At 38.0% G+C, this 288,358-nt stretch overlaps 2 protein-coding genes across 2 annotated transcripts; both read left to right on the top strand.

Annotated features, from left to right (window-relative positions):
- The first annotated feature begins 13,946 nt into the window (after positions 1 to 13,946).
- Positions 13,947 to 95,476, top strand: LOC130681273 (bromodomain adjacent to zinc finger domain protein 2B-like). Its single transcript, XM_057493910.1, has 21 exons — positions 13,947 to 14,154; positions 18,795 to 18,887; positions 19,002 to 19,063; positions 55,938 to 56,150; positions 58,009 to 58,071; positions 59,698 to 59,763; positions 63,481 to 63,621; positions 65,888 to 66,142; positions 67,087 to 67,301; positions 68,171 to 68,245; positions 69,047 to 69,263; positions 74,195 to 74,257; positions 76,028 to 76,172; positions 80,226 to 80,922; positions 81,060 to 81,142; positions 81,528 to 81,688; positions 83,637 to 83,696; positions 85,939 to 86,249; positions 86,637 to 86,772; positions 94,706 to 94,842; positions 95,117 to 95,476. Exons 1-21 carry the CDS (start codon positions 13,947 to 13,949, stop codon positions 95,334 to 95,336), a joined length of 3,621 nt encoding a protein of 1,206 aa, XP_057349893.1. The 3' UTR covers positions 95,337 to 95,476.
- Positions 95,477 to 127,447: 31,971 nt separating this feature from the next.
- LOC130681272 (bromodomain adjacent to zinc finger domain protein 2B-like) lies at positions 127,448 to 249,430 on the top strand. Its single transcript, XM_057493909.1, has 25 exons — positions 127,448 to 127,570; positions 151,175 to 151,310; positions 151,717 to 151,838; positions 167,676 to 167,886; positions 172,527 to 172,619; positions 172,734 to 172,795; positions 209,670 to 209,882; positions 211,741 to 211,803; positions 213,430 to 213,495; positions 217,213 to 217,353; positions 219,620 to 219,874; positions 220,819 to 221,033; positions 221,903 to 221,977; positions 222,779 to 222,995; positions 227,927 to 227,989; positions 229,761 to 229,905; positions 233,958 to 234,654; positions 234,792 to 234,874; positions 235,260 to 235,420; positions 237,365 to 237,424; positions 239,667 to 239,977; positions 240,365 to 240,500; positions 248,434 to 248,570; positions 248,845 to 248,988; positions 249,274 to 249,430. The coding sequence occupies exons 3-25, from the start codon at positions 151,782 to 151,784 to the stop codon at positions 249,377 to 249,379; spliced, it is 3,711 nt and encodes a 1,236-aa protein (XP_057349892.1). The 5' UTR covers positions 127,448 to 127,570; positions 151,175 to 151,310; positions 151,717 to 151,781; the 3' UTR covers positions 249,380 to 249,430.
- The last annotated feature ends 38,928 nt before the right edge of the window (positions 249,431 to 288,358 follow it).

Below are 288,358 nucleotides of genomic sequence, written 5' to 3'. Positions count from 1 at the left end.
TCTCCAGCGAAGCTCTCCGACTACCAGAATCTCTTGTACAGCAAGTGTTCTCCTTTTTTTCATTCATTTATTCTTTCATCAAATATTTATTTATTTTATTTTGGTATCATTAATACACAATCACATGAGCAACATTGTGCTTACTAGATCCCCCCCATTATCACGTCCCCACCACATACCACATTACAGTCACTGTCCATCTGTGTACTAAGATGCTATAGAGTCACTACTTCTCTTCTCTGTGCTTTACTGTCTTCCTCGTTCCCCCGACTATGCTATGGGTGCTAATTGTAATGCCCATTACTCCCCTTCTCCCTACCTTCCCACCCACTCTCGCCAGTCCCTTTCCCTTTGGTAACCATTAGTCCAGTGTCGGGTTCTGTGAGTCTGCTGCTGCTATGTTCCTTCAGTTTTTGCTTGGTTGTTAACACTGCACAGATGAGTGAAATCATTTGGTACTTGTCTTTCTCCACCTGGCTTATGTCACTGAGCATAATACCCTCTAGCTCCATCCATGTTTTTGCACATGGTGGGATTTGCTTCTTTCTTATGGTTGGATAGTATTCTATTGTGTATATAGAATACTCCTCTTTATCCATTCATCTACTGATGGACACTTAGGTTGCTTCCATTTCTTGGCTATTGTAAATAGTGCTGCAATAAACATGGGGGAGGGGGGTTGCATATGTCTTTTTGAACCTGAGAATTTGTTTTCTTTATGTACATTCCTAGGAGTGGAATTCCCAGGTTACATGGTATTTCTATTTTGAGTTTTTTGAGGAACCTCCATACTACTTTCCACCGTGCTTGAACTACTTTACATTCCCACCAGCAGTGTGGGACTGTTCCTCTTTCTCCCCATCCTCGCCAGCATTTGTTGTTCCTGATCTTTTGATGTTGGTCATCCTAACTGGTATGAGGTGAATATTGTGGTTTTAATTTGTATATCCCTGATAATTAGCAATGTGGAGCATCTTTTCATGTGCCTGATTGCCATCTGAATTTCTTCTTTGGCGAAGTGTCTGTTCATATCTTCCACCTATTTTTTAGAACGGTTATTTCCTTTTTGGGTGTTGAGGTGTGTGAGTCATGTATTTTGGATGATAACCTCTTGTTGGATATGTCATTTACAAATATATTCTCCCATACTCTAGGATGCATTTTTGTTCTGCTGATGGTGTCCTTTTCTGTACAGAAGCTTTTTAACATGATGCAGTCCCATTTGTTCATTTTTTATTTTGTTTCCCTTGCCTGAGGAGATGAGTTCAAGAAAAAGTTGCTCATGTTTATATTCAAGAGATTTTTTGGCTATGTTTTCTTCTTAAGAGTTTTATGGTTTCACGACTTACATTCAGGTCTTTGATCCATTTTGAGTTTGCTTTTGTGTATGGGATTAGACAACAATCCAGGTTCATTCTCTTGCATGTAGCTGCCCAGTTCTGCCAACACCAGTTGTTGAAGAAGCTGTCATTTCCCCATTGTGTGTCCATGCCTCCTTAATTTTATATTAATTGGTCATATATGCTTGGGTTGATATCCGGGTTCTCTTGTCTGTTCCATTGTTGCACGGGTCTGTTCTTGTGCCCGTACCAAATTGTCTTAATTACTGTGGCTTTGTAGTAGAGCTTGAAGTCGGGGAGAATGATCCCCCCAACCCTCCACTTTTTCTTTGTTCTCAGGATTGTTTTGGCTATTTGAGTTCTCTATGGTTCCATACAAATTTTAGAACTATTTGCTATAGTTCATTGAAGAATGCTGTTGGTATTTTGATAGAGATTGCATTGAATCTGTAGATTGCTTTAGGCAAGATGGCCGTTTTGACAGTATTATTTCTTCCTATCCTTGATCACAGGATGTGTTTCCATTTGTTGGTATCTTCTTTAATTTCTCTCCTGAGTGTCTTGTAGTTTTCAGAGTATATGTCTTTTACTTCGTGGTTAGGTTTATTCCTCGGTATTTTATTGTTTTTGATGTAAATGTGAATGGAATTGTTTTCCTGATTTCTATTTCTGCTCGTTTATCATTAGTGTATAGGAATGCAAGAGATTTCTGTGTATTAGTTTTGTATCCTGCAAATTCGCTGAATTCAGATATTAGATCCAGCAGTTTTGAAGTGGATTATTTAGGGCTTTTGATGTACAATATCATGTCATCTGCAAACAGTGAAAGTTTAACTTCTTCCTTACCAATCTGGATGCCCTTTATTTCTGTGTGTTGTCTAATTGCTGTGGCAAGGACCTCCATAACTATGTTGAATAAAAGTGAGAAGGGTGGGAATCCTTGTCTTGTTCCTGATCTTAAAAGGAAAGACTTTCAGCTTCTCGCTGTTTACTATGATGGTAGCTGTCGGTTTATCATATATGGCCTTTATTATGTTGAGGGTACTTGCCCTCTATACTCATTTTGTTGAGAGTTTATATCATGAGTGGATGTTGAAGTTTGTCGAATGCTTTTTCAACGTCCATGTAGATGATCATGTGGTTTTTGTCCTTCTTTCTGTTAATGGCTTTTCTCATATTGTACCTTCCTTGAACTCCTGGAATAAATGCTACTTGATCATGGTGGATGATCTTTTTGATGATAATTTTGAATTCTGTTTGCTAATATTTTGTTGAGTATTTTTTCATCTATGTTCATCAGGGATATTGGTGTGTAATTTTCTTTATTTTGTGGTGTCTTTGCATGGTTTTGGTATTAGAGTGATGCTGGCATCATAGAATGAGTTTGGGAGTATTCCCTCCTCCTCTACTTTTTGGCAAACTAAGGAGGATGGGTGTTAGGTCTTCTCTAAACGTTTCATTAAATTCAGTGGTTTAGGCATCTGATCTGGGGGTTTTGTTCTTTAGGTAGTTTTTTGATTACCAGTTCAGTTTTGTTGCTGGTAATTGGTCTGTTCAGATTTTCTGTTTTTCTTGAGTCAGTCTTGGAAGGTTGTATTTTTCTAGAAAGTTGTCCATTTTTTCTAGGTTATCCAGTTTGTTAGCATATGATTTTTCATAGTATTCTCTCATCATTCTTTGTATTTTTGTGGTGCCCATAGTGATTCTTCCTTTATCATTTCTGATTCTGCTTACTTGTGTAGAGTCCTTTTTTTCTTGTTAAGTCTGGCTAGGGACTTACCTATTTTGTTTATTTTCTCTAAGAAACAGCTCCCACTTTCATTGATTCTTTCTGTTTTATCTTTCTCGATTTTATGTATTTGTGCTCTAATCTTATGTCCCTCCTTCTGCTGACTTTGGCCCTCATTTGTTCATCTTTTTGTAGTTTCACTGTGAGTTTAGACTGTTTATATGGGACTGTTCCTCTTTTCTGAGGTAGGCCTGTATCGCAGTATACTTCCCTCTTAGGACGGCCTTTGCTGAGTACCACAGAGAGTGTCAGAACAGACTCCTGTAAGTGTCCGGCCAGCTAGGCTGAGGGACGGCAAGAAAAAATGGCACCCCACAGCCCCTCTTCCCCTGGATACATCTCCAGCATATCCCATCCCTCTGACACACATCCCAATGTTAATCCATAAATCACATATAATTTAGGTGCTTTTCAAACTGCTGGGTCTCAGATGGATCATCAGCACACCCGTCCTCCAGGAGCAGAGGCTAGGCCTCCGAGAGTCCTCTGGCCGTCCCAGAGTTCAGCCACACTGATTCTCAAAGCCAGAGGGCTCATCTTCCTGGGGCGGCCCTGGTGTAGGCTTCATCCCCTCACCCCCCATGCCTGCTCCCTCTCATTCATGGGGGGTGGGGCAGGACAGGAGATGGGGCTGACCACAGCTCTGCCCTTTTACCCTTCTCAGTGTGGCCTCTTCTTGTCATTAGCTATGGAAATTCTGTTTTGTCTTTAGGTTATTTCCAGAGTGGGGCATATTGCATGTAGTTTCCTAGGTGTGTACATGAGAAGAGGTGATCCCAGGGTTTTTCTGCCACGGTCTTTTCAGAATCCCCTCTGTAGCCTACTTTTCTAGGCCTTAATTCCCTCATCTGCAATGTGAAGAATATATATATATATATATAAGCAGGCCTTTAAGATTAATTCTCTTTTAGGTAAGATATTCCAAAAGTCTTTTTATAAACTAATTACCAGGAAATAAGGGATTCTGGAAGTACACTTACAAATAGAAAGGTGGTTTTTTTAAAAAAAGAAGGTAACATTGTTTTATTTGAGCTATAGTTAAATTTACTGAAAATTGTTTAGCCAGAAATAATTTGGTAAATGATCAATTCACTGAATGACTAACAGACCTAAAACCGTCAGACCAGACACCTTAATCCAGGTTTAAAACATTCACCACAGGTATTTCAGGCAAGGCCTAGAATAGGTACAGTTTCCAATTCTGAAAAATGTAAGTTCATTCATTCATTTATATAACATTGATCAGTCAGGAAGTGCTAGGCATCCCAAATATTAATGTGAGAAATTGACAGTTGCCTAGGACTGCAGATCTGAGAGGAAATACTTGAAGCAAAGGTTTGGTGATACTAAAACTTAAAGAACAAAACAACAGCAAAAAAAATCTCAGTAAGGGATATGGCTGGTAATTGTAGGTCTGCTTTTGTTATGTAGCTGTATTCCTATTATTGTTATGTGTGTATGCAACTTAATTAGTAGTTTGATAAAACCTGTACATGCTTACGTTACTCTACAAGAAGATATGTCAAAGAAATAATCAATCTTCCCATGTTTTCTTCCGTCTGCTACTTCTGTAGCTTTTCTTCTTCCTTCCTAATTACAACCCTTAAATAGAATTCGTGCCTCATATCAAATTTACCGAGTATCATAGTTCTTCCAAGTGGTAAAGATACCTGAAGACAAATGCTGGGCATAGAAGCCACAGGGCATAAATCTGCAAAGAAGTAAAAAGCTAACCTTGTCAAACAATATTGCTTCTCTCTCACCAACTTTACATTTCCCTGTATGGCCCCGGAAGATGACTGGTTAGCCAGAGACGGGTAAGATTCCTCAAGGGAGGAACAACCTAAGACAGGCACAGTCGCAGGGGGGCCATCAGGTGAGAAATTGGGGATCAACAGAGGTGCGGCTTAGAACTTCACCCCCCCTGTTTTGAGAGAAATCTTCTGCATACATGGATGTTTTGTCGCCCTTGTCTAGATTGGATTAACACTCAGTCTACAGGCACAGACCTGATCATCTACATTTGCCCTCTTAGAGCACTAAATTATGTTTTCTACCTTTATCTTGCATCTACCTACCACTCCAGCATTTTATCTAAAAAAAAGATAATAATAATAAGGGAGAAATGTGGGATTCACATATAAATCAAGTATAAAAATCAAATCTGACTTGATTGTTTATAGTTCATGATGCGTGATCAAAACTGAAAGTTTCTGTTATATCACTGCCCTTGCACTGTTCACCATGTAAGAACTTATTCACTATGTAAGAAGTTGTTCACCATGTAAGAACTTGTTCGTTATGCTTCAGAAGATTGGAGACTGTTGAGAATTAGGCTTGGGGTGGATTAATGATTGTGCATTGAGTCCCCTATACAGAATTTTATTGTTAACCACCATTGGATCAAGAAATATGAGAGATGCCCTCTCAAACAAACAAACAAAATGAACTCAAAATTGATCATAAGCCAACATGTGAAGTGTAAGAGTTTCAGAAGAGAACACAGAACTATTCAGGAGTAGGAGAAGGGGAAGAGTTCTTGGCACCAAAGCGCAATGCATAAATTAAAGATTGATAAATGGGATTATCTCAAAATGCAAATTAAAAGCATAAATACATACCAGTAGACTAACCCATTCAATGGCTACATTTAAAGACTAATAATAACAAACGTTGGCAAGAGTTTGAAGCATTTGGAACTCTCAACATTGCAAGTGGGAATATGAGACAATACAAGCACTTTAGAAATTCCTAAAAATAAACACTGTATCTCCTAGCAATCCCACTTCTTAGTACTTACCTAAGACAAATGGAAAACTATACCCACATGGAAATGCCTCAAATGTTCATAGTGGCTTCATTCACAATAGCCCGAAACTAGAAATAATACCCACTAACTGGAGAGTGGATTTTGAAAAGTGGTACATCTCTGTAAGGAAATACCACTTTCTAATAAAAAGAAAAAGAAGTGTTGATACACACATTATCAATGAATCTTAAACTAATTAGGCTGAAAGAAAGAAGTCAGATGAAATAGTGTACATATTGCATGGTTCCCATTTTATAAATTTACAGGAAAAGAAAACTACGTTGTCAAAAAGCAAATTACTAGTTGCCTGTGGCCAGGAGTAGAGAGAAAACTGCACTGTAAAGGGGCAGAAGGAATCATTGGGAGGTAATCGAAATGCTTTTTGCTTGATTGTGATTGTAGATTCATAATTGAATAATATATGTAAATGTGATCAAATTGTACACTTTAAGTGGATGTGTTTATTATTCTGAAGTTTATTATACTTCAGAATAGGTTTTTTTGAAATCCCCAAACTTGAGGTTGGAATATATTGGCTCTTTCTCATGTGATGGCATTGTTCTTCAGTTTGATTAGTGTGTGGATTACATGCATGTATACATTTGTCTAAACCCCTCAAACTCTGTACCTAAGATTTATGCGTTTTACTATATGCAAGTATGCTTCAAAAAAAGAAAAATCTCAGTAAGTTGGCAAATCATTCAGTGAAAGCTGACTTTTGGTGGAATGGGTTCCCTCATTTACTTATTTACTGCTCCCCTCCCTATTAAACCATCCTGAAGTATATAAACTCAAACAAAAATGGGAGCAACAAAAGGAACATAAAGACAGCAACGATATAAAGGCACAAGTGAGACTTGATCACACGTCCTATTAAGACCTGAACACGGGCCGGTGGACAGGGGACTCTGGTTGTCAGTGAGACAGGAAGTCCAGTTACTTAGACAGCTCAGTGTCCACAAGGCACAGTGAACACAGACCAGTTGCTCATGAGACGTTTAGCTATACTTTGGAGTATCATTTATGAAGAGTAATGGGAATATTGAAATAGAAACTCACATTTAAATAAAATTTCATAATCTTAAAAAAATTCTGAATAATGGAAACATTCTAAAATCAATTCATTTGAGGTAATTTTTCTAATCTTGAAATACTTGAAAGTAATAAATTTATTTGCCATTTTCCTCAAGTATTTCTCCATCTTCTATGTTAACTTGGTTCTGGAAGAAAACTTTACTACTCTTTGCCTTTTCCATGTTACTTAGAGGCCACTTCAGACCTGCCTGGTCTCCAGTCGGGCTTCTTTCCCTCACATCCAGGCAGTCCTCTCTCCAAGAAAAGAGCCTCATTATTTACCTGCTTTTCTAGCTCTAGTTCTCAGGCCCTAAGTCAGACCATCTTTATTTGTTAAGTGGACATTTGAGACAACTTTCTGTCCCGACCTCTGCATCCTTTTTCAGACTCATCACCTACTCAGGGTGACGTTCTGGGATCGCCTGAGTCAGTGACCCGAGTCTGAGGTCCCAGTTAGAGATGCTTGTCCTTTGAGGAGAGGACGCTCTCCCACTTAACCTCTGTAGAGAATGTGCCTGTATAGAGTAGGTGCCTCAAGTGTCTTAAGTAGCGGAAACTGTCTTTATGATGACGCATCACAGCCTAATAGTATACTGGTATGTGTTACAGTGTAGAGTGAACTTTACTCATTTACTATGATTATTTCATTCAGTCTGAAAAAACATAAACCTTTTCTTCTCTCTCACCATAGTATTTATAGAAATGAATGTGTTACTGCTAGTGATTTAAATTAGTAACTGTAGAAAGGAGAATTATAATGGTATAAAAGGCTTGATCTGTCACCATCTCTATCTTCTTAGTCATCTTTTTTCACTTTATCCTGTTTCTTTTAGATCTTAAAGATTATTTTCAGGAACCATTTACTATCTTAGTCTTAGAAATTAAGGAAAGAATAAACTCCATTTTATGCATAATTTCTGAATGATGTAAAAGCATAGGAATCAAATGATATAAATTGTATTTGCCTTTTCTAAGGAAAAGTTTATTGACAAAAAATACTTCTTTTTTTCATCACCCACAGTTGTTTTGAGTGTTGAGTGAATTAAAGTTTTAATACAAGCTTGAGATTTTCCTAACAATCCAGTTCTCATTTTATGAAATCCCGGAGTCAGAAGATAGCCGGTTACATGAATCGCCCTTAGATAGTATTTATTTATAAATGCCAAAAGCAAAAATGTAAATGATGTCATTTGTCAGGTGAATTTTGGACATCAACATAATCTGTACCTTTTTGGACACAGGTATATTTTCCTAGCTGAATAAAATATAACTGTGTAAAAATTGTAACTGGATAAAAAAAACGATTAATTGATGGAACCCTTGAAATTCAGTCAAAAGCTCCCCATGCTGGTGAACATAAAGCTGTTCTGCTGGCTTCCTTCTTAGTGTTTCATGGTGTAAAAATGCAGTTAGTACAAGTGCTGATCCCACTGACTTCATTTGAAATCTCAGCAAAAATTCTCTCGTCAGAATTATTATTTAAAATAGGAATTACTGAACAGATTTAGTTTAGATATTTTTTTGACATGTAGACACTGAGTATATGCATTGGTTTTTTCTGTAACCCTGCCATAGCATCATCTTGACTGTGCTTTCATGCCTGAATATTGTGATGAGTAGCAAGTATAAAAATGTCTTTGTAATATCAGTGAAGTACATGTAGTGGCTAATACCCCAGGTTTTAGAGAGAGACAGTCCTGGGTTCAAATCACACATTTCTGTTCCTTATTGCCAGGGCACCTCAGGAAACGATTTAACCTCACTTGGTGTGTGATTCCCTCAATGGTAATACAGGGACAGTAAAACCCACCTTCCTAGGTAAAATGATTATGAAGATTAAAGTAAAGAGTGCATTCAAAATGCCTCGGACAAAGCACGGTGCTTGGACTGTGGGGTCTAACTGTCCTCCATGATGGGGGAAGAGCAGTGCTTGTGTCCATGGCACCCACTGTGTGAGGTCATCATGTGCCATGATTCTGAGCCTGGCACCACAGCATAAAGGGCAGTCAGGACTGCTGGCTCTGGCTGCAGAAGTGCCCAGAGTGGTTCAGGTGAATCCTGCTTTGAGATTCTTTGAAGGAATAAGAAACATTTAAAAATTTTCTTAACGTTCACAGCAAAGGAATTCTCTGTCAAAAAAGAAGTATAAGGTAATTTAAAATTGTTTTAGAAAGGTTACTTTGAAAGGATGCTTTTCCTATGTCTGGAAATACTACTTTGGACTCCAAATAAGGTCATGTAACAGTGTATTTGTTTTGATTGCCTTACGGAGGACAACCAGCTCTTCTTTATTACCTATGCATTAAGCAGGCTTCTTCCTGTAATACACTAGCGTTATGCTTTTGTATGTTTCCATAAACCTTTTTTTTCTTCTCTCTCACCGTAGTATTTATAGAAATGAATGTGTTACTGAAAGATTTAAATTAGTAACTGTAGAAAGGAGAATTATAACGGTATAAAAGGCTTGATCTGTCACCATCTCTATCTTCTTAGTCATCTTTTTTCTCTTTATCCTGTTTCTTTTAGATCTTAAAGATTATTTTCAAGAACCATTTACTATCTTAGTCTTAGAAATAAAGAAAAAAAGAATAAACTTTTTATGCATAATTTCTGAATGATGAAAAAGCATAGGAATCAAATGATATAAATTTAATTTGCTTTTTCTAAGGAAAAGCTTACTGAGAAAAAATACTACTTTTTTTCGTCACCCACAATTGTTTTGACTGTTGAGTGAATTAAAGTTTTAATACTAGGTTGAGATTTTCCTAACAATCCATTTCTCATTTTATGAAATCCTGGAGTTAGAAGATAGCCCAATACATGAAACACCTTAGAAAGTATTTATTTATAAATGCCAAAAGCAAAATGTAAATGATGTCATTTGTCAGGTGAATTTTGGACATCAACATAATCTGTACCTTTTTGGACACAGGTATATTTTCCTAGCTGAATAAAATATAACTGTGTAAAAATTGTAACTGGATAAAAAAAACGATTAATTGATGGAACCCTTGAAATTCAGTCAAAAGCTCCCCATGCTGGTGAACATAAAGCTGTTCTGCTGGCTTCCTTCTTAGTGTTTCATGGTGTAAAAATGCAGTTAGTACAAGTGCTGATCCCACTGACTTCATTTGAAATCTCAGCAAAAATTCTCTCGTCAGAATTATTATTTAAAATAGGAATTACTGAACAGATTTAGTTTAGATATTTTTTTGACATGTAGACACTGAGTATATGCATTGGTTTTTTCTGTAACCCTGCCATAGCATCATCTTGACTGTGCTTTCATGCCTGAATATTGTGATGAGTAGCAAGTATAAAAATGTCTTTGTAATATCAGTGAAGTACATGTAGTGGCTAATACCCCAGGTTTTAGAGAGAGACAGTCCTGGGTTCAAATCACACATTTCTGTTCCTTATTGCCAGGGCACCTCAGGAAACGATTTAACCTCACTTGGTGTGTGATTCCCTCAATGGTAATACAGGGACAGTAAAACCCACCTTCCTAGGTAAAATGATTATGAAGATTAAAGTAAAGAGTGCATTCAAAATGCCTCGGACAAAGCACGGTGCTTGGACTGTGGGGTCTAACTGTCCTCCATGATGGGGGAAGAGCAGTGCTTGTGTCCATGGCACCCACTGTGTGAGGTCATCATGTGCCATGATTCTGAGCCTGGCACCACAGCATAAAGGGCAGTCAGGACTGCTGGCTCTGGCTGCAGAAGTGCCCAGAGTGGTTCAGGTGAATCCTGCTTTGAGATTCTTTGAAGGAATAAGAAACATTTAAAAATTTTCTTAACGTTCACAGCAAAGGAATTCTCTGTCAAAAAAGAAGTATAAGGTAATTTAAAATTGTTTTAGAAAGGTTACTTTGAAAGGATGCTTTTCCTATGTCTGGAAATACTACTTTGGACTCCAAATAAGGTCATGTAACAGTGTATTTGTTTTGATTGCCTTACGGAGGACAACCAGCTCTTCTTTATTACCTATGCATTAAGCAGGCTTCTTCCTGTAATACACTAGCGTTATGCTTTTGTATGTTTCCATAAACCTTTTTTTTCTTCTCTCTCACCGTAGTATTTATAGAAATGAATGTGTTACTGAAAGATTTAAATTAGTAACTGTAGAAAGGAGAATTATAACGGTATAAAAGGCTTGATCTGTCACCATCTCTATCTTCTTAGTCATCTTTTTTCTCTTTATCCTGTTTCTTTTAGATCTTAAAGATTATTTTCAAGAACCATTTACTATCTTAGTCTTAGAAATAAAGAAAAAAAGAATAAACTTTTTATGCATAATTTCTGAATGATGAAAAAGCATAGGAATCAAATGATATAAATTTAATTTGCTTTTTCTAAGGAAAAGCTTACTGAGAAAAAATACTACTTTTTTTCGTCACCCACAATTGTTTTGACTGTTGAGTGAATTAAAGTTTTAATACTAGGTTGAGATTTTCCTAACAATCCATTTCTCATTTTATGAAATCCTGGAGTTAGAAGATAGCCCAATACATGAAACACCTTAGAAAGTATTTATTTATAAATGCCAAAAGCAAAATGTAAATGATGTCATTTGTCAGGTGAATTTTGGACATCAACATAATCTGTACCTTTTTGGACACAGGTATATTTTCCTATCTGAATAAAATATAACTGTGTAAAAATTATTACTGGATAAAAAAAAGATTAATTGATGGAACCCTTGAAATTCAGTCAAAATCTCCCCATGCTGGTGAACATAAAGCTGTTCTGCTGGCTTCCTTCTTAGTGTTTCATGGTGTAAAAATGCAGTTAGTACAAGTGCTGATCCCACTGACTTCATTTGAAATCTCAGCAAAAATTCTCTCGTCAGAATTATTATTTAAAATAGGAATTACTGAACAGATTTAGTTTAGATATTTTTTTGACATGTAGACACTGAGTATATGCATTGGTTTTTTTCTGTAACCCTGCCATAGCATCATCTTGACTGTGCTTTCATGCCTGAATATTGTGATGAGTATCAAGTATAAAAATGTCTTTGTAATATCAGTGAAGTACATGTAGTGGCTAATACCCCAGGTTTTAGAGAGAGACAGTCCTGGGTTCAAATCACACATTTCTGTTCCTTATTGCCAGGGCACCTCAGGAAACGATTTAACCTCACTTGGTGTGTGATTCCCTCAATGGTAATACAGGGACAGTAAAACCCACCTTCCTAGGTAAAATGATTATGAAGATTAAAGTAAAGAGTGCATTCAAAATGCCTCGGACAAAGCACGGTGCTTGGACTGTGGGGTCTAACTGTCCTCCATGATGGGGAAAGAGCAGTGCTTGTGTCCATGGCACCCACTCTATGAGGTCATCATATGCCATGATTCTGAGCCTGGCACCACAGCATAAAGGGCGGTCAGGACTGCTGGCTCTGGCTGCAGAAGTGCCCAGAGTGGTTCAGGCTGAATCCTGCTTTGAGATTCTTTGAAGGAATAAGAAACATTTAAAAATTTTCTTAACGTTCACAGCAAAGGAATTCTCTGTCAAGAAAGGAGTATAAGGTAATTTAAAATTGTTTTGGAAAGGTTATTTTGAAAGGATGCTTTTCCTATGTGTGGACATGGTACTTTGGACTCCAAATAAGGTCATGTAACAGTGTATTTGTTTTGATGCCTTACGGAGGACAGCCAGCTCTTGATTATTACCTATGCACTAAGCAGGCTTCTTCCTGTAATACACTAGCGTTATGCTGGTGTATATGTTCCCATGAGGAGACTTAAAGTGGCAAATCTGAAATATCACAAAAGTAGACAAAAGAATGTACATCATGTACCTATCATCAGCTTTAGAAATTATCATATGAACAATATTGTTTTACATATATTCCCATCTACTCCTCCTCTTCCATAATCTGATGAAGCAAATCTTAGACATTGTACTTCATCTGCAAGTGTGTCTAAAAGATAAGAATTCTTGTTTTCTACAAAAGTATGAGAATAGCATTATCATAATTTAAAATGATAACTTCTTGATATCATCAAATATCAGACATTGTTCAAAATTTTCATTGTTTAAATTCTTAACTGTCAGAATTTCCGGACAGTTTGTCTATTTGAATCAAAATCTAGGTAAGATCCAAACATTGGGCATGTTTGATACATGCTTTAAGGCCCCTTTAGTCTTCCCACAGTGTTTTCACTTCTTGAAATTTGTTTGTTGAATAAACTGGGTAATTTGTGGGATTTCCTTCAGACTGGATTTTGCCGTGTAGTTTAATATATACGGCAAGTAAATTTTCCCCGTTAAGTTTTAGTGATTTAATCTGGAGGCTTAATCATTTCCAGGTTTTGTTTTTTGGGAGGGGGAGGATTAGTTTATAGGTGATGAAGTGAACCTCCTTCTGTCGGTCCAGTTGTCTCCCTTTTTTGGTGATTGGCAACCATTCAAATGTAAAGCTTAGATCCATTAATCCATGAGATATTGCAAAATGGTAATAGTCTGACTCTTACATTCCTTCTTGATTTATTAGCTGTGTTTTTTCTATAAAGAGAGTCTTTTGTTTGTTATTTGGATAGCTTCATGTTTGGTTGAACTGATGCTCCTGAGAGCAATCCGTAGAGGTGTCATCACTCAACTAATCTTTTCAAATACCCGCCAACTTTACAGTCATTATGGTTCAGAAATGGTGATTAAGATGTATGTCTATATATGTTTATAGGTCCAGGTATATATCTGTCAGTGTATTTAAAGTTGAAATAATTAAAGTAAGAATACGAAATATATACCAAAAGCCATGAACAATTCTAAATGTAACTTGAATTAGAAACTAAAATTTTTAAAGGTTACAACAGCTTTATAAAAATTAATATGTGTAGGTTTCCCTAGAATTTTCTGACATATTGATCACTTGTGTTTATTTTGTTGATAATATTTTATTTCTATAAAATGTTACTTAACAGGGAATGCAGTGGTGTCCTTTGAAAGAAGAGGATGCCATTCCCCGTGTGAGGGCAATGGAAGCTCATGGGGGACGACCACCGGATCCAGAGGGAGAGCGACCAGGAGAGGATACCAGCGTGAGACAGCGGAGCGGTCGGCCTCCTGATGTTGGCGGTGCTGAATGTGTAGATAACACAGATGGCAAATTGCTAAGACAACTGCAAGCTCAAGGTAGGGAACATGTATCCGTCACTGTAAGAACTGTACTAAAATGTGTTAAGTATTTCTACATGTATTTGACATAGGAATGATTGATAACTACTCTCAGTTTCTAAAAGGTAGGTGATTGTGTTCAAATAAAATGAGAAAATAAGGAGTCCCACTGGTAACTGGAGTTCTTTGATTTAATAAGCGCCTTTCAAGAATCATACTCGTAAACACATCATGCCCTGTGTGTTTAGAATTACAAAGGTAGGTGATGAACTTTTCAGGCTGGAAACTCATTTGAACAGCTCCCAATTCCTTGCGGTGGTACAAGGGAGTAACTCCAAAATATGTGGATCTGTGGAGTAAATTTTCAGTCAAAGAACTCCAATTAGTGGCAAGTCTTAGTTTGGGTTCTTCTGTAGCCTGGATATATAACATTTATTTTCAAAATGCCCAACTAATAAACTTAGGTCAAAAAGTATCTTAAGATCACCAGAAAGTATCATTCATCAAGTACAACGTGCTCAAAGTAACCTCAAATGTGTTCATGATTCAAAATTATCATGAATTATCAACATGAAGTTCCCATGCTGTGTGTCACACAGAGAATGCTGACTAAAATAAAATAGTTCTGCTATGAAGTTTGAATTAACTAGTTACAAGTGTGAAGCCTCTTGAGGCTGTCTCGATATCTATCAATGTGTTCATGTCTTATATTCATAAGCATATATATATAAATGTATATCAATACATGCTTGTATCATAAACATAATATCCATAAGGGTTTAATAATAAAAACTGACTTAAAAGACTGACAGGATTTTACTACTTCTCATAGTTTTTTTTTTCGGAAGGGAAAGCTTGACTGACTTCTATTTATTGTATACACCAGTATAATACTGACTTCTCTGTAGCTCTGTTGTTTTCATTATAAAACAAGTATGCATGATGAAAGCTCATAGAGCATAATGCTTTCAAATAAGACATTGACTCTCACTGACTTTAAAATGAAAGACACTCACAAGTTGGATCATAATTAATAGGTTTTTGGTAGTCTACCTAGAAGTGTGTACATACACTCACAGACACACATTGAAGCACATACTTATGTGTACACGTACATATGTGATGTTCATATATGTATATGTTCTTTTTGATTTCTAAAATAAATGAACTTACTGGTGTATATACCATTCAGCTTTGTTTTTTTGCACTTAATTTTTCTTGAGCATCTTTCTATACAGCACTTAAAAATCAACCTTACACTTCCAGTGGCTGAATAGTAGGTGAGGCAAAGTATGGCTCTACCATACTTCACTTACTCAGTCTCCTTCGATGAGTGTTGCAGCTATTTCCTGATCTTTGCTATCGCAAACAATGCTGCAATAAAAACATTACACATATCTTCATTCTTTGACGGGTATGGCTATCCACAGTATAAAATTTTAGAGATAGAATCTCTACTCCAAGGGTATGTGCATTTTCAATTTTGGTAGAAAGCAGGCAAATATTGTCTCCAAAGAGGTTGTTCCAATTCATACTTCCACCAGTGGCATATAAGTTAACTGCCTGGCCTGTAACTTAATGTCCTGTAAGTCTTTGTCTCCTTTAGTACGTTAATTTAGTACTTTATATGTTATTTCATTGGGGTACTATTAAGACCTTAATCTCTCCTAAATAGTTAGTAGAGGAGGTTTAAAAAATGTTAATATATGAAGATATATACATACATGATGAATTTTTAAAATTAGTATTGTCAATAAACCACTGACTTTTCTGAAGAATGTATAATAGTGGGAAGTGTTCATTTTTTACATAAAATAGGAAAGCTTGAAATTAACTGATAACCAAAGCAAGGGATTTTCACGCCTGTTTTGCATGTCTATCACAAGTACCATTCATACATGGTATTCAAAATGGCAACTTCAGATTTGCAAAATTAACTAATTTTATTTTAAGAAAATAGAAGGTAATCACTCAACTTTTGCCCAGTGTTTTCTCCCGTTTTAGATTTCAAATTGGTCTGTATTCTATGACGTAGCTCTCCCTTCTATTATATTGCATTTTGTAAGTTATGTTACCTTTGACCTATGTACATGTTTTTTCTCAACATGTATATAAATATCAAATAGTTAATGTAAGTAAATGTTATTAATATTTACAAGTATATTTGGTATAATATGCATGTTCTTTCTTGGGAAGGAAAGAAAGTAGAAATGAGTCACCTTGTGACCCCTTTTATTCTGAAAGACTTCTACATTAACGCTTTGGGGTGTTGTCAGAGGAGATTCTAGAAGTTTCTGTCATATTTTGTTATCCTAGTTGGACTCATCTAGGCTTGTAAAGCGACTTAATTTGAAGGAAGGTTTAGAACAATAAAATAAAATGTGGATTTTGAATGTGAAATGAGAGCCCTCTATCTTCTCAGAATAGAGATAAGAATCTGACAGTTTGCATATAAAAAAGACTTTCAAACTATATAAACAAATTAGCTTATTAATTGGCCAATACTGTTAATATCTCAAATGCTCTAATATATCTACTAATATACCAGTCAATTTTATTGATCATAGAATCTGAAATGCCATTGCTGTACAATGATTCATTGTTTTAAGATAGGCCACTGCAGAAGGAAAGTGCTGCCAATTGTTAGATACATTCTGGTTTAGACAAGTTTAAACACTTTATTTGAAAAGTAAACTTTTCTTTTTGATATCTAAGAAAGTAATTTCCTAAAGCATAAAAGATACTTGTCAAGTTACCATTTCAAAAGTTAGTCATCACAGATAATATATTCAACAGTCATAAACCAAATAAATGAGATGCTGGTAGTAGCTCATTCCTCAGAGCCTGGGTGAAGTTTCTGTGCCTCTTAACTTCTCGTACTTCCTCCGTAGTGTGCCTGATTCTTTAACCTATTTTTCCCATCTTCTCTAACTGCTCATAATAAAAAATTTTAAGCTATATGAATTTTTAATGACTTACCAAAGTTATGTCTTCCTTGCTCAAGTGAAAAGATAGCGAGTTGAACTTTTTTGTGTTTTTCTGTCCCAAGGGTTTAAAAATAAAAGTTAACTGTGCACTTGTGTAGAGTTTGAAATTGCTGATAAATTCACACAGAAATACATACCATATACATTACAGAGTTTCTCAGCTGTCGCAGAACACTATGGTTCAGTCCTTTTTAAAATCTCAAGGCATTTAAATTTTCTTAAAGGTTCATAGGACTAGTAGCATATATAGACCTGGAGTCAGAAAGACATGGGTTTATATCTTGGCTCTGCAATTTAACCTCTATGAGCCTTAGTTATTTCATTTGTAACTGTGTGTAATGTTGCATATCCTGTAAGGTTGTTATGAAGATTAAACAAGATCATGTACATTTAATATGGCAGGTCAATAAATGATTATTAGTAGAGTTCAAGTGATTTGGGTTCTATTCGAGCATATTCATTACTAGTGAGAATATAATATATAGGTTTCTTAAAACTCTTCATCTGCTACAAAATTTAAAGCAATATCTAATGTTAAGTATTCTAGAGTGATTTTGTAAATGATGTTATGATAGACCACTTTTATAGTTAGAAGTATTCTGACCAAGTTTGCCAGCAGAAGAAAGCATGACATTACAAGCTTTCTGTATCAGTCACCTATTGCCACAGTAATGCTGGGAAACAAGCACCCGCAAAACTCAGTGGTGAACAATGCCACGTGGTAATCGGTCAGGCTGATAGAGTCCACCGCAGGTAAGGTAGGCAGCTCTACTGATCTTACCTGGCTTTGTTCACGTGTGTGGAGTCAGCTGACTCCCTGTGTTCCAGCCTCTGGCAGCGTAGCCTTAACATGTCCTGATGATAAAGGTCAAGACAGAAGAGTGAAACTACACTTGTACAAGTTCAGAGTACACTCTGAAACATGCACTTGCAGTTACAACTGCTAACATCCTGGTGTCCAAAGACCACGTGTCTGAAGTTAGTATCAAGGGACAAGAAAGTAGATTTCACTTCTTGATGAAAGGAACTGCAAAGTCCCGTTTGCAAGTAACATGGATAAAGGGAGGAATGAGGAATTGGGGCCACTAAGTATGTAGATCTCTCCCAGTTTCATACATTTGTCCTTGAAAATAATGAGAACTAGATTGTCCTTAAACCTTGTTGATATTCTGTATTGTTTTTATTTAGATTTAGTCCCTCTGTTTCATAAATGCAATTATCACTGGATTCAGAAACTACCATTTTTATAGCTGAGTGAAATACCATGTTTGGAGGGGGGGCTTTGTATTCTATTTTGAGTTCTTTTGCTTTATTGTTATTTTTAAGACTAAAGCTAAATCATTCTTTTTCCATATTAGCAGCTAGTTTCCTCCTAAACAGGGATTATGTGAAATGTGAAAAAAAAAGTACTTAAATTAGCTTCTGTGATGAGGATTAAGAGAAGCATCATTTTTGTGTGCTTCTGTGTATGGGGCTGTATGTGATGAAAAAGTTGGGCAATTTCTAAAGGAAGTAAGCGTGGTATTTTCTGCCACACCATTTTTCTACCTGGTATCTAAAAAATTTTCTTAAAAAGTATGTCCTTTACATGATGCCATTCACATAGATAATTGTTTTTAGGTTAACAGGTAAAGTTGTTAAAAGTATTCCTTGAAATTTTGTGTTTTTCAGAAAAAGCCCAACAAGCAGCACAAATAAAGCTTTTGAGAAAACTCCAAAAGCAGGAACAGGCTCACATTGCCAAAGAAGCTAAAAAACAACAAGGTGAGTGAGTTAAACGAAAACATAAACTTGAAGAGTGAGTACTGGGAGTTCACAGGAGGCTTCTCTTCTTTGTTCCTTTTCTGACGATACCTGTGTTTTGGCTTTTCATCATAGCAATAATGGCTGCTGAGGAGAAGCGACAGCAAAAAGAGCAGATAAAGATTATGAAACAACAGGTATGTTCATGCACTCAACCGGTTTTATAACATAGGTGGTACTTTGGGAGTCGATTTACTTATGTATATATGTACATTATTCTTATTTTGATTTCTGAAATAACTTTCATACTTGTTATATATCTTATTTAGAGAGTTATCATCTTCCTTTATTTAAAATTCACCTCAATTTTAAACCAAGTCTCTAAAGAAATGATACCAAACAATACAATTATGTAAGTACTTTTAGTATCCTGATCGCCTGAATATAAATTAACATCTTGAACAACTTTGAAGATTTGGTCCCATTGCTTCTGAATGTTTAAAAATTATCCCCGAAAATGAGAAAGCATTATTTTCGCATATCCAGTGTTTTATCCAGTGCTCTCCTCTGTGTAGTTTTTAAAATTAAGTATAAGGTAGGTGAAATAATTTTTTAACTCTTACACATAAAGCCTACATGGCAATATACTGAACTTCCTTTAAGATGGGAATGTGTAAACTGCTCTCCTATCTCCACATACTCATCGAACTATTAAAGCAAAAAGGAAATGGGGGGAAGTACTATTCTTTAAAAAATTTTAAACTGCAAGTAGTTATTTCTGAGTCAGTTGTTATATAGACAAGCTGCTAAATAATGGCTTGGTTTGTTTTTGATGTGGTTATCTCTAATAATGGAATGAATACATTTACTTAAATACTTTCAGTATTGACTAAAGCAGTATGATTAGAGTTGATGTAGAATTGAGATAGAGAATTTAGAATTTGTAGTCATGCATGTAGGTAATTTGTAGAGTTAAATATCGGCTCTCCTACTTAATAATTTATGACCGTAGATGAATTAGTTAACCTCTCAGCCTTGATTTCCTCCACTGCAAAAGAAAAACAATTGTATTATGTGAAAATTGAATGAATGTAAAGTGCCTACCACAGTGACTGGCACAAAGCAAATGCTTGCTTTCTAAAAGATAGACATAAAACATCAAAATGTTTGGTCTACTCCCTAACTGTAATTTAATGTAAACTTGAATTGTTTTCTTAGTTTGTTAATTGTAACTGCTAAAGGCACTGTAAGGTTGACTTTAAAATATATAGTGTGATGAATATATTTATTAAAATACTGTAAATATTTACTGCCTACTAGAGTATATGTGAAAATAAGTTCCTTTGAAGCTGAAATACTGTTGTTTCTGTTACAGTTTTTAATAGTTTATCCAATTTCCTAATGGCTTGAGACCAGTTGTATGCCATTAGCATTTCAAATTAGGCTTTGTGTGACCTAAGCCTACATAGTGTGCTACTCATCAAAAAAAAAAAATTGATTTTCCAACGTTCCAGGAGCAGTAATACAAGTGACCTGCTATTAGACATTGATCAAGATGCTTCTCTGAGACTAGTCTTAGATTACCATCTGACTTATTCCTAATTGCCAGCAAAGTAAATTAAAGTCGTGCAGAGTCTATTTTAAAGTTTGCAGTAGATCTAGAATGAAATAATTAAAATAATAGCATGTGTTTCTCATCCTCGAGATTATTTTTTCCACCTAGTGGGCCAAAAATACCAGCCGACAGTCCTCAAGGCAGTTTTCCGGAAGTGTCAGGGGGCATTGTTATGAAGCAGGAGCAGAGGCAGTGGGAACTGACCAGGGCTCTGCACTCACTGTGTGACTATAGGCAAAATATTTATTTTCTACGAGCTTCAATTTTCTCTTAGGTGAAAAGAAGATAATTTCAACTCCTGTATTGTTATTTTTTTAAATGATCAATTAGCTACTTTATATAAAATGCCCAGTTCATTGGATGGATACTCAGTATTACAAGGTGAACACATATCGTAATAATTTATAAATAATGTTTATTTCTGATATTCCAAATGAAAGTACTGCCAATGTACATCTATATAAATCACTCAGACTAAAACAAAGCTCTACACTGGGTGAGTTCAGTCCAAGGTTCTATACCTATTTCTGTGCTTAAGAGAATAATGAATGACTTTTGTTGACTTGATTAAAGATTAAATTCAGAGTATACTTTTGTCTAAAGTTCTAATCTAAATAAATATTTCAAATGTGGATCAAGTGCAACCTTCTGTAAGACTTGGAAATAAAAGATACACTTGTATGTTTATTTTTGGTGAGCTTATGATATTCAAAATCTAGGATCGCAATCAGCACAATCATAGAATGTGATCAGTCTTCTAGAATCACAACAGAAATTCCAGAAATCTCATTATCCTGCGCTGGATCCCTGCAGGGAATTAATAACATCACTGCAAAGAAAGAAATTTAAATGTATTAAAGTATAGTTTCAAAAGGTACAACTAGCATCTCGAAATGGGGGTGGGTATGGTAATATACAGTAGTATAAAATGTGTTGGTTCTGAAAATCCTAGGACAGCTGCAATTTACAAGTAGGGCAATTTAGGTGTATTTTTTTAAACTGTATCCTCGTCAGTGCCAATTTGTGACTTTCAAAGGGATTTACGAATGTAAAATTGTTAACGATGTGCTTATAGCATATGCAATGGTTTTTTAAAATGAAAATGTAACATCAAAATTTAGATTGCTGAATTCAAACAATAACTAGTACATTACATTTAACTAACTTGAGCACCACTTATAAGTTATTACAAATTATTTCTGTATTTGGCTTACTGTAGTTATTGAAAGTAATGTCATTTATCATGTTACAGCAGTTGTTGGTACTTCGTACAATCACGATGTTCTGTGCACTTCTTTAAGCATTTTTAATTTATTTGTGACAGTGAGAAAAAGAGCAAGTGCCTCCCCTATTTTATGCAAGAGTAGTTCTATTTGTTCAAGTTCATGCAATGAGTGACAGTAACTCAGGACTATCCTTAGGTGTCCTGATTTCCTGATAGACTGTTTTATCCTTCTTGTCTGTCCAATATTTATTTCTGAATGAGTATTACTTGTACTTGCAAATATTTATAAAGACTTGAGTTTAACCAGCTTGGTTTATGTTGTTTCTATATACTTATTTAGCATTTGTATTTTAAAATTGTTTTGAGACATTTTATAAAGTCACAGCAATTTAAGACAGGTGGCATGTATATAATGTTAAAGTAAATAATTAAAATTTATATCGAGCATGGGCAACCTTTGGTAAATCTGTACTTACATCTTTCATTATTTGATTCCACTTAAATACCTTCCACCTAGATAGTTAATTATCTAAAATTGTCATAATTTTTCCTATAGGAAAGAATTAAGAGAATACAACAAATCAGAATGGAAAAAGAACTTCGAGCCCAGCAAATTCTAGAGGTAGAATTCTTAAATTTCATATGATTAAAGTAATATAGCCATGTATTTTAAAGTCTGAAAAATGAAAATTTTATCAGTCTGTTCTCTCACTCATACAAATTAACTTGTCCTTCACAAGTTATCTGTAAACATAATGTATAGAATAAGGACCTCTCTGAACCATACTTAGCAAGTTTATCTAATCCTAATAGTAAAAATCCAGGAAATAAGTAAAGGAAAAAAAAGAAAGGGGAAACCTCTCAATAGCCAATATAGTCATAAAGATCATATGCTAAAACTCACGCTCTTAACTTTTCAAAATGTCATTAAGTCTTATAGTTAGATACCTGCTTTTCATTTAGAAATAAAATATGACAAAAGTAAAAGTAAGTGTTTAATGTGGAAATATTTTAACCAGGTTTGTTTTCTGAGTTCAGCAGAACTGGGCTGACAGAATAGGGCTCAAGGACATGCTGGCAACAGCAAAAGGAATAGCTAAAAGACAGCAAGGGAAAATAGGATAAACAGAAACTCCAAAGCCTAGCAACAGTCTGTAATCTGGTAGTTAAATAGGAAGCAATTTTCAACACCTTACGGGCCCAAAGGCATTTCTGTTATCAAACTGTGTAGTATAGTAACTGATGTCAAGAATAACTGCCCAAGTCCTCAAGAAAAAGCCAAATTATGTTAAGTGTACTGTGTCTAAGCTGTACATGTATATGTCTCAAAATTATCCAAAGTACTTTTGTCCAAAACAAGCTTTTTAATGTTGAAAATTACTATAACCCAAACCCTTAGCTGTTCAGGAAACTGTTGCCATAAAAATTGGCTTATTCCCTGAGCAAGGCGGTTAGCTGAGGTTTTCACAGTTACAGATCTTTTCCTTCTAAAAACATGTACACATATTCCCTTACCCATTTCAAATTAATTTTAAAACGCTACAAATTGAAAATATTAAATTACATTGGCAATTACTACTGGATAATTATGAAGCTACTAGTTAATGACTTGAAGATTATAAAGCTCAAATTTGATAGCATGAGCTTGATATTCAGGATGTGCTTCATGAAAGGTTATGTTTCTGTTATATTAGGGAAAAAAACCTTGAATTTAACCACAGTAGGTTAAATCGGGTTTAATTTTTCATTTAAGTTATTTAAGTAATGGATTTATCTCAAATTTTAAGTATTACAAAAGAAACTTCAAATAAAGTAGACACGTGCATTTTAAAATGTTACTTATTTGTCCTTTAACCTTTATTGTTAAAATCTATCCCGTTTTTCTAAACTTCCTACACTGATCATGTTTTACTTTAAAAAATCAGAGAACAAACAACAAATGACCTAACATCACTTTTCTGTAATTAAGTTTTAAGGTAAAATAACACTCAAATTATTTCAGAATTTTTACAGAGTTTGAAGAAGAAAGCCTGACATACTGTTACGATTTAAGAATTTTTTGTATATCTTAAGTGTAATCTATACTTTAGAAATGAAATTAGTACGTTAAACGTAACAAACTGAGGGGAAATCTGTAATTGTCTACATACATGTTACATACTGTATTGTACCTTGCGAGGCATGGAGCCCCATTTTCAGGTCTAGGATTATATTCAGTTTGTGGTGGTGCTGTTGCATGACTTTGAGACCTATTTTATATGCACAGGCTAAGAGGATAAAGAAGGAAGAAGCTGCAAAAGCCAAATTTTTGGAGGCTGAGAAACGAAAACAGGTAAATGTTGAGGACAGTCAGAGTTCTTACTTTTTTCTATTTATTTTGTTATCCTTAATCCACAATGACATGAAGAACATTATGTTTACTAGGCTCCCTCCTTCACCAAGTCCCCCCCACAAAACCCTTTCCAGTCACTGTCTATCAGCATAGTAAGATGTTGTAGAATCACCACTTGTCTTCCCTGCACTGCACAGCCCTCCCCGGGCCCCCACCCCACATTATACATGCTAATCGTAATGCCCTCTTTATTTTTCCCCTGCCCTTATCCCTCCCTTTTCATCCATCCTTCCCAGTTACTTTCCCTTTGGTAACTGTGAGTCCATTCTTGGGTTTTGTGATTGTGCTGCTGTTTTGTTCCTTCAGTTTTTCTTTGTTCTTATACTCCACATATGAGTGAAGTCATTTGTTACTTGTCTTTCTCCGCCTGGCTTATTTCACTGAGCATAATACCCTCTAGATCCATCCATATTGTTGCAAATGGTAGGATTTGTTTTGTTCTTATGGCTGAAGAATACTCCACTGTGTATATGTACCACCTCTTCTTTATCCATTCATCTACTGATGGACACTTAGGTTGCTTTCATTTCTTGGCTATTGTAAATAGTGCTGTGATGAACATAGTGGTGGATGTGTCTTTTTCAAACTGGGCTGCTGCATTCTTAGGGTAAATTCCTAGAAGTGGAATTCCTGGGTCAAATGGTTTGTCTATTTTGAGCTTTATGAAGAACATCCATTCTACATTCCACAATGGTTGAACTAATTTACATTCCCACCAGCAGTGTAGGAGGCTTCCCCTCTCACTACAACCTCGCTAACATTTGTTGTTTGTCTTTTGGATGGTGGCGATCGGTACTGGGTGAGGTGATATCTCGTGCTTTTAATTTGCATTTCTCTGATGACAAGCGATGTGGAGCATCTTTTCATGTGTCTGTTGGCCATCTGAATTTCTTCTTTGGAGAACTGTCTGTTCAGCTCCTCTACTAATTTTTTAATTGGATAATTCACTTTTTATTTGTTGAGGTGCGTGAGCTCTTTATATATTTTGGATGTCAACCCTTTATAGGATCTGTCATTTGTTAATATATTCTCCCATACTGCAGGGTACCTTTCTGTTCTAATGATGGCGTCCTTTGATGTACAGAGGCTTTTCAGCTTGATATAGTCCCACTTGTTCATTTTTGCCTTTGTTTCCCTTGCCCGGGGAGATACGTGCATGAAGAAGTTGCTCATGTTTATGTCCAAGAAAGTTTTGCCCATGTTTTCTTTAAAGAGTTTTATGGTTTCATGACTTACAATCAGATCTTTGATCCATTCTGAGATTTCTTTTGTTTATGGGGTTAGACAATAATCTGGTTTCATTCCCTTACATGTAGTTGTCCAGTTTTTGAATACTGTGGCTTTGTAGTAGAGCTTGAAGTTGGGGAGTGAGATTCCCCACACACACACACACTTTATTCTACCTTCTCAGGATTGCTTTGGCTATTCGGGGTCTTTGGTGTTTCCATATGAATTTTTGAACTATTTGTTCCAGTTCGTTGAACAATGTTGTTGGTAATTTGGTAGGGATTGCATCAAACCTGCATATTGGTGTGGGCATATTAGAGTTTTTTTTGTACAGTATCATGTCATTTGCGAATAGTGACAGTTTAACCTCTTCTTTACCAGTTTGGGTTCCTTGTATTTCTTTGTTTTGTCTAATTCCTGTGCCTAGGACCTCCAGTATTATGTTGAATAACAGTGGGGAGAATGGGGATCCCTGTCTTGTTCCCGCTCTCAGAGGAAAAGCTTTCAGCTTCTCACTATTATGTATGATGTTGGCTGTGGGCTTATCATATGTTGCCTTTATTATGTTGAGGTATTTGCCCTCCATACCCATTTTGTTGAGAGTTCTTGTCATGAATGGATGTTGAATTTTGTCGAATGCTTTTTCAGAATCTATGGAGATCGTCATGTGGTGTTGGTCCTTTTTATTTATGTGGTGGATGATGTTGGTTGGTTTTCGAATGTTGTACCATCCTTGCATCCCTGGGATGAATCCCACTTGGTCATGGTGTATGATCTTTTTGATGTATTTTTGAATTTGGTTTGGTAGTATTTTGTTGAGTATTTTTGCATCTACGTTCATCAGAGATATTTGTCTGTAATATTCTTTCTTGGTGGGGTCTTTGCCTGGTTTTGATATTAGGGTGATGTTGGCTTCATAGAATGAGTTTGGGAGTATTGCCTCCTCTTCTATTTTTTGGAAAACTTTAAGGAGAATGGGTATTATTTCTTCTCTGTATGTCTGATGAAATTCTGAAGTAAATCCATCTGGCCCGGGGTTTTGTTCCTGGGAAGGTTTTTGATTACCGCTTCAATTTCTTTGCTTTTAATTGGTTTGTTTAGATTTTGTGTTTCTTCCTTGGTCAGTCTTGGAAGGTTGTATTTTTCTAAGAAGTCCATTTCTTCTAGGATTTCCAGCTTATTAGCATACAGGTTTTCATAGTATTCTCTAACAATTCTTTGTATTTCTATGGGGTTCATCGTGATTTTTCCTTTCTCGTTTCTGATTCTGTTGGTGTGTGTTGATTCTCTTTTTCTCTTGATAAGTCTGGCTGGAGGCTTGTCTATTTTGTTTATTTTCTGAAAGAACCATCTCTTGGTTTCATTGATTTTTTTTTTCTATATATTGTTCTGAATTTTATTTATTTCTTCGTTGATCTTTATTATGTCCCTCCTTCTGCTGACTTTAGGCCTCATTCGTTCTTCTTTTTCCAATTTCGATAATTGTGACATTTGACTGTTCATTTGGGATTTTTCTTCCTTCTTTAAATATGGTGGATTGCTATATACTTTCTCTTAAGACTGCTTTTGCTGCATCCCACAGAACTTGGGGCATTGTGTTATTGTCATTTGTTTCCATATATTCCTTCATCTATATTTTAATCTGGTTGTTGATCCATTGATTATTTAGAAGCACGTTGCTAAGCCTCCATGTGTTTGTGGGCCTTTTTTGCTTTCTTTGTACAATTTAGTTCTAGTTTTATTCCTTTGTGGTCTGAAAAGTTGGTTGGTACAATTTCAATTTTTTTGAATTTACTGAGGCTCTTCTTGTGGCCTAGTATTTGGTCTATTCTGGAGAATGTTCCATGTGCACTTGAGAAGAATGTGTATCGTGTTGCTTTTGGATATAGAGTTCTATAGATGTCTATTTGGTCCATCTGTTCTAGTTTGTTGTTCAGCGCCTCTGTATGCTTAGTTATTTTCTGTCTGGGAGATCTATCCTTTGGAGTGTGTGGTGTATTTAAGTCTCCCAAAAGGAATGCTTTGCATTCTATATGCTCCTTTTAGTTCTGTTGGTATTTGTTTCACATATGGTGGTGCTCCTGTGTTGGGTGCATAAATATTTTTAATGGTTATATCCTCTTGTTGCAGTGACCACTTTATCATTACGTAATGCTCTTCTTTATCTATTGTGACTTTCTTTATTTTTAAGTCTATTTTGTCTGCTTGTAGTACTGCAACTCCTGCTTTTTTCTCCCTGTTGTTTGCGTGGAATATCATTTTCCATCCCTTGACTTTTAGTCTCTGTATGTGTTTCGGTTTGAGGTGGGTCTCTTGTAAGCAGCAAATAGATGGGTCTTGCTTTTTTATCCATTGTATTACTCTGTGTCTTTTGATTGTTGCATTCAGTTTATTTACATTTACGGTGATTATTGAAAGATATGTACTTATTGCCATTGTAGGCTTTAGATTTGTAGTTACCAAAGGTTCAAGGTTTGCTTCTTTAGTATCTTACTGCCTAACTTCACTTGCTTATTGAGCAGTTACAGACACTGTGTGGTAATTCTTTATTTCTCTCCTTTCTTATTCCTGCTCCTCCATTCTTTATATTTTGCGTGTTTTATTCTGTGCTCTTTTGTGTTTCCATTAACTGCTTTTGTGTGTAGTTTATATTATCTTTTGCCTTTAGTTAGTATTTGGTTCGTCTGCTTTCTCTGCTGTGATTTTATTTGCTCTGGTGACATCTGTCTAGCCTTAGGAATGCTCCTATCTAGAGCTGCCCCTGTACATTACCCTGTAAAAGTGGTTTCTGGGAGGTAAATTCTCTCAACTTTTGCTTGTCTGGGAATTGTTTACTCCCTCCTTCATATTTAAATAATAATCGTTCTGGATAGAGTATTGTTGGTACAAGGCCGTTCTGTTTGGTTGCATTAAATATATCATGCCATTCTGTTCTGTCCTGTAAGGTTTCTGCTGACAAGTCTGATGATATCCTGATGGGTTTTCCTTTGTAGGTGACCTTTTCCCTCTCTCTAGCTCTCTTTAAGACTCTTCCTAGTCATTGATGTTTGCCATTTTAATTATTATGTGTCTTGGTGTTGTCCTCTTTGGAATTCTGTGTGCTTCCGTGGTCTGAGCAACTATTTCCTCCCCCATTTTGGAGAAGTTTTCAGCAATTGTTTCTTGTAGGACACTTTCTGTCCCTTTTTCTCTCTCTTCCTCTTCTGGTACCCCTATAATCTGAAGATTGTTCCGTTTGTTTGGCCACGCCACACAATTCTCTTAATATTCTTTCATTCTTGGACATCCTTTTATCTCTCTCTGCGTCAGCTTCTCTCCGTTCCTGTTCTCTGATTTCTATTCCATCAAAGGCCTCTTGCACCTCATCCAGTCTGCTCGTAAGTCCTTCCAGAGATTGTTTTATTTCTGTAATCTCCCTCCAGACTTCATGCCTTAGCACTTGCATATTTCTCCGAAGATCCGTCAGCATGGTTATGACCTTTATTTTGAATTATTTTTCAGGTAGAGTGGTTAGGTCTATCTCCCCAGGTTCCTTCTCAGGGATGGATGTCTGGGTTAGTCCGGTCTGTATCAAATTCTTCTGTCTTTTCATGTCGATGGAAATAGTTGTGGGGAGCTGGCATGTATGTCGGCTGGGTGAAGGTCCCTTCTTGCTGGTTTGTGGCCTTCCTCTCCTGGGTAAACGGCAACCCCTAGCGGCTTGTGCTGTTCAGCTGTGCGCAGACAGGGTTTCTTATTCTTGCCCGGCGGTTTGTGGAGGAAGCTCTGCTCTGCTGCCGTGGGAGTGGCCGGCCTCAGGCTGCTGTTCTGCTATGGCGGAGCCACGTCGGAGGGGAAATGGGAGGGAGGCTGTTTGTCACCGTGAGGGGCCTCCGAGTAGCGCTGCCACCCAGGGGGTTGGGGCGCCCGGAGTTCCCCAGAATTCCCAGTTACTGGGCTGATTGCGCCGGGGCTGTTCCGTCCACCTGTGAGGCTACTGTCCCTTGAACACTTTCATAAAGCACTCGCTTTTCTTTGTCCCAGGGACTCTGGCTCTGGGGACAGCTCGCAGGTTTTACTTTCCCGTTTCTCTAGTATCCAGCTCGCCACACGCTGTGTGTCTGTGCTCCTGGTGCGGATGTCTGGGGCTGGGTATTTAGCAGTCCTGGGCTCCCTCTCTCTCCCCGCTCTGACTCCTCTCCTCCCGCCCGTAGTTGGTGTGAGGGGCACTCGTGTTCCGCCGGGCTGTGGCTTCCATCTTACCCCCTTCGGAGGCGCTGGGTTCTCGCAGGTGTGTATGTAGCATGGTTGTTGTCCTGTATCTTCTGGTCTCTCTTTTAGGGATAGTCATATTTGTTGTATTTTCGAAAATATGCGTGGTTTTTGGAGGAGGTTTCCCCGCTCTACTCACACCGCCATCTTGGCTCCTTCCACTCTAATGATTTATAAATAATGCTTATCTCTGCTATTGCTAATGAAAGCACTACCAAGTATATTTTCGTATATCCATATAAATCTCTCAGACTAATAGGAAGCTCTACACTGGGTGAGTAAAGGCCAAGATTCTATACCTATTTCTGTGCTTAAGAGAATAATGAATGCCTTTTGTTGACTTGATTAAAGATTAAATTCAAAGTATACTTAGGTCTGAAGTTCTAAATCTAAAGAAATATTTCAAATGTGTATCCAGTGCAACCTTCTCTAACACTTGTAAATAAAACAAAAGATACACTTGTATGTTTATTTTTGTCAAGCTATAATATTCAAAACCTAGGATCACAATCAGCAAAACCATACAATGTGATCAGTCTTCTAAAATCACAACAGAAATTCCAGAAATCTCATTATCCTGCAGGGGATCAATCACATCAATTGAAAAAAAGAAATAAAAATGTATTAAAGTATAGTTTCAAAAGGTACAACTAGCATTGGAAATAGGGGTTAGTATTGTAGTAAACGGTAGTATAAAATGTGTTTACTCTGAAAGTCCTAGGAGAGCTGCAATTTGCAAGTATGGGTATTTAGGTGTATTCTTTTAAAAGTATCCTCATCAGTGCCAATTTGGGACTTTCAATGGGATATATGAATTAAAAATTGTTAACGATGTACTTATAGCATATGGAATGGTTTTTTAAAATGGAAATGTCACATTATCAAAATTTAGATTGCTGAATTCAAACAATAGCTAGTACATGACATTTAGAGAATTTGAGCACCACTTATAATTTACTACAAATTATTTCTGTATTTGGCCTGCTGCATTTATTGAAAGAAATGTCATTTATCATGTTACAGCAGTTGTTGGTACTTCGTACAATCACGATGTTCTGTGCACTTCTTTAAGCATTTTTAATTTATTTGTGACAGTGAGAAAAAGAGCAAGTGCCTCCCCTATTTTATGCAAGAGTAGTTCTATTTGTTCAAGTTCATGCAATGAGTGACAGTAACTCAGGACTATCCTTAGGTGTCCTGATTTCCTGATAGACTGTTTTATCCTACTTGTCTGTCCAATATTTATTTCCGAATGAGTATTACTTGTACTTGCAAATATTTATAAAGACTTGAGTTTAACCAGCTTGGTTTATGTTGTTTCTATATACTTATTTAGCATTTGTATTTTAAAATTGTTTTGAGACATTTTATAAAGTCATAGCAATTTAAGACAGGTGGCATGTATATAATGTTAAAGTAAATAATTAAAATTTATATCGAGCATGGGCAACCTTTGGTAAATCTGTACTTACATCTTTCATTATTTGATTCCACTTAAATACCTTCCACCTAGATAGTTAATTATCTAAAATTGTCATAATTTTTCCTGTAGGAAAGAATTAAGAGAATACAACAAATCAGAATGGAAAAAGAACTTCGAGCCCAGCAAATTCTAGAGGTAGAATTCTTAAATTTCATATGATTAAAGTAATATAGCCATGTATTTTAAAGTCTGAAAAATGAAAATTTTATCAGTCTGTTCTCTCACTCATACAAATTAACATATCCATCACAAGTTATCTGTAAACATAATGTATAGAATAAGGACCTCTCTGAACCATACTTAGCAAGTTTATCTAATCCTAATAGTAAAAATCCAGGAAATAAGTAAAGGAAAAAAAAGAAAGGGGAAACCTCTCAATAGCCAATATAGTCATAAAGATCATATGCTAAAACTCACGCTCTTAACTTTTCAAAATGTCATTAAGTCTTATAGTTAGATACCTGCTTTTCATTTAGAAATAAAACATGACAAAAGTAAAAGTAAGTGTTTAATGTGGAAATATTTTAACCAGGTTTGTTTTCTGAGTTCAGCAGAACTGGGCTGACAGAATAGGGCTCAAGGACATGCTGGCAACAGCAAAAGGAATAGCTAAAAGACAGCAAGGGAAAATAGGATAAACAGAAACTCCAAAGCCTAGCAACAGTCTGTAATCTGGTAGTTAAATAGGAAGCAATTTTCAACACCTTACGGGCCCAAAGGCATTTCTGTTATCAAACTGTGTAGTATAGTAACTGATGTCAAGAATAACTGCCCAAGTCCTCAAGAAAAAGCCAAATTATGTTAAGTGTACTGTGTCTAAGCTGTACATGTATATGTCTCAAAATTACCCAAAGTACTTTTGTCCAAAACAAGCTTTTTAATGTTGAAAATTACTATAACCCAAACCCTTAGCTGTTCAGGAAACTGTTGCCATAAAAATTGGCTTATTCCCTGAGCAAGGCGGTTAGCTGAGGTTTTCACAGTTACAGATCTTTTCCTTCTAAAAACATATACACATATTCCCTTACCCATTTCAAATTAATTTTAAAACCCTCCAAATTGAAAATATTAAAGTACATTGGCAATTACTAGTAGATAATTACGAAGCTACTAGTTAATGACTTGAAGATTATAAAGCTCAAATTTGATAGCATGAGCTTGATATTCAGGATGTGCTTCATGAAAGGTTATGTTTCTATTATATTAGGGAAAAAAACCTTGAATTTAACCACAGTAGGTTAAATCGGGTTTAATTTTTCATTTAAGTTATTTAAGTAATGGATTTATCTCAAATTTTAAGTATTACAAAAGAAACTTCAAATAAAGTAGACACGTGCATTTTAAAATGTTACTTATTTGTCCTTTAACCTTTATTGTTAAAATCTATCCCGTTTTTCTAAACTTCCTACACTGATCATGTTTTACTTTAAAAAATCAGAGAACAAACAACAAATGACCTAACATCACTTTTCTGTAATTAAGTTTTAAGGTAAAATAACACTCAAATTATTTCAGAATTTTTACAGAGTTTGAAGAAGAAAGCCTGACATACTGTTACGATTTAAGAATTTTTTGTATATCTTAAGTGTAATCTATACTTTAGAAATGAAATTAGTACGTTAAACGTAACAAACTGAGGGGAAATCTGTAATTGTCTACATACATGTTACATACTGTATTGTACCTTGCGAGGCATGGAGCCCCATTTTCAGGTCTAGGATTATATTCAGTTTGTGGTGGTGCTGTTGCATGACTTTGAGACCTATTTTATATGCACAGGCTAAGAGGATAAAGAAGGAAGAAGCTGCAAAAGCCAAATTTTTGGAGGCTGAGAAACGAAAACAGGTAAATGTTGAGGACAGTCATAGTTCTTACCTTTTTCTATTTATTTTGTTATCCTTAATCCACTATGACATGAAGAACATTATGTTTACTAGGCTCCCTCCTTCACCAAGTCCCCCCCACAAAACCCTTTCCAGTCACTGTCTATCAGCATAGTAAGATGTTGTAGAATCACCACTTGTCTTCCCTGCACTGCACAGCCCTCCCCGGGCCCCCACCCCACATTATACATGCTAATCGTAATGCCCTCTTTATTTTTCCCCTGCCCTTATCCCTCCCTTTTCATCCATCCTTCCCAGTTACTTTCCCTTTGGTAACTGTGAGTCCATTCTTGGGTTTTGTGATTGTGCTGCTGTTTTGTTCCTTCAGTTTTTCTTTGTTCTTATACTCCACATATGAGTGAAGTCATTTGTTACTTGTCTTTCTCCGCCTGGCTTATTTCACTGAGCATAATACCCTCTAGATCCATCCATATTGTTGCAAATGGTAGGATTTGTTTTGTTCTTATGGCTGAAGAATACTCCACTGTGTATATGTACCACCTCTTCTTTATCCATTCATCTACTGATGGACACTTAGGTTGCTTTCATTTCTTGGCTATTGTAAATAGTGCTGTGATGAACATAGTGGTGGATGTGTCTTTTTCAAACTGGGCTGCTGCATTCTTAGGGTAAATTCCTAGAAGTGGAATTCCTGGGTCGAATGGTTTGTCTATTTTGAGCTTTATGAAGAACATCCATTCTACATTCCACAATGGTTGAACTAATTTACATTCCCACCAGCAGTGTAGGAGGCTTCCCCTCTCACTACAACCTCGCTAACATTTGTTGTTTGTCTTTTGGATGGTGGCGATCGGTACTGGGTGAGGTGATATCTCGTGCTTTTAATTTGCATTTCTCTGATGACAAGCGATGTGGAGCATCTTTTCATGTGTCTGTTGGCCATCTGAATTTCTTCTTTGGAGAACTGTCTGTTCAGCTCCTCTACTAATTTTTTAATTGGATAATTCACTTTTTATTTGTTGAGGTGCGTGAGCTCTTTATATATTTTGGATGTCAACCCTTTATAGGATCTGTCATTTGTTAATATATTCTCCCATACTGCAGGGTACCTTTCTGTTCTAATGATGGCGTCCTTTGATGTACAGAGGCTTTTCAGCTTGATATAGTCCCACTTGTTCATTTTTGCCTTTGTTTCCCTTGCCCGGGGAGATACGTGCATGAAGAAGTTGCTCATGTTTATGTCCAAGAAAGTTTTGCCCATGTTTTCTTTAAAGAGTTTTATGGTTTCATGACTTACAATCAGATCTTTGATCCATTCTGAGATTTCTTTTGTTTATGGGGTTAGACAATAATCTGGTTTCATTCCCTTACATGTAGTTGTCCAGTTTTTGAATACTGTGGCTTTGTAGTAGAGCTTGAAGTTGGGGAGTGAGATTCCCCCCACACACACACACTTTATTCTACCTTCTCAGGATTGCTTTGGCTATTCGGGGTCTTTGGTGTTTCCATATGAATTTTTGAACTATTTGTTCCAGTTCGTTGAACAATGTTGTTGGTAATTTGGTAGGGATTGCATCAAACCTGCATATTGGTGTGGGCATATTAGAGTTTTTTTTGTACAGTATCATGTCATTTGCGAATAGTGACAGTTTAACCTCTTCTTTACCAGTTTGGGTTCCTTGTATTTCTTTGTTTTGTCTAATTCCTGTGCCTAGGACCTCCAGTATTATGTTGAATAACAGTGGGGAGAATGGGGATCCCTGTCTTGTTCCCGCTCTCAGAGGAAAAGCTTTCAGCTTCTCACTATTATGTATGATGTTGGCTGTGGGCTTATCATATGTTGCCTTTATTATGTTGAGGTATTTGCCCTCCATACCCATTTTGTTGAGAGTTCTTGTCATGAATGGATGTTGAATTTTGTCGAATGCTTTTTCAGAATCTATGGAGATCGTCATGTGGTGTTGGTCCTTTTTATTTATGTGGTGGATGATGTTGGTTGGTTTTCGAATGTTGTACCATCCTTGCATCCCTGGGATGAATCCCACTTGGTCATGGTGTATGATCTTTTTGATGTATTTTTGAATTTGGTTTGGTAGTATTTTGTTGAGTATTTTTGCATCTACGTTCATCAGAGATATTTGTCTGTAATATTCTTTCTTGGTGGGGTCTTTGCCTGGTTTTGATATTAGGGTGATGTTGGCTTCATAGAATGAGTTTGGGAGTATTGCCTCCTCTTCTATTTTTTGGAAAACTTTAAGGAGAATGGGTATTATTTCTTCTCTGTATGTCTGATGAAATTCTGAAGTAAATCCATCTGGCCCGGGGTTTTGTTCCTGGGAAGGTTTTTGATTACCGCTTCAATTTCTTTGCTTTTAATTGGTTTGTTTAGATTTTGTGTTTCTTCCTTGGTCAGTCTTGGAAGGTTGTATTTTTCTAAGAAGTCCATTTCTTCTAGGATTTCCAGCTTATTAGCATACAGGTTTTCATAGTATTCTCTAACAATTCTTTGTATTTCTATGGGGTTCATCGTGATTTTTCCTTTCTCGTTTCTGATTCTGTTGGTGTGTGTTGATTCTCTTTTTCTCTTGATAAGTCTGGCTGGAGGCTTGTCTATTTTGTTTATTTTCTGAAAGAACCATCTCTTGGTTTCATTGATTTTTTTTTTCTATATATTGTTCTGAATTCTATTTATTTCTTCGTTGATCTTTATTATGTCCCTCCTTCTGCTGACTTTAGGCCTCATTCGTTCTTCTTTTTCCAATTTCGATAATTGTGACATTTGACTGTTCATTTGGAATTTTTCTTCCTTCTTTAAATATGGTGGATTGCTATATACTTTCTCTTAAGACTGCTTTTGCTGCATCCCACAGAACTTGGGGCATTGTGTTATTGTCATTTGTTTCCATATATTCCTTCATCTATATTTTAATCTGGTTGTTGATCCATTGATTATTTAGGAGCACGTTGCTAAGCCCCCATGTGTTTGTGGGCCTTTTTTGCTTTCTTTGTACAATTTAGTTCTAGTTTTATTCCTTTGTGGTCTGAAAAGTTGGTTGGTAGAATTTCAATTTTTTTGAATTTACTGAGGCTCTTCTTGTGGCCTAGTATTTGGTCTATTCTGGAGAATGTTCCATGTGCACTTGAGAAGAATGTGTATCGTGTTGCTTTTGGATATAGAGTTCTATAGATGTCTATTTGGTCCATCTGTTCTAGTTTGTTGTTCAGCGCCTCTGTATGCTTAGTTATTTTCTGTCTGGGAGATCTATCCTTTGGAGTGTGTGGTGTATTTAAGTCTCCCAAAAGGAATGCTTTGCATTCTATATGCTCCTTTTAGTTCTGTTGGTATTTGTTTCACATATGGTGGTGCTCCTGTGTTGGGTGCATAAATATTTTTAATGGTTATATCCTCTTGTTGCAGTGACCACTTTATCATTACGTAATGCTCTTCTTTATCTATTGTGACTTTCTTTATTTTTAAGTCTATTTTGTCTGCTTGTAGTACTGCAACTCCTGCTTTTTTCTCCCTGTTGTTTGCGTGGAATATCATTTTCCATCCCTTGACTTTTAGTCTCTGTATGTGTTTCGGTTTGAGGTGGGTCTCTTGTAAGCAGCAAATAGATGGGTCTTGCTTTTTTATCCATTGTATTACTCTGTGTCTTTTGATTGTTGCATTCAGTTTATTTACATTTACGGTGATTATTGAAAGATATGTACTTATTGCCATTGTAGGCTTTAGATTTGTAGTTACCAAAGGTTCAAGGTTTGCTTCTTTAGTATCTTACTGCCTAACTTCACTTGCTTATTGAGCAGTTACAGACACTGTGTGGTAATTCTTTATTTCTCTCCTTTCTTATTCCTGCTCCTCCATTCTTTATATTTTGCGTGTTTTATTCTGTGCTCTTTTGTGTTTCCATTAACTGCTTTTGTGTGTAGTTTATATTATCTTTTGCCTTTAGTTAGTATTTGGTTCGTCTGCTTTCTCTGCTGTGATTTTATTTGCTCTGGTGACATCTGTCTAGCCTTAGGAATGCTCCTATCTAGAGCTGCCCCTGTACATTACCCTGTAAAAGTGGTTTCTGGGAGGTAAATTCTCTCAACTTTTGCTTGTCTGGGAATTGTTTACTCCCTCCTTCATATTTAAATAATAATCGTTCTGGATAGAGTATTGTTGGTACAAGGCCGTTCTGTTTGGTTGCATTAAATATATCATGCCATTCTGTTCTGTCCTGTAAGGTTTCTGCTGACAAGTCTGATGATATCCTGATGGGTTTTCCTTTGTAGGTGACCTTTTCCCTCTCTCTAGCTCTCTTTAAGACTCTTCCTAGTCATTGATGTTTGCCATTTTAATTATTATGTGTCTTGGTGTTGTCCTCTTTGGAATTCTGTGTGCTTCCGTTGTCTGAGCAACTATTTCCTCCCCCATTTTGGAGAAGTTTTCAGCAATTGTTTCTTGTAGGACACTTTCTGTCCCTTTTTCTCTCTCTTCCTCTTCTGGTACCCCTATAATCTGAAGATTGTTCCGTTTGTTTGGCCACGCCACACAATTCTCTTAATATTCTTTCATTCTTGGACATCCTTTTATCTCTCTCTGCGTCAGCTTCTCTCCGTTCCTGTTCTCTGATTTCTATTCCATCAAAGGCCTCTTGCACCTCATCCAGTCTGCTCGTAAGTCCTTCCAGAGATTGTTTTATTTCTGTAATCTCCCTCCAGACTTCATGCCTTAGCACTTGCATATTTCTCCGAAGATCCGTCAGCATGGTTATGACCTTTATTTTGAATTATTTTTCAGGTAGAGTGGTTAGGTCTATCTCCCCAGGTTCCTTCTCAGGGATGGATGTCTGGGTTAGTCCGGTCTGTATCAAATTCTTCTGTCTTTTCATGTCGATGGAAATAGTTGTGGGGAGCTGGCGTGTATGTCGGCTGGGTGAAGGTCCCTTCTTGCTGGTTTGTGGCCTTCCTCTCCTGGGTAAACGGCAACCCCTAGCGGCTTGTGCTGTTCAGCTGTGCGCAGACAGGGTTTCTTATTCTTGCCCGGCGGTTTGTGGAGGAAGCTCTGCTCTGCTGCCGTGGGAGTGGCCGGCCTCAGGCTGCTGTTCTGCTATGGCGGAGCCACGTCGGAGGGGAAATGGGAGGGAGGCTGTTTGTCACCGTGAGGGGCCTCCGAGTAGCGCTGCCACCCAGGGGGTTGGGGCGCCCGGAGTTCCCCAGAATTCCCAGTTACTGGGCTGATTGCGCCGGGGCTGTTCCGTCCACCTGTGAGGATACTGTCCCTTGAACACTTTCATAAAGCACTCGCTTTTCTTTGTCCCAGGGACTCTGGCTGTGGGGACAGCTCGCAGGTTTTACTTTCCCGTTTCTCTAGTATCCAGCTCGCCACACGCTGTGTGTCTGTGCTCCTGGTGCGGATGTCTGGGGCTGGGTATTTAGCAGTCCTGGGCTCCCTCTCTCTCCCCGCTCTGACTCCTCTCCTCCCGCCCGTAGTTGGTGTGAGGGGCACTCGTGTTCCGCCGGGCTGTGGCTTCCATCTTACCCCCTTCGGAGGCGCTGGGTTCTCGCAGGTGTGTATGTAGCATGGTTGTTGTCCTGTATCTTCTGGTCTCTCTTTTAGGGATAGTCATATTTGTTGTATTTTCGAAAATATGCGTGGTTTTTGGAGGAGGTTTCCCCGCTCTACTCACACCGCCATCTTGGCTCCTTCCACTCTAATGATTTATAAATAATGCTTATCTCTGCTATTGCTAATGAAAGCACTACCAAGTATATTTTCGTATATCCATATAAATCTCTCAGACTAATAGGAAGCTCTACACTGGGTGAGTAAAGGCCAAGATTCTATACCTATTTCTGTGCTTAAGAGAATAATGAATGCCTTTTGTTGACTTGATTAAAGATTAAATTCAAAGTATACTTAGGTCTGAAGTTCTAAATCTAAAGAAATATTTCAAATGTGTATCCAGTGCAACCTTCTCTAACACTTGTAAATAAAACAAAAGATACACTTGTATGTTTATTTTTGTCAAGCTATAATATTCAAAACCTAGGATCACAATCAGCAAAACCATACAATGTGATCAGTCTTCTAAAATCACAACAGAAATTCCAGAAATCTCATTATCCTGCAGGGGATCAATCACATCAATTGAAAAAAAGAAATAAAAATGTATTAAAGTATAGTTTCAAAAGGTACAACTAGCATTGGAAATAGGGGTTAGTATTGTAATAAACGGTAGTATAAAATGTGTTTACTCTGAAAGTCCTAGGAGAGCTGCAATTTGCAAGTATGGGTATTTAGGTGTATTCTTTTAAAAGTATCCTCATCAGTGCCAATTTGGGACTTTCAATGGGATATATGAATTAAAAATTGTTAACGATGTACTTATAGCATATGGAATGGTTTTTTAAAATGAAAATGTCACATTATCAAAATTTAGATTGCTGAATTCAAACAATAGCTAGTACATGACATTTAGAGAATTTGAGCACCAGTTATAATTTACTACAAATTATTTCTGTATTTGGCCTGCTGCATTTATTGAAAGAAATGTCATTTATCATGTTACGGCAATTGTTAATACTTCACACAATCGTGATGTACTGTGCACTTTTTAAAACCTTTTTAATATAATTGTGACAGTGAGAAAAAGAGCAAGTGCCTCCCCTATTTTATGCAAGAGTAGTTCTATTTGTTCAAGTTCATGCAATGAGTGACAGTAACTCAGGACTATCCTTAGGTGTCCTGATTTCCTGATAGACTGTTTTATCCTACTTGTCTGTCCAATATTTATTTCCGAATGAGTATTACTTGTACTTGCAAATATTTATAAAGACTTGAGTTTAACCAGCTTGGTTTATGTTGTTTCTATATACTTATTTAGCATTTGTATTTTAAAATTGTTTTGAGACATTTTATAAAGTCATAGCAATTTAAGACAGGTGGCATGTATATAATGTTAAAGTAAATAATTAAAATTTATATCGAGCATGGGCAACCTTTGGTAAATCTGTACTTACATCTTTCATTATTTGATTCCACTTAAATACCTTCCACCTAGATAGTTAATTATCTAAAATTGTCATAATTTTTCCTATAGGAAAGAATTAAGAGAATACAACAAATCAGAATGGAAAAAGAACTTCGAGCCCAGCAAATTCTAGAGGTAGAATTCTTAAATTTCATATGATTAAAGTAATATAGCCATGTATTTTAAAGTCTGAAAAATGAAAATTTTATCAGTCTGTTCTCTCACTCATACAAATTAACATATCCATCACAAGTTATCTGTAAACATAATGTATAGAATAAGGACCTCTCTGAACCATACTTAGCAAGTTTATCTAATCCTAATAGTAAAAATCCAGGAAATAAGTAAAGGAAAAAAAAGAAAGGGGAAACCTCTCAATAGCCAATATAGTCATAAAGATCATATGCTAAAACTCACGCTCTTAACTTTTCAAAATGTCATTAAGTCTTATAGTTAGATACCTGCTTTTCATTTAGAAATAAAACATGACAAAAGTAAAAGTAAGTGTTTAATGTGGAAATATTTTAACCAGGTTTGTTTTCTGAGTTCAGCAGAACTGGGCTGACAGAATAGGGCTCAAGGACATGCTGGCAACAGCAAAAGGAATAGCTAAAAGACAGCAAGGGAAAATAGGATAAACAGAAACTCCAAACCCTAGCAACAGTCTGTAATCTGGTAGTTAAATAGGAAGCAATTTTCAACACCTTACGGGCCCAAAGGCATTTCTGTTATCAAACTGTGTAGTATAGTAACTGATGTCAAGAATAACTGCCCAAGTCCTCAAGAAAAAGCCAAATTATGTTAAGTGTACTGTGTCTAAGCTGTACATGTATATGTCTCAAAATTACCCAAAGTACTTTTGTCCAAAACAAGCTTTTTAATGTTGAAAATTACTATAACCCAAACCCTTAGCTGTTCAGGAAACTGTTGCCATAAAAATTGGCTTATTCCCTGAGCAAGGCGGTTAGCTGAGGTTTTCACAGTTACAGATCTTTTCCTTCTAAAAACATATACACATATTCCCTTACCCATTTCAAATTAATTTTAAAACGCTACAAATTGAAAATATTAAATTACATTGGCAATTACTACTGGATAATTATGAAGCTACTAGTTAATGACTTGAAGATCATAAAGCTCAAATTTGATAGCATGAGCTTGATATTCAGGATGTGCTTCATGAAAGGTTATGTTTCTATTATATTAGGGAAAAAAACCTTGAATTTAACCACAGTAGGTTAAATCGGGTTTAATTTTTCATTTAAGTTATTTAAGTAATGGATTTATCTCAAATTTTAAGTATTACAAAAGAAACTTCAAATAAAGTAGACACGTGCATTTTAAAATGTTACTTATTTGTCCTTTAACCTTTATTGTTAAAATCTATCCCGTTTTTCTAAACTTCCTACACTGATCATGTTTTACTTTAAAAAATCAGAGAACAAACAACAAATGACCTAACATCACTTTTCTGTAATTAAGTTTTAAGGTAAAATAACACTCAAATTATTTCAGAATTTTTACAGAGTTTGAAGAAGAAAGCCTGACATACTGTTACGATTTAAGAATTTTTTGTATATCTTAAGTGTAATCTATACTTTAGAAATGAAATTAGTACGTTAAACGTAACAAACTGAGGGGAAATCTGTAATTGTCTACATACATGTTACATACTGTATTGTACCTTGCGAGGCATGGAGCCCCATTTTCAGGTCTAGGATTATATTCAGTTTGTGGTGGTGCTGTTGCATGACTTTGAGACCTATTTTATATGCACAGGCTAAGAGGATAAAGAAGGAAGAAGCTGCAAAAGCCAAATTTTTGGAGGCTGAGAAACGAAAACAGGTAAATGTTGAGGACAGTCATAGTTCTTACCTTTTTCTATTTATTTTGTTATCCTTAATCCACTATGACATGAAGAACATTATGTTTACTAGGCTCGCTCCTTCACCAAGTCCCCCCCACAAAACCCTTTCCAGTCACTGTCTATCAGCATAGTAAGATGTTGTAGAATCACCACTTGTCTTCCCTGCACTGCACAGCCCTCCCCGGGCCCCCACCCCACATTATACATGCTAATCGTAATGCCCTCTTTATTTTTCCCCTGCCCTTATCCCTCCCTTTTCATCCATCCTTCCCAGTTACTTTCCCTTTGGTAACTGTGAGTCCGTTCTTGGGTTCTGTGATTGTGCTGCTGTTTTGTTCCTTCAGTTTTTCTTTGTTCTTATACTCCACATATGAGTGAAGTCATTTGTTACTTGTCTTTCTCCGCCTGGCTTATTTCACTGAGCATAATACCCTCTAGATCCATCCATATTGTTGCAAATGGTAGGATTTGTTTTGTTCTTATGGCTGAAGAATACTCCACTGTGTATATGTACCACCTCTTCTTTATCCATTCATCTACTGATGGACACTTAGGTTGCTTTCATTTCTTGGCTATTGTAAATAGTGCTGTGATGAACATAGTGGTGGATGTGTCTTTTTCAAACTGGGCTGCTGCATTCTTAGGGTAAATTCCTAGAAGTGGAATTCCTGGGTCGAATGGTTTGTCTATTTTGAGCTTTATGAAGAACATCCATTCTACATTCCACAATGGTTGAACTAATTTACATTCCCACCAGCAGTGTAGGAGGCTTCCCCTCTCACTACAACCTCGCTAACATTTGTTGTTTGTCTTTTGGATGGTGGCGATCGGTACTGGGTGAGGTGATATCTCGTGCTTTTAATTTGCATTTCTCTGATGACAAGCGATGTGGAGCATCTTTTCATGTGTCTGTTGGCCATCTGAATTTCTTCTTTGGAGAACTGTCTGTTCAGCTCCTCTACTAATTTTTTAATTGGATAATTCACTTTTTATTTGTTGAGGTGCGTGAGCTCTTTATATATTTTGGATGTCAACCCTTTATAGGATCTGTCATTTGTTAATATATTCTCCCATACTGCAGGGTACCTTTCTGTTCTAATGATGGCGTCCTTTGATGTACAGAGGCTTTTCAGCTTGATATAGTCCCACTTGTTCATTTTTGCCTTTGTTTCCCTTGCCCGGGGAGATACGTGCATGAAGAAGTTGCTCATGTTTATGTCCAAGAAAGTTTTGCCCATGTTTTCTTTAAAGAGTTTTATGGTTTCATGACTTACAATCAGATCTTTGATCCATTCTGAGATTTCTTTTGTTTATGGGGTTAGACAATAATCTGGTTTCATTCCCTTACATGTAGTTGTCCAGTTTTTGAATACTGTGGCTTTGTAGTAGAGCTTGAAGTTGGGTAGTGAGATCCCCCCCCCCCCACTTTATTCTACCTTCTCAGGATTGCTTTGGCTATTCGGGGTCTTTGGTGTTTCCATATGAAGTTTTGAACTCTTTGTTCCAGTTCGTTGAATAATGTTGTTGGTAATTTGGTAGGGATTGCATCAAGCCTGCATATTGGTGTGGGCATATTAGAGTTTTTTTTTGTACAGTATCATGTCATCTGCCAATAGTGACAGTTTAACCTCTTCTTTACCAGTTTGGGTTCCTTGTATTTCTTTGTTTTGTCTAATTCCCGTGCCTAGGACCTCCAGTATTATGTTGAATAACAGTGGGGAGAATGGAGATCCCTGTCTTGTTCCCGCTCTCAGAGGAAAAGCTTTCAGCTTCTCACTATTATGTATGGTGTTGGCCTTGGGCTTATCATATATTGCCTTTATTATGTTGAGGTATTTGCCCTCCATACCCATTTTGTTGAGACTTCTTGTCATGAATGAATGTTGAATTTTGTCGAATGCTTTTTCAGAATCTATGGAGATCGTCATGTGGTGTTGGTCCTTTTTATTTATGTGGTGGATGATGTTGGTTGGTTTTCCAATGTTGTACCATCCTTGCATCTCTGGGATGAATCCCACTTGGTCATGGTGTATGATCTTTTTGATGTATTTTTGAATTTGGTTTGGTAGTATTTTGTTGAGTATTTTTGCATCTACGTTCATCAGAGATATTTGTCTGTAATATTCTTTCTTGGTGGGGTCTTTGCCTGGTTTTGATATTAGGGTGATGTTGGCTTCATAGAATGAGTTTGGGAGTATTGCCTCCTCTTCTATTTTTTGGAAAACTTTAAGGAGAATGGGTATTATTTCTTCTCTGTATGTCTGATGAAATTCTGAAGTAAATCCATCTGGCCCGGGGTTTTGTTCCTGGGAAGGTTTTTGATTACCGCTTCAATTTCTTTGCTTTTAATTGGTTTGTTTAGATTTTGTGTTTCTTCCTTGGTCAGTCTTGGAAGGTTGTATTTTTCTAAGAAGTCCATTTCTTCTAGGATTTCCAGCTTATTAGCATACAGGTTTTCATAGTATTCTCTAACAATTCTTTGTATTTCTATGGGGTTCATCGTGATTTTTCCTTTCTCGTTTCTGATTCTGTTGGTGTGTGTTGATTCTCTTTTTCTCTTGATAAGTCTGGCTGGAGGCTTGTCTATTTTGTTTATTTTCTGAAAGAACCATCTCTTGGTTTCATTGATTTTTTTTTTCTATATATTGTTCTGAATTCTATTTATTTCTTCGTTGATCTTTATTATGTCCCTCCTTCTGCTGACTTTAGGCCTCATTCGTTCTTCTTTTTCCAATTTCGATAATTGTGACATTTGACTGTTCATTTGGGATTTTTCTTCCTTCTTTAAATATGGTGGATTGCTATATACTTTCTCTTAAGACTGCTTTTGCTGCATCCCACAGAACTTGGGGCATTGTGTTATTGTCATTTGTTTCCATATATTCCTTCATCTATATTTTAATCTGGTTGTTGATCCATTGATTATTTAGGAGCACGTTGCTAAGCCCCCATGTGTTTGTGGGCCTTTTTTGCTTTCTTTGTACAATTTAGTTCTAGTTTTATTCCTTTGTGGTCTGAAAAGTTGGTTGGTAGAATTTCAATTTTTTTGAATTTACTGAGGCTCTTCTTGTGGCCTAGTATTTGGTCTATTCTGGAGAATGTTCCATGTGCACTTGAGAAGAATGTGTATCGTGTTGCTTTTGGATATAGAGTTCTATAGATGTCTATTTGGTCCATCTGTTCTAGTTTGTTGTTCAGCGCCTCTGTATGCTTAGTTATTTTCTGTCTGGGAGATCTATCCTTTGGAGTGTGTGGTGTATTTAAGTCTCCCAAAAGGAATGCTTTGCATTCTATATGCTCCTTTTAGTTCTGTTGGTATTTGTTTCACATATGGTGGTGCTCCTGTGTTGGGTGCATAAATATTTTTAATGGTTATATCCTCTTGTTGCAGTGACCACTTTATCATTACGTAATGCTCTTCTTTATCTATTGTGACTTTCTTTATTTTTAAGTCTATTTTGTCTGCTTGTAGTACTGCAACTCCTGCTTTTTTCTCCCTGTTGTTTGCGTGGAATATCATTTTCCATCCCTTGACTTTTAGTCTCTGTATGTGTTTCGGTTTGAGGTGGGTCTCTTGTAAGCAGCAAATAGATGGGTCTTGCTTTTTTATCCATTGTATTACTCTGTGTCTTTTGATTGTTGCATTCAGTTTATTTACATTTACGGTGATTATTGAAAGATATGTACTTATTGCCATTGTAGGCTTTAGATTTGTAGTTACCAAAGGTTCAAGGTTCGCTTCTTTAGTATCTTACTGCCTAACTTCACTTGCTTATTGAGCAGTTACAGACACTGTGTGGTAATTCTTTATTTCTCTCCTTTCTTATTCCTCCTCCTCCATTCTTTATATGTTGCGTGTTTTATTCTGTGCTCTTTTGTGTTTCCTTTAACTGCTTTTGTGTGTAGTTTATATTATCTTTTGCCTTTAGTTAGTATTTGGTTGGTCTGCTTTCTCTGTTGTGATTTTATTTTCTCTGGTGACATCTGTTTAGCCTTAGGCATGCTCCTATCTAGAGCTGCCCCTGTACATTACCCTGTCAAGGTGGTTTGTGGGAGGTAAATTCCCTCAACTTTTGCTTGTCTGGGCATTGTTTACTCCCTCCTTCATATTTAAATAATAATCGTGCTGGATAGAGTATTGTTGGTTCAAGGCCCTTCTGTTTGGTTGCATTAAATATATCATGCCATTCTGTTCTGGCCTGTAAGGTTTCTGCTGACAAGTCTGATGATATCCTGATGGGTTTTCCTTTGTTGGTGACCTTTTTCCTCTCTCTAGCTCTCTTTAAGACTCTTCCTAGTCATTGATGTTTGCCATTTTAATTATTGTGTGTCTTGGTGTTGTCCTCTTTGGAATTCTGTGTGCTTCCGTGGTCTGAGCAACTATTTCCTCCTCCATTTTGGAGAAGTTTTCAGCAATTGTTTCTTGTAGGACACTTTCTGTCCCTTTTTTCTCGCTTCCTCTTCTGGTACCCCTATAATCTGAAGATTGTTCCGTTTGTTTGGCCACGCCACACAGTTCACTTAATATTCTTTCATTCTTGGACATCCTTTTATCTCTCTCTGCGTCAGCTTCTCTGCGTTCCTGTTCTCTGATTTCTATTCCATCAAAGGCCTCTTGCACCTCATCCAGTCTGCTCGTAAGTCCTTCCAGAGATTGTTTTATTTCTGTAATCTCCCTCCAGACTTCATGCCTTAGCACTTGCATATTTCTCCGAAGATCCGTCAGCATGGTTATGACCTTTATTTTGAATTATTTTTCAGGTAGAGTGGTTAGGTCTATCTCCCCAGGTTCCTTCTGAGGGGTGGATGTCTGGGTTAGTCTGGTCTGTATCAAATTCTTCTGTCTTTTCATGTCAATGGAAATAGTTGTGGGGAGCTGGCATGTATGTCGGCTGGGTGAAGGTCCCTTCTTGCTGGTTTGTGGCCTTCCTCTCCTGGGTAAACGGCGACCCCTAGCGGCTTGTGCTGGGCAGCTGTGCGCAGACAGGATTTCTTATTCTTGCCCGGCGGTTGTGGAGGAAGCTCTGCTCTGCTGCCGTGGGAGTGGCCGGCCTCAGCCTGCTGTTCTGCTATGGCGGAGCCACGTCGGAGGGGAAATGGGAGGGAGGCTGTTTGTCACCGTGAGGGGCCTCCGGGTAGCGCTGCCACCCAGGGTGTTGGGGCGCCCAGAGTTCCCCAGAATTCCCAGTTACTGGGCTGATTGCGCCGTGGCGTTTCCGTCCACCTGTGAGGCTACTGTCCCTTGAACACTTTCAAAAAGCACTCACTTTACTTTGTCCCAGGGGCTCTGGCTGTGGGGACAGCTCTCAGGTTTTACTTTCCCGTTTCTCTAGTATCCAGCTCACCACACGCTGTGTGTCTGTGCTCCTGGTGCGGATGTCTGGGGCTGGGTATTTAGCAGTCCTGGGCTCCCTCTCCCTCCCCGCTCTGACTCCTCTCCTCCTGCCTGGAGTTGAAGTGTGGGGCACTCGTGTTCCGCCAGCCTGTGGCTTCCATCTTTCCCCCTACGGAGGTGCTGGGTTCTCGCAGTTGTGGATGTAGCATGGTTGTTGTCTTGTATCTTCTGGTCTCTCTTTTAGGGATAGTCGTATTTGTTGTATTTTCGAAAATATACGTGGTTTTTGGAGGAGGTTTCCCCGCTCTACTCACACCGCCATCTTGGCTCCTTTCACTGTAATGATTTATAAATAATGCTTATCTCTGCTATTGCTAATGAAAGCACTACCAAGTATATATTCGTATATCCATATAAATCACTCAGACTAATAGGAAGCTCTACACTGGGTGAGTAAAGGCCAAGATTCTATACCTATTTCTGTGCTTAAGAGAATAATGAATGCCTTTTGTTGACTTGATTAAAGATTAAATTCAGAGTATACTTAGGTCTGAAGTTCTAATCTAAATAAATATTTCAAATGTGTATCCAGTTCAACCTTCTCTAACACTTGTAAATAAAACAAAAGATACACTTGTATGTTTATTTTTGTCAAGCTATAATATTCAAAACCTAGGATCACAATCAGCAAAATCATACAATGTGATCAGTCTTCTAAAATCACAACAGAAATTCCAGAAATCTCATTATCCTGCAGGGGATCAATCACATCAATTGAAAAAAAGAAAGAAAAATGTATTAAAGTATAGCTTCAAAAGGTACAACTAGCATTGGAAATAGGGGTTAGTATTGTAGTAAACAGTAGTATAAAATGTGTTGGCTCTGAAAGTCCTAGGAAAGCTGCAATTTGCAAGTATGGTATTTAGGTGTATTCTTTTAAAAGTATCCTCATCAGTGCCAATTTGGGACTTTAAAAGGGATATATGAATTTAAAATTGTTAACGATGTGCTTATAGCATATGGAATGGTTTTTTAAAATGAAAATGTCACATTATCAAAATTTAGATTGCTGAATTCAAACAATAGCTAGTACATGACATTTGGAGAATTTGAGCACCACTTATAATTTATTACAAATTATTTCTGTATTTGGCCTGCTGCATTTATTGAAAGAAATGTCATTTATCATGTTACGGCAATTGTTAATACTTCACACAATCGTGATGTACTGTGCACTTTTTAAAACCTTTTTAATATAATTGTGACAGTGAGAAAAAGAGCAAGTGCCTCCCCTATTTTATGCAAGAGTAGTTCTATTTGTTCAAGTTCATGCAATGAGTGACAGTAACTCAGGACTATCCTTAGGTGTCCTGATTTCCTGATAGACTGTTTTATCCTACTTGTCTGTCCAATATTTATTTCCGAATGAGTATTACTTGTACTTGCAAATATTTATAAAGACTTGAGTTTAACCAGCTTGGTTTATGTTGTTTCTATATACTTATTTAGCATTTGTATTTTAAAATTGTTTTGAGACATTTTATAAAGTCATAGCAATTTAAGACAGGTGGCATGTATATAATGTTAAAGTAAATAATTAAAATTTATATCGAGCATGGGCAACCTTTGGTAAATCTGTACTTACATCTTTCATTATTTGATTCCACTTAAATACCTTCCACCTAGATAGTTAATTATCTAAAATTGTCATAATTTTTCCTATAGGAAAGAATTAAGAGAATACAACGAATCAGAATGGAAAAAGAACTTCGAGCCCAGCAAATTCTAGAGGTAGAATTCTTAAATTTGATATGTTTAAAGTAATATAGCCATGTATTTTAAAGTCTGAAAAATGAAAATTTTATTAGTCTTTTCTCTTCTCTCACTCATACAAATTAACATGTCCATCACAAATTATCTGTATACATATTGCTTCGAATAAGGACCTCTCTGAACCTTACTTAGCAAGTTTATCTAATCCTAATAGTGAAAATCCACGAAATAAGAAAAAAAAAAGGGGAAACCTCTCAATAGCCAATATAGTCATAATGATCATATGCTAAAACTCATGCTCTTTACTTTTCAAAACTTCATTAAGTCTTATATTTAGATACCTGGTTTTCATTTAGAAATGAAACATGACAAAAGTAGGAGTGTTCAATGTGCCAACAGTTTAACCATCTTTGTTTTCTGAGTTCGGACAGAACTTGGCTGACAGAATAAGGCTCAAGGACATGCTGGCAACAGCAAAAGGAATAGCTAAGACAGCAAGGGAAAATAGGATAAACAGAAACTCCAAAGCCTAGCAACAGTCTGTAATCTGGTAGTTAAATAGGAAGCAATTTTCAACACCTTTATGGCCAAAAGGCATTTCTGTTATCAAACTGTGTAGTAGAGTAACTTATGTCAAGAATAACTGCCCAAGTCCTCAAGAAAAAGTCAAATTATGTTAAGTGTACTGTGTCTAAGCTGTACATGTATATGTCTCAAAATTATTCAAAGTACTTTTGTCCAAAATAAGCTTTTTAATGTTGAAAATTATTATAACCCAAACCCTTAGCTGTTCAGGAAACTGTTGCCATAAAAATTGGCTTATTCCCTGAGCAAGGCGGTTAGCTGAGGTTTTCACAGTTACAGGTTTTTTCCTTGCAGAAACATGTACACATATTCCCTTACCCATTTCAAATGAATTTTAAAACACTCCAAATTGAAAATATTAAAGTACTTTGGCAATTACTACTAGATAATTATGAAGCTACTAGTTAATGACTTGAAGATTATAAAGTTCAAAAAATAAACCTTGAATTTAACCACAGTAGGTTAAATCGGGTTTAATGTTTCATTTAAGTTATTTAAGTAATGGATTTATCTCAAATTTAAGTATTACAAAAGAAACTTCAAATAAAGTAGACACGTGCATTTTAAAATGTTACTTATTTGTCCTTTAACCTTTATTGTTAAAATCTATTCTGTTTTTCTAAACTTTCTACACTGATGATGTCGTACTTTAAAAAATCAGAGAACAAGCAACAAATGACATAACATCACTTTTCTGTGATTAAGTTTTAAGGTAAAATAACACTCAAATTATTTCAGAATTTTTACAGAGTTTGAAGAAGAAAGCCTGGCATACTGTTACGATTTAAGAATTTTTTTGTATATTTTAAGTGTAATCTATACATTAGAAATGAAATTAGTATGTTAAACGTAACAAACTGAAGGGAAATCTGTAATTGTCTACATACATGTTACATACTGTTTTGAACCTTGCGAGGCATGGAGCCCCATTTTCAAGTGTAAGGTCATATTCAGGTTGTGGTGGTGCTGTTGCATGACTTTGAGACCTATTTTATATGCACAGGCTAAGAGGATAAAGAAGGAAGAAGCTGCAAAAGCCAAATTTTTGGAGGCTGAGAAACGAAAACAGGTAAATGTAGAGGACAGTCAGAGTTTTTAGTTTTTCAAATTTATTTAGTTTTTGAAATTTATTGATTAAGTATTATTTATTTATTTTAAATGAATTTTGTTATCCTTAATCCACAATGACATGAATAGCATTATGTTTACTAGGCTCCCCGCTTCACCTAGTCCCCCCACAAACCCTATTATAGTCACTGTCCATCAGTGTAGTAAGAAGTTGTAGAATCACTACTTGTCTTCCGTGCATTGCACAGCCCTCCCCGGGCCCCCACACCACCTTATACATGCTAATCGTAATGCCCCCTTTAATTTTACCCTGCCCTCATCCCTCCCTTCCCACCCATCCTCCCCAGTCCCTTTCCCTTTGGTAACTGTGAGTCCATTCTTGGGTTCTGTGATTGTGCTGCTGTTTTGTTCCCTCAGTTTTTCTTTGTTCTTATACTCCACATATGGGTGAAGTCATTTGGGACTTGTCTTTCTCCGCCTCGCTTATTTCACTGAGCATAATATCCTCTTGCTCCATCCATGTTGTTGCAAATGGAAGGATTTGTTTTCTTCTTTTGGGTGAATAATATTTCACTGTGCATATGTACCACCTCTTCTTTACCCATTCATCTACTGATGGACACTTAGGTTGCTTCCATTTCTTGGCTATTGTAAATAGTGCTGCGATAAACATAGGGGTGCATCTGTCTTTTTCAAACAGGGCTGCTGTATTCATAGGGTAAATTCCGAGAAGTGGGATTCCTGGGTCAAATGGTATTTGTATTTTGAGCTTTCTGTGGAACCTCCATACTGCTTTCTAGAATGGTTGAACTAATTTACATTCCCACCAGCAGTGTAGGAGGGTTCCCCTTCCTTCACAACCTCACCAACATTTGTTGTTCTTTGTGTTTTGGATGGTGTCGATCCTTACTGTTGTGAGGTGATAACTCATTTTGGTTTTAATTTGCATTTCTCTGATGACTAGCGATGTGGAGCATCTTTTCACGTGCCTGTTGGCCATCTGAATTTCTTCTTTGGAGAACTGTCTGTTCAGCTCCTCTGGTCATTTTTTAATTGGATTATTTGCTTTTTGTGTCCTTAGGTGCATGAGCTCTTTATATATTTTGGATGTCCACCCTTTATCAGATATGTCATTTATGAATATATTCTCCCATACTGCAGTTTACCTTTTTGTTCTAATGAAGGTGTCCTTTGCTGTACATATGCTTTTCAGCTTGATATAGTCCCACTTGTTCATTTTTGCTTTTGTTTCCCTTACCCGGGTAAATACGTTCATGAAGAAGTTGCTCGTGTTCATGTACAAGAAAGTTTTGCCTATGTTTTCTTTTACGAGTTTTATGGTTTCATGACTTACATTCAGATCTGTGATCCATTCTGAGTTTACTTTTTTGTATGGTGGTCGACAATAATACGGTTTCTTTCTCTTACATATTGTTTTCCAATTTTTGAATATTGTGGCTTTGTAGTAGAGCTTGAAGTTGGGGAGTGAGATCCCCCCCACTTTATACTTCCTTCTCAGGATTGCCTTGGCTATTTTGGGTCTTTGGTGTTCCCATATGAAGGTTTGAACTATTCGTTGCAGTTCATTGAAGAATGTTGTTGGTAATTTGATAGGGTTTGCAACAAGTCTGCTTATTGGTGTGGACATGATGGCCATTTTGGCGATATTAATTCTTCCTAGCCAGGAGCATGGGATGAGTTTCCATTTTTTAGTGTCCTCTTTAATTTCTCTTAAGAGAGTCTTATAGTTTTCAGGGTATAGGACTTTCACTTCCTTGGTTCGGTTTATTCCTAGGTATTTTATTCTTTTTGATACAGTTGTGAATGGAATTGTTTTCCTGATTTCTCTATTAGTTCATTGTTAGTGTATAGGAAAGCCACAGATTTCTGTGTGTTAATTTTGTATCCTGCAAGTTTGCTGTATTCCGATATCTGTTCTAGTAGTTTTTGAGTGGAGTCTTTATGGTTTTTTATGTACAATATCATGTCATCTGCATATAGTGACAGATTAACCTCTTCTTTACCAGTTTGAATTTCTTGTATTTCTTTGTTTTCTCTAACTCCCGTGCCTAGGACCTCCAGTATTATGTTGAATAACAGTGGGGAGGTTGGGCATCCCTGTTTTGTTCATGATCTCAGAGGAAAAGCTTTCAGCTTCTTGCTATTCAGTATGATGTTGGCTGTGGTCTTATCATATATGGCCATTATGTTGAGGTACTTGCCCTGTATACCGATTTTACTGAGAGTTTTTATCATGAATGGATGTTGAGTTTTGTCCAATGCTTTTTCAGGATCTATGGAAATGGTCATGTGGTTTTTGTCCTTCTTGTTTATGTGTTGGATGATGTTGGTGGATTTTCGAATGTTGTACCATCCTTGCATCCCTGGGATGAGTCCCACTTGGTCATGGTGTTTGATCCTTTTGATGTATTTTTAAATTTGGTTTGCTAATATGTTTTTGAGTATTTTTGTATCTATGTTCATCAGGGATACTGGTCTGTAATTTTCTTTTTTGGTGGGGTCTTTGCCTGGTTTTGGTATTAGGGTGATGTTGGCTTCATAGAATGAGTTTGGGAGTATTCTCTCCTCTTCTATTTTTTGGAAAACTTTAAGGAGAATGGGTATTATGTCTTCTCTGTATGTGTGATAAAATTCTGAGGAAAATCCATCTCTCCCTGGGGTTTTGTTCCTGGGTAGTTGATTACCGCTTCAATTTCTTTGCTGGTAATTGGTTTGTTTAGATTTTGTGTTTCTTCCTTGGTCAGTCTTGGACGGTTGTATTTTTCTAAGAAGTTGTCCATTTCTTCTAGGTTTTCCAGCTTGTTATCATATAGGTTTTCATAGTGTTCTCTAATAATTCTTTGTATTTCTGTGGGGTCTGTCGTGAGTTTTTCTTTCTCATTTCTGATTCTGTTGATGTGTGTTGATTCTGTTTTTCTCTTAATAAGTCTTGCTAGAGCCTTATCTAGTTTGTTTATTTTTTCAAAGAACCAGCTCTTGGTTTCATTGATTTTTTTTTTCTATTTTATTCTTCTCAATTTTATTTATTTGTTCATTGATCTTTATTATGTTCCTCCAGCTGACTTTAGGCCTCATTTGTTCTTTTTCCAATTTCGATAATTGTGACATTAGACTATTCATTTGGGATTGTTCTTCCTTCTTTACATATGCCTGGATTGCTATGTGCTTTTCTCTTAGGACTGCTTTTGCTGCGTCCCTCAGAAGTTGGAGCTTTGTGCTGTTGTTGTCATTTGTTTCCATATATTGCTTGATCTCTATATTAATATGGTCGTTGATCTATTGATTATTTAGGAGCATGTTGTTAAGCCTCCATGTGTTTGTGGGCCTTTTTGCTTTCTTTGTACAATTTAGTTCTAATTTTATTCCTTTGTGGTCTGAAAAGTTGGTTGGTAGAATTTCAATCTTTTGGAATTTACTGAGGCTCTTCTTGTGGCCTAGTATTTGGTCTATTCTGGAGAATGTTCCACGAGCACTTGAGAAGAATGTGTATCCTGTTGCTCTTGTATGTAGAGTTCTATAGATGTCTATTAGTTCCGTCTGTTCTAGTGTGTTCTTCATTGCCTCTGTGTCCTTCCTTATTTTCTGTCTAGTGGATCTGTCCTTTGAAGTGAATGGTGTGTTGACGTCTCCCAAAATGAAAGCATTGCATTCTATTTCCTCCTTTTAGTTTTGTTGGTATTTGTTTCACATATGCTGGTGTGCTGTGTTGGGTGCATATATATTTATAATGGTTATATCCTCTTGTTGCACTGACCCCTTTATCATTATGTAATGCCCTTCTTTATCTCTTGTGACTTTCTTTGTTTTTAAGTCTATTTTGTCTGCTACTAGTACTGCCACACCGGCTTTTGTCTCCCTTTTGTTTGCATGGAATATCATTTTCCATCCCTTGACTTTTTGTCACTGCATGTCTTTGGGTTTGAAGTGGGTCTCTTTTAAGCAGCCAATAGATGGGTCTTGCTTTTTTATCCATTGTATTATTCTGCATCTTTTGATTGGTGCATTCAGTTTATTTACATTTACGGTGATTATTGAAGGATACGTACTTATTGGCATTGCAGGCTTTAGATTTGTGGTTACCAAAGGTTCAAGGTTAGGTTCTTTAGTATCTTACTGCCTAACTTGACTTGCTTATTGAGCAATTGTAGACACTGTCTGGTGATTCTTTATTTCTCTCCTTTCTTATTCTTCCTCCTCCATTCTTTATAAATTGGGTGTTTTATTCTCTGCTCTTTTGTGTTTCCTTTAACTGCCTTTGTGTGTAGTTGATTCTATTTTTTGCCTTCAGTTAGAATTTGGTCTGTCTGCTTTCTTTGCTGTGATTTTATTTTCTCCAGTGACATCTGTTTAGCCTTGGTAGTGCTGCCATCTAGAGCTGTCCGTCTACAATTCCCTGTAAAGGTGGTTTGTGGGAGTTAAATTCCCTCATCTTCTGCTTGTCTGGGAATTGTTTACTCCCTCCTTCATATTAAATGATAAACGTGCTGGATATAGTATTCCTGGTTGAAGGCCCTTCTGTTTCATTGCATTAAATATATCATGCCATTCTCTTCTGGCCTGTAAAGTTTCTGCTCAGAAGTCTGATGATAGCCTGATGGGTTTTTCCTCATAGGTGGCCTTTTTCCTCTCTCTAGCAGCCTTTAAAACTCTATCCTCATCCTTGATCTTTGCCATTTTAATTATTATGTGTCTTGGTGCTGTCCTCTTTGGAGTTCTGTGTGCTCTGTGGTCTGAGGAACTATTTCCTCCCCCATTTCTGGGAAGGTTTCAGCAATTATTTCTTCAAGGACACTTTCTATCCCTTTTTCTCTCTCTTCTTCTTCTGGTACCCCTATAATGCGAAGACTGTTCCGTTTGGTTTGGCCACGCAGTTCTCTTGATATTCTTTCATTCCTGGACATCCTTTTATCTCTCTCTGCATCAACTTCTCTGCGTTCCTGTTCTCTGATTTCTATTCCATTAAAGGCTTCTTGCACCTCATCCAGTCTGCTCTTAAGTCCTTCCAGAGATTGTTTTATTTCTGTAATCTCCCTCTGGACTTCATACCTTAGCTCTTGCATATTTCTCTGAAGATCCATAAGCATGGTTATGACCTTTATTTTGAATTATTTTTCAGGGAGATTGGTTACGTCTATCTCCCGAGGTTCCTTCTCAGGGGAGGATGTCTGGATTAGTCTGGTCTGCATCAAATTCTTCTGTCTTTTCATGGCGATAGAGGTAGTTCTGGGGAGCTGGTGTGTATGTCGCTGGGAGGTCGTCCCTTCTTGCTGGTTTGTGGCCTTCCTCTCCTGGGAGAACGGCGACCCCTAGCGGCTTGTGCTGGGCAGCTGCACGCATACTGGGTTTCTTATTCTTGCCCGGAGGTTGTGGAGGAATCTCTGCCCTGCTTCCATGGGAGAGGCCGGCCTCAGACTACTGTTCTGCTATGGCGGAGCCACGTCAGAGTTGAAATTGGAGGGACGCTGTTTGTCACCGTGAGGGGCCTCCGAGTAGCGCTGCCACCCAGGGGTTCGGGGCGCCCCGAGTTACCCGGTATTCCCAGTAACTGGGCTGATTACACCGGGGTGTTTCCTACAGTTTGAGGCTCCTGTCCCTTTAAGACTTTCAAAAAGCACTCGCTTTTCTTTGTCCCTGGGGCTCCGGCTGTGGGGGCAGCTCGCAGGTTTTACTGTCCCGTTTCTCTAGCATCCAGCTCGCCACTCGCTGTGTGTCTGCTCTCCTAGTGCTTATGGCTGGGGCTGGGAATTTAGCAGTCCTGGGCTCCCTCTCCCTCCCTGCTGTGACTCCTCTCCTCCCGCTAGGAGCTGGGGTAAGAGACGCTCGTGTCCTGCCGGGCTGCGGCTTGTATCTTACCCCCTTCGGAGGCACTGTGTTCTCACAGGTGTGGATGTTGCCTGGCTGTTGTCCTGTATCTTCTGGTCTCACTTTTAGGGATAGTTGTATTTGTTGTATTTTCAAAAATATATAGGGTTTTTTGAGGAGATTTCCACCGCTCTATTCACGCCGCCATCTTGGCTCCTTCCCCTGCACTGATTTATAAATAATGTTTATCTCTGCTATTGCTAATGAAAGCACTACCAAGTATATATATGTACATCCGTATAAATCACTCAGACTAAAACAACAGCTCTACACTGGGTGAGTTAAGCCCAAGGTTCTATACCTATTTCTGTGCTTAAGAGATTAATGAATGGCTTTTGTAGACATGATTAAAGATTAAATTCAGAGAACACTTTGGTCTCAAGTTCTAATCTAAATAAATATTTCAAATGCGGATCAAATGCAGTGTTCTCTACAACTTGGAAATAAAAGAAAATATACACTTGTATTTTTATTTTTGTGAGCTATAATCAAAACCTAGGTTCACAATGAGCAAAGTCATAGAAAGTGATCAGTCTTCTAAAATCACAGCAGAAATTCCAGAAATCTCATTATCCTACAGTGGATCCCTGCAGGAAATCAATAACATCAATGCAAAAAACGAAATAAAAATGTATTAAAGTATTGCTTCAAAAGGTACAACTAGCATCTGGAAGTAGGGGTGGGTATGGTAATATTTGGTAGTATAGAATGTGTTGGCTCTGAAAATCCTAGGACAGCTGCAATTTACAAGTAGGGCAATTTAGGTGTATTTTTTTAAAACTGTATCCTCATCAGTGCCAATTTAGGACTTTCAAAGGGATTTATGTATGTGAAATTGTTAACGATGTGCTTATAACATATGGAGTGATTTTTTAAAATGAGAATGTAAGGTTAACAAAATTTAGATTGCTGAATTCAAACAATAACTAGTACATTACATTTAGATAATTTGAGCACCACTTATAAGTTACTACAAATTATTTCTGTATTTGGCTTACTGTAGTTATTGAAAGTAATGTAATTTATCACGTTATGGCAATTGTTAATACTTCGTACAATCGTGATGTACTGTGCACTTTTTAAATCGTTTTTAATTTAATTGTGACAGTGAGAAAAAGAGCAAGTGCCTCCCCTATTTTATGCAAGAGTAGTTCTATTTGTCCAAGTTCATGCAATGAGTGACAGTAACTCAGGACCAGCCTTAGGGGTCCTGATTTCCTGATAGACTGTTTTATCCTACTTGTCTGTCCAATATTTATTTCCAAATGAGTATTACTTGTACTTGCAAATATTTATAAAGACTTGAGTTTAACCAGCTTGGTTTATGTTGTTTTTATATACTTATTTAGCATTTGTATTTTAAAATTGTTTTGAGACATTTTATAAAGTCATTCCAATTTAAGACAGGTGGCATATATATAATGTTAAAGTAAATAATTAAAATTTATATCCAGCATGGGTAAAATTTGGTAAATCTGTACTTATATCTTTAATTATTTGATTCCACTTAAATACCTTCCTCCTAGATATTTAGCTTATTATCTAAAATTGTCATAATTTTTCCTACAGGAAAGAATTAAGAGAATACAACAAATGAGAATGGAAAAAGGTCTTCGAGCCCAGCAAATTCTGGAGGTAGAATTCTTAAATTTGATATGATTAAAGTAATATAGTCATGTATTTTAAAGTCTGAAAAATGAAAATTTTATCAGTCTGTTCTCTCACTCATACAAATTAACATGTCCATCACAAATTATCTGTAAACATAATGTATAGAATAAGGACCTCTCTGAACCTTACTTAGCAAGCTTATCTAATCCTAATAGTAAAAATCCAGGAAATAAGTAAAGGAAAAAAAAGAAAGGGGAAACCTCTCAATAGCCAATATAGTCATAAAGATCATACGCTAAAATTCATGTTCTTTACTTTTCACAACGTCATTAAGTCTTATAGTCATACCTGCTTTTCATTTAGAAATGAAACATGACAAAAGTAGGAGTGTTCAATGTGGAAACAGTTTAACCAGCTTTGTTTTCTGAGTTCGGACAGAACTGGGCTGACAGAATAGGGCTCAAGGACATGCTGGCAACAGCAAAAGGAATAGCTGCAAGACAGCAAGGGAAAATAGGATAAACAGAAACTCCAAAGCCTAGCAACAGTCTGTAATCTGGTAGTTAAAAAGGAAGCAATTTTCAACACCTCAATGGCCCAAAGGCATTTCTGTTATCAAACTGTGTATAGTAACTGATGTCAAGAATAACTGCTCAAGTCTTCAAGAAAAAGCCAAATTATGTTAAGTGTACTGTGTCTATCTGAGCTGTACGTGTATATGTCTCAAAATTATCCAAAGTACTTTTGTCCAAAACGAGCTTTTTAATGTTGAAAATTATTATAATCCAAACCCTTAGCTGTTCAGGAAACTGTTGCCATAAAAATTGGCTTATTCCCTGAGCAATACGGTTAGCTGAGGTTTCCACAGTTGCAGGTTTTTTCCTTCTAAAACCATGTACACATATTCCCTTACCCATTTCAAATTAATTTTAAAACCCTCCAAATTGAAAATATTAAAGTACATTGGCAATTACTACTAGATAATTATGAAGCTACTAGATAATGAGTAAGATTATAAAGCTCAAATTTGATAGCATGAGCTTGATATTCATAATGTGCTTCATTAAAGGTTATGTTTCTATTATATTAGGGAAAAAACCTTGAATTTAACCACCGTACGTTAAATAGAGTTAATGTTATTTAAGTAATGGATTTATCTCAAATTTTAAGTATTACAAACGAAACTTCAAGTAAAGTAGACACGGGCATTTTTAAATGCTACTTATTTGTCCTTTAACCTTTATTGTTAAAATCGATCCCGTTTTTGTAAAGTTTCTACAGTGATCATGATTTACTTTCAAAAATCAGAAAAAGCAAAAAATGCCATAACATCATTTTTTTCTGTGATTAAGTTTTAAGGTAAAGTAACACTCAAATTATTTCAGACGTTTTACAGAGTTTGAAGAAAAAAACCTGACATTCTCTTACGAATTTAAGAATTTTTTTGTATATCTTAATTGTAATCTATACGTTACAAATGAAATCAGTATGTTAAACGTAACAAACTGAGGGGAAATCTGTAATTGTCTACATACACGTTACATACTGTTTGAACCTTGCGAGGCATGGAGCTCCGTTTCCAAGTCTAAGGTCATATTCAGGTTGTGGTGGTGCTGTTGCATGACTTTGAGACCTATTTTATATGCACAGGCTAAGAGGATAAAGAAGGAAGAAGCTGCAAAAGCCAAATTATTGGAGGCTGAGAAACGAAAACAGGTAAATGTAGAGGACAGTCAGAGTTTTTAGTTTTTTAATTTATTTTGTTATCCTTAATCCACTATGACATGAAGAACTTTGTTTACTAGGCTCCCCCCTTCACCAAGTTCCCCCCACAAACCCTATTACAGTCAGTGTCATCAGCGTAGTAAGATGTTGTAGAATCACTACGTGTCTTCTCTGCGTAGCACAGCCCTCCCCATGCCCCCACCGCACATTATACATGGTAAACGTAAGGCCCCCTTTCTGTTTGCCTGCCCTCATCCCTCCCTTCCCACCCATCCTCCCCAGTTCCTTTCCCTTTGGTAGCTGTGAGTCCATTCATGGGTTCTGTGGTTGTGCTGCTGTTTTGTTCCCTCAGTTTTTCTTTGTTCTTATACTCCACATACGAGTGAAATCATTTGGGACTTGTCTTTTTCTGCCTGGCTTATTTCACTGAGCATAGTACCCTCTAGATCCATCCATGTTCTTGCAAATGATAGGATTAATTTTGTTCTTATAGCTGAATAATACTCCACTGTGTGTATGTACCACCTCTTCTTTATCCATTCATCTACTGATGGACACTTAGGTTGCTTCCATTTCTCGGCTATTGTAAATGGTGCTGCGATAAACATAGAGGTGCATCTGTCTTTTTCAAACTGGGCTGCTGCATTCTTAGGGTAAATTCCCAGAAGTGGAATTCCTGGTTCAAATGTTATGTCTATTTTGAGCTTTCTGAGAAACCTCCATACTGCTTTCCACAATGGTTGAACTAATTTACATTCCCCCTAGCAATGTAGGAGGGTTCCTCTTTCTCCACAACCTCGCCAACATTTCTTGTTGTTTGTCTTTTGGATGGTGGCGATCCTTACTGGTGTGAGGTGATATCTCATTGTGGTTTTAATTTGCATTTCTCTGATGACTAGCGATGTGCAGCATCTTTTCATGTGTCTGTTGGCCATCTGAATTTCTTTGGAGAACTGTCTGTTCAGCTCCTCTGCACATTTTTTAATAGGATTATTCGCTTTTTGTTTGTTGAGGTGCACGAGCTCTTTATATATGTTGGATGTCAACCCTTTATCAGATCTGTCATTCATGCATATATTCCATACTGCAGGGTTCCTTTTTTTCTAACGAAGGTGTCCTTTGCTGTACATATGCTTTTCAGCTTGATATAGTCCCACTTGTTCATTTTTGCTTTTGTTTCCCTTGCCCTGAGAGATACTAGGAATTCGCTCATGTTTATGTCCAAAAGAGTTTTCCCGATGTTTTTATCCAAGAGTTTTTTGGTTTTATGAATTACATTCAGGTCTTTGATCCATTTTGAATCAGCATGTTATTTTTTTTTTAAGTAAACGCTGCGATGGTATACCAGTATCAATTATATTAAAAATAAAAACTCAAAATGACTATATGAAATAATGTTTAGCACAGATAAATGTATATAATGTGTGCTTTTATTGTATGTTTATATTTGTTTCTTTATATATGGGTTTTTTTGTGATGTCTTTAGCTCTTTAAGTAGCAGACCCCCAACTCAGAAGTGCAAACTGTTGGATAATGCTTTGTACTGTGTGGTGTTTCTCTCGATCAGAATGATCTCCCTAAAGCTACTTTGTGTTGTTTATAAGTTTCAAATGGCATCTGAAATCTGATTATGTCCTTGGATTATAACTTTCTCTTTGTTTCAATATTAAAAATTGAAGCCTATAGAAACAAAAGCCTAACGTTATCAGTTATTTACCAATAATAAAAAGAGTTACCATTAATTACTGGGATGTTGTTTGAGGGTCTTTTGAGGGGTTAAAATTTGGTTTCATGACTGTGATTTCAGATACTTAAAAATTCCTAAATATAACTTGAGTATTATTAACAAAGGTGTTTATCTCTGCTTTTGGATACAAGGTTTGTGTATAGATGAAAATTGAAAACATCAATTATGTTTGTCCACGATATAAAATGTAAAAAGTAGAGAAAAAGACTGGCTATTGAATATTTTCAATGACTACTAGTACAGATGTTAACGTATCTTTATTTATGTGGCATTTGTAGAATTAATCATTAATTCATGCTTAAATAAGTTTTATATGCTAAAGCACACCAAATATGTCCGTTAGAGTCAGATGATAATTACTATAGTCAGAAATAAAAATAATATTTAGATCAGTTGGTGAGGAATGTTGAAATGATACAGACATGAGAGTCAGGGAAAAGGATAAAAATCCCTCAAAACTGTGCCTGGCAAATTGTACAGCTGAGAATTGAATAGGTGCATTAAGAAATGGGTGAATAAATTAGTTCTTCTGACCACTCTAAGTTCACAGTAACGTGAGAGACATTAAACAGATAATTGTCCCAGAGTTCAATAAATGCTATGTTATGTGGGAGCCAAAAAAGAAATATTACAGTGCCTGAAGTAGTTGTGGGAAGAGTAAAAAAAAAAAAAAAGGCATATGTGTTGAGGAGGAGGAGCTGTGAATTCTAAGCAGGGCGGGGATGACATACACTAAGGTACAGCCTGATGACTGAGTTAGGGCCCTTGGGGTGAGGAAGACAAGGGGCAGAGGGAGTCAGTTTTAACCTTGTATGTACACCTGTCTTAGCTTTGTTGCTGCTTCTCCTCTTTCTCCTCCTCCTCCTCCATCTTCAGCAGCATCATCACATCATCATCCAAGCAGTGCCTCAAACTGTCACGCAGACTTTTCCCAACCCAGCTGTGTCAGTGTCACTAGGGCCTGGCGAATGCACCGAGAGTAAGACGTGAGACTGACCTTGTGGGGGCCTAGGTTGTGACTGTCTATATATGCCATTTGAAACTGGTTCTTTGAGTCATCTTACACGAGAACCACAGGATTTGCATTAGTCCTATACAGTTCATTAAAATTCAGTAAATAAATTAGTGACTAATTTGACTAATAAATTAAAATAGTGGATAAGTTCACTAAATTCACTGAATTTAGAGACGCCATGTTTCCCTTGAAGTATCTTTATTAGTAAACAAAAATGGATGCCTGTCACCAAGTTTTAAAGATCCTACTATTTTCAAAGATTTCTTGGAAATCTCCGTTTTATCCTAAAAATTGACCACACTCTTACCTTCTGTTCCATATTATAGGTATGGTTTTTTAATTGGAAAAAGTACTGCATATCACTAGTTAAAAATGATGCCCAAGAATACACATGCACACACACAGAGAACACACAGCTGGCCTTGGAACAATGTGACATTAAGGAAACAACTCTGCATATAACACCTGACTCCCCAGAAACTTAACTACTTATAATAGCCTACCATTGACTGGGAAGCCTTACTGATAACATAAGCAGATCATCAACCATATTTTTTATGTTGTATGTATTGTACGCTGTATTCTCACAATAAAGCTAGAGAAAAGAAAATGTTTTTTCAAATTGTTGCAGATCTCAAAAAAGTTACCAGTGTGTGTATTTTTTTTAAACCTGCATATAAGTGGACCCATGCAGTTCAAGCCTGTGCTGATTAAGGATCAACTGCACAAAAATATATACAGTCATAAGATTATTTTGAAAATCAAAGAGTGACAATACTGAAAAGCAAAATAAGTTATTTCTATGCAGTCCTAAGTCCGTCGCTTAAACCTGCTTGGACAGTTCTGTTCATGGACATAACACAGATCACTTTTTAAATTTTAACTAATGGCTTTTCAAACATAATAATGGTTAAAGAGACTATGTGGGCATGGTTTTCTTTTTAAGGAAAAAGAACGGTCGAAGCAAGAAAAACGTGATGAGAAACGATTAAAGAAAGAGCTTAAACTAGAGCAACGAAGATTAGAATTAGAAATTGCAAAAGAACTAAAGAAGCCTAATGAAGACATGTGCTTAGCAGACCAAAAGGTAAGTTATCATGTAAACCATTTCCTTAATAAGTTTAATTTTTCCTGTGTTCTCACCTCATTCGTCTGCCCGAGCTGCCAGTACGAAGGCTTTCACTTTCAGCTGAGCAGTGGATTTCCAAGTCTAGGTCAGTGTGCTTCTCCTGATGGCCACCAATAAGTCTATTGACCTCCTGCACTGGAAATGGAAGTTCTAAATATATAAGTGGTGGAGTGCTGCCAATCTTTTTCATTGAAATAAAAACACTGTACAAATGTACAAGGGGGAATGATAAAAGTAGATAAGATTTCTGTTTCATTTGGTCCTTCCTATATGTTTAGATACAGAAAGATCTGCCTTCTCCTCAAACCCCCTTAGATATTTAAATAAATCAGGATTTATAATCTGTAACCTCCTTCAGTGCTTTAGACTTGTTAGCTAACTTCATTGAGTATGTTGACTACTTTCCAGGCACTGTGCTAAGTGTTTTTTACGTATGAATTCTCCCATTTAACCCTCACCACAATCCTGTTGAAGAGGTATTTATGCCCATTTACAAGTGAGAAACTTTGACACAAAGAGGTGAAGGAACTTGCCCAAGATGACACAACTCATAAGTGGCACCTTGGATCCAAACTCCAATTTGTTAAACTCCAGGGTCCATACTGTTTATCACCTTGAAAGCCAAGAAATGTGTCCAGTGAGAGGACCTCATGTGTTTTCTCTCCTGTTGTTTTCACAGATGTTGCTAAAATACGTAAAAGTAGAAATTTGGAAAGAGCGTGATAATCATGTTAACTGGCATAATTTATATACTTATCAGAAGAAATCAATTATGTTTGGCTATAGTTAAGATGGTATTTGTAGAAAATTGTCAATAATACATATTTCTGTAATACTGTCAATAATAGTATAATTAGTCAATAGGATCTATATTATATGCCATGTTCATCTGATAATACAAAGAGTGATTGTCTCTTTTCAGCTTTTTCTAAAGCACTTAAAGCAAAAATATCCTAGTGGGGATTTAGTTATAATAATATTCTTACTTAGCACAAATGCTTTTAACTACAAATAAAAGTATAAACACTAGTTTTAGTAAAACTGCATGTTTAAATTTTCCTATGTCCAGAGAGGGTACATAGGTTAGTTGACACATTTAGTAGGCTCACAGTGAGCAATTTTTGAAAAATCCTAAAAGATCTCTATTTTCTTGAATTTGTTATTTCTGTTTAAATCCACATGCAGTAAATCAAATATAGAAGTCCATTTTAAGCCTTTTGATAGCTTTGTTATATAAATTTTTTAAATCACATGGTATGTGTATGATATGGTTCAAGAAAAAAGATTCAGACTTAGATGGTTTGGTTTTCAAATGGAACCTGTAAGGTTTGTGTGCTATCAGATATTATCCGCAGTTCTGTTTCCACACAGTATCACTAGAGAAGGTCCTTGGTTAGTTGTTTCAGTAAGTGCAGGGTGGAGGAACATTGTTTAACAAAGACCAGTGAAATAGAAATATGTAAAAGTTCATTTTTTTCTAATCAAAATTTGAAATACTATTATTAAGTCTCATTCATGGCCTTATTGCCTTATTTACTTCCTAAATATTCATGACAACTGGTACTACAGTTTTGTCATTAAAATGTTACTATGTGAGCACATTTGAGAAGTAGCAAAAGAAGCTGCTTTCTAATGGGAGTATTGAAATTCAATATTAGTGTTTTGCTACAAGCCTAGAGACTGTTAGTTGCAGTGTAACTGGGTTCTTGATAGGATCATGGGTTCTGGTCATGTGGACCAAATAGTTTATCTGCATTAATTAGCCAAAGATGGTACCATTCTCCCATCGGCCCATAGATACACGGTAGTTTCTGAGCAACCAAACAAGCATGAATTATTAATCAGTCTCCATCATTAGAAGAAATTAGTACACGTGCCCTACTTAGTATGTCCATGGCCAAGTACTTTTGAAATGCTTATTTCTTCTGTTGCTCCAGTTATGGAACCCATGTTCTATCAATATGTTAATTAAAATTTGTGTTCTTTTTTCAGAATTCTGAGTTCGTATTGAGTTCCACTAAAACTTATTGATGGTTGCTTGGTTTCAAAATCCCGTGCTTAGTACTATGGGGTTGCAGAAATGCCCTCAGGGAATCCACAGTCTAGACGGAAAACCACTGGCAGAATTCAAGAGCAAAGAAAGACGGCAACTTGTTCTATTTCAGAAAATCTGAAGTCATAGCCGTTTTAGTTAATTAGTTTTTTATTTTATTTTATTTTTCAGCCTTTGCCAGAGTTGCCTCGTATTCCAGGACTTGTCCTCTCTGGAAGTACATTTTCAAACTGTCTCATTGTGGTGCAGTTCTTACGAGTCTTCGGTAAAGCTTTAGGCTTTAATGGGAATACTGATGTTCCAGACCTGAGTATTCTTCAAGAGGGATTGCTGAATCTAGGGGACAGCATGGCTGAGGTACAAGACCTGCTTGTGAGGCTCCTGTCAGCTGCTGTGTGTGATCCAGGTCTAATTACAGGATACAAGGTAAAAAAACAAAATACAAAAAGTGATTTTAATTTGTACCCTCAGTGCACTGATAACTGGCTTTAGCATATTAGCAGAAGAGTGTATACACTGATCTAGTTTTTTCCGCATCTCACAAAGTTAAGTGTAGATTTGCTTTCAGTTGCAAATGGTCCACATCTAGGGAAACCTGGTTCATAAAGCCTACAGAATGTAGATATTCCCAGATTACTCTTATTTTTCTCTAGCTTTTGGCCAAAACCAAGTGACTTAAGGAAAGTGATATTCAGCAAAAGAGAATTTATAAATCATAAAGAATTAAAATTTATGTATGCCTTCTGAAATTATGCTGTGTGCTCTCAATCACTGTGAACAATTGAGGCTAGTGACAGCACCTCTAAGATCAGCATGTTAAGACTCTGTACCTCTCAGTGGATACTCAAGAAATTCAAGTGGATCATAATTCCAGCTAAGATACACATTTCAGTCAGCTTTGCTGTAGATAATATGATGGAGAGAGAAGTTTCCAGGTGCACCAGTTGCTTGTTCTTCCATTTTCCTATTTAGGATACCAGACAATAAAGTCCATGACACTCTAGAGCTGGAAAACACAACAGTAGTGCCCCTGGGCCTCCCGCAACCAGTACTGATAGAACGCCTAGATAAAGCCTTAGAAAGCTTGAGATAGTTTCTATAGTCAAAGAAGGTATGATATCTACTCATGACTTCACATACTCTCCTTCCTGCCTGTTAACCAAGGGTCTAAAGAAGGAATAGAAAGACGCAAGTACTCAAATACCTGTCTATCATCTGTTGTCTATTTTTATCTTTACTTCATTTCAAGTGTGAATTAAGCCCTTTTCAGTAATACATAGATAATATAATAAAAACATTTAAAAATCTTAATTGTTTTTATGTTCTGTACGGTTAGGAACAATACTGACAAAAATGCCAAACTTTTATAGGCCGAAACAGCTCTTGGAGAACATTTGCTGAATGTTGGTATGAATCGAGACAATGTTTCCGAGATCTTGCAGATCTTTATGGAGGCCCGTTGTGGACAGACTGAGCTCACCGAAAGCCTGAGGACCAAGGCTTTCCAGGCCCACACTCCGGCCCAGAAAGCCTCGGCGCTGGCCTTCCTGATCAGTGAGCTGGCGTGCAGCAGGAGGGTGGTGAGGTGAGCCCGTGCCTAGACTTCTCTGGCGCTTCCTTCCTGTTCTCAATTTGTCTAATCGAAATAATTTATATGACAAAGTAACACAAATTACCCATGCAAAATCCAAAGTTTACAGAGTAGCACAAAGAAAACAAAATTACACTTAACCTCACCATTCAGAGATGACTACTACTACTACTACTATTTTAATGCATTTACTGCAGTCTGTTGAAAAGAAAATTTGGATCTTACTGCATGTTCTTTGCTACCATTTTGTTTACTTAATAATTCTGTTAATTATTCATATAAGGAAACATAAAAATAGTTTTTTCTTACCATGCCACCAGAAGGTAGCACCTTTGCAAGAATCCGGAATTTTTTCTTTCTTTGACATCTTTCAGTGATAAATAACTACGTGATTTTCCTTCATAGCCATTAATAGAATTATCCAGCTTTTTATTTTATTATTTGCTAATAACAATTTAATATTAGTTTATTGATGTATTGTACTTTTTAAAAACTTACATTTAAGAGTCAAAGTAAATTTTGCACTCTAGTATTTCAAGTTTTGGTGAACAAATCCATATTCATCTTGTTCTTTCTATTCATTATTTTACATATTTTAATTATTGTTACTTTTAGTTCTTTTCCTTTCTAGGAAACGGATCAATCTGTATATTTCAGAGCCATGCATTTCTACCATTGGTGGACATACTAAGTCTTCTGTATATCTCTTAGCTGTGATACTGTATTGATATAATTTTTCACTTGTTTTCGCTACTCATTGACATCACTTTTAGTTAGCAAGAAATGGCAACAGTTTACTCACCATGTTAACATATTGCATAATGGATTAATTTCTGTCTTCTAATAAACTTTTGCATTGACAGTGAAATTGACAAGAACACTGATTATATGTCAAACTTGAGGAGAGATAAATGGATGGTAGAAGGTAAACTCAGCAAGTAAGTCCTGTTTTATTAAAGTTAGTATACTGTTTCCCATTGTACAAATTCCCCAGTAAAACATAAATTCCAAACACAGAATTTAAAGTTTATTATGTGTAAGAAATAAAAAAAGGTAAAGCTTAATTAAGATGAGTTAAGAAATTAATAAAACCTAGGATGAGAGTCTGCAGTGGACAAAAGTTGTAATTAGAGTCATTGAACATCTTATGCTTCAGACTTAGAAAAAAGTCAGTTTACATTTTTGCTCCCAAAGAAGTCAAGCAATCACGTTTTCTAAGATTGTTGTTGGCTATCAAGTTAGTTTTGTCATAAGTAGAATCTGTTTAGAACTGCCACTTTTAAAAATTGCTTTCTAATTAAAGTTTGCTTTCATAGAGTCTAAAATATCCAAATGTATTCAGAATTAAAGCTTAATTAGTTTCCCGCCAGGAAATATAATGCTGAAATTACTCAATTTCTATGTAAGAGGAGATTTCTTTGTATAATTTGAACAGAAATTTTTTCAGTCTGAAAGCATGGGATCAGGAATTATCATTGGTCATTGCTAGAGTTAATTTTTTCAGCTAAGTTTTATTTTTAAAATATATTCTAATTCCAGAGAGATCCAGAATAATTCTTAAAAGTCAATATATTCTGTAATTTCTGGAAACATATTTCTTAAATTTCTTTAATTCTAATTTTATTGCCATTGACTTAATACTCACCGTAAGGCATTTTTGCTTAAAACTCACGTTATTTTCTCTAAAATATATGAAGAGAAGGTTTTCTTGTACATCCTAATTTTGTTACATTTTAAAGGCTCCGAATCATTTATGCTAAGAAAGCAGGCAAGAGAGACACTTCAGGTGGCATCGATCTTGGAGAAGAGCAGCACGCGTCGGCCACCCCCACAGCAGGATACAAGCGAAGAAGGAAGGGCGGCGACAGTGACGCTGATGGCAACGAGGAGGAGGAGGAGGAGGAGGAAGACAAGGAAGACAGAAAAGGAAAGAAAACTGATGTCTGTGAAGATGAGGTAATCAAGTTTAGGTAGATTTTATTACTTGACAAAGATAACATAACATACTGAAAACAGAATTTGGGGGTCAGGTGGATTTGGGTTTGAATTCCATTTTGACACTTACTTGCCTCAGTTTCTTCATCTGAAAACTGAATATTTATAACAATCACCTCGTAAAGTTTTTTGTGATGGTTTAATAATTGCCCACACATGGGATGGGCTTACACTGAATAAACAAAGGCAAGTTTTTCTTTTTATAGAACATATTGAGAGTTCTTCAAAGAACCATGTAGATTCTTAATTTCAGTTATCCTCTTTCATTCTGGTAAAATCCTAGCTTATATGTGTACAATACTTCATGCCTTGAAAGTATTGTCACATTTAGTGAAACTGATGTATTTCTCAAGCATCATCAGTTTATTATGTGCCTCGCTCTGGGCACTTTTGATCAAAGATGAGTAAGGTACCGAAAGTCCTTTCTCAACTTGCAGTCTCATTGAGGAAGATTTGCCGTAAGAAAATGTAATGTACTACATGTTAACTGCTTTGCCGGTGGTATTTACTCTGTGCTAGGCAGGCGGAAAGGAAGGGCATTGAACCTTTATGAGGAATAGGTCCTCAACGAAGGCTTTCTGGGCCCACTGGCTGAGGCTAAAAGGTGGGCTGAATGTTAACCTGGGGAAGAACCCCTAGAGAAGTGCTCGGGCAAAAAGCACAGCATAAACGGACGTAGGAATCTGAAACCACGATGCGCCTTAAGTGACTGACAAGTGCTTCATTGTTATTAGAGAGCCTCCTAGCAACAACTGTGAACTAGGATTTACACTTTTTTGGTAGGAGGAAGCCATTGCTTCCTCTTTGTAAGTGACAGAATGACAGAGTCACACTTGCTTTTTTTAGTGGCTCCCTATGGCAGCTCCATGGAAAATAGAAGTAGATTTGGGGTAGGGCAAGATCAGAGGTGGGAAGGTCGGTCAGGAGATGTTGCAAGAGTTTAATGAGTTGTAGGGTCCCAAACGAGCCCGATGGTAGTTGGGAAGAAGGAGGAAACGATTTCAGTAAATACTTAGGGAGAAGAATGAGTAGTATTTGAACTGGTAGGTTGATGGAAGGGTAGGATTGATGCCCGACCATCTGGTTTGGGAGGCTGCGTGGTATTCTTGCCATTAACTGAGTTAGAGAAATCAGGAGGAACAGAATAAATAGATGATAGAGGAGGAGGGGAGTGCAGATCAGATAGTGGAAGACAAGAAACGATGGTGGGTTCATTTTGGACATGTTACGGTTGAGGTGCCTTTGCAGCAGTTCTGCAGTAAGTTGGATATAAGAATCTGAAGCCTAAAGATGAGTTCAGTCATGAACATATAGATCTGGAAGTTATTCACACAGACAGTAGTTTAAAATCATGAGGTGGGTGATTTCTGTACAGGGTGATTGGTTTAGGGAACATAGCAGTAGACTGAAGTTGGAACCCCAAAGGGATGTCAACATTTCAGAAGATCCCGTAGGGCTTCTTGTTGAAGAAGGAGCAGTTGTAGAGGTAGGAGATGTCTGTAATGGTTCAAGGATCTCTGAGGCCATCACCAGAGTCAGTGACTCACTAGGAAGACTCACACATCAGAATCAGAGAGAAAAGACGTGTGAGCCACAGCCCAGAGGAAACCAGACCCACACTGTTAAGAGTCTTTTCCCAGTGGAGTCACACAGGATGGGCTTCAGTCTCCTAGGAATGAGTTATGACAAGTATAAAACTCCCAGGAGAAAAACAGGTGTTCAGTATACACCCCATTGTTAGCCCAGTTGGGTTCCAGTGAGCCAGTCTATCAGCGTGGGAGGAAACCCTGTGAAATCCAAGTTCCCAGACACCAGCCAGGGACCAGCCTTGTACGCGGGCCTTTCAAATAGAGCAGTCAGACCTGCAATGTCAGCTCTTTTCTACCCATGTAGTAGTAGCAAAAATCAAGAAAACTGAACATTTCAAAGGAGGGAGTGATAAACAATGTTAACGTAGCAGGAGTCTAGTGTGATGAGGATCGAAAGTGTCTGTGGGATCGGGCAAGGCAGAGGTCACTGGGGACCAGTGGCAGCACAGTCGTTAGTCGGGTCAGAGCAGGAGCTGGGTGGCGAAGGATCGAGCACCATAGAAGGTGAGGAGGTGAGATGACTTCTGTAAGCATTGTGCCTCAGAGGAAAAGGTGGTTCCTAAAGGGGACAGACAACCAAGGGTTACTCAGATGTGAAAGGCTAAATATGATTTCGGGTTGAAGGGAGTCAGTAAGAGAGGGGGTTGAAGATATAAAGAAAATAATCAATGGGGCAAGGTAGATAAACTCTACTAAAATTTGTTACTACTTATTTAAATATCATTAATGTCTCTTAACCACATATATCATTTAAAGTGACTTTTTAATTGAATTATAGGTAGATTATAGGGTTTCATTGAGTAAAATCCTGGCAAATGTATATGTTGTTAATGTGAGAAAACAGTTTAAAAACTTTTTAAGATAATAATTTTAGGACCTAACAAGTCAAAATAACATTTCTTTTAAGTGATTTTAGAGTTATCTGTTATGATGAAGAACTGGTAGCCACTTATCAATTGCCTTAAAAAATTTAACTATTTAATGAGCCCAATGATAGGATAGATACATTATTCCTCAAAAAGTAGGTTTAGATTCTTGATTAAAGTTTGGGGAGAGTGCCAGGAATTAAAACTCCCTAGAAGATGCATTTCAGGGAGCCTTTCCGTTGAGACCCGTGTGATCGCTCTCTGTTAGAAGGTCCTGCCCTTGACTAAGTCCATCCCCCTTTGTCTCAAAGATGATTCCCTCTTCTCCACACTCCTCATTCCTTCAGCACATGGAGTCTGTATACCTAAACCTTAGAATTGTGTTGAAACCTACGTGAGCTCTAACTTCACAAGTTGGCCTGGTAACAGGTTATGTGGATGATCGAACTTTGACACATAGGGACATACAGTGGCCTCTCTTTTGGTTGGGAAATCATGGAGAACCACGGCAGAGATGAGTTCTTTGTGCTTAGTCTCCTTGCCTTTCTCTCTGACCTTTTAAGTTCTACACATCTCTTAAAATTATAAGGACTATTAGTCAAAACTCCTTTGCTTTAAACAAACCTTAGTAGACACTTTACTTCCTTTTCATCTTAGGGAGAGTCTTAGAAACAGCACTAAGTTTATTTGACTGATACATAGTTACTTTGATGTCTTTTGCAAGTATTTTTTATTACTGTTGCTTGAATTGTATTTTTGTGTAAGCATATTATCAAACATTTGCCCTGCGAGTCAAAAGATCACTTTAGAACCATACAGACATGTAATTATGTAATTATCTATTTGAGGGTCATTGGGCCTGTTCTCTTTTAAGACTTCTTTCCTGAAGTAGAAATTGTGTTACTGTTAGCACAAACAGTATGCCTAAATGCCTCTGTAACTTGCTCCCCTAAACTGGATGAGAAGTAGATAAACGATAGCTTATACTAAAGCTTCTTTCCATTTCCTTTTGTTGGGGAGATAACTACTCATCCAGAAATACCTGCTCATGAGTGGTTGGTGGCAGTGTGGCTTTTTAAAAATGCTTCTAGAAAATGAGCACCGGAAACAAATTTTACTTTTTTAAACCTAAGAGGTACCTGCATTTTCTAGATACAATTTTCAGAAAGAGGGAAAGTAACCAGTTTGCACACTGTGTGCCTGGAAGTTTGCTGGTTACTTTCAGATCTGTTCTCCTCGGCCCTCACAGATGCCCCCATGTTACAGGAAATGTTGTTATCAATCTACAGGTAAGGAAATAGTCTTAGAAGAGTTAAGTAGTTTGCCCATAGGAAGTAGCGTGGCTACGATACAAAGAAAAGACATGTGCCTTTTACTTTATGCTTTCCCTCTAAAACATATAATTTGGTGGTTGTTTTCCTATATTCATTTTCTAGAATGAAAAATTTCATGTAATCACCAGTAAAGTACCACTTACGAAATTAGTATTATATATCGTAGGGATTATTTTTCTTATAAAAGCTCAATGTGTTCAAAATATAACTTACCTTCTTTGCCCTAAAAATGACTCCAGTGAGTCACTGGTACCAAATGAATGGTACCAGTAGTTTTGCAGTCTCCCAGATTTAAACTCTTACCATAATTTACTACTTCCTTTGTCTCCCTCACCCCTCTCTGCCTCATACCCATGAGTGGCCATGACTTAACATTTCTAATTAGGTAATACTCTCTTACGTCCATTTGCTTTTCTCCGTTTCTGTTTCTTTTACCTATGTAAGTCCCACATTCTCCGTCCCTCTTGAGTCACTGCAGTGGAATACTAACCAGATTTGACAATGTTCATCCTTTCCCTGCTCCAGGCCATCTTAGGACTATTGCCGTATTATCTTTGTAAGCGTAGTTCTCACGTTTAACCTCCCTCAAAGGATCACGTTATTGACCATGGTCAAGCATTTATAGCTCTAGATCGTTTAACCCTGAACTCATCCTTGCCTCATCTCCTGTCTTACCTCTTCGTGTACCTTTCATGTCAAGATACATCAGACTCTTTCTGGAATGCCCTGCGCTTTCTCTGATTGATCGAATCCGAACCATTCTTCGGTAGCTAATTAAGACACAACTTCTTCCATGTAGCCTCTCTCGGTAAAGATTCCCACTAAAAGTAATCTCACCCTCTCCTGAACTCCATGACTCTTAAATCTCTACCTCTTTTGGGGTCCCTATGGCTTCCTCTGTGTAGTGGTTTTTATTTCCATAGTGTGATGTGCATGTGTCTCCCTACCAGATTATTAGTTTACAAAGAACCAAGAGCTGAGGCTTACTCATTCCCATAGGGCCTATCCTAGTGCTTTGCATAAAGGAGGCCTTCATTAAATACCCACAGATTGATTGAATAAATCTTAAAACTTTAAATGATACTGTATTTTGTCATGTATAGGATGAAGGTGACCAAGCAGCAAGTGTTGAAGAGCTAGAAAGACAGATTGAAAAGCTGAGTAAAGTAAGCAGTTTTCAGATTATAGCTTACATCATTTTTGCAGTGTTTTAAAAATCCACCTTGTATGGGATTCCTTTTTTGTGACTGCTAAATAAAAGCAAGCTTCTTGTAAGTAATTAAAATGGAGAGCTCCAGAAACATTCTCACAATTAAACCGTAAAAGTTTCTTGCCAATGTTAAAGTCCTCCCTCTTAAGACATGGTACTAACTTAATCAAGAGCTATATTCTTTAGCTCTTTATTTAAATACAAAATATCAATAAATGCATGGTTTTATTTCTTGGAATTCATAACTTTTAAAATTCAGTCAGATTTCATGTTAATAGTTTCAGCATCCTGTGTTTTATTTATTTTATTTATTTATTTTTTTTTTTTTCTAGATAATTATTTTTTATTGAAGGGTAGTTGACACACAGTATTACATTACATTAGTTTCAGGTGTACAACATAGTGATTCCACATTTATATACATGACAATTCTAGGTACCAGCTATCACCATACCAAGCTGTTACAATATCTTGACTATATTCATTATATCCCGGTTACTTATTATTTTACCATTGGAAGTGTGTACTTTTTTTTTTTTTTTTTTGTGAGGGCATCTCTCATATTTATTGATCAAATGGTTGTTAACAACAATAAAATTCTGTATAGGGGAGTCAATGCTCAATGCACAATCATTAATCCACTCCAAGCCTAATTTTCGTCAGTCTCCAATCTTCTGAGGCATAACAAACAAGTTCTTACATGGAGAACAAATTCTTACATTGTGAATTAAGTTCTTACATGGTGAACAGTACAAGGGCAGCCATCACAGAAACCTTCAGTTTTGCTCATGCATTATGAACTATGAACAGTCAGTTCAAATAGGAATACTCATTTGATTTTTATACTTGATTTATATGTGGATACCACATTTCTCTCTTTATTATTATTATTTTTAATAAAATGCTGAAGTGGTAGGTAGATACAAGATAAAGGTAGAAAACATAGTTTAGTGTTGTAAGAGAGCAAATGTGGATGATCAGGTGTGTGCCTGTAGACTATGTGTTAATCCAAGGTAGACGAGGGCAATAAAACATCCACGTATGCAGAAGATTTCTCTCAGAACAGGGGGGGTGAGGTTCTAAGCCTCACCTCTGTTGATCCCCAATTTCTCACCTGTCCTGTGTTTTATTTTACATTAGTGTACTTGTGGGTTTTATTTGCACTGGATCTATAGACTATATATGTATGTACTTCTCATGTAAAACTGAATTTCAGTAGCATTAGTGAAGTATTTCAGGATTAGTATTATGAGATATCTGCATTTTATGTCATTAGATTCATCACACAGTTATTCCAAAATTTAGTCATATGCTGCCTAAGGTCTGCAGCATGAGTATAAAAATAGGCAAATACAGGTATATGTGAGTATTATTTGTTACACACTGTAATCATTAGAATTGAGCCAATTGTCTTTGGCTCAGTGAAACACTTGATCACATTGTTTATTACCAAATATAAGACATGCTTTACGATAAGATATCTAATAAAACAAAACGTTTTTTAATCCTTGGCAACAAAAATATTCTAATTACCCTCAAAGTAATTTCTGTCTTTACAACTGTTACTGGAACTGAAGTCAGACGTGTGATATCAGTTCTTTTGCTGCCTTTCTTCAATAGTGAAATCTAGCTGCTCTAAAGCCATGATAAGTATAAAGTCACTTAAATATCAATTTTGAAAGCACTTAACACCCATAGCATAATTGTATGCATCATTTTTTAACAGCAACAGAGTCAGTACAGAAGGGAGCTCTTCGATGCGTCTCACTCTTTACGTTCAGTGATGTTTGGCCAGGATCGTTACAGACGTCGGTATTGGATTTTTCCCCAGTGTGGGGGGATTTTTGTAGAAGGCATGGAGAGCGCTGCAGGTAGGAGCCATTAATCTGTTACAAAGTAATATAACAAACCATACGTTTTAAAACCCTGTTACTCCTTCGATATATTGTGTGCTTCCAGAATCAAATGTGCATTGTGGATAAACATTGTAAAACCTTGTTTTTCATTTCTTTTGAACTCATAATGCCCCTTTCACTGATAAATATTCCTTTCCAGTCCATGATTTTTCTTCTTCTGCACTTTCTGACATCCACCCATTTAGTGGACACAGATCTTTACCTGTATTGTACTGTGTAGCTGCTGCTCCATTTCTCTTCCTTCGCACTGTCAAATTTTCCAACATGTGCTTTACTCTTTAACCTTTGCAGCAACCATCCATCCTGACGGTAGCCCTGGAGGTAAACTGCTTAAATCTAAGACCCTTAGCATAAGACTCATTCATCTTGAAGTCTTGTATGTGTTTGAAATTTGTGATTACCTTCTTCTCCATTAAACTTCTTACTTTCTTAAGTATTATCACACATCCTTCATATTCTACCTTTAGACTCTGCTTTTCTGGCTCCGTTTCTGTTAAATTAACTAGCGCAGTACACAGTGCATTTATAGGCCCGGTAAACTGTCTTGAATTGAATGTTTCAGAATACTATGTCTGGGCATTTTCAAATGCTTAGATTCTGATGGGGCCACAGCGTCAAGTCAGTGCTTACATGTAGCCATTGCCCGAGGGTGGTGTAGGGAGGCGAAAACTTCTTTCAGCTCGTTTTTTTTGAATACGCAGTATGTGTCGGGCATTTCTGGGCACTGGATGTTCAAAGATAAACAAAACATTAGTCCATGCCATCCATGTAGATGTTTAACAGTCCAATGTAAAGAAGGGACTGATTAATCACATAGGTGTCTAGAACAGGTACTATACAACAATGTAAGTACCCTTGGGGCACAAAGGACGGTTAATAATAATTGAAAATGGTTTAGAATAGTGGCTGGCATGTAAATATTGTTGGCCTATAACAAGCAGAGTTACTCTTCTGCACAGTCATTTATTTCTTGTGAGTCAAAGAATATGAAGAATGGGTATAAAATCGTATATTGGAATGATGCGTGAAAGTCATGGTCTGCCTTCCCAGGGTAAAAGTTGCTGATAGAGATAGAATCAGGGAGGGCACTTAGAGGCTTCAGTTGTGTTTATTTTTAAAGATTGATATGAATGGGTCAGAATGTTAGTTAAACAGGAGAGTGTAGTGAGTTCTTTTTTTAACTGATTGCTTAAAATATTTAAACATAAAAATATTTTAAAGCATGGAAAACATAAACTAAGTAACTAATAAGTCAATAAGTAAGTGGGACTGTCATACTAATAAGCCCCTGAACAGCAACAGAAAACATGAACAGAATGAAAAGGCAATCTACTAAATGGGAAAAAATATATGCAAATCTTATATCTGATAAAGGCCTGTTATCCAAAGTATATAAAGAACTCAAAAGCAAATATGACTCAATAGCAAAATAAACAATCTAAAGATCTCAGTGGACATTTTCCCAAAGAAGACACACAGATGGCCACAAGTACCTGAAAAGAGGCTCGACATCATTAACTGTCAGGGAAATGCAAACTACATTAGATATCGCCTCATCCTGTTAGAGTGGTTCTTATCAAAAAGACAAGAAATAAGTGTTGGTGAGGATGTGGAGAGAAGGGAGCTCTTGGGTACTGTTGCAGGGAATGTAAATTGTTGTGGCCACTATTGGAAACAGTATAGAGGTTCCTCAGAAAAGTTAGAACTAGCATATGACCCAGCACTTTCACTTGTGGGTACTTATCCAAACAAATGAAAATGGAAACTCAAATCAGTATCTGCATCCCCGTGTTCATTGCAGCACTATTTGCAATAGCCAAGATAGGGGACCAATCTAAGTGTCTGTTGAAGCATAGTAAGGGCTGGAAAGAACAGGGGATTGTGTGAAATTGGTGAAAGAAAAACTATCTAAAAAATCTCTGTGTACTTAACATCCTTATAAACTTCCAAGATTTTAAAAATAATTTTTACATTTTAATGAGAGGTTTAACTGTCTATAAGTAAGAATTTGGATATTAAAGTTAACGACCCCATGAATAGGCTATTAAAATGTATCACCTCTGAAATCCCCTACTAGTCTCAGACCTAGTGTGGTTAGTTGATCTGTTTGTTTTTGGATATATGAAAGTGATTTTTGAGATACTAGTTCTCAGAATAAATCAAGCACAAATATTAGTACTTCCTTGCTAGCTAGTAACTTGTACAAAATTAAGGAAATTTGCGAGCTTTGGACATATGAAATAAATTATGATAATCCATATAAGAATATTATGCAGCTGATTGAAGGAAAATGTGATACAGTTCTATGTATCATCATGGAAAGCAATCTAAGGTATATAGTGAAAATAGTAAAGTCATCCTTTTATTTCATCATCCAAAAAGTATTTATTGAGCCCCAGTTTCATAGCAGCCACCATGTTAGGTAGCTGGGATCCTGTTAAAGCAATATAAACATTGCTCTGCCTTTAAGTAACGTTTGTTGAGTTAAATTGTAGTGTGTGGGGTGGGGTATGGAATGAAATATTTTAAAATTAGCAGGTTAATGTGTATAATGGTAAATTCTGCAAAAGAAGCATATAGGATGATGATATTCTAAGGTGAATAATAAGATGGGGACCCTACTTGAAATAGAGTAGTCAGGGAAAACCTTTGTGAATAGGTGATACTTAATCTGAAACATTGAAGGGTAAGGAGCCAGTCAACAAAACAGGATTTCAGGCAGAGGAACACCCAGTGCAAAGGCCCCAAGAAAGGACATAACTTACCATGTTTGAGAAGCTGAAAAAAGGGAGAAAGGTGAGCAAGGTTAGCAAGGACAAGAGTGGTTTTCAGGAACCAGATCATACAGTGTTGGAGGCCTTGCTTAGGCATTTGAATTTTATCCAAATAAAAATGTTGCAGAATACAGTAGCATCCCATTTATGTAACAGCACAAACTAATAGTCATATGCATGCATGTAAGATTTCCCAAAGGATGTATGGACACGATTGATTAAGCAGTTACATCTGAAGATTAGAAATAGGAACTGAGGGAGTAGGGCAGGAAAGGGTTACATTAGCCTCTTATTACTGAATATTTTACTGTGAACATACATCGTTTTTCAAATTAAATAAAGTAGGTTTATATTTTTCTAACACTTCTTATCAATTATTATTAAAACACTGGTAAAAAATATGGACAAGAAGTTCACTAAGGAGAAATACCTATTATCCTACAGAAAAATATCCAGTCTTATTAATGATCAGAAAAAAATAGAGTTTAGATTCTCACCTCCCGGATATTTCCAAAGACAAAAGTTATTGATAGTCTTCAGTTTCATTTTAAGGTGTAGGCAAACAGATGCCCTCGTGTAAGTATGATTGTATATTGATCTAGACTTTCTGGAGGGCAATTTGACAATATGTTTCAAAAACTCTGAAAAGTAATATCTTAGGACTCAGTTTTTTTCTGGAAATGTATCCTAAGGAAGTAAATCAGGAGAAAAAAAATCCAAACACAGATCTAAGATCATTCATCATTTCTAGCATTGTTTCTACTAATGAATAATCGGACCCTATTAATAACTATCAATAGAAGGTTGATTTTTTATGATATATTCCACTGAATATAGTAATTACAATTTAAGGCGTAGGTATATATTTATTGACACATCAGAATAATTAAAGAGTATTATTCAGTAAAACGTACAGGTTGGAAATCTGTAAAATAGGATTTCATGTGTGCATAGAGAATTCCTGGAAAAATTAATACAAAAATGTTAGCAGTAATTTGTATATTATGGCTTTTAATATTTTTTATTATTGTAATTTTTTGTGGTTAGTTACAAAATTACAAAATTTTTTCCAGTGAGCGTAACAAGCTAGTGTATAAAAGAAAAAAATGAAGAGTATTAAGTAAGCTAGAGAAATTTGTTAAAGTATTTATGCATATGATTTGATAAATAGCAGTAAATATAGTATGGTTTGATCTAGAGGAACTGATCTTCGTAATGCTTTTGGATTTTGTAGGGCTGAAAGAAATTGCAAAAGAAAGAAAAAAACGAAAAAAAGCAGAAAGCATCCAGACCAAAGAAATATTTGATACTTCTGACGACACTTTAAATTGTTCAAATCCGGATCATTGTGAGCAAAAGGAAGATCCTAACGAAAAAGATAACACAAATCTAATTCTTCAGAATCCTGGCTCTTTTTCCAAACTAAGCAAGCTTTTAGAAGTAGCTAAGGTGCCTCCTGAGTCAGATGTAACGACCCCCAAACCAAAGAGCGGTGCAGATGGGTGCGCACTGCCTCACCAGAACCGTGGGAGACACTCACCGGGCAGCATGCAGCCAACGGTGACACAGAACAGCGTGGAAGGGACAGACTCGAATCTGGTCAGTACCGGTTCAGGTGGTGCAGGCAAGGTCTACAGTCCTCCCCCCAGGGACCAGTTGTTACTGCCAAGAACACCTTGGGAGGACGCTTCCCTTACCCAAGCCGATGCGCCAGCTGCTTCTTCACCAACTCCTCGGGCCCAGCCGCCCTCTAAGTCACCTGCAGCTCTTGAAGTAGCCAAACCAGTAGATTATCCTAGTCCAAAGCCTATTCCAGAAGGTGGGTACCTTGAGAGGGTTTGCTGTAGCCACTTACTGTATTGTATTGTTACAGATCTCTATATTATAGCTGAATCTTTGATGTTTTTATATAGTTATAAATTTTTTCATTTGTAGCATGCCATTAATTCATATTCTGAATATCTGTAAATGCCCTACATGTTTATCTTGGCTTAGAAATGCAGTTTGGCTGGTGGAGAATTACTGACCCAGAGCATTTAAAAGCTTTGCTCAAAGTGCTACATCCCAGAGGCATAAGAGAAAAGGCATTACAAAAACAAATTCAGAAACACCTGGATTACATCACTCAAGCCTGCATCGAGAATAAAGATGGTGGGCACCTAAAAGAGATTTATTTCTGCTCTCTTGCTTAGTTATGAGAATTAATTCTTTCATCTTAAAGCATATTTTAGTATGTGTTAATCTTAATTTATTACTAATAGGCTTTTTCTTTCCTATCTTGCCCAAAAACAACTTACATTTTCTTAAATTGGTACTACTTTTGATAGTTTGTTACAACCTGCAGACATACTGTTCTGTTTCTAAAGAAGAGTACTTACTGCTCCTTTTGCAAGAGTCAGCTGCCTTGCTTATTCACAAGTGAATTTGTGTGTGTTAAATGTACTTGTACGTGGTACCCCTGGAGTTTCATTCACATTCTGGAAGAAATCATTGAGAAATAAAGTGGATTTTAAAATAAATTTCCTTTCAAATATAGTTACCATTATTGAATTAAATGAAAATGAAGAAAACCCGGTAACTCGAGATATTGTGGAGAAGTGGTCAGTAGAAGAACAAGCAATGGAAGTGGATTTGAGGATTCTTCAACAGGTAGAAGATCTGGAAAGGAGAGTCGCATCAGCAAGTTTGCAAGTAAAGGTAAAATTGACTTGGAATAAAATCTGTTTTTAGAATAATGGGAGGTAACTGACATTTATTGTATGCCTGATACATGCCAGTTACTGCGCTAAATGTTCTCACTTTGATTAATTTCCCCCATCTTACAGGTAAGGAACAAGGCTCAGAGTAAGTAACCTGTCAGTGGTCATAATATAGTAAGTGGCTAAATGTGGGATCAAACCAGCTCTGTCCTCCCGAGTTCTTCTTATGAAATCCTGCCCACCTCCTCAGTGGCATGAAAAATACCATTTCTGGTCTGCAATTCTTCACCACAAGCAGGATTTCATAGTTTCAGCCACGATAAATGTAATGGCAAACTATTTCTGCAATGTTTCATATGTGCCTGGTAATTGTCTTGTATGCAAGCCACGTTATATAGCCATGTTATATGTTGAACTTTCACTCTATATGATTTAAAATTGCTAATTTAAAAACATTATGTTGTGGTACACATACTCACATCCTATGTATATGTGTAAAGTTTTAATTATTTATTGACTGGGCATTACCATGTCACAGCCATGATTGAAACTGAAAGGACAACAAAAGAAAAGCTTCACCTTTGTGCAAAAATTTTTGGTTTTAAAAAGAATATAAATGTCTCTTCTCAATTGATAATGTGATGTCTCTGAGAATAAATGGATGGATGATGAATAAGCATGAGAGAGACACTTGAAAAGGCTTAGAAAATGTCGTTTCTGTGTAATTTGATTGAATATTTCATATTTCTCTCAGAATGTGAGAGTTACGCCATGATACTGTCCTACCAATGATTACAAATTAGCTGCATTAATTACTTTACTACTGGCATGCAGAAACTTTGGAGGATCTCATCTCAAAAAATGTCATTTTTCCAGAGCTAACAAAAAAATGTCCCTTTTTTCACCACAGACATAGTTACCCACTTAGGGAAACAAAAATTTATCATTTACTGAAATTGTGCTAGCCAACTATATGTATCCTCCTCCTGGTACTATAATACAATATAAAAATGCCTCACTTATCTGGCATCTTCAACAAATGAACTCTTTCTTCTACACAAGTTAATTTTCTGGAGAAATGAAAATTATTCTATTTAGTGCCATCATTTTTTAACATGTGTGTTGGATCGCTTAGGTTACCGTTCCCCTGCCTTTTTAAATTGAGAATAGTGAGTTTGATTTAAATTCTCTTGGTGACACCGGATCATCAGTATGAAGACCAATTATTGGGTAATGATTCCCTCAGGGACTGTGAAGAGGTTTTGCCCCTACAGTAATTTAAAAGGCCCTAGTGTGCTTTACGTTTTAAACGACTACATCTGCTTTCCATAGTCTGTCTTCGTCATCTCTCATGGTTGGTTGTTACTACTTGCTGGTTTGAGTTTGGTTGGTTCTACTCTCCCTGTTTTCCTCCCATGACCATCTGCCTCTGGTTTTAATTCGCCGGTTCTAGATGGCCGTTGGTTGGGAAAGCATATCATCAGCATTTTGAAATTGTATGTAAAGTCAGAGCGTGGGCCTAACGTTTTCCTGGCGACATACTGAGATCTTGGTTTATTGACCTTATCACATTACCGACTGCTTAGATGTTCTTGCCCATGTTCTCACCAGCTAAGATAAATGAAATTGGTTTTTTAAGTGAGATGCTCTAACATCCTATTAATACAGTATTATGGGGTTATTATGGACTTTTTAAAGAAATGAATGGTAATTATATTAGTCTTGAGGAATCTTAAACAACAAGTGATGGAAATAACCACAAAACATTTTACCATCTATAAAAGATTTAATGATTTTTTTTCCTGAAAACTAAGTATTTATGTGGTTAGCCCTGGGAACTAGCCATTGTGAAGACACATTAAGCAGGTGGCCTTGGTACTACTTAGATGCATTCATTTCTATTTTCAATATTGCTGATAATACGGAAATTCTGTTTTATATTGTAGGAAAATCTGCAAGAATCTAGTCCTGATTCTGTAGAAAGCCGAATTACTCTACTAGCTCCTGTAAACACAGTTCCTGTGTCTCTCTTTCAGTTTTCTCTTTTGTAAGCTGATTACTTCCTTCAGCCATCGGTCCAGTGAAATGGTTTCCAGGCGCACGATTCTCTTCTGATTAAACGGCAGTGTCTATATTCTTAAAATGTACCACTCACTATACACAGAGATGCCTAATGTGTTCATGGGACTTTTACTTCCCTTAAACTGGCACTATACTTCTCTTCATGCCAATTTGTACTAGCTTTTTAACATCCAAACCATACCGTTGCTAAACTGAGTATGCATTATTAGAAAAAAAATCCTTCTGCGTCTTTCATTGTGCTTTTAAGTGTGTTGTATCACATCCAATATTTCTTTGATTGGTTGCTTAAACTTCAAAGCTGAAATTTACATTTATCATTGCTCTATTTTTATTAATTTCATTTGGGTATATTTTTCAGCATATGAAACTATTTTTATCACAGTCCTGTCATACAGAATATTAAACTTCCTTCCTAGTTTAAGTCACCTGCATATTTAATAGTTGAACCGAGCTGTTCACAAGTATATTAACATGACAAGCCAAATAAGAGAGAGCCCTTTGACAGTGGCAGTGAGGACCTTTTCTGAGGTGGCAAGCTGTGTCTGTCACAGGGCTTTGCAGACAATTTTCAACCATCCACCTTCTCAAAATCTAATCCAGTCCTCATTTTCTTGTCTTTTGCTTGCAAAAGTCAAGATGTGTTACATTTATAGGATTCCCTTGATTTAGCAATTTCAGATCCCTTTCAAAATACGGGACTGAGGTTCATTTGTTATGGCATATACGATGCAGTAATGTTTTGTATGTACCTTTTATAAATTCATCCATACTTTCTAATAATGAATATTCTCTTGAGGTAAAGAGGAAGAATTCTGATATATAAGAAAAATAATTCTCTCTAAAGAGATTTAATAAAAAGGATCATGTTCATTCTACTTTTTACTTAATATGCTTTTACAAAGTACCTATTGTACATCAGAGTGGACACCACAAAATTGAATAAAATGTGGTTTCTGCCCTCAGAAAGCATTCCGTACAATAGAGCAACAATACGTGTATACAGCCCTGCAGAATCTAGTAACGGATTGTGAAGATGTAGAAAGTGATTCATGAATTTAGGACAGGAATACACTGATTGTGGTGAACATAGGGGAAAGATCAAGGAAGATTGCCTGTAGAAGTCCAGATGGAACTTGAGAAGATGGAGAAGCTTTTGACAGAGAACAAGGAGTGCTACTAGGAAGAGTTAATAACTGGGCAGAGCACCAGGATCAGGAAGCTCAGGACATGTTTGGGGTGTGTGGCAAGTCATGGAATTTGATTGCAGTGTTGGATGCCTGAATGGGAAGATGAGCGAAAGAGTGAGATTGAGGTACTTGAATGTCATGGTAAAACTGGACTTTACTGAACATTAGGAACTCTGAAGGGTTTTGAGCTAAAGGATCATTGTAAGCAAGCTGAATTATAAGACATTCATTTATTCAATCAGCGTATATTTTGAGTGTCTAATATTTGCCTTCCCACTGCTGGAAATGAAATGAGTAAAAGTAGACATGGTCCGGTGCCCTCAGGGAATTTAGAAGTAGAAAGATATTAATTAAATAATCACAGCAGTATCAGATTGTGACTGCCACAGGTATGGAATATCACATGGTTCTGTGAGAGTCTGTAAGAGGGAGGCTTCCCTCCTAAAAGAGGTCAGGGAAGGGTTCCCTGAAGAAATAAATTCTCACGTGAGGGCCACAGGATGAGTGGAGTCAGTAACTAGGGGCAGAGGAGAGGGGAAAAGCTCTGCGGGCAAATGTAGCAGCTTCTGCAGAGCTCCTGAGGCCAGGATGGGCAGTGCAAGGGCCTGCGCAGGAGGAGTGGCGGAAGGAATGAAAATGAACAGGAGGCACAAAGTCCCTGCTGTCGAGAGATTCCCATTTAAAGTGGGCCCGTGAGAGAACCAGCAGTTGGTGTGAAGTCCCTCGGAATACTTGGCTGATCTCCACTCTACCTCTCATAACACCAAAAGTTGTTAAATTTTCTTCTTCAAACTTCTCTTACAACTTTCTAATAATTTTCTTCCTTATTTTTACCTAGCATTAGGAAACACAAGGTAAAAACTTGTAGTAATGATCCTTGAGCTCTGTTGGCGTCGGCTGCTGTATTATAAGTAAAGGTAACTCACCCGTCAGGCATTTTAAGAGGAAACCATGCTAACATTACTCTCTTGATATATAGGGTTGGATGTGTCCAGAACTGGCATCAGAAAGGGAGGACTTGGTCTATTTTGAACATAAGTCATTTTCTAACTTGTGCAAGGAGCACGATGGAGAATTTACTGACGCAGAAGAAAGCAGTGCACATGCACTAGAGCGGAAGAGCGACAACCCCCTAGATATAGCTGTAAGCAGGCTGTCTGAGTTGGAGCGAAACATTGAAAGGAGGTATCTGAAGAGCCCCTTAAGTACCACCATTCAGATCAAACTGGATAATGTGGGCACAGTTACTGGCCCTGCTCCTGCACCATCCACTAGTGGTGATGATGACGGGTAGGTTATTGAAATTAACTTGAAAAATTATTGTGCTTCTTTGCTAATTGGAGCCTATTTTCTATTGCCTGTTATCTATGTATCTTCTTGTATATCTGTGATCCACATGGATCATGCTATTTGCATGGTGCTTTGTAAAAAATGTTTTTTCTCTTGTTATGTGTGTTGATAATCCTGCGAAGTGATCTTACATTTACCTGATTGTGACTAAGCTTTGAGGCACGTAGCCACAGTCTGTGCACTACATCAAATTTAGTTGCTTAAACCTTATACTTATCGGCTGTTACATGTTTCATCATCACTTGGCTTTCAGTGTGATGACTGTTTCAGATTCGGTAACCGTAAGTGTGGACATGGCCTACTTAATTTTTCTGTATTTCAATGCAGAATTGAAGAGGATATTGTTCCCGGTCTCAGGGTGTGGCGATGGGCATTATCAGAAGCTCGCAGTGCTGCCCAGGTGGCTCTGTGCATTCAGCAGTTACAGAAATCCATAGCATGGGAAAAATCCATTATGAAAGCTGTAAGTGTTTTTATTTAAGAAATACTGCAACTAATTTACACTGGCCTGTTTTTTTCCCAACCTCCAGATTTTTCTTAATTCTACATTTCTTACTGTCAGAATAATGTATGCTGTACCTGAGTTTTCTTAGTTCCTAAATGCTGTACGGTTTGATACTTTCCTCCTTGTTGTGAGCTTTTTGAAGTACTCTATCAAATGTGTTTATCTTTAATCGCGATTCTCCCTCCTTTAGATATTGTTTATAATTTACTGAAGTTGTCTTCTGTGTTCAGTCAGCATAATAGTTAATTATGTTGTTAATCTAATCATAATAGTTTTTAATGTAAATATTCTGAAGTTGTTAATCCAAATATTCTTTTGCTTCTGTAAACATGGCAGTTGCTAGCATTACCTGTAGTATACATTCATTGCATCCCTAAAATGTTCCTTATGTTTTTATCAATTTTAATTTTTTTAATGCTAAGAAATTCTTAGATAATAAACAAAATAAGCAGAGAGCTCTTACTTTAACCAATATCATGTATTTGACATCAGATGCAGTTCACATGAAAAGTAGATCTTCTAAGTCTTTTCTCTAATAATTCAAAAATTTTTTTCATCTTCTGTGTTTGAGCCCAGTTAGTCACTATCATGTAGTGACCCCTGTTTTGTACCAGACACCAAATATATGTGTTAAATCATGTCTGTGTCCCTTTTGTCTCTTATCACATAGAGAAATATTTATTATTCGTAGACTTTTGTGAATTGCTTTACCATTTGCTTTTAAATTATAGATTAGCTTTAACATTCAAACATTTGACATTTGTCTGCATGAATGACTGGAAGTAAGATTACTCAACAATAGTCATTCCCCAAAGAAAAGAAGTGAGCCTTAAATAATTTAGCACTCTTTCCTTCATTCTCATCTCTGTGCTTATATTACGGAAGGCCTTATTCATTCTATAGAAATAAATTCGGTTTCTTCTGTATTTTTTCAGTTCTTCCTAAAATGTCCACAGAATAGTGAATCTGCAGTTTTCACAATGTCCTCAAATTTTGGTCTTTCCCCATGTAGACTAGAATTCACCATGAGTTTTAAGACAGTGTCCAGTTTATCTGGTAGCATTTTTTACCAGGTAAAATTTTTTCTTGTAAAAACTATTAAAATCAGTTTTAAAGTCACTTTAGACAAATGTGTTTGGTGGAGTCTAGGCTATAATGATCCAAAAATATTGAATTCCTACAACACAATTAAATTTAAATGGTTGTTTTACTCATCCACCAAGAGAATCATCACAATGTGGTCAGTTTTGTTATAACCTTTACACAAAAAACAAAACTGGTACCAAAAGCTGCCTATTTGTAGTAGACTTTCTTCCTACAATTTACAGAATTTTTTCTGTTTTTGGAAATTCATAACCTTTTCCAGATTATTAATATGCATTTCTCATTAACACCATCTCTCATAATTCTCTTTTTAATGTTCAATAATACAGTATTTGCTGTGAAACTACCTTAAAAAGAAGGCAGAGTTTCATGGTCAGGATGAATGAGTGCATTGTAACCTTTAGTTAGATGTAACAGTGCCCGTAATAATCCTCGTAAGTCCTAGCAGAATGTTTAAGTGCTCAATGCCTTTAGAAGTACCCATTTGCCAGACACCAGCCTTACCAAGAAGGAGCTGGCATAATTTGCCTCTAGATAATTTTCTGTCCAGGGTGTTCTTCATATTGTTGCTAATAATAAACAGTAGGCAACATCTACTATTTTTTACTGTAGCAGCAAAGGAATTACAACCAATATTAATACGTTTGCTCTAACATATTGTGAGCTCTTTACTGTGATTTTTCAAAAGTGATATGAGCTTGCTATCTGTCACCCTTTCCTAATAAGTGTCAGAAAATAATTTTATTTTTAAATGAAAAATGTGCGAAGTAAAACAGACTTCATGGTATTTTTAGTATATTTAGAAAACAATTAACTTAATATTCATGAATTAAATCTGTTGTTAGAGGGGTTGAAATATAATCTTCCAAATGTTTTGCAGTGAGTATTTTTACAATAGAACGTGTAATGATGTAACTCAGTTTTGGAGAAATAATACCATATTTAGTGGTATGGTATTAGGAAGTGTCATAAAATAAAACTGTTGGAACATTAAACTGCAGCTTTTGCTCTTAGTACACATGCCAATTTTAGTATGACACATGTATCTCATATAGTTGGTAGGTATTTACTAAATTGAATAGTTTTCTATTTGCCATTTTGGTAAGATTCTTAAGCTATCATTAGTGTACATACTGTGTTATATAAGACTATTTAGACTTTGTGGATTAAGACTTAGTGTATTGAAGTTAAGTTTGAATAGTTAAGCTATTTTGCTTATAAGAATCTATGAACACGTAACTTTCAATTCGTATAAATAACTTATAGTTTAAGTCTTTTCATTATTTGAAAATACTGGTTGCAGGATATTCTCTACTGTGACGGAGTATAAACGAAGTGTCAAAATATATAATGTTAGTATTTACCATTTTTTTAAAGGCATCTTGAAAGTTTTGACTGTCCAAGTTCCCTCCTTTCCCTTTGTGAAACTTGTTATACAGGATATGTATGCATGGGAAAAAGCATTGCCTTTACAGATTTTAAAGTTCTTAATGGTATTAGAAATTTGTCAAGAGAGAAAATTTATTTTTATTTCTGGAAAATCTATGACTTCTTAAATTATTTGGTTTAATTTTTATATAAGTTTTTTTCCCTTAGAAATCATTTTGTAGGGTCCATTTTCTGCATTTGTGTCATCTGTTTGATTTGGGTTGATTTTCCCAAGTTTCCTGGGTTGGACATGTTTGATTTTTTAATCAATCACAAATGGGTGGACAATTTTAGTCAAAATATAGGAATATCCTTTTATTACACATACTTCTGATACTAATACAAGTTTCCTAATTTTGATCTTGAAAATTACTCTAACTCATTTCTTTCTTAGGAGATCATGAGGATGCTAAGATAAGGAAAAAATGAAATGTATTAAAAAATTACATACCCTGTATTTAAAGCCATTCATTGCTTTATGGGCTCTAATGTCATGTTAATTATTTCCTATGTTAATGTGTACATGCTTTGAAAGTGTGTACAGGCATTCAGCCTCTAGCTTTGTTCTTTGCAGTGTACCTGAAATGTGCACTTACCCCAACTAAACTGCTCACCCCGTCATGTGGTCCCTATCTGTGTAACGAGAGATACATAGATGTGTATGGCTACTGTATATTTGTTAGCAAGCAGAATGTTGATTACTAATATGAATTAGGAATTGTGGTGTGTTTAATATCCCAATAACTGTTCTTCATAATAGTATTGATTTTAAATGATTTTTCATGTTTTATAGTACTGCCAGGTCTGTTGAAAGGGCGATAATGAAGAACTGCTCCTCCTTTGTGATGGCTGTGACAAGGGCTGTCATACGTACTGCCATAGACCTGAGATTACAGCTATACCAGGATATACAGATATACAGGACACTGGCAGTATCCATGTGGTATAGCTGTAATCTTAGGTCTATGGCAGTACATATGACGGCCCTTGTCACACATAAGAGGGATCGGAAACTGAACCTTTTAATGGCCAGATCAAAATAGAGTTACAGAGTTTTGTGAGGATTTTTTTGAGATAGAATTCACATAAAATTCACTTTTTAGGTGTGCAATTCAGTGGTTTTTAATATATTCAGTTATATATGATCACCACTATTTAACTCCAGAACATTTTCATGACCGTAAAAAAGTTTCCTTGTACCCATTAGTTGTCACTCTCCCCTTCTCCCTCAGCCTTTGGCAACCACTACTCTACCTTCTAGCTCCACGGATTTCCCTCTGCTGGTCATTATATATAAACGGAATCATAAAATAGTTTGCCTTTTGTATCTGCCTTCCCTTAGCACAGTAGTTTCAAGTGCTAAAGGGAATGGTCTGGAAAGGAAAAGAGGCAATGGGCAGGTGGGTGTTTGGGACTGAGTTATGGAAAGGTAGTTGCCAGTAGTGATGAGGTCAGGCGAGTAAACAGGGAGAAGAGTGCCTGACGGAGGGGACATCTAGTAAAGAGTCTGGCCCTCAGTTCATGCTGCCCCTTACACCTCTTACTCCTTACTTTATAACTCGGCCAACTCATTTTTTGCTATATTATCATATTGCTTTAACCAATAGGTATGAGCCTTCACACTTCTAATTTAAATGTGACTGGCAAGAGACTTAAAATGTATATGCTTATTATCAGACTGCGTTCATACAAAAACCCCTCTCTCGGTGCCATGCTCAGTGCCCCTCCCTAAGCCAGTTCCCGTGTTGTGCCTCAGATCCCGCCCCCTTGTTCTCTTCACCTGCATCAGCATCTCGTCCTCCCCTGGGTTCTTCTCCTTAGCTTCACTTCTCCTGCATCCACTTCCCGCATTTCTCTCCTTTCCTTTACAGAATAACTCCTGCTGGACAGCTTTGTTCTGATTCTCTCGGACTTCTCTTCTCCAAGTCGCTCTGGGACTCTTTCTAGTCAGATTCTCACCTTCACAGCTTCTCTGAAAGTGCTCCTATCGTGGCCATTCGTCAGTCTGGGGATCAGTGCTTAGGCCTCACCTGACCCACCCATCAGTTCCAGAGCACACCCTCCTTGCAACCCTGTGTTCACTTGGCTTCTAGTACCATACTTGGTTTTCTTTCTGCCTTTGCTCCTTTTCAGTTTCCTGTGCTGGTTTTCTTACCTTCTTGATCGATAAGCATTGGAGTGCTTTCTTAGCTTCAGGGTTATCATCTGTAAAGTGGGATAGCATCTGCCTGGCGGGGTTTGTAAAGATCAAATAAGTTCACGAGTGTAAATATTTTTATGAATTTAAAGTTCTGTGACACATTTATATTAATGTGTATGGTATTTTAGACTGTTTTACAGAATAGCAGAGGGTCTCACGTGGCATCATATTTACTAAGTTGCTTTCTTATTACGTGATCATCTTTGTCATCTATAGTCAACTATAGTTTAATAATAACCTTTATTGGTTGTACATGAATTATCTTTTAGTTTAGTCACAGTGAAGCTATAGAAAGTTTCTCTAATACTTTATGAATTACTAACAAATTAGGGTTTTAAGTCCTGGGGTATCATCTGGTAGGCTATAGGAGATTTCTGTTCCGATAAATTTGGTTAAATAATATTCTGGCTATCTCTCATTCAGGGTATAGGCCAGGAGATGTAAAGATCTATAACCTCATTCCAGCCCTTCTATGTAAATACAGCTTTCTGAGCCTCTTCCCTCTTCTTAGTTTTTTAAATGTAGTGAATTAGATGTTATATTTCTTGTAGCAATGAAAAAATAAACATTCTATTTTGATTTATAAGGATTTTTAAAGTTAAATTTTAGAAATATCTTCCTAGTTAATTCATGGTTATTTACAAATTTTTATGCTGTATACCTTGTACTCCAATGGCTATTTCTATACACATTATTGTGGTTAAGTATTTTTATCCTGTGTGTATGTGCATATTAATGCCAAGATATATACATAGAATCAAAAAGCCTTATGTGTGTATGTATACGTATTTATACACACTCACAGAGACACACACACACAAGAAGTTTCAAAGTCCAATGCCTATGAAAGCCACACAAATAACACAGAAGAGTTGAGACTATGGCAGACAGGGAAGTCATGCCCCCATTTAAGTGTCAGTCATCACTCAACTCCTGCCAATTGTTGTCATGTAGACATGTAGGTCCAGTGTTCTAGGATCTGCCAATATTTCAAGATTATGGATCTTTATGCATGTCCTCACAAATGTTAAATGTTGGCAACAAATTCAGAACTTTTACAAGCATTATGAGCCAAACATAGTAACAACACATGCTGTGGGCTGTTTACGGTCTGTGAGCCACCGCTTTACAACTTCTGATACATAAATGTACAAAAACAAATATGCGATGGTATGTACAATCTGATAGGTCCTGCTTAAGACATACTGAAGGTCCTCTGTGCATTCTAACAAGGTAGAAAGGGTGCAAGGGAAATATCTCTGTCTAATAAAGTAATCAGGTAACTGAATAAAAGCTTGTTTTTAAAAGTGTATGTGCACAATCTAATGAAGTAGTCTGACAAGTATCAATAATTAAAGAAACAAAAAGAGACTTTATTACCATTTTGTAACAAAAGTCTTTGGATTCTGTGGTTTAAATTTCACATTTTCTTACTGTGAGTATTGTTAGAAAATGATCTCAAGTAACATCTTAGTTCAAATAGGAACTAGAAGCGTTAGCCCATTGTTCATGAAATGTTCTTTTTATGTAAGACAACTATTCAGTCTTACTTAATCTTAATTAAATGGACATTTTCCCATTATATATTCAGCATTCTCTTCTCTTTTTTTTATGATTTGGGGGTTCTAAAAGCTCAGTATAATATGAAAACTCAATCGGATTTTATTGAGTAAAGATTAATAAACTAAATGGAGAAGAGACTTAGTAAAACATTTTAATTATTTCCATCAGTGCAAGAGGTAGTGATTCTTTGATATGATATGGGAAAGGTGTTAGATTTATAGTTTGCCTTATTTTAATCCATTAAAATAACTCCTTAATTATGCATTTAACATCCCAATAGAGTACCAAATAATTGTAATTGCTTAAAAGCAGTTTTTAAAAAATGTTGCTAAGAGAATCATGAAATCCTCAAGGAAATTGTTACGAAATACTCTAAAGTAATGTTTTCCGCCAAGTTCAGTTCAAGAATATAGGCAACATTTAATTAGGGCTAGACTGAATATCTAACTCCACATTCTAAGATTTTTATTTCAAGATTTCTTAACAGTCTGAGTAAGGAGTAAATAATTTTCTAGAAGAGGATAAACGCTGTTGTAGAGAATCAAAACACAAACCATATATTACCAGTGACCTTGCATATTTCTCTTCTTTGATCTATTATATTCATTGTAACTTTAATTCTCAAAATAGATGCTTATTTCCCAATTTCTAAATTGGGGGATGTTGGGAGGAGGCTGGGTACTCATTGTTACATCGATGTGCTGCCTACAAATTGTTAGACTGCATAAGGGCCACATTGGGATTCGTTTGTTTTTTTCCATATACTTTCAGAGCTAGAATGACCTTACCAACTGAGTGACTTATCTTCTTCTACAGATAAGCAAACAGAGCCTCACAGATATTTTTTTTACAAAGTTCCATAGCTAATTACTGACAGAGCATAGCTGGCATTCATACACTTAAATTCCAAATATGATCTATTTTATGCTATTTCTTTACTGTTTTCCCCAAAAACATCTTTTTTTTTCTTCTCCTCATCTTTAATAACACTGCTTTGTTCACACCTGGGAACCACAAGTTTCTGGAACTCTCTTCTTAACAGCAAATGCTTTTCTGAAAAAAATAACAGTTTCCGGAAGATATGACCGTTTATAAAAGACTTTTTTTCCTATTTGACACTTCATGAGCCTTATTTCATGTTTCGGGTACCTTTTTAATAACCTCCTCAACTTTCTTATTAGTTTTCTCTATATTTCTATGTATATTCACCTTTGTTCTTAATTATATTGTGCTCTAAAGGATAGTCTTTATATTCCTTCCATTAGTGACATTCAGTTCATTCAAAAGAATAGTATCTTTGATTCGTTCAAAGTCTAAAGGAAAACTGCTAAGTTCTGTAGCACCAAACATGGTGCCGTGAGACCAACATCTTCGAGTTTTAAGAATTCTTTAGAGTTTTCATGCATCATTAGATTTTAGCCTAGTATTATCAGAGATCAAATTCATAGATCTCTTGAAAATAATAGAACTATCAACTTTTTGGGTGAGAAAGAGTATTCTTTTTGTTTATTCTGTCAGATTTTCATAATTTAAAATAATAGAAGGGCTATAGAAAGTTATTTTCTTATACCTCATATATTATTTTTTTAATTAAAGGCAAGTTCACTGAAAAGGGGCCGCAAAAACAGAAAAAGGAAAATAGAGGAAAACACCTGCGGTACTGGAGTAAAACAAGAACGCTGTACTCGTGGAAAGAAACTGAAACAGGACAACTCTGACCCGACTCTTGGCAGGTATTCTTTCTGTTCCCCTGTCCTATATGTTCATAACACCCCACTGTATTTGTTTAAAGACCGTCCACCATATTAAAGGTGACTTTTTGACTGTGTAAATAGGAACTTTCCTATGTAATGTAAACTCTGTACTATAAGTAAACGTATCCTTTCATCTTTTTTTATGAATTAATTTGCATTGTCTTTGAAAGAGAATGAAAGCTAAACTTTTACTAAAGGTAGATAACTCTAAAGCATGAATATTGATTTCATACATTATTTTCTCTCGTACAAGCCTTACTAAAATGCAAACTCGTCTCAATAAAGACATGAAAAAAAGAAAAATAGAAGAAAACACCTTCACTAACTTACCAAACCAGGAAAGCTTTCATTCTGTAAAGAAAAGGAAGCAAGACCACTCTGACCTGACTCTTTCCAGGTATAATTTTTGTTCCCCTGTCCTATATATTCATAACATCCCATTGTATTTGTTTAGAAACCTTCCACCATACTAAAAGTGACTTTATGACCGTTTGTGTAAATAGGAATTTTCCTATGTAATGTCCACTCTGTACTATAAGTGTATTCTTTCATGTGTTTATTAATTTGCATTGTCTTTACTTGGAAGAGAATGAAAGCTCAACTTTTCCTAAAGGTAGATAACTAAAGCATGGATAGTGATTTCAAACTTTACTTTCTCTTGTACCCTTACTGAAATGGACAGTCATGAAGATGCACGGCCTTTTGTAGAACTGCCGGAGTGCAGCACACGGAGTCGTCTGCGTTTCCGCCTCAGGGATGGACACGGCCTTTTGTAGAACTGCCGGAGTGCAGCACACGGAGTCGTCTGCGTTTCCGCCTCAGGGATGGAAGACACGTTTTTATTAAAAGTGCGTAAGCAGCTTTATAATAACATGTCTGGTATCTGCGGGTCTCATCAACAAGAAATAAAGTGGTTAAACACACACACAGAGCAGTCTTTCAAGAATGATCATTTTCTTTTAAACAAATACAATATCCCTGAATAAAGGAAAGCTTGGTGTGCATATTGGCTACTTTGGGCTGGTGTTTTCATCACTGGTGGTACATAGTCAGCAGGAGCAGCTGGGCAGGAAGTAGTGGGCATGGTATGAAAATGGCAGTTGGTCCAGTAGTAATTGTCACTGTACGTGTGGGTATCATTTGTTCTGTGACTGACTTGCACTCGAGGTGCCCTAGGGTGAGTGTATCCTCAAGCCCCTGGCACGGTTCTCCTCAAATAACCAAAGTCCTCCTAAGCCTGTGCTGCCACCCAACTACAGGTATCCACAGCATACTTTCATTCGGATGCACGAGGCCTTCGCCGTAACCGTCATCATTTCAGTCCTGGTTGCTCTGTAGATTATAGATCCCGGGCCTACCCGCAAGTTTGTATTTCGATTGCCATTCAAGTGGTAATCAATGAATGATGACCAATGAGTGCTCTACTGTTAAACCCAGGATATCATCCATTGGAAATAATATGTAGAGAATAAAGTAATATTTATTTAGTTGTTAACCATAGTGCAAATCAAGTGAAAGTTATGTGTGGGTATGGGGATATCTTGAACTCAGAAGAATTAAGTTGTCATAAATGCACAGTGATCTCTTTTCCTTGTTTCAACCTCAAAATGAAATTTGGTAAAAGCACTCATTTTAAAATGAGGGTATCTAATCTGCCTTTGGTACCTTATGCACCCCCTCTGTGCTCCTTTTTCCATTTCTTCCACCCCCAATACCTTTTCAAAATATTTAAAATCCTATTCATTTAGCCTCTCATTAAACACATCCTCAACAAGGAAATCTGATATCAATCATTTACTCCTTATTGTAAGTTTTCTTTGTGGGCTTCTTTCAACGTTATTTTTATCTTAAGTATTTCCATTTAAGAAATGAAAGAAGTTTGTGTTGTTAAAATAATTCAATTTCAACTGGAAGTTAAGGGAGGTATTTTAAGAGAATCAAAATTTTCCTTCCAGAGAAATATGACTGTCATACAACACAGGGAAACTAGTAGAGCCTTATCTACTAGGAATTTCACTTCAATAAGATCTCTTAGGCTTCCTTGGGCTATTTTATAACTCTACCTTTAAAAAAAGACTTTTTTTTTTGTTATCACTAATCTACAGTTACATGAAGAACATTATGTTCACTAGGCTCCCCCCTTCGCCAAGTCTCCCCCACACACCCCTTCACAGTCACTGTCCATCAGCATAGTAAGATGCTGTAAAATCACTACTTGTCTTCTCTGTTGTACAGCCCTCCCCTAGCCCCCCCCCACTGCACATGCTTATTGTAAGGCCCCCTTTCTGTTTCACCACCCATCCTCCCCAGTCCCTTTCCCTTTGGTTTCTGTTAGTCTGTTCGTGGGTTTTGTGATTCTATTGCTGTTTTGTTCCTTCAGTTTTTCTTTGTTCTTATAGTCCACATATGAGTGAAATCATTTGGTTCTTGTCTTCTTCTGCCTGGCTTATTTCTCTAAGCATAATACCCTCTAGCTCCATCCATGTCACTGCAAATGGTAGGATTTGTTTTATTCATATGGCTGAATAATATTCCTTGGTGTATATGTACCACATCATCTTTATCCATTCATCTTCTGATGGACATTTAGGTTGCTTCCAATTCTTGGCTGTTGTAAATAGTGCTGCGATAAACATAGGGGTGCATCTGTCTTAAAAAAAGACATTTTTTTTAAACTTCAACTATATAAAATTGAGGTAATTCCCCTAATTTCCTTGAGCCCTTCAATTTCCTTCCCCCATATATAGATAACTTTAATGACTTCCCAGTCAACCTTTTATATATTTGCTTAGCAACATGTATCTTTAAAAATATGTACTGTGAAATACTGGGCATAGAAGTCACAGGGCATAAATCTGTAAAGAACTAAAAAGCTAACCTTTTCAAGGAATATTGCTTCTCTCTCACTTACCAACTTTACATTTCCCTGTATGGCCCCGGAAGATGACTGGTTAGCCAGAGACGGGTAAGAATCCTCAAGGGAGGAAGAACCTAAGACAGGCACAGTCGCAGGGGGGCCATCAGGTGAGAAATTGGGGATCAACAGAGGTGAGGCTTGGAACCTCACGCCCCGTTTTGAGAGTAATCTGCATCCATGGATGTTTTGTTGCCCTTGTCTAGCTTGGATTAATACTTAGTCTATAGGCACAGACCTGATCATCTACATTTGCCCTCTTACAGCACTAAACTGTGTTTTCCACCTTTATCTTGCATCTATCTACCACTTCAGCATTTTATTAAAAAAAGAACAAGAAGGGACAAATGTGGGATTCACATATCAATGAAGCATAAAAATCAAACGAATAATCATATCTGACTTGATTGTTTATAGTTCATGATGCGTGATCAAAACTGAAAGTTTGTGTGATATGACTGCCCTTGCACACTGTTCACCATGTAAGAACTTATTCACTATGTAAGAACTTGTTCACCATGTAAGAACTTGTTCGTTATGCTTCAGAAGATTGGAGACTTTTGAGAATTAGGCTTTGGGTTAATCAATGATTGTGCATTGAGTCCCCTATACAGAATTTTGTTGTTAACAACCATTTGATCAATAAATGAGAGATGCCCTCTCAAAAAAAAAAAAAAGTCATGTCATTGCCAAATGATTTCCCTCATTTGTGGAGTATAACAATGAAGCAAAACTGAAGGAACAAAAGACCAGCAGACTCCAAGAAGGAACTAGTGGTTACCAGAGGGGGAACGGGTGGGGGTGGGGTGGTGGGGAGAGAGAGAGAAGGGGGATCAAGGCGGTATTATGTTTAGTACACATGGTGTGGGGTGTCACGGGGAAAATAGTGTAGCACAGAAGGCATATAGTGAATCTGTGGCATCTTACTACCCTAATGGACAGTGACTGCATTGGGGTATGGGTAGGGACTTGATATGAGTGAATGTAGTAACCACATTGTTTTCATTTGAAACCTTTATGAGTATATCAATAACCTTAAAATTAAAAAAAAATAGTGTGAAGGATATATGTACATGCAATGTTTTTAGACTTATCAGTTGCATTATACTATAAACCTCGTTCTGTTTTTATTTCAAGTTGAATAAAATATATAAATCTAGTTAATGACTTTGATGCTGCAAGGTACTCCATCACAGGGATATATCACATGTAACATCCAGATTTCTCTAGGAATGCAAACTTAAGTTTTCTGCAGCTCCTTGTCACTGCAATGACTTCTCATACATGTCATATGTGGACTCATGGGTAGAAGCCAGTTATCAAAATGGTCCCAAATGATTCTCACCTTCTGGTATTCATGCCCTGGTGTAATCCTTTTCCACACTGTATCACGGTTAGCCAGGATGACCGGCATAATATGGCAGAGTGATGGCAGGTAAATTCCCAGACTAGGTTATAAAATATGCTGTTGCCTCTTCCTTGTTCTCTTGGATCACTTGGCTCTCAGTGAAACCAACTACGGAGAACGAAGAACTGCACCAACTTGGAAGCCATGTGACTGTGGCATTTTAGAAGTGGATCCTTCAGCCCAAGACAAGCGTTCGTTCAGATAACTGGAGCCCAAGACAACATCTGGACTGCAACTTGCTGAGAGATCCTAAGCCACACAACCCAGAAAAGCTCCTCGTAAGGTTTATTTTCTGTTTTTCAGTATAATTGGCATGCAGTATCCAATGACATGCATATCTCAGAGACAATGCCGGTTCAGTTCCACACCACAATAAAGCATCTCAAGCAAGAAAGTGAAATGGATTTTTTGGTTTCCCAGTGCATATAAAAGTTACCTTCACACTATAGTCTCTTAAGTGTGCAATAGCATTATGTCTAAAAGCCTGTGTACATAACTTAAAAATACATTGTTGCTAAAAAATGCTAGCCATCATCTGACCTTTCAGTCACTTGTGATCCCAGGTCACCATAACAAATACAATAATAATTTAAAAGTGAAATACGATGAGAATTACCAAAATGTGACACAAACGTGAAGTGAGCAAATGCTGCTGGAAAAATGCCAATAGACTTGCTCAACTCAGGATTGCCCCAAAATGTCCATGTGTGAAAACCACAGTATCTGCAAAGTGCAATAAAACAAGGTGTGCCCATAGTTTAGGGTGTATATCATAATGTTTCAATGTTTTTATATATTGCAAAGTGACCTCCAAATGTCTAGTTACCGTCTGTCACCATACAATTATTAGAATATTAGTATATTCCCTCTGCTGAACCTTACAACCTCATGACATGTATATTTTGTGACTGGAAGTTACCTCTTAATCCCTGACACCTGTTTCACCCACTACCCACTGCTCCCTGCACTGGTAACCAACAGTTTGTTCCTTATCTATGAGTCTGTTTTGTTTTACGTTTGTATTGTTTTTTTAGTTTCCACATACAAGTGAAATATGGTATTTGTGTCTGATTTATTTCACTTACCATATTACCCTTCAGGTCCACCCATGGCAAGGTTCCATTCATTTCTATTGGTTAGTAATCCTCCTTTGTGTAAATTTATCTTCTTTGTCCAATTATCTACTGCTGGATAATTAGGTGGCTTCCATATCTTGGCTATTGTAAATAACGCTGCAGTGAACATGGGGGTGCATATCTCTTTGAATTGGTATTTTGGATTTTCTTTTTTTAAGTTTTTGAGGGACTTCCATAATGTTTTCCTTAGTGGCTGCACCAACTTACATTCCCACCCACAGTGTACGAGGGTCAGGTGGTATCTCATTGTGGTTTGGATTTGCATGCTCCTGATGATTAGTGATGTGGAGCATCTTTCCATGTGCCTGTTGGCCATCTGAATTTCTTCTTTGGAGAATTGTCTCTTCATATCCTCGGCCCACTTTTTAATCGGGTTATTTGCTCTTTGGGTGTTGAGGCTGTAACATTTCCAGAATATCTCGCCTGGCTTTAGTATATCTGCATATCAATAGGGGTCTGAGGTGGAAAGAAGTATGGCTTTAGTGCATTTGCATCTTTCCTGGGGTGGAGAAGTCATCTCCATATCAATGGGTGATTACCTGGGCAACAGAGGGCTTATCTGTACCTGAGAGGTGAGAGGGAAGGGGGGTGTTGTGGCTGCTTGAGCAGAGAAGAGAGACGGCCAGGGACTGCAGTTTGTGAGCAATAAACGGGTTTTAAACTTTATTTCTCCATTTAACTGATTTTGGTTTTTAGGCGTATTTTGCCCGGGGATTTCCATTGCCCAGACTTACAAATGGTCAATATAGTCTTTTGGTATTTAAGCTAACACATTAGAGATCAGCAAGGTGAGAATCAGCAGGCAAGTCATTACATGATTAGGGAATTAGACCAAACCTCTGTGGCAAACAGATTACAGCTTGACCTGAACATCATAATTTTCTACCACAAGCAATCTAACAAATACCATTTCCAATGATAAACCTCCATGTCTTGAGGTGGACACAATAAGAAAACCGAAACCTTTCAATATTACCTAGAAATTTTTGTCCTAACCAAACAGACTTATAAACACATTTTAAAAAATGAAAACATACAAAATAAGTATAGATTCAATTTAAAATACTTAGTACCAGGGTATGTACGTGTTTGCTAAATCTCTCTTGTCTTTCTAAGTGAAGGCTAATGGTTATTAAGTACTTAACAGTCTCAAAAGCAATAGCTTCCTCAGAGGCCCCTGCTATTGACATCAAGTCTCATCTTAACTTTCAAGGCTAAGTTCAAGATATCTGATGCTTGTAATTTTCTTAATCCACTTAATGACATAGAAGTTTATTTGGATGTGAACATTACATTAGACAGTTTTTGGTTATTCAGCTAAATATCAGGTAACATTTCCTCACAGCGGTAATAAAAAGGAGAGTGGAGAGGAAACTTGGAGTGATGGCTACATTATGGCATAGACTATGGTGATGGTCATGGATGTAGATTTACAACTCATCAGGCTGTACACATGAAATATGTACAGCTTTTTGTGTATCAATCATACCTTCGTAATGTTTTTGTTTTTTATTAAAGAGCCATTTTTAAAAAGCAGGTGCTTGGAAAGTAACAAGGTTTGCTTCACTGAATGGACAATTGGCCTTGCTGGAGTGCTGGAGAGAGGATGTCTAAAACTGCATCCACTTGCAAGGGTCAGAATGCACCAGCCCAAGGCTGCATGGCACCAACAAGGGACCTTGGCCTTACTTCTGGATGCTGGTGACTTAAGAGTCCTTCTTGTTTCTCCCCACCCCTATATACCTGTTGTCACTGGGACCACCGAAATTGGATTTAGGGAGAATAACAGTCCTGTTTTCTTCTTATGGCTGAATAATATTCCATTGAGTATACATGCCACCTCTTCTTTATCCGTTCATCTACTGATGGACACTTAAGTTGCTTCCATATCTTGGCTATTGTAAAAAGTGCTGCGATAAACATAGGGGTGCATATATCTTTTTGAATCTGAGAAGTTGTATTCTTTGTGTAAACTCCAAGGAGTGGGATTCCGAGGTCAAATGGTATTTCTATTTCTAGTTTTTTGAGGAACCTCCATATTGCTTTCCTCAATGGCTGAACTAGTTTACGTTGCCACCCGCAGTGTGGGAGGGTTTCCCTTTCTCCACATCCTCACCAGCATTTGTTGTTATTTGTGTTTTGGATGGTGATGATCCTTACTGGTGTGAGGTGATATCTCATTGTGGTTTTAATTTGCCTTTCCCTGATGATTAGCGACATGGAGCATCTTTTCATGTGCCTGTTGGCCGTCTGAATTTCTTCTTTGGAGAACTGTCTCTTCATATCCTCTTCCCATTTGTTAATCAGGTTATTTGCTTTTCGGGTGTTGAGGCGTGTAAGTTCTTTATATATTTTGGGTGTTAACCTTGGGTTATTCGCTTCTGATGCCCCTGCCACCTCCCACTTCTCTGCTATCCAGCCCAGTAACTTCAAGGAGTGAGGAGTAGGTGCCAGTGGGCATGGGACTCTGTGCTGGGGCCCAGTATCATGAGTTTGCAAATGTAAAATAAAGGAATGAATGAATGAATCTCCTGTATTTTCTTTTTACAATTTAAATTAACATCCTTCCAAATATGTAAAAATGGGGGTGTTTTTAAAATACAAACAGCAGATAAAAAGTATTCCACATCTGTTAATTTCTATAATGATTCACAACTTTTTTCAGATATTCAAATGGCATTTTATGTCCTTAAATATTATTTTATACATTTGTTCATATAGGCACTGTATTTTTGTTGCATTTATTCCTAAGTGTTTTTCCCAATTAAAAAAAAATTCAAACCTACAGAAAAAAGGAACACCTCATTTACCCTTCATCCTGGACTGATCAGTTGTTCACATTTTGCCATATTTGCACACCCTCTCTCTCTTTCTCTTACAAAGCATTTGAAAGTAAGTTTCCGAAACTGGATCACTCCACTCCTAAAAAATTCTGCATGTGCTAAAAGTGTAAGATAAATTTTAGCCAGAATAAGCCGGTGAAGAGAGGTAACAAAGGGCCAGGTAGTTTACTTGAGTGCAACTCCTGGGTGATGTTCCGCGGTCTGGGTATTACAGGCCGGGGAAGTCACACCTGGTCAGGGAGGTGGGGGCTTGTAAGGGGTTAGGAGGGGGAGGAGTGGGCAAGCTATCCTAGGGGGCGTGGAGAGGTATGATTGGCTAAAGGTGACATAATAGACTAGAAACTTTGTTTCTTCCAAGAGGGAGGGGGCTGACATCCGCATGTTAGTTGGCCCATCAGAAGGATGGAATTCAGGGAGAGCTGTCCCCTTTCCATGTAAGGCATGGACCTTGGGGTCTGGTCTGTTCTCCCCCTATGGCATCTCTCTGTTCTGTTTGCATGTCCTTGTTTTTCCTTCCTCCAGCCTAACATTATACACTGAAACCAATATAATATTGTATATCAACCATAGTCTAATTTTAAAAGAAGGGACTTTAACTCTGAGGTAATAATGGGCACAGGAGGATTTTTAAAAAACTCATTTGTGGCGTTCTAACACTGCTTTATTTATTAATGCCATAGCTGCAGGAATTGGAATGTCCACTGCTACTAGAACCCCAGTCAGACACTAAATAAACCATGACAAGCCTAGAGATAAAAAGAAAAGTCATGTGTTATAAAGAAACCTTGATTATAAAGGAATGCCAGTGATGCTGGGGTTCTTGTTCCCGAAGCCGAAGAATGAGCTTCACAAACACTCAAGGGAGGAGAGCAAAGTACAGGCTTTTATATAGAAATAAAGTGAGAGAATAGAGCTCCTGGCTCACACCAGGAGGATATAAGAGAGCCCGTAGTGGTACATTGTCTAGGGGGTTTTATAGGCAGTTGAGGATTTTTTGAGAACATGATAAAAACTTAGGGGTGTGGACTTGCATCACCTGCCCTGTCCTCAAGGTGGGCTCAGTCATAGTCTGATTGCCAGGGCTGACATCGGAGTCATGGGTTATGAACACTCAGACACTCCAGGCCAAGTTGCTCCTGGCCTTCTGACCTTTAACTCATCTCACTGAAGATGTCTGTATTCTTAGGTATCTTTCGCTGGAGAATTAGTGTGACCTTGACCTTCCTGCATAACGCTTAACAGAGTTTCAATGTGGACTTCTTTGCCCATTGTTAGTTACATTGCTCTGACTGTAAATTTTCTGCCCTGCTTTTCCCAGAGGACCTCACCCTACTCTGACTACACCCACCGTCCCTGTCTCAGCTGTATAGTTCCACAGAACTTGTTATTTTCAGCAGAACATTTTCTTGTTGCAGTCACCTGATTTCCTGCAGAGCATACCACTCTCTATCATTGATCTTTGTAATGGCGATCCTAAGGATCCACACTCTAATTTCTTTTTTCTACAGCATCAAGGAAAACTTACATTATGTTTATTATGATTTCTACCTCCTCTATCAATCAAAATTTTTTGGAAAGTCTTTAAAAAAGTATACTTGGGTAACCTATTAATGCAGTGGAAAATGAGAAAGAGTGCCATGATCAGTAAGCTAAAACTGAGAAATTCTTGAAAGAGGGAAAACAGACAGGGTCACATTTATAGAGAAACAAGTCTAGAGGGAACCTTCTCCAAAACAGGGGCAAGAGAGAACTTCTATAAAAGTGTAGGGCACGTCCTGGAGGAATAAAGTTACCAGGAGAGGCCCCGGGGACAATCAGGTGATTCAGGAGCAAGGATGCTTGGAGCAGATGGACCAGTTTCTGCTTGGACTGAGCAACAGACAGCAGTGACCTTTGCTGTAAGGAGAAAGCAAACACTGTCGGTTCTGGGCATCAAGAGACAGCGAAGTTCCCCCAAAGCTAATGAACTTACCTGTAAACTACCAAAATAGTTTTTCTAATACTATTGTAGTATTATCACCGTCTCCCCCATAGTCCTCATCTGCAAGCTTGTATCCATAAACAAAGATCCTCAAAAGCACAGAGAGACAAAACAGAAAGTCACTACACATTTGAGGAAACACACCATGAAAGAAGAAAGAAATGTAATAAAAAGAGCTAACACTTAAGGAAGCAGCTAATAGAGCAAGCAGGAAAGCCTCAAAAATGAGTATAATGGTATCCTTAAAAAGACTCAAAAGGCCGTTTGTGTTCATTAGAAAGAAATAACACAAGTTCTGGGCAATGAAAAGCAGTTCGCTTTCCTCCGCTACAGCCTCCTGCTGCCGCCCAGTGCTCACTGGGCTCGTTTGTTGCACATCAACTACTTCCTTTAATGGAGCAGCTGAGGAGGGGCTGGTGCACACCCAGGCCAACAAAAAGCCCCAGGAGGCAGTTAAACGGCAGAGCGATTTTTTCAAAAATCACATCTGATAGCATTAACCCCCTCTGTATAAAACTGTTTAATGATTTACAGATACTCTGAAGACAACACGAAGTTGTTGGCATAGGCCTGAAGCTGCCGCCTGAGCCAGCTGCTCTCCTCCTCCGTCCGAGCTTGCCGCAGGCTCCTCTCCGCCTCTCTGCCCCTCTGCCCCTCACACTCTCTGCTGGGCCGCCCTGTATTGCGTCTTCTACCTGCAAAACATTTCTCCTCTTCAGTGAAGTGAGCTTCTACTCTCAGTCCTCAAATCAGTCATACTTCAGAAAAACAGTTCCCTGAGATCTGTATTTGGGTCACAACTTCCTGTTATTTATTCCTGTGTACCTATTTTGAGAACATTTATTAAAGTTTTGCTTTTAAATATCTACATGACTATAAACTTCGGAGGCTGGCTGTGTATCAGGTCTGTTTTTATTCATCATTATATCCTAGCATTCACTAGAATACCTTGGTTTTTGTTGGATGAAATAAATAACATTCCAAAATTCCTGTACATTCTCAGAATTAAAACATCCCAGGACTTGACATGTTCCATAATTTTAAAAAGGAGCTTCACATATTTAGACATTAAACCGTTTCAAAATCATATATAATACATGTTTGATAAATGATGGTTGCAAAACAACTTTTCCTAATCTCTACTGAGAAACGTGGATGGGAAACCCTTGTTAAATTAACTAAACAAGAAGATCATTAGACGAAGTGGCTTTAACGTATTAGTAGCTCATATAAGCAAACCAAACCCAGGCTTCAAGGTTATGAAATGAAATTCTAAGGCTAAGCAGTCACAAACATCCAAGTGGGCTTTCCCAAATAACACAACCACTTCAGTTATAACCAAAGCATTCCCTTGATTTTTTTCTGCCTCCTCTCTAAAAGTCTTTCCAACAGCTCCTTTTAGTGGAGGGCTCCCAGCCACTTCTAGTTTGTGCTGCCTAATTTGAATCCATTTTTGCCCAGATAAATTCTACCTTCTGTTCATTTCTAACTTTGTTTCTAAATTACCCCTTTTTGTAAGAACACCAGCCATTTTGGACTAGGGCCCACCAAAAGACCTCATTTTAACTTGACTAATTCTGTAAGCAGTTTTAACGTGATCCTACTTTCATATAGGGTTACATTCTGAGCTCCTAAGGGTTAGGACTTCAGCATATCTGTTTTGGGGAGACACGGATCACCTAAGACTGAACTTCTAAGAATGGTGTTTTACTAGATCAATATTTCAGTGTAAAAACTAAAGAGTTATTTTTTGTTGTTGTTGTTTCTACTGACCTTAGAACAGCTCGGCAGTTCTTGATTATTTCCCTGGTGCAGACCTATTCTTGAAAGTGATGATAGCTATTGATGGCAGACACAGCCATCACCACTGCTGTGTGGGTCAGTTATCTTTTTTCCTTTTTCCTTTTATCTTATATTCATTCATTCATTCATTCACTTGTTTATTTATTAAAATATAGTTATTAGCTACCTGTGTGGCAGACATTGCACTGGGCATTGGATTATGCTGCTGATAGAAGGTGTACAAACCCTGAGCATTAGAACACTATTCAATAAATTTTGTCACTCAGCTTGCTAAATTGTATTCTTAGTATAATAAACATTTTTACTATGGTTTTCTAAGTTTTCTGACCCAGAAGTATGGAGGGATGGTTCCCTTCCAATGTGGAACCATATTTTGCCCAGTGATTTTTGTTCAACTTTTTATCATTTAGGTACTTTCTTCAACTCATTAAAAGTCAACAAAAGAAAATCTACAGAACTGTGCACAGGATAAATTCTACCTTCTGATCTACGAGCCCGTGTGTAAACTCTTACAGTAATGTCAAATATGTTATACTCTGTGATCAATTCTAAGATGGAGAAGAAAAAGTAAATTGAATAGCAATTCTTAGCACTTAAGGAATGGAGTAGGCACTGCTGACCTTCTGCTAAAAAAGATGTCAATCAATGTTTCAGCTCCCAGACTACAGCTCGGTGCTCAAGCTCCAGTTTAGTTCTCTTTCTGCAAGCAGCAAAGGGCCCACTGCTTTTGAAAAGTAGCAAGTAAACCACCAAGGGCCAGAGAAAAGACAGCAAGGAATTGCACCACCAGGACATGAAATGAAAAGAGTCAATAAGAAGCTATTATATTAAAGGTTTCCTTGTTCTTTAGTTAAGACTGATTTCTACTTATAAAGTCTAGAGGCAAAGTTTTGAATATTGACTTTCTTTTGAGAAGTTGGGAATATATTTTTGTTCGGGGTGGTAAGTGAGGATTCCCACTGTAGGACACTGGGGAGTGGCCTCTGATGCATGCGTACATCCGCAGCCACCCCGAGCTGCTGTGTCCACGCCCGTCATGCCCGCCAGCGCTCGATACTTCCCACGCGGCTGTCTGTCTCTCTCCCTTCGGCCTCCCATGGGGGGATGCGACTTCTTCTTGGCTGTCAAAACCAAGTCAGCTGTGGTAGTCAGCCACTTTCTCGCCCTTTCCTCTGATCTTTCTTTCCCTAGTTTCATAAAATAATATTTTGGAGAACTAGAAAGAAAACAGAAAAGCGAAGGGTTAATTTGACAAATGCCCATACTCAACACCATTCACAATTAGCAACTGTTCACATTCAGTCATGTTTGTTTCAAGTATAATTTATTATTATTTAAGAAATAAATCTCAGATTGATAATATCTTTTAGTTATTACCATCATTGGTCCCAGTTCCTCCTCTCTGCAAATACATCATTTCAAGAGTTTTGTGAATGTTCCTATATTGAAGATTTAACGCTTACCTATATCTATATATAACTGTTTTCTGTGCAGTTTCAAAAATGTATTTAAATACTCAAATATTTTCATATACTTAACATTCAGCATCTGCTCTATTCCATGTTTACATTTACATTTATAATTTACATTATATTACAATGTACCCTGTTTAAAATTATTGTGACTACTCAAGTTAAGACCTATCTTGCCATCTCATTTTAGTCTTTTTATTTACAGTACTTTCCCTTTATTTAAAATAAATTTTATTGAGGTATGATTGATATACACTCTTATGAAGGTTTCACATGAAAAAGCAATGTGGTTACTACATTTACCCATATTATCAAGTACCCACCCATACCCCAGTGCAGTCACTGTCCATCAGTGCAGCAAGTTGCCACAGATCCACTATGTGCCTTCTCTGTGCTACACTGTTCTCCCCGTTGTCCCCCACACCATGTGTACTAAACATAATACCCCTCAGTCCCCTTCTCCCTCCCTCCCCACCCACCCTCCCACACCCCTCCCCTTTGGTAAACACTAGTTCATTCTTGGCGTCTATAAGTCTGCTGCCATTTTGTTCCTTCAGTCTTGCTTCATTGTTATACTTCACAAATGAGGGAAATCATTTGGCATTTGTCTTTTTCCGCCTGGCTTATTTCACTGAGCATAATGTCCTCCAGCTCCATTCACGTTGTTGTAAATGGTAGGATTTGTTCCTTTCTTATGGCTGAATAGTACTCCACTGTGTATATGTACCACATCTTCTTCATCCATTCATCTACAGATGGACACTTAGGTTGCTTCCATAGCTTGCCTATTGTAAAAAGGGCTACGATAAACATAGGGGTGCGTATGTCTTTTTTAATGTGAGAAGTTGTATTCTTTGGGTATATTCCAAGGAGTGGGATTCCAAGGTCAAATGGTATTTCTACTTTTAGTTTTTGAGGAACCTCCGTATTGCTTTCCACAACGGTTGAACTAGCTTACATTCCCACCAGCAGTGTAGGAGGGTCCCTTTCTCCGCATTCTTGCCACCATTTGTTCTTATTCTTTTCGATGCTGGCCATCCTTACTGGTGTGAGGTGATATCTCATTTTGGTTTTAATTAGCATTTCCCTGATGATTAGCAACATGGAGCATCTTCTCATGTGTCTGTGGGCCATGTGAATTTCTTCCTTGGAGAACTATCTCTACATATCCTCTGCCCATTTGATAATCGGGTTCTTTGCTTTGGTGTTGAGGTGTGTGAGTTCTTTACATATTTTGGATGTTAATCCCTTGTCAGAAATGTCATTTACAAACATATTCTCCCATAGTGTAGGATGCCTTTTTGATTGGCTGATGATGTCCTTTACCGTAGAAAACTTTTTAGTTTGATGTAGTCCCTTGAGTTCATTTTTGCTTTTGTTTCCCTTTCTCGAGGAGATGTGTTCAGGAAGAAGCTGCTCATGCTTCTATTCAGGAGATGTTTGCCTATGTTTTCTTCTAAAAGTTTTATACTGTCATGACTTATATTCAAGTCTTTAATCCATTTTGAGTTTACTTTTGTGTATGGGGTTAAGCTATAATCCAGTTTCACTCTCTTGCATGTAGCTGTCCAGTTTTGCCAACACCAGCTGTTGAAGAGGCTGTCATTTCCCCATTGTATGTCCATGGCTCCTTTTTTGTATATTAATTGACCATATATGGTTGGGTTAATATCAGGGCTCTCTAGCCTGTTCCATTGTTGTATGGGTCTGTTCTTGTGTCAGTACCAAATTGTCTTGATTACTGTGGCTTTGTAGTAGAGCTTGAAGTTGGGGAGCGTAATTCCCCCTGCTATATTCTTCCTTCTCAGAATTCCTTTGGCTATTTGAGGTCTTTTGTGGTCCCATATGAATTTTAGCATGATTTTCTTTAGTTTGTTGAATTAGGCTATGGGTATTTTGATAGGAATTGCATTGAATGTATAGATTGCTTTAGGCAGGATGGCCACTTTGACAATATTAATTCTTCCTATCCGTGAGCACGGGATGTGTTTCCATTTATTGGTATCTTCTTTAATTTCTCTAATGAGTGTCTTGTAGTTTTCAGAGTATAGGTCTTTCACTTCCTTGGTTAGGTTTATTCCTAGGTATTCTATTCTTTTTGATGCAATTGTGAATGAAATTGTTTTCCTGATTTCTCTTTCTGGTAGTTCGTTGTTAGTGTATAGGAATGCCACAGATTTCTGTGTATTAATTTTGTATCCTGCAACTTTGCTTAATTCAGATATTAGATCTAGTAGTTTTGGAGTGGATTCCTTAGGGTTTTTTATGTACACTATGATGTCATCTGCAAACAGGGACAGTTTAACTTCTTCCTTGCCAATCTGGATGCCTTTTAGTTCTTTGTATTGTCTGATTGCCGTGGCTAGGACCTCCAGAACTATGTTGAATAGAAGTGGGGAGAGTGGGCATCCTTGTCTTGTTCCTGATCTTAAAGGAAAAGCTTTCAGCTTCTCACTGTTAAGCATAATGTTGGCTGTGGGTTTGTCATATATGTCCTTTATTATGTTGAGGTACTTGCCCTCTATACACATTGTGTTGAGTTTTTATCATGTATGGATTTTGAATTTTGTCGAATGTTTTTTCAGCATCTATGGGGATGATCATGTGGTTTTTGTCCTACTTTTTGTTGTGGTGGTGGATGATGTTGATTGATTTTCGAATGTTGTGGCACCCTTGCATCCCTGGAATAAATCCTACTTGATTATGATGGATGATTCTTTTTGATGTATTTTTGAATTTGGTTTGCTAGTATTTTGTTGAGTGTTTTTGCATCTATGTTCATCAGGGATATTGGTCTGTGATTTTCTTTTTTTGTGGTGTCTTTGCCTGGTTTTGGTATTAGAGTGATGCTAGCCTCATAGAATGAGTTTAGAAGTATCCCCTTCTCTTCTATGTTTTGGAAAACGTTAAGGAGAATGGGTGTCAGGTCTTCACTAAACAGTTGATAAAATTCAGCGGTGAAGCCATCTGGTCCAGGAGGTTTGTTCTTAGGTAGGTTTTTGTTTACCAGTTCAATTTCGTTGCTGGTAATTTGTCTGTTCAGATTTTCTGTTTCTTCTTTGGTCAGCCTTGGAAGGTAATATTTTTCTAGAAAGTTGTCCATTTCTTCTAGGTTATCCAGTTTGTTAGCATATAATTTTTCATAGTATTCTCTAATAATTCTTTGTATTTCTATGGTTTCCGTAGTGATTTTTCCTTTCTCATTTCTTATTTTCTGTGTGTAGACTCTTTTTCTCTTGATAAGTCTGGCAAGGGATTTATCTATTTTGTTTATTTTCCCAAAGAACCAGCTCTTGCTTTCATTGATTCTTTCTATTGTTTTATTCTTCTCAATTTTATTTATTTCTGCTCTAATCTTTATTATGTCCCTCCTTCTACTGACTAAGGACCTCATTTGTTGTTCTTTTCCTAGTTTCATTAGTTGTGAGTTTAGACTGCTTATATGGCATTGTTCTTCTTTCTTGAGGTGGCCTGTATTGCTATATACTTCCCTCTTATCAGAGATTTGGCTGCATCCCACACATTTTGCGGTGTTGAATTATTGTTGTCATTTGTCTCTATATATTAGTTGATCTCTGTTTTAATTTGGTCATTGATCCATTGGTTATTTAGGAGCATGTTGTGGAGCCTCCATGTGGTTGTGGGATTTTTTTACAGTACTTTCCCTTTAATTTTTCTCCCTTTCCCTGATTTCTTGATTTCCATTGAATTGTTTTGATTTTCTTGGTTCAATTGTTCCACTTTCACTGATTTAAAAATTACGCATTCTATTTATAAAATTTGTCCTTCATGTTACCATGCATGTGCTTCATGTTGCTTTTTTCTAACATATGGAGTTAGTATCTACCTCTCTTTATCAAAACAGGATCCCAAGCACACTTTTCTTTTATAACACATTCCATGGAAGTCCCCCAAAGTCTTTCTCCTTTTGATATCTTTGGGAATATTAATTTTAATTTTAAGAGTACATTAATATTTATTTGTGCAACACATGCTATTAAGTTTTTTTCACTCACCATTGCTTCTTGTATATCATCTTATCTCCTGGAATAATTGTTCTTCATGCTGGAACACATCTTTTAGAGAAAGTATGGAGGTGGTGAACTTCTTGAGTTTTGGGTGCTTAAAAATGTCTTGGGTTTAACCTTACATATGACCAATATTTTCTCTGGATATAGAATTTAAATTCCATTGTTTTTCCTCCTGTTCTTGAAGATAGTGTTCCATCTTCATGGCTCCAGTGCTTTTGAGGAGATGGCAAGTGTCAATTTGGCTCTGGTTCTTTTTGGGTAATCTCCCTTTTCACCAGTCACTTTTGGAACTTTAGGCTTGGTACCCTGAAATCTCACTACTGCATGCCTGGTGTCATTTTTGTTGTGTTTTTCGTTGTTTCTACTTATCCTCTCATATTCAGTGGGCCCTTTCAGTCTAAGGATTTGTGCTTTCTTGTTCCTGGACAATTCTCAGCCATCATTCCTTCACACGTTGCTGACTTCCATTCATTCCATTCTGTGCTTTTGTAAAGCCATAAGATCGATATATCTTCCATGTCTCTTAACTTTTCTCTTAAATTTTGATCAGTATGGGCTATGGAAGAATCCCTTCCTGGACCTTCTTGCTCTCTCATTCACCCTTCAGGTATTTCCATTTTCCTTTTCAAGCCATATATTCACTTATTTTTAGATTTCAACAATTGTAATTTTCACTTTCAAGACCTCTGCATTTTTTCATGATGACCCTTTCTTGCACCCTGGCTGTAGCACTCCTCATGTCTCTGATACAGGGTTGTCTAAGTCTTGTGGGTCATGAAGCTTCTCCAAATTGGGGTGGCCCCTTTAAGAAAAAGAATACAATGAAATAAGTGAAGCGGATAAAGAGGGACAAACTTCCAACTATAAAATTAATAGGTACAGCATGGGGAATATAGTCAATAATCTTTGTAAAATGACAGTAATTACACTTATCGTGGTGAGCATTTTGTGAAACATATAACTATTGAATCAGTATGTTGTATAACTGAAACGAATACAATATTATATCAACTATGCTTCAATTAAAGAAAAGAAAATAACCCAAAATTGCTTGAATGAGAAAATAAACCATAACACATTTCAGGAGACTTGGAGCTTCAGGTTCTTTTCTTCTGAGATCCCTTAGAAAGTTTACCAGAATGCTTACCTAAAAGTGGGCTTCCCAGCTTGTCTAGAACGCCCTGTAACCCCTGGCAATTCCCAGCCTTCCCAGGGACCCTCTGGCTCATGCTGATGGACATCCACACACACATAGATAGTCTTTCCAGGAAGTTGTAGTGTTTGATGGGAGGAGAGCTGGAATATGTGCTCAGTCTACTCAAAACCGGTTCTGGTTTTAGCCAAGGTGTATGGAACAGTCACCTCTTTTTCATTGATTACTTTGTTTCCATCTCTTGTTGTAGGTTAATAGTTTATGATTCTACCGTGGTTACCTTTTACTGTAATGGATACTAAATTATTTTTGAAATAGAAGAATATATACACTATAGGGAAGGAAAAAGTTTTTTCTTTGACCCTACTGGGGTTCTTGGCTGGGTTTGAAAATCAAACTGACAAGAACAGATTGACAGGAGAAATGTGTACACATTTAGTGTATGTTTTACACAACATGGGAGCCTTAATGAGGAAATGAAGACCTAAAGAAACAGACCTGTATTCTTATACTGGACTTGAGGAAGAGTGGACAATTGTGGAGGAATGTGATAGGTTAAAGAGTATGAGGTAATTATAGTAAACTGGGGGAAACTTAGCAAGGCCTGTTTGTTAGGAATCTTTGTCCACAGGCATAAAGATGCTCCTTTCCTCTGCGTATAGGAAGGTCACTGTCACATGAGGATTTTATGACCTGTTTCAAGGAAAACAGTAAGGCGTTAGAGGTCAGTGTGATCTACCTGCTTAAAATACTCACTATGCCAACGTGCCGTATTTTGATGTAGTGTGCCCCGAACCCCATTCACCTACACACACACATATAGTTACAGGGTGAGGAAACAAATTGATCCTGTTTCTAATTAAGTTTCTTATCAAGGAACACAGTGAAATATAGAAATGTTTTAAGATACCATTTATATTTAGGCAAATAAGCTGCTTTTGGGGGATGAAAATATAATCTAATATGCTGGTAGTTAGTTAGAAAGGTACAACTTTTTGTTTTTCTAATCCCCTGAGAGTTTGAGTTTACTAATGCTGTTCTTTGAAAACTTTGCAAAAGCTAGAGGAGTAAAATAGAAGTAAATTAAAATATAGTTATTGTTCATAAAAGCAAATCAGAAATTAAAGTTTAAATAAATACAAATAATTTCATTCTTAAAAAGGTCGTTTTTCTTTTCAAAAGAGATAAATTTTTATGTTCTTCTCTCTAAAGTGAAATTGCCATAATAGCCACAAATAACCCACACTGTGCCTTTGTGTAAATTAAAGAAACATGACCCTACCGTGGGAAGATATATCCCTGCCCTGGAGGGCTCCCCTTCCTGGAAGACAGTGCTCTCCCCTGAAGCACCAGGTCTGAGAAGAAGAGCTGAACCAGTTTCAGAGCTGGATTGTCCCCTTGGCTGGGATCCTCACCCAGGGTGTGACCTGTGTGTTTGTATGGTGCACCACTGAGTACTGTATACTGATCACTTGCAGAAAAATCCCTTTTTATGAAGTAATTTCCCACTCGTTAGAATTTCAGTACCTGCTCTATGAGTGCAATATATATATATATATATTTTCCACAAATTTGCTTCATCCTCATCCCCTGGGAACTTGTTAGAAACAGACCAGAGCTATTGATCAGAATCAGACAAGATCCGCAGGGGATGATACACACTAAAGTTGCACATGTGCTGCTCTGTGTTACTTTTAGACATGTAGAGCAGACACACGGGAGCAGGTGGCAAAATCCAATATAAGAAGTTCAAACCTCCTTAAGAATGGGGATTCTTAAGGCAATTACCATTTATAATGCCTTTTGCTGACTATTCTGATTCAACAGGTGAAGGTTGGGGGTTTACAGATATTAACCCATTCTTACCTAACCACTGTAGGTTTTAGACATGCAGGGTAGAACAGCAGAAAGTAGTCCACGTAATGGGGGAAAAGTGTTTGCTTAAGGTACGGCATAGCACACGCAGCACTTTGCAAGTAATTTGACCATTTTCTCCTTTATTTCTACTTTCTCTTCACAGACAGATGCGAAGAGCAGACAGGTCACCGCCGGCCTGTTCCCTAGGCTGCCAGATGCTTTTGCTTCCCTCTACATCCTAAAATGCCTGGCATGCTGCAAGGCGGGGAGCTCGTTAGGCCACGGGGAGGGTACGACTAACTTTTTAACCCTCTTTGTGTTCTAGTTTATTGTGCTATATAATAACTGCTCTTTTCATTTCTTTTCATTTTGACAAATCTTATCCATTTTCTTCTAGTTTAGTGCTGAAAAATTTTGCATTGTCTCAGAATAGATTCCAGGACTCTAGTGGTCAGTTTAATATGAATGTTGGTGGACTTCAAATTGCATCAGTGAGGTGCACTGCTCACTTCTGCAGCAGCTCCTGGGAAAGATCTCGCTACTGCCTGCACTCGTGTGTGCTTTCCTGCATTTGGGATTTGTTAGTTTTGCGGTTTTCTTTGAAGGAGACGTTGTGAAGCAATTTATTTAGATACCCGGCGATTGTTATGAGTCATGCTTAGCCAATAATTCCTTGGAATTAACGTGAGTGTTCACAATAATGTGTTTCATACATGACTGCAACTCTTGTGTCCTCTTTTGGAAGCTAATGTCACAAACCCAGTAACACCTGTCAAAGCTTGATGTTTACATGAAGCATTTTCTAACAATTTTCTTCCAGTCTGCTCTTCTGAAGTGTTGGAACTAAAAGAAAATAGAATTAATGTAAAACACTAACAATTAAGCAAAAGGAACTATCTCCAGGTGCTGCAAGTTCCCACAGTCATGTAGAAGCCTGAAGTCTCACATCTGGACTTTTGAACACGTCTCCCCTTGGGGTGGGGTGGGGATCACTGGAAATGACGTGGCATTGGATCCCAGTTCCGTGATTGGTTTACAGACTCCTGCCCGGCCTCCCTGTCACCCAGCCGCACTCCCTTCCCTCCTGTTTCCTAAACAACCTGAATAGTATCTGAAAAAGGCTAGAGTTGTCTACACAAGTTGAAATTTAAAACTCTCCCTCCCTCTTTTTTTCCTTCAGTCTCTGTGGGCAGCGTTTTGGGCATCTCCTGTGGTGTTTACATTTCAAAGACATGTAAGATTTACACCCTCAAGGGACAGAGGAAGACTGCAGGTTTTCTCCTGGGACTTTTCTGGGTAATTGCTATTTAAGATTTTCCCTTTGTATTCCAACAGACTCATAGACACTGAGAAGTGATTGGTGGTTACCATGGGGGAGGGGTTGGGATGGGTGGGTGGGGAGGGTGAGGGGGATAAAGGGCCACAGAAATTCTCAGTCATAATATACGTTGGTGGCAGGGATGGTGGTACAACTTGAAGAATATAGCCAAAGATTTTGTAACATCTTCCTATGTTGACAGATAGCAAGTGCACTAGTGGGGTTTGAACCACTATGTTGTATACTTGAAACCAACATGAGATTGTTTGTATATCAGTGATACATCAATAAAAAAACTTACAAAAAAACTTTTCCTTTGTGTTATGGGTCAGACAGCATAGGCTGATGTGCCTGTTTCCACATCAGTGGCAACAACATTCTCATCGTCCTTCTCATCACTTTCACAGGGATGCCACCTCTTAGCGTTTTAGGCATCGTCACAGGTGCTCGGGCCTTAACCTGTGGCAGCTTGTGCCCTCCTAGCTTGGCCAAATGGCACGCTAAGGTCTCCAACTTATCATTCTGCTCCCCACCTTCTTTGCTAGTCCCAAAGCTAACAAAATAGTGGACAACTGCATGTGTTTTTCTAATCTCAGCTCTTGTTCCTAATTTGTAACCTGAGCTTCAGCTTCTGGTGGGGCGCTAGTTTCTAGCCAAAGTGCCACAGCGGAGGCCAGCTCACTAACCGTTCATTCCTCTTTGCTGTAGTGCTCCACATGCCATTCCTCTAGTAAGTGCACTAAAATATCCAGGGTTTGGGGGTTACCCCCATAGTCGTGTGGCAGCGTACAAGCATCTGACATATGGGCCACCTCACCCCACGTACACGTCAATGGCCAGCTCAGGATTTCCCCCATGGATGCCCCTTTCCCAAGGTTCATTTCTTTGGTTTCCTGACTGTCTTGCCAATTGTTGGTTCACAACCTCCTTGAGAGCATCCTTGGTGTAATCTGAAATCAGCCTCTGTGTGTGGAGGACAGAGGAAAAAACAAAGGAAGAAACAACTGGATGAAGCTTGTTGCAGGCAGCACAAGATTAGTAGATTTCTGCACCCACCTGCCAAATCTTAAAGTTCACATAGAGATCTTAACTGGGTTCAGTTAATGTGCACCATCCAGAAGGTCTCAACCCCACATCACTATCTCAAGGCTATGTCCTTGCGGAAGCTTCTGGGAGTGGTGAAGGCAAATGCAATGCACATTCCAAGAACAAGCGAAGGGGTGGAGGGCCTCCGACTGCCCAGGTCCAGCTCACAGGTCAACCTGCTGTCCTGTCCTCTCAGTATCCTATCCACAGTGCCCTTGCTTCTGCAGTGACAGCAGCTCCTGTTATACAGGATGTAGAAAAGGGCAGGATAATGCATACACATTTCACCTGCTTGCGATGGTTGGCAATTTATTTCTAGAATTTATTCTCTATACCAATTAATTTATAATTGATTCTACTTTCTGTTAACTTGTAGTTTTGAACCATAATTGATGGCCGTGTGTCTAAGGTGTCCTGAGGCCTTGTATTTCCTCCCTGTTGGCTTTGAAGATCCTGCGGACATTGAGTTAGAAACCCTTTGTAGTAAGAGTAGCTTCTGACCCCTGCTCCTGGTGATCATCCTTCCCGCCACAGCCCCGGGGCCTGGAACTTTGTCTTGTGAACCTGAATGTCAACAAGAGGACAGTTTACTTACTGGGATGAGCCCAGTTTAAAGCTAACGAGCTCTCCTTCCCCTTTCAGGGCACTCCAGACATAACCTTCTGAAACCTCACCAGCCAGTGTTCCTGTGCAGAGCAGCCAGGGCAAAACTCAGCCCCGATGACTTGACAGACGGAGTGCCCTCGCGGAGGAGGTAGAGGGAGGGAAAGTCTCTAGTGGCGCTACTGGGACTGCAAAGTCAGAACACGCCTTTCCAAAATGGTCCTGGTCTCTGCAGTGGGCAGGTGCTGGGCTACTAGAGTGCTGCATTTTAATGACACGGTGGCCTGACCTGCTATGTGGCCTTCTGTGGGCTGCCAGAGGCTGCTGAACAGGCTTTCTATAAGACATCTGTAGCTTCCACCCAACTCAGAAACAAGTCAATAGAAGGTAATTCATTTGTAATTTGGGGCAGACTGCTAGTGCTATATTTTAAAGTTACTATAGCATACTGATTTTTAAAATAAATCATGTGCCCTACCTTAATTCAGTTTCTCTCAACATTAAAGTTATGTTTTAAAATTATGAATGTTAGTGAAACCAGAATGAATTCACTAATGTCTCTAAGTTGACTTTGCTTATTGCCCTTTCATGGTTGATGTGTTATTATGTTCTCTACTCTACCGTCCACGAAAGATCTCACTTTCCTTTTGTGATTTCCTTTCTTTGAATGTGTCTGGGACCTCCTTGATTAGGTACTTCCTTCCTCCATTAAGTGTGTTTTTTAGTCTCACGTCTTGAAATACTTTTTAAGTCACATGAGGATGGGAGATGTATCTTATGCCACTTCATTGGCGGCCCCATTTAGCTTATTGTTATGTGTCCGGAAAAGAAGCAATGTTTCTCAAGCTGATTTACAGGTGATCTCATAAAGTAGTAAAGGAGTCAGTTCTCCAAGAAGACACACAATCCTTAATGTATATGCCCCTGACAACAAAGCATTAAAATATGTGGTGCAAAAAATAACAGAACTGCATGGAGAAACAGATGAATCCACTATTATATTTGGAATCCTTCTCAACAACCCTCTGTCAGTAACTGACAAATCCAGAAGGACAAATATTAGTAAGGATGTAGTTGTACTGAACAGCATGAGTAATCAACTGGCTCTCACTGACATTATAAAATAATTCATTTAACAACAGCAGAGTATCCATTCTTCTTCTAAAAAATTTTTAATTTAAGTATCATTGATATACAATCTTAAGATGGTTTCATAAACAACACTGTGGTTTCATCATTCACCCATATTTTCAAGTCCTCACCCACTTAATTACAGTCACTGTCTATCAGCGTAGAAAGATGCTATAGAGTCACTACTTGTCTTCTCCGTGCTGTGTGTGACCTGCCTTCCCTGTGACCTACCTATACGGTGATTGTGAATTATAGTGCCTCTTAATCCCCTTCTCCCTCCTCACTCACCCTCCCCAACCTCTCCCCCAACTAGTCCCTTCTTGGAGTCTGTGAGTCTGCTGCTGTTTTGTTCCTTCAACTTTGCTTTATTTCTATAGTCCACAAATGAGTGAAGCCATTTGGCACTTTTCTTTCTCTGCCTGGCTTATGTCACTGAGCATAATACCCTCTAGATCCATCCATGTTGCAAATGGTAGGATTTCTTTTCTTTTTATAGCTGAATAATACTCTACTGTGTATATGTACCACATCATTTTTATCTATTCATCTACTGATGCACACTTAGGTTGCTTCCATACCCTTGCTATCATAAATAGTGCAGTGATAATCATAGGGGTGCATATGTTTGTTTGAATCAGTGACCTTGTTTTCTTTAGTACCTGTTCTACTTAAACTCACAAAAAGGATTAGAAAAGATATTCCACATCCTGGGCTATAAAACGTATCTTAAGTTAAAATAGTAGAAGTCATACAATGTTTGCTTAGATCACAATGGAAGTATAGTAGAAAGAAAAAACAGAAAGATTGCCGGGATATCTGAAAATACGGAGATTAAAAATCATACTTGAAAAATAATACATGGGTCAAAGAGGAGATGTAAGGCAAAGTAAAAAATTTTTAACTAAATGGAGGTGAAATACAACAGCTTAAAATTTATGGGATAATGTGAAAGCAGGGCTTGGAGGACAACTCATAGCACTTAATGCATATATTAGAAAAGAAAAAGAATCTAAAACCAATAATCTAAAATATACTGAAGGAAACTAGATAAAGAAGAAAAAATTAAATCTAAACTAAAGATACAAAAAATAAAAATTAGAGCATAAATCAATGAAATTGAAAATATAAAGGGCAATAGAGGAAATCAACCAAACCTCCTGCTTCTTTGAAAATATCAGTGAAATTTATTCACCTCTAGCCAGGAAAACTAAGAAAAAAGAAGACACAAATACTAGTATCAGAAATAAAAGATAGGCCAATCATTACTGATCCCATGGACATGAAAAGGATAATAAAGCCAACACAACAGTGAAGGAGAAGAAAATAGGAGGACAGACAGTACCCAATCTCAAGACTTAATATAAAGCTACAGTAATCAAGACCACTAGTGTGATAGTGAAAGAATATAGATATAGATCAATGGAACACAACAGAGAGCCCAAAGCGGGAGCTACATGAATATAGTCATGTGATCTTTCACAAGGAACAAAGGAAATATAATGAAGCAAAGACAGTCTTTTCAACAAATATGGCTTGTACAACTGAGCATACACATGCAGAGAAATGAATCTAGAAACTGACCTTATAACCCCTTCAAAATTCAAAATCGATCATACCCATAAATAAACTGCAAAACGATGCAACTCCTACAAGATAATATGGTATTATTCAATTAGATTACTTTGGGTATGGTGATGACTTTAGAAAGAGCAATAAATGCATGAATCGTGACAAAAAATAATTGAGACCCTGGATTTCATTAAAACAAAAAATTTCTATTCTGCAAAAGACAATGTCAAGGGAATAAGAAGACAAGTTACAGACTTGAAAAGAAACTTGCAAACAACACATCTAAAAATGACTGTGACCCAAAATATACAAAGAATTCTTAAACTTCAACAATATAAGAAAAACAACCCAGTTAAAAAATAGGCCAAAGATCTTGGCAGAATGGTCACCAATGAAATTTACAAATGGCCAATAAGCACATGAAAAGGTGGTTCAAGTTATATGGCATCAAAGAAGTGCAAATTAAAACAACAGAGAGATACCACTACATAGCTACTAGAATAGCCCAAATCCAAAACACTGACATCAAGTTCTGGTGAGATGTGGAGCAACAGAAACTCTTATTCATTGCTGTTGAGAATGTAAAATGGTATTGCCACTTTGGAAGACAGTTTGACATTTTCTAACAAAACTAAACATACTCTTACCATATGATCCTGCAATGGTTTCCCAAAGGAGTTGAAAACTTATGTCCACACAGAAGCCTATGCATGAATGCTTACAGCAGCTTTATTCTTAATTGACTAAACTTGGAACCAACAAAGATATCCTTCAGTAGGTGAATGGATAAATAAACTGATACATCCAGACAATGGAATATTGTTCAGTGCTTAAAATAAATGAAGTACCAAGCTTGAAAAGACATGGAAGAACTTTAAATATATATTAGTGGAAGGAGCTGATCTGAAAGGGCTGCATGCCAAGGGCTATGGCGCCAACTGCATGACATTCTCTAAAAGGAGAAACTATGGACACAATAAAAAGATCAGTGGTTGACAGGGGCGGGTGTAGGGAGAAAGATGACTAGGTGGTACATAGTGGATTTTTAGGGCAGTAAAAACACACCATATGATACAATAATGATGGGCACACATCATCATACCATTTGTCCAGACCTATAGAATATACAACACCGGCGAATGCTATATAAACTAGGGACTTCGGTGATTATGATTTGTTAATGTAGGTTCATGTATTGCAACATATGTACTACTCTGGTGGAGGGATGTTGATAGTAGGGGAGGCTGTGAACCTAGAACTATGATAAAAAAAAACCCTTAATAAAAAATGATTAAGAAAGGAACATTATGAGCAACTCTGTGCCCACACATTTGATAACCCAGATGAAATGGGCCAATTCCTTGAAAGACAAAATCTACCAAAATTATACAAGAGATAGATAATCTGTCCAGGCCAGTATTTATTAAAGATATTGAAACAGTAATCAATAACTTTCCAAATCAGAAAAGGCCAGACTGAGATGGGATTACAGTGAATTCTAACAAATACTTAAGGAAGAAATGATGCTGGTTCTCTGCAATCTCTTCTGGGAATTAGAAGCAGAATAAATATTTCCTAATTCATTCTGTGAGGCCAGGATGATACTAATATTTAAACCAAAGAAAGAAATTACAAGAAAAGAAAACTACAGACCAGTATCTCTCATGAACCTAGACGCAAGAGTCTTCCCCAAAACATTAGCAAATCAATTTCAAACATGTATCAAAGTTTGTGTGTGTATGCATCCCAATCCAGTGGGAGTTATTCCAGACATACAAGTATTATTCACCATTTGAAAAATCAATTAACCTAATCAATCACCACAACAAACTAAAGAATAAAAATCATATGATATTAATAGATTCAGAAAAAGTATCCAGCACCCATTCATGATAAAATCTCTCATCAGACTAGGAGCAGAGGGGAACATCCTAACTTTGAAAAAGTATATCTACAAAAACCCTGCCACTAACATCATATGGAATGATGAGAAGCTGGAGACTTCCCTACTAAGATCAGGAACAAGGCATGGGTATCCCCCTCGCACCATTTATATTCAACATTATATTAGAAATCCTAGTTGGTGAATAGTACAAGAAAAATGAAAAGTGTACATAGATTGGGAAAGAAGAAACAAAATTCACCTTGTTTGAAGATGACGTGACTGTGTATGCAGAAAATCCTAAAGGGTCAACAAAACTATTAGAATAAGCAATAATAGCAAAGCTGCATTATACAAGTTTATTATACAAAAGTCAATTGCTTTCCTATCAGTAATAAACAAGTGGGATTTGAAAAAACCTGTAGCCAGAATTATTAAGAGAAAAAGAGAATCTACATGCATAAACAGAATCAGAAATGAGAAAGGAAAAGTCACTACGGACACCACAGAAATACAAAGAATTATTAGAGAATACTATGAAAATGTATGTGCTAGTAAACTGGATAGCCTAGAAGAAATGGAAAATTTTCTAGAAAAATACAACCTCCCAAGGCTGACCAAGCAATGAAAGGAAAATCTAAACAGACCAATTACCAGCAAGGAAATTGAATCAGTAATCAAAAAACCACCCAAGAAGAAAACCCGTGGAACAGATGGATTCACTGCTGAGTTTTATCAGACATTTTGAGAAGACATAATACCCATTCTCCTAAAAGTTTTCCAAAAAATAGAAGAGGAGGGAATACTCCCAAACTCATTTTATGAAGCCAGCATCACTCTAATACCAAAGCCAGGCAAAGACACCACCAAATAAGAAAGTTACAGTCCAATATTCCTGATGAACATAGATGCAAAAATACTCAACAAAATGTTAGCAAACCAAATTCAAAAACACATCAAGAGTTTTATCCATGATCAAGTGTGATTCATCTCAGGGATGCAAGGATGGTACAACATTTGAAAATCCATCAACATCATCCATGACATCAACAAAAGAAGGACAAAAATCACATGATCATCTCCATAGATGCTGAAAAAGCTTTCGATATAATTCAACATCCATTCATGATAAAAACTCTCAACAAAATGGGTATAGAGGGCAAGTGCCTCAACATAATAATGGCCATATATGACAAACCCACAGCCAACATTATACCTAACACAGAGAAGCTGAAAGCTTTTCCGTTAAGATCGGGAACAAGACAAGGATGACCACTCTCCCCGCTTTTATAAAACATAGTACTAGAGGTCTTAGCCACTGCATTTGGACAACACAAAGAAATTAAAGGCATCAAGATGAGTAAGGAAGAAGTCAAACTGTCACTGTTTGCAGATGACATGATACTATACATAACAAATCCTAAAGAATCCACTCCAAAACTGCTAGAACAAATATCTGAATTCAGCAAAGTTGTGGGGTACAAAATTCATACACAGAAATCTGTTGCATTCTTGTAAACTTATGATGAACTAGCAGAAAGAGAAATCAGGAAAACAATTCCATGTGCAACTGCATCAAAAAGAATAAAACACCTAGGAATCAACCTAACCAAGAAAGTGAAAGTCCTGTACCCTGAAAACTACAAGACACTCTTCAGAGAAATTAAAGAGGACACTAATAAATGGAAATATATCCCATACTCTTGGGTAGGAAGAATTAATATTGGCAAAATGGCCATCCTGTTTAAAGCAATCTGTAGGTTCAAAGCAATCCCTATCAAAGTCCCAACAGCATTCTTCAATGAACTGGAACAAATAGTTCTAAAATTCATATGGAACCACAAAAGACCCTGAATAGGCAAAGCAATCCTGAGAAGGAAGAGTAACGCAGGGGGGATCTCGCTTCCCAACCTCAAGCTCTACTCCAAAGCCACAGTAATCAAGACAGTTTGGTGCCGGCGTAAGAACAGAGCCACAGACCAGTGGAACAGAATAGAGAGTCTAGACATTAACCCAAGCATATATGGTCAATTGATATATGATAAAGGAGCCATGGGTATACAATGGGGGAATGACAGCCTCTTCAACAACTGGTGTTGGCAAAACTGGACAACAACATGTAAGAGAATGAAACCGGATTATTGTGTAACCCCATACACAAAAGTAAACCCAGAATGGATCAAAGATCTGCATGTAAGGCATGAAACCATAAAACTCTTAGAAGAAAACACAGCAAAATTTTCTTGGACATAAACACGAGCAACTTCATGAACGTATCTCCCAGGACAAGGGAAACAAAAGCAAAACTGAACAAGTGGGACTGTATCAAACTAAAAAGCTCCTGTACAGCAAAGGACACCATCAACAGAACAAAAAGGCATCCTACAGTATGGGAGAATATATTCATAAATGACAGATCCGATATAGGGTTGACATCCAAAATACATAAAGAGCTCACGCACCTCAACAAACAAAAAGCAAAGAATCCAATTAAAAAGTGGGCAGAGGATCTGAACAGACAGTTCTCCAAAGAAGAAATTCAGATGGCCAACAGGCACATGAAAAGGTGCTCTACATTGCTAATCATCAGCGAAATGCAAATTAAAACCACAATGAGATATCACCTCACATCAGTTAGGAAGGGCAACATCCAAAAGACAGACAACAACACATGCTGGTGAGGATGTGGAGAAAGGGGAACCCTCCTACACTGTTGGTGAGAATGTAAATTCAACTATTGTGGAAGGCAGTATGGAGGTTCCTCAAAAAACTCAAAATAGAAATACCATTTGACCCAGGAATTCCACTCCTGGTGATTTACCCTAAATGCAGGAGCCCAGTTAGAAAGAGACATATGCACCCCTATGTTTATCGCTGCACTATTTACAATAGCCAAGAAATGGAAGCAACATAAGTGTCCATCAGTAGGTGAATGGATAAAGAAGATGTGGTACGTATACACAATGGAAGAGAACATATTCCGACCATTTGCAACAACATGGATGGAGGTAGAGGATATTACGCTCAGTGAAATAAGACAGGCGGAGGAAGACAAGTATCAAATGATTTCACTCATCTGTGGAGTATAAGAACAAAGTAAAAACTGTAAGGGACAAAACAGCAGCAGACTCACAGAACCCAAGAAGGGAATAAAAGCTCCCAAAGGGAAAGAGACTGGGGAGGATGGGTGGGAAGGGAGGGATAAGCGGGGAAAAGGAGCATTATGATTAGCGCACCTAATGCTGGGGGGGTGGGGTGGGGCACCGGGAAGGCAATATAGCACAGAGAAGACAAGTAGTGATTTTATAGCATCTTACTGCGCTGATGGACCGTGAGTGTAATGGAGTATGTGGTGGGGACTTGAAAATAGGGGTAGTGTAGAAACCATAATGTTGCTCATGTAATTGTACATTAATAATACCAAAAAAAAAAAAAAATGAGGCTATTTGGGTGGAGCTTTACTCCACTCCAAGAGATGTCCTTATGAGAAGTTGGGGCCTATGGAGAAACACCAGGTATGTGCATGGCAGACAGAAGGCCATGTGAAGGCGCAGCAAGGAGGCAGCCGTCTGCAAGCCTGGGAGAGAGGCTTTGGGCCAGACCAACCCTGCCAGCCCGTGGATCTTGGTCCTTAAGCTCCAGAACTCCATGAAAATAAGTTTCTGTTGACTAAGCCACCCAGTCTGCGGACTCCTGTTATAGCAGGAGTGCCTTCTCCCTCCCGCCAGTCACCAAGTCCTACCCACCCTACTTCCTAAACATTTCTGCAGTCCCTGCAGCCTAAGCTCTGCATACCCATTCAACGGCCCTCGTCCAGCACCCCATCAAATCTTTTGTGGATGCCTGTAGCATCCTCTGAGTAGTCCTTCTGCTATCGCTTTGCCCCCACGAATCCAGTCTCCAAAGAGAGGCCAGAGTGCTCACTTAAAAATGGAATCCTTTCCCCTGATCTAAAACCCTTCAATCTCTCAAAGAATAAAATCAGAACTTAATTTGGCAGGCAGGCCGAGCATGATCATGAGGGCCGTCAGTCGGGGACGGGCAGCCAATGGGCGCAGAAAGCGTAATCCGGGGGCGGAGTAGTCGCTGCAGGCACCGCCTCCGCCTTTAGTCAACCGTCAGTAGCACGTTGAGCGTTGCAGGGATACCGTCGGGCGCCGCGTCCTCCGTGCTTCGAGCCGCCGTACCGTGTGCGCAGCGGGCCGACGGAGACCAGTGATGGGCCCGCGAAGTTCTGGGCCCGCTCTGTGCTTGGCTGCGCCTTCCTCCCGACCTCGGCCCCCAGCCTCGGATCGCCGCGTCGCACCCGCTGGGCTCCCGGCGCCGCACTCGCCCCTTCTCGGCTCTTCCGCGACGGGCGGAGGGCGGCGGTCGGCGCGGACATGGAGCCGCTGGCCCGGCCGGACTTCAGAGACCTCGGCTGAGAAGCGGCTCCCGCTTCCGCGGATCTGCGGTGGAGGGTCCCGAGCGGGCCCCGCTTCAGGGGTGAAGACGACAGCGACGGCCCTGCGGGCTGGAAGGTACGTGGCCGCGGGGCGCGGCGGGACCCCTGCCTCCGCCTGAGGGCACGGGGTAACCGGACAAGGGGGCGGCCGTGCGAGTTGCTCGGCGAGCCGCTCGTGGCCCGTGGGGCCGGGAAGCGGCCGACGCGGGTGGTGGGCTCGCGGGGCCCGGCCGGGGGCCTGAAGTCGGCGCGCTCCGCCGGAGGGGCCGCCCGGGAAGGGAGGGAGCGGAGCAGGTGCGCCCGGGCTGACGTCCGAGCGGCCGGCGAAGTTCGCCGGGGCAGGGGGGAGAGGGGCTCGCCGGAGCCGCTGCTCCTCGGTCCCGGCCCAGGTGGTGAGCGCGTCAGCTCTCCGCCCCGCGGTGCGCGTCCTCCCAACCCAGGGCCGCGCCCCCGACCTGCCCCCGCCGCCCGGGACGGGGCCGCGCAGAAGGGGTGGCCGGTGGGCGTTTTGTCGTGTTTGGATTTTCTCGGCGGGGGCCTCGAGGGCGAGGGCCGGGCGGCTGAAGTTCAGGTGGGACGGGCGGCGGGGCGGCGGGGGAGAGGCCCCCCGAGGCAGCGCCTTTAAAATAAAATATTTTTTCATTAGGTACCTCTCGTTTTTTTAATTGGGAATGAAGTTTCTTTACTTTGATCTGGGAACTGACAGGGAATTTTCTTGTATTTAGAAATTCACATTTTTCTGGCATTTCGGTTTGTAATCTGCAGCTGAGTAGTTTGTAACTCGCCACAGAGATTCTGAGACAGGGACCGTGGGTGTAGTCAGAGTAGCGTGAGGGCCTCTGGAAAAAGACGCCTACCAAAACTCCGTATTAAACAATTCAGCAAAGTCAGAGTCACATTAATTCTTTAAAGTAAAGTATCAAACTAGGACTATAAGCATTCTTAAGTGAAGATTAGTTAAAACTAAAAAGCCAGGAGTAACCCGGCCTGGAATGTTTGAACATCCCCCAGATAAGAAAGTAGCTCTGCATAGCCCATGTCTTCATTGTGTCAATTAAAAGAGGCTATTGTAAAATTTACTTCAGCCTGCCTAAAGGCCCAGTTTATCTTTAACTTTGCCCAGATGCCTCCTCCAGCCCCAAGTCAAGGACTATATAACCTGGGCAGCTAATGTGGCAATAAGCCCAGTCACAAACAACAAAGTAAAAGACAGGAAGCATCCCGTCTTAAAGATAAGATTGCATTTTAATAGCCAGGAAGTTAACAAGTAAGGTACTTTTTTTTTTTACTAAGGTATTACTGATATACATTCCTCTGAAGGTTTCACATGAAAAAACAATGTGGTTGATACATTCACCCATATTATCTAGTCCAGGCCCCTCATACCCCATTGCAGTCACTGTCCATCAGTGTAGTAAGATGCCACAGGTTCACTATTTGCCAAGAAGTAAGAATCTTTATTTTATTTTATTTATTTTGGTATCATTAATCTACAATTACATGAGGGACGTTATGTTTACCAGTTTACCCCCTTCACCAAGTCCACCCCACATACCCATTAGTCACTGTCCGTCAGTGTAGTAAGAGGCTTTAAAATCACTACTTGTCTTCTCTGTGTTGCACAGCCCTCCCTGTGGCCCCCCCACCACATTATACATGCTAATTGTAAGGCCCCTTTCTTCCCTGCCCCCCTTCTCCCTCCCTTCCCACCCATCCTCCCCAGTCCCTTTCCCTTTGGTAACTGTTAGTCCTTTCTTGGGTTCTGTGAGTCTGCTGCTCTTTCGTTCCTTCAGTTTTTCCTTTGTTCTTATATTCCACATAGGAGTGAAATCATTTGGTAGCTGTCTTTCTCCGCCTGGTTTATTTCACTGAGCATAAAATCCTCTAGCTCCATCCATGTTGTTGCAAATGGTAGGATTTGTTTTCATTTATGGCTGAATAATATTCCATTGTGTATATGTACCACCTCTTCTTTATCCATTCATCTACTGATGGACACTTAGGTTGCTTCCATGTATTGGCTATTGTAAATGGTGCTGCGATAAACATAGGGGTGTATCTGTATTTTCAAATTGGGCTTCTGCATTCTTAGGGTAAATTCCTAGAAGTGGGATTCCTGGGTCAAATGGTATTTCTATTTTGTGCTTTTGGAGGAACCTCCATACTGCTTTCCACAATGGTTGAACTAATTTAAATTCCCACCAGCAGTGTAGGAGGGTTCCCCTTTCTCCACAACCTCGCCAACAATTTGTCGTTGCTTGTCTTTTGGATGGTAGCCATGCTTACCGGTGAGAGGTGATATCTCATTGTGGTTTTAATTTGCATTCTCTGATGGCAGGCGATGTGGAGCATCTTTCATATGCCTGTTGGCCATCTGAATTTCTTCTTTGGAGAAGTGTCTGTTCAGCTCCTCTGCCCATTTTTTAATTGGATTGTTCACTTTTTGTTTGTTGAGGTGCGTGAGCTCTTTATGTATTTTGGTTGTCAACCCTTTATCGGATCTGTCATTTATGAATATATTCTCCCATACTGTAGGATGCCTTTTTGTTCTGTTGATTGTGTCTTTTGCCATACAGAAACTTTAGTTTGATGTAGTTCCATGAGTTAATTTTTACTTTTTTTTCCCTTGCTTGAGGAGATGCATTCAGAAAGAAGTTGCTCATGCTTATTTATATTATGTTGTCTTTTAAGAGTTTCATGGTTTTATGACTTACATTCAGGTCTTTGATCCATTTTGAGTTTACTTTTGTGTATGGTGTTAAACAATAATCTAGTTTCTTTCTCTTGCATGTAGCTTTCTAGTTTTGCCAACACCAGCTGTTGAAGAGGCTGTCATTTCCCCCATTGTATGTCCATGGCTCCTTTATCGTATATTAATTTATCATATATGGTTGGGTTTATATCAAGGCTCTCTTGTCTGTTCCATTGGTCCATGGGTCTGTTCTTGTGCCAGTACCAAATTGAGACACTAAGTTTCTTGTCAGTTTTCTGGACTATTTTGCAGAGTTAACATAAGAAATTTAATGCTTTGATTCTTTCCCAGAATAGTAGTTTCTTGGTTTGGGAACATATCAATCAAGGCTGCCTGCCCTGCTTTCCAGATGGGCTGAGTTATTGTCTGTTTGTTAAATAATAAGTTAAGAATCTTGCTTCTTAACTTATTGAGTGTTAAAATGCAATTTTATCTTTAAGGTGGAAGCCTTCATGCCCTTCACTATGTTTTTTACAGCAGGGCCTGCCTGCTGTATTAATTGCCCAGGTTATATATGACTTGATTAGGGGCTGGAGGAGGAAAAGCAGCGTCTGGGCACAGTTAAAGAAGATAAGCTGGGCCTTTTAGCAGCTAAAGTAAATTTTCCAATAGCCTCATTTAATTGACACAATGAAGACATGGGCTATGCTGAGCTACTTTCTTATCTGGGGGATGCTCAAACATTCCAGGCCAGGTTACTCCTGGCTTTTTGGTTTTAACGAATCTTCACTGAAGAATGCTTACATTCCTAGTTTGATATTTTACTTTAGAGAATTAAAGTGACTCTGACGTTGCTGAGTTGTTGAATATGGAGTTTTGGTAGGGGTCTTTTTCCAGAGGCCCTCACCCTACTCTGACTATGCCCACGGTCCTTGTCTCATTATGACAGCTAATTATTTTTGCTACATTAAATGTTAATATAAATTGAGGTGCGAATGGGCATAACATCCTCATTTCCAAATTGTAGATTTTATCATGTGTATGAGAACCCTCCTGAAATGACAAAGCATTATACTCAATGAGTATTTTTAACATTAAATGATTAGGTATTACAGGAAATAACTGATACTTTACTTCCTGGCTTAACCTCTCCAAGGGCCCAAGGGCCAAATTTAGAGTAGGCAGGTAGCCTAGCACAAGTAAATTTACGCACCCACCCCAAACCCATCCGAACTCTCTTTACACCAATTTACATTCTCAGAAGTAGCATACCCAGGTTTCTTTTCCACCACATCCTTGCCTAAACTTGTCTCTTGTTTTGTTTTGTTTTGTTTTGTTTTGTTTTGTTGACACCTGCTATTCTGACTGGCGTGAGGTGATATCTCATTTGGTTTTGAGTTGTATTTCCATGATGACTAGTGATGTGAGAATCCTTTCATGTGGTTGTTGGCCATCTGTATGCCTCCTTTTGAAAAATGTCTGTTCAGGCCCTTTGCCCAACTTTTTATCACATTGTTTTCCATTTGCTTTTGGTGTTGAGTTGTATGAGTCCTTTATACATTTTTGGTATGAGCTCCTTATCAGATACGTCATTTGCAAACACATTCTCACATTCACTAGGTTGTCTTCTCACATTGTTGATGGCTTCCTTTGCTGTGAGGAAGTGTTTTAGTTTGGTGTAGTGTCACTGGTTTATTTTTGCTTTTTGTTTTCCTTGCTGGGGAGACATATCTAGAAAAAAACTGTAATGCCAGTGTTCAAGAGTTTACTGCCCATGCTTTCTTCTAGGAGTTTTATGGTTTCTGGTCTTACTTTAGGTCTTTAAACCAGTTTGAGTTTACTTTGTGTATGGTGTAAGACAGCAGTGCAGTTTCATTCCATTGTATAAGGCTGTCTTGTTCTCCCAGCACCATTTTTGGAGACTGTCTTTTCACCATTGCGTATACTTGCTTCCTTTGTCACGTATTAACTGACCGTATAAGTGTAAGTTTATTTCTGAGCAATCTATTCTATTCCATTGATGTGTGTCTATTTTTGTGCCAGTACCTACTCTTTGATTACTGTAGCTATACAAGACAGTTTGAAGTCAGGAAGCATGGTCCTCTCTCTATCTTTATTTTTCTTTCTCAAGATTTCTTTGGCAATTTGGGGTCTTTTGTGGTTCTGTACACATTTTACATTTATTTCTCTAGTGTTGTAAAAACATGCTATTGGTATTTGATAGGGATTGCATTGCACCTGTAGATCGCTTGGGGGTATTAAGGTCATTTTAACTATATTGATTATTCCCGCCCATGAGCATGGAATAGCTTATTTACATATTTGTGTCAAATTCAGTTTCTTTCATCAGTGTCTCATAGTTTTCAGAATGCAATCTTTCTCCTACTTGGTTAGATTTATGTCTAAACTTCATTCATTTTTATTATTTTTTATCTTTGTATTTTTATTTTGTTATGATTAATGTACAATTACATGAAGAACATTATGTTTACTAGGGTCCCCCCTTCACCAAGTCCCCCCCACAAACCCCATTATAGTCACTGTCCATCAGCGTAGTAAGATGTTGTAGAATCACTGCTTGTCTTCTCTGTTGCAGAGCCCTCCCCATGCCTCCGTCATATTATACATGCTAATCGTAATACCCCCTTTCTTTTTCTCCCACGCTGATCCCTCCCTTCCCTCCCATTCTCCCCAGTCCCTTTCCCTTTGGTAACTGTTAGTCCATTCTTGGGTTCTGTGAGTCCGCTGCTGTTTCGTTCCTTCTGTTTTTGCTTTGTTCTTATACTCCACAGAGTATTGGAATCATTTGCTACTTGTCTTTCTCCACCTGGCTTATTTTAGTGAGCATATCACCCTGTAGCTCCATCCATGTTGTTGCAAATGGTGGTATGATTTGTTTTCTTATTGCTGAATGATATTCCATAGTGTATATGTACCACCTCTTCTTTATCCATTCATCTCCTGATGGGCACTTAGGTTGCTTCCATTTCTTGGCTATTGTAAATAGTGCTGCGATCAACATAGTGGTGCATATGTCTCTTTCAAACTGGGCTCCTGCATTCTTAGGGTAAATTCCTAGGAGAGGAATTCCTGGGACAAATAGTATGTCTGTTTTTTGGATTTTTGGGGAACCTCCATACTGCTTTCCACAATGGTTGAACTGACTGACATTCCCACCAGCAGTATAGGAGGGTTCCCTTTTCTCCACATCTTCACCAACATCTGTTGTTGTCTGTCTTTTGGATGGTGGCCATCCTCACTGGTGTGAGGTGATACCCCAGTGTGGCTTTAATGTGCAGTTCTCTGATGATTAGCAATGTGGAGCATCTTTTCATGTGCCTGTCTGCCACCTGAAATTGCTTCTTTGGAGAAGTGTCTGTTCAGATCCTCTGCCCATTTTGTAATTGGATTATTTGCTTTCTGTGTGTTGAGGTACGTGAGCTCTTAATACATATTTTGGATGGCAACCCCTTATCGGTTATGTTATCTATGAATATATTCTCCCATCCTGTAGGATGTCTTTTTGTTCTACTGATGGTGTTCAAACGGAATCTTATACCCCGTGCCATGTCATTCCAATTCTAATTTTTTTCTTTCCAGAACACCAATTGACTGAGAAAACTGTTATGAAGAGGAGAAGATGTGATACAGGAAAATCGAGCCTAAGCTGAGAAGTGAGATGGTGTGGAGACTGGTAGATAGTATCTTTCCATGTGTTGCTTTCAAGGGTCATAGCGAAAAAAGGTTGCTAAGGAGATAAAGCCCTGGGTGTTTACATCACCTGGTATCGGTGGAGCCACCTAGCCACTAGCCATTAATGGGAAGGCTAGCATGCGGCACTGTTATCTTTCCTGCGGAGTTAGACGTGTGGCATCCCCCATTTGCAGTTCTGTCAGACCCTGTGTGGGACTGTCCTGGCACTGGTGGTGGTGGACCTGAGAGCTCTGCCATTCCTGCTGGGCTGTTCCAGCATCCCTCTCAGAACAAGGCCTCAGTAGTGCTCCTGGTAGAGAGAGAGAGAGAGAGAGAGAGAGAGAGAGAGAGAGAGAGAAAGAGAGAGAGAGAATTGCACTCAAGAGACGGGCAGTTTTTTTCTCTAGCTCCATGAGCATGTTCCTGATGTTTATTTTGAGATCTGTTTCAGGAAGATTGATTTGAGTCCTGTTACCAGGTTCCTTTGACGGTTCATATTTGTAGGTGGCACCCTCTAGCTCCCAGGAGATTTACTCTCTGGGGCTGCTCAGCCCTTTGGGGGGATGGCAAGGGTCACGGGAGCAGCGCTGGTGCCCTCCCCTGCCGGGAGGAAGGAGGTCTCTCCTGCTTCCCGGCCACAGTGCCTGTCTCCACTGCCAGGGCCAGTTTGCGGAGCACGCAGGGAGAAGCTGCCGTAGGTGGGGACGTCCTCTCGCTGGCCTGGTGCGATGGTGGGGGCCGCCGGGTAGCAAGCCAGTGCCGGCAGGGAGGCAGGCCGTGTATCAGTCACAGCACGGTAGGGGGGCCTCGGAGCTGCGAGGCCAGCCAGGGGGACGGAGCAACTGGAGCTCCTAAAAGTTCTCCCGCCTGCTGGGCAGAGTGCACCCGGGCAGTTTGGCGCACCTGTCCTTTCTCCTTAGTGGCAAGCTCTGGAAGCCTTGTCCCTTTAGCAGCTGTCTCGCTGTTAGGAAGTCTCTCAGACTGCCCGCCTTTCTTTTGTCCCATAGCGGCCGGATGTGGATCCCTGTGTTGTCCCACAGTGGCTGGAATCTCAAGTCTCTGGAAGTATTCTGCCTGTCTTGGCTTTCCAACCCCACCGATCCTCCAGAGTGCACCATGTATGGTAGGTTTGTGCTCCCAGAGCACATCTCCAGGGCTGGGTGTTCAGCAGTCCTAGGCCTCCACCCCCCTCCCCGGTTCCGTTTCTCTTCCTCCCTACTGTGAGCTCAGGTGTGGGAAGGGCTTTGGGTCCCTGTGGATCACGGCTTTGTACGTCACCCTTCTCCTTGAGGTGACAGCCTGCCGCAGCAGCCTTCTTCCCTGCTGCTCTTCCAGAATTTGGGGTAGTTGTTCTATTTCCATATTGTACGTCTGTATGTGGTTCTGGGAGGAGGTTTCTTCCTCCCATCTCAAGCTGCCTTCTTCAATCCCATCAATCCATCTTTTTTTTTTTTTTTTCAATTACACTTGTGTAGGGTTCCTTTCCCCACCCCTTCGACTTGTAGTTTGTCTGTGTCCTTGGATCTCAAGTGAGTCTCCTTAAGGGAGCACGTAGGTCATCCTGAGTTTTCATCCCTTCTTCTAATCCTGTTTCTTTTGATTGGAGCATTGAAAGTCTGTCCTTTCATTCTGATAATTGATAGCTGTGGCCTTATTGCACTTTTAAATTTTTTATTTATTTTTTATTTTGTTATTATTAATCTACAATTAGATGAAGAAAATTATGTTTACTAGGCTCCCCCCTTCAAGTCCTCCTCAGAAACCCCATTACAGTCCCTGTCCATCAGCGTAGTAAGGTGCTGTAGAATCATGGCTTGTCGTCTCTGTGTTGCACAGCCCTCCCCATGCGCCCCCCCACATTATACATGCTAATCGTAGTATACCCTTTCTTTTCACCTGCCCTTATCCCTCCCTTCCCATCCACCCTCCCCAGTCCCAGTCCCTTTCCCTTTGGTAACTGTTGGTCCATTCTTGGATTCTGTGATTCTGCTGCTGTTTTGTTCCTTCAGTTTCTCTTTGTTCTTATACTCCACAGATGAGTGAAATCATTTGGTACTTGTCTTTCTCCACCTGGCTTATTTCACTGAGTATAATACCCTCTAGCTCCATCCATGTTGTTGCAAATGGTAGGATTTGTTTTTTCTTATGGCTGCTTATTGCACTTTTTAAACTGGATTTCTTTCTTCTTTTTTGTTTGTAGTTTCACTCTGTTCTTTCATCATTGCTCTCCTGGTCATGAGCAATAGCTTTGTTATAATTGATATGTATCTATATCTATCTATCATCTATCTGTCTAATCATATATCTGTCATCTTTCTATATCTTTCTATCTATCTATCTATCTATCTATCTATCTATCATCTATCTATCTATCTATCTATCTATCTATCTATCTATCTGTCTATCTATCTATCTGTCTATCCATGTATCTATCTACTTATCTATCTATCTATCTATCTATCTATCTATCTATCTATCTATCTATCTATCTATCTATCTATCCATGTATCTATCTGCCTATCTTATCTATCTATCTATCTATCTATCTATCTATCTATCTATCTATCTATCTATCATCTGTCATCATCTTTTTGTCTGCCCATCTATCCTTAAGTACAGAACAGTTAGCAACATAGCTTATATGTCACTTCCCTACATTGTGCTTCCAAAAATCTTGCAAGGTAACTAGGCTGTAGAGATAGCACTGGATTCACTGAGACACTTGCAGGTCGAGTCAGCCGCTTGTGCTTACAAAACCAGTAAATGGTGGTGCAGGGACTTCAGCCCATATCTCTGTCCTCTGTCCTCTTACCTCCTTATCACTTGCTGACTGTATTCTAGCCACATTCATTGACTAAGTGCTCCCTGAAGACCACAAGTATCCTTCCTCTGGGCCTGTTGTAGACAGAAACCTAAACTTGGTGCTTTGCTCACCACCGTGTTTGAGGCACATTGGTGTCACCGCTGATAGGAGGAGGGACAAATGAAAAGGAACACCAAGTTCTAGACAGGAGCAGTTGGGAGCAAAGAGTGTGTTGTTGAGTGACGTGTTTGAGTGTCCAAACTTCCCTCTTTATCTAGTTAAATACTTCTTTACATTTGTAAACATCATGAAATCTACTGATTTCAAAAGCCCAAACACATGTTATTACAGCAATTCAGTTGTTGAGGTGAGAAAAAATGAGAAGGGCTTCACTCTACCACTTAATCTATGACTGCATACTATTAAAACCAAACAAAAAGAATCCACTGTGGCTGGAAGGGCTCTTTTGTACTCACTGTCTCTCTGGAGACTCAAACAGAATCCCCCTTTTTTTTTCAGTTTCACTTGTGTAGGGTACCTGTCCCCACCCCTTCAACTTGTAGTTTGTCTGTGTCCTTGGATCTCAAGTGAGTCTCCTGTAAGGGAGCACGTAGATGATCTTGAGTGAGCGATAGCTTTGTTTAGTATTATGATTTCCTGTCTACCTACCTACCTGTCTATTTATCTATCCATCTATCCATATCTATCTATCTACATATGTATGTATGTATGTATCTAATCTATCATCTATCTATGTCTACCTGCTATCGTCTATGTACCTAATTAATCTGTATGTATATCTATCTGATCTATCAATCATCTATGTATGTATCTATTTTCTCAGTTTTGTCAATGTTCTGTCACTAGGTGCACATTCATTCCTTAACCTTCCCCACTTAGAATGCAGTCTGTTTCCAGTGAGTCTCAGACTAAGACATATGGATACACATACACAGTAATGGCTTAGTGTGATGTCACATTTCCTCCTTGTATTGACCTGCTTCACTGAAAGTCAGCATTTCTCTTAGATTTTTTATAAAGTTCACATATATGTAAATGGAAAATTCACTACCGATATGCTGTGCTTGAGTGGACAAACTACCTGACTTTTATTTCCAACTAATTTTTGTGTCTAAAAATCCTATCATTAGCCACTCAAACAAAGTAATGAATCGAGAAAATTCTTTTGCAGCAAATATTTATTTAAACGCTTAGTATGTCCTTGGCATTGAGGTAACTCTATCAATAGAAGAGTCAGCAAGTATCATGTATACTAGTGCAAGTGATGTATGTAAATTATTTCCTTTGATTATCTCAACAACTCTGTGAAGTACATCGTGCACCAGATGAGTCTGAGGTTAGTGATTTTCCCCAAAGTTACCCGAAGCTGTTAAGTGAGAAATTTGGATTTGCACAGAGTGTTTGATTATAAATAGTCTACACTATTAACATCTTCAGGCTCTTGTATCTTCCTTCTTTGGAAATTGCAGCTTCAGAAGAGTGGCAGATGTTGTTATGCCAATGATTATATCAAATATACCAACAATTGATTTGGAAACAAGGGTACAAGTGAGCTGAACAGGTGTTTTAGTAATTGTATAGCAGGAAGAAGCAGTTATGTAGTGATGGTACTTAAGCTAGAAAATGAAGACTATGTAGGAGTTAAGCAGCAGAACAGGGAGTGGAAGAGTATTTCTAATAGAGGAAATCAAGTGGCTAAAGGATGTAGAGCAGGAAAGAGACTGGGACATTTGAAGAAAAGATAGAATGTGGCCAGTTCTTGCCTCAAACCTTGGAAGAGTGGGGAAAATAGGCCACAGAGTATGTCAGTTTAGATAGAGATGCTCATATGTGGGTTTCCATGTTGAAAATATTGGAAATTTTTAGCAATTACCTGTGTCATGAAACAGAAGGGTAGGTTTAGGAGTAAGACTCCCCAAATGGGAAGTTTTGTAAAAAAAAAACAATAAGTAAATAGATACCTTGGTTACTTTGTAAGGCTCTGCTGTACCACAGTACTACACACTGGATTGTTTACACCACAGACATGTATCCTTTCACAGTTAGGGGTCTAGAAGTCTGAGAGTGGAGTGTCACCAGCTGGGTTCCTGCTGAGGGCTGTGGCCTGGGGTCTGCTCCATGCCTCTCTCCTAGGCTCTGGTGGGTTTTGGCAGTATTTGGCTTATAGAAGTGTTCCGCCAAACTCTGTCTTGTCAGTCACATGCCATCAGGCCTACGTGTATATCTGTGTTCAAACTTCTTTTTTTTTCTTGTTATTAATCTACAATTACATGAAGAACATTATGTTTACTAAGCCCCCCTGTTCACCAAGTCCCCCCCACACACCCCATTACAGTCACTGTCCATCAGTGTAGTAAGATGCTGTAAAATCACTACTCGTCTTCTCTGTGTTGCACAGCCCTCCCCATGCTACACCCTACGTGCTAATTATACATGATAATTGTAATACTCGCTTTCATTTTCCCTGCCCTTATCCCTCCCTTTCCACCCATACTCCCCAGTCCCTTTCCCTTTGGTAACTGTTAGTCTATTCTTGGGTTCTGTGATTCTGCTGCTGTGACGTTCCTTCAGTTTTTCTTTGTTCTTATGCTACACATATGAGTGAAACCATTTGATACTTGTCTTTCTCCGCCTGGCTTATTTCACTGAGCATAATACCGTTTAGCTCCATCCATGTTTTTGGGAATGGTAGGATCTGTTTTTTTCTTATGGCTGAGTAATATTCCACTGTGTATATGTACCACATCTTCTTTATCCATTCATCTACTGATGGACATTTAGGTTGCTTTCATATCTTGGCTATTGTAAATAGTGCAGCGATAAACATAGGGGTGCATCTGTCTTTTTCAGACTGGAGTGCTGCATTCTTAGGGTAAATTCCCAGAAGTGGAATTCCTGGGTCAAATGGTATTTCTATTTTGAGAATTCTGAGCAACCTCCATGCTGCTCTCCACAATGGTTGAACTAATTTACATTCCCACCAGCAGTGTAGGAGGGCTCCCCTTTCTTCACAATGGAGAACGTTGCCAACATTTGTTGTTGTCTTTTCAATGATGGTGATCCTTACTGGTGTGAGGTGATGTCTCTTTGTGGTTTTAATTTGCATTTCTCTCATGAGAAGCGATGTGGAGCATCTTTTCATGTGCCTGTTGGCCATCTGGATTTCTTCTTTAGAGAACTGTCTATTCAGCTCCACTGCCCATTTTTTAATTGGATTATTTGCTTTCTGTGTGTTGAGGTGAATGAGATCTTTATATATTTTGGATGTCAACATGGTATGTCATTATGAATATATTCTCCCATACTGTAAGGTACCTTTTTGTTCTACTGATGGTGTCCTTTTCTGTACAGAAGCTTTTCAGCTTGAAATAGTCCCACTTATTCATTTTTGCTTTTGTTTCCATTACCCGGGGAGATATGTTCATGAAGAAGTTGCTCATGTTTATGTCTAAGAGATTTCTGCCTGTGTTTTTTCCTAGGAGTTTTATGGTTTCATGACTTACATTCAGGTCTTTGATCCATTTTGAATTTCCTTTTGTGTATGGGGTTAGACAGTGATCCAGTTTCATTCTCTTACTTGTAGCTGTCCAGTTTTGCCAGCACCATCTGTTGGAGAGACTGTCATTTCCCTGTTGTTATGCCCATGGCTCCTTTATCGTATGTTAATTGATCATATATGTTTGGGTTAATGTCTGGAGTCTGTATTCTGTCCCACTGGTCTGTGGCTCTGTTCTTGTGCCAGTACCAAATTCTCTTGATTAGTGTGGCTTTGTAGTAGAGTTTGAAGTTGGGGAGAGAGATCCCCCCCACTTCATTCTTCCTTCTCAGGATTGCTTTGGCTATTTGCGGTCTTTGGTGTTTCCATATGAATTTTTGAAGTATTTGTTCCAGTTTGTTGAAGAATGTTGTTGGTAATTTGATAGGGATTGCATCAAATCTGTATATTCCTTTGGGCAGGACGGCCATTTTGACGATATTAATTTCTCCTAGCCAAGATCATGGGATGGGTTTCCATTTGCTAGTGTCCTCTTTAATTTCTCTTAAGAGTGTCTTATAGTTTTCAGGGTATAGGTCTTTCACTTCCTTGGTTAGGTTTATTCCGAGGTATTTTATTCTTTTTGATGTAATTGTGAATGGAATTGTTCTCCTGATTTCTCTTTCTATTAGTTCATTGTAGTTGTATAGGAAAGCCACAGATTTCTGTGTGTTAATTTTGTATCCTGCAACTTTCCTGTATTCTGATATCAGTTCTAGTAGGTTTGGGGTGGAGTCTTTAGGGTTTTTTATATACAATATCATGTCATCTATAAATAGTGACAGTTTAACTTCTTGTTTCCCAGTCTGGATTCCTTTTATTTCTTTTGTTTTGCCTAATTGCGGTGGCTAGGACCTCCAGTACTATGTTGAATAACAGTGGGGAGAGTGGGCATCCCTGTGTTGTTCCCGATCTCAGAGGAGAAGCTTTTAGTTTCTTGCTTTTCAATGTGATGTTAGCTGTGGGTTTGTCATATACGGCCTTTATTATGTTGAGGTACTTGCCCTCAATGCCCATTTTGTTGAGAGTTTTTAATCATGAATGGATGTTGACTTCTGTTGAATGCTTTTTCAGCATCTATGGAGATGATCATGTGGTTTTTGTCCTTCATTTTGTTGAAGTGGTGGATGATGTTGATGGATTTTTGAATGTTGTACCATCCTTGCATCCCTGAGATGAATCCCACTTGGTCATGGTATATGATCCTTTTGCGGTATTTTTGAATTCGGTTTGCTAATATTTTGTTGAGTATTTTTGCATCTACGTTCATCAGGGATATTGGTCTGTAGTTTTCTTTTTTGGTGGGGTCTTTGCCTGGTTTTGGTATTAGGGTGATGTTGGCTTCATAGAATGAGTTTGCTAGCATTCCCTCCTCTTCTATTTTTGGAAAACTTTGAGGAGAATGGGTATTGTGTCTTCTCTGTATGTCTGATAAAATTCTGAAGTAAATCCATCTGGCCCGGGTTTTTTTTACTTGGGTCGTTTTGTAATTACCGCTTCTGTTTCGTTGCTGGTAATTGGTTTGTTTAGATTTTCTGTTTCTTTCTGGGTCAGTCTTGGAAGGTACTATTTTTCTAGGAAGTTGTCCATTTCTCCTAGGCTTTCCAGCTTGTTAGCATATAGGTTTTCATAGCATTCTCTAATAATTGTTTGTATTTCTATGGGGTCCATCATTATTTTCTCTTTCTCGTTTCTGATTTTGTTGATGTGTGTTGATTCTCTTTTTCTCTTACTAAGTCTGGCTAGAGCCTTATCTATTTTTATTTTCTCAAAGCACGAGCTCTTGGTTTCATTGATTTTTTTTCTGTTGTTTTATTCTTCTCAATTTTATTTATTTCTTCTCTGATCTTTATTATGTCCTTCCTTCTGCTGACTTTAGGCCTCATTTGTTCTTCTTTTTCCAATTTCGATATTTGTGACATTAGACTATTCATTTGGGATTGTTCTTCCGTCTTTAAATATGCCTGGTTTGCTATATACTTTCCTCTTACGACTGCTTTTGCTGCGTCCCACAGAAGTTGGGACTTTGTGTTGTTGTTGTCATTTGTTTCCATATGTTGCTGGATCTCCATTTTAATTTTGTTGTTGATCCATTGATTATTTAGGAGCATGTTGTTAAGCCTCCATGTGTTTGTGAGCTTTTTTGCTTTCTTTGTACAATGTATTTCTTGCTTTATACCTTTGTGGTCTGAAAATTTGGTTGTTAGGATTCCAATCTTTTTGAATTTACTGTGCCTCTTTTTGTGGCCTAGCAATGTGGTCTATTCTGGACAATGTTCCATGTGCACTTCAGAAGAATGTGTATCCTGTTGCTTTTGGATGTAGAGTTCTATAGATGTCTATTAGGTCCATGTGTTCTAGTGCGTTGTTTAGTGCCTCCATGTCCTTACTTATTTTCTGTCTGGTGCATCTATCCTTTGGAATGAGTGGTGTGTTGAAGTCTGCCAAAATGAACGCATTGCATTCTATTTCCTCCTTTGGTTCTGTTAGTATTTGTTTCACATATGCTGGTGTGCTGTGTTGGGTGCATATATATTTATAATGGTTATATCCACTTGTTGGACTGACCCTTTATCATTATGTGATGTCCTTCTTTATCTCTTGTGACTTTCTTTGTTTTGATGTCTATTTTGTCTGATACCAGTAGTGCAACACCTGCTTTTTTCTCCCTGTTTGGATGGAATATGTTTTTCCATCCCTTGACTTTTAGTCTGTGCATGTCTTTGGGTTTGAGGTGCATCTCTTGTAAGTAGCATATAGAAGGGTCTTGCTCTTTTATCCATTCTATTACTCTGTCTTTTGATTGGTGCATTCAGTCCATTTGCATTTAGGGTGACTATTGAAAGATATGTACTTATTGCCATTGCAGGCTTTAGATTTGTGGTTACCAAAGGTTCAAGGTTAGGTTCTTTAGTATCTTACTGTCTCACTTAACTCGCCTATTGTGGTGTTATGAGCACTGTCTGGTGATTCTTTATTTCTCTCCCTTCTTATTCCTCCCCCTCCATTCTTTATATGTTGGGTGTTTTATTGCGTGCCCCTTTGTGTTTCCTTTGACTGCTTTTGTGGGTAGTTGATTTTATTTTTTGCCTTTAGTTTGTATTTGGTTGGTCTGCTTTCTTTGCTGTGATTTTATTTTCTCTGGTGACATCTGTTTAGCCTTAGGAGTGCTGCCATGTCGAGCAGTCCCTCTAAAATACCGTGTAGAGGTGGTTTGTGGGAGGGAAATTCCGTCAACTTTTGCTTGTCTGGGAATTGTTTACTCCCTCCTTCATATTTAAATGATAATCGTGCTGGATACAGTAATCTTGGTTCAAGGCCCTCCTGTTTCATTGCATTGAATATATTATGCCATTCTCTTCTGGCCTGTAAGGTTTCTGTTGAGAAGTCTGATGATAGCCTGTTGGGTTTTCTTTTGTAGGTGCCCTTTTTCCTCTGTCTAGCTGCCTTTGAAACTCCTTGTCCTAGATCTTTGCCATTTTATTTATTATGTGTCTTGGTGTTGTCGTCCTGGGGTCCCTTCTTTTGGGAGTTCTGTGTACTTCCGTGGTCTGATCAATTATTTCCACCCCCAGTTTGGGGAAGTTTTCAGCAATTATTTCTTGAAATACACTTTCTATCCCTTTTTCTCTCTCTTCTTCTGGTACCCCTATAATGTGGATATTGTTCCTTTTGGATTGGTAACATAGCTCTCTTAATATTGTTTCATTCCTTGAGATCCTTTTATCTCTCTCTGTGTCAGCTTCTATGCGTTCCTGTTCTCTGGTTTCTATTCCATCAATGGCTTTTTGCATCTCATCCATTCTTCATTAACATCCTTCCAGAGATTGTTTTATTTTTGTAGTCTCCCTCCCTACTTTGTCCATTAGCTCTTGCATTTTTCTCTGCAGCTCCATCAGCATGGTCATGACCTTTATTTTGAATTCTTTCTCAGGAAGATTGGTTAGGTCTGTCCCCCCAAGCTCCTTCTCAGGGGTTGTCTCTGTTAGTCTGGTCTTGATCAAATTCTTCTGACTTTTCATGGCGATAGAGGTAGTTGTGGGGAGTTGGCGCATGTGTCAGCTGGGAGAACATCCCTTCTTGCTAGTTTGTGGCCTTCGTCTCCTGTGAGAACAGCGACCCCTAGTGGCTTGTGCTGGGCAGCTGCATGCAGATGTGGCCTCTAAGTCTGGCCCGAGCGGCTGCTCTCGGTGTGGCCGGCCTCAGGTTGCTGCTCCACTGTGGCAGAGCTTTGCCGGAGGGGGAACGTGCCGGAGGCTGTTCATCGCCGTGAGGGGCCTCCAAGCTCCACTGCCGCCCAGGGGGTTAGGGCGCCCAGAGTTCCCCATGATTCCCAGCTTCTGTGCTGAGCACGCCAGGACGCTTCCGTCCAGCTGTGGGGCCCCTGTCCCTTAAAGACTTTCAAAAAAGCCCTCGCTTTTCTTTTGTCCCAGGGGCGCCAGCTGCGCTGACCCACTTGCAGGTTTTACTGTTCTGTTTCCCTAGTGTCCAGCACACCATGCACTGTGTGTCTCCGCTCCCAGTGTGGATGACTGGGGCTGAGTATTTAGCAGTCCTCGGCTCCTTCTGCCTCCCCGCTCCGACTCCTCTCCTCCCACCAAGGAGCTGGTGTGATTGGCACGCTCGGGTCCCACCGGGCCGTGGTTTGTGTCTTACCCCCTTCGTGTGGCGCTAGGGTCTCGCAGATGTAGATGTAGTCTGGCTGTTGTACTGTATCTTCTGGTCTCTCTTTTAGGAGTATTTATATTTGTTGTATTTTCAAAAATATATGTGGTTTTGGGAGGAGATTTCGGCTACTCTACTCACGCCACCATCTTCGCTCCTCCTCCCTCTGTGTCTTTTGATTGGTGCATTTCCTGCATTTACATTCAGGGTAATTATCGATAGATATGTACTTATTTCCATTGCAGGCTTTGCATTCGTGGGTACCATACGTTCAAGGATAGCTTCTTTGCCATCTAATCGTCTAACATTAACTCACTTATGCTGTTATAAACACAGTGTGATGATTCTTTATTTCCCTCCCTTCTTTTTCTACCTCCTCCACTCTCTGTGTTTTAGGTGTTTAATTCTGTACTCTCTTGTGTTTCCCTTAACTCCTTTTGTGGATAACTGATTTTATTTTTTGGCTTTAGTTAGTATTTGTTGTGCTTTCTTTGGTGTGATTTTATTTTCTCTGGTACCATCTATTCAACCTTAGGAGTACTTCCATCTAAAGCAGTTCCTTTAAAATACAGTGTAGAGGTGGTTTGTGGAAGGTAAATTCCCTCAACTTTTGCTTATCTGGAAATTGTTTAATCCCTCCTTCAAATTTAAGTGATGATCTTGCTGGATACAGTATTCTTGGTGCAAGGCCCTTCTGTTTCATGCATTATATATATCATGCCACTCTCTTCTGGCCTGTAAGGTTTCTGTTGAGAAGTGTGAAAATAGCCTGATGGGTTTTCCTTTGCAGGTGATCTTTTTTCTCTGGCTGCTTTTACTACCCTGTCCTTGCCTTTGATCTTTGCCATTTTAATTATTATGTGTCTTGGTGTTGTTCTCCTTGGGTCCCTTATGTTGGGAAATCTGTGGGTTTCCATGGTCTGAGACTATTTCCTTCCCCAGCTTGGGGAAGTTTTCATCAATTATTTCTTCAATGACACTTGCTATCTCATTTTCTCTCTCTTCTTTTGGTACCCCTATAATGCGAATATTATTCCATTTGCATTGGTCACACAATTATCCTAAGTGTTCTTTCATTCCTATAGATCCTTTTGTCTGTCTCTGCCTCAGTTTCTCTGTATTCCTGTTTTCTATTCCATCAACAATCTCTTGCACCTCATCCAGTCTGCTCTTAAGTCCTTCCATTGTTTGTTTCATTTCTGTTGTCTCCCTCCAGAATTCATCCCTGAGCTCCTGCATATTTCTCTGGAACTCCATGAGCCTGGTTATGACTTTTATTTTGAATTCTTTTTTAGGAAGACTGGTTATACTTGTCTCACCAGGCTCTCTCTCTGGAATTTGAGTGATTTTGGACTGAACCAGGTTGTTCTTCCTTTTCACGGTGATAGAAGTGATCACTGGCGAGTGGTATGTGTGTCAGGTGGGAGAAGAGAGTCCCTTCCTGTTTTCTGGTAACCTTTCCCTTCTCTGCTTCCTGTGCCGGTTAAGTGCACACAGGGAGCAGTCTCTGGGTTAATCCCCTGAGCTACCTTGGGTGGGGCGGCCCTCAGGATCGCCTTAGGCACTGGCAGGGGTTGCAGGCGAGCTGCATGTGTTCTCCTGCGAGAAAGGCACCCCTTTGTGACTTCTGGTCTTTGCACCGGCTTCATTAAGCTTGTGCCAGGCAGCTGCTGCGCACAGGGGGCAGTTTCTGGCTCTGACTCTGACTCGTTTAGGTGTGCGCTGGGAGAAGATTCTGTGTGGTTGCTGTGAGTGGGGCTGCTCCCCTGCTGGTCTGCAGCAATGGTGCTTCAGTGGTTTGCTTGCAGTGCCCACCGGGGAGAATGAACAGGCTGCTTATCGCTATGATGGGCTTCGGAGCTGTGTTGCTACCCAGGGGTTTAGGGCACCTGACGTTCCTTCACATTCCCAGCCTGCTTTTCTGTGTGTGCCAGGACGATTTAGTCCACCTGTTAAACCCTTGTCCCCTTACGACTTTTAACGTGCCTGCTTTTCTTTTGTTCCAGGGCAGCCGGCTGTGGGGACCTGTTCATGGTCTCCTTCTCGGAATTTACTTTCCCATTTCTGTCATATCCCGTACACCGTGCTATGTGGGTCTGTGCTCCCAGTGCAGATTACAAGGGCTGGTTGTTGAGCAGTCCTCTGCTTGCACTCCCTCCCCAGGCTGATGCTCTTCCTCACCCCAGTGAGCTGTGGTGGGGGGAGTGCACGGGCCCCACCATATTGCAGTTTTGTATCTTACCCTTTTCGTGAGATGCTGAGTTCTTGCAGATGTAGGTGTAGCCTGGCTGTTGTCCTGTATCTTCTGGACTCTCTTTTAGGAGTAGTTGCATTTGGTGTATTTTCAAAATCTATATGGTTTTGGGAGGATATTTCTGTTGCCCTACTCACGTCGCCATCTTGAGTGAGTCCCCTCGTGGTTTTAATTTGCATTTGCCTGATGATTAGTGATGTGGAGCATCTTTTCATGTGACTGTAGGCCATCTGTATGCCCTCTTTGGGAAATGTCTCTTCCGGTTCTCTGCCCATATTTTAATGGGTTCTTTGTTTTGTAGTATATTTATCCAATATATATTGGATGTCAGCCCCTTATCAGATATATCACTTTCAGATATGTTCTTCCTTACAGTAAGTTGCCTTTTCATTTTGTCGATGTTGTCCTTTACTCTACAGAAACTTTACATCGATGAAGCCCCTCTTGTTTATTCTTTCTTTAGTTTCCCTTGCCTGGGGAGGTGTGTCGAGAAAAAATTTACTCTTGCTGATTTTCAAGAGATTCATGCCCATCTTTTCTTTAAAAAGTTTTGTGCTTTCATGCCTTTAGGTATTTAATCCATTTTGAATTAAGTTTTGTGCATGATGTTAGACAGTGATGCAATACCATTCTCCTGCATGTAGATGTCTGGTTTTCCCAGCACCATTTATTGAAGAGACTGTCTTTTCCCCATTGTATATTCTTGCCTCTTTTGTCATATTTTAATTGACCATATAAGTGTGGGTTTACTTCTTAGTTATCTGTTCAGTTCCATTGATTCATATATTCTTGTGTCAGTACCATACTGTTTAATTCACTGCAGCTTTGTAGTATAGCTGTTTACCCCCAGCATTGTTCTTCATTGTCAAGGTTTCTTTGGCTCTTCAGGGTCTTTTGAGGTTGCATATAAATTTTAGGATCTTTTCCTCTAGTTGAGTGAAAAATGCCATTGGTTTTTTTATAGGAATTGCATCGAATCTGTAGGTTGCTTTGGATAATATGGCCAATTTAACAATATTCATTCATCCTATCCAGGAGCACTGGAGAGCTTTCCATTTATTTGTGTCTTCCTCAGTTTCTTTCATCAGTGTCTTAGAGTTTTGAGAGTACAGGTCTTTATCTGCCTTGGTTGAATTTTATTCCCAGTGATTTTATCCTTTTTGAGGCAATCATAAATGGGATTCTTTCTTAAATCTCTTCCTGGTAGTTCATTTGTATGTGTAAATGTGGCAGATTTTTGCGCATTGGTTTTGTTTGCTGTGACTTTTACTGAGTTCATTTATTAATTCTAGTAGTTTTTTGATGCAGGTTTTAGGGTTTTGTCTATACAGTATCATGTCACCTGTAAGTAGGGGCAATTTGACTTCTTCCTTGCCAGCTTGGATGCCTTTTACTTGTCTGGTTGCCGTGGCTAGGACTTTCAGGACTATGTTTAATAAAAGTGACAGTGGGCATTCTGGCCTTGCTCCTGACCTTAGAGGATAAGCTTTCAACTTTTTGCAATTCAGTGTGATGGCAGCTGTGAGTTTGCCATATATGGCCGTTGTTATGTTGATGTATGTTCCCTCTCTACACACTTTGTTGAGTTTTTAGCATAAAAGCATGTTGGGTTTTGTGATCCTTTTTAGTACCTATTGTGATGACAATCGTTTTTGTCCTTCCTTTTGTTAATGGGATGTGTCACATTGATTTGCAGATACTTCACCATCTTTGCATCCCTGGAATAAATCCTACTTGTTCTTGGTTAATGAGTTTTGTAATGTATTTTTTAATTCAGTTTGCTGCTAATTTTTTTGAGGATTTTCACAAATGTGTTCACCAAGGATGGTGGTGTCTTAGTGTTCCTTTTTTGTTCTGTTTTTGTTGGATTTGGTATTGGGGTGATGCTGATCTAATAAAAAGGTGTGAAGTTTCCTTCCTTTTCAATGTTTAGAAGTAGTTTGAGAAAGGTAAATGTTAACTGTACTTTAAATGTTTGGTGGAAGTAATTTTTTAAAACCATCTGGTCCTTGACTTTGTAAACAGTGTTTTTTTTTTTTTTTTGATTATCAGTGCAGTTCATTACTGTTAATCTGTCAGTGGAGATGTTCTATTTCTTCTGTCTGGTTCAGTTTTGGAATATCGTGCATTTCTAGGAGCTTCTTACAACAGCCTCTTGCAGTCCTTTGTGTTTCTGTTGTGTCAGTTGTAGCTTTTCTTTCATTTCTGACTTGAGCTGTCTATTCATTTACACATGGCCATCCTTTTGCCTCGTCTCCATTTGTTGATGTTGGTGAACTCTAAATAAGCAAATGGAAGAATAAAGTCTAAAGGCCCTGTTTTCTGTGTGGAAGTGCTTTCATTTCTTTGGCGAGGTTCAAGATTCTGTAATCTGTTGGGTCCATTTGTGAACTGTCTGTTCTAGTTCATTTATTTGTGTGTATTTATTTATTTATTTACTTTTATTTTATTAATCAGGAGAAAAGAAGTGCACTTTATAGTGTGGCTTGACATTTAAGTCATAAGTTTCATCTTAACACACCTGCCCAATAGAAGGGTGAATGACCTGTGGAAACCTCTGGTACGTGTTTGTTCTAGACATCAACATCAAGACAGCTGGGTTTTTTAAATGGAGGGTGTCAAGCACGCATTTGGTTTTGACTGGTAAAGCAGGTGGTTAGAACTAGTTGAGTTTTAGGTGTTTGAAAATATTCAGGCTAATGAAGACAGGCTTACAGATCAGGGTAATACTGTAGAATGGAAATACAATTTGTTCACTTAATCTAGTGCAGTTTTATAACTTTCTAATATGTAAGTTGCTTGCCTCCTGAAATTGGAGTTACATGCTTGGCAAGTCTGTTATCCACTTGCAGCCAGGAGGGTCCTTGTTGTTGGAGCACAGATAAGAAACAGGGCAACTAGGAAGACGTGCTGTGTTATTTTTTTTCTAGAAGTTTGGTAGTTAGTTTGAAGATTTTTAAATAGCAAGGCAAAATCTAATTTCTCAGTCATCTTCTGGATCCATTAGGATGAAATCGCTGCTTTGGACAGTTACCATGAAGTCTCAGTCAAGGGCTGTCAAGTTCTGTTTCTTCAGTGGTTTCTGTCAGGGCAGAGAAGGTGTCAGTGCTTTTGTGGTTGGGAGACTTGTTGTTTGGGGTTACTCCGATGCCGGGGTTTTTGCTCACGAAGTCGAAGAATGAGCTTCACAAACACTCAAGGTAGGAGAGCAAGGTACAGGCTTTTATTTAGAGATAAAGCGAAAGGACAGAGCTCGTGGCTCACACCTGGAGGGGACAAGAGAGGCCCTGTGTGTATTCATTTTAAATATGTTCCTTTAATTATTGCAGCTGTGCAATTAAGCTTGAAATTTTAACATTTGAGTGCAACTTCTTCTTTATCATTGTATAGATGAACAGGTATTCAAATGAATTGTCACTTCCTGCAATATAGTGTGGTAAGGTTATTGTTGGGATTACTTGGGGGCTCTAAGTCCATTTGAGGAAAATGGACATCTTAGTAATGGAATTTTGATCATTGGCAGTATATCTCTGTTGTTTTGTTTTTTCTTTCATTGCTGTCAAAAATGTTTCACATGTTTTTCCCCAGAGATCTATAAGTATTTTGTTGCATTTATATTTGAGCATTTGTATTTTTGCATTTTTTGGTTGTGGTGGATATAAATGATACTGTTTCTAACAAATTCCCATCATATGTTAATGTTTGACTGAAAATCAGAATTTTTTATGTTCACTTTGCTCTTAAGTTTATGGTATATGTGTAAAATCCCATCTGTTCACAGAGCATCAGGCTCAATTTCTGTTTAAACCTAACCATATATTTTTCACTGAATAATCATATATTGGATTTGAGCCCTTTACCAGGACTTCTCAGAAGGGGCCCAGCCATCAGTAGTGACTATGTTTGAGCTATGGGATGCCTGAACCTGCCTTTTCTGGCACGCATTGAGCACGTGTGCTCATCCTGTGCACTCTGGTACCTTTGCTAGAGTGAAGACTTGAGCTTTTGTATGTGCAGGACCCAGGAGGCTGGGCTGCAACTTTGGGATGCCTTGGGAGCCCAGTCCACCAGGAGGAAAATGCGTCCTGTGTTGGGGTCCTGACACCTGCAGATGGGGCTTTGCCATGATTTCTTCTGGATGTTTCTGTAAGGAGTGAGTACAGAACCGGCCATTTTCTGTCATATTCCTAGATGATTTCTTTATTAAATTCTCATATAGTATTGTAACATTTTTTTTTACGTGTGTTGCATAAAATTTCTTAGGTAAATAGGGCTGGTGTTATCTATACAATAAAACTGTTATGAAAGACCAGAATTAGATTATGTAATAGCTCCAGGGTCTGGGGCATAGTGTGTGCCCAGAAAGAATAATATTTTGTGAATTTAAAATGCTTTATGGAAGCAGATCAAGTGAGGAATGAGCCAGCTCTTAGAGCTTTGTGCCCTTGTGTGAATCATCTTTAAGGATCTGACCCCGTAATAATTAATGCGCAATGTTCCTCATTCACTGAGGGTTTCTAAGGATTAACTTTATATTATTCTGTATCGTTTTGATTCAGGATTGTTTCTGTAGAGAAATGCCACTTCAGCATCATATACACAGTCGTAAAATTCATATCAAGAAATGGGACCAGCCAGTCTTCCCTGGAACCTGAGGCAAAGAGGAAAAAGTCACACCCTAGTAAGTCCCTTCACTCACCTGTATTGTTACTTTTCCAACATTAAAGTAATTGAGATCCACTGAAAAGTGGAAGTTTAAGTACATTAAAATTCAGAACATTATTTTGAGTTCTACTATTTTATTGATACCAAACCAGAATTTAGTATGCTTTTATGTCCCTAGCTTTTGAAAAGCTAACTTATCAATATGTTGATATCCCTTGTGGCTTGTCATTTTCAAATGGGATAATCATTGTGCTTGATGATTTCTCCTGAATGAGTGTTGAACATAATTTTAAAAAATTAACTTCCTTCACTAATATGTTCTTTGCCAGACCTCTGTGTGAATGTATTTGTTAAAAACATGCATAAATTAACCAAGGGAACATCTATCTATTTTGATACATGATTTGAGTGAGCAAATTTTATGAATCAGGTTTAGAACAAAATACGATGATGTCTTTTGTCTCCATGCCACCTACTGGATGCTGCTCAACACCATCTAAGGTGAAGTTGTTACCAAATGAGACACACCTGTTTCCACTCAGTCAGCATACAGCAAAGCCAAACACTGACCTGAGCAGTGAAACCAAACCCTGACTTTGGGATGTGGTTTTTTTTAACATAGGGAAAGAAGGTGGGCGTTCCCCAAGCAAGGAGAACGGATAGCTAAAGTTTGAAGCCCTGCACTCACTATTGGCTTACAAGCAAGGGCTTATAAAGGTTATGGGAAAGGGTTGCAGGATGTGTGATGAGCTTGTGGCATTGTTCTGACGGGTCCGTGGTGAGGTGACGGGACTGTTTGAGGAGTGTTAGCTGTCAGCCTTCTGGCGCCACTGAGGCTAGAGTTCACTTGCTCATTGTCAGGAGGTGGCTCGTCTGGTGGAGCCTAAATACCTGTAAAACAAGTCAAGGATACGTGAGTCAAGAGTCAGTCTGTGGCCTTGAGGGGGAAATCAGAGTCCTGGGCCATTTTAGTTTGCTTTACCTTGGTTTGCAAACCCCATTTTCTTTCATCTTAACTTACACATTCTGATTCCCATACTGTGGGTCATAATTGATGGACCCAGTCTTGTATATCATTGAGATGTCTGAGGGCCTTTATTAGACAGGGAATGCCTGTGCAGTCACAAAACACCTTTAGGACTGAAATCACCGTAACGCTTAAGAGCCAAAACATTGGATGCTTTTTCTAAATGACATGCATTTATGGAAAACAGATTTCTTAGATTCCAAGTAGAAATCTGAAGGTACTTTACTTTTGTGTATCTTGGTTTCTGAGATAACAGTGAGATGTTTCTAATCCCCTTCCTATTTCATGTGCTTCCTTCTTGTAATAATTGCAAGTTCAAGTTTCTTTTTAGCATGCACATTCCTTTACTTTTTTGGTCTATTTTGAGCTTCAGAAAAAATGTACATAAACCTTGCTTTAGCTTTACATTCCTCTAATATACTTTCTACCTAATGTTCTTTATTGGTAAGCTAGATGACAGGCATTCTAACAATCATGAGGAATTACATATTGTCCTGGTTTTTCACTAGAGCTGTTTTTTAACCATTTGTTTATGATTCATAGGATCATCTCATCATGATCAAGTGCATTAAGTTTGAGAGTCTGTCTGTGCCAGCGTGCTTCTGAGTTTAGCACTGTGTATTTTACGTGTTAGAACTCCTGAGGGAGTTTTCTTAATTACTAAAGGAATCTAAAATTTTCTGGACTATTCACAGGGGTTTTGTTTTAGTTTCTCATAAGTATTGTATAGAATCCTTATTTTACAAGGGTTTCTATGTCTATAAAACCTATAGCTTGCTGTAGGATTTACTTCTTCTGAATTGCTTTAATTGAGGAAGCCTGACACAGATTCACACACAGGGTTAGTAGGTGTACATTCAGGGATTGCTTGAATTGTGGACAGTATCTGACCATGGAATTCAGATGCTTTCTACCAATGCTTCTATTAATTCTCATAATGGTTAATTTCCTATGACCTTGGAATAATTGAATTTCTCTTAAATATTTAAAGAGCGTATGTATTATATCTCACAATGTAATATTTCAAGTTTACATATTTGTACTAAAGCCAGAAACATTTTCAATTTACTGTTTTTAATTTTCAAATTCATGAAGTATATACGTGTGCCTTATTAAAGTTTTACATTCGTACAACATACTTCCAAATTTATATCGTCTCATTGTGTTTTTAAAAACGAGTGAACTTATAATCATGCTGCTTGGTTAAATTGTCAGTTTTCAGGAGAGTCTTAAAATTATCAGGAGACACCTAAAATTTATTTCCAGTACTCAAAATACCATTCCAGAGTGCTAATTTGCATAGAATTTAGTAATATTTTGTATCAAGATTTGGATTCAGCATAGTGTATATTCTCCTTTGATATTCCATGTATTAACTTTTGAGTCATGTTAACCTGTGTCAAAGTGCACCAATTCCATGTAGTCCCCTACGGCAGCACAGGGGATGTCTGTTCATCACATAGCCCACATACCTCTGCACCATGAATTCCCCTCAAGGTCACGTTGCTCCTTCCTGCCGCTTGCCCGGTAATTTGTCCTTAGAGAATCCCACCCCAACAGAGCCAGAGTGGTGATTCTCTCTCTCCAGTCCCCTCTTCATGCTGCTGGGTCATACCTGCAGGGACAGACTCAGAGCAGCACCATGCAAGAAGCAAAATGACAGCTGAGACCCCAGCTTCTGTCCTCCGTCAGCCTCGTGGAGAGGACTGGATGCAGTAGTTTGGGGGCGCCATGGGCCTTAACGGGAGGAGCGGCAGTAAGAGGGAATGCCCTTGTCCCTGTCCTGTGCCCTGTGGCAAGGGTTCGAGAGTTTTCATAGCAGCCAGGTGAGGAAAGGCGTCATGATAGAAAAAGGGGTTTAAAGTTCTCAGTGTTTCCCCAGGCTCCACAAATTATCCGTCACACTGAAGGTACAGTAACAATACAATACTCATGTACTGCCTTCTGAATGTTCAGTTTCTTACAAGGTTGATTAGGTTTAGCTTTACAACTTGGTTCATCTGGGGTAAATCAAGCTCTTCGTCTGTAACGTATTTTGTGGTCAGATTGACTTAATGGCATAGTATGAGCACAGTCATTTAGAAGAGTGTTTTCAGATAATTTCAGACTTACAGAAAACCTGCAATATCCCTGATATTCCTTCATTCAGATTTTCCAGTGGTCACTGCACCACTACATTTGCACCATCATAGAAAATTGTCCACTGTATTTTTCCAATTAGAGGCATAATTTACCACAGAAATCCTACATGACCCACATTAGAAAATCAAAATTGTTGATAATTCTTACCTGCAGACCAGCTTTAAATATCAGTAAGTGCATCAACTATGAGAAAAATATGTCTGCATTCTGGACCATAGACTTTCTGTCATTTTCATGACCTCACTAAGAATTTTGCATCTATTTTCAATAAGAATATTGGTCTGCAGTCATGTTTTTTCATGGCATCCTAATCTGGATTGATGTCAGGGTAGTGGTGGCCTCATAGAGTGAGCTTGGAAGTGCTCTGTACTCTTCAGTTTTTTCGAAGATTTTGGGAAAGATTGACATGAATTCTTTAAGAGTTTGGTAGAATTCTCCAGCGAAGCTCTCCGACTACCAGAATCTCTTGTACAGCAAGTGTTCTCCTTTTTTTCATTCATTTATTCTTTCATCAAATATTTATTTATTTTATTTTGGTATCATTAATACACAATCACATGAGCAACATTGTGCTTACTAGATCCCCCCCATTATCACGTCCCCACCACATACCACATTACAGTCACTGTCCATCTGTGTACTAAGATGCTATAGAGTCACTACTTCTCTTCTCTGTGCTTTACTGTCTTCCTCGTTCCCCCGACTATGCTATGGGTGCTAATTGTAATGCCCATTACTCCCCTTCTCCCTACCTTCCCACCCACTCTCGCCAGTCCCTTTCCCTTTGGTAACCATTAGTCCAGTGTCGGGTTCTGTGAGTCTGCTGCTGCTATGTTCCTTCAGTTTTTGCTTGGTTGTTAACACTGCACAGATGAGTGAAATCATTTGGTACTTGTCTTTCTCCACCTGGCTTATGTCACTGAGCATAATACCCTCTAGCTCCATCCATGTTTTTGCACATGGTGGGATTTGCTTCTTTCTTATGGTTGGATAGTATTCTATTGTGTATATAGAATACTCCTCTTTATCCATTCATCTACTGATGGACACTTAGGTTGCTTCCATTTCTTGGCTATTGTAAATAGTGCTGCAATAAACATGGGGGAGGGGGGTTGCATATGTCTTTTTGAACCTGAGAATTTGTTTTCTTTATGTACATTCCTAGGAGTGGAATTCCCAGGTTACATGGTATTTCTATTTTGAGTTTTTTGAGGAACCTCCATACTACTTTCCACCGTGCTTGAACTACTTTACATTCCCACCAGCAGTGTGGGACTGTTCCTCTTTCTCCCCATCCTCGCCAGCATTTGTTGTTCCTGATCTTTTGATGTTGGTCATCCTAACTGGTATGAGGTGAATATTGTGGTTTTAATTTGTATATCCCTGATAATTAGCAATGTGGAGCATCTTTTCATGTGCCTGATTGCCATCTGAATTTCTTCTTTGGCGAAGTGTCTGTTCATATCTTCCACCTATTTTTTAGAACGGTTATTTCCTTTTTGGGTGTTGAGGTGTGTGAGTCATGTATTTTGGATGATAACCTCTTGTTGGATATGTCATTTACAAATATATTCTCCCATACTCTAGGATGCATTTTTGTTCTGCTGATGGTGTCCTTTTCTGTACAGAAGCTTTTTAACATGATGCAGTCCCATTTGTTCATTTTTTATTTTGTTTCCCTTGCCTGAGGAGATGAGTTCAAGAAAAAGTTGCTCATGTTTATATTCAAGAGATTTTTTGGCTATGTTTTCTTCTTAAGAGTTTTATGGTTTCACGACTTACATTCAGGTCTTTGATCCATTTTGAGTTTGCTTTTGTGTATGGGATTAGACAACAATCCAGGTTCATTCTCTTGCATGTAGCTGCCCAGTTCTGCCAACACCAGTTGTTGAAGAAGCTGTCATTTCCCCATTGTGTGTCCATGCCTCCTTAATTTTATATTAATTGGTCATATATGCTTGGGTTGATATCCGGGTTCTCTTGTCTGTTCCATTGTTGCACGGGTCTGTTCTTGTGCCCGTACCAAATTGTCTTAATTACTGTGGCTTTGTAGTAGAGCTTGAAGTCGGGGAGAATGATCCCCCCAACCCTCCACTTTTTCTTTGTTCTCAGGATTGTTTTGGCTATTTGAGTTCTCTATGGTTCCATACAAATTTTAGAACTATTTGCTATAGTTCATTGAAGAATGCTGTTGGTATTTTGATAGAGATTGCATTGAATCTGTAGATTGCTTTAGGCAAGATGGCCGTTTTGACAGTATTATTTCTTCCTATCCTTGATCACAGGATGTGTTTCCATTTGTTGGTATCTTCTTTAATTTCTCTCCTGAGTGTCTTGTAGTTTTCAGAGTATATGTCTTTTACTTCGTGGTTAGGTTTATTCCTCGGTATTTTATTGTTTTTGATGTAAATGTGAATGGAATTGTTTTCCTGATTTCTATTTCTGCTCGTTTATCGTTAGTGTATAGGAATGCAAGAGATTTCTGTGTATTAGTTTTGTATCCTGCAAATTCGCTGAATTCAGATATTAGATCCAGCAGTTTTGAAGTGGATTATTTAGGGCTTTTGATGTACAATATCATGTCATCTGCAAACAGTGAAAGTTTAACTTCTTCCTTACCAATCTGGATGCCCTTTATTTCTGTGTGTTGTCTAATTGCTGTGGCAAGGACCTCCATAACTATGTTGAATAAAAGTGAGAAGGGTGGGAATCCTTGTCTTGTTCCTGATCTTAAAAGGAAAGACTTTCAGCTTCTCGCTGTTTACTATGATGGTAGCTGTCGGTTTATCATATATGGCCTTTATTATGTTGAGGGTACTTGCCCTCTATACTCATTTTGTTGAGAGTTTATATCATGAGTGGATGTTGAAGTTTGTCGAATGCTTTTTCAACGTCCATGTAGATGATCATGTGGTTTTTGTCCTTCTTTCTGTTAATGGCTTTTCTCATATTGTACCTTCCTTGAACTCCTGGAATAAATGCTACTTGATCATGGTGGATGATCTTTTTGATGATAATTTTGAATTCTGTTTGCTAATATTTTGTTGAGTATTTTTTCATCTATGTTCATCAGGGATATTGGTGTGTAATTTTCTTTATTTTGTGGTGTCTTTGCATGGTTTTGGTATTAGAGTGATGCTGGCATCATAGAATGAGTTTGGGAGTATTCCCTCCTCCTCTACTTTTTGGCAAACTAAGGAGGATGGGTGTTAGGTCTTCTCTAAACGTTTCATTAAATTCAGTGGTTTAGGCATCTGATCTGGGGGTTTTGTTCTTTAGGTAGTTTTTTGATTACCAGTTCAGTTTTGTTGCTGGTAATTGGTCTGTTCAGATTTTCTGTTTTTCTTGAGTCAGTCTTGGAAGGTTGTATTTTTCTAGAAAGTTGTCCATTTTTTCTAGGTTATCCAGTTTGTTAGCATATGATTTTTCATAGTATTCTCTCATCATTCTTTGTATTTTTGTGGTGCCCATAGTGATTCTTCCTTTATCATTTCTGATTCTGCTTACTTGTGTAGAGTCCTTTTTTTCTTGTTAAGTCTGGCTAGGGACTTACCTATTTTGTTTATTTTCTCTAAGAAACAGCTCCCACTTTCATTGATTCTTTCTGTTTTATCTTTCTCGATTTTATGTATTTGTGCTCTAATCTTATGTCCCTCCTTCTGCTGACTTTGGCCCTCATTTGTTCATCTTTTTGTAGTTTCACTGTGAGTTTAGACTGTTTATATGGGACTGTTCCTCTTTTCTGAGGTAGGCCTGTATCGCAGTATACTTCCCTCTTAGGACGGCCTTTGCTGAGTACCACAGAGAGTGTCAGAACAGACTCCTGTAAGTGTCTGGCCAGCTAGGCTGAGGGACGGCAAGAAAAAATGGCACCCCACAGCCCCTCTTCCCCTGGATACATCTCCAGCATATCCCATCCCTCTGACACACATCCCAATGTTAATCCATAAATCACATATAATTTAGGTGCTTTTCAAACTGCTGGGTCTCAGATGGATCATCAGCACACCCGTCCTCCAGGAGCAGAGGCTAGGCCTCCGAGAGTCCTCTGGCCGTCCCAGAGTTCAGCCACACTGATTCTCAAAGCCAGAGGGCTCATCTTCCTGGGGCGGCCCTGGTGTAGGCTTCATCCCCTCACCCCCCATGCCTGCTCCCTCTCATTCATGGGGGGTGGGGCAGGACAGGAGATGGGGCTGACCACAGCTCTGCCCTTTTACCCTTCTCAGTGTGGCCTCTTCTTGTCATTAGCTATGGAAATTCTGTTTTGTCTTTAGGTTATTTCCAGAGTGGGGCATATTGCATGTAGTTTCCTAGGTGTGTACATGAGAAGAGGTGATCCCAGGGTTTTTCTGCCATGGTCTTTTCAGAATCCCCTCTGTAGCCTACTTTTCTAGGCCTTAATTCCCTCATCTGCAATGTGAAGAATATATATATATATATAAGCAGGCCTTTAAGATTAATTCTCTTTTAGGTAAGATATTCCAAAAGTCTTTTTATAAACTAATTACCAGGAAATAAGGGATTCTGGAAGTACACTTACAAATAGAAAGGTGGTTTTTTTAAAAAAAGAAGGTAACATTGTTTTATTTGAGCTATAGTTAAATTTACTGAAAATTGTTTAGCCAGAAATAATTTGGTAAATGATCAATTCACTGAATGACTAACAGACCTAAAACCGTCAGACCAGACACCTTAATCCAGGTTTAAAACATTCACCACAGGTATTTCAGGCAAGGCCTAGAATAGGTACAGTTTCCAATTCTGAAAAATGTAAGTTCATTCATTCATTTATATAACATTGATCAGTCAGGAAGTGCTAGGCATCCCAAATATTAATGTGAGAAATTGACAGTTGCCTAGGACTGCAGATCTGAGAGGAAATACTTGAAGCAAAGGTTTGGTGATACTAAAACTTAAAGAACAAAACAACAGCAAAAAAAATCTCAGTAAGGGATATGGCTGGTAATTGTAGGTCTGCTTTTGTTATGTAGCTGTATTCCTATTATTGTTATGTGTGTATGCAATTTAATTAGTAGTTTGATAAAACCTGTACATGCTTACGTTACTCTACAAGAAGATATGTCAAAGAAATAATCAATCTTCCCATGTTTTCTTCCGTCTGCTACTTCTGTAGCTTTTCTTCTTCCTTCCTAATTACAACCCTTAAATAGAATTCGTGCCTCATATCAAATTTACCGAGTATCATAGTTCTTCCAAGTGGTAAAGATACCTGAAGACAAATGCTGGGCATAGAAGCCACAGGGCATAAATCTGCAAAGAAGTAAAAAGCTAACCTTGTCAAACAATATTGCTTCTCTCTCACCAACTTTACATTTCCCTGTATGGCCCCGGAAGATGACTGGTTAGCCAGAGACGGGTAAGATTCCTCAAGGGAGGAACAACCTAAGACAGGCACAGTCGCAGGGGGGCCATCAGGTGAGAAATTGGGGATCAACAGAGGTGCGGCTTAGAACTTCACCCCCCCTGTTTTGAGAGAAATCTTCTGCATACATGGATGTTTTGTCGCCCTTGTCTAGATTGGATTAACACTCAGTCTACAGGCACAGACCTGATCATCTACATTTGCCCTCTTAGAGCACTAAATTATGTTTTCTACCTTTATCTTGCATCTACCTACCACTCCAGCATTTTATCTAAAAAAAAGATAATAATAATAAGGGAGAAATGTGGGATTCACATATAAATCAAGTATAAAAATCAAATCTGACTTGATTGTTTATAGTTCATGATGCGTGATCAAAACTGAAAGTTTCTGTTATATCACTGCCCTTGCACTGTTCACCATGTAAGAACTTATTCACTATGTAAGAAGTTGTTCACCATGTAAGAACTTGTTCGTTATGCTTCAGAAGATTGGAGACTGTTGAGAATTAGGCTTGGGGTGGATTAATGATTGTGCATTGAGTCCCCTATACAGAATTTTATTGTTAACCACCATTGGATCAAGAAATATGAGAGATGCCCTCTCAAACAAACAAACAAAATGAACTCAAAATTGATCATAAGCCAACATGTGAAGTGTAAGAGTTTCAGAAGAGAACACAGAACTATTCAGGAGTAGGAGAAGGGGAAGAGTTCTTGGCACCAAAGCGCAATGCATAAATTAAAGATTGATAAATGGGATTATCTCAAAATGCAAATTAAAAGCATAAATACATACCAGTAGACTAACCCATTCAATGGCTACATTTAAAGACTAATAATAACAAACGTTGGCAAGAGTTTGAAGCATTTGGAACTCTCAACATTGCAAGTGGGAATATGAGACAATACAAGCACTTTAGAAATTCCTAAAAATAAACACTGTATCTCCTAGCAATCCCACTTCTTAGTACTTACCTAAGACAAATGGAAAAATATACCCACATGGAAATGCCTCAAATGTTCATAGTGGCTTCATTCACAATAGCCCGAAACTAGAAATAATACCCACTAACTGGAGAGTGGATTTTGAAAAGTGGTACATCTCTGTAAGGAAATACCACTTTCTAATAAAAAGAAAAAGAAGTGTTGATACACACATTATCAATGAATCTTAAACTAATTAGGCTGAAAGAAAGAAGTCAGATGAAATAGTGTACATATTGCATGGTTCCCATTTTATAAATTTACAGGAAAAGAAAACTACGTTGTCAAAAAGCAAATTACTAGTTGCCTGTGGCCAGGAGTAGAGAGAAAACTGCACTGTAAAGGGGCAGAAGGAATCATTGGGAGGTAATCGAAATGCTTTTTGCTTGATTGTGATTGTAGATTCATAATTGAATAATATATGTAAATGTGATCAAATTGTACACTTTAAGTGGATGTGTTTATTATTCTGAAGTTTATTATACTTCAGAATAGGTTTTTTTGAAATCCCCAAACTTGAGGTTGGAATATATTGGCTCTTTCTCATGTGATGGCATTGTTCTTCAGTTTGATTAGTGTGTGGATTACATGCATGTATACATTTGTCTAAACCCCTCAAACTCTGTACCTAAGATTTATGCGTTTTACTATATGCAAGTATGCTTCAAAAAAAGAAAAATCTCAGTAAGTTGGCAAATCATTCAGTGAAAGCTGACTTTTGGTGGAATGGGTTCCCTCATTTACTTATTTACTGCTCCCCTCCCTATTAAACCATCCTGAAGTATATAAACTCAAACAAAAATGGGAGCAACAAAAGGAACATAAAGACAGCAACGATATAAAGGCACAAGTGAGACTTGATCACACGTCCTATTAAGACCTGAACACGGGCCGGTGGACAGGGGACTCTGGTTGTCAGTGAGACAGGAAGTCCAGTTACTTAGACAGCTCAGTGTCCACAAGGCACAGTGAACACAGACCAGTTGCTCATGAGACGTTTAGCTATACTTTGGAGTATCATTTATGAAGAGTAATGGGAATATTGAAATAGAAACTCACATTTAAATAAAATTTCATAATCTTAAAAAAATTCTGAATAATGGAAACATTCTAAAATCAATTCATTTGAGGTAATTTTTCTAATCTTGAAATACTTGAAAGTAATAAATTTATTTGCCATTTTCCTCAAGTATTTCTCCATCTTCTATGTTAACTTGGTTCTGGAAGAAAACTTTACTACTCTTTGCCTTTTCCATGTTACTTAGAGGCCACTTCAGACCTGCCTGGTCTCCAGTCGGGCTTCTTTCCCTCACATCCAGGCAGTCCTCTCTCCAAGAAAAGAGCCTCATTATTTACCTGCTTTTCTAGCTCTAGTTCTCAGGCCCTAAGTCAGACCATCTTTATTTGTTAAGTGGACATTTGAGACAACTTTCTGTCCCGACCTCTGCATCCTTTTTCAGACTCATCACCTACTCAGGGTGACGTTCTGGGATCGCCTGAGTCAGTGACCCGAGTCTGAGGTCCCAGTTAGAGATGCTTGTCCTTTGAGGAGAGGACGCTCTCCCACTTAACCTCTGTAGAGAATGTGCCTGTATAGAGTAGGTGCCTCAAGTGTCTTAAGTAGCGGAAACTGTCTTTATGATGACGCATCACAGCCTAATAGTATACTGGTATGTGTTACAGTGTAGAGTGAACTTTACTCATTTACTATGATTATTTCATTCAGTCTGAAAAAACATAAACCTTTTCTTCTCTCTCACCATAGTATTTATAGAAATGAATGTGTTACTGCTAGTGATTTAAATTAGTAACTGTAGAAAGGAGAATTATAATGGTATAAAAGGCTTGATCTGTCACCATCTCTATCTTCTTAGTCATCTTTTTTCACTTTATCCTGTTTCTTTTAGATCTTAAAGATTATTTTCAGGAACCATTTACTATCTTAGTCTTAGAAATTAAGGAAAGAATAAACTCCATTTTATGCATAATTTCTGAATGATGTGAAAGCATAGGAATCAAATGATATAAATTGTATTTGCCTTTTCTAAGGAAAAGTTTATTGACAAAAAATACTTCTTTTTTTCATCACCCACAGTTGTTTTGAGTGTTGAGTGAATTAAAGTTTTAATACAAGCTTGAGATTTTCCTAACAATCCAGTTCTCATTTTATGAAATCCCGGAGTCAGAAGATAGCCGGTTACATGAATCGCCCTTAGATAGTATTTATTTATAAATGCCAAAAGCAAAAATGTAAATGATGTCATTTGTCAGGTGAATTTTGGACATCAACATAATCTGTACCTTTTTGGACACAGGTATATTTTCCTAGCTGAATAAAATATAACTGTGTAAAAATTGTAACTGGATAAAAAAAATGATTAATTGATGGAACCCTTGAAATTCAGTCAAAAGCTCCCCATGCTGGTGAACATAAAGCTGTTCTGCTGGCTTCCTTCTTAGTGTTTCATGGTGTAAAAATGCAGTTAGTACAAGTGCTGATCCCACTGACTTCATTTGAAATCTCAGCAAAAATTCTCTCGTCAGAATTATTATTTAAAATAGGAATTACTGAACAGATTTAGTTTAGATATTTTTTTGACATGTAGACACTGAGTATATGCATTGGTTTTTTTCTGTAACCCTGCCATAGCATCATCTTGACTGTGCTTTCATGCCTGAATATTGTGATGAGTAGCAAGTATAAAAATGTCTTTGTAATATCAGTGAAGTACATGTAGTGGCTAATACCCCAGGTTTTAGAGAGAGACAGTCCTGGGTTCAAATCACACATTTCTGTTCCTTATTGCCAGGGCACCTCAGGAAACGATTTAACCTCACTTGGTGTGTGATTCCCTCAATGGTAATACAGGGACAGTAAAACCCACCTTCCTAGGTAAAATGATTATGAAGATTAAAGTAAAGAGTGCATTCAAAATGCCTCGGACAAAGCACGGTGCTTGGACTGTGGGGTCTAACTGTCCTCCATGATGGGGGAAGAGCAGTGCTTGTGTCCATGGCACCCACTGTGTGAGGTCATCATGTGCCATGATTCTGAGCCTGGCACCACAGCATAAAGGGCAGTCAGGACTGCTGGCTCTGGCTGCAGAAGTGCCCAGAGTGGTTCAGGTGAATCCTGCTTTGAGATTCTTTGAAGGAATAAGAAACATTTAAAAATTTTCTTAACGTTCACAGCAAAGGAATTCTCTGTCAAAAAAGAAGTATAAGGTAATTTAAAATTGTTTTAGAAAGGTTACTTTGAAAGGATGCTTTTCCTATGTCTGGAAATACTACTTTGGACTCCAAATAAGGTCATGTAACAGTGTATTTGTTTTGATTGCCTTACGGAGGACAACCAGCTCTTCTTTATTACCTATGCATTAAGCAGGCTTCTTCCTGTAATACACTAGCGTTATGCTTTTGTATGTTTCCATAAACCTTTTTTTTCTTCTCTCTCACCGTAGTATTTATAGAAATGAATGTGTTACTGAAAGATTTAAATTAGTAACTGTAGAAAGGAGAATTATAACGGTATAAAAGGCTTGATCTGTCACCATCTCTATCTTCTTAGTCATCTTTTTTCTCTTTATCCTGTTTCTTTTAGATCTTAAAGATTATTTTCAAGAACCATTTACTATCTTAGTCTTAGAAATAAAGAAAAAAAGAATAAACTTTTTATGCATAATTTCTGAATGATGAAAAAGCATAGGAATCAAATGATATAAATTTAATTTGCTTTTTCTAAGGAAAAGCTTACTGAGAAAAAATACTACTTTTTTTCGTCACCCACAATTGTTTTGACTGTTGAGTGAATTAAAGTTTTAATACTAGGTTGAGATTTTCCTAACAATCCATTTCTCATTTTATGAAATCCTGGAGTTAGAAGATAGCCCAATACATGAAACACCTTAGAAAGTATTTATTTATAAATGCCAAAAGCAAAATGTAAATGATGTCATTTGTCAGGTGAATTTTGGACATCAACATAATCTGTACCTTTTTGGACACAGGTATATTTTCCTATCTGAATAAAATATAACTGTGTAAAAATTATTACTGGATAAAAAAAAGATTAATTGATGGAACCCTTGAAATTCAGTCAAAATCTCCCCATGCTGGTGAACATAAAGCTGTTCTGCTGGCTTCCTTCTTAGTGTTTCATGGTGTAAAAATGCAGTTAGTACAAGTGCTGATCCCACTGACTTCATTTGAAATCTCAGCAAAAATTCTCTCGTCAGAATTATTATTTAAAATAGGAATTACTGAACAGATTTAGTTTAGATATTTTTTTGACATGTAGACACTGAGTATATGCATTGGTTTTTTTCTGTAACCCTGCCATAGCATCATCTTGACTGTGCTTTCATGCCTGAATATTGTGATGAGTATCAAGTATAAAAATGTCTTTGTAATATCAGTGAAGTACATGTAGTGGCTAATACCCCAGGTTTTAGAGAGAGACAGTCCTGGGTTCAAATCACACATTTCTGTTCCTTATTGCCAGGGCACCTCAGGAAACGATTTAACCTCACTTGGTGTGTGATTCCCTCAATGGTAATACAGGGACAGTAAAACCCACCTTCCTAGGTAAAATGATTATGAAGATTAAAGTAAAGAGTGCATTCAAAATGCCTCGGACAAAGCACGGTGCTTGGACTGTGGGGTCTAACTGTCCTCCATGATGGGGAAAGAGCAGTGCTTGTGTCCATGGCACCCACTCTATGAGGTCATCATATGCCATGATTCTGAGCCTGGCACCACAGCATAAAGGGCGGTCAGGACTGCTGGCTCTGGCTGCAGAAGTGCCCAGAGTGGTTCAGGCTGAATCCTGCTTTGAGATTCTTTGAAGGAATAAGAAACATTTAAAAATTTTCTTAACGTTCACAGCAAAGGAATTCTCTGTCAAGAAAGGAGTATAAGGTAATTTAAAATTGTTTTGGAAAGGTTATTTTGAAAGGATGCTTTTCCTATGTGTGGACATGGTACTTTGGACTCCAAATAAGGTCATGTAACAGTGTATTTGTTTTGATGCCTTACGGAGGACAGCCAGCTCTTGATTATTACCTATGCACTAAGCAGGCTTCTTCCTGTAATACACTAGCGTTATGCTGGTGTATATGTTCCCATGAGGAGACTTAAAGTGGGAAATCTGAAATATCACAAAAGTAGACAAAAGAATGTACATCATGTACCTATCATCAGCTTTAGAAATTATCATATGAACAATATTGTTTTACATATATTCCCATCTACTCCTCCTCTTCCATAATCTGATGAAGCAAATCTTAGACATTGTACTTCATCTGCAAGTGTGTCTAAAAGATAAGAATTCTTGTTTTCTACAAAAGTATGAGAATAGCATTATCATAATTTAAAATGATAACTTCTTGATATCATCAAATATCAGACATTGTTCAAAATTTTCATTGTTTAAATTCTTAACTGTCAGAATTTCCGGACAGTTTGTCTATTTGAATCAAAATCTAGGTAAGATCCAAACATTGGGCATGTTTGATACATGCTTTAAGGCCCCTTTAGTCTTCCCACAGTGTTTTCACTTCTTGAAATTTGTTTGTTGAATAAACTGGGTAATTTGTGGGATTTCCTTCAGACTGGATTTTGCCGTGTAGTTTAATATATACGGCAAGTAAATTTTCCCCGTTAAGTTTTAGTGATTTAATCTGGAGGCTTAATCATTTCCAGGTTTTGTTTTTTGGGAGGGGGAGGATTAGTTTATAGGTGATGAAGTGAACCTCCTTCTGTCGGTCCAGTTGTCTCCCTTTTTTGGTGATTGGCAACCATTCAAATGTAAAGCTTAGATCCATTAATCCATGAGATATTGCAAAATGGTAATAGTCTGACTCTTACATTCCTTCTTGATTTATTAGCTGTGTTTTTTCTATAAAGAGAGTCTTTTGTTTGTTATTTGGATAGCTTCATGTTTGGTTGAACTGATGCTCCTGAGAGCAATCCGTAGAGGTGTCATCACTCAACTAATCTTTTCAAATACCCGCCAACTTTACAGTCATTATGGTTCAGAAATGGTGATTAAGATGTATGTCTATATATGTTTATAGGTCCAGGTATATATCTGTCAGTGTATTTAAAGTTGAAATAATTAAAGTAAGAATACGAAATATATACCAAAAGCCATGAACAATTCTAAATGTAACTTGAATTAGAAACTAAAATTTTTAAAGGTTACAACAGCTTTATAAAAATTAATATGTGTAGGTTTCCCTAGAATTTTCTGACATATTGATCACTTGTGTTTATTTTGTTGATAATATTTTATTTCTATAAAATGTTACTTAACAGGGAATGCAGTGGTGTCCTTTGAAAGAAGAGGATGCCATTCCCCGTGTGAGGGCAATGGAAGCTCATGGGGGACGACCACCGGATCCAGAGGGAGAGCGACCAGGAGAGGATACCAGCGTGAGACAGCGGAGCGGTCGGCCTCCTGATGTTGGCGGTGCTGAATGTGTAGATAACACAGATGGCAAATTGCTAAGACAACTGCAAGCTCAAGGTAGGGAACATGTATCCGTCACTGTAAGAACTGTACTAAAATGTGTTAAGTATTTCTACATGTATTTGACATAGGAATGATTGATAACTACTCTCAGTTTCTAAAAGGTAGGTGATTGTGTTCAAATAAAATGAGAAAATAAGGAGTCCCACTGGTAACTGGAGTTCTTTGATTTAATAAGCGCCTTTCAAGAATCATACTCGTAAACACATCATGCCCTGTGTGTTTAGAATTACAAAGGTAGGTGATGAACTTTTCAGGCTGGAAACTCATTTGAACAGCTCCCAATTCCTTGCGGTGGTACAAGGGAGTAACTCCAAAATATGTGGATCTGTGGAGTAAATTTTCAGTCAAAGAACTCCAATTAGTGGCAAGTCTTAGTTTGGGTTCTTCTGTAGCCTGGATATATAACATTTATTTTCAAAATGCCCAACTAATAAACTTAGGTCAAAAAGTATCTTAAGATCACCAGAAAGTATCATTCATCAAGTACAACGTGCTCAAAGTAACCTCAAATGTGTTCATGATTCAAAATTATCATGAATTATCAACATGAAGTTCCCATGCTGTGTGTCACACAGAGAATGCTGACTAAAATAAAATAGTTCTGCTATGAAGTTTGAATTAACTAGTTACAAGTGTGAAGCCTCTTGAGGCTGTCTCGATATCTATCAATGTGTTCATGTCTTATATTCATAAGCATATATATATAAATGTATATCAATACATGCTTGTATCATAAACATAATATCCATAAGGGTTTAATAATAAAAACTGACTTAAAAGACTGACAGGATTTTACTACTTCTCATAGTTTTTTTTTTCGGAAGGGAAAGCTTGACTGACTTCTATTTATTGTATACACCAGTATAATACTGACTTCTCTGTAGCTCTGTTGTTTTCATTATAAAACAAGTATGCATGATGAAAGCTCATAGAGCATAATGCTTTCAAATAAGACATTGACTCTCACTGACTTTAAAATGAAAGACACTCACAAGTTGGATCATAATTAATAGGTTTTTGGTAGTCTACCTAGAAGTGTGTACATACACTCACAGACACACATTGAAGCACATACTTATGTGTACACGTACATATGTGATGTTCATATATGTATATGTTCTTTTTGATTTCTAAAATAAATGAACTTACTGGTGTATATACCATTCAGCTTTGTTTTTTTGCACTTAATTTTTCTTGAGCATCTTTCTATACAGCACTTAAAAATCAACCTTACACTTCCAGTGGCTGAATAGTAGGTGAGGCAAAGTATGGCTCTACCATACTTCACTTACTCAGTCTCCTTCGATGAGTGTTGCAGCTATTTCCTGATCTTTGCTATCGCAAACAATGCTGCAATAAAAACATTACACATATCTTCATTCTTTGACGGGTATGGCTATCCACAGTATAAAATTTTAGAGATAGAATCTCTACTCCAAGGGTATGTGCATTTTCAATTTTGGTAGAAAGCAGGCAAATATTGTCTCCAAAGAGGTTGTTCCAATTCATACTTCCACCAGTGGCATATAAGTTAACTGCCTGGCCTGTAACTTAATGTCCTGTAAGTCTTTGTCTCCTTTAGTACGTTAATTTAGTACTTTATATGTTATTTCATTGGGGTACTATTAAGACCTTAATCTCTCCTAAATAGTTAGTAGAGGAGGTTTAAAAAATGTTAATATATGAAGATATATACATACATGATGAATTTTTAAAATTAGTATTGTCAATAAACCACTGACTTTTCTGAAGAATGTATAATAGTGGGAAGTGTTCATTTTTTACATAAAATAGGAAAGCTTGAAATTAACTGATAACCAAAGCAAGGGATTTTCACGCCTGTTTTGCATGTCTATCACAAGTACCATTCATACATGGTATTCAAAATGGCAACTTCAGATTTGCAAAATTAACTAATTTTATTTTAAGAAAATAGAAGGTAATCACTCAACTTTTGCCCAGTGTTTTCTCCCGTTTTAGATTTCAAATTGGTCTGTATTCTATGACGTAGCTCTCCCTTCTATTATATTGCATTTTGTAAGTTATGTTACCTTTGACCTATGTACATGTTTTTTCTCAACATGTATATAAATATCAAATAGTTAATGTAAGTAAATGTTATTAATATTTACAAGTATATTTGGTATAATATGCATGTTCTTTCTTGGGAAGGAAAGAAAGTAGAAATGAGTCACCTTGTGACCCCTTTTATTCTGAAAGACTTCTACATTAACGCTTTGGGGTGTTGTCAGAGGAGATTCTAGAAGTTTCTGTCATATTTTGTTATCCTAGTTGGACTCATCTAGGCTTGTAAAGCGACTTAATTTGAAGGAAGGTTTAGAACAATAAAATAAAATGTGGATTTTGAATGTGAAATGAGAGCCCTCTATCTTCTCAGAATAGAGATAAGAATCTGACAGTTTGCATATAAAAAAGACTTTCAAACTATATAAACAAATTAGCTTGTTAATTGGCCAATACTGTTAATATCTCAAATGCTCTAATATATCTACTAATATACCAGTCAATTTTATTGATCATAGAATCTGAAATGCCATTGCTGTACAATGATTCATTGTTTTAAGATAGGCCACTGCAGAAGGAAAGTGCTGCCAATTGTTAGATACATTCTGGTTTAGACAAGTTTAAACACTTTATTTGAAAAGTAAACTTTTCTTTTTGATATCTAAGAAAGTAATTTCCTAAAGCATAAAAGATACTTGTCAAGTTACCATTTCAAAAGTTAGTCATCACAGATAATATATTCAACAGTCATAAACCAAATAAATGAGATGCTGGTAGTAGCTCATTCCTCAGAGCCTGGGTGAAGTTTCTGTGCCTCTTAACTTCTCGTACTTCCTCCGTAGTGTGCCTGATTCTTTAACCTATTTTTCCCATCTTCTCTAACTGCTCATAATAAAAAATTTTAAGCTATATGAATTTTTAATGACTTACCAAAGTTATGTCTTCCTTGCTCAAGTGAAAAGATAGCGAGTTGAACTTTTTTGTGTTTTTCTGTCCCAAGGGTTTAAAAATAAAAGTTAACTGTGCACTTGTGTAGAGTTTGAAATTGCTGATAAATTCACACAGAAATACATACCATATACATTACAGAGTTTCTCAGCTGTCGCAGAACACTATGGTTCAGTCCTTTTTAAAATCTCAAGGCATTTAAATTTTCTTAAAGGTTCATAGGACTAGTAGCATATATAGACCTGGAGTCAGAAAGACATGGGTTTATATCTTGGCTCTGCAATTTAACCTCTATGAGCCTTAGTTATTTCATTTGTAACTGTGTGTAATGTTGCATATCCTGTAAGGTTGTTATGAAGATTAAACAAGATCATGTACATTTAATATGGCAGGTCAATAAATGATTATTAGTAGAGTTCAAGTGATTTGGGTTCTATTCGAGCATATTCATTACTAGTGAGAATATAATATATAGGTTTCTTAAAACTCTTCATCTGCTACAAAATTTAAAGCAATATCTAATGTTAAGTATTCTAGAGTGATTTTGTAAATGATGTTATGATAGACCACTTTTATAGTTAGAAGTATTCTGACCAAGTTTGCCAGCAGAAGAAAGCATGACATTACAAGCTTTCTGTATCAGTCACCTATTGCCACAGTAATGCTGGGAAACAAGCACCCGCAAAACTCAGTGGTGAACAATGCCACGTGGTAATCGGTCAGGCTGATAGAGTCCACCGCAGGTAAGGTAGGCAGCTCTACTGATCTTACCTGGCTTTGTTCACGTGTGTGGAGTCAGCTGACTCCCTGTGTTCCAGCCTCTGGCAGCGTAGCCTTAACATGTCCTGATGATAAAGGTCAAGACAGAAGAGTGAAACTACACTTGTACAAGTTCAGAGTACACTCTGAAACATGCACTTGCAGTTACAACTGCTAACATCCTGGTGTCCAAAGACCACGTGTCTGAAGTTAGTATCAAGGGACAAGAAAGTAGATTTCACTTCTTGATGAAAGGAACTGCAAAGTCCCGTTTGCAAGTAACATGGATAAAGGGAGGAATGAGGAATTGGGGCCACTAAGTATGTAGATCTCTCCCAGTTTCATACATTTGTCCTTGAAAATAATGAGAACTAGATTGTCCTTAAACCTTGTTGATATTCTGTATTGTTTTTATTTAGATTTAGTCCCTCTGTTTCATAAATGCAATTATCACTGGATTCAGAAACTACCATTTTTATAGCTGAGTGAAATACCATGTTTGGAGGGGGGGCTTTGTATTCTATTTTGAGTTCTTTTGCTTTATTGTTATTTTTAAGACTAAAGCTAAATCATTCTTTTTCCATATTAGCAGCTAGTTTCCTCCTAAACAGGGATTATGTGAAATGTGAAAAAAAAAGTACTTAAATTAGCTTCTGTGATGAGGATTAAGAGAAGCATCATTTTTGTGTGCTTCTGTGTATGGGGCTGTATGTGATGAAAAAGTTGGGCAATTTCTAAAGGAAGTAAGCGTGGTATTTTCTGCCACACCATTTTTCTACCTGGTATCTAAAAAATTTTCTTAAAAAGTATGTCCTTTACATGATGCCATTCACATAGATAATTGTTTTTAGGTTAACAGGTAAAGTTGTTAAAAGTATTCCTTGAAATTTTGTGTTTTTCAGAAAAAGCCCAACAAGCAGCACAAATAAAGCTTTTGAGAAAACTCCAAAAGCAGGAACAGGCTCACATTGCCAAAGAAGCTAAAAAACAACAAGGTGAGTGAGTTAAACGAAAACATAAACTTGAAGAGTGAGTACTGGGAGTTCACAGGAGGCTTCTCTTCTTTGTTCCTTTTCTGACGATACCTGTGTTTTGGCTTTTCATCATAGCAATAATGGCTGCTGAGGAGAAGCGACAGCAAAAAGAGCAGATAAAGATTATGAAACAACAGGTATGTTCATGCACTCAACCGGTTTTATAACATAGGTGGTACTTTGGGAGTCGATTTACTTATGTATATATGTACATTATTCTTATTTTGATTTCTGAAATAACTTTCATACTTGTTATATATCTTATTTAGAGAGTTATCATCTTCCTTTATTTAAAATTCACCTCAATTTTAAACCAAGTCTCTAAAGAAATGATACCAAACAATACAATTATGTAAGTACTTTTAGTATCCTGATAGCCTGAATATAAATTAACATCTTGAACAACTTTGAAGATTTGGTCCCATTGCTTCTGAATGTTTAAAAATTATCCCCAAAAATGAGAAAGCATTATTTTCGCATATCCAGTGTTTTATCCAGTGCTCTCCTCTGTGTAGTTTTTAAAATTAAGTATAAGGTAGGTGAAATAATTTTTTAACTCTTACACATAAAGCCTACATGGCAATATACTGAACTTCCTTTAAGATGGGAATGTGTAAACTGCTCTCCTATCTCCACATACTCATCGAACTATTAAAGCAAAAAGGAAATGGGGGGAAGTACTATTCTTTAAAAAATTTTAAACTGCAAGTAGTTATTTCTGAGTCAGTTGTTATATAGACAAGCTGCTAAATAATGGCTTGGTTTGTTTTTGATGTGGTTATCTCTAATAATGGAATGAATACATTTACTTAAATACTTTCAGTATTGACTAAAGCAGTATGATTAGAGTTGATGTAGAATTGAGATAGAGAATTTAGAATTTGTAGTCATGCATGTAGGTAATTTGTAGAGTTAAATATCGGCTCTCCTACTTAATAATTTATGACCGTAGATGAATTAGTTAACCTCTCAGCCTTGATTTCCTCCACTGCAAAAGAAAAACAATTGTATTATGTGAAAATTGAATGAATGTAAAGTGCCTACCACAGTGACTGGCACAAAGCAAATGCTTGCTTTCTAAAAGATAGACATAAAACATCAAAATGTTTGGTCTACTCCCTAACTGTAATTTAATGTAAACTTGAATTGTTTTCTTAGTTTGTTAATTGTAACTGCTAAAGGCACTGTAAGGTTGACTTTAAAATATATAGTGTGATGAATATATTTATTAAAATACTGTAAATATTTACTGCCTACTAGAGTATATGTGAAAATAAGTTCCTTTGAAGCTGAAATACTGTTGTTTCTGTTACAGTTTTTAATAGTTTATCCAATTTCCTAATGGCTTGAGACCAGTTGTATGCCATTAGCATTTCAAATTAGGCTTTGTGTGACCTAAGCCTACATAGTGTGCTACTCATCAAAAAAAAAAAATTGATTTTCCAACGTTCCAGGAGCAGTAATACAAGTGACCTGCTATTAGACATTGATCAAGATGCTTCTCTGAGACTAGTCTTAGATTACCATCTGACTTATTCCTAATTGCCAGCAAAGTAAATTAAAGTCGTGCAGAGTCTATTTTAAAGTTTGCAGTAGATCTAGAATGAAATAATTAAAATAATAGCATGTGTTTCTCATCCTCGAGATTATTTTTTCCACCTAGTGGGCCAAAAATACCAGCCGACAGTCCTCAAGGCAGTTTTCCGGAAGTGTCAGGGGGCATTGTTATGAAGCAGGAGCAGAGGCAGTGGGAACTGACCAGGGCTCTGCACTCACTGTGTGACTATAGGCAAAATATTTATTTTCTACGAGCTTCAATTTTCTCTTAGGTGAAAAGAAGATAATTTCAACTCCTGTATTGTTATTTTTTTAAATGATCAATTAGCTACTTTATATAAAATGCCCAGTTCATTGGATGGATACTCAGTATTACAAGGTGAACACATATCGTAATAATTTATAAATAATGTTTATTTCTGATATTCCAAATGAAAGTACTGCCAATGTACATCTATATAAATCACTCAGACTAAAACAAAGCTCTACACTGGGTGAGTTCAGTCCAAGGTTCTATACCTATTTCTGTGCTTAAGAGAATAATGAATGACTTTTGTTGACTTGATTAAAGATTAAATTCAGAGTATACTTTTGTCTAAAGTTCTAATCTAAATAAATATTTCAAATGTGGATCAAGTGCAACCTTCTGTAAGACTTGGAAATAAAAGATACACTTGTATGTTTATTTTTGGTGAGCTTATGATATTCAAAATCTAGGATCGCAATCAGCACAATCATAGAATGTGATCAGTCTTCTAGAATCACAACAGAAATTCCAGAAATCTCATTATCCTGCGCTGGATCCCTGCAGGGAATTAATAACATCACTGCAAAGAAAGAAATTTAAATGTATTAAAGTATAGTTTCAAAAGGTACAACTAGCATCTCGAAATGGGGGTGGGTATGGTAATATACAGTAGTATAAAATGTGTTGGTTCTGAAAATCCTAGGACAGCTGCAATTTACAAGTAGGGCAATTTAGGTGTATTTTTTTAAACTGTATCCTCGTCAGTGCCAATTTGTGACTTTCAAAGGGATTTACGAATGTAAAATTGTTAACGATGTGCTTATAGCATATGCAATGGTTTTTTAAAATGAAAATGTAACATCAAAATTTAGATTGCTGAATTCAAACAATAACTAGTACATTACATTTAACTAACTTGAGCACCACTTATAAGTTATTACAAATTATTTCTGTATTTGGCTTACTGTAGTTATTGAAAGTAATGTCATTTATCATGTTACAGCAGTTGTTGGTACTTCGTACAATCACGATGTTCTGTGCACTTCTTTAAGCATTTTTAATTTATTTGTGACAGTGAGAAAAAGAGCAAGTGCCTCCCCTATTTTATGCAAGAGTAGTTCTATTTGTTCAAGTTCATGCAATGAGTGACAGTAACTCAGGACTATCCTTAGGTGTCCTGATTTCCTGATAGACTGTTTTATCCTTCTTGTCTGTCCAATATTTATTTCCGAATGAGTATTACTTGTACTTGCAAATATTTATAAAGACTTGAGTTTAACCAGCTTGGTTTATGTTGTTTCTATATACTTATTTAGCATTTGTATTTTAAAATTGTTTTGAGACATTTTATAAAGTCACAGCAATTTAAGACAGGTGGCATGTATATAATGTTAAAGTAAATAATTAAAATTTATATCGAGCATGGGCAACCTTTGGTAAATCTGTACTTACATCTTTCATTATTTGATTCCACTTAAATACCTTCCACCTAGATAGTTAATTATCTAAAATTGTCATAATTTTTCCTATAGGAAAGAATTAAGAGAATACAACAAATCAGAATGGAAAAAGAACTTCGAGCCCAGCAAATTCTAGAGGTAGAATTCTTAAATTTCATATGATTAAAGTAATATAGCCATGTATTTTAAAGTCTGAAAAATGAAAATTTTATCAGTCTGTTCTCTCACTCATACAAATTAACTTGTCCTTCACAAGTTATCTGTAAACATAATGTATAGAATAAGGACCTCTCTGAACCATACTTAGCAAGTTTATCTAATCCTAATAGTAAAAATCCAGGAAATAAGTAAAGGAAAAAAAAGAAAGGGGAAACCTCTCAATAGCCAATATAGTCATAAAGATCATATGCTAAAACTCACGCTCTTAACTTTTCAAAATGTCATTAAGTCTTATAGTTAGATACCTGCTTTTCATTTAGAAATAAAACATGACAAAAGTAAAAGTAAGTGTTTAATGTGGAAATATTTTAACCAGGTTTGTTTTCTGAGTTCAGCAGAACTGGGCTGACAGAATAGGGCTCAAGGACATGCTGGCAACAGCAAAAGGAATAGCTAAAAGACAGCAAGGGAAAATAGGATAAACAGAAACTCCAAAGCCTAGCAACAGTCTGTAATCTGGTAGTTAAATAGGAAGCAATTTTCAACACCTTTATGGCCAAAAGGCATTTCTGTTCTCAAACTGTGTAGTATAGTAACTGATGTCAAGAATAACTGCCCAAGTCCTCAAGAAAAAGCCAAATTATGTTAAGTGTACTGTGTCTAAGCTGTACATGTATATGTCTCAAAATTATCCAAAGTACTTTTGTCCAAAACAAGCTTTTTAATGTTGAAAATTACTATAACCCAAACCCTTAGCTGTTCAGGAAACTGTTGCCATAAAAATTGGCTTATTCCCTGAGCAAGGCGGTTAGCTGAGGTTTTCACAGTTACAGATCTTTTCCTTCTAAAAACATGTACACATATTCCCTTACCCATTTCAAATTAATTTTAAAACGCTACAAATTGAAAATATTAAATTACATTGGCAATTACTACTGGATAATTATGAAGCTACTAGTTAATGACTTGAAGATTATAAAGCTCAAATTTGATAGCATGAGCTTGATATTCAGGATGTGCTTCATGAAAGGTTATGTTTCTGTTATATTAGGGAAAAAAACCTTGAATTTAACCACAGTAGGTTAAATCGGGTTTAATTTTTCATTTAAGTTATTTAAGTAATGGATTTATCTCAAATTTTAAGTATTACAAAAGAAACTTCAAATAAAGTAGACACGTGCATTTTAAAATGTTACTTATTTGTCCTTTAACCTTTATTGTTAAAATCTATCCCGTTTTTCTAAACTTCCTACACTGATCATGTTTTACTTTAAAAAATCAGAGAACAAACAACAAATGACCTAACATCACTTTTCTGTAATTAAGTTTTAAGGTAAAATAACACTCAAATTATTTCAGAATTTTTACAGAGTTTGAAGAAGAAAGCCTGACATACTGTTACGATTTAAGAATTTTTTGTATATCTTAAGTGTAATCTATACTTTAGAAATGAAATTAGTACGTTAAACGTAACAAACTGAGGGGAAATCTGTAATTGTCTACATACATGTTACATACTGTATTGTACCTTGCGAGGCATGGAGCCCCATTTTCAGGTCTAGGATTATATTCAGTTTGTGGTGGTGCTGTTGCATGACTTTGAGACCTATTTTATATGCACAGGCTAAGAGGATAAAGAAGGAAGAAGCTGCAAAAGCCAAATTTTTGGAGGCTGAGAAACGAAAACAGGTAAATGTTGAGGACAGTCATAGTTCTTACCTTTTTCTATTTATTTTGTTATCCTTAATCCACTATGACATGAAGAACATTATGTTTACTAGGCTCCCTCCTTCACCAAGTCCCCCCCACAAAACCCTTTCCAGTCACTGTCTATCAGCATAGTAAGATGTTGTAGAATCACCACTTGTCTTCCCTGCACTGCACAGCCCTCCCCGGGCCCCCACCCCACATTATACATGCTAATCGTAATGCCCTCTTTATTTTTCCCCTGCCCTTATCCCTCCCTTTTCATCCATCCTTCCCAGTTACTTTCCCTTTGGTAACTGTGAGTCCATTCTTGGGTTTTGTGATTGTGCTGCTGTTTTGTTCCTTCAGTTTTTCTTTGTTCTTATACTCCACATATGAGTGAAGTCATTTGTTACTTGTCTTTCTCCGCCTGGCTTATTTCACTGAGCATAATACCCTCTAGATCCATCCATATTGTTGCAAATGGTAGGATTTGTTTTGTTCTTATGGCTGAAGAATACTCCACTGTGTATATGTACCACCTCTTCTTTATCCATTCATCTACTGATGGACACTTAGGTTGCTTTCATTTCTTGGCTATTGTAAATAGTGCTGTGATGAACATAGTGGTGGATGTGTCTTTTTCAAACTGGGCTGCTGCATTCTTAGGGTAAATTCCTAGAAGTGGAATTCCTGGGTCGAATGGTTTGTCTATTTTGAGCTTTATGAAGAACATCCATTCTACATTCCACAATGGTTGAACTAATTTACATTCCCACCAGCAGTGTAGGAGGCTTCCCCTCTCACTACAACCTCGCTAACATTTGTTGTTTGTCTTTTGGATGGTGGCGATCGGTACTGGGTGAGGTGATATCTCGTGCTTTTAATTTGCATTTCTCTGATGACAAGCGATGTGGAGCATCTTTTCATGTGTCTGTTGGCCATCTGAATTTCTTCTTTGGAGAACTGTCTGTTCAGCTCCTCTACTAATTTTTTAATTGGATAATTCACTTTTTATTTGTTGAGGTGCGTGAGCTCTTTATATATTTTGGATGTCAACCCTTTATAGGATCTGTCATTTGTTAATATATTCTCCCATACTGCAGGGTACCTTTCTGTTCTAATGATGGCGTCCTTTGATGTACAGAGGCTTTTCAGCTTGATATAGTCCCACTTGTTCATTTTTGCCTTTGTTTCCCTTGCCCGGGGAGATACGTGCATGAAGAAGTTGCTCATGTTTATGTCCAAGAAAGTTTTGCCCATGTTTTCTTTAAAGAGTTTTATGGTTTCATGACTTACAATCAGATCTTTGATCCATTCTGAGATTTCTTTTGTTTATGGGGTTAGACAATAATCTGGTTTCATTCCCTTACATGTAGTTGTCCAGTTTTTGAATACTGTGGCTTTGTAGTAGAGCTTGAAGTTGGGGAGTGAGATTCCCCCCACACACACACACTTTATTCTACCTTCTCAGGATTGCTTTGGCTATTCGGGGTCTTTGGTGTTTCCATATGAATTTTTGAACTATTTGTTCCAGTTCGTTGAACAATGTTGTTGGTAATTTGGTAGGGATTGCATCAAACCTGCATATTGGTGTGGGCATATTAGAGTTTTTTTTGTACAGTATCATGTCATTTGCGAATAGTGACAGTTTAACCTCTTCTTTACCAGTTTGGGTTCCTTGTATTTCTTTGTTTTGTCTAATTCCTGTGCCTAGGACCTCCAGTATTATGTTGAATAACAGTGGGGAGAATGGGGATCCCTGTCTTGTTCCCGCTCTCAGAGGAGAAGCTTTCAGCTTCTCACTATTATGTATGATGTTGGCTGTGGGCTTATCATATGTTGCCTTTATTATGTTGAGGTATTTGCCCTCCATACCCATTTTGTTGAGAGTTCTTGTCATGAATGGATGTTGAATTTTGTCGAATGCTTTTTCAGAATCTATGGAGATCGTCATGTGGTGTTGGTCCTTTTTATTTATGTGGTGGATGATGTTGGTTGGTTTTTGAATGTTGTACCATCCTTGCATCCCTGGGATTAATCCCACTTGGTCATGGTGTATGATCTTTTTGATGTATTTTTGAATTTGGTTTGGTAGTATTTTGTTGAGTATTTTTGCATCTACGTTCATCAGAGATATTTGTCTGTAATATTCTTTCTTGGTGGGGTCTTTGCCTGGTTTTGATATTAGGGTGATGTTGGCTTCATAGAATGAGTTTGGGAGTATTGCCTCCTCTTCTATTTTTTGGAAAACTTTAAGGAGAATGGGTATTATTTCTTCTCTGTATGTCTGATGAAATTCTGAAGTAAATCCATCTGGCCCGGGGTTTTGTTCCTGGGAAGGTTTTTGATTACCGCTTCAATTTCTTTGCTTTTAATTGGTTTGTTTAGATTTTGTGTTTCTTCCTTGGTCAGTCTTGGAAGGTTGTATTTTTCTAAGAAGTCCATTTCTTCTAGGATTTCCAGCTTATTAGCATACAGGTTTTCATAGTATTCTCTAACAATTCTTTGTATTTCTATGGGGTTCATCGTGATTTTTCCTTTCTCGTTTCTGATTCTGTTGGTGTGTGTTGATTCTCTTTTTCTCTTGATAAGTCTGGCTGGAGGCTTGTCTATTTTGTTTATTTTCTGAAAGAACCATCTCTTGGTTTCATTGATTTTTTTTTTCTATATATTGTTCTGAATTTTATTTATTTCTTCGTTGATCTTTATTATGTCCCTCCTTCTGCTGACTTTAGGCCTCATTCGTTCTTCTTTTTCCAATTTCGATAATTGTGACATTTGACTGTTCATTTGGGATTTTTCTTCCTTCTTTAAATATGGTGGATTGCTATATACTTTCTCTTAAGACTGCTTTTGCTGCATCCCACAGAACTTGGGGCATTGTGTTATTGTCATTTGTTTCCATATATTCCTTCATCTATATTTTAATCTGGTTGTTGATCCATTGATTATTTAGAAGCACGTTGCTAAGCCTCCATGTGTTTGTGGGCCTTTTTTGCTTTCTTTGTACAATTTAGTTCTAGTTTTATTCCTTTGTGGTCTGAAAAGTTGGTTGGTAGAATTTCAATTTTTTTGAATTTACTGAGGCTCTTCTTGTGGCCTAGTATTTGGTCTATTCTGGAGAATGTTCCATGTGCACTTGAGAAGAATGTGTATCGTGTTGCTTTTGGATATAGAGTTCTATAGATGTCTATTTGGTCCATCTGTTCTAGTTTGTTGTTCAGCGCCTCTGTATGCTTAGTTATTTTCTGTCTGGGAGATCTATCCTTTGGAGTGTGTGGTGTATTTAAGTCTCCCAAAAGGAATGCTTTGCATTCTATATGCTCCTTTTAGTTCTGTTGGTATTTGTTTCACATATGGTGGTGCTCCTGTGTTGGGTGCATAAATATTTTTAATGGTTATATCCTCTTGTTGCAGTGACCACTTTATCATTACGTAATGCTCTTCTTTATCTATTGTGACTTTCTTTATTTTTAAGTCTATTTTGTCTGCTTGTAGTACTGCAACTCCTGCTTTTTTCTCCCTGTTGTTTGCGTGGAATATCATTTTCCATCCCTTGACTTTTAGTCTCTGTATGTGTTTCGGTTTGAGGTGGGTCTCTTGTAAGCAGCAAATAGATGGGTCTTGCTTTTTTATCCATTGTATTACTCTGTGTCTTTTGATTGTTGCATTCAGTTTATTTACATTTACGGTGATTATTGAAAGATATGTACTTATTGCCATTGTAGGCTTTAGATTTGTAGTTACCAAAGGTTCAAGGTTTGCTTCTTTAGTATCTTACTGCCTAACTTCACTTGCTTATTGAGCAGTTACAGACACTGTGTGGTAATTCTTTATTTCTCTCCTTTCTTATTCCTGCTCCTCCATTCTTTATATTTTGCGTGTTTTATTCTGTGCTCTTTTGTGTTTCCATTAACTGCTTTTGTGTGTAGTTTATATTATCTTTTGCCTTTAGTTAGTATTTGGTTCGTCTGCTTTCTCTGCTGTGATTTTATTTGCTCTGGTGACATCTGTCTAGCCTTAGGAATGCTCCTATCTAGAGCTGCCCCTGTACATTACCCTGTAAAAGTGGTTTCTGGGAGGTAAATTCTCTCAACTTTTGCTTGTCTGGGAATTGTTTACTCCCTCCTTCATATTTAAATAATAATCGTTCTGGATAGAGTATTGTTGGTACAAGGCCGTTCTGTTTGGTTGCATTAAATATATCATGCCATTCTGTTCTGTCCTGTAAGGTTTCTGCTGACAAGTCTGATGATATCCTGATGGGTTTTCCTTTGTAGGTGACCTTTTCCCTCTCTCTAGCTCTCTTTAAGACTCTTCCTAGTCATTGATGTTTGCCATTTTAATTATTATGTGTCTTGGTGTTGTCCTCTTTGGAATTCTGTGTGCTTCCGTGGTCTGAGCAACTATTTCCTCCCCCATTTTGGAGAAGTTTTCAGCAATTGTTTCTTGTAGGACACTTTCTGTCCCTTTTTCTCTCTCTTCCTCTTCTGGTACCCCTATAATCTGAAGATTGTTCCGTTTGTTTGGCCACGCCACACAATTCTCTTAATATTCTTTCATTCTTGGACATCCTTTTATCTCTCTCTGCGTCAGCTTCTCTCCGTTCCTGTTCTCTGATTTCTATTCCATCAAAGGCCTCTTGCACCTCATCCAGTCTGCTCGTAAGTCCTTCCAGAGATTGTTTTATTTCTGTAATCTCCCTCCAGACTTCATGCCTTAGCACTTGCATATTTCTCCGAAGATCCGTCAGCATGGTTATGACCTTTATTTTGAATTATTTTTCAGGTAGAGTGGTTAGGTCTATCTCCCCAGGTTCTTTCTCAGGGATGGATGTCTGGGTTAGTCCGGTCTGTATCAAATTCTTCTGTCTTTTCATGTCGATGGAAATAGTTGTGGGGAGCTGGCATGTATGTCGGCTGGGTGAAGGTCCCTTCTTGCTGGTTTGTGGCCTTCCTCTCCTGGGTAAACGGCAACCCCTAGCGGCTTGTGCTGTTCAGCTGTGCGCAGACAGGGTTTCTTATTCTTGCCCGGCGGTTTGTGGAGGAAGCTCTGCTCTGCTGCCGTGGGAGTGGCCGGCCTCAGGCTGCTGTTCTGCTATGGCGGAGCCACGTCGGAGGGGAAATGGGAGGGAGGCTGTTTGTCACCGTGAGGGGCCTCCGAGTAGCGCTGCCACCCAGGGGGTTGGGGCGCCCGGAGTTCCCCAGAATTCCCAGTTACTGGGCTGATTGCGCCGGGGCTGTTCCGTCCACCTGTGAGGCTACTGTCCCTTGAACACTTTCATAAAGCACTCGCTTTTCTTTGTCCCAGGGACTCTGGCTGTGGGGACAGCTCGCAGGTTTTACTTTCCCGTTTCTCTAGTATCCAGCTCGCCACACGCTGTGTGTCTGTGCTCCTGGTGCGGATGTCTGGGGCTGGGTATTTAGCAGTCCTGGGCTCCCTCTCTCTCCCCGCTCTGACTCCTCTCCTCCCGCCCGTAGTTGGTGTGAGGGGCACTCGTGTTCCGCCGGGCTGTGGCTTCCATCTTACCCCCTTCGGAGGCGCTGGGTTCTCGCAGGTGTGTATGTAGCATGGTTGTTGTCCTGTATCTTCTGGTCTCTCTTTTAGGGATAGTCATATTTGTTGTATTTTCGAAAATATGCGTGGTTTTTGGAGGAGGTTTCCCCGCTCTACTCACACCGCCATCTTGGCTCCTTCCACTCTAATGATTTATAAATAATGCTTATCTCTGCTATTGCTAATGAAAGCACTACCAAGTATATTTTCGTATATCCATATAAATCTCTCAGACTAATAGGAAGCTCTACACTGGGTGAGTAAAGGCCAAGATTCTATACCTATTTCTGTGCTTAAGAGAATAATGAATGCCTTTTGTTGACTTGATTAAAGATTAAATTCAAAGTATACTTAGGTCTGAAGTTCTAAATCTAAAGAAATATTTCAAATGTGTATCCAGTGCAACCTTCTCTAACACTTGTAAATAAAACAAAAGATACACTTGTATGTTTATTTTTGTCAAGCTATAATATTCAAAACCTAGGATCACAATCAGCAAAACCATACAATGTGATCAGTCTTCTAAAATCACAACAGAAATTCCAGAAATCTCATTATCCTGCAGGGGATCAATCACATCAATTGAAAAAAAGAAATAAAAATGTATTAAAGTATAGTTTCAAAAGGTACAACTAGCATTGGAAATAGGGGTTAGTATTGTAGTAAACGGTAGTATAAAATGTGTTTACTCTGAAAGTCCTAGGAGAGCTGCAATTTGCAAGTATGGGTATTTAGGTGTATTCTTTTAAAAGTATCCTCATCAGTGCCAATTTGGGACTTTCAATGGGATATATGAATTAAAAATTGTTAACGATGTACTTATAGCATATGGAATGGTTTTTTAAAATGAAAATGTCACATTATCAAAATTTAGATTGCTGAATTCAAACAATAGCTAGTACATGACATTTAGAGAATTTGAGCACCACTTATAATTTACTACAAATTATTTCTGTATTTGGCCTGCTGCATTTATTGAAAGAAATGTCATTTATCATGTTACGGCAATTGTTAATACTTCACACAATCGTGATGTACTGTGCACTTTTTAAAACCTTTTTAATATAATTGTGACAGTGAGAAAAAGAGCAAGTGCCTCCCCTATTTTATGCAAGAGTAGTTCTATTTGTTCAAGTTCATGCAATGAGTGACAGTAACTCAGGACTATCCTTAGGTGTCCTGATTTCCTGATAGACTGTTTTATCCTACTTGTCTGTCCAATATTTATTTCCGAATGAGTATTACTTGTACTTGCAAATATTTATAAAGACTTGAGTTTAACCAGCTTGGTTTATGTTGTTTCTATATACTTATTTAGCATTTGTATTTTAAAATTGTTTTGAGACATTTTATAAAGTCATAGCAATTTAAGACAGGTGGCATGTATATAATGTTAAAGTAAATAATTAAAATTTATATCGAGCATGGGCAACCTTTGGTAAATCTGTACTTACATCTTTCATTATTTGATTCCACTTAAATACCTTCCACCTAGATAGTTAATTATCTAAAATTGTCATAATTTTTCCTGTAGGAAAGAATTAAGAGAATACAACAAATCAGAATGGAAAAAGAACTTCGAGCCCAGCAAATTCTAGAGGTAGAATTCTTAAATTTCATATGATTAAAGTAATATAGCCATGTATTTTAAAGTCTGAAAAATGAAAATTTTATCAGTCTGTTCTCTCACTCATACAAATTAACATATCCATCACAAGTTATCTGTAAACATAATGTATAGAATAAGGACCTCTCTGAACCATACTTAGCAAGTTTATCTAATCCTAATAGTAAAAATCCAGGAAATAAGTAAAGGAAAAAAAAGAAAGGGGAAACCTCTCAATAGCCAATATAGTCATAAAGATCATATGCTAAAACTCACGCTCTTAACTTTTCAAAATGTCATTAAGTCTTATAGTTAGATACCTGCTTTTCATTTAGAAATAAAACATGACAAAAGTAAAAGTAAGTGTTTAATGTGGAAATATTTTAACCAGGTTTGTTTTCTGAGTTCAGCAGAACTGGGCTGACAGAATAGGGCTCAAGGACATGCTGGCAACAGCAAAAGGAATAGCTAAAAGACAGCAAGGGAAAATAGGATAAACAGAAACTCCAAAGCCTAGCAACAGTCTGTAATCTGGTAGTTAAATAGGAAGCAATTTTCAACACCTTACGGGCCCAAAGGCATTTCTGTTATCAAACTGTGTAGTATAGTAACTGATGTCAAGAATAACTGCCCAAGTCCTCAAGAAAAAGCCAAATTATGTTAAGTGTACTGTGTCTAAGCTGTACATGTATATGTCTCAAAATTACCCAAAGTACTTTTGTCCAAAACAAGCTTTTTAATGTTGAAAATTACTATAACCCAAACCCTTAGCTGTTCAGGAAACTGTTGCCATAAAAATTGGCTTATTCCCTGAGCAAGGCGGTTAGCTGAGGTTTTCACAGTTACAGATCTTTTCCTTCTAAAAACATATACACATATTCCCTTACCCATTTCAAATTAATTTTAAAACCCTCCAAATTGAAAATATTAAAGTACATTGGCAATTACTAGTAGATAATTACGAAGCTACTAGTTAATGACTTGAAGATTATAAAGCTCAAATTTGATAGCATGAGCTTGATATTCAGGATGTGCTTCATGAAAGGTTATGTTTCTATTATATTAGGGAAAAAAACCTTGAATTTAACCACAGTAGGTTAAATCGGGTTTAATTTTTCATTTAAGTTATTTAAGTAATGGATTTATCTCAAATTTTAAGTATTACAAAAGAAACTTCAAATAAAGTAGACACGTGCATTTTAAAATGTTACTTATTTGTCCTTTAACCTTTATTGTTAAAATCTATCCCGTTTTTCTAAACTTTCTACACTGATCATGTTTTACTTTAAAAAATCAGAGAACAAACAGCAAATGACCTAACATCACTTTTCTGTAATTAAGTTTTAAGGTAAAATAACACTCAAATTATTTCAGAATTTTTACAGAGTTTGAAGAAGAAAGCCTGACATACTGTTACGATTTAAGAATTTTTTGTATATCTTAAGTGTAATCTATACTTTAGAAATGAAATTAGTACGTTAAACGTAACAAACTGAGGGGAAATCTGTAATTGTCTACATACATGTTACATACTGTATTGTACCTTGCGAGGCATGGAGCCCCATTTTCAGGTCTAGGATTATATTCAGTTTGTGGTGGTGCTGTTGCATGACTTTGAGACCTATTTTATATGCACAGGCTAAGAGGATAAAGAAGGAAGAAGCTGCAAAAGCCAAATTTTTGGAGGCTGAGAAACGAAAACAGGTAAATGTTGAGGACAGTCATAGTTCTTACTTTTTTCTATTTATTTTGTTATCCTTAATCCACTATGACATGAAGAACATTATGTTTACTAGGCTCCCTCCTTCACCAAGTCCCCCCCACAAAACCCTTTCCAGTCACTGTCTATCAGCATAGTAAGATGTTGTAGAATCACCACTTGTCTTCCCTGCACTGCACAGCCCTCCCCGGGCCCCCACCCCACATTATACATGCTAATCGTAATGCCCTCTTTATTTTTCCCCTGCCCTTATCCCTCCCTTTTCATCCATCCTTCCCAGTTACTTTCCCTTTGGTAACTGTGAGTCCATTCTTGGGTTTTGTGATTGTGCTGCTGTTTTGTTCCTTCAGTTTTTCTTTGTTCTTATACTCCACATATGAGTGAAGTCATTTGTTACTTGTCTTTCTCCGCCTGGCTTATTTCACTGAGCATAATACCCTCTAGATCCATCCATATTGTTGCAAATGGTAGGATTTGTTTTGTTCTTATGGCTGAAGAATACTCCACTGTGTATATGTACCACCTCTTCTTTATCCATTCATCTACTGATGGACACTTAGGTTGCTTTCATTTCTTGGCTATTGTAAATAGTGCTGTGATGAACATAGTGGTGGATGTGTCTTTTTCAAACTGGGCTGCTGCATTCTTAGGGTAAATTCCTAGAAGTGGAATTCCTGGGTCGAATGGTTTGTCTATTTTGAGCTTTATGAAGAACATCCATTCTACATTCCACAATGGTTGAACTAATTTACATTCCCACCAGCAGTGTAGGAGGCTTCCCCTCTCACTACAACCTCGCTAACATTTGTTGTTTGTCTTTTGGATGGTGGCGATCGGTACTGGGTGAGGTGATATCTCGTGCTTTTAATTTGCATTTCTCTGATGACAAGCGATGTGGAGCATCTTTTCATGTGTCTGTTGGCCATCTGAATTTCTTCTTTGGAGAACTGTCTGTTCAGCTCCTCTACTAATTTTTTAATTGGATAATTCACTTTTTATTTGTTGAGGTGCGTGAGCTCTTTATATATTTTGGATGTCAACCCTTTATAGGATCTGTCATTTGTTAATATATTCTCCCATACTGCAGGGTACCTTTCTGTTCTAATGATGGCGTCCTTTGATGTACAGAGGCTTTTCAGCTTGATATAGTCCCACTTGTTCATTTTTGCCTTTGTTTCCCTTGCCCGGGGAGATACGTGCATGAAGAAGTTGCTCATGTTTATGTCCAAGAAAGTTTTGCCCATGTTTTCTTTAAAGAGTTTTATGGTTTCATGACTTACAATCAGATCTTTGATCCATTCTGAGATTTCTTTTGTTTATGGGGTTAGACAATAATCTGGTTTCATTCCCTTACATGTAGTTGTCCAGTTTTTGAATACTGTGGCTTTGTAGTAGAGCTTGAAGTTGGGGAGTGAGATTCCCCCCACACACACACACTTTATTCTACCTTCTCAGGATTGCTTTGGCTATTCGGGGTCTTTGGTGTTTCCATATGAATTTTTGAACTATTTGTTCCAGTTCGTTGAACAATGTTGTTGGTAATTTGGTAGGGATTGCATCAAACCTGCATATTGGTGTGGGCATATTAGAGTTTTTTTGTACAGTATCATGTCATTTGCGAATAGTGACAGTTTAACCTCTTCTTTACCAGTTTGGGTTCCTTGTATTTCTTTGTTTTGTCTAATTCCTGTGCCTAGGACCTCCAGTATTATGTTGAATAACAGTGGGGAGAATGGGGATCCCTGTCTTGTTCCCGCTCTCAGAGGAAAAGCTTTCAGCTTCTCACTATTATGTATGATGTTGGCTGTGGGCTTATCATATGTTGCCTTTATTATGTTGAGGTATTTGCCCTCCATACCCATTTTGTTGAGAGTTCTTGTCATGAATGGATGTTGAATTTTGTCGAATGCTTTTTCAGAATCTATGGAGATCGTCATGTGGTGTTGGTCCTTTTTATTTATGTGGTGGATGATGTTGGTTGGTTTTCGAATGTTGTACCATCCTTGCATCCCTGGGATGAATCCCACTTGGTCATGGTGTATGATCTTTTTGATGTATTTTTGAATTTGGTTTGGTAGTATTTTGTTGAGTATTTTTGCATCTACGTTCATCAGAGATATTTGTCTGTAATATTCTTTCTTGGTGGGGTCTTTGCCTGGTTTTGATATTAGGGTGATGTTGGCTTCATAGAATGAGTTTGGGAGTATTGCCTCCTCTTCTATTTTTTGGAAAACTTTAAGGAGAATGGGTATTATTTCTTCTCTGTATGTCTGATGAAATTCTGAAGTAAATCCATCTGGCCCGGGGTTTTGTTCCTGGGAAGGTTTTTGATTACCGCTTCAATTTCTTTGCTTTTAATTGGTTTGTTTAGATTTTGTGTTTCTTCCTTGGTCAGTCTTGGAAGGTTGTATTTTTCTAAGAAGTCCATTTCTTCTAGGATTTCCAGCTTATTAGCATACAGGTTTTCATAGTATTCTCTAACAATTCTTTGTATTTCTATGGGGTTCATCGTGATTTTTCCTTTCTCGTTTCTGATTCTGTTGGTGTGTGTTGATTCTCTTTTTCTCTTGATAAGTCTGGCTGGAGGCTTGTCTATTTTGTTTATTTTCTGAAAGAACCATCTCTTGGTTTCATTGATTTTTTTTTTCTATATATTGTTCTGAATTTTATTTATTTCTTCGTTGATCTTTATTATGTCCCTCCTTCTGCTGACTTTAGGCCTCATTCGTTCTTCTTTTTCCAATTTCGATAATTGTGACATTTGACTGTTCATTTGGGATTTTTCTTCCTTCTTTAAATATGGTGGATTGCTATATACTTTCTCTTAAGACTGCTTTTGCTGCATCCCACAGAACTTGGGGCATTGTGTTATTGTCATTTGTTTCCATATATTCCTTCATCTATATTTTAATCTGGTTGTTGATCCATTGATTATTTAGAAGCACGTTGCTAAGCCTCCATGTGTTTGTGGGCCTTTTTTGCTTTCTTTGTACAATTTAGTTCTAGTTTTATTCCTTTGTGGTCTGAAAAGTTGGTTGGTAGAATTTCAATTTTTTTGAATTTACTGAGGCTCTTCTTGTGGCCTAGTATTTGGTCTATTCTGGAGAATGTTCCATGTGCACTTGAGAAGAATGTGTATCGTGTTGCTTTTGGATATAGAGTTCTATAGATGTCTATTTGGTCCATCTGTTCTAGTTTGTTGTTCAGCGCCTCTGTATGCTTAGTTATTTTCTGTCTGGGAGATCTATCCTTTGGAGTGTGTGGTGTATTTAAGTCTCCCAAAAGGAATGCTTTGCATTCTATATGCTCCTTTTAGTTCTGTTGGTATTTGTTTCACATATGGTGGTGCTCCTGTGTTGGGTGCATAAATATTTTTAATGGTTATATCCTCTTGTTGCAGTGACCACTTTATCATTACGTAATGCTCTTCTTTATCTATTGTGACTTTCTTTATTTTTAAGTCTATTTTGTCTGCTTGTAGTACTGCAACTCCTGCTTTTTTCTCCCTGTTGTTTGCGTGGAATATCATTTTCCATCCCTTGACTTTTAGTCTCTGTATGTGTTTCGGTTTGAGGTGGGTCTCTTGTAAGCAGCAAATAGATGGGTCTTGCTTTTTTATCCATTGTATTACTCTGTGTCTTTTGATTGTTGCATTCAGTTTATTTACATTTACGGTGATTATTGAAAGATATGTACTTATTGCCATTGTAGGCTTTAGATTTGTAGTTACCAAAGGTTCAAGGTTTGCTTCTTTAGTATCTTACTGCCTAACTTCACTTGCTTATTGAGCAGTTACAGACACTGTGTGGTAATTCTTTATTTCTCTCCTTTCTTATTCCTGCTCCTCCATTCTTTATATTTTGCGTGTTTTATTCTGTGCTCTTTTGTGTTTCCATTAACTGCTTTTGTGTGTAGTTTATATTATCTTTTGCCTTTAGTTAGTATTTGGTTCGTCTGCTTTCTCTGCTGTGATTTTATTTGCTCTGGTGACATCTGTCTAGCCTTAGGAATGCTCCTATCTAGAGCTGCCCCTGTACATTACCCTGTAAAAGTGGTTTCTGGGAGGTAAATTCTCTCAACTTTTGCTTGTCTGGGAATTATTTACTCCCTCCTTCATATTTAAATAATAATCGTTCTGGATAGAGTATTGTTGGTACAAGGCCGTTCTGTTTGGTTGCATTAAATATATCATGCCATTCTGTTCTGTCCTGTAAGGTTTCTGCTGACAAGTCTGATGATATCCTGATGGGTTTTCCTTTGTAGGTGACCTTTTCCCTCTCTCTAGCTCTCTTTAAGACTCTTCCTAGTCATTGATGTTTGCCATTTTAATTATTATGTGTCTTGGTGTTGTCCTCTTTGGAATTCTGTGTGCTTCCGTGGTCTGAGCAACTATTTCCTCCCCCATTTTGGAGAAGTTTTCAGCAATTGTTTCTTGTAGGACACTTTCTGTCCCTTTTTCTCTCTCTTCCTCTTCTGGTACCCCTATAATCTGAAGATTGTTCCGTTTGTTTGGCCACGCCACACAGTTCTCTTAATATTCTTTCATTCTTGGACATCCTTTTATCTCTCTCTGCGTCAGCTTCTCTCCGTTCCTGTTCTCTGATTTCTATTCCATCAAAGGCCTCTTGCACCTCATCCAGTCTGCTCGTAAGTCCTTCCAGAGATTGTTTTATTTCTGTAATCTCCCTCCAGACTTCATGCCTTAGCACTTGCATATTTCTCCGAAGATCCGTCAGCATGGTTATGACCTTTATTTTGAATTATTTTTCAGGTAGAGTGGTTAGGTCTATCTCCCCAGGTTCCTTCTCAGGGATGGATGTCTGGGTTAGTCCGGTCTGTATCAAATTCTTCTGTCTTTTCATGTCGATGGAAATAGTTGTGGGGAGCTGGCGTGTATGTCGGCTGGGTGAAGGTCCCTTCTTGCTGGTTTGTGGCCTTCCTCTCCTGGGTAAACGGCAACCCCTAGCGGCTTGTGCTGTTCAGCTGTGCGCAGACAGGGTTTCTTATTCTTGCCCGGCGGTTTGTGGAGGAAGCTCTGCTCTGCTGCCGTGGGAGTGGCCGGCCTCAGGCTGCTGTTCTGCTATGGCGGAGCCACGTCGGAGGGGAAATGGGAGGGAGGCTGTTTGTCACCGTGAGGGGCCTCCGAGTAGCGCTGCCACCCAGGGGGTTGGGGCGCCCGGAGTTCCCCAGAATTCCCAGTTACTGGGCTGATTGCGCCGGGGCTGTTCCGTCCACCTGTGAGGCTACTGTCCCTTGAACACTTTCATAAAGCACTCGCTTTTCTTTGTCCCAGGGACTCTGGCTGTGGGGACAGCTCGCAGGTTTTACTTTCCCGTTTCTCTAGTATCCAGCTCGCCACACGCTGTGTGTCTGTGCTCCTGGTGCGGATGTCTGGGGCTGGGTATTTAGCAGTCCTGGGCTCCCTCTCTCTCCCCGCTCTGACTCCTCTCCTCCCGCCCGTAGTTGGTGTGAGGGGCACTCGTGTTCCGCCGGGCTGTGGCTTCCATCTTACCCCCTTCGGAGGCGCTGGGTTCTCGCAGGTGTGTATGTAGCATGGTTGTTGTCCTGTATCTTCTGGTCTCTCTTTTAGGGATAGTCATATTTGTTGTATTTTCGAAAATATGCGTGGTTTTTGGAGGAGGTTTCCCCGCTCTACTCACACCGCCATCTTGGCTCCTTCCACTCTAATGATTTATAAATAATGCTTATCTCTGCTATTGCTAATGAAAGCACTACCAAGTATATTTTCGTATATCCATATAAATCTCTCAGACTAATAGGAAGCTCTACACTGGGTGAGTAAAGGCCAAGATTCTATACCTATTTCTGTGCTTAAGAGAATAATGAATGCCTTTTGTTGACTTGATTAAAGATTAAATTCAAAGTATACTTAGGTCTGAAGTTCTAAATCTAAAGAAATATTTCAAATGTGTATCCAGTGCAACCTTCTCTAACACTTGTAAATAAAACAAAAGATACACTTGTATGTTTATTTTTGTCAAGCTATAATATTCAAAACCTAGGATCACAATCAGCAAAACCATACAATGTGATCAGTCTTCTAAAATCACAACAGAAATTCCAGAAATCTCATTATCCTGCAGGGGATCAATCACATCAATTGAAAAAAAGAAATAAAAATGTATTAAAGTATAGTTTCAAAAGGTACAACTAGCATTGGAAATAGGGGTTAGTATTGTAATAAACGGTAGTATAAAATGTGTTTACTCTGAAAGTCCTAGGAGAGCTGCAATTTGCAAGTATGGGTATTTAGGTGTATTCTTTTAAAAGTATCCTCATCAGTGCCAATTTGGGACTTTCAATGGGATATATGAATTAAAAATTGTTAACGATGTACTTATAGCATATGGAATGGTTTTTTAAAATGAAAATGTCACATTATCAAAATTTAGATTGCTGAATTCAAACAATAGCTAGTACATGACATTTAGAGAATTTGAGCACCACTTATAATTTACTACAAATTATTTCTGTATTTGGCCTGCTGCATTTATTGAAAGAAATGTCATTTATCATGTTACGGCAATTGTTAATACTTCACACAATCGTGATGTACTGTGCACTTTTTAAAACCTTTTTAATATAATTGTGACAGTGAGAAAAAGAGCAAGTGCCTCCCCTATTTTATGCAAGAGTAGTTCTATTTGTTCAAGTTCATGCAATGAGTGACAGTAACTCAGGACTATCCTTAGGTGTCCTGATTTCCTGATAGACTGTTTTATCCTACTTGTCTGTCCAATATTTATTTCCGAATGAGTATTACTTGTACTTGCAAATATTTATAAAGACTTGAGTTTAACCAGCTTGGTTTATGTTGTTTCTATATACTTATTTAGCATTTGTATTTTAAAATTGTTTTGAGACATTTTATAAAGTCATAGCAATTTAAGACAGGTGGCATGTATATAATGTTAAAGTAAATAATTAAAATTTATATCGAGCATGGGCAACCTTTGGTAAATCTGTACTTACATCTTTCATTATTTGATTCCACTTAAATACCTTCCACCTAGATAGTTAATTATCTAAAATTGTCATAATTTTTCCTGTAGGAAAGAATTAAGAGAATACAACAAATCAGAATGGAAAAAGAACTTCGAGCCCAGCAAATTCTAGAGGTAGAATTCTTAAATTTCATATGATTAAAGTAATATAGCCATGTATTTTAAAGTCTGAAAAATGAAAATTTTATCAGTCTGTTCTCTCACTCATACAAATTAACATATCCATCACAAGTTATCTGTAAACATAATGTATAGAATAAGGACCTCTCTGAACCATACTTAGCAAGTTTATCTAATCCTAATAGTAAAAATCCAGGAAATAAGTAAAGGAAAAAAAAGAAAGGGGAAACCTCTCAATAGCCAATATAGTCATAAAGATCATATGCTAAAACTCACGCTCTTAACTTTTCAAAATGTCATTAAGTCTTATAGTTAGATACCTGCTTTTCATTTAGAAATAAAACATGACAAAAGTAAAAGTAAGTGTTTAATGTGGAAATATTTTAACCAGGTTTGTTTTCTGAGTTCAGCAGAACTGGGCTGACAGAATAGGGCTCAAGGACATGCTGGCAACAGCAAAAGGAATAGCTAAAAGACAGCAAGGGAAAATAGGATAAACAGAAACTCCAAACCCTAGCAACAGTCTGTAATCTGGTAGTTAAATAGGAAGCAATTTTCAACACCTTACGGGCCCAAAGGCATTTCTGTTATCAAACTGTGTAGTATAGTAACTGATGTCAAGAATAACTGCCCAAGTCCTCAAGAAAAAGCCAAATTATGTTAAGTGTACTGTGTCTAAGCTGTACATGTATATGTCTCAAAATTATCCAAAGTACTTTTGTCCAAAACAAGCTTTTTAATGTTGAAAATTACTATAACCCAAACCCTTAGCTGTTCAGGAAACTGTTGCCATAAAAATTGGCTTATTCCCTGAGCAAGGCGGTTAGCTGAGGTTTTCACAGTTACAGATCTTTTCCTTCTAAAAACATATACACATATTCCCTTACCCATTTCAAATTAATTTTAAAACGCTACAAATTGAAAATATTAAATTACATTGGCAATTACTACTGGATAATTATGAAGCTACTAGTTAATGACTTGAAGATCATAAAGCTCAAATTTGATAGCATGAGCTTGATATTCAGGATGTGCTTCATGAAAGGTTATGTTTCTATTATATTAGGGAAAAAAACCTTGAATTTAACCACAGTAGGTTAAATCGGGTTTAATTTTTCATTTAAGTTATTTAAGTAATGGATTTATCTCAAATTTTAAGTATTACAAAAGAAACTTCAAATAAAGTAGACACGTGCATTTTAAAATGTTACTTATTTGTCCTTTAACCTTTATTGTTAAAATCTATCCCGTTTTTCTAAACTTCCTACACTGATCATGTTTTACTTTAAAAAATCAGAGAACAAACAACAAATGACCTAACATCACTTTTCTGTAATTAAGTTTTAAGGTAAAATAACACTCAAATTATTTCAGAATTTTTACAGAGTTTGAAGAAGAAAGCCTGACATACTGTTACGATTTAAGAATTTTTTGTATATCTTAAGTGTAATCTATACTTTAGAAATGAAATTAGTACGTTAAACGTAACAAACTGAGGGGAAATCTGTAATTGTCTACATACATGTTACATACTGTATTGTACCTTGCGAGGCATGGAGCCCCATTTTCAGGTCTAGGATTATATTCAGTTTGTGGTGGTGCTGTTGCATGACTTTGAGACCTATTTTATATGCACAGGCTAAGAGGATAAAGAAGGAAGAAGCTGCAAAAGCCAAATTTTTGGAGGCTGAGAAACGAAAACAGGTAAATGTTGAGGACAGTCATAGTTCTTACCTTTTTCTATTTATTTTGTTATCCTTAATCCACTATGACATGAAGAACATTATGTTTACTAGGCTCGCTCCTTCACCAAGTCCCCCCCACAAAACCCTTTCCAGTCACTGTCTATCAGCATAGTAAGATGTTGTAGAATCACCACTTGTCTTCCCTGCACTGCACAGCCCTCCCCGGGCCCCCACCCCACATTATACATGCTAATCGTAATGCCCTCTTTATTTTTCCCCTGCCCTTATCCCTCCCTTTTCATCCATCCTTCCCAGTTACTTTCCCTTTGGTAACTGTGAGTCCGTTCTTGGGTTCTGTGATTGTGCTGCTGTTTTGTTCCTTCAGTTTTTCTTTGTTCTTATACTCCACATATGAGTGAAGTCATTTGTTACTTGTCTTTCTCCGCCTGGCTTATTTCACTGAGCATAATACCCTCTAGATCCATCCATATTGTTGCAAATGGTAGGATTTGTTTTGTTCTTATGGCTGAAGAATACTCCACTGTGTATATGTACCACCTCTTCTTTATCCATTCATCTACTGATGGACACTTAGGTTGCTTTCATTTCTTGGCTATTGTAAATAGTGCTGTGATGAACATAGTGGTGGATGTGTCTTTTTCAAACTGGGCTGCTGCATTCTTAGGGTAAATTCCTAGAAGTGGAATTCCTGGGTCGAATGGTTTGTCTATTTTGAGCTTTATGAAGAACATCCATTCTACATTCCACAATGGTTGAACTAATTTACATTCCCACCAGCAGTGTAGGAGGCTTCCCCTCTCACTACAACCTCGCTAACATTTGTTGTTTGTCTTTTGGATGGTGGCGATCGGTACTGGGTGAGGTGATATCTCGTGCTTTTAATTTGCATTTCTCTGATGACAAGCGATGTGGAGCATCTTTTCATGTGTCTGTTGGCCATCTGAATTTCTTCTTTGGAGAACTGCCTGTTCAGCTCCTCTACTAATTTTTTAATTGGATAATTCACTTTTAATTTGTTGAGGTGCATGAGCTCTTTATATATTTTGGATGTCAACCCTTTATCGGATCTGTCATTTATGAATATATTCTCCCATACTGCAGGGTACCTTTCTGTTCTAATGATGGCGTCCTTTGATGTACAGAGGCTTTTCAGCTTGATATAGTCCCACTTGTTCATTTTTGCCTTTGTTTCCCTTGCCCGGGGAGATACGTGCATGAAGAAGTTGCTCATGTTTATGTCCAAGAAAGTTTTGCCCATGTTTTCTTTAAAGAGTTTTATGGTTTCATGACTTACAATCAGATCTTTGATCCATTCTGAGATTTCTTTTGTTTATGGGGTTAGACAATAATCTGGTTTCATTCCCTTACATGTAGTTGTCCAGTTTTTGAATACTGTGGCTTTGTAGTAGAGCTTGAAGTTGGGTAGTGAGATCCCCCCCCCCACATTTTATTCTACCTTCTCAGGATTGCTTTGGCTATTCGGGGTCTTTGGTGTTTCCATATGAAGTTTTGAACTCTTTGTTCCAGTTCGTTGAATAATGTTGTTGGTAATTTGGTAGGGATTGCATCAAGCCTGCATATTGGTGTGGGCATATTAGAGTTTTTTTTTGTACAGTATCATGTCATCTGCCAATAGTGACAGTTTAACCTCTTCTTTACCAGTTTGGGTTCCTTGTATTTCTTTGTTTTGTCTAATTCCCGTGCCTAGGACCTCCAGTATTATGTTGAATAACAGTGGGGAGAATGGAGATCCCTGTCTTGTTCCCGCTCTCAGAGGAAAAGCTTTCAGCTTCTCACTATTATGTATGGTGTTGGCTGTGGGCTTATCATATATTGCCTTTATTATGTTGAGGTATTTGCCCTCCATACCCATTTTGTTGAGACTTCTTGTCATGAATGAATGTTGAATTTTGTCGAATGCTTTTTCAGAATCTATGGAGATGGTCATGTGGTGTTGGTCCTTTTTATTTATGTGGTGGATGATGTTGGTTGGTTTTCCAATGTTGTACCATCCTTGCATCTCTGGGATGAATCCCACTTGGTCATGGTGTATGATCTTTTTGATGTATTTTTGAATTTGGTTTGGTAGTATTTTGTTGAGTATTTTTGCATCTACGTTCATCAGAGATATTTGTCTGTAATATTCTTTCTTGGTGGGGTCTTTGCCTGGTTTTGATATTAGGGTGATGTTGGCTTCATAGAATGAGTTTGGGAGTATTGCCTCCTCTTCTATTTTTTGGAAAACTTTAAGGAGAATGGGTATTATTTCTTCTCTGTATGTCTGATGAAATTCTGAAGTAAATCCATCTGGCCCGGGGTTTTGTTCCTGGGAAGGTTTTTGATTACCGCTTCAATTTCTTTGCTTTTAATTGGTTTGTTTAGATTTTGTGTTTCTTCCTTGGTCAGTCTTGGAAGGTTGTATTTTTCTAAGAAGTCCATTTCTTCTAGGATTTCCAGCTTATTAGCATACAGGTTTTCATAGTATTCTCTAACAATTCTTTGTATTTCTATGGGGTTCATCGTGATTTTTCCTTTCTCGTTTCTGATTCTGTTGGTGTGTGTTGATTCTCTTTTTCTCTTGATAAGTCTGGCTGGAGGCTTGTCTATTTTGTTTATTTTCTGAAAGAACCATCTCTTGGTTTCATTGATTTTTTTTTTCTATATATTGTTCTGAATTCTATTTATTTCTTCGTTGATCTTTATTATGTCCCTCCTTCTGCTGACTTTAGGCCTCATTCGTTCTTCTTTTTCCAATTTCGATAATTGTGACATTTGACTGTTCATTTGGGATTTTTCTTCCTTCTTTAAATATGGTGGATTGCTATATACTTTCTCTTAAGACTGCTTTTGCTGCATCCCACAGAACTTGGGGCATTGTGTTATTGTCATTTGTTTCCATATATTCCTTCATCTATATTTTAATCTGGTTGTTGATCCATTGATTATTTAGGAGCACGTTGCTAAGCCCCCATGTGTTTGTGGGCCTTTTTTGCTTTCTTTGTACAATTTAGTTCTAGTTTTATTCCTTTGTGGTCTGAAAAGTTGGTTGGTAGAATTTCAATTTTTTTGAATTTACTGAGGCTCTTCTTGTGGCCTAGTATTTGGTCTATTCTGGAGAATGTTCCATGTGCACTTGAGAAGAATGTGTATCGTGTTGCTTTTGGATATAGAGTTCTATAGATGTCTATTTGGTCCATCTGTTCTAGTTTGTTGTTCAGCGCCTCTGTATGCTTAGTTATTTTCTGTCTGGGAGATCTATCCTTTGGAGTGTGTGGTGTATTTAAGTCTCCCAAAAGGAATGCTTTGCATTCTATATGCTCCTTTTAGTTCTGTTGGTATTTGTTTCACATATGGTGGTGCTCCTGTGTTGGGTGCATAAATATTTTTAATGGTTATATCCTCTTGTTGCAGTGACCACTTTATCATTACGTAATGCTCTTCTTTATCTATTGTGACTTTCTTTATTTTTAAGTCTATTTTGTCTGCTTGTAGTACTGCAACTCCTGCTTTTTTCTCCCTGTTGTTTGCGTGGAATATCATTTTCCATCCCTTGACTTTTAGTCTCTGTATGTGTTTCGGTTTGAGGTGGGTCTCTTGTAAGCAGCAAATAGATGGGTCTTGCTTTTTTATCCATTGTATTACTCTGTGTCTTTTGATTGTTGCATTCAGTTTATTTACATTTACGGTGATTATTGAAAGATATGTACTTATTGCCATTGTAGGCTTTAGATTTGTAGTTACCAAAGGTTCAAGGTTCGCTTCTTTAGTATCTTACTGCCTAACTTCACTTGCTTATTGAGCAGTTACAGACACTGTGTGGTAATTCTTTATTTCTCTCCTTTCTTATTCCTCCTCCTCCATTCTTTATATGTTGCGTGTTTTATTCTGTGCTCTTTTGTGTTTCCTTTAACTGCTTTTGTGTGTAGTTTATATTATCTTTTGCCTTTAGTTAGTATTTGGTTGGTCTGCTTTCTCTGTTGTGATTTTATTTTCTCTGGTGACATCTGTTTAGCCTTAGGCATGCTCCTATCTAGAGCTGCCCCTGTACATTACCCTGTCAAGGTAGTTTGTGGGAGGTAAATTCCCTCAACTTTTGCTTGTCTGGGCATTGTTTACTCCCTCCTTCATATTTAAATAATAATCGTGCTGGATAGAGTATTCTTGGTTCAAGGCCCTTCTGTTTGGTTGCATTAAATATATCATGCCATTCTGTTCTGGCCTGTAAGGTTTCTGCTGACAAGTCTGATGATATCCTGATGGGTTTTCCTTTGTTGGTGACCTTTTTCCTCTCTCTAGCTCTCTTTAAGACTCTTCCTAGTCATTGATGTTTGCCATTTTAATTATTGTGTGTCTTGGTGTTGTCCTCTTTGGAATTCTGTGTGCTTCCGTGGTCTGAGCAACTATTTCCTCCTCCATTTTGGAGAAGTTTTCAGCAATTGTTTCTTGTAGGACACTTTCTGTCCCTTTTTTCTCGCTTCCTCTTCTGGTACCCCTATAATCTGAAGATTGTTCCGTTTGTTTGGCCACGCCACACAGTTCACTTAATATTCTTTCATTCTTGGACATCCTTTTATCTCTCTCTGCGTCAGCTTCTCTGCGTTCCTGTTCTCTGATTTCTATTCCATCAAAGGCCTCTTGCACCTCATCCAGTCTGCTCGTAAGTCCTTCCAGAGATTGTTTTATTTCTGTAATCTCCCTCCAGACTTCATGCCTTAGCACTTGCATATTTCTCCGAAGATCCGTCAGCATGGTTATGACCTTTATTTTGAATTATTTTTCAGGTAGAGTGGTTAGGTCTATCTCCCCAGGTTCCTTCTGAGGGGTGGATGTCTGGGTTAGTCTGGTCTGTATCAAATTCTTCTGTCTTTTCATGTCAATGGAAATAGTTGTGGGGAGCTGGCATGTATGTCGGCTGGGTGAAGGTCCCTTCTTGCTGGTTTGTGGCCTTCCTCTCCTGGGTAAACGGCGACCCCTAGCGGCTTGTGCTGGGCAGCTGTGCGCAGACAGGATTTCTTATTCTTGCCCGGCGGTTGTGGAGGAAACTCTGCTCTGCTGCCGTGGGAGTGGCCGGCCTCAGCCTGCTGTTCTGCTATGGCGGAGCCACGTCGGAGGGGAAATGGGAGGGAGGCTGTTTGTCACCGTGAGGGGCCTCCGGGTAGCGCTGCCACCCAGGGTGTTGGGGCGCCCAGAGTTCCCCAGAATTCCCAGTTACTGGGCTGATTGCGCCGTGGCGTTTCCGTCCACCTGTGAGGCTACTGTCCCTTGAACACTTTCAAAAAGCACTCACTTTACTTTGTCCCAGGGGCTCTGGCTGTGGGGACAGCTCTCAGGTTTTACTTTCCCGTTTCTCTAGTATCCAGCTCACCACACGCTGTGTGTCTGTGCTCCTGGTGCGGATGTCTGGGTCTGGGTATTTAGCAGTCCTGGGCTCCCTCTCCCTCCCCGCTCTGACTCCTCTCCTCCTGCCTGGAGTTGAAGTGTGGGGCACTCGTGTTCCGCCAGCCTGTGGCTTCCATCTTTCCCCCTACGGAGGTGCTGGGTTCTCGCAGTTGTGGATGTAGCATGGTTGTTGTCTTGTATCTTCTGGTCTCTCTTTTAGGGATAGTCGTATTTGTTGTATTTTCGAAAATATACGTGGTTTTTGGAGGAGGTTTCCCCGCTCTACTCACACCGCCATCTTGGCTCCTTTCACTGTAATGATTTATAAATAATGCTTATCTCTGCTATTGCTAATGAAAGCACTACCAAGTATATATTCGTATATCCATATAAATCACTCAGACTAATAGGAAGCTCTACACTGGGTGAGTAAAGGCCAAGATTCTATACCTATTTCTGTGCTTAAGAGAATAATGAATGCCTTTTGTTGACTTGATTAAAGATTAAATTCAGAGTATACTTAGGTCTGAAGTTCTAATCTAAATAAATATTTCAAATGTGTATCCAGTTCAACCTTCTCTAACACTTGTAAATAAAACAAAAGATACACTTGTATGTTTATTTTTGTCAAGCTATAATATTCAAAACCTAGGATCACAATCAGCAAAATCATACAATGTGATCAGTCTTCTAAAATCACAACAGAAATTCCAGAAATCTCATTATCCTGCAGGGGATCAATCACATCAATTGAAAAAAAGAAATAAAAATGTATTAAAGTATAGCTTCAAAAGGTACAACTAGCATTGGAAATAGGGGTTAGTATTGTAGTAAACAGTAGTATAAAATGTGTTGGCTCTGAAAGTCCTAGGAAAGCTGCAATTTGCAAGTATGGTATTTAGGTGTATTCTTTTAAAAGTATCCTCATCAGTGCCAATTTGGGACTTTAAAAGGGATATATGAATTTAAAATTGTTAACGATGTGCTTATAGCATATGGAATGGTTTTTTAAAATGAAAATGTCACATTATCAAAATTTAGATTGCTGAATTCAAACAATAGCTAGTACATGACATTTGGAGAATTTGAGCACCACTTATAATTTATTACAAATTATTTCTGTATTTGGCCTGCTGCATTTATTGAAAGAAATGTCATTTATCATGTTACGGCAATTGTTAATACTTCACACAATCGTGATGTACTGTGCACTTTTTAAAACTTTTTTAATATAATTGTGACAGTGAGAAAAAGAGCAAGTGCCTCCCCTATTTTATGCAAGAGTAGTTCTATTTGTTCAAGTTCATGCAATGAGTGACAGTAACTCAGGACTATCCTTAGGTGTCCTGATTTCCTGATAGACTGTTTTATCCTACTTGTCTGTCCAATATTTATTTCCGAATGAGTATTACTTGTACTTGCAAATATTTATAAAGACTTGAGTTTAACCAGCTTGGTTTATGTTGTTTCTATATACTTATTTAGCATTTGTATTTTAAAATTGTTTTGAGACATTTTATAAAGTCATAGCAATTTAAGACAGGTGGCATGTATATAATGTTAAAGTAAATAATTAAAATTTATATCGAGCATGGGCAACCTTTGGTAAATCTGTACTTACATCTTTCATTATTTGATTCCACTTAAATACCTTCCACCTAGATAGTTAATTATCTAAAATTGTCATAATTTTTCCTATAGGAAAGAATTAAGAGAATACAACGAATCAGAATGGAAAAAGAACTTCGAGCCCAGCAAATTCTAGAGGTAGAATTCTTAAATTTGATATGTTTAAAGTAATATAGCCATGTATTTTAAAGTCTGAAAAATGAAAATTTTATTAGTCTTTTCTCTTCTCTCACTCATACAAATTAACATGTCCATCACAAATTATCTGTATACATATTGCTTCGAATAAGGACCTCTCTGAACCTTACTTAGCAAGTTTATCTAATCCTAATAGTGAAAATCCACGAACTAAGAAAAAAAAAAGGGGAAACCTCTCAATAGCCAATATAGTCATAATGATCATATGCTAAAACTCATGCTCTTTACTTTTCAAAACTTCATTAAGTCTTATATTTAGATACCTGGTTTTCATTTAGAAATGAAACATGACAAAAGTAGGAGTGTTCAATGTGCCAACAGTTTAACCATCTTTGTTTTCTGAGTTCGGACAGAACTTGGCTGACAGAATAAGGCTCAAGGACATGCTGGCAACAGCAAAAGGAATAGCTAAGACAGCAAGGGAAAATAGGATAAACAGAAACTCCAAACCCTAGCAACAGTCTGTAATCTTGTAGTTAAAAAGGAAGCAATTTTCAACACCTTTATGGCCAAAAGGCATTTCTGTTATCAAACTGTGTAGTATAGTAACTGATGTCAAGAATAACTGCCCAAGTCCTCAAGAAAAAGCCAAATTATGTTAAGTGTACTGTGTCTAAGCTGTACATGTATATGTCTCAAAATTATTCAAAGTACTTTTGTCCAAAATAAGCTTTTTAATGTTGAAAATTATTATAACCCAAACCCTTAGCTGTTCAGGAAACTGTTGCCATAAAAATTGGCTTATTCCCTGAGCAAGGCGGTTAGCTGAGGTTTTCACAGTTACAGGTTTTTTCCTTGCAGAAACATGTACACATATTCCCTTACCCATTTCAAATGAATTTTAAAACACTCCAAATTGAAAATATTAAAGTACTTTGGCAATTACTACTAGATAATTATGAAGCTACTAGTTAATGACTTGAAGATTATAAAGTTCAAAAAATAAACCTTGAATTTAACCACAGTAGGTTAAATCGGGTTTAATGTTTCATTTAAATTATTTAAGTAATGGATTTATCTCAAATTTAAGTATTACAAAAGAAACTTCAAATAAAGTAGACACGTGCATTTTAAAATGTTACTTATTTGTCCTTTAACCTTTATTGTTAAAATCTATTCTGTTTTTCTAAACTTTCTACACTGATGATGTCGTACTTTAAAAAATCAGAGAACAAGCAACAAATGACATAACATCACTTTTCTGTGATTAAGTTTTAAGGTAAAATAACACTCAAATTATTTCAGAATTTTTACAGAGTTTGAAGAAGAAAGCCTGGCATACTGTTACGATTTAAGAATTTTTTTGTATATTTTAAGTGTAATCTATACATTAGAAATGAAATTAGTATGTTAAACGTAACAAACTGAAGGGAAATCTGTAATTGTCTACATACATGTTGCATACTGTTTTGAACCTTGTGAGGCATGGAGCCCCATTTTCAAGTGTAAGGTCATATTCAGGTTGTGGTGGTGCTGTTGCATGACTTTGAGACCTATTTTATATGCACAGGCTAAGAGGATAAAGAAGGAAGAAGCTGCAAAAGCCAAATTTTTGGAGGCTGAGAAACGAAAACAGGTAAATGTAGAGGACAGTCAGAGTTTTTAGTTTTTCAAATTTATTTAGTTTTTGAAATTTATTGATTAAGTATTATTTATTTATTTTAAATGAATTTTGTTATCCTTAATCCACAATGACATGAATAGCATTATATTTACTAGGCTCCCTCCTTCACCTAGTCCCCCCCACAAACCCTATTATAGTCACTGTCCATCAGTGTAGTAAGAAGTTGTAGAATCACTACTTGTCTTCCGTGCATTGCACAGCCCTCCCCGGGCCCCCACACCACCTTATACATGCTAATCGTAATGCCCCCTTTAATTTTACCCTGCCCTCATCCCTCCCTTCCCACCCATCCTCCCCAGTCCCTTTCCCTTTGGTAACTGTGAGTCCATTCTTGGGTTCTGTGATTGTGCTGCTGTTTTGTTCCCTCAGTTTTTCTTTGTTCTTATACTCCACATATGGGTGAAGTCATTTGGGACTTGTCTTTCTCCGCCTCGCTTATTTCACTGAGCATAATATCCTCTTGCTCCATCCATGTTGTTGCAAATGGAAGGATTTGTTTTCTTCTTTTGGGTGAATAATATTTCACTGTGCATATGTACCACCTCTTCTTTACCCATTCATCTACTGATGGACACTTAGGTTGCTTCCATTTCTTGGCTATTGTAAATAGTGCTGCGATAAACATAGGGGTGCATCTGTCTTTTTCAAACAGGGCTGCTGTATTCATAGGGTAAATTCCGAGAAGTGGGATTCCTGGGTCAAATGGTATTTGTATTTTGAGCTTTCTGTGGAACCTCCATACTGCTTTCTAGAATGGTTGAACTAATTTACATTCCCACCAGCAGTGTAGGAGGGTTCCCCTTCCTTCACAACCTCACCAACATTTGTTGTTCTTTGTGTTTTGGATGGTGTCGATCCTTACTGTTGTGAGGTGATAACTCATTTTGGTTTTAATTTGCATTTCTCTGATGACTAGCGATGTGGAGCATCTTTTCACGTGCCTGTTGGCCATCTGAATTTCTTCTTTGGAGAACTGTCTGTTCAGCTCCTCTGGTCATTTTTTAATTGGATTATTTGCTTTTTGTGTCCTTAGGTGCATGAGCTCTTTATATATTTTGGATGTCCACCCTTTATCAGATATGTCATTTATGAATATATTCTCCCATACTGCAGTTTACCTTTTTGTTCTAATGAAGGTGTCCTTTGCTGTACATATGCTTTTCAGCTTGATATAGTCCCACTTGTTCATTTTTGCTTTTGTTTCCCTTACCCGGGTAAATACGTTCATGAAGAAGTTGCTCGTGTTCATGTACAAGAAAGTTTTGCCTATGTTTTCTTTTACGAGTTTTATGGTTTCATGACTTACATTCAGATCTGTGATCCATTCTGAGTTTACTTTTTTGTATGGTGGTCGACAATAATACGGTTTCTTTCTCTTACATATTGTTTTCCAATTTTTGAATATTGTGGCTTTGTAGTAGAGCTTGAAGTTGGGGAGTGAGATCCCCCCCACTTTATACTTCCTTCTCAGGATTGCCTTGGCTATTTTGGGTCTTTGGTGTTCCCATATGAAGGTTTGAACTATTCGTTGCAGTTCATTGAAGAATGTTGTTGGTAATTTGATAGGGTTTGCAACAAGTCTGCTTATTGGTGTGGACATGATGGCCATTTTGGCGATATTAATTCTTCCTAGCCAGGAGCATGGGATGAGTTTCCATTTTTTAGTGTCCTCTTTAATTTCTCTTAAGAGAGTCTTATAGTTTTCAGGGTATAGGACTTTCACTTCCTTGGTTCGGTTTATTCCTAGGTATTTTATTCTTTTTGATACAGTTGTGAATGGAATTGTTTTCCTGATTTCTCTATTAGTTCATTGTTAGTGTATAGGAAAGCCACAGATTTCTGTGTGTTAATTTTGTATCCTGCAAGTTTGCTGTATTCCGATATCTGTTCTAGTAGTTTTTGAGTGGAGTCTTTATGGTTTTTTATGTACAATATCATGTCATCTGCATATAGTGACAGATTAACCTCTTCTTTACCAGTTTGAATTTCTTGTATTTCTTTGTTTTCTCTAACTCCCGTGCCTAGGACCTCCAGTATTATGTTGAATAACAGTGGGGAGGTTGGGCATCCCTGTTTTGTTCATGATCTCAGAGGAAAAGCTTTCAGCTTCTTGCTATTCAGTATGATGTTGGCTGTGGTCTTATCATATATGGCCATTATGTTGAGGTACTTGCCCTGTATACCGATTTTACTGAGAGTTTTTATCATGAATGGATGTTGAGTTTTGTCCAATGCTTTTTCAGGATCTATGGAAATGGTCATGTGGTTTTTGTCCTTCTTGTTTATGTGTTGGATGATGTTGGTGGATTTTCGAATGTTGTACCATCCTTGCATCCCTGGGATGAGTCCCACTTGGTCATGGTGTTTGATCCTTTTGATGTATTTTTAAATTTGGTTTGCTAATATGTTTTTGAGTATTTTTGTATCTATGTTCATCAGGGATACTGGTCTGTAATTTTCTTTTTTGGTGGGGTCTTTGCCTGGTTTTGGTATTAGGGTGATGTTGGCTTCATAGAATGAGTTTGGGAGTATTCTCTCCTCTTCTATTTTTTGGAAAACTTTAAGGAGAATGGGTATTATGTCTTCTCTGTATGTGTGATAAAATTCTGAGGAAAATCCATCTCTCCCTGGGGTTTTGTTCCTGGGTAGTTGATTACCGCTTCAATTTCTTTGCTGGTAATTGGTTTGTTTAGATTTTGTGTTTCTTCCTTGGTCAGTCTTGGACGGTTGTATTTTTCTAAGAAGTTGTCCATTTCTTCTAGGTTTTCCAGCTTGTTATCATATAGGTTTTCATAGTGTTCTCTAATAATTCTTTGTATTTCTGTGGGGTCTGTCGTGAGTTTTTCTTTCTCATTTCTGATTCTGTTGATGTGTGTTGATTCTGTTTTTCTCTTAATAAGTCTTGCTAGAGCCTTATCTAGTTTGTTTATTTTTTCAAAGAACCAGCTCTTGGTTTCATTGATTTTTTTTTTCTATTTTATTCTTCTCAATTTTATTTATTTGTTCATTGATCTTTATTATGTTCCTCCAGCTGACTTTAGGCCTCATTTGTTCTTTTTCCAATTTCGATAATTGTGACATTAGACTATTCATTTGGGATTGTTCTTCCTTCTTTACATATGCCTGGATTGCTATGTGCTTTTCTCTTAGGACTGCTTTTGCTGCGTCCCTCAGAAGTTGGAGCTTTGTGCTGTTGTTGTCATTTGTTTCCATATATTGCTTGATCTCTATATTAATATGGTCGTTGATCTATTGATTATTTAGGAGCATGTTGTTAAGCCTCCATGTGTTTGTGGGCCTTTTTGCTTTCTTTGTACAATTTAGTTCTAATTTTATTCCTTTGTGGTCTGAAAAGTTGGTTGGTAGAATTTCAATCTTTTGGAATTTACTGAGGCTCTTCTTGTGGCCTAGTATTTGGTCTATTCTGGAGAATGTTCCACGAGCACTTGAGAAGAATGTGTATCCTGTTGCTCTTGTATGTAGAGTTCTATAGATGTCTATTAGTTCCGTCTGTTCTAGTGTGTTCTTCATTGCCTCTGTGTCCTTCCTTATTTTCTGTCTAGTGGATCTGTCCTTTGAAGTGAATGGTGTGTTGACGTCTCCCAAAATGAAAGCATTGCATTCTATTTCCTCCTTTTAGTTTTGTTGGTATTTGTTTCACATATGCTGGTGTGCTGTGTTGGGTGCATATATATTTATAATGGTTATATCCTCTTGTTGCACTGACCCCTTTATCATTATGTAATGCCCTTCTTTATCTCTTGTGACTTTCTTTGTTTTTAAGTCTATTTTGTCTGCTACTAGTACTGCCACACCGGCTTTTGTCTCCCTTTTGTTTGCATGGAATATCATTTTCCATCCCTTGACTTTTTGTCACTGCATGTCTTTGGGTTTGAAGTGGGTCTCTTTTAAGCAGCCAATAGATGGGTCTTGCTTTTTTATCCATTGTATTATTCTGCATCTTTTGATTGGTGCATTCAGTTTATTTACATTTACGGTGATTATTGAAGGATACGTACTTATTGGCATTGCAGGCTTTAGATTTGTGGTTACCAAAGGTTCAAGGTTAGGTTCTTTAGTATCTTACTGCCTAACTTGACTTGCTTATTGAGCAATTGTAGACACTGTCTGGTGATTCTTTATTTCTCTCCTTTCTTATTCTTCCTCCTCCATTCTTTATAAATTGGGTGTTTTATTCTCTGCTCTTTTGTGTTTCCTTTAACTGCCTTTGTGTGTAGTTGATTCTATTTTTTGCCTTCAGTTAGAATTTGGTCTGTCTGCTTTCTTTGCTGTGATTTTATTTTCTCCAGTGACATCTGTTTAGCCTTGGTAGTGCTGCCATCTAGAGCTGTCCGTCTACAATTCCCTGTAAAGGTGGTTTGTGGGAGTTAAATTCCCTCATCTTCTGCTTGTCTGGGAATTGTTTACTCCCTCCTTCATATTAAATGATAAACGTGCTGGATATAGTATTCCTGGTTGAAGGCCCTTCTGTTTCATTGCATTAAATATATCATGCCATTCTCTTCTGGCCTGTAAAGTTTCTGCTCAGAAGTCTGATGATAGCCTGATGGGTTTTTCCTCATAGGTGGCCTTTTTCCTCTCTCTAGCAGCCTTTAAAACTCTATCCTCATCCTTGATCTTTGCCATTTTAATTATTATGTGTCTTGGTGCTGTCCTCTTTGGAGTTCTGTGTGCTCTGTGGTCTGAGGAACTATTTCCTCCCCCATTTCTGGGAAGGTTTCAGCAATTATTTCTTCAAGGACACTTTCTATCCCTTTTTCTCTCTCTTCTTCTTCTGGTACCCCTATAATGCGAAGACTGTTCCGTTTGGTTTGGCCACGCAGTTCTCTTGATATTCTTTCATTCCTGGACATCCTTTTATCTCTCTCTGCATCAACTTCTCTGCGTTCCTGTTCTCTGATTTCTATTCCATTAAAGGCTTCTTGCACCTCATCCAGTCTGCTCTTAAGTCCTTCCAGAGATTGTTTTATTTCTGTAATCTCCCTCTGGACTTCATACCTTAGCTCTTGCATATTTCTCTGAAGATCCATAAGCATGGTTATGACCTTTATTTTGAATTATTTTTCAGGGAGATTGGTTACATCTATCTCCCGAGGTTCCTTCTCAGGGGAGGATGTCTGGATTAGTCTGGTCTGCATCAAATTCTTCTGTCTTTTCATGGCGATAGAGGTAGTTCTGGGGAGCTGGTGTGTATGTCGCTGGGAGGTCGTCCCTTCTTGCTGGTTTGTGGCCTTCCTCTCCTGGGAGAACGGCGACCCCTAGCGGCTTGTGCTGGGCAGCTGCACACATACTGGGTTTCTTATTCTTGCCCGGAGGTTGTGGAGGAATCTCTGCCCTGCTTCCATGGGAGAGGCCGGCCTCAGACTACTGTTCTGCTATGGCGGAGCCACGTCAGAGTTGAAATTGGAGGGACGCTGTTTGTCACCGTGAGGGGCCTCCGAGTAGCGCTGCCACCCAGGGGTTCGGGGCGCCCCGAGTTACCCGGTATTCCCAGTAACTGGGCTGATTACACCGGGGTGTTTCCTACAGTTTGAGGCTCCTGTCCCTTTAAGACTTTCAAAAAGCACTCGCTTTTCTTTGTCCCTGGGGCTCCGGCTGTGGGGGCAGCTCGCAGGTTTTACTGTCCCGTTTCTCTAGCATCCAGCTCGCCACTCGCTGTGTGTCTGCTCTCCTAGTGCTTATGGCTGGGGCTGGGAATTTAGCAGTCCTGGGCTCCCTCTCCCTCCCTGCTGTGACTCCTCTCCTCCCGCTAGGAGCTGGGGTAAGAGACGCTCGTGTCCTGCCGGGCTGCGGCTTGTATCTTACCCCCTTCGGAGGCACTGTGTTCTCACAGGTGTGGATGTTGCCTGGCTGTTGTCCTGTATCTTCTGGTCTCACTTTTAGGGATAGTTGTATTTGTTGTATTTTCAAAAATATATAGGGTTTTTTGAGGAGATTTCCACCGCTCTATTCACGCCGCCATCTTGGCTCCTTCCCCTGCACTGATTTATAAATAATGTTTATCTCTGCTATTGCTAATGAAAGCACTACCAAGTATATATATGTACATCCGTATAAATCACTCAGACTAAAACAACAGCTCTACACTGGGTGAGTTAAGCCCAAGGTTCTATACCTATTTCTGTGCTTAAGAGATTAATGAATGGCTTTTGTAGACATGATTAAAGATTAAATTCAGAGAACACTTTGGTCTCAAGTTCTAATCTAAATAAATATTTCAAATGCGGATCAAATGCAGTGTTCTCTACAACTTGGAAATAAAAGAAAATATACACTTGTATTTTTATTTTTGTGAGCTATAATCAAAACCTAGGTTCACAATGAGCAAAGTCATAGAAAGTGATCAGTCTTCTAAAATCACAGCAGAAATTCCAGAAATCTCATTATCCTACAGTGGATCCCTGCAGGAAATCAATAACATCAATGCAAAAAACGAAATAAAAATGTATTAAAGTATTGCTTCAAAAGGTACAACTAGCATCTGGAAGTAGGGGTGGGTATGGTAATATTTGGTAGTATAGAATGTGTTGGCTCTGAAAATCCTAGGACAGCTGCAATTTACAAGTAGGGCAATTTAGGTGTATTTTTTTAAAACTGTATCCTCATCAGTGCCAATTTAGGACTTTCAAAGGGATTTATGTATGTGAAATTGTTAACGATGTGCTTATAACATATGGAGTGATTTTTTAAAATGAGAATGTAAGGTTAACAAAATTTAGATTGCTGAATTCAAACAATAACTAGTACATTACATTTAGATAATTTGAGCACCACTTATAAGTTACTACAAATTATTTCTGTATTTGGCTTACTGTAGTTATTGAAAGTAATGTAATTTATCACGTTATGGCAATTGTTAATACTTCGTACAATCGTGATGTACTGTGCACTTTTTAAAACTTCTTAAATATAATTGTGACAGTGAGAAAAAGAGCAAGTGCCTCCCCTATTTTATGCAAGAGTAGTTCTATTTGTCCAAGTTCATGCAATGAGTGACAGTAACTCAGGACCAGCCTTAGGGGTCCTGATTTCCTGATAGACTGTTTTATCCTACTTGTCTGTCCAATATTTATTTCCAAATGAGTATTACTTGTACTTGCAAATATTTATAAAGACTTGAGTTTAACCAGCTTGGTTTATGTTGTTTTTATATACTTATTTAGCATTTGTATTTTAAAATTGTTTTGAGACATTTTATAAAGTCATTCCAATTTAAGACAGGTGGCATATATATAATGTTAAAGTAAATAATTAAAATTTATATCCAGCATGGGTAAAATTTGGTAAATCTGTACTTATATCTTTAATTATTTGATTCCACTTAAATACCTTCCTCCTAGATATTTAGCTTATTATCTAAAATTGTCATAATTTTTCCTACAGGAAAGAATTAAGAGAATACAACAAATGAGAATGGAAAAAGGTCTTCGAGCCCAGCAAATTCTGGAGGTAGAATTCTTAAATTTGATATGATTAAAGTAATATAGTCATGTATTTTAAAGTCTGAAAAATGAAAATTTTATCAGTCTGTTCTCTCACTCATACAAATTAACATGTCCATCACAAATTATCTGTAAACATAATGTATAGAATAAGGACCTCTCTGAACCTTACTTAGCAAGCTTATCTAATCCTAATAGTAAAAATCCAGGAAATAAGTAAAGGAAAAAAAAGAAAGGGGAAACCTCTCAATAGCCAATATAGTCATAAAGATCATACGCTAAAATTCATGTTCTTTACTTTTCACAACGTCATTAAGTCTTATAGTCATACCTGCTTTTCATTTAGAAATGAAACATGACAAAAGTAGGAGTGTTCAATGTGTAAACAGTTTAACCAGCTTTGTTTTCTGAGTTCGGACAGAACTGGGCTGACAGAATAGGGCTCAAGGACATGCTGGCAACAGCAAAAGGAATAGCTGCAAGACAGCAAGGGAAAATAGGATAAACAGAAACTCCAAAGCCTAGCAACAGTCTGTAATCTGGTAGTTAAAAAGGAAGCAATTTTCAACACCTCAATGGCCCAAAGGCATTTCTGTTATCAAACTGTGTATAGTAACTGATGTCAAGAATAACTGCTCAAGTCTTCAAGAAAAAGCCAAATTATGTTAAGTGTACTGTGTCTATCTGAGCTGTACGTGTATATGTCTCAAAATTATCCAAAGTACTTTTGTCCAAAACGAGCTTTTTAATGTTGAAAATTATTATAATCCAAACCCTTAGCTGTTCAGGAAACTGTTGCCATAAAAATTGGCTTATTCCCTGAGCAATACGGTTAGCTGAGGTTTCCACAGTTGCAGGTTTTTTCCTTCTAAAACCATGTACACATATTCCCTTACCCATTTCAAATTAATTTTAAAACCCTCCAAATTGAAAATATTAAAGTACATTGGCAATTACTACTAGATAATTATGAAGCTACTAGATAATGAGTAAGATTATAAAGCTCAAATTTGATAGCATGAGCTTGATATTCATAATGTGCTTCATTAAAGGTTATGTTTCTATTATATTAGGGAAAAAACCTTGAATTTAACCACCGTACGTTAAATAGAGTTAATGTTATTTAAGTAATGGATTTATCTCAAATTTTAAGTATTACAAACGAAACTTCAAGTAAAGTAGACACGGGCATTTTTAAATGCTACTTATTTGTCCTTTAACCTTTATTGTTAAAATCGATCCCGTTTTTGTAAAGTTTCTACAGTGATCATGATTTACTTTCAAAAATCAGAAAAAGCAAAAAATGCCATAACATCATTTTTTTCTGTGATTAAGTTTTAAGGTAAAGTAACACTCAAATTATTTCAGACGTTTTACAGAGTTTGAAGAAAAAAACCTGACATTCTCTTACGAATTTAAGAATTTTTTTGTATATCTTAATTGTAATCTATACGTTACAAATGAAATCAGTATGTTAAACGTAACAAACTGAGGGGAAATCTGTAATTGTCTACATACACGTTACATACTGTTTGAACCTTGCGAGGCATGGAGCTCCGTTTCCAAGTGTAAGGTCATATTCAGGTTGTGGTGGTGCTGTTGCATGACTTTGAGACCTATTTTATATGCACAGGCTAAGAGGATAAAGAAGGAAGAAGCTGCAAAAGCCAAATTATTGGAGGCTGAGAAACGAAAACAGGTAAATGTAGAGGACAGTCAGAGTTTTTAGTTTTTTAATTTATTTTGTTATCCTTAATCCACTATGACATGAAGAACTTTGTTTACTAGGCTCCCCCCTTCACCAAGTTCCCCCCACAAACCCTATTACAGTCAGTGTCATCAGCGTAGTAAGATGTTGTAGAATCACTACGTGTCTTCTCTGCGTAGCACAGCCCTCCCCATGCCCCCACCGCACATTATACATGGTAAACGTAAGGCCCCCTTTCTGTTTGCCTGCCCTCATCCCTCCCTTCCCACCCATCCTCCCCAGTTCCTTTCCCTTTGGTAGCTGTGAGTCCATTCATGGGTTCTGTGGTTGTGCTGCTGTTTTGTTCCCTCAGTTTTTCTTTGTTCTTATACTCCACATACGAGTGAAATCATTTGGGACTTGTCTTTTTCTGCCTGGCTTATTTCACTGAGCATAGTACCCTCTAGATCCATCCATGTTCTTGCAAATGATAGGATTAATTTTGTTCTTATAGCTGAATAATACTCCACTGTGTGTATGTACCACCTCTTCTTTATCCATTCATCTACTGATGGACACTTAGGTTGCTTCCATTTCTCGGCTATTGTAAATGGTGCTGCGATAAACATAGAGGTGCATCTGTCTTTTTCAAACTGGGCTGCTGCATTCTTAGGGTAAATTCCCAGAAGTGGAATTCCTGGTTCAAATGTTATGTCTATTTTGAGCTTTCTGAGAAACCTCCATACTGCTTTCCACAATGGTTGAACTAATTTACATTCCCCCTAGCAATGTAGGAGGGTTCCTCTTTCTCCACAACCTCGCCAACATTTCTTGTTGTTTGTCTTTTGGATGGTGGCGATCCTTACTGGTGTGAGGTGATATCTCATTGTGGTTTTAATTTGCATTTCTCTGATGACTAGCGATGTGCAGCATCTTTTCATGTGTCTGTTGGCCATCTGAATTTCTTTGGAGAACTGTCTGTTCAGCTCCTCTGCACATTTTTTAATAGGATTATTCGCTTTTTGTTTGTTGAGGTGCACGAGCTCTTTATATATGTTGGATGTCAACCCTTTATCAGATCTGTCATTCATGCATATATTCCATACTGCAGGGTTCCTTTTTTTCTAACGAAGGTGTCCTTTGCTGTACATATGCTTTTCAGCTTGATATAGTCCCACTTGTTCATTTTTGCTTTTGTTTCCCTTGCCCTGAGAGATACTAGGAATTCGCTCATGTTTATGTCCAAAAGAGTTTTCCCGATGTTTTTATCCAAGAGTTTTTTGGTTTTATGAATTACATTCAGGTCTTTGATCCATTTTGAATCAGCATGTTATTTTTTTTTTAAGTAAACGCTGCGATGGTATACCAGTATCAATTATATTAAAAATAAAAACTCAAAATGACTATATGAAATAATGTTTAGCACAGATAAATGTATATAATGTGTGCTTTTATTGTATGTTTATATTTGTTTCTTTATATATGGGTTTTTTTGTGATGTCTTTAGCTCTTTAAGTAGCAGACCCCCAACTCAGAAGTGCAAACTGTTGGATAATGCTTTGTACTGTGTGGTGTTTCTCTCGATCAGAATGATCTCCCTAAAGCTACTTTGTGTTGTTTATAAGTTTCAAATGGCATCTGAAATCTGATTATGTCCTTGGATTATAACTTTCTCTTTGTTTCAATATTAAAAATTGAAGCCTATAGAAACAAAAGCCTAACGTTATCAGTTATTTACCAATAATAAAAAGAGTTACCATTAATTACTGGGATGTTGTTTGAGGGTCTTTTGAGGGGTTAAAATTTGGTTTCATGACTGTGATTTCAGATACTTAAAAATTCCTAAATATAACTTGAGTATTATTAACAAAGGTGTTTATCTCTGCTTTTGGATACAAGGTTTGTGTATAGATGAAAATTGAAAACATCAATTATGTTTGTCCACGATATAAAATGTAAAAAGTAGAGAAAAAGACTGGCTATTGAATATTTTCAATGACTACTAGTACAGATGTTAACGTATCTTTATTTATGTGGCATTTGTAGAATTAATCATTAATTCATGCTTAAATAAGTTTTATATGCTAAAGCACACCAAATATGTCCGTTAGAGTCAGATGATAATTACTATAGTCAGAAATAAAAATAATATTTAGATCAGTTGGTGAGGAATGTTGAAATGATACAGACATGAGAGTCAGGGAAAAGGATAAAAATCCCTCAAAACTGTGCCTGGCAAATTGTACAGCTGAGAATTGAATAGGTGCATTAAGAAATGGGTGAATAAATTAGTTCTTCTGACCACTCTAAGTTCACAGTAACGTGAGAGACATTAAACAGATAATTGTCCCAGAGTTCAATAAATGCTATGTTATGTGGGAGCCAAAAAAGAAATATTACAGTGCCTGAAGTAGTTGTGGGAAGAGTAAAAAAAAAAAAAAAGGCATATGTGTTGAGGAGGAGGAGCTGTGAATTCTAAGCAGGGCGGGGATGACATACACTAAGGTACAGCCTGATGACTGAGTTAGGGCCCTTGGGGTGAGGAAGACAAGGGGCAGAGGGAGTCAGTTTTAACCTTGTATGTACACCTGTCTTAGCTTTGTTGCTGCTTCTCCTCTTTCTCCTCCTCCTCCTCCATCTTCAGCAGCATCATCACATCATCATCCAAGCAGTGCCTCAAACTGTCACGCAGACTTTTCCCAACCCAGCTGTGTCAGTGTCACTAGGGCCTGGCGAATGCACCGAGAGTAAGACGTGAGACTGACCTTGTGGGGGCCTAGGTTGTGACTGTCTATATATGCCATTTGAAACTGGTTCTTTGAGTCATCTTACACGAGAACCACAGGATTTGCATTAGTCCTATACAGTTCATTAAAATTCAGTAAATAAATTAGTGACTAATTTGACTAATAAATTAAAATAGTGGATAAGTTCACTAAATTCACTGAATTTAGAGACGCCATGTTTCCCTTGAAGTATCTTTATTAGTAAACAAAAATGGATGCCTGTCACCAAGTTTTAAAGATCCTACTATTTTCAAAGATTTCTTGGAAATCTCCGTTTTATCCTAAAAATTGACCACACTCTTACCTTCTGTTCCATATTATAGCTATGGTTTTTTAATTGGAAAAAGTACTGCATATCACTAGTTAAAAATGATGCCCAAGAATACACATGCACACACACAGAGAACACACAGCTGGCCTTGGAACAATGTGACATTAAGGAAACAACTCTGCATATAACACCTGACTCCCCAGAAACTTAACTACTTATAATAGCCTACCATTGACTGGGAAGCCTTACTGATAACATAAGCAGATCATCAACCATATTTTTTATGTTGTATGTATTGTACGCTGTATTCTCACAATAAAGCTAGAGAAAAGAAAATGTTTTTTCAAATTGTTGCAGATCTCAAAAAAGTTACCAGTGTGTGTATTTTTTTTAAACCTGCATATAAGTGGACCCATGCAGTTCAAGCCTGTGCTGATTAAGGATCAACTGCACAAAAATATATACAGTCATAAGATTATTTTGAAAATCAAAGAGTGACAATACTGAAAAGCAAAATAAGTTATTTCTATGCAGTCCTAAGTCCGTCGCTTAAACCTGCTTGGACAGTTCTGTTCATGGACATAACACAGATCACTTTTTAAATTTTAACTAATGGCTTTTCAAACATAATAATGGTTAAAGAGACTATGTGGGCATGGTTTTCTTTTTAAGGAAAAAGAACGGTCGAAGCAAGAAAAACGTGATGAGAAACGATTAAAGAAAGAGCTTAAACTAGAGCAACGAAGATTAGAATTAGAAATTGCAAAAGAACTAAAGAAGCCTAATGAAGACATGTGCTTAGCAGACCAAAAGGTAAGTTATCATGTAAACCATTTCCTTAATAAGTTTAATTTTTCCTGTGTTCTCACCTCATTCGTCTGCCCGAGCTGCCAGTACGAAGGCTTTCACTTTCAGCTGAGCAGTGGATTTCCAAGTCTAGGTCAGTGTGCTTCTCCTGATGGCCACCAATAAGTCTATTGACCTCCTGCGCTGGAAATGGAAGTTCTAAATATATAAGTGGTGGAGTGCTGCCAATCTTTTTCATTGAAATAAAAACACTGTACAAATGTACAAGGGGGAATGATAAAAGTAGATAAGATTTCTGTTTCATTTGGTCCTTCCTATATGTTTAGATACAGAAAGATCTGCCTTCTCCTCAAACCCCCTTAGATATTTAAATAAATCAGGATTTATAATCTGTAACCTCCTTCAGTGCTTTAGACTTGTTAGCTAACTTCATTGAGTATGTTGACTACTTTCCAGGCACTGTGCTAAGTGTTTTTTACGTATGAATTCTCCCATTTAACCCTCACCACAATCCTGTTGAAGAGGTATTTATGCCCATTTACAAGTGAGAAACTTTGACACAAAGAGGTGAAGGAACTTGCCCAAGATGACACAACTCATAAGTGGCACCTTGGATCCAAACTCCAATTTGTTAAACTCCAGGGTCCATACTGTTTATCACCTTGAAAGCCAAGAAATGTGTCCAGTGAGAGGACCTCATGTGTTTTCTCTCCTGTTGTTTTCACAGATGTTGCTAAAATACGTAAAAGTAGAAATTTGGAAAGAGCGTGATAATCATGTTAACTGGCATAATTTATATACTTATCAGAAGAAATCAATTATGTTTGGCTATAGTTAAGATGGTATTTGTAGAAAATTGTCAATAATACATATTTCTGTAATACTGTCAATAATAGTATAATTAGTCAATAGGATCTATATTATATGCCATGTTCATCTGATAATACAAAGAGTGATTGTCTCTTTTCAGCTTTTTCTAAAGCACTTAAAGCAAAAATATCCTAGTGGGGATTTAGTTATAATAATATTCTTACTTAGCACAAATGCTTTTAACTACAAATAAAAGTATAAACACTAGTTTTAGTAAAACTGCATGTTTAAATTTTCCTATGTCCAGAGAGGGTACATAGGTTAGTTGACACATTTAGTAGGCTCACAGTGAGCAATTTTTGAAAAATCCTAAAAGATCTCTATTTTCTTGAATTTGTTATTTCTGTTTAAATCCACATGCAGTAAATCAAATATAGAAGTCCATTTTAAGCCTTTTGATAGCTTTGTTATATAAATTTTTTAAATCACATGGTATGTGTATGATATGGTTCAAGAAAAAAGATTCAGACTTAGATGGTTTGGTTTTCAAATGGAACCTGTAAGGTTTGTGTGCTATCAGATATTATCCGCAGTTCTGTTTCCACACAGTATCACTAGAGAAGGTCCTTGGTTAGTTGTTTCAGTAAGTGCAGGGTGGAGGAACATTGTTTAACAAAGACCAGTGAAATAGAAATATGTAAAAGTTCATTTTTTTCTAATCAAAATTTGAAATACTATTATTAAGTCTCATTCATGGCCTTATTGCCTTATTTACTTCCTAAATATTCATGACAACTGGTACTACAGTTTTGTCATTAAAATGTTACTATGTGAGCACATTTGAGAAGTAGCAAAAGAAGCTGCTTTCTAATGGGAGTATTGAAATTCAATATTAGTGTTTTGCTACAAGCCTAGAGACTGTTAGTTGCAGTGTAACTGGGTTCTTGATAGGATCATGGGTTCTGGTCATGTGGACCAAATAGTTTATCTGCATTAATTAGCCAAAGATGGTACCATTCTCCCATCGGCCCATAGATACACGGTAGTTTCTGAGCAACCAAACAAGCATGAATTATTAATCAGTCTCCATCATTAGAAGAAATTAGTACACGTGCCCTACTTAGTATGTCCATGGCCAAGTACTTTTGAAATGCTTATTTCTTCTGTTGCTCCAGTTATGGAACCCATGTTCTATCAATATGTTAATTAAAATTTGTGTTCTTTTTTCAGAATTCTGAGTTCGTATTGAGTTCCACTAAAACTTATTGATGGTTGCTTGGTTTCAAAATCCCGTGCTTAGTACTATGGGGTTGCAGAAATGCCCTCAGGGAATCCACAGTCTAGACGGAAAACCACTGGCAGAATTCAAGAGCAAAGAAAGACGGCAACTTGTTCTATTTCAGAAAATCTGAAGTCATAGCCGTTTTAGTTAATTAGTTTTTTATTTTATTTTATTTTTCAGCCTTTGCCAGAGTTGCCTCGTATTCCAGGACTTGTCCTCTCTGGAAGTACATTTTCAAACTGTCTCATTGTGGTGCAGTTCTTACGAGTCTTCGGTAAAGCTTTAGGCTTTAATGGGAATACTGATGTTCCAGACCTGAGTATTCTTCAAGAGGGATTGCTGAATCTAGGGGACAGCATGGCTGAGGTACAAGACCTGCTTGTGAGGCTCCTGTCAGCTGCTGTGTGTGATCCAGGTCTAATTACAGGATACAAGGTAAAAAAACAAAATACAAAAAGTGATTTTAATTTGTACCCTCAGTGCACTGATAACTGGCTTTAGCATATTAGCAGAAGAGTGTATACACTGATCTAGTTTTTTCCGCATCTCACAAAGTTAAGTGTAGATTTGCTTTCAGTTGCAAATGGTCCACATCTAGGGAAACCTGGTTCATAAAGCCTACAGAATGTAGATATTCCCAGATTACTCTTATTTTTCTCTAGCTTTTGGCCAAAACCAAGTGACTTAAGGAAAGTGATATTCAGCAAAAGAGAATTTATAAATCATAAAGAATTAAAATTTATGTATGCCTTCTGAAATTATGCTGTGTGCTCTCAATCACTGTGAACAATTGAGGCTAGTGACAGCACCTCTAAGATCAGCATGTTAAGACTCTGTACCTCTCAGTGGATACTCAAGAAATTCAAGTGGATCATAATTCCAGCTAAGATACACATTTCAGTCAGCTTTGCTGTAGATAATATGATGGAGAGAGAAGTTTCCAGGTGCACCAGTTGCTTGTTCTTCCATTTTCCTATTTAGGATACCAGACAATAAAGTCCATGACACTCTAGAGCTGGAAAACACAACAGTAGTGCCCCTGGGCCTCCCGCAACCAGTACTGATAGAACGCCTAGATAAAGCCTTAGAAAGCTTGAGATAGTTTCTATAGTCAAAGAAGGTATGATATCTACTCATGACTTCACATACTCTCCTTCCTGCCTGTTAACCAAGGGTCTAAAGAAGGAATAGAAAGACGCAAGTACTCAAATACCTGTCTATCATCTGTTGTCTATTTTTATCTTTACTTCATTTCAAGTGTGAATTAAGCCCTTTTCAGTAATACATAGATAATATAATAAAAACATTTAAAAATCTTAATTGTTTTTATGTTCTGTACGGTTAGGAACAATACTGACAAAAATGCCAAACTTTTATAGGCCGAAACAGCTCTTGGAGAACATTTGCTGAATGTTGGTATGAATCGAGACAATGTTTCCGAGATCTTGCAGATCTTTATGGAGGCCCGTTGTGGACAGACTGAGCTCACCGAAAGCCTGAGGACCAAGGCTTTCCAGGCCCACACTCCGGCCCAGAAAGCCTCGGCGCTGGCCTTCCTGATCAGTGAGCTGGCGTGCAGCAGGAGGGTGGTGAGGTGAGCCCGTGCCTAGACTTCTCTGGCGCTTCCTTCCTGTTCTCAATTTGTCTAATCGAAATAATTTATATGACAAAGTAACACAAATTACCCATGCAAAATCCAAAGTTTACAGAGTAGCACAAAGAAAACAAAATTACACTTAACCTCACCATTCAGAGATGACTACTACTACTACTACTATTTTAATGCATTTACTGCAGTCTGTTGAAAAGAAAATTTGGATCTTACTGCATGTTCTTTGCTACCATTTTGTTTACTTAATAATTCTGTTAATTATTCATATAAGGAAACATAAAAATAGTTTTTTCTTACCATGCCACCAGAAGGTAGCACCTTTGCAAGAATCCGGAATTTTTTCTTTCTTTGACATCTTTCAGTGATAAATAACTACGTGATTTTCCTTCATAGCCATTAATAGAATTATCCAGCTTTTTATTTTATTATTTGCTAATAACAATTTAATATTAGTTTATTGATGTATTGTACTTTTTAAAAACTTACATTTAAGAGTCAAAGTAAATTTTGCACTCTAGTATTTCAAGTTTTGGTGAACAAATCCATATTCATCTTGTTCTTTCTATTCATTATTTTACATATTTTAATTATTGTTACTTTTAGTTCTTTTCCTTTCTAGGAAACGGATCAATCTGTATATTTCAGAGCCATGCATTTCTACCATTGGTGGACATACTAAGTCTTCTGTATATCTCTTAGCTGTGATACTGTATTGATATAATTTTTCACTTGTTTTCGCTACTCATTGACATCACTTTTAGTTAGCAAGAAATGGCAACAGTTTACTCACCATGTTAACATATTGCATAATGGATTAATTTCTGTCTTCTAATAAACTTTTGCATTGACAGTGAAATTGACAAGAACACTGATTATATGTCAAACTTGAGGAGAGATAAATGGATGGTAGAAGGTAAACTCAGCAAGTAAGTCCTGTTTTATTAAAGTTAGTATACTGTTTCCCATTGTACAAATTCCCCAGTAAAACATAAATTCCAAACACAGAATTTAAAGTTTATTATGTGTAAGAAATAAAAAAAGGTAAAGCTTAATTAAGATGAATTAAGAAATTAATAAAACCTAGGATGAGAGTCTGCAGTGGACAAAAGTTGTAATTAGAGTCATTGAACATCTTATGCTTCAGACTTAGAAAAAAGTCAGTTTACATTTTTGCTCCCAAAGAAGTCAAGCAATCACGTTTTCTAAGATTGTTGTTGGCTATCAAGTTAGTTTTGTCATAAGTAGAATCTGTTTAGAACTGCCACTTTTAAAAATTGCTTTCTAATTAAAGTTTGCTTTCATAGAGTCTAAAATATCCAAATGTATTCAGAATTAAAGCTTAATTAGTTTCCCGCCAGGAAATATAATGCTGAAATTACTCAATTTCTATGTAAGAGGAGATTTCTTTGTATAATTTGAACAGAAATTTTTTCAGTCTGAAAGCATGGGATCAGGAATTATCATTGGTCATTGCTAGAGTTAATTTTTTCAGCTAAGTTTTATTTTTAAAATATATTCTAATTCCAGAGAGATCCAGAATAATTCTTAAAAGTCAATATATTCTGTAATTTCTGGAAACATATTTCTTAAATTTCTTTAATTCTAATTTTATTGCCATTGACTTAATACTCACCGTAAGGCATTTTTGCTTAAAACTCACGTTATTTTCTCTAAAATATATGAAGAGAAGGTTTTCTTGTACATCCTAATTTTGTTACATTTTAAAGGCTCCGAATCATTTATGCTAAGAAAGCAGGCAAGAGAGACACTTCAGGTGGCATCGATCTTGGAGAAGAGCAGCACGCGTCGGCCACCCCCACAGCAGGATACAAGCGAAGAAGGAAGGGCGGCGACAGTGACGCTGATGGCAACGAGGAGGAGGAGGAGGAGGAGGAAGACAAGGAAGACAGAAAAGGAAAGAAAACTGATGTCTGTGAAGATGAGGTAATCAAGTTTAGGTAGATTTTATTACTTGACAAAGATAACATAACATACTGAAAACAGAATTTGGGGGTCAGGTGGATTTGGGTTTGAATTCCATTTTGACACTTACTTGCCTCAGTTTCTTCATCTGAAAACTGAATATTTATAACAATCACCTCGTAAAGTTTTTTGTGATGGTTTAATAATTGCCCACACATGGGATGGGCTTACACTGAATAAACAAAGGCAAGTTTTTCTTTTTATAGAACATATTGAGAGTTCTTCAAAGAACCATGTAGATTCTTAATTTCAGTTATCCTCTTTCATTCTGGTAAAATCCTAGCTTATATGTGTACAATACTTCATGCCTTGAAAGTATTGTCACATTTAGTGAAACTGATGTATTTCTCAAGCATCATCAGTTTATTATGTGCCTCGCTCTGGGCACTTTTGATCAAAGATGAGTAAGGTACCGAAAGTCCTTTCTCAACTTGCAGTCTCATTGAGGAAGATTTGCCGTAAGAAAATGTAATGTACTACATGTTAACTGCTTTGCCGGTGGTATCTACTCTGTGCTAGGCAGGCGGAAAGGAAGGGCATTGAACCTTTATGAGGAATAGGTCCTCAACGAAGGCTTTCTGGGCCCACTGGCTGAGGCTAAAAGGTGGGCTGAATGTTAACCTGGGGAAGAACCCCTAGAGAAGTGCTCGGGCAAAAAGCACAGCATAAACGGACGTAGGAATCTGAAACCACGATGCGCCTTAAGTGACTGACAAGTGCTTCATTGTTATTAGAGAGCCTCCTAGCAACAACTGTGAACTAGGATTTACACTTTTTTGGTAGGAGGAAGCCATTGCTTCCTCTTTGTAAGTGACAGAATGACAGAGTCACACTTGCTTTTTTTAGTGGCTCCCTATGGCAGCTCCATGGAAAATAGAAGTAGATTTGGGGTAGGGCAAGATCAGAGGTGGGAAGGTCGGTCAGGAGATGTTGCAAGAGTTTAATGAGTTGTAGGGTCCCAAACGAGCCCGATGGTAGTTGGGAAGAAGGAGGAAACGATTTCAGTAAATACTTAGGGAGAAGAATGAGTAGTATTTGAACTGGTAGGTTGATGGAAGGGTAGGATTGATGCCCGACCATCTGGTTTGGGAGGCTGCGTGGTATTCTTGCCATTAACTGAGTTAGAGAAATCAGGAGGAACAGAATAAATAGATGATAGAGGAGGAGGGGAGTGCAGATCAGATAGTGGAAGACAAGAAACGATGGTGGGTTCATTTTGGACATGTTACGGTTGAGGTGCCTTTGCAGCAGTTCTGCAGTAAGTTGGATATAAGAATCTGAAGCCTAAAGATGAGTTCAGTCATGAACATATAGATCTGGAAGTTATTCACACAGACAGTAGTTTAAAATCATGAGGTGGGTGATTTCTGTACAGGGTGATTGGTTTAGGGAACATAGCAGTAGACTGAAGTTGGAACCCCAAAGGGATGTCAACATTTCAGAAGATCCCGTAGGGCTTCTTGTTGAAGAAGGAGCAGTCGTAGAGGTAGGAGATGTCTGTAATGGTTCAAGGATCTCTGAGGCCATCACCAGAGTCAGTGACTCACTAGGAAGACTCACACATCAGAATCAGAGAGAAAAGACGTGTGAGCCACAGCCCAGAGGAAACCAGACCCACACTGTTAAGAGTCTTTTCCCAGTGGAGTCACACAGGATGGGCTTCAGTCTCCTAGGAATGAGTTATGACAAGTATAAAACTCCCAGGAGAAAAACAGGTGTTCAGTATACACCCCATTGTTAGCCCAGTTGGGTTCCAGTGAGCCAGTCTATCAGCGTGGGAGGAAACCCTGTGAAATCCAAGTTCCCAGACACCAGCCAGGGACCAGCCTTGTACGCGGGCCTTTCAAATAGAGCAGTCAGACCTGCAATGTCAGCTCTTTTCTACCCATGTAGTAGTAGCAAAAATCAAGAAAACTGAACATTTCAAAGGAGGGAGTGATAAACAATGTTAACGTAGCAGGAGTCTAGTGTGATGAGGATCGAAAGTGTCTGTGGGATCGGGCAAGGCAGAGGTCACTGGGGACCAGTGGCAGCACAGTCGTTAGTCGGGTCAGAGCAGGAGCTGGGTGGTGAAGGATCGAGCACCATAGAAGGTGAGGAGGTGAGATGACTTCTGTAAGCATTGTGCCTCAGAGGAAAAGGTGGTTCCTAAAGGGGACAGACAACCAAGGGTTACTCAGATGTGAAAGGCTAAATATGATTTCGGGTTGAAGGGAGTCAGTAAGAGAGGGGGTTGAAGATATAAAGAAAATAATCAATGGGGCAAGGTAGATAAACTCTACTAAAATTTGTTACTACTTATTTAAATATCATTAATGTCTCTTAACCACATATATCATTTAAAGTGACTTTTTAATTGAATTATAGGTAGATTATAGGGTTTCATTGAGTAAAATCCTGGCAAATGTATATGTTGTTAATGTGAGAAAACAGTTTAAAAACTTTTTAAGATAATAATTTTAGGACCTAACAAGTCAAAATAACATTTCTTTTAAGTGATTTTAGAGTTATCTGTTATGATGAAGAACTGGTAGCCACTTATCAATTGCCTTAAAAAATTTAACTATTTAATGAGCCCAATGATAGGATAGATACATTATTCCTCAAAAAGTAGGTTTAGATTCTTGATTAAAGTTTGGGGAGAGTGCCAGGAATTAAAACTCCCTAGAAGATGCATTTCAGGGAGCCTTTCCGTTGAGACCCGTGTGATCGCTCTCTGTTAGAAGGTCCTGCCCTTGACTAAGTCCATCCCCCTTTGTCTCAAAGATGATTCCCTCTTCTCCACACTCCTCATTCCTTCAGCACATGGAGTCTGTATACCTAAACCTTAGAATTGTGTTGAAACCTACGTGAGCTCTAACTTCACAAGTTGGCCTGGTAACAGGTTATGTGGATGATCGAACTTTGACACATAGGGACATACAGTGGCCTCTCTTTTGGTTGGGAAATCATGGAGAACCACGGCAGAGATGAGTTCTTTGTGCTTAGTCTCCTTGCCTTTCTCTCTGACCTTTTAAGTTCTACACATCTCTTAAAATTATAAGGACTATTAGTCAAAACTCCTTTGCTTTAAACAAACCTTAGTAGACACTTTACTTCCTTTTCATCTTAGGGAGAGTCTTAGAAACAGCACTAAGTTTATTTGACTGATACATAGTTACTTTGATGTCTTTTGCAAGTATTTTTTATTACTGTTGCTTGAATTGTATTTTTGTGTAAGCATATTATCAAACATTTGCCCTGCGAGTCAAAAGATCACTTTAGAACCATACAGACATGTAATTATGTAATTATCTATTTGAGGGTCATTGGGCCTGTTCTCTTTTAAGACTTCTTTCCTGAAGTAGAAATTGTGTTACTGTTAGCACAAACAGTATGCCTAAATGCCTCTGTAACTTGCTCCCCTAAACTGGATGAGAAGTAGATAAACGATAGCTTATACTAAAGCTTCTTTCCATTTCCTTTTGTTGGGGAGATAACTACTCATCCAGAAATACCTGCTCATGAGTGGTTGGTGGCAGTGTGGCTTTTTAAAAATGCTTCTAGAAAATGAGCACCGGAAACAAATTTTACTTTTTTAAACCTAAGAGGTACCTGCATTTTCTAGATACAATTTTCAGAAAGAGGGAAAGTAACCAGTTTGCACACTGTGTGCCTGGAAGTTTGCTGGTTACTTTCAGATCTGTTCTCCTCGGCCCTCACAGATGCCCCCATGTTACAGGAAATGTTGTTATCAATCTACAGGTAAGGAAATAGTCTTAGAAGAGTTAAGTAGTTTGCCCATAGGAAGTAGCGTGGCTACGATACAAAGAAAAGACATGTGCCTTTTACTTTATGCTTTCCCTCTAAAACATATAATTTGGTGGTTGTTTTCCTATATTCATTTTCTAGAATGAAAAATTTCATGTAATCACCAGTAAAGTACCACTTACGAAATTAGTATTATATATCGTAGGGATTATTTTTCTTATAAAAGCTCAATGTGTTCAAAATATAACTTACCTTCTTTGCCCTAAAAATGACTCCAGTGAGTCACTGGTACCAAATGAATGGTACCAGTAGTTTTGCAGTCTCCCAGATTTAAACTCTTACCATAATTTACTACTTCCTTTGTCTCCCTCACCCCTCTCTGCCTCATACCCATGAGTGGCCATGACTTAACATTTCTAATTAGGTAATACTCTCTTACGTCCATTTGCTTTTCTCCGTTTCTGTTTCTTTTACCTATGTAAGTCCCACATTCTCCGTCCCTCTTGAGTCACTGCAGTGGAATACTAACCAGATTTGACAATGTTCATCCTTTCCCTGCTCCAGGCCATCTTAGGACTATTGCCGTATTATCTTTGTAAGCGTAGTTCTCACGTTTAACCTCCCTCAAAGGATCACGTTATTGACCATGGTCAAGCATTTATAGCTCTAGATCGTTTAACCCTGAACTCATCCTTGCCTCATCTCCTGTCTTACCTCTTCGTGTACCTTTCATGTCAAGATACATCAGACTCTTTCTGGAATGCCCTGCGCTTTCTCTGATTGATCGAATCCGAACCATTCTTCGGTAGCTAATTAAGACACAACTTCTTCCATGTAGCCTCTCTCGGTAAAGATTCCCACTAAAAGTAATCTCACCCTCTCCTGAACTCCATGACTCTTAAATCTCTACCTCTTTTGGGGTCCCTATGGCTTCCTCTGTGTAGTGGTTTTTATTTCCATAGTGTGATGTGCATGTGTCTCCCTACCAGATTATTAGTTTACAAAGAACCAAGAGCTGAGGCTTACTCATTCCCATAGGGCCTATCCTAGTGCTTTGCATAAAGGAGGCCTTCATTAAATACCCACAGATTGATTGAATAAATCTTAAAACTTTAAATGATACTGTATTTTGTCATGTATAGGATGAAGGTGACCAAGCAGCAAGTGTTGAAGAGCTAGAAAGACAGATTGAAAAGCTGAGTAAAGTAAGCAGTTTTCAGATTATAGCTTACATCATTTTTGCAGTGTTTTAAAAATCCACCTTGTATGGGATTCCTTTTTTGTGACTGCTAAATAAAAGCAAGCTTCTTGTAAGTAATTAAAATGGAGAGCTCCAGAAACATTCTCACAATTAAACCGTAAAAGTTTCTTGCCAATGTTAAAGTCCTCCCTCTTAAGACATGGTACTAACTTAATCAAGAGCTATATTCTTTAGCTCTTTATTTAAATACAAAATATCAATAAATGCATGGTTTTATTTCTTGGAATTCATAACTTTTAAAATTCAGTCAGATTTCATGTTAATAGTTTCAGCATCCTGTGTTTTATTTATTTTATTTATTTATTTATTTTTTTTTTTCTAGATAATTATTTTTTATTGAAGGGTAGTTGACACACAGTATTACATTACATTAGTTTCAGGTGTACAACATAGTGATTCCACATTTATATACATGACAATTCTAGGTACCAGCTATCACCATACCAAGCTGTTACAATATCTTGACTATATTCATTATATCCCGGTTACTTCTTATTTTACCATTGGAAGTGTGTACTTTTTTTTTTTTTTTTTGTGAGGGCATCTCTCATATTTATTGATCAAATGGTTGTTAACAACAATAAAATTCTGTATAGGGGAGTCAATGCTCAATGCACAATCATTAATCCACTCCAAGCCTAATTTTCGTCAGTCTCCAATCTTCTGAGGCATAACAAACAAGTTCTTACATGGAGAACAAATTCTTACATTGTGAATTAAGTTCTTACATGGTGAACAGTACAAGGGCAGCCATCACAGAAACCTTCAGTTTTGCTCATGCATTATGAACTATGAACAGTCAGTTCAAATAGGAATACTCATTTGATTTTTATACTTGATTTATATGTGGATACCACATTTCTCTCTTTATTATTATTATTTTTAATAAAATGCTGAAGTGGTAGGTAGATACAAGATAAAGGTAGAAAACATAGTTTAGTGTTGTAAGAGAGCAAATGTGGATGATCAGGTGTGTGCCTGTAGACTATGTGTTAATCCAAGGTAGACGAGGGCAATAAAACATCCACGTATGCAGAAGATTTCTCTCAGAACAGGGGGGGTGAGGTTCTAAGCCTCACCTCTGTTGATCCCCAATTTCTCACCTGTCCTGTGTTTTATTTTACATTAGTGTACTTGTGGGTTTTATTTGCACTGGATCTATAGACTGTATATGTATGTACTTCTCATGTAAAACTGAATTTCAGTAGCATTAGTGAAGTATTTCAGGATTAGTATTATGAGATATCTGCATTTTATGTCATTAGATTCATCACACAGTTATTCCAAAATTTAGTCATATGCTGCCTAAGGTCTGCAGCATGAGTATAAAAATAGGCAAATACAGGTATATGTGAGTATTATTTGTTACACACTGTAATCATTAGAATTGAGCCAATTGTCTTTGGCTCAGTGAAACACTTGATCACATTGTTTATTACCAAATATAAGACATGCTTTACGATAAGATATCTAATAAAACAAAACGTTTTTTAATCCTTGGCAACAAAAATATTCTAATTACCCTCAAAGTAATTTCTGTCTTTACAACTGTTACTGGAACTGAAGTCAGACGTGTGATATCAGTTCTTTTGCTGCCTTTCTTCAATAGTGAAATCTAGCTGCTCTAAAGCCATGATAAGTATAAAGTCACTTAAATATCAATTTTGAAAGCACTTAACACCCATAGCATAATTGTATGCATCATTTTTTAACAGCAACAGAGTCAGTACAGAAGGGAGCTCTTCGATGCGTCTCACTCTTTACGTTCAGTGATGTTTGGCCAGGATCGTTACAGACGTCGGTATTGGATTTTTCCCCAGTGTGGGGGGATTTTTGTAGAAGGCATGGAGAGCGCTGCAGGTAGGAGCCATTAATCTGTTACAAAGTAATATAACAAACCATACGTTTTAAAACCCTGTTACTCCTTCGATATATTGTGTGCTTCCAGAATCAAATGTGCATTGTGGATAAACATTGTAAAACCTTGTTTTTCATTTCTTTTGAACTCATAATGCCCCTTTCACTGATAAATATTCCTTTCCAGTCCATGATTTTTCTTCTTCTGCACTTTCTGACATCCACCCATTTAGTGGACACAGATCTTTACCTGTATTGTACTGTGTAGCTGCTGCTCCATTTCTCTTCCTTCGCACTGTCAAATTTTCCAACATGTGCTTTACTCTTTAACCTTTGCAGCAACCATCCATCCTGACGGTAGCCCTGGAGGTAAACTGCTTAAATCTAAGACCCTTAGCATAAGACTCATTCATCTTGAAGTCTTGTATGTGTTTGAAATTTGTGATTACCTTCTTCTCCATTAAACTTCTTACTTTCTTAAGTATTATCACACATCCTTCATATTCTACCTTTAGACTCTGCTTTTCTGGCTCCGTTTCTGTTAAATTAACTAGCGCAGTACACAGTGCATTTATAGGCCCGGTAAACTGTCTTGAATTGAATGTTTCAGAATACTATGTCTGGGCATTTTCAAATGCTTAGATTCTGATGGGGCCACAGCGTCAAGTCAGTGCTTGCATGTAGCCATTGCCCGAGGGTGGTGTAGGGAGGCGAAAACTTCTTTCAGCTCGTTTTTTTTGAATACGCAGTATGTGTCGGGCATTTCTGGGCACTGGATGTTCAAAGATAAACAAAACATTAGTCCATGCCATCCATGTAGATGTTTAACAGTCCAATGTAAAGAAGGGACTGATTAATCACATAGGTGTCTAGAACAGGTACTATACAACAATGTAAGTACCCTTGGGGCACAAAGGACGGTTAATAATAATTGAAAATGGTTTAGAATAGTGGCTGGCATGTAAATATTGTTGGCCTATAACAAGCAGAGTTACTCTTCTGCACAGTCATTTATTTCTTGTGAGTCAAAGAATATGAAGAATGGGTATAAAATCGTATATTGGAATGATGCGTGAAAGTCATGGTCTGCCTTCCCAGGGTAAAAGTTGCTGATAGAGATAGAATCAGGGAGGGCACTTAGAGGCTTCAGTTGTGTTTATTTTTAAAGATTGATATGAATGGGTCAGAATGTTAGTTAAACAGGAGAGTGTAGTGAGTTCTTTTTTTAACTGATTGCTTAAAATATTTAAACATAAAAATATTTTAAAGCATGGAAAACATAAACTAAGTAACTAATAAGTCAATAAGTAAGTGGGACTGTCATACTAATAAGCCCCTGAACAGCAACAGAAAACATGAACAGAATGAAAAGGCAATCTACTAAATGGGAAAAAATATATGCAAATCTTATATCTGATAAAGGCCTGTTATCCAAAGTATATAAAGAACTCAAAAGCAAATATGACTCAATAGCAAAATAAACAATCTAAAGATCTCAGTGGACATTTTCCCAAAGAAGACACACAGATGGCCACAAGTACCTGAAAAGAGGCTCGACATCATTAACTGTCAGGGAAATGCAAACTACATTAGATATCGCCTCATCCTGTTAGAGTGGTTCTTATCAAAAAGACAAGAAATAAGTGTTGGTGAGGATGTGGAGAGAAGGGAGCTCTTGGGTACTGTTGCAGGGAATGTAAATTGTTGTGGCCACTATTGGAAACAGTATAGAGGTTCCTCAGAAAAGTTAGAACTAGCATATGACCCAGCACTTTCACTTGTGGGTACTTATCCAAACAAATGAAAATGGAAACTCAAATCAGTATCTGCATCCCCGTGTTCATTGCAGCACTATTTGCAATAGCCAAGATAGGGGACCAATCTAAGTGTCTGTTGAAGCATAGTAAGGGCTGGAAAGAACAGGGGATTGTGTGAAATTGGTGAAAGAAAAACTATCTAAAAAATCTCTGTGTACTTAACATCCTTATAAACTTCCAAGATTTTAAAAATAATTTTTACATTTTAATGAGAGGTTTAACTGTCTATAAGTAAGAATTTGGATATTAAAGTTAACGACCCCATGAATAGGCTATTAAAATGTATCACCTCTGAAATCCCCTACTAGTCTCAGACCTAGTGTGGTTAGTTGATCTGTTTGTTTTTGGATATATGAAAGTGATTTTTGAGATACTAGTTCTCAGAATAAATCAAGCACAAATATTAGTACTTCCTTGCTAGCTAGTAACTTGTACAAAATTAAGGAAATTTGCGAGCTTTGGACATATGAAATAAATTATGATAATCCATATAAGAATATTATGCAGCTGATTGAAGGAAAATGTGATACAGTTCTATGTATCATCATGGAAAGCAATCTAAGGTATATAGTGAAAATAGTAAAGTCATCCTTTTATTTCATCATCCAAAAAGTATTTATTGAGCCCCAGTTTCATAGCAGCCACCATGTTAGGTAGCTGGGATCCTGTTAAAGCAATATAAACATTGCTCTGCCTTTAAGTAACGTTTGTTGAGTTAAATTGTAGTGTGTGGGGTGGGGTATGGAATGAAATATTTTAAAATTAGCAGGTTAATGTGTATAATGGTAAATTCTGCAAAAGAAGCATATAGGATGATGATATTCTAAGGTGAATAATAAGATGGGGACCCTACTTGAAATAGAGTAGTCAGGGAAAACCTTTGTGAATAGGTGATACTTAATCTGAAACATTGAAGGGTAAGGAGCCAGTCAACAAAACAGGATTTCAGGCAGAGGAACACCCAGTGCAAAGGCCCCAAGAAAGGACATAACTTACCATGTTTGAGAAGCTGAAAAAAGGGAGAAAGGTGAGCAAGGTTAGCAAGGACAAGAGTGGTTTTCAGGAACCAGATCATACAGTGTTGGAGGCCTTGCTTAGGCATTTGAATTTTATCCAAATAAAAATGTTGCAGAATACAGTAGCATCCCATTTATGTAACAGCACAAACTAATAGTCATATGCATGCATGTAAGATTTCCCAAAGGATGTATGGACACGATGGATTAAGCAGTTACATCTGAAGATTAGAAATAGGAACTGAGGGAGTAGGGCAGGAAAGGGTTACATTAGCCTCTTATTACTGAATATTTTACTGTGAACATACATCGTTTTTCAAATTAAATAAAGTAGGTTTATATTTTTCTAACACTTCTTATCAATTATTATTAAAACACTGGTAAAAAATATGGACAAGAAGTTCACTAAGGAGAAATACCTATTATCCTACAGAAAAATATCCAGTCTTATTAATGATCAGAAAAAAATAGAGTTTAGATTCTCACCTCCCGGATATTTCCAAAGACAAAAGTTATTGATAGTCTTCAGTTTCATTGAGGGTGTAGGCAAACAGATGCCCTCGTGTAAGTATGATTGTATATTGATCTAGACTTTCTGGAGGGCAATTTGACAATATGTTTCAAAAACTCTGAAAAGTAATATCTTAGGACTCAGTTTTTTTCTGGAAATGTATCCTAAGGAAGTAAATCAGGAGAAAAAAAATCCAAACACAGATCTAAGATCATTCATCATTTCTAGCATTGTTTCTACTAATGAATAATCGGACCCTATTAATAACTATCAATAGAAGGTTGATTTTTTATGATATATTCCACTGAATATAGTAATTACAATTTAAGGCGTAGGTATATATTTATTGACACATCAGAATAATTAAAGAGTATTATTCAGTAAAACGTACAGGTTGGAAATCTGTAAAATAGGATTTCATGTGTGCATAGAGAATTCCTGGAAAAATTAATACAAAAATGTTAGCAGTAATTTGTATATTATGGCTTTTAATATTTTTTATTATTGTAATTTTTTGTGGTTAGTTACAAAATTACAAAATTTTTTCCAGTGAGCGTAACAAGCTAGTGTATAAAAGAAAAAAATGAAGAGTATTAAGTAAGCTAGAGAAATTTGTTAAAGTATTTATGCATATGATTTGATAAATAGCAGTAAATATAGTATGGTTTGATCTAGAGGAACTGATCTTCGTAATGCTTTTGGATTTTGTAGGGCTGAAAGAAATTGCAAAAGAAAGAAAAAAACGAAAAAAAGCAGAAAGCATCCAGACCAAAGAAATATTTGATACTTCTGACGACACTTTAAATTGTTCAAATCCGGATCATTGTGAGCAAAAGGAAGATCCTAACGAAAAAGATAACACAAATCTAATTCTTCAGAATCCTGGCTCTTTTTCCAAACTAAGCAAGCTTTTAGAAGTAGCTAAGGTGCCTCCTGAGTCAGATGTAACGACCCCCAAACCAAAGAGCGGTGCAGATGGGTGCGCACTGCCTCACCAGAACCGTGGGAGACACTCACCGGGCAGCATGCAGCCAACGGTGACACAGAACAGCGTGGAAGGGACAGACTCGAATCTGGTCAGTACCGGTTCAGGTGGTGCAGGCAAGGTCTACAGTCCTCCCCCCAGGGACCAGTTGTTACTGCCAAGAACACCTTGGGAGGACGCTTCCCTTACCCAAGCCGATGCGCCAGCTGCTTCTTCACCAACTCCTCGGGCCCAGCCGCCCTCTAAGTCACCTGCAGCTCTTGAAGTAGCCAAACCAGTAGATTATCCTAGTCCAAAGCCTATTCCAGAAGGTGGGTACCTTGAGAGGGTTTGCTGTAGCCACTTACTGTATTGTATTGTTACAGATCTCTATATTATAGCTGAATCTTTGATGTTTTTATATAGTTATAAATTTTTTCATTTGTAGCATGCCATTAATTCATATTCTGAATATCTGTAAATGCCCTACATGTTTATCTTGGCTTAGAAATGCAGTTTGGCTGGTGGAGAATTACTGACCCAGAGCATTTAAAAGCTTTGCTCAAAGTGCTACATCCCAGAGGCATAAGAGAAAAGGCATTACAAAAACAAATTCAGAAACACCTGGATTACATCACTCAAGCCTGCATCGAGAATAAAGATGGTGGGCACCTAAAAGAGATTTATTTCTGCTCTCTTGCTTAGTTATGAGAATTAATTCTTTCATCTTAAAGCATATTTTAGTATGTGTTAATCTTAATTTATTACTAATAGGCTTTTTCTTTCCTATCTTGCCCAAAAACAACTTACATTTTCTTAAATTGGTACTACTTTTGATAGTTTGTTACAACCTGCAGACATACTGTTCTGTTTCTAAAGAAGAGTACTTACTGCTCCTTTTGCAAGAGTCAGCTGCCTTGCTTATTCACAAGTGAATTTGTGTGTGTTAAATGTACTTGTACGTGGTACCCCTGGAGTTTCATTCACATTCTGGAAGAAATCATTGAGAAATAAAGTGGATTTTAAAATAAATTTCCTTTCAAATATAGTTACCATTATTGAATTAAATGAAAATGAAGAAAACCCGGTAACTCGAGATATTGTGGAGAAGTGGTCAGTAGAAGAACAAGCAATGGAAGTGGATTTGAGGATTCTTCAACAGGTAGAAGATCTGGAAAGGAGAGTCGCATCAGCAAGTTTGCAAGTAAAGGTAAAATTGACTTGGAATAAAATCTGTTTTTAGAATAATGGGAGGTAACTGACATTTATTGTATGCCTGATACATGCCAGTTACTGCGCTAAATGTTCTCACTTTGATTAATTTCCCCCATCTTACAGGTAAGGAACAAGGCTCAGAGTAAGTAACCTGTCAGTGGTCATAATATAGTAAGTGGCTAAATGTGGGATCAAACCAGCTCTGTCCTCCCGAGTTCTTCTTATGAAATCCTGCCCACCTCCTCAGTGGCATGAAAAATACCATTTCTGGTCTGCAATTCTTCACCACAAGCAGGATTTCATAGTTTCAGCCACGATAAATGTAATGGCAAACTATTTCTGCAATGTTTCATATGTGCCTGGTAATTGTCTTGTATGCAAGCCACGTTATATAGCCATGTTATATGTTGAACTTTCACTCTATATGATTTAAAATTGCTAATTTAAAAACATTATGTTGTGGTACACATACTCACATCCTATGTATATGTGTAAAGTTTTAATTATTTATTGACTGGGCATTACCATGTCACAGCCATGATTGAAACTGAAAGGACAACAAAAGAAAAGCTTCACCTTTGTGCAAAAATTTTTGGTTTTAAAAAGAATATAAATGTCTCTTCTCAATTGATAATGTGATGTCTCTGAGAATAAATGGATGGATGATGAATAAGCATGAGAGAGACACTTGAAAAGGCTTAGAAAATGTCGTTTCTGTGTAATTTGAATATTTCATATTTCTCTCAGAATGTGAGACTTACGCCATGATACTGTCCTACCAATGATTACAAATTAGCTGCATTAATTACTTTACTACTGGCATGCAGAAACTTTGGAGGATCTCATCTCAAAAAATGTCATTTTTCCAGAGCTAACAAAAAAATGTCCCTTTTTTCACCACAGACATAGTTACCCACTTAGGGAAACAAAAATTTATCATTTACTGAAATTGTGCTAGCCAACTATATGTATCCTCCTCCTGGTACTATAATACAATATAAAAATGCCTCACTTATCTGGCATCTTCAACAAATGAACTCTTTCTTCTACACAAGTTAATTTTCTGGAGAAATGAAAATTATTCTATTTAGTGCCATCATTTTTTAACATGTGTGTTGGATCGCTTAGGTTACCGTTCCCCTGCCTTTTTAAATTGAGAATAGTGAGTTTGATTTAAATTCTCTTGGTGACACCGGATCATCAGTATGAAGACCAATTATTGGGTAATGATTCCCTCAGGGACTGTGAAGAGGTTTTGCCCCTACAGTAATTTAAAAGGCCCTAGTGTGCTTTACCTTTTAAACGACTACATCTGCTTTCCATAGTCTGTCTTCGTCATCTCTCATGGTTGGTTGTTACTACTTGCTGGTTTGAGTTTGGTTGGTTCTACTCTCCCTGTTTTCCTCCCATGACCATCTGCCTCTGGTTTTAATTCGCCGGTTCTAGATGGCCGTTGGTTGGGAAAGCATATCATCAGCATTTTGAAATTGTATGTAAAGTCAGAGCGTGGGCCTAACGTTTTCCTGGCGACATACTGAGATCTTGGTTTATTGACCTTATCACATTACCGACTGCTTAGATGTTCTTGCCCATGTTCTCACCAGCTAAGATAAATGAAATTGGTTTTTTAAGTGAGATGCTCTAACATCCTATTAATACAGTATTATGGGGTTATTATGGACTTTTTAAAGAAATGAATGGTAATTATATTAGTCTTGAGGAATCTTAAACAACAAGTGATGGAAATAACCACAAAACATTTTACCATCTATAAAAGATTTAATGATTTTTTTTCCTGAAAACTAAGTATTTATGTGGTTAGCCCTGGGAACTAGCCATTGTGAAGACACATTAAGCAGGTGGCCTTGGTACTACTTAGATGCATTCATTTCTATTTTCAATATTGCTGATAATACGGAAATTCTGTTTTATATTGTAGGAAAATCTGCAAGAATCTAGTCCTGATTCTGTAGAAAGCCGAATTACTCTACTAGCTCCTGTAAACACAGTTCCTGTGTCTCTCTTTCAGTTTTCTCTTTTGTAAGCTGATTACTTCCTTCAGCCATCGGTCCAGTGAAATGGTTTCCAGGCGCACGATTCTCTTCTGATTAAACGGCAGTGTCTATATTCTTAAAATGTACCACTCACTATACACAGAGATGCCTAATGTGTTCATGGGACTTTTACTTCCCTTAAACTGGCACTATACTTCTCTTCATGCCAATTTGTACTAGCTTTTTAACATCCAAACCATACCGTTGCTAAACTGAGTATGCATTATTAGAAAAAAAATCCTTCTGCGTCTTTCATTGTGCTTTTAAGTGTGTTGTATCACATCCAATATTTCTTTGATTGGTTGCTTAAACTTCAAAGCTGAAATTTACATTTATCATTGCTCTATTTTTATTAATTTCATTTGGGTATATTTTTCAGCATATGAAACTATTTTTATCACAGTCCTGTCATACAGAATATTAAACTTCCTTCCTAGTTTAAGTCACCTGCATATTTAATAGTTGAACCGAGCTGTTCACAAGTATATTAACATGACAAGCCAAATAAGAGAGAGCCCTTTGACAGTGGCAGTGAGGACCTTTTCTGAGGTGGCAAGCTGTGTCTGTCACAGGGCTTTGCAGACAATTTTCAACCATCCACCTTCTCAAAATCTAATCCAGTCCTCATTTTCTTGTCTTTTGCTTGCAAAAGTCAAGATGTGTTACATTTATAGGATTCCCTTGATTTAGCAATTTCAGATCCCTTTCAAAATACGGGACTGAGGTTCATTTGTTATGGCATATACGATGCAGTAATGTTTTGTATGTACCTTTTATAAATTCATCCATACTTTCTAATAATGAATATTCTCTTGAGGTAAAGAGGAAGAATTCTGATATATAAGAAAAATAATTCTCTCTAAAGAGATTTAATAAAAAGGATCATGTTCATTCTACTTTTTACTTAATATGCTTTTACAAAGTACCTATTGTACATCAGAGTGGACACCACAAAATTGAATAAAATGTGGTTTCTGCCCTCAGAAAGCATTCCGTACAATAGGGCAACAATACGTGTATACAGCCCTGCAGAATCTAGTAACGGATTGTGAAGATGTAGAAAGTGATTCATGAATTTAGGACAGGAATACACTGATTGTGGTGAACATAGGGGAAAGATCAAGGAAGATTGCCTGTAGAAGTCCAGATGGAACTTGAGAAGATGGAGAAGCTTTTGACAGAGAACAAGGAGTGCTACTAGGAAGAGTTAATAACTGGGCAGAGCACCAGGATCAGGAAGCTCAGGACATGTTTGGGGTGTGTGGCAAGTCATGGAATTTGATTGCAGTGTAGGATGCCTGAATGGGAAGATGAGCGAAAGAGTGAGATTGAGGTACTTGAATGTCATGGTAAAACTGGACTTTACTGAACATTAGGAACTCTGAAGGGTTTTGAGCTAAAGGATCATTGTAAGCAAGCTGAATTATAAGACATTCATTTATTCAATCAGCGTATATTTTGAGTGTTTAATATTTGCCTTCCCACTGCTGGAGATGAAATGAGTAAAAGTAGACATGGTCCGGTGCCCTCAGGGAATTTAGAAGTAGAAAGATATTAATTAAATAATCACAGCAGTATCAGATTGTGACTGCCACAGGTATGGAATATCACATGGTTCTGTGAGAGTCTGTAAGAGGGAGGCTTCCCTCCTAAAAGAGGTCAGGGAAGGGTTCCCTGAAGAAATAAATTCTCACGTGAGGGCCACAGGATGAGTGGAGTCAGTAACTAGGGGCAGAGGAGAGGGGAAAAGCTCTGCGGGCAAATGTAGCAGCTTCTGCAGAGCTCCTGAGGCCAGGATGGGCAGTGCAAGGGCCTGCGCAGGAGGAGTGGCGGAAGGAATGAAAATGAACAGGAGGCACAAAGTCCCTGCTGTCGAGAGATTCCCATTTAAAGTGGGCCCGTGAGAGAACCAGCAGTTGGTGTGAAGTCCCTCGGAATACTTGGCTGATCTCCACTCTACCTCTCATAACACCAAAAGTTGTTAAATTTTCTTCTTCAAACTTCTCTTACAACTTTCTAATAATTTTCTTCCTTATTTTTACCTAGCATTAGGAAACACAAGGTAAAAACTTGTAGTAATGATCCTTGAGCTCTGTTGGCGTCGGCTGCTGTATTCTAAGTAAAGGTAACTCACCCGTCAGGCATTTTAAGAGGAAACCATGCTAACATTACTCTCTTGATATATAGGGTTGGATGTGTCCAGAACCGGCATCAGAAAGGGAGGACTTGGTCTATTTTGAACATAAGTCATTTTCTAACTTGTGCAAGGAGCACGATGGAGAATTTACTGACGCAGAAGAAAGCAGTGCACATGCACTAGAGCGGAAGAGCGACAACCCCCTAGATATAGCTGTAAGCAGGCTGTCTGAGTTGGAGCGAAACATTGAAAGGAGGTATCTGAAGAGCCCCTTAAGTACCACCATTCAGATCAAACTGGATAATGTGGGCACAGTTACTGGCCCTGCTCCTGCACCATCCACTAGTGGTGATGATGACGGGTAGGTTATTGAAATTAACTTGAAAAATTATTGTGCTTCTTTGCTAATTGGAGCCTATTTTCTATTGCCTGTTATCTATGTATCTTCTTGTATATCTGTGATCCACATGGATCATGCTATTTGCATGGTGCTTTGTAAAAAATGTTTTTTCTCTTGTTATGTGTGTTGATAATCCTGCGAAGTGATCTTACATTTACCTGATTGTGACTAAGCTTTGAGGCACGTAGCCACAGTCTGTGCACTACATCAAATTTAGTTGCTTAAACCTTATACTTATCGGCTGTTACATGTTTCATCATCACTTGGCTTTCAGTGTGATGACTGTTTCAGATTCGGTAACCGTAAGTGTGGACATGGCCTACTTAATTTTTCTGTATTTCAATGCAGAATTGAAGAGGATATTGTTCCCGGTCTCAGGGTGTGGCGATGGGCATTATCAGAAGCTCGCAGTGCTGCCCAGGTGGCTCTGTGCATTCAGCAGTTACAGAAATCCATAGCATGGGAAAAATCCATTATGAAAGCTGTAAGTGTTTTTATTTAAGAAATACTGCAACTAATTTACACTGGCCTGTTTTTTTCCCAACCTCCAGATTTTTCTTAATTCTACATTTCTTACTGTCAGAATAATGTATGCTGTACCTGAGTTTTCTTAGTTCCTAAATGCTGTACGGTTTGATACTTTCCTCCTTGTTGTGAGCTTTTTGAAGTACTCTATCAAATGTGTTTATCTTTAATCGCGATTCTCCCTCCTTTAGATATTGTTTATAATTTACTGAAGTTGTCTTCTGTGTTCAGTCAGCATAATAGTTAATTATGTTGTTAATCTAATCATAATAGTTTTTAATGTAAATATTCTGAAGTTGTTAATCCAAATATTCTTTTGCTTCTGTAAACATGGCAGTTGCTAGCATTACCTGTAGTATACATTCATTGCATCCCTAAAATGTTCCTTATGTTTTTATCAATTTTAATTTTTTTAATGCTAAGAAATTCTTAGATAATAAACAAAATAAGCAGAGAGCTCTTACTTTAACCAATATCATGTATTTGACATCAGATGCAGTTCACATGAAAAGTAGATCTTCTAAGTCTTTTCTCTAATAATTCAAAAATTTTTTTCATCTTCTGTGTTTGAGCCCAGTTAGTCACTGTCATGTAGTGACCCCTGTTTTGTACCAGACACCAAATATATGTGTTAAATCATGTCTGTGTCCCTTTTGTCTCTTATCACATAGAGAAATATTTATTATTCGTAGACTTTTGTGAATTGCTTTACCATTTGCTTTTAAATTATAGATTAGCTTTAACATTCAAACATTTGACATTTGTCTGCATGAATGACTGGAAGTAAGATTACTCAACAATAGTCATTCCCCAAAGAAAAGAAGTGAGCCTTAAATAATTTAGCACTCTTTCCTTCATTCTCATCTCTGTGCTTATATTACGGAAGGCCTTATTCATTCTATAGAAATAAATTCGGTTTCTTCTGTATTTTTTCAGTTCTTCCTAAAATGTCCACAGAATAGTGAATCTGCAGTTTTCACAATGTCCTCAAATTTTGGTCTTTCCCCATGTAGACTAGAATTCACCATGAGTTTTAAGACAGTGTCCAGTTTATCTGGTAGCATTTTTTACCAGGTAAAATTTTTTCTTGTAAAAACTATTAAAATCAGTTTTAAAGTCACTTTAGACAAATGTGTTTGGTGGAGTCTAGGCTATAATGATCCAAAAATATTGAATTCCTACAACACAATTAAATTTAAATGGTTGTTTTACTCATCCACCAAGAGAATCATCACAATGTGGTCAGTTTTGTTATAACCTTTACACAAAAAACAAAACTGGTACCAAAAGCTGCCTATTTGTAGTAGACTTTCTTCCTACAATTTACAGAATTTTTTCTGTTTTTGGAAATTCATAACCTTTTCCAGATTATTAATATGCATTTCTCATTAACACCATCTCTCATAATTCTCTTTTTAATGTTCAATAATACAGTATTTGCTGTGAAACTACCTTAAAAAGAAGGCAGAGTTTCATGGTCAGGATGAATGAGTGCATTGTAACCTTTAGTTAGATGTAACAGTGCCCGTAATAATCCTCGTAAGTCCTAGCAGAATGTTTAAGTGCTCAATGCCTTTAGAAGTACCCATTTGCCAGACACCAGCCTTACCAAGAAGGAGCTGGCATAATTTGCCTCTAGATAATTTTCTGTCCAGGGTGTTCTTCATATTGTTGCTAATAATAAACAGTAGGCAACATCTACTATTTTTTACTGTAGCAGCAAAGGAATTACAACCAATATTAATACGTTTGCTCTAACATATTGTGAGCTCTTTACTGTGATTTTTCAAAAGTGATATGAGCTTGCTATCTGTCACCCTTTCCTAATAAGTGTCAGAAAATAATTTTATTTTTAAATGAAAAATGTGCGAAGTAAAACAGACTTCATGGTATTTTTAGTATATTTAGAAAACAATTAACTTAATATTCATGAATTAAATCTGTTGTTAGAGGGGTTGAAATATAATCTTCCAAATGTTTTGCAGTGAGTATTTTTACAATAGAACGTGTAATGATGTAACTCAGTTTTGGAGAAATAATACCATATTTAGTGGTATGGTATTAGGAAGTGTCATAAAATAAAACTGTTGGAACATTAAACTGCAGCTTTTGCTCTTAGTACACATGCCAATTTTAGTATGACACATGTATCTCATATAGTTGGTAGGTATTTACTAAATTGAATAGTTTTCTATTTGCCATTTTGGTAAGATTCTTAAGCTATCATTAGTGTACATACTGTGTTATATAAGACTATTTAGACTTTGTGGATTAAGACTTAGTGTATTGAAGTTAAGTTTGAATAGTTAAGCTATTTTGCTTATAAGAATCTATGAACACGTAACTTTCAATTCGTATAAATAACTTATAGTTTAAGTCTTTTCATTATTTGAAAATACTGGTTGCAGGATATTCTCTACTGTGACGGAGTATAAACGAAGTGTCAAAATATATAATGTTAGTATTTACCATTTTTTTAAAGGCATCTTGAAAGTTTTGACTGTCCAACTTCCCTCCTTTCCCTTTGTGAAACTTGTTATACAGGATATGTATGCATGGGAAAAAGCATTGCCTTTACAGATTTTAAAGTTCTTAATGGTATTAGAAATTTGTCAAGAGAGAAAATTTATTTTTATTTCTGGAAAATCTATGACTTCTTAAATTATTTGGTTTAATTTTTATATAAGTTTTTTTCCCTTAGAAATCATTTTGTAGGGTCCATTTTCTGCATTTGTGTCATCTGTTTGATTTGGGTTGATTTTCCCAAGTTTCCTGGGTTGGACATGTTTGATTTTTTAATCAATCACAAATGGGTGGACAATTTTAGTCAAAATATAGGAATATCCTTTTATTACACATACTTCTGATACTAATACAAGTTTCCTAATTTTGATCTTGAAAATTACTCTAACTCATTTCTTTCTTAGGAGATCATGAGGATGCTAAGATAAGGAAAAAAATGAAATGTATTAAAAAATTACATACCCTGTATTTAAAGCCATTCATTGCTTTATGGGCTCTAATGTCATGTTAATTATTTCCTATGTTAATGTGTACATGCTTTGAAAGTGTGTACAGGCATTCAGCCTCTAGCTTTGTTCTTTGCAGTGTACCTGAAATGTGCACTTACCCCAACTAAACTGCTCACCCCGTCATGTGGTCCCTATCTGTGTAACGAGAGATACATAGATGTGTATGGCTACTGTATATTTGTTAGCAAGCAGAATGTTGATTACTAATATGAATTAGGAATTGTGGTGTGTTTAATATCCCAATAACTGTTCTTCATAATAGTATTGATTTTAAATGATTTTTCATGTTTTATAGTACTGCCAGGTCTGTTGAAAGGGCGATAATGAAGAACTGCTCCTCCTTTGTGATGGCTGTGACAAGGGCTGTCATACGTACTGCCATAGACCTGAGATTACAGCTATACCAGGATATACAGATATACAGGACACTGGCAGTATCCATGTGGTATAGCTGTAATCTTAGGTCTATGGCAGTACATATGACGGCCCTTGTCACACATAAGAGGGATCGGAAACTGAACCTTTTAATGGCCAGATCAAAATAGAGTTACAGAGTTTTGTGAGGATTTTTTTGAGATAGAATTCACATAAAATTCACTTTTTAGGTGTGCAATTCAGTGGTTTTTAATATATTCAGTTATATATGATCACCACTATTTAACTCCAGAACATTTTCATGACCGTAAAAAAGTTTCCTTGTACCCATTAGTTGTCACTCTCCCCTTCTCCCTCAGCCTTTGGCAACCACTACTCTACCTTCTAGCTCCACGGATTTCCCTCTGCTGGTCATTATATATAAACGGAATCATAAAATAGTTTGCCTTTTGTATCTGCCTTCCCTTAGCACAGTAGTTTCAAGTGCTAAAGGGAATGGTCTGGAAAGGAAAAGAGGCAATGGGCAGGTGGGTGTTTGGGACTGAGTTATGGAAAGGTAGTTGCCAGTAGTGATGAGGTCAGGCGAGTAAACAGGGAGAAGAGTGCCTGACGGAGGGGACATCTAGTAAAGAGTCTGGCCCTCAGTTCATGCTGCCCCTTACACCTCTTACTCCTTACTTTATAACTCGGCCAACTCATTTTTTGCTATATTATCATATTGCTTTAACCAATAGGTATGAGCCTTCACACTTCTAATTTAAATGTGACTGGCAAGAGACTTAAAATGTATATGCTTATTATCAGACTGCGTTCATACAAAAACCCCTCTCTCGGTGCCATGCTCAGTGCCCCTCCCTAAGCCAGTTCCCGTGTTGTGCCTCAGATCCCGCCCCCTTGTTCTCTTCACCTGCATCAGCATCTCGTCCTCCCCTGGGTTCTTCTCCTTAGCTTCACTTCTCCTGCATCCACTTCCCGCATTTCTCTCCTTTCCTTTACAGAATAACTCCTGCTGGACAGCTTTGTTCTGATTCTCTCGGACTTCTCTTCTCCAAGTCGCTCTGGGACTCTTTCTAGTCAGATTCTCACCTTCACAGCTTCTCTGAAAGTGCTCCTATCGTGGCCATTCGTCAGTCTGGGGATCAGTGCTTAGGCCTCACCTGACCCACCCATCAGTTCCAGAGCACACCCTCCTTGCAACCCTGTGTTCACTTGGCTTCTAGTACCATACTTGGTTTTCTTTCTGCCTTTGCTCCTTTTCAGTTTCCTGTGCTGGTTTTCTTACCTTCTTGATCGATAAGCATTGGAGTGCTTTCTTAGCTTCAGGGTTATCATCTGTAAAGTGGGATAGCATCTGCCTGGCGGGGTTTGTAAAGATCAAATAAGTTCACGAGTGTAAATATTTTTATGAATTTAAAGTTCTGTGACACATTTATATTAATGTGTATGGTATTTTAGACTGTTTTACAGAATAGCAGAGGGTCTCACGTGGCATCATATTTACTAAGTTGCTTTCTTATTACGTGATCATCTTTGTCATCTATAGTCAACTATAGTTTAATAATAACCTTTATTGGTTGTACATGAATTATCTTTTAGTTTAGTCACAGTGAAGCTATAGAAAGTTTCTCTAATACTTTATGAATTACTAACAAATTAGGGTTTTAAGTCCTGGGGTATCATCTGGTAGGCTATAGGAGATTTCTGTTCCGATAAATTTGGTTAAATAATATTCTGGCTATCTCTCATTCAGGGTATAGGCCAGGAGATGTAAAGATCTATAACCTCATTCCAGCCCTTCTATGTAAATACAGCTTTCTGAGCCTCTTCCCTCTTCTTAGTTTTTTAAATGTAGTGAATTAGATGTTATATTTCTTGTAGCAATGAAAAAATAAACATTCTATTTTGATTTATAAGGATTTTTAAAGTTAAATTTTAGAAATATCTTCCTAGTTAATTCATGGTTATTTACAAATTTTTATGCTGTATACCTTGTACTCCAATGGCTATTTCTATACACATTATTGTGGTTAAGTATTTTTATCCTGTGTGTATGTGCATATTAATGCCAAGATATATACATAGAATCAAAAAGCCTTATGTGTGTATGTATACGTATTTATACACACTCACAGAGACACACACACACAAGAAGTTTCAAAGTCCAATGCCTATGAAAGCCACACAAATAACACAGAAGAGTTGAGACTATGGCAGACAGGGAAGTCATGCCCCCATTTAAGTGTCAGTCATCACTCAACTCCTGCCAATTGTTGTCATGTAGACATGTAGGTCCAGTGTTCTAGGATCTGCCAATATTTCAAGATTATGGATCTTTATGCATGTCCTCACAAATGTTAAATGTTGGCAACAAATTCAGAACTTTTACAAGCATTATGAGCCAAACATAGTAACAACACATGCTGTGGGCTGTTTACGGTCTGTGAGCCACCGCTTTACAACTTCTGATACATAAATGTACAAAAACAAATATGCGATGGTATGTACAATCTGATAGGTCCTGCTTAAGACATACTGAAGGTCCTCTGTGCATTCTAACAAGGTAGAAAGGGTGCAAGGGAAATATCTCTGTCTAATAAAGTAATCAGGTAACTGAATAAAAGCTTGTTTTTAAAAGTGTATGTGCACAATCTAATGAAGTAGTCTGACAAGTATCAATAATTAAAGAAACAAAAAGAGACTTTATTACCATTTTGTAACAAAAGTCTTTGGATTCTGTGGTTTAAATTTCACATTTTCTTACTGTGAGTATTGTTAGAAAATGATCTCAAGTAACATCTTAGTTCAAATAGGAACTAGAAGCGTTAGCCCATTGTTCATGAAATGTTCTTTTTATGTAAGACAACTATTCAGTCTTACTTAATCTTAATTAAATGGACATTTTCCCATTATATATTCAGCATTCTCTTCTCTTTTTTTTATGATTTGGGGGTTCTAAAAGCTCAGTATAATATGAAAACTCAATCGGATTTTATTGAGTAAAGATTAATAAACTAAATGGAGAAGAGACTTAGTAAAACATTTTAATTATTTCCATCAGTGCAAGAGGTAGTGATTCTTTGATATGATATGGGAAAGGTGTTAGATTTATAGTTTGCCTTATTTTAATCCATTAAAATAACTCCTTAATTATGCATTTAACATCCCAATAGAGTACCAAATAATTGTAATTGCTTAAAAGCAGTTTTTAAAAAATGTTGCTAAGAGAATCATGAAATCCTCAAGGAAATTGTTACGAAATACTCTAAAGTAATGTTTTCCGCCAAGTTCAGTTCAAGAATATAGGCAACATTTAATTAGGGCTAGACTGAATATCTAACTCCACATTCTAAGATTTTTATTTCAAGATTTCTTAACAGTCTGAGTAAGGAGTAAATAATTTTCTAGAAGAGGATAAACGCTGTTGTAGAGAATCAAAACACAAACCATATATTACCAGTGACCTTGCATATTTCTCTTCTTTGATCTATTATATTCATTGTAACTTTAATTCTCAAAATAGATGCTTATTTCCCAATTTCTAAATTGGGGGATGTTGGGAGGAGGCTGGGTACTCATTGTTACATCGATGTGCTGCCTACAAATTGTTAGACTGCATAAGGGCCACATTGGGATTCGTTTGTTTTTTTCCATATACTTTCAGAGCTAGAATGACCTTACCAACTGAGTGACTTATCTTCTTCTACAGATAAGCAAACAGAGCCTCACAGATATTTTTTTACAAAGTTCCATAGCTAATTACTGACAGAGCATAGCTGGCATTCATACACTTAAATTCCAAATATGATCTATTTTATGCTGTTTCTTTACTGTTTTCCCCAAAAACATCTTTTTTTTTCTTCTCCTCATCTTTAATAACACTGCTTTGTTCACACCTGGGAACCACAAGTTTCTGGAACTCTCTTCTTAACAGCAAATGCTTTTCTGAAAAAAATAACAGTTTCCGGAAGATATGACCGTTTATAAAAGACTTTTTTTCCTATTTGACACTTCATGAGCCTTATTTCATGTTTCGGGTACCTTTTTAATAACCTCCTCAACTTTCTTATTAGTTTTCTCTATATTTCTATGTATATTCACCTTTGTTCTTAATTATATTGTGCTCTAAAGGATAGTCTTTATATTCCTTCCATTAGTGACATTCAGTTCATTCAAAAGAATAGTATCTTTGATTCGTTCAAAGTCTAAAGGAAAACTGCTAAGTTCTGTAGCACCAAACATGGTGCCGTGAGACCAACATCTTCGAGTTTTAAGAATTCTTTAGAGTTTTCATGCATCATTAGATTTTAGCCTAGTATTATCAGAGATCAAATTCATAGATCTCTTGAAAATAATAGAACTATCAACTTTTTGGGTGAGAAAGAGTATTCTTTTTGTTTATTCTGTCAGATTTTCATAATTTAAAATAATAGAAGGGCTATAGAAAGTTATTTTCTTATACCTCATATATTATTTTTTTAATTAAAGGCAAGTTCACTGAAAAGGGGCCGCAAAAACAGAAAAAGGAAAATAGAGGAAAACACCTGCGGTACTGGAGTAAAACAAGAACGCTGTACTCGTGGAAAGAAACTGAAACAGGACAACTCTGACCCGACTCTTGGCAGGTATTCTTTCTGTTCCCCTGTCCTATATGTTCATAACACCCCACTGTATTTGTTTAAAGACCGTCCACCATATTAAAGGTGACTTTTTGACTGTGTAAATAGGAACTTTCCTATGTAATGTAAACTCTGTACTATAAGTAAACGTATCCTTTCATCTTTTTTTATGAATTAATTTGCATTGTCTTTGAAAGAGAATGAAAGCTAAACTTTTACTAAAGGTAGATAACTCTAAAGCATGAATATTGATTTCATACATTATTTTCTCTCGTACAAGCCTTACTAAAATGCAAACTCGTCTCAATAAAGACATGAAAAAAAGAAAAATAGAAGAAAACACCTTCACTAACTTACCAAACCAGGAAAGCTTTCATTCTGTAAAGAAAAGGAAGCAAGACCACTCTGACCTGACTCTTTCCAGGTATAATTTTTGTTCCCCTGTCCTATATATTCATAACATCCCATTGTATTTGTTTAGAAACCTTCCACCATACTAAAAGTGACTTTATGACCGTTTGTGTAAATAGGAATTTTCCTATGTAATGTCCACTCTGTACTATAAGTGTATTCTTTCATGTGTTTATTAATTTGCATTGTCTTTACTTGGAAGAGAATGAAAGCTCAACTTTTCCTAAAGGTAGATAACTAAAGCATGGATAGTGATTTCAAACTTTACTTTCTCTTGTACCCTTACTGAAATGGACAGTCATGAAGATGCACGGCCTTTTGTAGAACTGCCGGAGTGCAGCACACGGAGTCGTCTGCGTTTCCGCCTCAGGGATGGAAGACACGTTTTTATTAAAAGTGCGTAAGCAGCTTTATAATAACATGTCTGGTATCTGCGGGTCTCATCAACAAGAAATAAAGTGGTTAAACACACACACAGAGCAGTCTTTCAAGAATGATCATTTTCTTTTAAACAAATACAATATCCCTGAATAAAGGAAAGCTTGGTGTGCATATTGGCTACTTTGGGCTGGTGTTTTCATCACTGGTGGTACATAGTCAGCAGGAGCAGCTGGGCAGGAAGTAGTGGGCATGGTATGAAAATGGCAGTTGGTCCAGTAGTAATTGTCACTGTACGTGTGGGTATCGTTTGTTCTGTGACTGACTTGCACTCGAGGTGCCCTAGGGTGAGTGTATCCTCAAGCCCCTGGCACGGTTCTCCTCAAATAACCAAAGTCCTCCTAAGCCTGTGCTGCCACCCAACTACAGGTATCCACAGCATACTTTCATTCGGATGCACGAGGCCTTCGCCGTAACCGTCATCATTTCAGTCCTGGTTGCTCTGTAGATTATAGATCCCGGGCCTACCCGCAAGTTTGTATTTCGATTGCCATTCAAGTGGTAATCAATGAATGATGACCAATGAGTGCTCTACTGTTAAACCCAGGATATCATCCATTGGAAATAATATGTAGAGAATAAAGTAATATTTATTTAGTTGTTAACCATAGTGCAAATCAAGTGAAAGTTATGTGTGGGTATGGGGATATCTTGAACTCAGAAGAATTAAGTTGTCATAAATGCACAGTGATCTCTTTTCCTTGTTTCAACCTCAAAATGAAATTTGTTAAAAGCACTCATTTTAAAATGAGGGTATCTAATCTGCCTTTGGTACCTTATGCACCCCCTCTGTGCTCCTTTTTCCATTTCTTCCACCCCCAATACCTTTTCAAAATATTTAAAATCCTATTCATTTAGCCTCTCATTAAACACATCCTCAACAAGGAAATCTGATATCAATCATTTACTCCTTATTGTAAGTTTTCTTTGTGGGCTTCTTTCAACGTTATTTTTATCTTAAGTATTTCCATTTAAGAAATGAAAGAAGTTTGTGTTGTTAAAATAATTCAATTTCAACTGGAAGTTAAGGGAGGTATTTTAAGAGAATCAAAATTTTCCTTCCAGAGAAATATGACTGTCATACAACACAGGGAAACTAGTAGAGCCTTATCTACTAGGAATTTCACTTCAATAAGATCTCTTAGGCTTCCTTGGGCTATTTTATAACTCTACCTTTAAAAAAAGACTTTTTTTTTTGTTATCACTAATCTACAGTTACATGAAGAACATTATGTTCACTAGGCTCCCCCCTTCGCCAAGTCTCCCCCACACACCCCTTCACAGTCACTGTCCATCAGCATAGTAAGATGCTGTAAAATCACTACTTGTCTTCTCTGTTGTACAGCCCTCCCCTAGCCCCCCCCCACTGCACATGCTTATTGTAAGGCCCCCTTTCTGTTTCACCACCCATCCTCCCCAGTCCCTTTCCCTTTGGTTTCTGTTAGTCTGTTCGTGGGTTTTGTGATTCTATTGCTGTTTTGTTCCTTCAGTTTTTCTTTGTTCTTATAGTCCACATATGAGTGAAATCATTTGGTTCTTGTCTTCTTCTGCCTGGCTTATTTCTCTAAGCATAATACCCTCTAGCTCCATCCATGTCACTGCAAATGGTAGGATTTGTTTTATTCATATGGCTGAATAATATTCCTTGGTGTATATGTACCACATCATCTTTATCCATTCATCTTCTGATGGACATTTAGGTTGCTTCCAATTCTTGGCTGTTGTAAATAGTGCTGCGATAAACATAGGGGTGCATCTGTCTTAAAAAAAGACATTTTTTTTAAACTTCAACTATATAAAATTGAGGTAATTCCCCTAATTTCCTTGAGCCCTTCAATTTCCTTCCCCCATATATAGATAACTTTAATGACTTCCCAGTCAACCTTTTATATATTTGCTTAGCAACATGTATCTTTAAAAATATGTACTGTGAAATACTGGGCATAGAAGTCACAGGGCATAAATCTGTAAAGAACTAAAAAGCTAACCTTTTCAAGGAATATTGCTTCTCTCTCACTTACCAACTTTACATTTCCCTGTATGGCCCCGGAAGATGACTGGTTAGCCAGAGACGGGTAAGAATCCTCAAGGGAGGAAGAACCTAAGACAGGCACAGTCGCAGGGGGGCCATCAGGTGAGAAATTGGGGATCAACAGAGGTGAGGCTTGGAACCTCACGCCCCGTTTTGAGAGTAATCTGCATCCATGGATGTTTTGTTGCCCTTGTCTAGCTTGGATTAATACTTAGTCTATAGGCACAGACCTGATCATCTACATTTGCCCTCTTACAGCACTAAACTGTGTTTTCCACCTTTATCTTGCATCTATCTACCACTTCAGCATTTTATTAAAAAAAGAACAAGAAGGGACAAATGTGGGATTCACATATCAATGAAGCATAAAAATCAAACGAATAATCATATCTGACTTGATTGTTTATAGTTCATGATGCGTGATCAAAACTGAAAGTTTGTGTGATATGACTGCCCTTGCACACTGTTCACCATGTAAGAACTTATTCACTATGTAAGAACTTGTTCACCATGTAAGAACTTGTTCGTTATGCTTCAGAAGATTGGAGACTTTTGAGAATTAGGCTTTGGGTTAATCAATGATTGTGCATTGAGTCCCCTATACAGAATTTTGTTGTTAACAACCATTTGATCAATAAATGAGAGATGCCCTCTCAAAAAAAAAAAAAAGTCATGTCATTGCCAAATGATTTCCCTCATTTGTGGAGTATAACAATGAAGCAAAACTGAAGGAACAAAAGACCAGCAGACTCCAAGAAGGAACTAGTGGTTACCAGAGGGGGAACGGGTGGGGGTGGGGTGGTGGGGAGAGAGAGAGAAGGGGGATCAAGGCGGTATTATGTTTAGTACACATGGTGTGGGGTGTCACGGGGAAAATAGTGTAGCACAGAAGGCATATAGTGAATCTGTGGCATCTTACTACCCTAATGGACAGTGACTGCATTGGGGTATGGGTAGGGACTTGATATGAGTGAATGTAGTAACCACATTGTTTTCATTTGAAACCTTTATGAGTATATCAATAACCTTAAAATTAAAAAAAAATAGTGTGAAGGATATATGTACATGCAATGTTTTTAGACTTATCAGTTGCATTATACTATAAACCTCGTTCTGTTTTTATTTCAAGTTGAATAAAATATATAAATCTAGTTAATGACTTTGATGCTGCAAGGTACTCCATCACAGGGATATATCACATGTAACATCCAGATTTCTCTAGGAATGCAAACTTAAGTTTTCTGCAGCTCCTTGTCACTGCAATGACTTCTCATACATGTCATATGTGGACTCATGGGTAGAAGCCAGTTATCAAAATGGTCCCAAATGATTCTCACCTTCTGGTATTCATGCCCTGGTGTAATCCTTTTCCACACTGTATCACGGTTAGCCAGGATGACCGGCATAATATGGCAGAGTGATGGCAGGTAAATTCCCAGACTAGGTTATAAAATATGCTGTTGCCTCTTCCTTGTTCTCTTGGATCACTTGGCTCTCAGTGAAACCAACTACGGAGAACGAAGAACTGCACCAACTTGGAAGCCATGTGACTGTGGCATTTTAGAAGTGGATCCTTCAGCCCAAGACAAGCGTTCGTTCAGATAACTGGAGCCCAAGACAACATCTGGACTGCAACTTGCTGAGAGATCCTAAGCCACACAACCCAGAAAAGCTCCTCGTAAGGTTTATTTTCTGTTTTTCAGTATAATTGGCATGCAGTATCCAATGACATGCATATCTCAGAGACAATGCCGGTTCAGTTCCACACCACAATAAAGCATCTCAAGCAAGAAAGTGAAATGGATTTTTTGGTTTCCCAGTGCATATAAAAGTTACCTTCACACTATAGTCTCTTAAGTGTGCAATAGCATTATGTCTAAAAGCCTGTGTACATAACTTAAAAATACATTGTTGCTAAAAAATGCTAGCCATCATCTGACCTTTCAGTCACTTGTGATCCCAGGTCACCATAACAAATACAATAATAATTTAAAAGTGAAATACGATGAGAATTACCAAAATGTGACACAAACGTGAAGTGAGCAAATGCTGCTGGAAAAATGCCAATAGACTTGCTCAACTCAGGATTGCCCCAAAATGTCCATGTGTGAAAACCACAGTATCTGCAAAGTGCAATAAAACAAGGTGTGCCCATAGTTTAGGGTGTATATCATAATGTTTCAATGTTTTTATATATTGCAAAGTGACCTCCAAATGTCTAGTTACCGTCTGTCACCATACAATTATTAGAATATTAGTATATTCCCTCTGCTGAACCTTACAACCTCATGACATGTATATTTTGTGACTGGAAGTTACCTCTTAATCCCTGACACCTGTTTCACCCACTACCCACTGCTCCCTGCACTGGTAACCAACAGTTTGTTCCTTATCTATGAGTCTGTTTTGTTTTACGTTTGTATTGTTTTTTTAGTTTCCACATACAAGTGAAATATGGTATTTGTGTCTGATTTATTTCACTTACCATATTACCCTTCAGGTCCACCCATGGCAAGGTTCCATTCATTTCTATTGGTTAGTAATCCTCCTTTGTGTAAATTTATCTTCTTTGTCCAATTATCTACTGCTGGATAATTAGGTGGCTTCCATATCTTGGCTATTGTAAATAACGCTGCAGTGAACATGGGGGTGCATATCTCTTTGAATTGGTATTTTGGATTTTCTTTTTTTAAGTTTTTGAGGGACTTCCATAATGTTTTCCTTAGTGGCTGCACCAACTTACATTCCCACCCACAGTGTACGAGGGTCAGGTGGTATCTCATTGTGGTTTGGATTTGCATGCTCCTGATGATTAGTGATGTGGAGCATCTTTCCATGTGCCTGTTGGCCATCTGAATTTCTTCTTTGGAGAATTGTCTCTTCATATCCTCGGCCCACTTTTTAATCGGGTTATTTGCTCTTTGGGTGTTGAGGCTGTAACATTTCCAGAATATCTCGCCTGGCTTTAGTATATCTGCATATCAATAGGGGTCTGAGGTGGAAAGAAGTATGGCTTTAGTGCATTTGCATCTTTCCTGGGGTGGAGAAGTCATCTCCATATCAATGGGTGATTACCTGGGCAACAGAGGGCTTATCTGTACCTGAGAGGTGAGAGGGAAGGGGGGTGTTGTGGCTGCTTGAGCAGAGAAGAGAGACGGCCAGGGACTGCAGTTTGTGAGCAATAAACGGGTTTTAAACTTTATTTCTCCATTTAACTGATTTTGGTTTTTAGGCGTATTTTGCCCGGGGATTTCCATTGCCCAGACTTACAAATGGTCAATATAGTCTTTTGGTATTTAAGCTAACACATTAGAGATCAGCAAGGTGAGAATCAGCAGGCAAGTCATTACATGATTAGGGAATTAGACCAAACCTCTGTGGCAAACAGATTACAGCTTGACCTGAACATCATAATTTTCTACCACAAGCAATCTAACAAATACCATTTCCAATGATAAACCTCCATGTCTTGAGGTGGACACAATAAGAAAACCGAAACCTTTCAATATTACCTAGAAATTTTTGTCCTAACCAAACAGACTTATAAACACATTTTAAAAAATGAAAACATACAAAATAAGTATAGATTCAATTTAAAATACTTAGTACCAGGGTATGTACGTGTTTGCTAAATCTCTCTTGTCTTTCTAAGTGAAGGCTAATGGTTATTAAGTACTTAACAGTCTCAAAAGCAATAGCTTCCTCAGAGGCCCCTGCTATTGACATCAAGTCTCATCTTAACTTTCAAGGCTAAGTTCAAGATATCTGATGCTTGTAATTTTCTTAATCCACTTAATGACATAGAAGTTTATTTGGATGTGAACATTACATTAGACAGTTTTTGGTTATTCAGCTAAATATCAGGTAACATTTCCTCACAGCGGTAATAAAAAGGAGAGTGGAGAGGAAACTTGGAGTGATGGCTACATTATGGCATAGACTATGGTGATGGTCATGGATGTAGATTTACAACTCATCAGGCTGTACACATGAAATATGTACAGCTTTTTGTGTATCAATCATACCTTCGTAATGTTTTTGTTTTTTATTAAAGAGCCATTTTTAAAAAGCAGGTGCTTGGAAAGTAACAAGGTTTGCTTCACTGAATGGACAATTGGCCTTGCTGGAGTGCTGGAGAGAGGATGTCTAAAACTGCATCCACTTGCAAGGGTCAGAATGCACCAGCCCAAGGCTGCATGGCACCAACAAGGGACCTTGGCCTTACTTCTGGATGCTGGTGACTTAAGAGTCCTTCTTGTTTCTCCCCACCCCTATATACCTGTTGTCACTGGGACCACCGAAATTGGATTTAGGGAGAATAACAGTCCTGTTTTCTTCTTATGGCTGAATAATATTCCATTGAGTATACATGCCACCTCTTCTTTATCCGTTCATCTACTGATGGACACTTAAGTTGCTTCCATATCTTGGCTATTGTAAAAAGTGCTGCGATAAACATAGGGGTGCATATATCTTTTTGAATCTGAGAAGTTGTATTCTTTGTGTAAACTCCAAGGAGTGGGATTCCGAGGTCAAATGGTATTTCTATTTCTAGTTTTTTGAGGAACCTCCATATTGCTTTCCTCAATGGCTGAACTAGTTTACGTTGCCACCCGCAGTGTGGGAGGGTTTCCCTTTCTCCACATCCTCACCAGCATTTGTTGTTATTTGTGTTTTGGATGGTGATGATCCTTACTGGTGTGAGGTGATATCTCATTGTGGTTTTAATTTGCCTTTCCCTGATGATTAGCGACATGGAGCATCTTTTCATGTGCCTGTTGGCCGTCTGAATTTCTTCTTTGGAGAACTGTCTCTTCATATCCTCTTCCCATTTGTTAATCAGGTTATTTGCTTTTCGGGTGTTGAGGCGTGTAAGTTCTTTATATATTTTGGGTGTTAACCTTGGGTTATTCGCTTCTGATGCCCCTGCCACCTCCCACTTCTCTGCTATCCAGCCCAGTAACTTCAAGGAGTGAGGAGTAGGTGCCAGTGGGCATGGGACTCTGTGCTGGGGCCCAGTATCATGAGTTTGCAAATGTAAAATAAAGGAATGAATGAATGAATCTCCTGTATTTTCTTTTTACAATTTAAATTAACATCCTTCCAAATATGTAAAAATGGGGGTGTTTTTAAAATACAAACAGCAGATAAAAAGTATTCCACATCTGTTAATTTCTATAATGATTCACAACTTTTTTCAGATATTCAAATGGCATTTTATGTCCTTAAATATTATTTTATACATTTGTTCATATAGGCACTGTATTTTTGTTGCATTTATTCCTAAGTGTTTTTCCCAATTAAAAAAAAATTCAAACCTACAGAAAAAAGGAACACCTCATTTACCCTTCATCCTGGACTGATCAGTTGTTCACATTTTGCCATATTTGCACACCCTCTCTCTCTTTCTCTTACAAAGCATTTGAAAGTAAGTTTCCGAAACTGGATCACTCCACTCCTAAAAAATTCTGCATGTGCTAAAAGTGTAAGATAAATTTTAGCCAGAATAAGCCGGTGAAGAGAGGTAACAAAGGGCCAGGTAGTTTACTTGAGTGCAACTCCTGGGTGATGTTCCGCGGTCTGGGTATTACAGGCCGGGGAAGTCACACCTGGTCAGGGAGGTGGGGGCTTGTAAGGGGTTAGGAGGGGGAGGAGTGGGCAAGCTATCCTAGGGGGCGTGGAGAGGTATGATTGGCTAAAGGTGACATAATAGACTAGAAACTTTGTTTCTTCCAAGAGGGAGGGGGCTGACATCCGCATGTTAGTTGGCCCATCAGAAGGATGGAATTCAGGGAGAGCTGTCCCCTTTCCATGTAAGGCATGGACCTTGGGGTCTGGTCTGTTCTCCCCCTATGGCATCTCTCTGTTCTGTTTGCATGTCCTTGTTTTTCCTTCCTCCAGCCTAACATTATACACTGAAACCAATATAATATTGTATATCAACCATAGTCTAATTTTAAAAGAAGGGACTTTAACTCTGAGGTAATAATGGGCACAGGAGGATTTTTAAAAAACTCATTTGTGGCGTTCTAACACTGCTTTATTTATTAATGCCATAGCTGCAGGAATTGGAATGTCCACTGCTACTAGAACCCCAGTCAGACACTAAATAAACCATGACAAGCCTAGAGATAAAAAGAAAAGTCATGTGTTATAAAGAAACCTTGATTATAAAGGAATGCCAGTGATGCTGGGGTTCTTGTTCCCGAAGCCGAAGAATGAGCTTCACAAACACTCAAGGGAGGAGAGCAAAGTACAGGCTTTTATATAGAAATAAAGTGAGAGAATAGAGCTCCTGGCTCACACCAGGAGGATATAAGAGAGCCCGTAGTGGTACATTGTCTAGGGGGTTTTATAGGCAGTTGAGGATTTTTTGAGAACATGATAAAAACTTAGGGGTGTGGACTTGCATCACCTGCCCTGTCCTCAAGGTGGGCTCAGTCATAGTCTGATTGCCAGGGCTGACATCGGAGTCATGGGTTATGAACACTCAGACACTCCAGGCCAAGTTGCTCCTGGCCTTCTGACCTTTAACTCATCTCACTGAAGATGTCTGTATTCTTAGGTATCTTTCGCTGGAGAATTAGTGTGACCTTGACCTTCCTGCATAACGCTTAACAGAGTTTCAATGTGGACTTCTTTGCCCATTGTTAGTTACATTGCTCTGACTGTAAATTTTCTGCCCTGCTTTTCCCAGAGGACCTCACCCTACTCTGACTACACCCACCGTCCCTGTCTCAGCTGTATAGTTCCACAGAACTTGTTATTTTCAGCAGAACATTTTCTTGTTGCAGTCACCTGATTTCCTGCAGAGCATACCACTCTCTATCATTGATCTTTGTAATGGCGATCCTAAGGATCCACACTCTAATTTCTTTTTTCTACAGCATCAAGGAAAACTTACATTATGTTTATTATGATTTCTACCTCCTCTATCAATCAAAATTTTTTGGAAAGTCTTTAAAAAAGTATACTTGGGTAACCTATTAATGCAGTGGAAAATGAGAAAGAGTGCCATGATCAGTAAGCTAAAACTGAGAAATTCTTGAAAGAGGGAAAACAGACAGGGTCACATTTATAGAGAAACAAGTCTAGAGGGAACCTTCTCCAAAACAGGGGCAAGAGAGAACTTCTATAAAAGTGTAGGGCACGTCCTGGAGGAATAAAGTTACCAGGAGAGGCCCCGGGGACAATCAGGTGATTCAGGAGCAAGGATGCTTGGAGCAGATGGACCAGTTTCTGCTTGGACTGAGCTACAGACAGCAGTGACCTTTGCTGTAAGGAGAAAGCAAACACTGTCGGTTCTGGGCATCAAGAGACAGCGAAGTTCCCCCAAAGCTAATGAACTTACCTGTAAACTACCAAAATAGTTTTTCTAATACTATTGTAGTATTATCACCGTCTCCCCCATAGTCCTCATCTGCAAGCTTGTATCCATAAACAAAGATCCTCAAAAGCACAGAGAGACAAAACAGAAAGTCACTACACATTTGAGGAAACACACCATGAAAGAAGAAAGAAATGTAATAAAAAGAGCTAACACTTAAGGAAGCAGCTAATAGAGCAAGCAGGAAAGCCTCAAAAATGAGTATAATGGTATCCTTAAAAAGACTCAAAAGGCCGTTTGTGTTCATTAGAAAGAAATAACACAAGTTCTGGGCAATGAAAAGCAGTTCGCTTTCCTCCGCTACAGCCTCCTGCCGCCGCCCAGTGCTCACTGGGCTCGTTTGTTGCACATCAACTACTTCCTTTAATGGAGCAGCTGAGGAGGGGCTGGTGCACACCCAGGCCAACAAAAAGCCCCAGGAGGCAGTTAAACGGCAGAGCGATTTTTTCAAAATCACATCTGATAGCATTAACCCCCTCTGTATAAAACTGTTTAATGATTTACAGATACTCTGAAGACAACACGAAGTTGTTGGCATAGGCCTGAAGCTGCCGCCTGAGCCAGCTGCTCTCCTCCTCCGTCCGAGCTTGCCGCAGGCTCCTCTCCGCCTCTCTGCCCCTCTGCCCCTCACACTCTCTGCTGGGCCGCCCTGTATTGCGTCTTCTACCTGCAAAACATTTCTCCTCTTCAGTGAAGTGAGCTTCTACTCTCAGTCCTCAAATCAGTCATACTTCAGAAAAACAGTTCCCTGAGATCTGTATTTGGGTCACAACTTCCTGTTATTTATTCCTGTGTACCTATTTTGAGAACATTTATTAAAGTTTTGCTTTTAAATATCTACATGACTATAAACTTCGGAGGCTGGCTGTGTATCAGGTCTGTTTTTATTCATCATTATATCCTAGCATTCACTAGAATACCTTGGTTTTTGTTGGATGAAATAAATAACATTCCAAAATTCCTGTACATTCTCAGAATTAAAACATCCCAGGACTTGACATGTTCCATAATTTTAAAAAGGAGCTTCACATATTTAGACATTAAACCGTTTCAAAATCATATATAATACATGTTTGATAAATGATGGTTGCAAAACAACTTTTCCTAATCTCTACTGAGAAACGTGGATGGGAAACCCTTGTTAAATTAACTAAACAAGAAGATCATTAGACGAAGTGGCTTTAACGTATTAGTAGCTCATATAAGCAAACCAAACCCAGGCTTCAAGGTTATGAAATGAAATTCTAAGGCTAAGCAGTCACAAACATCCAAGTGGGCTTTCCCAAATAACACAACCACTTCAGTTATAACCAAAGCATTCCCTTGATTTTTTTCTGCCTCCTCTCTAAAAGTCTTTCCAACAGCTCCTTTTAGTGGAGGGCTCCCAGCCACTTCTAGTTTGTGCTGCCTAATTTGAATCCATTTTTGCCCAGATAAATTCTACCTTCTGTTCATTTCTAAGTTTGTTTCTAAATTACCCCTTTTTGTAAGAACACCAGCCATTTTGGACTAGGGCCCACCAAAAGACCTCATTTTAACTTGACTAATTCTGTAAGCAGTTTTAACGTGATCCTACTTTCATATAGGGTTACATTCTGAGCTCCTAAGGGTTAGGACTTCAGCATATCTGTTTTGGGGAGACACGGATCACCTAAGACTGAACTTCTAAGAATGGTGTTTTACTAGATCAATATTTCAGTGTAAAAACTAAAGAGTTATTTTTTGTTGTTGTTGTTTCTACTGACCTTAGAACAGCTCGGCAGTTCTTGATTATTTCCCTGGTGCAGACCTATTCTTGAAAGTGATAGCTATTGATGGCAGACACAGCCATCACCACTGCTGTGTGGGTCAGTTATCTTTTTTCCTTTTTCCTTTTATCTTATATTCATTCATTCATTCATTCACTTGTTTATTTATTAAAATATAGTTATTAGCTACCTGTGTGGCAGACATTGCACTGGGCATTGGATTATGCTGCTGATAGAAGGTGTACAAACCCTGAGCATTAGAACACTATTCAATAAATTTTGTCACTCAGCTTGCTAAATTGTATTCTTAGTATAATAAACATTTTTACTATGGTTTTCTAAGTTTTCTGACCCAGAAGTATGGAGGGATGGTTCCCTTCCAATGTGGAACCATATTTTGCCCAGTGATTTTTGTTCAACTTTTTATCATTTAGGTACTTTCTTCAACTCATTAAAAGTCAACAAAAGAAAATCTACAGAACTGTGCACAGGATAAATTCTACCTTCTGATCTACGAGCCCGTGTGTAAACTCTTACAGTAATGTCAAATATGTTATACTCTGTGATCAATTCTAAGATGGAGAAGAAAAAGTAAATTGAATAGCAATTCTTAGCACTTAAGGAATGGAGTAGGCACTGCTGACCTTCTGCTAAAAAAGATGTCAATCAATGTTTCAGCTCCCAGACTACAGCTCGGTGCTCAAGCTCCAGTTTAGTTCTCTTTCTGCAAGCAGCAAAGGGCCCACTGCTTTTGAAAAGTAGCAAGTAAACCACCAAGGGCCAGAGAAAAGACAGCAAGGAATTGCACCACCAGGACATGAAATGAAAAGAGTCAATAAGAAGCTATTATATTAAAGGTTTCCTTGTTCTTTAGTTAAGACTGATTTCTACTTATAAAGTCTAGAGGCAAAGTTTTGAATATTGACTTTCTTTTGAGAAGTTGGGAATATATTTTTGTTCGGGGTGGTAAGTGAGGATTCCCACTGTAGGACACTGGGGAGTGGCCTCTGATGCATGCGTACATCCGCAGCCACCCCGAGCTGCTGTGTCCACGCCCGTCATGCCCGCCAGCGCTCGATACTTCCCACGCGGCTGTCTGTCTCTCTCCCTTCGGCCTCCCATGGGGGGATGCGACTTCTTCTTGGCTGTCAAAACCAAGTCAGCTGTGGTAGTCAGCCACTTTCTCGCCCTTTCCTCTGATCTTTCTTTCCCTAGTTTCATAAAATAATATTTTGGAGAACTAGAAAGAAAACAGAAAAGCGAAGGGTTAATTTGACAAATGCCCATACTCAACACCATTCACAATTAGCAACTGTTCACATTTAGTCATGTTTGTTTCAAGTATAATTTATTATTATTTAAGAAATAAATCTCAGATTGATAATATCTTTTAGTTATTACCATCATTGGTCCCAGTTCCTCCTCTCTGCAAATACATCATTTCAAGAGTTTTGTGAATGTTCCTATATTGAAGATTTAACGCTTACCTATATCTATATATAACTGTTTTCTGTGCAGTTTCAAAAATGTATTTAAATACTCAAATATTTTCATATACTTAACATTCAGCATCTGCTCTATTCCATGTTTACATTTACATTTATAATTTACATTATATTACAATGTACCCTGTTTAAAATTATTGTGACTACTCAAGTTAAGACCTATCTTGCCATCTCATTTTAGTCTTTTTATTTACAGTACTTTCCCTTTATTTAAAAAAAATTTTATTGAGGTATGATTGATATACACTCTTATGAAGGTTTCACATGAAAAAGCAATGTGGTTACTACATTTACCCATATTATCAAGTACCCACCCATACCCCAGTGCAGTCACTGTCCATCAGTGCAGCAAGTTGCCACAGATCCACTATGTGCCTTCTCTGTGCTACACTGTTCTCCCCGTCGTCCCCCACACCATGTGTACTAAACATAATACCCCTCAGTCCCCTTCTCCCTCCCTCCCCACCCACCCTCCCACACCCCTCCCCTTTGGTAAACACTAGTTCATTCTTGGCTCTATAAGTCTGCTGCCATTTTGTTCCTTCAGTCTTGCTTCATTGTTATACTTCACAAATGAGGGAAATCATTTGGCATTTGTCTTTTTCCGCCTGGCTTATTTCACTGAGCATAATGTCCTCCAGCTCCATTCACGTTGTTGTAAATGGTAGGATTTGTTCCTTTCTTATGGCTGAATAGTACTCCACTGTGTATATGTACCACATCTTCTTCATCCATTCATCTACAGATGGACACTTAGGTTGCTTCCATAGCTTGCCTATTGTAAAAAGGGCTACGATAAACATAGGGGTGCGTATGTCTTTTTTAATGTGAGAAGTTGTATTCTTTGGGTATATTCCAAGGAGTGGGATTCCAAGGTCAAATGGTATTTCTACTTTTAGTTTTTGAGGAACCTCCGTATTGCTTTCCACAACGGTTGAACTAGCTTACATTCCCACCAGCAGTGTAGGAGGGTCCCTTTCTCCGCATTCTTGCCACCATTTGTTCTTATTCTTTTCGATGCTGGCCATCCTTACTGGTGTGAGGTGATATCTCATTTTGGTTTTAATTAGCATTTCCCTGATGATTAGCAACATGGAGCATCTTCTCATGTGTCTGTGGGCCATGTGAATTTCTTCCTTGGAGAACTATCTCTACATATCCTCTGCCCATTTGATAATCGGGTTCTTTGCTTTGGTGTTGAGGTGTGTGAGTTCTTTACATATTTTGGATGTTAATCCCTTGTCAGAAATGTCATTTACAAACATATTCTCCCATAGTGTAGGATGCCTTTTTGATTGGCTGATGATGTCCTTTACCGTAGAAAACTTTTTAGTTTGATGTAGTCCCTTGAGTTCATTTTTGCTTTTGTTTCCCTTTCTCGAGGAGATGTGTTCAGGAAGAAGCTGCTCATGCTTCTATTCAGGAGATGTTTGCCTATGTTTTCTTCTAAAAGTTTTATACTGTCATGACTTATATTCAAGTCTTTAATCCATTTTGAGTTTACTTTTGTGTATGGGGTTAAGCTATAATCCAGTTTCACTCTCTTGCATGTAGCTGTCCAGTTTTGCCAACACCAGCTGTTGAAGAGGCTGTCATTTCCCCATTGTATGACCATGGCTCCTTTTTTGTATATTAATTGACCATATATGGTTGGGTTAATATCAGGGCTCTCTAGCCTGTTCCATTGTTGTATGGGTCTGTTCTTGTGTCAGTACCAAATTGTCTTGATTACTGTGGCTTTGTAGTAGAGCTTGAAGTTGGGGAGCGTAATTCCCCCTGCTATATTCTTCCTTCTCAGAATTCCTTTGGCTATTTGAGGTCTTTTGTGGTCCCATATGAATTTTAGCATGATTTTCTTTAGTTTGTTGAATTAGGCTATGGGTATTTTGATAGGAATTGCATTGAATGTATAGATTGCTTTAGGCAGGATGGCCACTTTGACAATATTAATTCTTCCTATCCATGAGCACGGGATGTGTTTCCATTTATTGGTATCTTCTTTAATTTCTCTAATGAGTGTCTTGTAGTTTTCAGAGTATAGGTCTTTCACTTCCTTGGTTAGGTTTATTCCTAGGTATTCTATTCTTTTTGATGCAATTGTGAATGAAATTGTTTTCCTGATTTCTCTTTATGGTAGTTCGTTGTTAGTGTATAGGAATGCCACAGATTTCTGTGTATTAATTTTGTATCCTGCAACTTTGCTTAATTCAGATATTAGATCTAGTAGTTTTGGAGTGGATTCCTTAGGGTTTTTTATGTACACTATGATGTCATCTGCAAACAGGGACAGTTTAACTTCTTCCTTGCCAATCTGGATGCCTTTTAGTTCTTTGTATTGTCTGATTGCCGTGGCTAGGACCTCCAGAACTATGTTGAATAGAAGTGGGGAGAGTGGGCATCCTTGTCTTGTTCCTGATCTTAAAGGAAAAGCTTTCAGCTTCTCACTGTTAAGCATAATGTTGGCTGTGGGTTTGTCATATATGTCCTTTATTATGTTGAGGTACTTGCCCTCTATACACATTGTGTTGAGTTTTTATCATGTATGGATTTTGAATTTTGTCGAATGTTTTTTCAGCATCTATGGGGATGATCATGTGGTTTTTGTCCTACTTTTTGTTGTGGTGGTGGATGATGTTGATTGATTTTCGAATGTTGTGGCACCCTTGCATCCCTGGAATAAATCCTACTTGATTATGATGGATGATTCTTTTTGATGTATTTTTGAATTTGGTTTGCTAGTATTTTGTTGAGTGTTTTTGCATCTATGTTCATCAGGGATATTGGTCTGTGATTTTCTTTTTTTGTGGTGTCTTTGCCTGGTTTTGGTATTAGAGTGATGCTAGCCTCATAGAATGAGTTTAGAAGTATCCCCTTCTCTTCTATGTTTTGGAAAACGTTAAGGAGAATGGGTGTCAGGTCTTCACTAAACAGTTGATAAAATTCAGCGGTGAAGCCATCTGGTCCAGGAGGTTTGTTCTTAGGTAGGTTTTTGTTTACCAGTTCAATTTCGTTGCTGGTAATTTGTCTGTTCAGATTTTCTGTTTCTTCTTTGGTCAGCCTTGGAAGGTAATATTTTTCTAGAAAGTTGTCCATTTCTTCTAGGTTATCCAGTTTGTTAGCATATAATTTTTCATAGTATTCTCTAATAATTCTTTGTATTTCTATGGTTTCCGTAGTGATTTTTCCTTTCTCATTTCTTATTTTCTGTGTGTAGACTCTTTTTCTCTTGATAAGTCTGGCAAGGGATTTATCTATTTTGTTTATTTTCCCAAAGAACCAGCTCTTGCTTTCATTGATTCTTTCTATTGTTTTATTCTTCTCAATTTTATTTATTTCTGCTCTAATCTTTATTATGTCCCTCCTTCTACTGACTAAGGACCTCATTTGTTGTTCTTTTCCTAGTTTCATTAGTTGTGAGTTTAGACTGCTTATATGGCATTGTTCTTCTTTCTTGAGGTGGCCTGTATTGCTATATACTTCCCTCTTATCAGAGATTTGGCTGCATCCCACACATTTTGCGGTGTTGAATTATTGTTGTCATTTGTCTCTATATATTAGTTGATCTCTGTTTTAATTTGGTCATTGATCCATTGGTTATTTAGGAGCATGTTGTGGAGCCTCCATGTGGTTGTGGGATTTTTTTACAGTACTTTCCCTTTAATTTTTCTCCCTTTCCCTGATTTCTTGATTTCCATTGAATTGTTTTGATTTTCTTGGTTCAATTGTTCCACTTTCACTGATTTAAAAATTACGCATTCTATTTATAAAATTTGTCCTTCATGTTACCATGCATGTGCTTCATGTTGCTTTTTTCTAACATATGGAGTTAGTATCTACCTCCCTTTATCAAAACAGGATCCCAAGCACACTTTTCTTTTATAACACATTCCATGGAAGTCCCCCAAAGTCTTTCTCCTTTTGATATCTTTGGGAATATTAATTTTAATTTTAAGAGTACATTAATATTTATTTGTGCAACACATGCTATTAAGCTTTTTCACTCACCATTGCTTCTTGTATATCATCTTATCTCCTGGAATAATTGTTCTTCATGCTGGAACACATCTTTTAGAGAAAGTATGGAGGTGGTGAACTTCTTGAGTTTTGGGTGCTTAAAAATGTCTTGGGTTTAACCTTACATATGACCAATATTTTCTCTGGATATAGAATTTAAATTCCATTGTTTTTCCTCCTGTTCTTGAAGATAGTGTTCCATCTTCATGGCTCCAGTGCTTTTGAGGAGATGGCAAGTGTCAATTTGGCTCTGGTTCTTTTTGGGTAATCTCCCTTTTCACCAGTCACTTTTGGAACTTTAGGCTTGGTACCCTGAAATCTCACTACTGCATGCCTGGTGTCATTTTTGTTGTGTTTTTCGTTGTTTCTACTTATCCTCTCATATTCAGTGGGCCCTTTCAGTCTAAGGATTTGTGCTTTCTTGTTCCTGGACAATTCTCAGCCATCATTCCTTCACACGTTGCTGACTTCCATTCATTCCATTCTGTGCTTTTGTAAAGCCATAAGATCGATATATCTTCCATGTCTCTTAACTTTTCTCTTAAATTTTGATCAGTATGGGCTATGGAAGAATCCCTTCCTGGACCTTCTTGCTCTCTCATTCACCCTTCAGGTATTTCCATTTTCCTTTTCAAGCCATATATTCACTTATTTTTAGATTTCAACAATTGTAATTTTCACTTTCAAGACCTCTGCATTTTTTCATGATGACCCTTTCTTGCACCCTGGCTGTAGCACTCCTCATGTCTCTGATACAGGGTTGTCTAAGTCTTGTGGGTCATGAAGCTTCTCCAAATTGGGGTGGCCCCTTTAAGAAAAAGAATACAATGAAATAAGTGAAGCGGATAAAGAGGGACAAACTTCCAACTATAAAATTAATAGGTACAGCATGGGGAATATAGTCAATAATCTTTGTAAAATGACAGTAATTACACTTATCGTGGTGAGCATTTTGTGAAACATATAACTATTGAATCAGTATGTTGTATAACTGAAACGAATACAATATTATATCAACTATGCTTCAATTAAAGAAAAGAAAATAACCCAAAATTGCTTGAATGAGAAAATAAACCATAACACATTTCAGGAGACTTGGAGCTTCAGGTTCTTTTCTTCTGAGATCCCTTAGAAAGTTTACCAGAATGCTTACCTAAAAGTGGGCTTCCCAGCTTGTCTAGAACGCCCTGTAACCCCTGGCAATTCCCAGCCTTCCCAGGGACCCTCTGGCTCATGCTGATGGACATCCACACACACATAGATAGTCTTTCCAGGAAGTTGTAGTGTTTGATGGGAGGAGAGCTGGAATATGTGCTCAGTCTACTCAAAACCGGTTCTGGTTTTAGCCAAGGTGTATGGAACAGTCACCTCTTTTTCATTGATTACTTTGTTTCCATCTCTTGTTGTAGGTTAATAGTTTATGATTCTACCGTGGTTACCTTTTACTGTAATGGATACTAAATTATTTTTGAAATAGAAGAATATATACACTATAGGGAAGGAAAAAGTTTTTTCTTTGACCCTACTGGGGTTCTTGGCTGGGTTTGAAAATCAAACTGACAAGAACAGATTGACAGGAGAAATGTGTACACATTTAGTGTATGTTTTACACAACATGGGAGCCTTAATGAGGAAATGAAGACCTAAAGAAACAGACCTGTATTCTTATACTGGACTTGAGGAAGAGTGGACAATTGTGGAGGAATGTGATAGGTTAAAGAGTATGAGGTAATTATAGTAAACTGGGGGAAACTTAGCAAGGCCTGTTTGTTAGGAATCTTTGTCCACAGGCATAAAGATGCTCCTTTCCTCTGCGTATAGGAAGGTCACTGTCACATGAGGATTTTATGACCTGTTTCAAGGAAAACAGTAAGGCGTTAGAGGTCAGTGTGATCTACCTGCTTAAAATACTCACTATGCCAACGTGCCGTATTTTGATGTAGTGTGCCCCGAACCCCATTCACCTACACACACACATATAGTTACAGGGTGAGGAAACAAATTGATCCTGTTTCTAATTAAGTTTCTTATCAAGGAACACAGTGAAATATAGAAATGTTTTAAGATATCATTTATATTTAGGCAAATAAGCTGCTTTTGGGGGATGAAAATATAATCTAATATGCTGGTAGTTAGTTAGAAAGGTACAACTTTTTGTTTTTCTAATCCCCTGAGAGTTTGAGTTTACTAATGCTGTTCTTTGAAAACTTTGCAAAAGCTAGAGGAGTAAAATAGAAGTAAATTAAAATATAGTTATTGTTCATAAAAGCAAATCAGAAATTAAAGTTTAAATAAATACAAATAATTTCATTCTTAAAAAGGTCGTTTTTCTTTTCAAAAGAGATAAATTTTTATGTTCTTCTCTCTAAAGTGAAATTGCCATAATAGCCACAAATAACCCACACTGTGCCTTTGTGTAAATTAAAGAAACATGACCCTACCGTGGGAAGATATATCCCTGCCCTGGAGGGCTCCCCTTCCTGGAAGACAGTGCTCTCCCCTGAAGCACCAGGTCTGAGAAGAAGAGCTGAACCAGTTTCAGAGCTGGATTGTCCCCTTGGCTGGGATCCTCACCCAGGGTGTGACCTGTGTGTTTGTATGGTGCACCACTGAGTACTGTATACTGATCACTTGCAGAAAAATCCCTTTTTATGAAGTAATTTCCCACTCGTTAGAATTTCAGTACCTGCTCTATGAGTGCAATATATATATATATATATTTTCCACAAATTTGCTTCATCCTCATCCCCTGGGAACTTGTTAGAAACAGACCAGAGCTATTGATCAGAATCAGACAAGATCCGCAGGGGATGATACACACTAAAGTTGCACATGTGCTGCTCTGTGTTACTTTTAGACATGTAGAGCAGACACACGGGAGCAGGTGGCAAAATCCAATATAAGAAGTTCAAACCTCCTTAAGAATGGGGATTCTTAAGGCAATTACCATTTATAATGCCTTTTGCTGACTATTCTGATTCAACAGGTGAAGGTTGGGGGTTTACAGATATTAACCCATTCTTACCTAACCACTGTAGGTTTTAGACATGCAGGGTAGAACAGCAGAAAGTAGTCCACGTAATGGGGGAAAAGTGTTTGCTTAAGGTACGGCATAGCACACGCAGCACTTTGCAAGTAATTTGACCATTTTCTCCTTTATTTCTCCTTTCTCTTCACAGACAGATGCGAAGAGCAGACAGGTCACCGCCGGCCTGTTCCCTAGGCTGCCAGATGCTTTTGCTTCCCTCTACATCCTAAAATGCCTGGCATGCTGCAAGGCGGGGAGCTCGTTAGGCCACGGGGAGGGTACGACTAACTTTTTAACCCTCTTTGTGTTCTAGTTTATTGTGCTATATAATAACTGCTCTTTTCATTTCTTTTCATTTTGACAAATCTTATCCATTTTCTTCTAGTTTAGTGCTGAAAAATTTTGCATTGTCTCAGAATAGATTCCAGGACTCTAGTGGTCAGTTTAATATGAATGTTGGTGGACTTCAAATTGCATCAGTGAGGTGCACTGCTCACTTCTGCAGCAGCTCCTGGGAAAGATCTCGCTACTGCCTGCAGTCGTGTGTGCTTACCTGCATTTGGGATTTGTTAGTTTTGCGGTTTTCTTTGAAGGAGACGTTGTGAAGCAATTTATTTAGATACCCGGCGATTGTTATGAGTCATGCTTAGCCAATAATTCCTTGGAATTAACGTGAGTGTTCACAATAATGTGTTTCATACATGACTGCAACTCTTGTGTCCTCTTTTGGAAGCTAATGTCACAAACCCAGTAACACCTGTCAAAGCTTGATGTTTACATGAAGCATTTTCTAACAATTTTCTTCCAGTCTGCTCTTCTGAAGTGTTGGAACTAAAAGAAAATAGAATTAATGTAAAACACTAACAATTAAGCAAAAGGAACTATCTCCAGGTGCTGCAAGTTCCCACAGTCATGTAGAAGCCTGAAGTCTCACATCTGGACTTTTGAACACGTCTCCCCTTGGGGTGGGGTGGGGATCACTGGAAATGACGTGGCATTGGATCCCAGTTCCGTGATTGGTTTACAGACTCCTGCCCGGCCTCCCTGTCACCCAGCCGCACTCCCTTCCCTCCTGTTTCCTAAACAACCTGAATAGTATCTGAAAAAGGCTAGAGTTGTCTACACAAGTTGAAATTTAAAACTCTCCCTCCCTCTTTTTTTCCTTCAGTCTCTGTGGGCAGCGTTTTGGGCATCTCCTGTGGTGTTTACATTTCAAAGACATGTAAGATTTACACCCTCAAGGGACAGAGGAAGACTGCAGGTTTTCTCCTGGGAGTTTTCTGGGTAATTGCTATTTAAGATTTTCCCTTTGTATTCCAACAGACTCATAGACACTGAGAAGTGATTGGTGGTTACCATGGGGGAGGGGTTGGGATGGGTGGGTGGGGAGGGTGAGGGGGATAAAGGGCCACAGAAATTCTCAGTCATAATATACGTTGGTGGCAGGGATGGTGGTACAACTTGAAGAATATAGCCAAAGATTTTGTAACATCTTCCTATGTTGACAGATAGCAAGTGCACTAGTGGGGTTTGAACCACTATGTTGTATACTTGAAACCAACATGAGATTGTTTGTATATCAGTGATACATCAATAAAAAAACTTACAAAAAAACTTTTCCTTTGTGTTATGGGTCAGACAGCATAGGCTGATGTGCCTGTTTCCACATCAGTGGCAACAACATTCTCATCGTCCTTCTCATCACTTTCACAGGGATGCCACCTCTTAGCGTTTTAGGCATCGTCACAGGTGCTCGGGCCTTAACCTGTGGCAGCTTGTGCCCTCCTAGCTTGGCCAAATGGCACGCTAAGGTCTCCAACTTATCATTCTGCTCCCCACCTTCTTTGCTAGTCCCAAAGCTAACAAAATAGTGGACAACTGCATGTGTTTTTCTAATCTCAGCTCTTGTTCCTAATTTGTAACCTGAGCTTCAGCTTCTGGTGGGGCGCTAGTTTCTAGCCAAAGTGCCACAGCGGAGGCCAGCTCACTAACCGTTCATTCCTCTTTGCTGTAGTGCTCCACATGCCATTCCTCTAGTAAGTGCACTAAAATATCCAGGGTTTGGGGGTTACCCCCATAGTCGTGTGGCAGCGTACAAGCATCTGACATATGGGCCACCTCACCCCACGTACACGTCAATGGCCAGCTCAGGATTTCCCCCATGGATGCCCCTTTCCCAAGGTTCATTTCTTTGGTTTCCTGACTGTCTTGCCAATTGTTGGTTCACAACCTCCTTGAGAGCATCCTTGGTGTAATCTGAAATCAGCCTCTGTGTGTGGAGGACAGAGGAAAAAACAAAGGAAGAAACAACTGGATGAAGCTTGTTGCAGGCAGCACAAGATTAGTAGATTTCTGCACCCACCTGCCAAATCTTAAAGTTCACATAGAGATCTTAACTGGGTTCAGTTAATGTGCACCATCCAGAAGGTCTCAACCCCACATCACTATCTCAAGGCTATGTCCTTGCGGAAGCTTCTGGGAGTGGTGAAGGCAAATGCAATGCACATTCCAAGAACAAGCGAAGGGGTGGAGGGCCTCCGACTGCCCAGGTCCAGCTCACAGGTCAACCTGCTGTCCTGTCCTCTCAGTATCCTATCCACAGTGCCCTTGCTTCTGCAGTGACAGCAGCTCCTGTTATACAGGATGTAGAAAAGGGCAGGATAATGCATACACATTTCACCTGCTTGCGATGGTTGGCAATTTATTTCTAGAATTTATTCTCTATACCAATTAATTTATAATTGATTCTACTTTCTGTTAACTTGTAGTTTTGAACCATAATTGATGGCCGTGTGTCTAAGGTGTCCTGAGGCCTTGTATTTCCTCCCTGTTGGCTTTGAAGATCCTGCGGACATTGAGTTAGGAACCCTTTGTAGTAAGAGTAGCTTCTGACCCCTGCTCCTGGTGATCATCCTTCCCGCCACAGCCCCGGGGCCTGGAACTTTGTCTTGTGAACCTGAATGTCAACAAGAGGACAGTTTACTTACTGGGATGAGCCCAGTTTAAAGCTAACGAGCTCTCCTTCCCCTTTCAGGGCACTCCAGACATAACCTTCTGAAACCTCACCAGCCAGTGTTCCTGTGCAGAGCAGCCAGGGCAAAACTCAGCCCCGATGACTTGACAGACGGAGTGCCCTCGCGGAGGAGGTAGAGGGAGGGAAAGTCTCTAGTGGCGCTACTGGGACTGCAAAGTCAGAACACGCCTTTCCAAAATGGTCCTGGTCTCTGCAGTGGGCAGGTGCTGGGCTACTAGAGTGCTGCATTTTAATGACACGGTGGCCTGACCTGCTATGTGGCCTTCTGTGGGCTGCCAGAGGCTGCTGAACAGGCTTTCTATAAGACATCTGTAGCTTCCACCCAACTCAGAAACAAGTCAATAGAAGGTAATTCATTTGTAATTTGGGGCAGACTGCTAGTGCTATATTTTAAAGTTACTATAGCATACTGATTTTTAAAATAAATCATGTGCCCTACCTTAATTCAGTTTCTCTCAACATTAAAGTTATGTTTTAAAATTATGAATGTTAGTGAAACCAGAATGAATTCACTAATGTCTCTAAGTTGACTTTGCTTATTGCCCTTTCATGGTTGATGTGTTATTATGTTCTCTACTCTACCGTCCACGAAAGATCTCACTTTCCTTTTGTGATTTCCTTTCTTTGAATGTGTCTGGGACCTCCTTGATTAGGTACTTCCTTCCTCCATTAAGTGTGTTTTTTAGTCTCACGTCTTGAAATACTTTTTAAGTCACATGAGGATGGGAGATGTATCTTATGCCACTTCATTGGCGGCCCCATTTAGCTTATTGTTATGTGTCCGGAAAAGAAGCAATGTTTCTCAAGCTGATTTACAGGTGATCTCATAAAGTAGTAAAGGAGTCAGTTCTCCAAGAAGACACACAATCCTTAATGTATATGCCCCTGACAACAAAGCATTAAAATATGTGGTGCAAAAAATAACAGAACTGCATGGAGAAACAGATGAATCCACTATTATATTTGGAATCCTTCTCAACAACCCTCTGTCAGTAACTGACAAATCCAGAAGGACAAATATTAGTAAGGATGTAGTTGTACTGAACAGCATGAGTAATCAACTGGCTCTCACTGACATTATAAAATAATTCATTTAACAACAGCAGAGTATCCATTCTTCTTCTAAAAAATTTTTAATTTAAGTATCATTGATATACAATCTTAAGATGGTTTCATAAACAACACTGTGGTTTCATCATTCACCCATATTTTCAAGTCCTCACCCACTTAATTACAGTCACTGTCTATCAGCGTAGAAAGATGCTATAGAGTCACTACTTGTCTTCTCCGTGCTGTGTGTGACCTGCCTTCCCTGTGACCTACCTATACGGTGATTGTGAATTATAGTGCCTCTTAATCCCCTTCTCCCTCCTCACTCACCCTCCCCAACCTCTCCCCCAACTAGTCCCTTCTTGGAGTCTGTGAGTCTGCTGCTGTTTTGTTCCTTCAACTTTGCTTTATTTCTATAGTCCACAAATGAGTGAAGCCATTTGGCACTTTTCTTTCTCTGCCTGGCTTATGTCACTGAGCATAATACCCTCTAGATCCATCCATGTTGCAAATGGTAGGATTTCTTTTCTTTTTATAGCTGAATAATACTCTACTGTGTATATGTACCACATCATTTTTATCTATTCATCTACTGATGCACACTTAGGTTGCTTCCATACCCTTGCTATCATAAATAGTGCAGTGATAATCATAGGGGTGCATATGTTTGTTTGAATCAGTGACCTTGTTTTCTTTAGTACCTGTTCTACTTAAACTCACAAAAAGGATTAGAAAAGATATTCCACATCCTGGGCTATAAAACGTATCTTAAGTTAAAATAGTAGAAGTCATACAATGTTTGCTTAGATCACAATGGAAGTATAGTAGAAAGAAAAAACAGAAAGATTGCCGGGATATCTGAAAATACGGAGATTAAAAATCATACTTGAAAAATAATACATGGGTCAAAGAGGAGATGTAAGGCAAAGTAAAAAATTTTTAACTAAATGGAGGTGAAATACAACAGCTTAAAATTTATGGGATAATGTGAAAGCAGGGCTTGGAGGACAACTCATAGCACTTAATGCATATATTAGAAAAGAAAAAGAATCTAAAACCAATAATCTAAAATATACTGAAGGAAACTAGATAAAGAAGAAAAAATTAAATCTAAACTAAAGATACAAAAAATAAAAATTAGAGCATAAATCAATGAAATTGAAAATATAAAGGGCAATAGAGGAAATCAACCAAACCTCCTGCTTCTTTGAAAATATCAGTGAAATTTATTCACCTCTAGCCAGGAAAACTAAGAAAAAAGAAGACACAAATACTAGTATCAGAAATAAAAGATGGGCCAATCATTACTGATCCCATGGACATGAAAAGGATAATAAAGCCAACACAACAGTGAAGGAGAAGAAAATAGGAGGACAGACAGTACCCAATCTCAAGACTTAATATAAAGCTACAGTAATCAAGACCACTAGTGTGATAGTGAAAGAATATAGATATAGATCAATGGAACACAACAGAGAGCCCAAAGCGGGAGCTACATGAATATAGTCATGTGATCTTTCACAAGGAACAAAGGAAATATAATGAAGCAAAGACAGTCTTTTCAACAAATATGGCTTGTACAACTGAGCATACACATGCAGAGAAATGAATCTAGAAACTGACCTTATAACCCCTTCAAAATTCAAAATCGATCATACCCATAAATAAACTGCAAAACGATGCAACTCCTACAAGATAATATGGTATTATTCAATTAGATTACTTTGGGTATGGTGATGACTTTAGAAAGAGCAATAAATGCATGAATCGTGACAAAAAATAATTGAGACCCTGGATTTCATTAAAACAAAAAATTTCTATTCTGCAAAAGACAATGTCAAGGGAATAAGAAGACAAGTTACAGACTTGAAAAGAAACTTGCAAACAACACATCTAAAAATGACTGTGACCCAAAATATACAAAGAATTCTTAAACTTCAACAATATAAGAAAAACAACCCAGTTAAAAAATAGGCCAAAGATCTTGGCAGAATGGTCACCAATGAAATTTACAAATGGCCAATAAGCACATGAAAAGGTGGTTCAAGTTATATGGCATCAAAGAAGTGCAAATTAAAACAACAGAGAGATACCACTACATAGCTACTAGAATAGCCCAAATCCAAAACACTGACATCAAGTTCTGGTGAGATGTGGAGCAACAGAAACTCTTATTCATTGCTGTTGAGAATGTAAAATGGTATTGCCACTTTGGAAGACAGTTTGACATTTTCTAACAAAACTAAACATACTCTTACCATATGATCCTGCAATGGTTTCCCAAAGGAGTTGAAAACTTATGTCCACACAGAAGCCTATGCATGAATGCTTACAGCAGCTTTATTCTTAATTGACTAAACTTGGAACCAACAAAGATATCCTTCAGTAGGTGAATGGATAAATAAACTGATACATCCAGACAATGGAATATTGTTCAGTGCTTAAAATAAATGAAGTACCAAGCTTGAAAAGACATGGAAGAACTTTAAATATATATTAGTGAAAGGAGCTGATCTGAAAGGGCTGCATGCCAAGGGCTATGGCGCCAACTGCATGACATTCTCTAAAAGGAGAAACTATGGACACAATAAAAAGATCAGTGGTTGACAGGGGCGGGTGTAGGGAGAAAGATGACTAGGTGGTACATAGTGGATTTTTAGGGCAGTAAAAACACACCATATGATACAATAATGATGGGCACACATCATCATACCATTTGTCCAGACCTATAGAATATACAACACCGGCGAATGCTATATAAACTAGGGACTTCGGTGATTATGATTTGTTAATGTAGGTTCATGTATTGCAACATATGTACTACTCTGGTGGAGGGATGTTGATAGTAGGGGAGGCTGTGAACCTAGAACTATGATAAAAAAAAACCCTTAATAAAAAATGATTAAGAAAGGAACATTATGAGCAACTCTGTGCCCACACATTTGATAACCCAGATGAAATGGGCCAATTCCTTGAAAGACAAAATCTACCAAAATTATACAAGAGATAGATAATCTGTCCAGGCCAGTATTTATTAAAGATATTGAAACAGTAATCAATAACCTTCCAAATCAGAAAAGGCCAGACTGAGATGGGATTACAGTGAATTCTAACAAATACTTAAGGAAGAAATGATGCTGGTTCTCTGCAATCTCTTCTGGGAATTAGAAGCAGAATAAATATTTCCTAATTCATTCTGTGAGGCCAGGATGATACTAATATTTAAACCAAAGAAAGAAATTACAAGAAAAGAAAACTACAGACCAGTATCTCTCATGAACCTAGACGCAAGAGTCTTCCCCAAAACATTAGCAAATCAATTTCAAACATGTATCAAAGTTTGTGTGTGTATGCATCCCAATCCAGTGGGAGTTATTCCAGACATACAAGTATTATTCACCATTTGAAAAATCAATTAACCTAATCAATCACCACAACAAACTAAAGAATAAAAATCATATGATATTAATAGATTCAGAAAAAGTATCCAGCACCCATTCATGATAAAATCTCTCATCAGACTAGGAGCAGAGGGGAACATCCTAACTTTGAAAAAGTATATCTACAAAAACCCTGCCACTAACATCATATGGAATGATGAGAAGCTGGAGACTTCCCTACTAAGATCAGGAACAAGGCATGGGTATCCCCCTCGCACCATTTATATTCAACATTATATTAGAAATCCTAGTTGGTGAATAGTACAAGAAAAATGAAAAGTGTACATAGATTGGGAAAGAAGAAACAAAATTCACCTTGTTTGAAGATGACGTGACTGTGTATGCAGAAAATCCTAAAGGGTCAACAAAACTATTAGAATAAGCAATAATAGCAAAGCTGCATTATACAAGTTTATTATACAAAAGTCAATTGCTTTCCTATCAGTAATAAACAAGTGGGATTTGAAAAAACCTGTAGCCAGAATTATTAAGAGAAAAAGAGAATCTACATGCATAAACAGAATCAGAAATGAGAAAGGAAAAGTCACTACGGACACCACAGAAATACAAAGAATTATTAGAGAATACTATGAAAATGTATGTGCTAGTAAACTGGATAGCCTAGAAGAAATGGAAAATTTTCTAGAAAAATACAACCTCCCAAGGCTGACCAAGCAATGAAAGGAAAATCTAAACAGACCAATTACCAGCAAGGAAATTGAATCAGTAATCAAAAAACCACCCAAGAAGAAAACCCGTGGAACAGATGGATTCACTGCTGAGTTTTATCAGACATTTTGAGAAGACATAATACCCATTCTCCTAAAAGTTTTCCAAAAAATAGAAGAGGAGGGAATACTCCCAAACTCATTTTATGAAGCCAGCATCACTCTAATACCAAAGCCAGGCAAAGACACCACCAAATAAGAAAGTTACAGTCCAATATTCCTGATGAACATAGATGCAAAAATACTCAACAAAATGTTAGCAAACCAAATTCAAAAACACATCAAGAGTTTTATCCATGATCAAGTGTGATTCATCTCAGGGATGCAAGGATGGTACAACATTTGAAAATCCATCAACATCATCCATGACATCAACAAAAGAAGGACAAAAATCACATGATCATCTCCATAGATGCTGAAAAAGCTTTCGATATAATTCAACATCCATTCATGATAAAAACTCTCAACAAAATGGGTATAGAGGGCAAGTGCCTCAACATAATAATGGCCATATATGACAAACCCACAGCCAACATTATACCTAACACAGAGAAGCTGAAAGCTTTTCCGTTAAGATCGGGAACAAGACAAGGATGACCACTCTCCCCGCTTTTATAAAACATAGTACTAGAGGTCTTAGCCACTGCATTTGGACAACACAAAGAAATTAAAGGCATCAAGATGAGTAAGGAAGAAGTCAAACTGTCACTGTTTGCAGATGACATGATACTATACATAACAAATCCTAAAGAATCCACTCCAAAACTGCTAGAACAAATATCTGAATTCAGCAAAGTTGTGGGGTACAAAATTCATACACAGAAATCTGTTGCATTCTTGTAAACTTATGATGAACTAGCAGAAAGAGAAATCAGGAAAACAATTCCATGTGCAACTGCATCAAAAAGAATAAAACACCTAGGAATCAACCTAACCAAGAAAGTGAAAGTCCTGTACCCTGAAAACTACAAGACACTCTTCAGAGAAATTAAAGAGGACACTAATAAATGGAAATATATCCCATACTCTTGGGTAGGAAGAATTAATATTGGCAAAATGGCCATCCTGTTTAAAGCAATCTGTAGGTTCAAAGCAATCCCTATCAAAGTCCCAACAGCATTCTTCAATGAACTGGAACAAATAGTTCTAAAATTCATATGGAACCACAAAAGACCCTGAATAGGCAAAGCAATCCTGAGAAGGAAGAGTAACGCAGGGGGGATCTCGCTTCCCAACCTCAAGCTCTACTCCAAAGCCACAGTAATCAAGACAGTTTGGTGCCGGCGTAAGAACAGAGCCACAGACCAGTGGAACAGAATAGAGAGTCTAGACATTAACCCAAGCATATATGGTCAATTGATATATGATAAAGGAGCCATGGGTATACAATGGGGGAATGACAGCCTCTTCAACAACTGGTGTTGGCAAAACTGGACAACAACATGTAAGAGAATGAAACCGGATTATTGTGTAATCCCATACACAAAAGTAAACTCAGAATGGATCAAAGATCTGCATGTAAGGCATGAAACCATAAAACTCTTAGAAGAAAACACAGCAAAATTTTCTTGGACATAAACACGAGCAACTTCATGAACGTATCTCCCAGGACAAGGGAAACAAAAGCAAAACTGAACAAGTGGGACTGTATCAAACTAAAAAGCTCCTGTACAGCAAAGGACACCATCAACAGAACAAAAAGGCATCCTACAGTATGGGAGAATATATTCATAAATGACAGATCCGATATAGGGTTGACATCCAAAATACATAAAGAGCTCACGCACCTCAACAAACAAAAAGCAAAGAATCCAATTAAAAAGTGGGCAGAGGATCTGAACAGACAGTTCTCCAAAGAAGAAATTCAGATGGCCAACAGGCACATGAAAAGGTGCTCTACATTGCTAATCATCAGCGAAATGCAAATTAAAACCACAATGAGATATCACCTCACATCAGTTAGGAAGGGCAACATCCAAAAGACAGACAACAACACATGCTGGTGAGGATGTGGAGAAAGGGGAACCCTCCTACACTGTTGGTGAGAATGTAAATTCAACTATTGTGGAAGGCAGTATGGAGGTTCCTCAAAAAACTCAAAATAGAAATACCATTTGACCCAGGAATTCCACTCCTGGTGATTTACCCTAAATGCAGGAGCCCAGTTAGAAAGAGACATATGCACCCCTATGTTTATCGCTGCACTATTTACAATAGCCAAGAAATGGAAGCAACATAAGTGTCCATCAGTAGGTGAATGGATAAAGAAGATGTGGTACGTATACACAATGGAAGAGAACATATTCCGACCATTTGCAACAACATGGATGGAGGTAGAGGATATTACGCTCAGTGAAATAAGACAGGCGGAGGAAGACAAGTATCAAATGATTTCACTCATCTGTGGAGTATAAGAACAAAGTAAAAACTGTAAGGGACAAAACAGCAGCAGACTCACAGAACCCAAGAAGGGAATAAAAGCTCCCAAAGGGAAAGAGACTGGGGAGGATGGGTGGGAAGGGAGGGATAAGCGGGGAAAAGGAGCATTATGATTAGCGCACCTAATGCTGGGGGGGTGGGGTGGGGCACCGGGAAGGCAATATAGCACAGAGAAGACAAGTAGTGATTTTATAGCATCTTACTGCGCTGATGGACCGTGAGTGTAATGGAGTATGTGGTGGGGACTTGAAAATAGGGGTAGTGTAGAAACCATAATGTTGCTCATGTAATTGTACATTAATAATACCAAAAAAAAAAAAAATGAGGCTATTTGGGTGGAGCTTTACTCCACTCCAAGAGATGTCCTTATGAGAAGTTGGGGCCTATGGAGAAACACCAGGTATGTGCATGGCAGACAGAAGGCCATGTGAAGGCGCAGCAAGGAGGCAGCAGCCGTCTGCAAGCCTAGGAGAGAGGCTTTGGGCCAGACCAACCCTGCCAGCCCGTGGATCTTGGTCCTTAAGCTCCAGAACTCCATGAAAATAAGTTTCTGTTGACTAAGCCACCCAGTCTGCGGACTCCTGTTATAGCAGGAGTGCCTTCTCCCTCCCGCCAGTCACCAAGTCCTACCCACCCTACTTCCTAAACATTTCTGCAGTCTCTGCAGCCTAAGCTCTGCATACCCATTCAACGGCCCTCGTCCAGCACCCCATCAAATCTTTTGTGGATGCCTGTAGCATCCTCTGAGTAGTCCTTCTGCTATCGCTTTGCCCCCACGAATCCAGTCTCCAAAGAGAGGCCAGAGTGCTCACTTAAAAATGGAATCCTTTCCCCTGATCTAAAACCCTTCAATCTCTCAAAGAATAAAATCAGAACTTAATTTGGCAGGCAGGCCGAGCATGATCATGAGGGCCGTCAGTCGGGGACGGGCAGCCAATGGGCGCAGAAAGCGTAATCCGGGGGCGGAGTAGTCGCTGCAGGCACCGCCTCCGCCTTTAGTCAACCGTCAGTAGCATGTTGAGCGTTGCAGGGATACCATCGGGCGCCGCGTCCTCCGTGCTTCGAGCCGCCGTACCGTGTGCGCAGCGGGCCGACGGAGACCAGTGATGGGCCCGCGAAGTTCTGGGCCCGCTCTGTGCTTGGCTGCGCCTTCCTCCCGACGTCGGCCCCCAGCCTCGGATCGCCGCGTCGCACCCGCTGGGCTCCCGGCGCCGCACTCGCCCCTTCTCGGCTCTTCCGCGACGGGCGGAGGGCGGCGGTCGGCGCGGACATGGAGCCGCTGGCCCGGCCGGACTTCAGAGACCTCGGCTGAGAAGCGGCTCCCGCTTCCGCGGATCTGCGGTGGAGGGTCCCGAGCGGGCCCCGCTTCAGGGGTGAAGACGACAGCGACGGCCCTGCGGGCTGGAAGGTACGTGGCCGCGGGGCGCGGCGGGACCCCTGCCTCCGCCTGAGGGCACGGGGTAACCGGACAAGGGGGCGGCCGTGCGAGTTGCTCGGCGAGCCGCTCGTGGCCCGTGGGGCCGGGAAGCGGCCGACGCGGGTGGTGGGCTCGCGGGGCCCGGCCGGGGGCCTGAAGTCGGCGCGCTCCGCCGGAGGGGCCGCCCGGGAAGGGAGGGAGCGGAGCAGGTGCGCCCGGGCTGACGTCCGAGCGGCCGGCGAAGTTCGCCGGGGCAGGGGGGAGAGGGGCTCGCCGGAGCCGCTGCTCCTCGGTCCCGGCCCAGGTGGTGAGCGCGTCAGCTCTCCGCCCCGCGGTGCGCGTCCTCCCAACCCAGGGCCGCGCCCCCGACCTGCCCCCGCCGCCCGGGACGGGGCCGCGCAGAAGGGGTGGCCGGTGGGCGTTTTGTCGTGTTTGGATTTTCTCGGCGGGGGCCTCGAGGGCGAGGGCCGGGCGGCTGAAGTTCAGGTGGGACGGGCGGCGGGGCGGCGGGGGAGAGGCCCCCCGAGGCAGCGCCTTTAAAATAAAATATTTTTTCATTAGGTACCTCTCGTTTTTTTAATTGGGAATGAAGTTTCTTTACTTTGATCTGGGAACTGACAGGGAATTTTCTTGTATTTAGAAATTCACATTTTTCTGGCATTTCGGTTTGTAATCTGCAGCTGAGTAGTTTGTAAGTCGCCACAGAGATTCTGAGACAGGGACCGTGGGTGTAGTCAGAGTAGCGTGAGGGCCTCTGGAAAAAGACGCCTACCAAAACTCCGTATTAAACAATTCAGCAAAGTCAGAGTCACATTAATTCTTTAAAGTAAAGTATCAAACTAGGACTATAAGCATTCTTAAGTGAAGATTAGTTAAAACTAAAAAGCCAGGAGTAACCCGGCCTGGAATGTTTGAACATCCCCCAGATAAGAAAGTAGCTCTGCATAGCCCATGTCTTCATTGTGTCAATTAAAAGAGGCTATTGTAAAATTTACTTCAGCCTGCCTAAAGGCCCAGTTTATCTTTAACTTTGCCCAGATGCCTCCTCCAGCCCCAAGTCAAGGACTATATAACCTGGGCAGCTAATGTGGCAATAAGCCCAGTCACAAACAACAAAGTAAAAGACAGGAAGCATCCCGTCTTAAAGATAAGATTGCATTTGAATAGCCAGGAAGTTAACAAGTAAGATACTTTTCTTTTTTTACTAAGGTATTACTGATATACATTCCTCTGAAGGTTTCACATGAAAAAACAATGTGGTTGATACATTCACCCATATTATCTAGTCCAGGCCCCTCATACCCCATTGCAGTCACTGTCCATCAGTGTAGTAAGATGCCACAGGTTCACTATTTGCCAAGAAGTAAGAATCTTTATTTTATTTTATTTATTTTGGTATCATTAATCTACAATTACATGAGGGACGTTATGTTTACCAGTTTACCCCCTTCACCAAGTCCACCCCACATACCAATTAGTCACTGTCCGTCAGTGTAGTAAGATGCTTTAAAATCACTACTTGTCTTCTCTGTGTTGCACAGCCCTCCCTTTGGCCCCCCCCACCACATTATACATGCTAATTGTAAGGCCCCTTTCTTCCCTGCCCCCCTTCTCCCTCCCTTCCCACCCATCCTCCCCAGTCCCTTTCCCTTTGGTAACTGTTAGTCCTTTCTTGGGTTCTGTGAGTCTGCTGCTCTTTCGTTCCTTCAGTTTTTCCTTTGTTCTTATATTCCACATAGGAGTGAAATCATTTGGTAGCTGTCTTTCTCCGCCTGGTTTATTTCACTGAGCATAAAATCCTCTAGCTCCATCCATGTCGTTGCAAATGGTAGGATTTGTTTTCATTTATGGCTGAATAATATTACATTGTGCATATGTACCACCTCTTCTTTATCCATTCATCTACTGATGGACACTTAGGTTGCTTCCATGTATTGGCTATTGTAAATGGTGCTGCGATAAACATAGGGGTGTATCTGTATTTTCAAATTGGGCTTCTGCATTCTTAGGGTAAATTCCTAGAAGTGGGATTCCTGGGTCAAATGGTATTTCTATTTTGTGCTTTAGGAGGAACCTCCATACTGCTTTCCACAATGGTTGAACTAATTTAAATTCCCACCAGCAGTGTAGGAGGGTTACCCTTTCTCCACAACCTCGCCAACAATTTGTCGTTGCTTGTCTTTTGGATGGTAGCCATCCTTACCGGTGAGAGGTGATATCTCATTGTGGTTTTAATTTGCATTCTCTGATGGCAGGCGATGTGGAGCATCTTTCATATGCCTGTTGGCCATCTGAATTTCTTCTTTGGAGAAGTGTCTGTTCAGCTCCTCTGCCCATTTTTTAATTGGATTGTTCACTTTTTGTTTGTTGAGGTGCGTGAGCTCTTTATGTATTTTGGTTGTCAACCCTTTATCGGATCTGTCATTTATGAATATATTCTCCCATACTGTAGGATGCCTTTTTGTTCTGTTGATTGTGTCTTTTGCCATACAGAAACTTTAGTTTGATGTAGTTCCATGAGTTAATTTTTACTTTTTTTTCCCTTGCTTGAGGAGATGCATTCAGAAAGAAGTTGCTCATGCTTATTTATATTATGTTGTCTTTTAAGAGTTTCATGGTTTTATGACTTACATTCAGGTCTTTGATCCATTTTGAGTTTACTTTTGTGTGTGGTGTTAAACAATAATCTAGTTTCTTTCTCTTGCATGTAGCTTTCTAGTTTTGCCAACACCAGCTGTTGAAGAGGCTGTCATTTCCCCCATTGTATGTCCATGGCTCCTTTATCGTATATTAATTTATCATATATGGTTGGGTTTATATCAAGGCTCTCTTGTCTGTTCCATTGGTCCATGGGTCTGTTCTTGTGCCAGTACCAAATTGAGACACTAAGTTTCTTGTCAGTTTTCTGGACTATTTTGCAGAGTTAACATAAGAAATTTAATGCTTTGATTCTTTCCCAGAATAGTAGTTTCTTGGTTTGGGAACATATCAATCAAGGCTGCCTGCCCTGCTTTCCAGATGGGCTGAGTTATTGTCTGTTTGTTAAATAATAAGTTAAGAATCTTGCTTCTTAACTTATTGAGTGTTAAAATGCAATTTTATCTTTAAGGTGGAATCCTTCCTGCCCTTCACTATGTTTTTTACAGCAGGGCCTGCCTGCTGTATTAATTGCCCAGGTTATATATGACTTGATTAGGGGCTGGAGGAGGAAAAGCAGCATCTGGGCACAGTTAAAGAAGATAAGCTGGGCCTTTTAGCAGCTAAAGTAAATTTTCCAATAGCCTCATTTAATTGACACAATGAAGACATGGGCTATGCTGAGCTACTTTCTTATCTGGGGGATGCTCAAACATTCCAGGCCAGGTTACTCCTGGCTTTTTGGTTTTAACTAATCTTCACTGAAGAATGCTTACATTCCTAGTTTGATATTTTACTTTAGAGAATTAAAGTGACTCTGACGTTGCTGAGTTGTTGAATATGGAGTTTTGGTAGTGGTCTTTTTCCAGAGGCCCTCACCCTACTCTGACTATGCCCACGGTCCTTGTCTCATTATGACAGCTAATTATTTTTGCTACATTAAATGTTAATATAAATTGAGGTGCGAATGGGCATAACATCCTCATTTCCAAATTGTAGCTTTTATCATGTGTATGAGAACCCTCCTGAAATGACAAAGCATTATACTCAATGAGTATTTTTAACATTAAATGATTAGGTATTACAGGAAATAACTGATACTTTACTTCCTGGCTTAACCTCTCCAAGGGCCCAAGGGCCAAATTTAGAGTAGGCAGGTAGCCTAGCACAAGTAAATTTACGCACCCACCCCCAAACCCATCCGAACTCTCTTTACACCAATTTACATTCTCAGAAGTAGCATACCCAGGTTTCTTTTCCACCACATCCTTGCCTAAACTTGTCTCTTGTTTTGTTTTGTTTTGTTTTGTTTTGTTTTGTTGACACCTGCTATTCTGACTGGCGTGAGGTGATATCTCATTTGGTTTTGAGTTGTATTTCCATGATGACTAGTGATGTGAGAATCCTTTCATGTGGTTGTTGGCCATCTGTATGCCTCCTTTTGAAAAATGTTTGTTCAGGCCCTTTGCCCAACTTTTTATCACATTGTTTTCCATTTGCTTTTGGTGTTGAGTTGTATGAGTTCTTTATACATTTTTGGTATGAGCTCCTTATCAGATACGTCATTTTCAAACACATTCTCACATTCACTAGGTTGTCTTCTCACATTGTTGATGGCTTCCTTTGCTGTGAGGAAGTGTTTTAGTTTGGTGTAGTGTCACTGGTTTATTTTTGCTTTTTGTTTTCCTTGCTAGGGAGACATATCTAGAAAAAAACTGTAATGCCAGTGTTCAAGAGTTTACTGCCCATGCTTTCTTCTAGGAGTTTTATGGTTTCTGGTCTTACTTTAGGTCTTTAAACCAGTTTGAGTTTACTTTGTGTATGGTGTAAGACAGCAGTGCAGTTTCATTCCATTGTATAAGGCTGTCTTGTTCTCCCAGCACCATTTTTGGAGACTGTCTTTTCACCATTGCGTATACTTGCTTCCTTTGTCACGTATTAACTGACCGTATAAGTGTAAGTTTATTTCTGAGCAATCTATTCTATTCCATTGATGTGTGTCTATTTTTGTGCCAGTACCTACTCTTTGATTACTGTAGCTATACAACACAGTTTGAAGTCAGGAAGCATGGTCCTCTCTCTATCTTTATTTTTCTTTCTCAAGATTTCTTTGGCAATTTGGGGTCTTTTGTGGTTCTGTACACATTTTACATTTATTTCTCTAGTGTTGTAAAAACATGCTATTGGTATTTGATAGGGATTGCATTGCACCTGTAGATCGCTTGGGGGTATTAAGGTCATTTTAACTATATTGATTATTCCCGCCCATGAGCATGGAATAGCTTTTTTACATATTTGTGTCAAATTCAGTTTCTTTCATCAGTGTCTGATAGTTTTCAGAATGCAATCTTTCTCCTACTTGGTTAGATTTATGTCTAAACTTCATTCATTTTTATTATTTTTTATCTTTGTATTTTTATTTTGTTATGATTAATGTACAATTACATGAAGAACATTATGTTTACTAGGGTCCCCCCTTCACCAAGTCCCCCCCACAAACCCCATTATAGTCACTGTCCATCAGCGTAGTAAGATGTTGTAGAATCACTGCTTGTCTTCTCTGTTGCAGAGCCCTCCCCATGCCTCCGTCATATTATACATGCTAATCGTAATACCCCCTTTCTTTTTCTCCCATGCTGATCCCCCCCTTCCCTCCCATTCTCCCCAGTCCCTTTCCCTTTGGTAACTGTTAGTCCATTCTTGGGTTCTGTGAGTCCGCTGCTGTTTCGTTCCTTCTGTTTTTGCTTTGTTCTTATACTCCACAGAGTATTGGAATCATTTGCTACTTGTCTTTCTCCACCTGGCTTATTTTAGTGAGCATATCACCCTGTAGCTCCATCCATGTTGTTGCAAATGGTGGTAGGATTTGTTTTCTTATTGCTGAATGATATTCCATAGTGTATATGTACCACCTCTTCTTTATCCATTCATCTCCTGATGGGCACTTAGGTTGCTTCCATTTCTTGGCTATTGTAAATAGTGCTGCGATCAACATAGCGGTGCATATGTCTCTTTCAAACTGGGCTCCTGCATTCTTAGGGTAAATTCCTAGGAGAGGAATTCCTGGGACAAATAGTATGTCTGTTTTTTGGATTTTTGGGGAACCTCCATACTGCTTTCCACAATGGTTGAACGGACTGATATTCCCACCAGCAGTATAGGAGGGTTCCCTTTTCTCCACATCTTCACCAACATCTGTTGTTGTCTGTCTTTTGGATGGTGGCCATCCTCACTGGTGTGAGGTGATACCCCAGTGTGGCTTTAATGTGCAGTTCTCTGATGATTAGCAATGTGGAGCATCTTTTCATGTGCCTGTCTGCCACCTGAAATTGCTTCTTTGGAGAAGTGTCTGTTCAGATCCTCTGCCCATTTTGTAATTGGATTATTTGCTTTCTGTGTGTTGAGGTACGTGAGCTCTTAATACATATTTTGGATGGTAACCCCTTATCGGTTATGTTATCTATGAATATATTCTCCCATCCTGTAGGATGTCTTTTTGTTCTACTGATGGTGTTCAAACGGACTCTTATACCCCGTGCCATGTCATTCCAATTCTAATTTATTTTTTTCCAGAACACCAATTGACTGAGAAAACTGTTATGAAGAGGAGAAGATGTGATACAGGAAAATCGAGCCTAAGCTGAGAAGTGAGATGGTGTGGAGACTGGTAGATAGTATCTTTCCATGTGTTGCTTTCAAGGGTCATAGCGAAAAAAGGTTGCTAAGGAGATAAAGCCCTGGGTGTTTACATCACCTGGTATCGGTGGAGCCACCCAGCCACTAGCCATTAATGGGAAGGCTAGCATGCGGCACTGTTATCTTTCCTGCGGAGTTAGACGTGTGGCATCCCCCGTTTGCAGTTCTGTCAGACCCTGTGTGGGACTGTCCTGGCACTGGTGGTGGTGGATCTGAGAGCTCTGCCATTCCTGCTGGGCTGTTCCAGCATCCCTCTCAGAACAAGGCCTCAGTAGTGCTCCTGGTAGAGAGAGAGAGAGAGAGAGAGAGAGAGAGAAAGAGAGAGAGAGAATTGCACTCAAGAGACGGGCAGTTTTTTTCTGTAGCTCCATGAGCATGTTCCTGATGATTATTTTGAGATCTGTTTCAGGAAGATTGATTTGAGTCCTGTTACCAGGTTCCTTTGACGGTTCATATTTGTAGGTGGCGCCCTCTAGCTCCCAGGAGATTTACTCTCTGGGGCTACTCAGCCCTTTGGGGGGATGGCAAGGGTCACGGGAGCAGCGCTGGTGCCCTCCCCTGCCGGGAGGAAAGAGGTCTCTCCTGCTTCCCGGCCACAGTGCCTGTCTCCACTGCCAGGGCCAGTTTGCGGAGCACGCAGGGAGAAGCTGCCGTAGGTGGGGACGTCCTCTCGCTGGCCTGGTGCGATGGTGGGGGCCGCCGGGTAGCAAGCCAGTGCCGGCAGGGAGGCAGGCCGTGTATCAGTCACAGCACGGTAGGGGGGCCTCGGAGCTGCGAGGCCAGCCAGGGG

This window comes from Manis pentadactyla, chromosome 16 (assembly GCF_030020395.1).
Source record: "Manis pentadactyla isolate mManPen7 chromosome 16, mManPen7.hap1, whole genome shotgun sequence".
Lineage (NCBI taxonomy): Eukaryota > Metazoa > Chordata > Mammalia > Pholidota > Manidae > Manis > Manis pentadactyla.
The sequence above is the reverse complement of the archived record's forward strand: the minus strand, read 5'-3'. Positions and strand labels throughout refer to the sequence as shown.

Bases quoted from the DNA above. Each gene is read 5' to 3' on its own strand.
- LOC130681273 (XM_057493910.1), top strand. From the start codon at position 13,947: ATGCAGTGGTGTCCTTTGAAAGAAGAGGATGCCATTCCCCGTGTGAGG. The intron at 14,155-18,794 runs GTAGGGAACATG...TGTGTTTTTCAG, and splicing joins AAGACAACTGCAAGCTCAAG to AAAAAGCCCAACAAGCAGCA. The intron at 59,764-63,480 runs GTAAATGTAGAG...TTTCTTTTTAAG, and splicing joins AGGCTGAGAAACGAAAACAG to GAAAAAGAACGGTCGAAGCA.
- LOC130681272 (XM_057493909.1), top strand. From the start codon at position 151,782: ATGGGACCAGCCAGTCTTCCCTGGAACCTGAGGCAAAGAGGAAAAAGT. The intron at 222,996-227,926 runs GTAATCAAGTTT...TGTCATGTATAG, and splicing joins CTGATGTCTGTGAAGATGAG to GATGAAGGTGACCAAGCAGC. The intron at 234,655-234,791 runs GTAGCATGCCAT...GCTACATCCCAG, and splicing joins AGTTATAAATTTTTTCATTT to AGGCATAAGAGAAAAGGCAT.